This window comes from Trachinotus anak, unplaced genomic scaffold, assembly GCF_046630095.1.
Source record: "Trachinotus anak isolate AG129_WGS33_773 ecotype Australia unplaced genomic scaffold, CSIRO_AGI_Tana_v1 ptg000024l, whole genome shotgun sequence".
Classification (NCBI taxonomy): domain Eukaryota; kingdom Metazoa; phylum Chordata; class Actinopteri; order Carangiformes; family Carangidae; genus Trachinotus; species Trachinotus anak.
Window position 1 is genome coordinate 14492847 of NW_027273875.1, and position 254051 is coordinate 14746897.

Below are 254051 nucleotides of genomic sequence, written 5' to 3' on the forward strand. Positions count from 1 at the left end.
AACATGTACTCACTTGTAGAGAAAGTCAGCCAGTCCAGTGAGACTACAGCGAGCCACTCTTGCCCCGAGAAACTGGTTCACAGATGTGGATCTGTCCAAATCCACCTTTAGCCTCTGGAATTAGGACAGACATGAGTGATAAGAAAACAGTATCACTAAAATCATTTTTTTTAAATCACATAAAAGTGAGTTTCTGAGATTTCTTTTCACTGTGAAAATAATGAGTGACCACATACCTGGATGACAGAACGTGCCAGGTGTGACTGGTACTCCTCTATGTGCAGAGTCTGGGCCCATCGCCTCTCCTCTTCATCCAGAACATGCATCAGCTCTGTCGTCACCTTCTCCTGGAAATCACAGCAAAAAATTTTTAATGTGTCTGCCATCCAGATTTTCTAAGAAACAGCAAAAGTAACATTTCTTACCCGAACAATACTGATGCAGTCCTGTTCCAGCCTGTCCACGGTGTCTTGAGGCAGAATAGGCTCCAGAGGGGAGTAGTTGATGGGTGTGGTTGTGCCAATGGTTCCTAGAACATCCCTGGTGGAGATGATGAATCATTACTGAACCAGTTCAGCTCTCAGGTTTGTAATAGAAATTTGTCATTATTGCAGTGGAGCACCCAGGTTCACTGTCTATAGAGACCCTACCTGCTGTAGATGTTGTAGAACCAGTCCAGTAGTGAGTAGACGTCTGTAATCTGCAGCGGGCCACTGGTAATAGTCCGCAGACGTTTGGCCACGGCTCGATGGTAACTTTCCAAGTACACCTGGAAGGCAGCAAACTCCTCTGGGTAAATGGATACAGCATTCCTCCTCGCTGCATCTAGGTCATCCACCATCCGGCTCCTCAGGCGCTCCAGGTACGAGGCCAGCTGGCCTGCCTGGGTGTCCACCTGATGTGGCAGGCTCCAGTCTGCGGCCTCCGCCACAGCCTGCCTCCACTTCATCTTCAGTCGCCGCGGACGATGGCTGGGCTGGACCTGTGGGCCCTCTCGCTCTGGCTTGGTCTCCTCTCTCAGGGCCCAGGCAGCATCAGCATGCTCCTCCTGTTGGATCACCAGCACCACCAGCCCAAGGTTGGGACCAGCACTGGGCTGACGCAGGGACTCCCGCACCACATCCCACATTTCCTTCTGCAGGGCCTCGTACAGCAGCTCCACATCCTTTGCCTTCCGCCGGCTTGAATCCAGAGTTGCGTTGGAGCTGAGGGAGTCATCGATGGACGAGGATGATAAGGGGATCATGCCAGGAGGCGTGCTGGGACAGAGCGTAGGGGTATGGGCGGGAGTAATTGGGGTCGGCAGGAGAGACAGCAGCTCACACTCTCGCTCCAACTCCTGAATGTGTGTGTCGGCCAGGAGAAGGTCCCTGTGGTTGACCAGCTGTAGGATCTCCAGCACTGTGGAGGACAGGAGGAGAAAAACAAGTTTTATGTTTATATGCAACATTCACAAAATGAAGGGGTGATCATGTGTGTTTCTGTTTTTATGCTTATTGAGTAGTTGTGCGCGTGTCTGACTGACAAATTGGGCTATTTGTTGCTCATTCTGCACACTTCTATTCCAAGCGAGGTTCCCCGTGGAGTCTGAACAGTAGCTTGGTTGAACATCTATCTAGAGGAACCTGTGGTAGGAGGATGTGTGGTCATTTCCTGATTTCACAGTCCACGGGTTGATTGAACCCAGTGACTCAGGGATCTGGGGACCTCTCAGCGTCATCTGCGAGGATGTACAGCTGAAACTTGACCAGGAAGAGAAACTTTCTCTAACAAACTACTCCTAATAGATTCTTCTAATTCACTTGATGTGTAAAGATAAGTTTGTAATCAGGATCTAGATGTTTTTACACCTTGATATTACCTGACAGGGGCTCTCTAGTTTTGACCACCGGTTCCTCCTCCACTGTTTCCTCCTCAGCCTCTTGGGAGGCCTTGTCTGACATGGATTCCCTCTTCAGCTTGCCCAGACTGACCATCCTGAGGAAGGAGGGTCGTCTGGAAGCTTCCACCTCACTGCCTGCGCTCAGGTCCCCACAGGGCAGGCTTTCTCTGCGCTCCTCCTTACGTCGACCTGTAAAGCTGCACAACATCCACAGCAACAAAGAACATGAACGCTTGCGTCTGCAAGGAGTTTGAATAAGAAGACCTAGACTTGCAATATATAGGCATGTGTGAATGTGAATAACATTCAGGCGACTTGAAGTTTGCACCATACTGTCCTGTGTGGCCAGTCGCAGCTATAGCTGCAATACCACACATTCACACATCTGCTAAATTGTGCTGCTGCTGCTGCTGCTGTGGAGCATGATGGCCTCAGTTAAAAATAGAGCCATTCAGTAAGCACAGTACACAACATGCCACAGACAAACAAAAGAGGTTCCGTAGATCAACAAGTTGCTATGGCATATTACATAACTCCTCAGGAAATAAGCACATTATATGCTGTACTGTTACTGACCTGCAAAGGTAACAAGCGGTTCCCCATTTCTCACCCGCTTCTCTGGGACTCAGAGAACCACACTCTTAGACCTCAGCTGTTCAGAAACGGCCCTGATTCTCTGATTTCTAACTGTTTTCTATGAAACATTTTTATTTGTAGGGGATAATTTTGATTTTATTTGATTACTGCTGACATCACTGGATGTTATTTATTTTTTATAGATATATATATTCTCTTGCTGTTGATTCCTGAAAATGAGCTTTTGTAAGTATCAATAGTTAAGGTTTATTTTCTATCTTTGTTTTGCTTCATGTGATGGATGTATTTTTGCAGAGCCATTAATTGCATTTAATTTTTTCTCCTTCTCCCATTTTGATCTCATGAATCATGTGGTTCTCTGGGTTTGTATATACTGTACAATACCTCAGTCAAAGGTCTCATACTTTTTGCTCTCTGTGTTAGAAATCCAAGGAACAACTCCCCACCCCTCCTCACCGGAGCAGGGTCATAATTCCCTCCGAGCTTCTGCGTAGTCCTTTCCTTTTCTCCCTCTCTGGGGGGAGCGTGTTTGAGTCTCCAGGGCTGTAGTGGGGAGAGTTGTTCCCCCATACGTTGCGTCCCGATATGCGGAGCCCCTTCCCCAGTTTTCCCAGGGTTTTGAGGGGCGACACTCCACAGATCCGTTCCAGGGTCCCTCTGAGGGGTTTCCCTTTGGGGTTCCCTGCGCCGTGCCTCTCTGCATTCACCTCATTTTCCTCCTCTTCTCCATCACGGGTTGACCTGAGCTGGAGGTTACCCCTGACCGTCCCCATGATGAGGCCTGTATCACCTCCGTTCCTCTCATCATCATCCAGGTCCACATCTTCAAAGGGATTCAGGTTCTTGTTCAGATCTTTCAGGTCATTCAATTCCTTGAGATCATTGAGATCGTTCAAATCCCTGAGGTCCAAGTCCAGCCGGGGCAGGATCAATTCACCGTTCACTCTGGGGAACTCGTGGCAGCTCTTGGACCTTCCCGGGAGCTTCTTCAGAATGGGCATGGTTGCAACTGAGATTTAAAAATAAAACTGGAAAACAAGACCGGTGTGTGAGATTTTGTCAAAGTGTTAAAACGACAATTTTAGAAAGGTCAAATATGTGACCATCTGCTTATCTGATCGACTTCAGTATGACTCACAGGTAAAACACAACCCACAGGAATCTGCTATGGCAATACTAACAACGGAGAAATCAAACCAGGATGTGTTGAATCCCTATACACATGGCTCTGTCCTTTCAGGACATACAGGAAGTTGGCAATGTGTGACTGAAAACTGAACTCATCAAATGTGGAAAACAGTTTTTCTGGTGGTAAATCAGCCACGAGACAGTTTATATAAGCAAAATCAAAAACATCCTTTCACATGCTGGTTGTGTAATGCCCTTCACTAAGCAAATAGGAAATATGTTTTCAAAATATTGCTGCATTTACATGTGCTGCTCTGCAACCTTTCATAAATATTACACCATTCAGAAACAAATAATTGTGTGGACCGGGTCAAGAGAGGCTGACCTGCGGCCTGTGAGTGACAGCAGAGTTACATAAGATTCACTGTGAGGCGACTCTTTTATACAGTTTTCTGATCATCCATCCCTTTGATTTTATACATTCTACATCTGGACATTTTACTGTAAGATGATGATCTGTCTGCTGCTAATTTAGAGAATCATCTAATATTTTACATGTACCTCTCAAATATAATTTCTTTTCCTGAGCCCAGTCAGGGAGTTCTTCTCTTGTTTAGTCTAAAGCACAGCTCAAGAATGTCATACACCCAAAAACCTCCAGGATGTAATGACTGAGAATTGTCAGTTTTGCTATTTTTTCAGAGACAGTGTATCTGAAGTGTGTGTCCTGGTTAAATAAAGGTTAAATAATGAAATGAAAAAATCACTTGTAAGCACAAAGGTGGAATTTTGATTTATGCATCTTAGTGGAGACTCCTGTCGCACCACCCTGTTGTTTTAAATATAATTCATCATTATCCAGTTACAGTGACATGATATTATGTTGTTAATACCTGTGACTGTAACACTGGGTTTACACTCTGCTACAGTATCAGGGGGAGCTGATCCCTTTTTTCCTCTAGACCTCAGGAGCTTGTCCGCTGTGGAGTTGAGTCCGACAGACACCTTCAGGGAAAGGTTCATCCTAGATCAACACTCACATGCTCATGTACATTAAAATGTAACTGTTTCTCCTCTCCACACAGGCCACACTGAGGTCCCTTACTCATGTGATTTTATTACAAGAGATGGGGGGACAAAATCTACTGCTTCAGATGAAGCTGACAGACAGCTTCAGCAGAGTTAGACAAATTCCAAAGTTGATCTTACTTTGAAATTCTGTCCTTCCTGTTCAGACCAGCGAGGAAACACAGAGGGATTTTTATCATAAAAAGACTGTAACCTTGGATGACAGCCAATTTATTTGGCAGATTGTTGAAGCCTCATGAGCTTTAACTGGATCTTCGAATGCATTTTTGCACCAGGGCTGTGGATTTGAGCTCAAACTATTAAATCTCATTATGAGAAGAGGAACTATTACAGCAACCAAAGTTGCAGTGTACACATGAGCCTGTAAGTATTGTTTTAAGAGAGTGTGAGCCTGTTTGATATATATAATTGTTCTCATAACCCGAAACAGAGGCATTTTTAAAGAAAAAAAACCAACACTGTTTAAAACCCCTGTATCAGTGTATTATTCAAAGATCCTTCAGCTACAGTTTTCACAGACAATATAGATAACATATAGACTCAGTAAATTTACTTCTGAAATAATCAGAAAAATAGTATAAACCTTGCATATGATTAAAGGAATGTAAATGTGCTCCGAATGAACATATTTATATTTTAATAACTTGAGTGCCTTGTTGTACATGTTCTGTACTGAAAAATGTTCATTTACATTCATTTACAAAGTCAGATGTGGATATATCTTTGTTTAGTTTAAGCCCTTTTTGCACTATTCACATCACTTTTCTCAGTCCAGTGCTCTTCTCTCAGCATTATATATGCACACGAAGCTCCCTGCTGTAACCAATGTCATCTGCAGATTTTTTTTTTTTTTTCCAGTGGATCAGAATGACAATAATCTAATCACAAGCTGACCTCTATATCAAAATCATGTCTTTAAGTGATTTAGTAACCACATAGAGACTGAAACATGTCCATGGCAAAGAGAAGAGACACAGTCTGGTCTTAAGTCTAAGACTGAAAATGATAATCATCATCACACAGGATCATGAAGCTGAAAAGTGTTTTTTTAAATGAACTTTGATATGAAGTAGTTTTCTAATGTATAAAGTCCATAATGCTACTTTCTACCACCCAGGCTTAAAATGAAAATGATCAAATATGAAGCATCTATGAAATATAACCATGAGGTCTCGCACATTACACAGTGGTGTCTGTGGGTCAGGAAAATATAAACTCATGCTCTCCATCTTTATCAGCTGTTATACAAATATACAGTGCTTTTGCATTATGCCTGTGTAATTTTATCTTTTTGTCTGAACTTGATAACCTTTTCCAAGCCAACACTTCAACACTCACAAGAGGAGGACAGGAAAACACTTGGCTGCAAATGGCTGTGAAGGAGTTTACGACTCTAAAACAAAACATTTTCTGAAGAGAACAATAGGTGCCATGAAGACGGCAGACTTAACTAAAGGGTCTTCATCAATATGCAACAGAGTTTGCTCAATATAACAAAAACAGTGAGTGAGTGTTACAAGATAAGTCACTGAACAACATAAGCAACACTCTATCAGTGAGAATAACAACACAACAAATGGATGGGCATCAATTTTTGATTGTGTAACAACTAGAAAAACAGTGTCCACATACAATAACCTGAGCAGAGAAACACAATAATATGAAAATGTTGTCAGTCAGGTTAACTACAGCAAGCACGAAGGAACAAAATCAGCTCTCTCACTAGAAACACATGAAAATGAAAGCATCAGAGTCCAAACTCAAACCCGGTCTGCGAGAGCAGAGGATGAGGCTTACCTGATGAGATTGCCTTGCAGTGTTTTAGTACAATGTCATCCTGGAGTGTGCTGGCTGTGCAGGCTGCCAGGCTGTGAAGTGTGTGCATGTGTGTGTGTGACTGATGAGTGTGAGAGCGTGTCTGAAAGTACTCGGTGACTCAAGAGAGCAATGTGGTTGCCTGTGGTTTCCTGACGGGCTCTATTGTGGTGGAAGGTGATATGTTTTCCTGAGGAAAGGCCCGTCCCGTCCTTTCTCCCCCTCCTACGCCACTGACCCTCTGCCCCCCCCAACACCCCCACACCCGCACCCTGGGGACCCTTCTAATTGCACTAATTGCATTAACTGTACAGTGAAGGGAGATAGAGTTGGACAGAGCACCCCCCCATCCTCACCCCCCACCCCCCCTTGCAGTGTTTTATGTTTTTAACAGCTCTACATACTCTGTGTGTTTGTGAGCATCGTGCCCTGGCTGATTTCTATTAGAAGTAGATAATGAACTCGAAGATGACTCAGTGTCAATGGCCTTGAGCCCGAATTCCATTCATGCACCATCTGCAGTGTATTTGTCCTCAGCGGAAGACTTAAAGTGGACAGACCTGAACTGAAGAGACACTCACAACTCTGACACATTGTCTTCAGTTAATACAGCGCTTCAAGGTCACTGCAGCCATGACATGGCTAAAATTGAAGGATATATGAGAAGTGCGTGCGTTCGTGTCTGTGTATGCGTGTGTGTGTATGTGTGTTTGTGTGTGTGCAAATGCCTCAAATTTGTATTGTTCAACTTTAATAAACAACCAACCAATGCAACATGTTAAGACCCATCATTGAACATTTCCCAACCTTTGCTGTGCTCTCTGTGGCTCCATGCTGCCACCAGGTGGACAGTCTGGGGTAGGACAAGTGGTAGAGTCCCTCTGTCTCGCTTCACATCAAGGGCCCTTAACCTGACACAAATTAGACCACGGACACCCATTCTGTGACAGCGTCCCTCATTTGATAATTTGATTTTTTGCTTTTAAATGTTTTCTAACAGAGTGTTTGAAACCCATAGTCAAAATAATCACATTGGCTACATCCTGTCATTGAGTTATTTATGGGTGGAATTATAGTGAAAATAAATTATTTTCTTTTTTTCTGGGGGCCCCTGGGAACCTCCTCAAAGACCCATGAGGGTCCCCAGACTCCACTTTTAGAACCACAGCTCTAGAACATCTGACTGTACAAAGGAGTGGAGCAGTTAATCAATTAATCATTAATCATCTTACCGATGATTAATGTCGTTGAGTGTTGTGAGTTGTGTTGTGTGTTCCTCGTACTAATTCTAATCCTTTGCATATATGAGCAGTATGTAAGTTACACCTATAATAAAGTTCAGTCAGGATGACAATCTCCTTGCTTTCTAAGTCACAAGCTTTTTCCCACGATCTCTAAACTCCATGAACCTGTTCTCGTTAACATCCAATCACAGCCTGACACTCGCCCCTTTAGCCAATCGCTTGTGTTCTCTCTCTGTTGTCATACAGTACCATGAAGATTTTGCCACCCATTTCCACCCCTTCAACGATCCAAGAGTATAATTTTGGACCTTATTGTGACAAAATACTAACAATCACTCTATTTTCCTCTTAGAATTAAAAATAAATGCCATGCATAAATGTTTATAAACGTTTAGACTGTGACTAGATGTGAAAAATCACATACTGACATATGACATACACAGATTAGTATTAGCACTTTAGATATTTACCGTATATGTCTTTAACTCATTCAAATTTACAGGAGCATTACCCCAAAAACCATACACTGGTACTGGTACAACAAGACTGTAGGGGAAATATAGGAACATTCTCTGTGCATGCTTGAGTATATTGAAACATATGTAGGATATGATGAATGGTCTTGAGGGAGGGTATTTTGGGTGGACATAATTATAGTCCTTATTTTACACTGTTTATGAGTTGATAGGGTCAGGCAGATGTATTTAGTGTTGTTTAATATTTCTTTACATTTTTTAAATACATGCTACTTTTACAACAATGCATCATTTGTGTTACGTACTGTAGGGGACCAAAGGGAGATAAACTGTTGACCCATGTTCCACTTTGTGTTAAGATTCAAAACATATACCTCTGAGTTTGACAGAGTCCAGTTCAACATGACTAACAGGAGTCTGAGTTGTGACCATATACATGATTTTTATCTGATCTACTGTATTGTATGACATGGATTATACAGGCGTTCCTCATAAACTGGCATTTCTGGTATATTTACAGTTTACATAGCCTTCATGGAGAAGTAGAGAGAATATAACACATAAAGCACACGCAGTGACAGAAACTGTTTTATTAGCAATTCCTGCAAAAGGACAGGTGTCTCCCTGCAGAGACAAAATTTAGTTAATGGACAGACAAAACTGAGAGTGTAGTAACAACACAACTCATAAACCGAAGGTATGAACCACAGTGAAATATCATCAAACACTGCAGGGGAAGCAATGCAACAAGATTACTGCCAGTGTTACATTATACTAGTATGTTGGATCTGTGTCCACTTCCTGTAATCATGACAATAAATAACTATCAAACTTTAACAGACGTTAAAGAAGTCGTATGCGCATCTAAGATAGCATTTTGTGTGTTCAGTGGCAGGTGGAAGTGTCAGTGATGTAAAGTCAATGTGTGGTGTTGAATATGTGCCAGGATGTGATTTTAAAATAAAGAGCTGTATATTCTGTTTTTTTTTTTTTCGTTTTGTTTTGTTTTTTGTTTTTTCTCTTTCTCCAACTATGTGTACTCTGACAGAGTGACACTAACAGTCAGAGCAAGACAGTGACAAATGATTCCAGTCAAGTAAAAAGATTTTGTGCTGCAAATAAATCCTGGGGGATACTGCAAGAGGAGATGCAGATAGTTAACATATAGAAACATTTTATCTATTTGATGTCTTATTCTTGGCCAATTAACAACACGTGGAAAATTAAGATAAGGCACTGTTTGAAAGTTTGGTAGATGTGCTTATTTGCTTTCTTGCCAAGACTTAGATGAGAAGACTGATACCACTCAACTATCTGTCAACATAGTTAGCTTAGCATAAACAGCTAGCCTGGCTCTGTCCAAAGGTAGAAAAAGTCGCCTACCAGCACCTCTAACTTCACTAATTAACATGTGATATCTTGTTTGTTTAAGCCTCTCAAGAAACAAAGTGTAAAGACAACAAGCTGTGGGTTTTACTGGGGTGATGTGCTGGACTATTGCCCGACTAGGAGCAGTAACCCCCTGGAGTCTTGTTATCAGTGAGAGGTTGTCAGGTGACCAGTGGAGAGTCAACAGGATGTGAATATGTCAGGCAGTACCTGCATGTGCATGTGTGTGCATCCTTACGCAACAAAACTGGGATCTATTCGTAAAAACACTGCTTCATAGTGCTGCTAGTGGTGGGAACCGTTAGGAGACACACATGAGAGTGGTGTCCATCTGTTCATCTCTGCGTCTGTGTGTGTGGGTGTTCATGTATATTGTTGGGGGAGCTGTCAGAGGGTCTGGTTATGGCCTCTAGTGTGGTGGTGGTAATGTTGTGGTGGGTTGTTGAAGTGGTAGGGCTCGTGCCGGTAGTGGCTGTGACAGATGACCGGATGTTCGATGCCTTCGCTCTGCAGCTCGTCCTGCTTGTGAACTCCCTCCAGCTTCCCCACCAGCTCTCTGATGAAGGGCTGCGGAGCAGCACAGCAGCCACAGAGGGTGTCACATGGAGCAGAAAGGAAATCATGTCAGTACAACTGTGGTTGTTATTTGTCAATTTAAAGAAAAAATATTTTTTCAAGCACTCATGTACGTATATGTTCAATGCATTTCTTGATTCCCAATTGCTCATCAGATATCCATGATGAACTTTTAGCATTTATCATTTTAGCATTGTAGATACAGTATGTAGACATGAAAGGAGAAGTCTGGTGAGGTTAACTATGCTTTATACTGTCAACAAATGTCATGAAAAGACCAAAACCAACAATTAATGTATCCTCCAAGTCCTGTCTGTGTATCTAAAACCTAGAATATCTTATTCCTCTGTGCCATAGAGCACCACTGTGGTCCACAACACACATCAGTAAGCCTCACTGTTGCACTGGCTGACATGTTCCTTCATTACCATGAATGCACACAGCAGTTTATTTTGAGTTCATCTTACATACTGCTGCTGGGAAAGCTCACTAGGTCACCAAATTAATCCACAGCTGAAAATAGTCCCCACAAAAGTCCGTATTTACTACAATGTCAGTTGCACTGATTACTTCATTAGTAATCAGTGGGCGTGTCAGTGAGAGCCATAGACAGGTTAAGGAAATTAAAAAGCACAGAGAGACAGACAAACACAATAAAAAAAGGGCTATTTCCTGCCTTATCCTTTAATGCAGTGGTTTAGCTGTTGTGTCTACTGATGCCTTTTTTGCTCTCTTTCGTCTGCTACACCACCAGTCACAACCAAACACATCTGTAAAGTCTCCTCTTCAGCACTAGCTTCAAATGATCATTTTTCTCATCTGATCTCAGACAGTTTGTCTGAAACCTGGTTAAATACTGTAGATCTCCAGTTTAGCATACAGTATCCAGAATCTGTATTATGAATGAAAGATGGGCACATGCAGATGTTTATAGCTGTTATAATACACCCATATTGTACAGAGTACAAAGTATAATTGTGGAGAACATAAATGTAGACCATTTAACACAAGTGGTTGCTTTTCTGAAGAAATGAAAAGCTTTGGTAAAAAAAACAAAAAAAAGAAATAGAGGAAGCAACTCAGTTTTGTAGTAAGTGATACTTTATATGGAAACATCTGCAAGCATCTAGATTACTGGCCACTGACAGTGAACCTTGTGTCACGCTCGTCTGTCCTTACCATTTTTAAAACTACTATTACCATGCCTTAAATGACTAAAACAATATCCATACAGCCGTTATCAGAACATTAAAAAATAAACAACAAGTAGCAGAATTAGTACCAAATAAATGTAGTGTTTAGTTGTTTTCCACCCCTTTCTGTGTGAGTATTTTGAGTGTTCTTATGCCCATAGATGGAAGAGGCCTTGGAGAGCAGCTGGGTCTCAGGAGGTCGACCTCACGACCCAGAGGAGGAAGTTCCCACTCTGTTTTGTGTTGTGGTGTAAATGTGTTGTCTGTGATTACTAACAACCACTGTCAAAATAAATCTGTGAAAATGCTCTAGACAATACGTCACCAGTGTGTGACCTGAATGACAACACTTTCTAAACATGACATTTAGTTCACCTCTATCACTGCTTACTTTTTTTTTTTTTTTTACAATGGTGAGATTTTACAGCCAGATTAGAAACGCAGTGTGTTATGACAACAGTACCATCAGACTTTAATAAATACTGACTGTTAGTATCTGTCTGACTCTCAATTCATGTGCTTTTGTTTTCCTTTTATAGACACTGATCAGCAGTAGTAATGTTAAGTCTGTGCATGCTGAGACTGTATCTTACAGCATATTTCTTAAAAACCTTTTTTTAGTTGGAAGTAGCTCTCAAAGAATTTATCAAGTCTATCTTACATTCCCATGAATATAATAAATGGTTTTGCTTGATGTAATTATTCCTCCTACCTCCTTCCAATGTAAGTGATGGGGGATAACATCCAAAGTCCTCATTCTGGGCAAAATACAACCCAAAGTTTATCTGAAGTTAAAATAAAGCTTAATCTCATTAACTCAGGTAACTGAAGTCTCCCATTAACTTCAGATAGACTTTGGAATTTGCACAGAACAAGGGCTATGGACTTTGTAAGTATAATTGCCATTGAAAGCATGTTAAGAGGTCATATTTTAATGTGTGGTATGAACAGGAGGAATGATTACAGGAACTATTTTAAGGCAAACCCAAAAAAAATGGGAACCTATCCATATCAGGGTCTAATAAACTAAGACTGAGTAAGAGAAGCAGCAGCTACACTGTCCCTCCCTGCTCTTTTGCCTGTGTTTGCATCTCTGAGCGCGCCACAGCATCCAGAAAGACTCATTGTCTGAGCATTAAAATGGAAAGGAAAAGGCAAGAGAGCACAGAAAGCCATTGTTGAGGCGTGTGGACTGTGGGACGAGGTGTCAGGTGCTGCAGCTTCAGTTTAGCTCTGTGCGTGTGTGTGTGTGTGTGTGTGTGTGTGTGTGTGTGTATACACATGCAGGTATACATTTGCATAATAATATGTGTAATCATGATTGATCTCGGGTTACAAATGTAATTTCCAAGTTAAAACATACCTCTGTGTTTTTACTACACTTTCGAAGAAGCTCCTGTTGGAAAAAAGCAGATGGTGTTGAAACAAACCAGCCACACGATCACATATTCATTATCAATATTCTGCCACAAACAATATAATACAAACAATATTAACTCTCTGAACCAAATCTGCCCATCAGGACTGTGACTGAGGTGGTTGATAATTCTTGATCTTCCTGTTCCATAATCAGCCCCTTCCTTCACAGTTTGAATGACGGGGTCACTCTGTTCATATTACCTTTAACTTTTTGACTCTCTCCTCAACGTTAGGCAGATCAATCAAGTCATCAATGTTCACCTCCTCTGGCATGTCAGCCTCCTGAAGTAAACGCAAGAGGAAATCACACACACACACACACACACACACAATCTTAATCAGTCATCACACAAGAGGGACAAATCTTTGAACACACATTTATGATCTGTTCAGCCTCTTGGACCTTTTCGTTCCCCATTCCTCCCCCAAGCAGCGTGAAGTCTGATAACTCTCTTCAGTTCATGTCACTTGAGTTCAGAAGAAGTGAGCTCATCAGGCCTCTGTCGCCTGCTTCTCGTCTCTGCTTGAGGCTAAAGGCTCCAGGGCTAAATCTCCAACCGAGCTGTCGGCAGTGGCGTCGCATTGTGGGCAAGGAAGAAAAATGCGTGGAATAAAAAAAAAGACAACATCTCTGGTTTTTTCCTTTTGTTTGATGATCTTGTCTGAGTGCATTGCTACATCAGTGGAATTATCTTTTACACATAATCATGTTATCCAGGATTCATATAAAAATACTGATCACTCAGTCATGTGTGGTTACCTCCAGGAAACCTTGAGATGCTTGTGAAGATGAAAAAAAAGACAAAAAAGTTCCTCAGGTACTTCAGTGAAGCACAGGGAGAAATTCAGATTAGATAAAGTATGTCCTCATAAATTTACCAATATCACCAAAATAATATTTTCAGTTTTTGAGAGCAGCTGGAGGCTTTCGATTCTGCCCCACACCCACTGCATCTCAGTCATTTGTACGTTTAGGCTCTGGGGTCTGAATAGCAACGATGTCCACGCAGTACAGTAACAGGGGCCTGCTGTGTGTGAACAAACAGCCATTGTTACAGCTGAGTGAAGGGACAGTCCCACCCGCCCTTCCACAACACTGCACTGCACTGCCTGTGTAATTAGACAGCGACCTTGGCTCATACAAGACTGCAAGTGTCTGCAGTCCACCAGCTTCACCTCCAAACTCTGATCCTCACACTGGTCCTTCTCTGCTGAGACAGTAACCAGGGTTTGACTGTTGTGGTGTTCAGCGTGACTTTGTGCAGTAAAATGTTACTTGTCTGAGTTATGTAATCATCACAGGCTGATTTACAACAACGACACCGATTAAAAGCAATTAAATCATGTTCCAAACGGACCATTTTATTACGCATAATAATGTTTTGGGTTCATGTGAATGTGCCAGTGGCTTCAGGCAAAAGATTTCTTTGTTGGTCTCAGAGACGCCTTATCGTTGTGAAAATAGGAATCCTGTTTTCTTATAATCATCATACTTGGCTTTTGCCCCCCCCCCCCAGAGATCCTAATCTCCTATCAGCTGCCTCAGCAGTCAGATGCACTGTGTTTACCTCCTCCAGGGACAAACAGCACTTTCCCTCCAACCTTTTCCTCTTCCTTTTTCTCGTCGTTCACCCTTGTCTCAGTTCCCTGCTGCCCATGTAAGGCAGAAACCCCCAAGACAGATACAGGTCTCTGAGAAGGGGACAGCACTGGACCGCACATCTGCAGGAGGCTTGGCCTTGTAAGGAGAACCAGGCTGCCCCACCTCTCCCCTCCACTAAACACCTCATACATTATAGGAGGCCTGGGGCCCAGCTTCAACCCTGTGATGCAATCCCAGTGAGCCCTTATATCACAGTCTTGTCAAAATACAACTTTCATTTCATATTTAAAGATCTCTGCCTCATTTTTCACATTTTACTGTAGGGAAGGTGCATCTTAAAAATCTACAGCAGTTTTTTTTTCTGATTAGAAGTTACAGCAGACTACAACATTAAAATACAAACTACCCACAGCAGTTTCTCTTTCGTTCTTATTTCACCGACCTGACCCGCGTAGAGCTGGTCCAGGCTCTCGTCGATCCACTTCTCCACGTCCAGCCGCCTCTGCAGCTCCTTCCTGTTGTACTTCACCGTAACCCGTACATGTCTCTTCGGGATGTTACACCCGTGATCTGGAAACGACTCCATATCCGATGAATGGACCTCGTCATTTTCCTTCAGCGTCGTCCCGGTCCGCTTGTCTGCCATGTCTGCTCTGGACTGGTCTGACTGGTTTGTGGCTCTTGCAGCGAGGAGGAGAGAGCGGCGCAGGGAGGCGACGGCGGCACGGACTGCTGGGAAGCGGACGTTTTTTTCTCTGCTGCTGTTTATTTACAGGCTTTCTACACAAACACTGCTGTAAATCTCTGTATCTTGTGAAATCACTTCATCAAGTCGGCAGCCTGACAAGAGACTTAAACAGCATTTCAGCCATTTTTAAGGTAGTTTCAACTTGATGCAACCACAGTTTATGCAAAGGTTTCATTCATCATCAGCTTTTATTTTATTTTTGCCTAATTTGCAACTCAAAATTGTAAAAAAAAAAAAAAAAAAAAACTGCATTAATTGTTTGCATTAGGTTCATTTACACCAGACTTAATTCAAAAAAAAAAAGAAAAAAAAAAAGAAAATGCAGTTTGTAGAGTTCAGGACAGGAAATAAATGACAGCTAATTTAATGAGGTGTGGCTCCTGAGTCAGTTCATCATTGAAGCTGATAATGTCACAGTCCCACACCGTTTGTTAGACAGGAGGTGACAACACCCAGAGCTCTCGGCACCAAGTAAACCACTTTACTTCCTTAAAGGCTCTCAACCCCTTTGACTGTTCAAGCAGGGTTTGTAAACTTCGAACTGCTCATGGCAAACACTGCTTGAAGAAGTACCACAGCATGTCCTAGTGTTTACTTTGATCAGATATTGCTGTCCATGGATTAAAGGCTCTGTAAACGAGATTTTAAACAATAATACAGCAGCAAACAACCATTTTCTGTGTAAAGATACAGTGCAGTGATTGAGTTTCTGTGGTCTGTGGGTAACCCTTTCATTTACAGGCTGTTAATTATGTAGGATTTATGCAGTGATTATGTTGTAATGTGAAGAAATAACAATCAAGTAAAATCAGTGAAATCTGTATAACGACAAGTAGTAGCAGTATCATTACCGGGAGTTACTGTAAAATATTGGAGAATTACAGAGTAAAATTGAAGCAGAATAAAAAGGGTTGGTCGGTCATTATATGGGAATTAATTTTTAAAATAGGTAGTAAGAATGTTGACATGCTGACTGGTAATATATGACACTTGGTATTACCTGATAACAGCCTGTCTTCACAATGCAATGAAGGATATTAATGTTATAGATATTAGTAGTAGCCCATCCAGAAACGAATCGCCTGTCCTATCCTGTATGTGGGCTATACTATTTATTATAATAATTAATTCTCATATACTTACTGACCAACCCTTTTTATACCACTTCAATTTCACTGTGTAATTACTCAATGTTGTACAGTAATTCCTGATAATTACACTACTACAACTTCTCATTATAATGATCTTACTGGACTGTTATTTCTTGGTAATTTCTTCACATTACATCATAATTACTACATATGTACCAACCTGTAAATCAAAAGGTTTACAAAAACCTGCAAAATGCCAGTGGTGTCCTGAATACCTGAATGAGATTCTTGAACATATTCTCAGTGCCTATAGGTCAGTTCTCTACTTCCTATTGGGGTCCATCTTGGGGACAGCTCTCTTCTGCCACGCTCCTCATCATTAGAAAGAAACATCTCCTGTCACATCTGTGCTGATGATTCACAGTTGTACCTCACACTAAAATCCAGATATTCAAGGACATTTAAGGCTGGATGGCAAATAATTTCCCTCAGCTGAACAGTATACAAAAGAGTAGGTCCACACACTGTTAAGCTCCCAATAAATATTTTTATTCTCTTATTGAACAAAATAATGTTCTACAAGAAAGTAAAAGGAAAGGACAGTTCTTTGTAGTCATCCATCCACAGATTACAGCAGCAGCTCAGGTGGTAAAAAGGAAGGACAATGAATAATGGTTATTGAGACAGACAAAAAAACATTTGAATTACTATACAGGTTCACACAATGACACTAATTTATATCTATGTCTTTATATCATAGACTATAATATAGACTATGTCACTTTCTTTGTCATACTCACCTTTTCTGTCCTCAATAAACAGCAGCTCAGGTGTCAGAGTAAGAGACAGAACAATTAATAATAGTGAGACAGACAAGTGATCTTTGAACTTCTAAATAAGTGATATATAAATATTAAGGCATGTAGATAGTATACACATTAGTATACATTGCTGTCTTTACATTATGTTGTTGTACATTTCCTTTAAGTCAGAGGCTCATACTCACCTTTTTCATCCACAGTTTACAGCAGCAGCTCAGGTGGTAAAAAGCAAGAGCAATAAATAATGGTTAGTGAGACAGACAAAAAAAACTTTGAATTACTAAAAAAGCAATTTTATATGTGTAAACATGTGTAGCAGTATACCGCTAATATATAAAAAACAAATATTAGCTTCTTCAGTCAAAAGCTGGTACTCACTTTTTCTGTCCACAGCGAGTGGCAGCGACTCAGGTGGGAGAGTAAGAGGAAAATAAATGATGGTTAGTGAGATAAATTATCTTAAGAAATGTAATATAAGGATGAACAGGTTCACACAACACCATATATCATAGACTATACTATAGACTATGTCACTTTATTTTTCATACTCACCTTTTTTGTCCTCAGTCAGCTGGGATTGGCTCACACTGACCCCAGCTGACATTGGGCGAGGGCAGGGTACACCCTGGACAGCTCGCCGGTCTATCACAAGGCTGACAAATAGAGACAAACAACCATTCACACTCACGTTCACACCAAGAGGGAATTTAGAGTCGCCAGTTAAATTAAACCTGCATGTTTGGACTATGGGAGGAAGCCGGAGCACCGTATTAGCCATATGAAGGTATTTTTAAACCTCTGAAGGAAAACATTCAGGCAGATTTTACCCAGACTGCCTTAGGGGATCTTTCTTGGTCAGTAGATTCCCTGAGGTTAGCTCATGTATGTATTTGTAGGTTTCCAGTCGATTGGCAAGCGAAGGTGGTAAGAAAGTAAAGTGCTTTCTCTTCTCCTTGATTTTGGAGCTTGTTTTCCCATCTTCTTCTCCACCCCTTTGCAGTGCAGGGCTCTTCAGTGCTAACTTTCATTTTGAATTGGGGAGGGATGCAGAAAGCCATGTGCTCCCGCCAATCCTTTTCTTAAGCCATTGATTAGCTTCAATAGGAGGACATGACAGTTGGCAGACTGCATACCTACCCGTAGGAGCCAGTAATGCTGTGGGAAGGAATTTTCATTATTATTATTATTACAATTTTTAATTTTAATGCACGACCAAACAAATGGTACTGTGCTCTGCCAGACGCAAAGGCTACCTGGGGCATGGACAGCACTGCCTGACACAAAGGTCAGTCCCAAGAAAGAAAAGCTGATCCAGCCACCGTACCAAACTGTGCAAAAGTTTAAAAAAGAGAAAAAAATCCTGAGTGCAAGACGCTACCTGGGACATTTACAGCCCCGCCAGACGCAGAGGCTACCTGGGGCTTTGCTTGCCCAGCCAGACGCAAAGGCCAGCCCTCAGGGTTAAAAAGAGTCGAACCATCAACTCTGCCAACATGAAGAAGTGATGGAAAGATCCCCCCCAGTGCAAGATGCTACCTGGGGTGTCACCAGCCCTGCCAGACGCAAAGGCTAGCCTGAAAATCATTGGCTCTGCCTGATGTGTTGGTGTGGTGACAGTGATGAAGTATGGACTCAATGAAAACTCTACTGTTTCCAGAAGGTATAGAAGCTGTGCAGCATGTTAGAGTCAGTCTGAGTCGCTGTCATCTGACCACCTCGACCTCTTGGCTGCAGCCTCTTCATGGTCACTCTCTTCCCTGTTCCTCTTTGTAGAGGAGCTGAGGCCAGAGGTTGAGGGAGACACTGGGGGTCCCCCAGTGTTCTCAGCTTCAAGTTCAGGGACCTCAATCCTGTCCTCATCATCAAGACCAACAACATCAATCTCCTCATCTGAGGAGTCTGAAGCAGCATCAGGAGCAGCATGCGGGAAAGCAGGAGCAGCATCAGGAGCAGCATCAGGAGCAGCATCAGGAGCAGCATGCAGGAAAGCAGGAGCAGCATCAGGAGCAGCATCAGGAGCAGCATGCGGGAAAGCAGGAGCCGCATCAGGAGCAGCATCAGGAGCAGTATCAGGAGCAGCATCAGGAGCAGCATGCAGGAAAGCAGGAGCAGCGACAGGAGCAGCAGGCTGGAAAGCATAAGGAGCAACATGGTGAAATGCATAGGGAGCAGAATGCAGGAAAGCAGGAGGAGCATGCAGGAATGCATAGGGAGCAGCAGGCTGGAAACCATAAGGTGCAGCATGGTGAAATGCATAAGGAGCAGCATGGTGAAATGCATAAGGAGCAGCATGGTGAAATGCATAAGGAGCACCATGCAGGAAAGCAGGAGCAGCGTGCGGGAAAATGTAAGGAGCAGCACTCGGGAAAGCAGGAGGAACAAGATGTGGAACTGCAAAACGAGCAGCATAGGGAGCAGAACAGAAAAGGGGAAAAGGAGCAGCAGGACCAAGTTGCTGCTGTGGTGATGGGAACTGCTGGGGCGGAGGAGACGGAGGTCTTCTCCTTCCATCCTGGTCATCAGGAGGCCTCTCAGCATCGTGGCATTCATTGTTGAAAGGCCAAAAAAAGCCACCTGAGGGAAGAAAGGTATAAAAATGTAACATTCTACAATTGTAAAAAACAGGCTGAAACAAGAGACGTAAGGACCAAAATAATAATGTTGGATATATGTAGATTGTAGGTTCACCTACACTAACTGCACCAGACCCACACAGGCATCTTGTGGGAAGCTCTGAAGTTCGGTGCTGTTATACTAAGGTTTATTGTTTTTTGACAAACATCACTAGAAAAATTAAAACTCTTCTGGATGTGAGTATTTATGGATCATCACTAAACCTTGACTCCTGACTTCCATTTATTTTCTCATTTAATTCACTGACTCACTGCAAATTGTCATGGCAGCTAAAGACAGGCTTACACCACTCTGGCTCGTGGGCACGTTCTGTCCTATTCTAGTTCAAACTTTGTAATAATGGGTTGAAGTTAGCTGAGACAAACAGCCACAGAGAAAGCATGGCAGTATATAATTTATTAAAATATAGGCTATAAGATAATTATTTTTTACAAATCATTCATTAGTAAAAGGAGGAATGACCTCATACACTCACATCATCAGTGCCTCAATGTTTAAGAGAGAACAGGTTATTAAAGGATGTGTGCAACACAGTAAGGCTCCCAAAAACATTTTAACTGTGAAACACACATTAGCGTCGCTTAAATATAAAATAACATAAAATAAAAATCACAAAGCCTTTTAATAAGCACATCCACAATGCGTTGGTGGTGGTGGAGATTGCGGTGGAGATTACAGCTTCCAAAAAGAGAGCTAGACAAAAAAATTGCGATTTGTCTGTCCCTCAGGTCATTACATTACAAATTTTTCAAAACTTCTTCGCAGACAGTTTTCAGCCCCTTACAAGAAGCCTTTCCCTAACGTGTTTCCATCTCTGATAAATAACTTTAATTTGTATATATTATATATATCATTATATATATTTGTATATACTATATATATTTAAATTCTTAGACATATTCCACATAGTCCTACATATAAAGAAACATATAAATGTACTATGAGAACTCAGCAGCAGATGGTATTGAGCAGAGAGCATTGCATTAAAATACAGGACATGCGCATAACCCACCTTGTGAGGCCACTGAACTGTGAACTCCTTTGTTTATGAAAGACTGTGTAAATCACTGAGATATCAGACTGATAATTACACTTAATGTCACTTTTTGAAATGAAGGCATGTGATGTGGACAGTTGAGCTGAGCGAGGGGTATTTTCATTCAATCATGCATTAACAACAACACGGCCTCTCCAAAATAACCACGCTAACGTCTGCGCTTTTGTGTAGCAAACGAGTCTCTTGAACCTGCTGTCACTGGAGGCCAGCTGCAAATCACGCCGTGCAGGAGACCCTGGTTGCAGGGTGCAGGACGCACAGGAGAAGATGAGAGTGGTTTGTCATGCAGTTCAGGGTTCAACAGGACAAACCATTCTCATCTCCTCCCTGCTAACGAAATCTACATTTTAAACTGAACAATTCGCATTTCAATACAGCTGTAATGAAAATTATGAAAATGACACGTCTCTCGTGAAGTACAAGCTCTGATCACTGAACTCTGTTGTAACCTGAGTCCAGTAACACTTTCATTCACAACACTGATCTGTTGCTGCCTTTTTATGGGTTTATCTGAGGATTGGTTCAAAAATGTGATACATTTTAATCTAAATGTCACTGAAAACATTTGAAGGTAAACTTCAACAATCCCAACAAGCAAACGGGACTCTCCACACAGAGAGTGTGCTTCTGTCTGGAAAGGGCTCAGACAGATCACTAACTACAAACCTAAACCCCCCCACTCCATTAATGACTTCCGTCTGGCCAACGATCTGAATGAGTTCTACTGCCGCTTTGAAAGACAGTGGGACAAGCCTGACACTAACCTCCACATCAGAGCCACATCAGAACCCCCCTCCTCCCCTACCAAAGGAACGTCTCTCTCTATCCTGGAGAGAGATGTCAACAGGCTTTTTAAGAAGCAGAACCCCCGCAAAGCAGCCGGTCCTGACTCTGTCTCTCCATCATCCCTGAAGCACTGTGCTGATCAGCTGTCTCCAGTGTTCACAGACATCTTCAACACCTCACTGGAGATCTGCCACGTGCCAGCCTGCTTCAAATCCTCCACCATCATCCCTGTCCCCAAAAAACCAAGGCCCACAGGACTAAATGACTATAGACCCATTGCCCTGACCTCTGTGGTCATGAAATCATTTGAGCGTCTTGTCCTGTCCCATCTCAAATCCATCACTGACCCACTCCTGGACCCCCTGCAGTTCGCCTACAGAGCCAACAGGTCTGTAGACGACGCCGTCAACATGGCTCTCCACTTCATCCTCCAGCACCTGGACTCCTCAGGGACCTATGCCAGGATCCTGTTTGTGGACTTTAGCTCTGCCTTCAACACCATCATCCCGGCTCTGCTGCAGGACAAGCTCTCCCAGCTGAGCGTGCCTGACTCCACCTGCAGGTGGATCACCGACTTCCTGTCTGACAGGAGGCAGCACGTGAAGCTAGGAAAGCACGTGTCTGACTCCCAGACCATCAGCACTGGATCCCCGCAAGGCTGCGTTCTTTCTCCTCTGCTCTTCTCCCTGTACACCAACACCTGCACCTCCAGCCATCAGTCTGTCAAGCTCCTGAAGTTTGCAGACGACACCACTCTCATTGGACTCATCTCTGATGGCGATGAGTCTGCCTACAGGTGGGAGACTGAGCGTCTGGTGACCTGGTGCAGGCAGAACAACCTAGAGCTAAACGCTCTGAAGACAGTGGAAATGATAGTGGACTTCAGGAAGAGCCCAGCCCCACCCACCCCCATCTCCCTGTGTGACTCCCCCGTGGCTACCGTGGAGCATTTTCGATTCTTGGGAACCACCATCACACAGGATCTCAAATGGGAGCTAAACATCAGCTCCCTCATCAAAAAAGCTCAGCAGAGGATGTATTTCCTGAGGCAATTGAAGAAGTTCAACCTGCCAAGGACTATGATGGTGAACTTCTACACCTCCATCATTGAGTCCATCCTCACCTCCTCCATCACCATCTGGTACGCTGCTGCCACGGAGAGGGACAATAACAGACTGCAGCGTATCATCCACTCTGCTGAGAAGGTGATTGGCTGCAATCTTCCGTCCCTCCAGGACCTGTACGCCTCAAGGACTCTGAGGCGTGCAGGGAAGATTGTAGCTGACTCCTCCCACCCTGGACACAAACTCTTTGTGACACTCCCCTCTGGCAGGAGGCTGCGGTCCTTCAGGACCAAAACCTCTCGCCACAAAAATAGCTTCTTCCCATCTGCTATTAGCCTCATCAACAAGGCTAGAGAGCCCCACTGTTGCTGATCAATTGCACCAATCACCAGAAAAAATTCCTTGTATGTGAAAGCATACTTGGCAATAAAACTGATTCTGATTCTGATTCTGATTCTGATTCTGAGAAAGCGTCCTGGACCGCTTCGGCCTGGACGCTCTGACGTCGGCGTTTGTTCCATCGTCTCCAAGGTCACAACCAAAATACTTTTTTTTGGGCATTTTTCAAAAAAAGGCCCGGTCGCCATCTTTTTTCCTAAACTTTCGACGCCAAATTTGACGAATATGGCGCAATCAAACGAAAATAACAGTATTTTCAAGTCAATACACAATGTTAACACATTCCACGCCTGTCCCGGGAAAGTGTGCCCGCTCTTACTGTCTAAAAACGATTTTACACCAAGAAAACATCCCGTGTCAATCAAAACTGTGTTTTCCTAACAGGCCACTAACATTCTATTAATGATTTATCTTTATATTCAACAAGTTAACATTAATTTAGTGCTAAATCTGTACTGAAGCCACCTTTTTAGGGTTTGGGGAGATTTATTAATACATTTGGCATAAAATTAGACGATGTCTTACCAGCAAAGGACGTGATCCGCCGCCTGACTCGGGTCAGCAGGTGCTCCTCCATGGGGGGTCCCTGCAAAGCCATTTCTTCAGCAGGTGAAATCTGCAGGAGTTTTCCGCAGGCGTCTCTTCAGTGTAGTTTTCGAGGGTTTGTTTTCCGGGAGGTTTTCCAGGGGGTCCGCTGTTCAACAGTTCAGCTTTCCAACAGACAGGTTTTGCATCGGGTCAACTCAGGTCAAGTCCAAGTGCAAATGAGAACGTGGACAGACCTGCAGCCCTGACGTCACCTTGGTCCAGCGTCACCACTCTGTCGCCGTGACTTTTACGGACGTGCGTGTGCGTGTGCGAGAGACAGAGATGGATGATACAGTGGCCTGTACGTTGTTGGACACCAGTGTGAGCAGAGTCGTGAAGCTGTGACCTTAGATTGCCTCTGAAGATTGTCAGGAAGTGCAGCAGCTCTGTGTCTGTCATGATCATGAACACAGCATCAGGACCTACAACAGAGGTTACAGCTGAATATCAACCATAACACAAATGTATTGCATCAAGTTATTGTCTGTAAGTGCCATATTTTCCTTTTTCCTTTAAAAACAAAACAAAAAAACAAAGAAATGTACCATGTCCCATCCCTTTAATCTGCAGACCATTGATTACATGTCAAGAAAAAACTTTAACAAACAAAAGTAGTCAAATATTGAGTAAAATCAAAGTAACAGGAAATGTAAAAGTAATAACCAAGTGAAGCAGTTGTAATTGTATTTCAATTGTGCTGTAATAAAAAGTTGTTGAATTAAAAGTTATTTGCACTTTGTAGTTTTTCACAGGTCTCTGCCTTCATATATGGATATCACCATTTTACCTGTTCAAATTCAAAGATGCAGCTAATTTAAGCTCACAGGGCCACCTTTACAAACACCGCACTGTAGGTCACACAGTCACTTCATAACATGAGAGAGATTCAATTACTCAGGTTTGTGTTGGAGGCCAGAGTTACGGCCAATGACACAGATTAAACAGACACACATAGCTCATAGAAAGTTGTATTCTGTTTTCAGTAATGTAAATTTAGACAACGTTGGGCCTTTCTAATTTAGGCCGCGCAAGGCCATACAGGCATTTAATCATATAGATAATTTTTTTGGTGTTGCATTTGATGACACCTTGTATTTCAAGCTCTATACAAGGACGGAGGTGACTGAAAAAACATGGCACTTAGAGGTAAAGTTACACTGTGCACACCATGCACATGTTAGGTGGACATAAGGATTTCTTTAGGCTCTAGTCTGAACTCAAAATATACCATTGTTTTCTCATGATGTTCTCTGTTTCCCCAACAAAGAAAACTGCAAAATTCAAGAAAGTCTATGACCTGTTGGTTTACTACATTTTCTATTAGGACATTATTCTAACTTATTTTTCACAGCCAGTCAGAACAGAAATTCGTAGATTATAATCTTCATCAGGACAGCCTTGGATCTGTCAAGGTAACTTCAGTGTGGCAAACATTGTCCAGTCAGTCAGTATATTGTTACCTCTACAAGTGGCATTAATTGTTCAAATTTATGTATTATTTCTTCCAGATATTGGAGAGTTTTATAAAAATGCAAATAGTCATATCTTTAGAAGCAGTTTGTGTTGTGCAATAAGGGATCAATTGTTAAATCTTAGCGTGGAGTTCAAATTATATTTTGTTTTTGATGAGCCTTCTTGCGATATAACGGTGAAGCAACGAGAAACTAGTCTATAACAACTCTTATTTATCACTTATACAAACTGTAACAACAACCACTACATGATGATGGATTTCAGTACAATGCTGTTTTAATGTGTCCTAAAATCTTCAATGAAATCCTGTCCACTTGACATCCTATGTGAAGGTAATTATCTTGATGCTGTCATGCTGTCCTCTACAGGCAGTGGAAAGTGTACAGTGACAATTCATGATACCTGTTGTCTTCATTTAGTATTTGGAAAATATTTACCTACCCTTCATCCAGATGGGTTCCTGTGCAGGCTACATTTACAGACCATGGAAAAGTAATTACTGCCAAAGTTCTTGTTACCATGTTTTACTTAATACTTATGGCTCATATTGGAACTACCCATATATTTCAAAAAAACAATGTACACTACACTTTACAGGCAGGGGAAAGGTAATTATGGGTTAACTATGATGACATTTCCATCAGTCCACACATCTACTGTTCACTTTTGGTGAACAGCTGCTGCAGTGGCTGTCACTCCTCTTGGTTTATTGGAAGATAAGACTGTAGACATAACAAATACATTAGGTTTATAGCACTGAAAGTACTTGGATATGTCCAGGAAACTGCCTGCTGCGTTTATTTTGGGTGACAACAATGTTGACATTTTGATGGTTAAAATATGAGACTTGGTATTACCTGCTGAAGGCCTGTCTTCACAATGCAATAATAATATAATCACTAATTAATCCTCTTTATTCTGCCTCAGCTGGTCATTACACTGATTTTTATTAATTTTACTTGAATTTGTTGTTTCTCAGTCATTTCTGCACATTACTACATAATTAGGCTACTACTTAATTAACGGCCTGTAAATTAAAGGGGGTTTGTTTTGGTAGTCAGTCTGGAAGCATATGTGCATACGTCATAGACGTGGGTCCCTCCTGTTAAACCGTTGGTCCTCCCCACATTTATAAACACACAGGCACCACCCACACGCAAGATGGCACAGTGCAGAACACAGCATAGAGGTGGGTGACCTTCCTCCACTGAAGAAACCATTCTTTGTCTAAAAGGCCTCAAACAAAAGAGGGATAGGACCAGAGCACACGCGGACTGGACTGGCTCAAATCCTGGTCGCTGAACCATCAAAACATACAAAAAGTTTTTACAGGCTCTGGCAGAGTCATTCATGCGACCAGTCCCAGGTCGCAGGCTGAATTTCTTCCCTGTCCGACTGAGGGGCTAATACTGGTCTGGCTTTACTGAGATGGAGAACCCTACGAGCTGCTGAAGGGCTCCACCTTGACTCAGAGCTGGTTTTCTTCTCCTCCATGAGTAAGTAATTTGATGCTACATAATGTTACATGTTTATTTTCATTAGTGACAGCTACAGTAGCATGATGTTAGCTGACTTGTTGTTACCCATATTATGTATCAGTTCTGCAAATGTTGCTGTCACTCGCTGCTAACTGTCAGCATTGCTATGGAGCATTGTTAGCGTGGGCTAATGTTTGTGATTAGATTTGTTTTTGTTTTGTTTTGTTTTATAATTTTTTTGTTGTCTTCTTGTGTGTTTAGTGGCCGACTCTTTGCTGACTGAGGATGTGAAGGGAGGGGAGGGTAGCTCGATGAAGCACTTGTTTTGGTCTGAGATGCTGGTGGTCTAGTGCGACATCTAGTGGCAGAGAGGATCGCTTGCAGAAGCTTTAATGTCTTTTTTCCAACTTTATTCCAGATGTCAAATCCAACTCATCAGGAGGTTTCCTGATAAATGTTTATAAACAGCGCTGCTCAGAAATAAAGCAGCACAATATCTACAGCTGGGTATTGATCAAAAATTTTTGTTAACCAAAACCTTGACTGTGATACCAATTTTATCAAATCCATTTTAACAAAGAGAAAATTACATTACACATTATGATACAAATTTTAGTTCATTTCAGTTTTATTTTGAAGCTCAATCTCTTTACAAACTCAGATGTATTCATTTAGATAAACAGCCAGCATTAATAGATCTTGTTCCAAGCATGCTGCATGCTGATTGGTTCACTGACAGTGATGAGCTTTACTCATTTATGCCTTCAGTATCGAAATTTTTCTATCCTCCATAATATCAGACCAATTCGGTCAGTACTGGATAAAAGATCAATACCTGATAATATCTAACAGATAAAGTCAGCATTGACTCACCAAAGCTGAAATGACAAAGTAATCATAAAGTCATTCTAAATAATTCATGTCTTAGTTTCCTGGACCAAAGAATTAAATCCAGAAACACATAAAAGCACATCTTTTATTCCACATCACAACCACCACATGATGAAATTAAATAATATGAATGAAAACATGAAACACAACACAAACTTTGGCATGAAATCAAAATGGCACATGAAAGAGCAACGTGATCAGTAGTATATAAACTATATATATTTAAATTACAGTGATGGCTGCCTCGGTGTGATAAAGCACATTTTCCACATATCCCTGCTCTGAAGATCTTTGGGATATTTCACACCAGCCTGCACAGCCCAGGTACAACATCAAGCATCAGTCTTCATTCAGCATCATATAAATATATCTCTACATTTGTGACAATCAAAGAGAAGCTATAAACATAAGTTTTCAAATAAATAAATAATATAAAGAATAAAAAAAATGATGGTACGCACAATAAGGAAATAATGGCCAAAGGAAGATTGAAAAGCAAAACAAAAATTCTGTGTTTAAAAAAAATGAGAAACAATTAAACAAAGTGAACTTATTAAAGACAATAACCCAATAAAACATATTTTTGGGCCAGTTTTCCAAAGGTGGTCAGAGTATTGTTACTTCCTGTATTTGGTTTGTGTTGTAGGTCCTATGAAAAGTGGATCATGTTATTTGTCTCTTTGGGTCTTAAACATGGAAGAGCTTTGCCCCATATACTTTTTCAATAATCTTTGTAAATCATATTCATCAGAATAGTTCATTTGTAAATTTTTTTTTCTTTTTTTTTTTTACATTTTAATGGTAAAATTATCTCCAGCATGAGCAGAACAGTTTTCAACTCATGAATCTGCTCCTGTGCACAAAGAGAGAGATGCAACAAGTGCTGATGTTCTTTTTCCCCTGTTTGAACGTTCATGTTTCATCTCAGCCCTGCTCCAGAGCCCAGGCCGGCCTCGTCCCTCCACATAAAGTCCTGACGCTCGCCTCTGGCCAGGCTGCTCTCCACAGGACTGTGCCTGTACCCAGATCTGCCGTCTGGGCACAGGGAGAGGCTGAGGCGTGCTGTGCTGTTGCTGATCTTGAACAGGCCATTAGGACCGAGGAAGGCTTCTCTCTCGCTTCCTCCCAGGTTGTTGATGGTTTCCAGGTCGTTATAAACTGCAGTGTCGCTCAGCTGCTTCCTCCCTTGCAGTCTCCTCCTCCTCCTCAGGAAGATGATGCCTGCCACTAAAACCAGCACCAGAACAGCCAGGATGCAGGAGATGGTGAGGGTGGCAGAAGAGGGCTGTGAGGACTGGCGCAAAGCTGGCTTGAAACTGGGCTGAAGTGTGAACTCACAGCTTGGACCCATAAAGCCCTTAGGGCACTGGCATACCGGCCCCGTGAAGTGGGTGAAGCAAGTGCCACCATTCTGGCATGGACGGGCACCACAGGCATCTGAGCGCACACTGCAGTTCTTGCCGGTGTAGCCCAGGGTGCAGGAGCAGGTGTAGCCATTCACACCATCCTGGCAGGTTCCGGCATTCTGGCAGGGGCTTGAGGCACAGTCGTCGATGTTGATCTGGCAGTTGGCACCAGTGAAGCCAGCCTGACAGCGGCACAAGATGCTCTGGCCAAGATCCAGACACTCTCCACCTGCAAAAGGGAGAAACACTCTGCTCAGCATCCAGGAGATCAGGGACAACACTTCATTTATAGACAGCGTGTTAATGGGATTATATTTAACACTGTCCATGTATTGCTGAGTGCTGACAGTAATAAAACAACTTTATAGTCAGCCAAAAAAAAAAAGAAAAGAAACTGCTGGTTTGCACTTCAGCCACAAGATGTCGCCAGAGAGGGGGTCTCACCATTCAGACAGGGCCTGTTGCTGCAGCGGTCCAGCTTCTTCTCACAGTTGGAGCCGGTGTAGCTGGGAGGGCAGCGGCAGGTGTAGCCACCGGTCATAGTCTCCACACAGGTCCCGCCGTTGAAGCAGGGACCATCCGCGCACGTCATGGCGATGATCTCGCAGTTCTTACCGTAGAAGCCCTGTGGACAGGTGCAGGAGTAGTCGTTCTCCAGGTCCTGTGGAGGGTGGAAAAAAACCCGTGATGTTTAAGTGGAAATATAACAATAATAATTGTTGTTTTTTTAAGTTCATGAGGGACTGTGGGGGCTGTAAGAACTTGTTCCATTTGTTTTGAGTAGTGAGAGAAAAGATAACAGGGTTCGATTTTCAATGTGCGTTGTGCAGAATTTAGTGCAGCCCAGCAGAGGCCGACAACAAACACTGTAAGTCAGTCCCACTGCTGACTGTACCTGCTTGCACTGCTGTGTTTGCATTACAAGAAACACACATTATTCACTTTATTCATATAATCAATGTTCATAATATAAATAACTACTACTCTTAATTTAAAAAGGTGTTTTCAAAGCCAGTTATCCATGTGTCTGCCCTTGTTCTTCTGAATGGGATCGATAAAGTTTATTTTTCTTTTCTTGTCGTGTGGTCATTTTAGTGTTAATGCACATTATCAGTGTGTATACTCACGTTGCAGCTGCCTCCGTTCTTGCAGGGGTTGCTGTCACACTCGTTGGTCTCCAGCTCGCAGTTGGTGCCTCCGAAGCCGGGCCGGCAGGTGCAGGTGTAGCTGCCCTGGCCCGTGTTGGTGCAGGTTGCGCCGTTGGCGCAGGGCTTGTGGTTGGTGCAGTAGTTGAGATCCTGGTCACAGAAGAGCCCCCCCCAGCCCTCCTGACAGTTACACTGCCACGGCTGGCCGCACGTCCCGTGGAGGCAGCCTGGATAGCGGACGCACTCGTTGCAGGAGGGGCCCTGCCAGCCCATGCGACACGTACAGCCCCCTGGGGCCTCGCAGTAGCCGTGCTTCTCGCTGCAGTCCGCCGAGCAGATGGCTGCAGAGGAGAGGGAGGGGAGGGTGTATGATTACAATGGGTACGCCTTCACACACACACACGCAGAGGCCCCCTGTCTGACCCCAGCCCTGTTCCAGACTTCACTGTTAGTTAAGTATTAAGCCAAGCAGCTGGTAGGCACACTGCCGGAGAAAAACGCTTTCTTTTATCTTCTTCCTATTACACACACACAAACTCACACACACACACACACACACACACACACAGACACACACACACACACACATACACACGCACACAAACACACGGACACACACACGCACACACTCAACACACACAAACACACACACACACACACAGACACACACATACACACGCACACAAACACACAGACACACACGCACACACTCAACACACACAGACACACACATACACTCAGAACACAGACACACACACACACACACACACACACACACACTAAGAACACACACACACACTCAGAACACAGACACACACACACACACTCAGAACACAGACACACACAAACACACACACACACACACACTAAGAACACACACACTCAGAACACAGACACACACACACACACACTCAGAACACACACACACAGACACACACCCAGATCACCTTGACAAATGAGTGTGTATCTCATAGGGGCCACAGTTCTTTCTCTCATTGTAACAGAGAACAAAAGGCAGATGGAGCACCACAGACTGTCTTACAAAAAACAGTAAAACACAGCTACAGGACATGACTTAGATGAAGGAATGACTCTGAAAAGAGTAGAGAACAAAAAAAAGTTTGATAAAACATGAGTCCAATCATTCAACTCCTGAGAGGAGGAAAGGTTTGGACAGTCACAAATATTATGACCCTTTATATCAGTGTTTTGTGATTTGACTTGAGCAGAAATGTCTTGGGTCATTTGGTTTGATGAATCAAAAAAATAACATGTTTACATGTTATTTTACAAAAAATCTTTCTTTACAATGTTTTGTACTGAAGCAGAGTTTAGATTGGAGAATCCTAATCATGACGCCATCCTCCGGTCTTAGTCCTCAGATTTTACTGTGTTTATTCTTTTTTGGTTCATATTGTGAATTTTTACTTAGACTACCTGATTTCATCTTGTTGTAGTGCTGAATGGTTTTCAATTTGTTTTTCCCAAAACAGTAACTTTATTTTGAAAGGTGTCATGTAAACAAAGTTTATTAGTCTGTTATTAGAATTAGAGATAATTACTAAATACATGTGACATTTACATCTTGTGGTGACATGGAGGATTAAAGTGAGATCAGGTTCAATTCAATTGTAGATATTCTACTGGTACCATCAATGTAGTTTGAATCCATAGGCTATAGGATATGTGAGGTTGACTCCAGTGTTTACTACTACAGGATCTGAGTGTCTTGCTCAAGGGAACTTCACTTACGCTCAGAGCAGTAGTTTCCCTTCCAGCCCTCCAGGCAGATGCGGTTGCCCTCCTCGTCGCAGGTGTAGTGGCCCAGCGTGTCGTCTCTCGGCCTGCAGTAATCTGCGCAGCCGTCTCCAAAGTAGTATTCGTCGCAGAAGACGTGGTAGGAGTAGCGCAGCTCGCTCTGCTCGCCAAAGTGCACGTCCTGGGACCAGTCCTCTCCGATGGCGAGTCTCCTCCTGGTCGCCAGACGGCTCACCAGGTTGTTCTGGTTGTCTGCAAAGAGAGGGGACGTTTGTTTTTAACAGCGGCATCTTGCAGGGAACCTGCGCGGGAGCCCGTGCGTCAGATGGTGAGTTTATTTCATTCAGTCCGATGAAAGAGTGAAGTGACCACAGGTAACAACCTACCTGTGTATTCAGTTGGAGATTCCGCGTTCCAAGCTTCAATGATCAAGGAAAATGTTCCCTAGAACCGAAGAAAATACAAACTTATCCAACATGAATAAATGAAATGCCAGCTAAACTTTATGGTTCTTGACATTGAAAAGCAATATGTATGCGGTTTTAAAATTAAAATAATAAATCAGTCATATCTTATCCACCAATTACAACACCCAGCGACACCACTATTGTCTGTGGAAGTGAGATGTTGAATTTACCGGCCACTTGAAGTGAAACGGCACCCTGATGGGAGCGCTGCTGGAGATGGAGGTGTGATCAGCTCTGATGACGTTGGTGTGTCCGGTGCCAAAGGTGCAAGGTGGCTCAGCGGAGATCACATCCTCCGGGTGTTTCAGGCAAATCCTGAAAAATATATGACAGTCCCTGTGTCTCCTGCAGATTCGCTGCGCCGTGTGGAAGGAATGAATCTTCAGCTCAAACACACCAGAGGACAGGACCTGCAGAGACAGGAGCGTGACATCAGACATAAAGACACACATAAAGACATGTTGAGATTGTTGTTTTAGCACTAACAGAAGTCAACTTACTGTGTGCACTAAGGCCAAAGCCAAGAGGTATCTTAGGTGAAGATGTGCCATTTCTTCTCAGAGTTTTCTAAGTGAATGTCCGCATCCGTCGTGTGCAATAATATTCCCAAAAGTTGCTGAGGAAAACCCAATGTAGAGGAAAGTCCCTGAAAAAGTTTCAACACTGTTCTATATGATCCTTCGGGCTTCTCTTAAATCCTTCTTCTTTCCCTCACGCCCTTCTCCTCCGTCCTATTCTTGGCACTCCACTTGTTTGCGTTCTGGTGCGTAAAGGCGCACAGTGGTTTTATACCCTCAGATACTGCGCGTCACAGGCAAAGAGGTGGAGCCGGAGCAGACCTCAGGGGAGCAGCCTGGCACAGGGGGCCTGCCTGGGGGATTTAGACAACCTACATTACATCTGGACAAAGTTCTTGATAGGAATATGTATAAGAAGCTGGCAGGCTGGCAGATATGTTTGAATCTCAATCACCCAGGAAAGTGTAAACTAACGTGGGTGATGGAGATGAAGGGTCACAAAGGCCTGATGTAAACCAGTGGTCAACAACAGATGGAGCTTTAACAGCAAACTACAAGTTCTAGTGAACTGTTTTAATCGTAATGAAGTTGGACTGAGATTTAATCCAAATGTGATGAAAATAAAAATGAAAATATTCCATCCAAAGGAACATAAAAGTATTTAGACACTGGAGTTTGGGCAGAGTGTGAAACAATGAGCGTGCCACGACATTAACTAATGAAACCCTTCTGCATTTCATCAAACATGGACCTCAGCAATGAACTGTAACACAGTTTTGCTGCCTGTAGATCATTTCGGCCATTGTTTAGAACGTGTTTTCGCTTTTGGAGATTGCCTGCACACCAGACAAAGATCAGAAGGCAGCAGGGAAGAATAGCGCGGCCTTTCTTTCTTGAAATCCAACATTATAATTGCTCTGACGCGTGTGCGGTGACAGAGAGGGGCTGGACCGTACTGTGCGTCGTGCGCCTATTGAGGCCTCTTCTGTTGTGCTCTTGAGCCTGGTGAAGGGTGAAGGGGGAGGAAAGTGTGTGTGAGTGTGTGTTGTTGGGGTGTGGTTGGCGGGGTGGGGGTGGGGGGGTTGCACTATCATGTTGCTTTTGTCTGGACCTCATAGGAACAGCTGTATGGTAATCAACGGCACATGGTCGATCCTGTGGGGCTCCAGACCCAGCTATTGTCTCCCCAAAGCGTCTATACCCCCAGCACACGCACACGCACCCACACACACACACACACACACACACACACAAACCGCTAAACCCTCATTGATTTAGGAGGGACTCTGGTCGGCTGTCCGTTCCAGCACCTGTCGCCAGCAGGGATGCGTGTGTGCAGGGTAAACACACCTAAACTGTTATTTACACAGTGGCTGATCCAACCACGGCCACGGAGAGAACCTTTAGTCCTAATAAGCAGCTCCAGGTTTAATGTGAGGCTTCATGGGTTTTTTAAGAGTCCTATAAAATAAATGAATGATTAACTGACTGTAATGATTTGTGTCTGGTTATTTTCTCTTCTGCTGAGTTAGAGCTGAGTTTATCCCGACACATCACTGATGTAGTTTGAGTCCGACCATCTGAACACAGATGAAAATGTGTCATTAGGACAAACGCGTCTGAACGAAGTGACATGAAATTAAAGATTTTAAGATCGCAACTGCTATTTATTAATCTGACAAGCGTGTGTGATGGCTTATGTGTATATGAATGGTGGTGGTAGTAGGGGGGTGGGGGTGGGGGCAGCTATTGATATTAAAATGAGAGGGACGCGTGCCTGAGGTGGCTCCCTGGCACACTTCCCTGCAGCACAACAAGGGCAAAGCAGAGAGGAAACATAAAACAATCCCATGAAGAGAAAGCAAAGTAAAATGGCTGCAGTGTTGTAAGCCCTGTGGCTCTGGTGATTATTAATGACCAGCAAACTTCTGTCCAACCTTGAGTCCTGAACAGTTTCGACAAGTGGGACCAAGGACTTCTAAGGAATTCCAGGGACCCTTGAGAAAAGGAGAACAATTTGAATTTTTATAGTTTCTGCAATTCATCCAAACATAACATGCAACATGCAAGAAAGACAACTGTGGTCCAACAGTTTCCTGGCAGATTAGAATACAGTCATAGAATGATTAACAATAAATTAAAACAAACACTAAAATCTATCTCAATGTCTGTTTTAGGATCCATGTCATGAAAGTGTTTGGAAGAAAATTTACTTTTCACCTCCAAAATGTTTAACACAGGATCTGCCAGCATTTATTGTGTGAAATGAAGAGTATGAGGTTTTAATTATCTGAGTGTATTTTATTGATCAACTTTTTTTCAGTGGCTCTATAAAATTGGCTTGGTCATGAGTTTGGTACAGTTCTTCATGCATTCTCTTATTTGATGCTGTAATTTTATGCTTAGACAAAAGAGTTGTGTTGGAGGTCTTGTACAAATCCCTCTGCTTTGACCTTTCTGTAGTAAAATCAACCATCTGAATATTTACTTAACTTCGAAAAAACTCCACTATCCTCCCTCCAGTATCTCAAAATAATATATTTACAGAAAACACATGGCAGCCTCTGTTAAATCTGAATCACCAGCTGCTACATAAATAGCTACTGAGACTGAATTAGTGAAGCAGCTGTGTCTTGAGCTTTTGCCACAGATTCTAAATATCTTTTTTTTCAAATTCTTTTTTTAATGAAAAAAACTTGTCACCCAAAAAATTTGACATTTCCTCCACCTTTTCTGAACCCCAAAGATTTTTGCACTGGCCTTAAAGGATCATATGTGATGTGATTTCAGCAATTTAATCTCTGCTCTTTATTCGTACATGAAATTATGTCTGTGTCAAACAACACCTGTGACTGTGATCTATAGTTGTGTGTGTGTGTGTGTGTGTGTGTGTGTGTGTAGCACGTTTCTATACATCATATCTCCTACAACCTTCATGTCACACACATACATCATCATCTGTCCCTTTGGGAGAGGCAGATCATTTTAAATGTGTGTACTGCCTCCAGTTAGAGTACCTGCTGCATCTCTCTGTGAGGGAGGATGTGTGTGTCTTTGTGTCAGGACAGCAGATGGACAGTGCACCCTCTCTGTGGTTGTCATCTGTATTTCTTGCAGGAGTGTGACATGAGCGTGCCACGGGGCATGGGAACCGAAGAGGAGTCACCTCATCCCCCCTCAGACCTCCCATTAGTTTGAGTGGCCGGCATCTGCCTCATCCACAGCCCACAGCAGCTTGGGGATCCTTCTCCCCAAGGACATGTGGACACAGAGAGGGGGGGCTGCTGCAAATGTGACCCATGCAGGCCCTCGGGGGAGAAGTCGGCCTGTTGTGGCCATTTCTGCAGCCTCAGCCTGCTGTCTGACTGTGGGACAATGGGAGGTGTGGAATGGGTGTCTGGTGGGCTTGTATGTGTGTGTATGTGAGTGTGTACACGCATCCTCAAATTTATGCATGACATTTGGTTGATCTCATTAAAATGCTGGATGCTGAAGCACTGTTGGGTACCAAACAATGCACGCAGCCCTGCCACTTCCCCACTGAGCAAATTTATGGGTTAAGTCAAAGGAGGCGGGACGAGTCTGGAGGTGCATTCTCAGGCAAATCACTGGCTATTGATAATAACACAGACAGTAATACTGTTTCCTATAAATTTTCTTCACTGTCCACTGTCATAAAATCAGTGTTTGGAAACACGAAAAGCTGTTTACTTCTCGTTGTCTCAGGCCATCTGTGCTCACTCATCCTTCAGCCCTCCTCCAGACCCATGTGGCACAGCAGGTTTACAGTAATACAGGGAGAACTTTTAGCCACTTCAGGCCTTTTTAGCATGCCATCTGTGCATATTGACACTGGCAAGAGTAACACATTCCACTCATCTGGCTCATCAGAAAAGAAAGCAAAAAAGATGCAAATTATGTTTTGTTAATAATTGTGGAAACTCAAAAAGCAGATGCAAAAAGTTGGCAACATTAAACATTACATTTGTTTCAATTAAACATATTATCTCTATAATTTTTATTTTTCTCCACTTATCATTATGTAGATTCATCACATCTGTGTGGCTGTGCATCTCTTACCTGACTTATAATATAGTCTTTGCAGGCCGGAGAGGTTGGGTTCAGGTGTTTCTCAGTCCTGTTTTTCTCTGGATCCACTGGACTGCAGAGAGTGAAACTGTGTTCAGTAGTTTCCTCTTTAATGTCCTTCTGAGCTCTTCAGAGGGCAGCATCAACATCCTTCCTCTCATAACAGTGGGTTCGATGGTTAGTTGACTGACTTACTGTAAATATCACAATGTTCAGAACCTTTCTTTGAATAACAGTTGTGAGACCACGATGTAAAAGTACTGTTAAAAGTTAAGTTACTCAAATAAAAGTGCAGAAGTATCATCATCATCATCATCAAAATGTACTTAAAGTAACAAAAGTAGAAATAATGCTGAATGTGTTATTTCAGTGTTAAGACTTTTATATACTGTGTGTTACTTTGTTAGATTATTACTGATGCATCAATGTGTAAGCAGCAGTTTGAAGTTGTAGCTGGTTAAGGGTGGATCCTGTTTTAACCAGATTATATGGTGATGGTTAGTCTCTTCTACCAGTCTTATAAAACAGAGATTCACAACTCCTGGATGCCTGGATGACTGTGGTAGACCTTGGAGTATTTGCTTAGAGGCTGTAAAAAACAGCAAAAAATCAGTATAACACTCCCATTGGCGGTTCACCTTGCAGCTGTGCTGTGATTTTCCTTGTCAGTATAGTTGAGGCCAAAATTACTAGCCCCCCAGGAATTATGGAACATTTTCCTAAAATTTTGCAAACGTTTGCAGCATTGATAAAACTTGATATAATAAAACATACACCAGTGCCACTAGTATCTTTTGGTACATTTTGGAAATAAAATATATTTTCTAGCTTGCTTTATAGTGCAAATATAGTGAAAAATGGGGTGGTCAAAAATGTTAGCCCCCCTGTGAATTTTTGCTTTTAAAACACACCTAATCAATTAATCAGCTACCTAACAACACCTGTGCAGTCAATCGGCATAAAAGGACTCCAACAGGGCACTCGAGCACAATATTGTGAGGGACTACTCTTACTCACCGTGCCAAAGACAAAGGAAATCAGTCTTGAGCTCAGAAAGAAGATAATGGAGGCTCATAATAGTGTGGAGGCTATACTGCCTCCACTATTATGAGCTATAACTATTATAGTGGAGGCTATACTGCCATTCCCAAGCGTTTCACAGTGTCTAGAACAGCTGTACGTTGCATCATTGCTAAGTTCAAGGAGACAGACTCTGTAATAAACAAACCGGGACTTGGTCAAAAGCACAAGATTTCAAGAACTCTGGAGAGGAAAATAGTCAGAGATGTCAGCAAGAATCCCCGGACATCTGCCGAGATGATTGTTGCTGACTTGGCCTCTTCTGGGGTTAATGTTTTAAGGAAAACAGTTGTGAGGGCTCTTCATCGTGGTGGGCTTTAGGGCCATCGTCCCAGAAGAACCCCTTTACTCAAAGAGCGGCACATCAGAGCCAGACTGAGGTTTGCCCATGAACATTTAAAAGGTAAAGACAACTTTTGGAAGTCTGTGCTTTGGTCTGATGAGACTAAACTGGAACTGTTTGGGCATATGGATGTTGCTTATGTTTGGCGAAGAAAGGGAGAGGCCTTCAACCCTTAGAACACAGTTCCCACAGTTAAACATGGTGGTGGAAGCATCATGCTGTGGGGCTGTTTTGCAGCCTCAGGCACAGGGAGCCTTGTTCGGGTGCATATGAAGAAATCTGCTCTTAGTCTAGGTTTAGGTCATCGCTGGGTCTTCCAACAAGACAATGACCCAAAGCATACATCAAAATTGGTCCAACATTTCCTAAAGGACACCAAAACCGAAGTCCTGGAGTGGCCTGCTCAGAGCCCAGATCTCAATCCTATTGAGAATCTGTGGCGAGTGCTCAAGGTGAATGTCCATGCTCGGAAACCACACGATTTGGAGCAACTGGAACAATTTGCAATGGAAGAATGGGCCAAAATCCCTAAGGAAACCTGTGCCAACCTAGTAAAGAACTACTCTAAGAGGTTGTTGTCAGTTGTGGCTCAGAAAGGGTACACTATTGACTATTAATGGCCAGAGGGGTTAATTATTTTGGACGTCTCATTTTTGCTGTTTCTTGTTTCAACTCCGTGCATCATTAAAATATCCTAATCAAACTTAGTGGACATTTTCTCTTTGTTATTTGGAAACAAATATACTATAAACACTTGTTCTTAATGGTCACTTCAATGGAGAAATCACAAGTTTTGTCTAATTTCATATGAGGGGCTAATAATTTTGGCTTCAGCTGTACCCGAAGATTTTGACCTAAAGTAGGTCATGAGCATGTAAGAGAATCAGTGTTGTCACCACCTATCAGCATTCAGCATGAAACCTGTGTGAGGACACCACCTGAGAGCTGTGCTGTGATAGAAAACCAGTCCGCAGTGTAAAACAGGAACCAAGTTCTCAGATCTAATCTTAATCTGAAGTAAGTGGTAATAGCTGAATAAAAAGTAGAATATCTGCCTCTGTAATGTGGTGGAATAGAAGCATAAACTCACATAAAATGGAAATAAAAAGTACTAGTATAAAGGTAAAGTATTAGTACACCAAAACTGTACCTACATACAGTTCTTGAGTAACTACTTTTAGTTACATTCCACCGCTGCTATACAAACATTTGAATTATATTATATGATGAAATAAAAACACCAGTCCAAACAGTATTTAATCTGCAACACAATACTGTCAATATGTAAATAAAATTAATAAGTAACATGTTCCAATTTTTTTAGGCAAGTTGTCTGTGTCTATGCATGAATAGTGAACTATGATCATTTGAATTAGGCTCAAATTTGAGTGTAGATGGAGGAGCAGCATAATCCCTGCAGGCTAATCTGTGTAGGCCTATGTAACCTGTAACATTTGGGAATGGATCTTTGTATGAACATTTATGAAGTATTTAGTCGATGCTCCTGAAGCACTCATATCTTTTATTTCAATGTGAAACATTTGTCAATATGTGGAGTTTCTAATCCTCCACCCTTTTCATATTAGATCATAGACTGTTATATAGTGAACTGATGTCTGCTACTGTTATCTTCAGACAAGGTGATTGGTTGCTCTTATTTAAGATGACTCCTCATTGTTGAAAACCATTTGCCTGATGAAGGTCTAGCACCAGAACCACTCGGACAGTGTGCAGGACTTTTTCACTTGCTAGTGTAGATGGAGGTAATAATAACAGTATAAATCTGATCTGTGACCTCCATCACTTGAACCACCTGAGCATTGACATGATTTTTTTTATTAAACCAACCTGAGTATATAACCCAACAGAGCATCATACATGTCAGTAGAAACATGGCTAATGCTTCATTTAAACAATTTTCAACTTTTCAGGAACAATGAGACATTTTTTGTTCAACCTTAAAGGCCCCATGTCTGAGTTTGTCCAGATGGTCTTGAATGGGTTTCATCTTCCGTAAGAAAACAGAGAAAACAAAGGAATGTGATTCTTTGGTGAAGTGGTGAAGTGTTTTCACCTATAACAATAAAAAAGAGCACCTGTGTTACAGATACACTGACTGTATCAATGAACTGTAACACATCAGCTAGGTGATTTCTTTGTGTATCTCCACAGATCCAGTCAACATTAAAAAAAAAAAAAAAAGCTGCTCTGGCAAACTGTGTTTTGTGGTTTTCTGTGACAAAATCTGATTATTGCCTTAACATATGGAGGTAAAATAAATCTGACTCTGAGTCACTGACCATGTCACAAATCCTCCTCAGCACAACAGATACGATGAGGTAAATAAAACTGAACTGTTTGGCTTAGCAGCAGACAAATAATTACTCTTTTGTTGAGGCACAAAAGCAGCCATGATAATAATTTAATCTCATCCAAGCTGAGAGACAGAGCTGCCTTCCTTCAGTCCTATACCTTTCCTGAGCCTGTCCTGCAGCAGTTTCAGTGGCAGATGGGAGATGAAAGAGGGAGCTGGGAGGAACGAGGGAATGAGAACAGGTGGGGGTTAAAACTGAAGAAAAGGAAAGGGCACAGGGGTCAACTGGGGCAATAGAAAGGGGAGGAAACATACATATAGACTTGCAGAGGGACAGATCGATGGATAGATTTTTTTCTCTTTTTATTGTGCCTCTTGAAGTACGTGCCTCTTTTAGCCAGATGTCGACCAACTAAAGTAACACATGGAGAATTTCTATAGGTTGAGATTTGGAGAAAAATGAAGAAAAATTTAGGAAAATAAAATGGTTGTATAGACCTTTAGGAAATACTTCATTCAGTCATGTGGCTCTGTTATCTGCAACTATCTAGTCAACTACATTTATTATTTCTATTTTATTTTATATTTATAATCGACGTAATGAGTATGTTAGTGTATTTGTGATCCTGAACACTTGTTCTGCTGATGTAGCACTGGATTCAACCACATGAACATAATGCATCATGTGGAGTAGTGCAGAGTAATGCAGCCTATAAAGGCATTTATTAATTGAATTCACCAAGGAACAGTTTTAGTGTAAATATTCACTTTCTAAGTAAAATAGACAAAGTTGTATTTTATTCTTAAGAGATGGAGAATAGTTAGCATGGAGTAGAAAAGTGTTTTATAGGCATTCAAAGTGCATAATACCCTTTGAGAAAGGCTTAAGTCTCAGGTTTAAGGGCTCCGAAAAGAATTGAAGGTGAAAGACTGCCACACAATGTGAATACAGCTGCCTATTCAGAGCCCCAGCCCCCCAGCCAGACACTAATGCTGCCCCCTGCCTTTCAGCCACGAAGGAAGCCCCAGCAGCAGACTGCTGAACTCCTGCTGCATCCAGGCCCCCACCCCTCCCTGCTGCGGCATGTCAGGCCAGCCTCAGCAGCTGTTTAACCAACTGAGGCAGAGGGGGCTGCGGGGGAACAATGCAGTTTGAGTTAACTCTCCCTCTCTCTGGGTGTGTGTGTGTGTGTGTTAGCATCAGTACTTCATTAAGAATAGAGCTCTACAGATCAGCAACCTCCATCCTAAAATCCTTACATCCAGTGCTGCACAGTTATGGTAAACGTGAAACATCACGTTTACCAGAACTGAATCTGACACGATTAAAACACTATTTTAAAATCATCATTTCAGAAATATTTTGAAGTTTAAAGTTGATTACACCACCTTAAATTCTTTATGCTTGGTCTTTTTTATTTACTATTGGTTGAATGAGTTGTACCACATTAGTACTGGAGTGCACTTTGAGATATTTGGGGGAGGGTGTTGCAGAGAGTCTTGCAAGTTAAAAACCAAATAATGGTCCTCACTTCTCTTTTCTCATTTGTGGCTTCAACCATCAGCAGTTTCTGGAGCAGCTTCAAATAAATGCACAGTGATAAAAGTGCTTTCAATGTGTGGAGTGGTAAGAACAAATATTACATAAAAACATGTATCATGGTTCAGTCATGCTGTTTGGTCACGTATGTCTTCAGTAGTCATGATCTGATATGAAGTTCAAGCATGGTAATTACATGATTCATGCCACTTATACTCTTATACTTATACTTATAAAAATAACTTACCACACCACCTGTGACAAATGGTTTTGATTGTATATTATATTACTGCACAATACATTGTAGAGATGTCTTCAAACACACTGCCCCAGCCTGTTTATCAGCCCCCAGTCAGCACAGTCTGACCTCTGACTGACTGTGCAGCAGAGCCCCCTTCTGCTAACTCTATGAACCTGCAGCACAGGCTGATCATCACCGGTATACAGTACCTGATGGGCCTGTGACTGAGCTAACCACAGTGTCAAGAGGTGTTACAGTTACAGATAATCAAAAATACAACAATATTCCATATCCACACCTCCTAAACTACTTGTTTCAAGGACAAATCTGGCATTACTCCATATTTTTCCTACTGTCAACACATCCCATTAAAAGACCAAAACCAATATTTTGCCTCTTAACTTTCTAATCTGTGGCTCTCAGCCCCACGCCCATTAATTCCTACTTAAGATGTAAATCTTTAAAAATGGGTCCAAATTTATAATTTTATCTTGTTTTAAAGGTTTAGTCAGTAAATCAGCTGGGCACTGTCGTTCAAACTGGAGGAAACTGCTTGCTGGGGACTGTTTTCAGTAGTAGATTAAAACATGTTTGGTGCTCTAGTGAATATTTACAGCAGCAGGGCATGGTAAAGGAGGTTAATTCAAACTAAAGCTACATTTCTCATGTTCATTATTGTGAAGGAACATGTCACCCAGTGCAACAGCTCATTAATGTGTCTTTAATAGTTTTCAGACAACAATGGACAGGACTCTACGACACAGACGACACAGAACACAGACAACATTTTGGTCTACTAGTTTGGTTTTGGTCTTTTGATGGTATTTACTTATTAATTTTAAGGTTTCTCTCGTTATTAGGACAATCAGTCTGTGAAACAGTTCATATTTTCAATTTAAGATGATTTGATTATTTGCAATGTGCTATCCTAACTTCTGTGAAATTGGATTATTTTTTAATCAATACCAATACCAGGGCCAATCTAAAGAGACAGAGATAGATTTATAAAACAACAGAGCTCCAGATGCTAAAGTGTAGCTCCTGAATCCAGGTCGATGTATACTTTCTAATAAATGGATATCAGAGTTTGCCACGGTTATTGGTGTTAAACTGTATTCAGGCAAACACCAATTACATAATTTTCCCACAGGATCCATTGTCTTTTTGTCATTTTTTATGGACATAAAAACCATTTGGTTCATTTTCACATATCAGCATTAAAAATTTAAAAATCTCTAATTAGCAAAATACCACTTACCAATACTTAGTCATTATTATTATAAAAAAGTGTCTGCTCCAAGTACCAACAGAGCAGAGTCACCTCACAGAGTAGCAGAGTCTTATCATATGACGAGAGCCGACAAGACAATGATGGAGGATTTGGCGCCAAAGTGAAAACAAAAACACCTATTTGTCAGTATTTCAGAAGCCAAAACCAAAAGAGAACCTGATAACATTAATGAGGCAATCTGCAAACTGCGTCTCATGAAGGTGGCAGCAAACACTTCTATTCTACACATACTGAGCCGACACGTCTTTTCTTGTAAAATATCTGGTGCAATTAGCAACAGCAGTCCCGAGTTCATTAGCCACTGGGGAAATTCACCGTGGCCTCCCCAGTGATATCTGAATTATGTCCACCATAGCACTTTTCAGACTCATAGCTAGGAAGATGACTTTTGTTCTGTTTAAATACATTAGGGGTTTATTCCATATTTTAAAAGAACTTATTGAAACTTTCATATTCAAGTGTTGTTTGCAATGTAAAAAAAAAAACAAACTAAATGAGACAATCACAAATTATTCAGGTACAGGTATTTTCAAATTATTTAACACACCAGCTTCCAGACATATGGACCATATAATGGTCAGGTGCAGAAATCCATTTACCATTACAGTACGTGTGATAACCTCTAGACACTGATGCAAGAGAAAGCTACAACTTATACAAGGACACACAAATGGATTTGACTGACTTTTCAAAATTAAAGACTCATTCTTTGCATGTCAACATTAAAAGAATGTAAAGGCTTTCAAAGTGGTGTATGCTCAATAAAAAATATTTTACAACGCAAGTGGTAGGAGTCTCACTTTCAGTAGCAAAAACACACCCTCCACATGTACTTCCTTTATGGCTAACATTGGTAATCTTCTCAATCCACTTTCATGTAACCACGCAGACAGCAATTCCATCAATATGAATACAGTTTTAAAATATAGCCACAGAAAATCTGTTGAGTACTATGAAAAAGTACAGTAACCAGCGGTGGAGTCCAAAGGAACTAAAAGTTCCTGCACCTGAAGGCTGTGTATGAAGTCAGTGATACAACTTAAGAACTCTCACGCTTTGTTGCTATAATGCTGGCCGTCCATTCAGTTTGTCATGCATGAGTGCGATGGCTCCACCTGTGAAGTCTCTGAGAACCTGCACCGTCTCCCGCTGGAGCTGCAGCGACTCCCGCACAAACTCCTGTTGAGTCTCTGCCAGCTGCTGCACGGACTCAGACAGCAGCTCCAGGGAGCGTGAAACCGTCTCAAGCAGGATGTTGGTGGCATGCTGCTCTTGAAGGCTCAGTGATGCATTATGTAGCATGCTCTCCCTCGTGTTCTGTGGGGGCTGACCAGGTAAAGTCGTTGATGTTGACGACGAAGGTCCGGAGGACGTCTGAGGTGGTCCTTGTTTTTGGATGCCGTTGTTTCCTTGATGATCCTCTGTCGGTTTTGCTGCTTGAGTGGAAGGAAGCACGTCTTCCCTTTGGTCTTCGTCTGAGTCTCCAAAAGCAGTTTCAGTGTCTGCAGTTAAAGAAAAAGGCTCATCAGTGTTTTCTTATTACCAAAACAGTTACAAAAATTCAAAGTCTTTCTTAGTCTATCCAAAACTTGACAACTGACCCTCTGCTGCAGGTACTTCATACTGAACATCAAAGGCAGGTTGTGATGAGTCCCCTGCAACGTTTAAGGCATGCAGGTAAAACAAATTGAATACTCTTCTCCTCAATAAGCTCTTAATTAGGCTGTGAAAATGAGCAGCTATTCTGAAACATCACACCACTCATTTATGTCTTTGAAGCAAAATGTCTACTCTCAGAGGAAGGCAACATGTAGTAGTTCTAACTTTGTGTGTTATGTAGACATATCAACAACAATAATGTTTAGACTGAAATCAGGTGGAGTAAATATTGACAAAATGTCCAACTATTCCTTTAAGCACCAATGAGAAAAAAACACTACAGTTAGATAGAAATTGATCCTCTTTGCTACCTGACTGTGCAAGTCCACTCATGGTGTAAGAGGGTGGCGGGGGCATTGATGTCATGTCCAACCCGCCGTTCGGAGAGCTCTGCATTCCCATCATATCCTCCTCTTCCATTTCTTCTTCCTCCTCTGGCACATCATCATCATCTCCCAGAGGACCAAAGTCACCTATGCTCTGGTCTTCCTCGTCCATCTCCAGGATCTGAAGCACTATTTTCTCTGTCTGATTAAGGTCTCGGGAAAGACGTGAGTTGAGGCCCCTATTTGGCACTGTCCCTGACCGCATGGCAGCCACTTTCCGCTTGGTGTCACACTTAAGATCAGACCATTTCTTGATGACCTCGATGACTTCACGTTGGCACTCCCCAATCTCATTGACACGTGCGGTAATCTCTGCCCATGTGCGCTTCTTCATGTCTGTTGGCACGCCACGATTAAATTTGCCTTTGGAGGGAATCAAAAAGACCATATAAGCACTTGCTTCCAAATATCATTGTCTCATTGCTTAGCTGTGTTTATTTTATGTATTTGATTAACCACATGCATCACACTCATTGATTCACTTTCTGGGAACCCAGACACAAAACCTAAGAGCATCACGTCTTCATTTAGGTGAATGAAATCATACTGAATGGGATACTGAGTTGAAGACACATACCTACAACAACCATACGATGCTTCCTCACTTCATCCAACAGTATGTGAACTTCACTGAAAGAGAAACGAGCTTTTCTTTTCTTAAAGCGAGTAACACTGTCTTGGTTGTAGTATACTGATGACGACATCCTCCACACACAGTGTCACTAAGGTCCAGCTGCGTTGTAGTCTCTTCTCTGCTCTGTTTCAACTTCTCCAGCTGTTTGTAAGAGAGTCAAGGATCTGATTAATAACTAAGTCTAAATGGTAAATCAGCGTCACTCACACGCTAAACGTTGCTATTGATCTTTGAGACTGAGATTACAGTCTATTCACAAACTGTTGCCATGATGAAAGCTGGTGTGAGTAGTATTGATGCAGTGATACACAGGCTCAACAGCTGAGCAATTCCCCTGCGTACAAGTCTAGTTAGGTGATCAGCTAAATAAAGAAATAAATATTATCAACATTTTATCTGCACGGGTGTAACTGTTCTCATGCAGTTCAGCAGAGATATAGGCCAGGTTTAAGTGTGATAACGCTGTTAGGGTTAGCACTGTTTGAGTGAATGAACAATAGACGATGCTATACTCACTATACACATATGATAGCCTCATGAGCTAGCTATAACAGCAGACCATTCGTGGTTACAGACAAATTAAACTTTTACTTAAATTACCCTAATTGTTGTTAACGGGTAATAGTTATTTAATTTCCCCCATGCAATGTAACATAAACTTAGTTGGCCATGTTTAGTCTAATGTTACACAACAGCACACAGTAGCTTAGCTGTCTTTGCAGCAGGAGGTTAGCTAACGCTACGTTACAGTCTGAAATGGCTAATGAAGCACTGGGTTAACGTAACCTCACTTGACGAGGTGTAGGTTAAAGGCAAAACCAGTTAATGAGATGGTGAACTCACCCCTAAGTCAGAGAAGCTGGGATTTAGTCCAAAAACGTGAAGATAAACTTCCTTATCGCCAAGGTAGCTTCTGTCAAGCTAGCCAGTGTGAAGCTAACGCTACACAAAAGATATCCGGTGACCGTCAGCGGGGAGCTAAATCACCTGATGACCGTGACAGCAGTTTAACAGCTGTAACTACTTATTGTTTTTGGACTGGTTGCATGTGTAAATCATATAAATAGCTACGATAATCTGGTTATTTCGCGAATTAAACTGCCTCTTTATTTCTTACATTTTTCTTTAGTGACAACATGTGGTTTTATTTTAAAGGAGTAGGTCAAACTTCTGGTGTCGTTTGCTAGCTTGATCTTTGCTAGCAACACAGAGGAAATAAAGGGGTCTGGCTCACCAGCCCTCTGTGTCCACTCCGAGCCAAGGCCTCCCTCACTTGAGAGGCTTTTCCTACTACACTACTACTACTACTTATTACTTTACTGCAGTAACAGTCAGTTTCCCGGTGGTATACAAGTCATGCAAAATATAAAGAGATACTGATTTTATGTCAGTGGGTCATGTTTCCTGTCAGTGGGGGGCACTATTGTCTCAGTTTGACGTTTTTCGTTGTAATCAAGTTTTTCTAGTGCAGAAGAAGAGCTCAGGTTTCATTAGAAGATGACACCAAATACATTTTGTTCAATCAATCGATGAAGAATCTGTTAATCTAATCTTTTAATTTAAGAACTGTGAATAGCCAAGTATTATTTACACAAGAATAGAGATCAGATAGGTAAATCTTTATTACTTTCATATTTCAATTTATTTTAAAAACTATCTCTTAAATTGAAACAAATACCCACTATTCTCCATCTAAGTTATGGAAACACGTATAATAAAAATTGTAAGTTGGTTCCTATTTTAAGTTCACCATACTCATTGTTCCTTTTCAAATAACTTTTTTGCCAATTTGAATGGTCCAGTGACTCATCCCCATTCAGTCTAAGCAAAAATCTATTTATTCCTGACTGACGACTATGGATACATCCATGCTAATGACTCAAAGGAGCGCACCACAAGTTGTCAGCAGTCACCAATTATTCCAGATACCCTTTTATTCCAAATATGGCACAGGTATTTATTTTACCAAACATTTTCAGTGACAGTTTAATGACAGTGGCTACAACAGCATTGTTAAAAACACTTAATAATGCATCTTTTCTATTGGCTGCATGCATTAGTGGCAAACACATCTGTTACATATGATCAATTCAGACATTGTGTTGGCAATTATCTGGTGCAGGAACTTTGAATAAGTACACAGTGATAAGTGATAAAGTGATCAGTGAGCTTGAGACATACAGAAGGCTATAGCAAAGGTGTTTTACCAGCATCAATATTCAAGAGCAAAATATCAGCCTGCCCAAATACAACATTGTCTCTTTGGGTGTTAATGTACATTACTATTACAGAGAAGATATAAAGCTGATATACTGTATATACATTAACTACCTTTAATATTAGGTCACGTTAAAGAAAGTTTGGGATTTAAGATTTATTTATTATGTAGATCTTCTAGTGGCTGTAAAAAGCATGGGGATTCCCGACTGCTGTGCATATACAATAACAGTACAATTCCAATGCAGAGTAATGGAGTGTACAAATCATTAAACCATGATCTGCTTGTGATAGGCTGTGGTGCAAGTGATCCACAATTCAAACATATTCCTAACTTTCTGATTAATTGGCTGTCTTTGCGTGTTCCGGTGAACACGCACGGTGGCTTTGGGCCTAGTTTCACAAAGACACTGAATTTAACCTCTTCTCAGGGCTGCATGGCTGTGCACTGATGAGCTGACAGCCACTCCCCCAACACTCCTGTTTGCTTTGTTGCAACTGTTGGGGTGGGACAACTAGCACCCTCATGACACTTAAGAGTACATGGAATTTGGTCACCTCCTGCAATTCTCAGAGGAACTTCACCCAACTTCAGCCTGTGGAGAGCTCTACTCAGCCATGATAACCGAAACACCTGTGGGTGTAACACTCTTAAAAGACCTGCACATCCTTGTAGGGGATTTATGTTAGTATGGAAACTGGTTAGTCCTCAGGTTGAGGCTGGGTGGAGCTTTTTCTGAGAATTTGCAAAGTCTACAAAGACAATGTACTGATGTGATTGCTCAGTGTATACACTGACCTGCCCCAACAGGTGTAAACACCAGCAGAAACCTGGAGATATTAATGATGCATTCTTCACACCCACACAGTTCTGAGAAGGATCTAAAAAGGTGGTGGCCACTCAATCTGTGCCTTGTGGAAGAATTTTTTCACAGTGCTGAGCGAAGCAGGTTTTCCTGTTTTTGGCAGCAGGTGACACTGAGCTGACAGGTGGAGTGAACATTCCTCACTAAACCTGGGGTTAAGGTGGCAAAACATTGTCAGTATTTATTTTTGTTAAACTGTCCAGTGTCAACATTTAACCAGATGATGAGATAAACTAAGATTGTCTGTCACAGACCCCTTTAACACATCTTTGTGAAACCAGAACCAGACACGTAAGAATGGGAGCTTCCTGCCTTCACATTAGGTTTTCACAAATTTCTTGCTGTTTAACATCTTGATGTTGGCCCGCCTCTTCTCATGCCATTTTGACTTGAGAGAGGAGGCAGATCAAAAACAGATGCCAAGCAAACTGACCAAATAAAACAAATTCATCATACTATCATTGTTACGCACCTGAATCATGTCGGCTACCTGCTTGTCCACAGAATTCAGTGGCATTTATATTTTGATACTCACCTATGGGTACCATTGTGACTGCCTGTTTGCACTTTCCTTGATTTTTAAATACAGTTTAAATTCTGTCAAGTATTGTGGTACAGTGAAGAACCCCACAATACCTGCATTGCATTTCCAAATAAATCTGCACATGTAAGGGATCTGCTGAGTAAAACATAACGTTGGGATGGTTGATAGAATATTTTGTACTGTGTAGACAAACAAAGTGGTTCCGTAAAACAAGCATGAGAGACATCGTCTGGACTCAAGAGTACATGGTCAACTGAAGCCACTGAAAAGACACAAAAGCAGAGAAGATGACGTTTTGAAAACTTTTCCTACAAACTGAATAAATGCTTTTAGAAAATCTGAATTCCAGTGGAAAGCCACTGATATTTAAAATCTCCAAGATGACTTTACCTCCTGAACATTGACTTTGATAGTCCCATTGTTATCCTTATCCAGGGTTTTGAAGGCACCTGAATCAGAGCAGATATTAATGCTACTATACCTTCAGTTAGGGAGATTAAATTCTGAGTTAATCATTCTTGATAAAGTTGGCCAACTAATAAAGAAATCAATTTATTTTAGGAGTGTTCTTTGAAACTTACGGCACATGGCATCCAGCCTCACAAGGCAACCAATGTAGTTATCAAAATCCATGTTCCCACTTTCATCGCTGTATCGGCGAATTATCATCTGGAACAGCTGGTCGTTGAGAGGGAAGCCTGACGAAGAGATGAACAGAGGAAACCACTGTCATTTTACTATTAAATAATAATTACAAAGAAGCTATAGGTACATGGGTTTAAGGCTGTGATCCGTAACACAAAAATATTCAAACAACCGGATGATATTCAAATCATTAACCCTTTACACGGCTGCTCACAGTTGAAGCTTTCTTTTCAGTTCAAAAACATATGACTGGCTGCCCATGTCTATCAAGGTGTTTCAAGTTGTCAAATAGAGAAACTCTTGTTTCAAGAGTGCTCACAGGTCATGATGAGAAAACAAAATTATCCCAGCAGGTGCTAAACCAAATCTAATCTCACTAATTCTACATTTGATGTAATAATAAAGTTTTCTGGTTTGAGAATCAATGATGTAATCTAATATTTTATTTGTTTATAACATGCACTGCCACATTGCTGATGGTTAATCAAATCCATTTGTAAGTTCTTACTGCATCTATGGCTATTGTTTTACCTGTGGCTGTTATTAGTGGTGTGCATAAAGTTTGATTTGCTTGCATTGTTTTAATTACTCAACTCACCTGCTGCTCTGAAAGCATTTGGAAGCTCATCTGCACCAATGACACCAGAGCCATCTGTGTCATAGGACTTGTACACACCCTAAATAATTGCAACACAAGTATTTAAAACAGTTTTGGAATCTGAAGCCTTTTCCTGGAGAGCAGATTCACAACCTAGAAAGACTAAGAGAAAAATATCAAAGCCAACATTTGCTCTCCAGCAACAGAAATAGCTGCCAATATGGTTGCTGCAACTAAATTAATCTATTAAAGAAATTCTTTAAAAAAATATATATCAATGGAAAAATGATAATCAACTGCATATCTAATTCAATTTAATTTACAATGGCAAAAAATAGTGAATTGGTGTTTTTTGTGTACTGGTAAGCTTAAATCAAGAAGCACTAACTTGGCATGTCACATCTTGACAGTAAATTGTTACTGAGATTTATATGACAGGAAATTAAATTACGTGTTCCACAGCGTAAGCAATTTAATAGTATGTGTCCTGCAGTACACAGTTTACAGATTAGCGTTTCTGTAAAACAGTTCATCTAAATAAGGATGATTGTGTTTAGAAGTCTGTCCCTTCTAAACACAATCAACTGATACTGTATACACTTTACACTACAGTTTCTTCTGCAGTCACTACTGTAGACAATTAACACTGACCACAGGAATGTAACTGTAACAAGACACAGATGTGCAGGAAAAATAAACTACTACTTGCCTGCCATTTCTTTACATTGTTCCAGAGGTGTTTGAATTCATGAAAGCCAAGTTTCCCAGTGCTGTCGCTCTGAAACAGCAATAAGGACAACAGACAACAGTCTTCTACTCTAACTGCAGCTTTGATAAATAGTTACACTACTTGTGGGCACGCTGTATTTGCCCAAGGCGTATTTTTACGTGCCGTCCTCATTCATGTGGTTCAGAGGAGCAGGGAACTAATGCCAACTTTTTGTCTGACTTCTTCATAACACTAGATCACATAGTTCTTATTTAGCTACATTCACACAGTTTTCCAGTTAAATATGCAAGTTTGATTACTAATAAAAAAAAATTATAAAAAGATCAAACTTTTGTAATCAGGGCCCCTTGTTTTATGGTAGTGTGCCTGAGGGAAGCTGATGTCTGCCCAGTTTCAAGGTCATTAAACCTGACTATCCAGTTCCACAGGACAAAACGAACACAGACTTGGACCATTTGTGAAAGTCTGTCTCAATGGCCAAATCACGGCAGTAATTCGTCTCCATATTTCAATGTATGTGCTCAGCCTTAATGAGCTGGGTGGGCCAACACGTCTCTTTTTATAGCCAACGGTCTATAGATTATTTCAGTCCTGTGTATTTTCACCATGCTGTCACTGTCAGCTACATACTACACAACACATAAAGCCTGCTAATGATAGACAGGATACATCCATGACTGCCACCATGCTCCTGCAAGACTCGATGCTGAAACCATCTGTCTTCAGATCTCCATCTGAAACATATAAGAGACAGTCATTCACCATTTTGTACTGACACAGAATATGTACACACACCAGACAAAAATGTATAAATACTGCAAATGACTGAATCACACCACAGAAAAATAGTAGGATGTGTCAGACATAGACTCTAAATATGACAAACGCAAACATGTCTTACGCTTTGAAATGATTCTGTTCAGGATGTTCATCAGCTCAGCCGGGCTCACTTCCATGTCCTATATGAAAAATATTCCACAGTTTAGAATCAGAATCAGTTTTATTGCTAAGTATGTTTCCACAAAACAGTAACATATATAGTAACATAACATAAGTAAAATTAAAGGTAAAATTTAAAGTTAAAAATTACAATTAAATTAAAATTAAATATTTACAACAAAGATGTGGGATATTTACAATATTAATAAAGATGTAGGGAATGTAGTGCACTACACTACACAAAGCTGTACAGGCACACAACATGATGGATGGTAGAGGAAAATTCTTTAACACTAACTATGGACTAGGGCTGCATGATATGCAAAAAATCATGTTGGGATTATTTTGGCAGATACGGCAGATATATTTTGCAGTACAAGTCACAATTTGATTTGGAATGATTCTTCTTGCATTTCACTTACATTGAAAAAAATTTTTTAAATGATAATGTGATTTTTTATTGGGGCTTGTACCAAACAAGCATGTTCCCTTATGTCGGGAGAATATGATTTGTAGGTTGGTGCATCTCTGTGGCACCACACTTTTGGTGCTAACAATACACAACAATGTTGTGGCGCATTTTACCTTTATCAAAAAATTGCAGCTCCTGCGATTTGTATATTGCACTTGGTCATGTAGCGATTTATTGTGCAGCCCTACTTTACAGTTAAATCTGCTTGAATCAATGAGAGGGAATAAATAGTATGGTTACTGCAGAAAGCACCAGACATTCAAAGACTGAAGAGTGTACAGGTAGACATGAGACTCACATCTCCAGCAAGTTGCTGGAAGACTCTGCGGAACTGTTTCTCCTCATCACTCTCATGCTGCTCTGCATACGCGAGAGGTCTGCGGGGTGGAGGCTGTGGGACAGAGGCACCAGCAAAATTTATAAACTGTGTGACCATGTAAAATCAGCAGTACAGTGACACAGTGACAGACAGATAGAGCTGGTGATGGAATGACTGTCACTCACAGGGTCAGAAGGTACAAACTGGGCTGGGTCGATGTTGCTAAAAAGACAGGATCAAAGATGAAATGACAAGTAAAACCACATTTATTCTGGCTTGAGTGGGTGCTCTGTGCAGACTCTTACCTTACAACATCGATGATGCCACCGATAAATTTTTTGGCAAAAAACATCTTCTGTCAACTGTGAATGCAAAATGCAACATCAGGAGTCAGGAAAACATTTACACCAAATACCACTCAAGCCAAGATTGAACATGGTTCCCTGAAATCCCCAAAAACCAAAACCAGTTTCTGGAAAGCATGAGTCGATGGTATGCTAATAAATATAAATACCTTATACAGACAATCTATCTGAATGTCTACCATTACAAACATGGGCTGGGTTTAACAGCCGTGTCATGTTTATGCTGTTAACCGGTTTAGTCTCAATAGCTGGCAGCACTGATTAGGCTTGTGATAGATCAAGCGATGACATGTCTTGAGTTTTCCTCGGTTACAGTCATGTTAGCGGCACACCCACTAGCCCCTCTTAAAATGTTTCCTGTTATTGAAAACATTCAATGCCGCACAAAGACTGCGACAAATTGATTACATGTAACTGGCTATATTAAAGCATGACATGTTTATAATGACAACTATAAACTTTTGGAAAAGCATAGTAGTAAGTAAAATGTCCCATTTCAACATTACAGCTAACACTGGGTAAGCTAAGTTCAGTAGCGCCTCTAACTTCACACGGCGGAGCTAACGTCACAGGACTAACATTAAGCTAAAAGGTTAACATTGTGTCAGCTTAGCTCGCCACATTACTGACCCACTTACCTGCAGCTGTATAATACAGTCAAAACACTAAAGCGTGCAACCTTTTAACGGGACGTACTTAAACTAGCACTGTCGGTAGCACGTAAGGTTCAAGCAGCTACCTAACTTTAGCGTTAGTTAAGCTAACATCCAGCTAACGTTAACGGCCAGATACGTTATCTGTCAAATTCAGCAAAACTCGGAATTACCGTGACTATCTAATCCTCTACCGTGTTAAAGGTAAAGGATACTTCGCTAATGTGAATGTTGGCTGTTGTATTTACCGTAAGGCAACACCACTCGGAGAAGCTGGAGGCTGGGTGTCTGGCTGAGTTTGCGTGAGCTGCACTAAACTACACTCAGCTGTCAGGAAGGTCCGTCAACACGCCCAGACCCGACTGACGCTGCAGGGAGGAAGTGGGACAGCACGGAGGTCACACTTTTCACCGGGGTTTGCACAAGTGTATACTGCTGCTGTCAGCAAACACAGTCCTGGTTTGATACTAGAAGATACACTTAAACAAGTCTGTTGAGACGCTGCCTGGTTTCTGGTGCTTTCAAATCGTAAATATGATGACATGTGCAGATGTCTGTTTTGGACAGGCGCAGTGTGATAAAGCTCAACCCTTAGACACAGCAGGTTATATTATGTACGTAAATAATGTAATTGCGCAACTGTACATTTAATTATTGTTTAAAAAATTGTATTATTGTGGAAATGTTAACATTAGTTGCCTTCAATGTGTCTCGTCAAGGTCCTCTTCATGGTTATATGTTATATTTCCCCTTTCTTCCTGTAAACACCATATTGACTAATGTATTTTTGTGCGGTGTGTGAACTCATTTAAAGCCTGTTCCTGCCACCATCTGGTCTAGAGTGAGAACCGAGTCAGCTATTTTATAAAATATCCTGCATCTAGTGTTCAATTATAGCCTAGAGTGAATCTACTAACCTGTTTTATGTATTAATAGATCTTCAAGTGAAGATGCTTGGAGTTTGTTCACCCTTGTTCCTCAGAGGACACTATGTCAAAACATGTTTTATTACAAACTGTTTACAGCCTGTATAGCCTGTTTACAGAAGCTGAAAGTCAACATAGCACCGTGTGCTCAGTTTGAACACTCTTAAATGAGTTACAGTATATAAGGAAATTGTTAGAGCTGCAGAATATCACCAATTAAGTTCATTTATATTGGCATCATATTAATTGCAAATTACATCATAGCTTTGTGCGTGTCGAAAATATAGATTTATATCAGTGCAACAGAAGCACAATTACATTGATCTGCATTTAGCTGGAGACCCCCACGGACCCCCTTCAAGGACCCAGGTGGGTCCTAGTTTGAGAACCTCTGCATTTGACTGCTAAGGCTCCACTAGAGCTTCAGCAGGGCATTATTTCCTAGCATATTGCTATTTCCTTGCCATAAATCATTCAGTTTAACTTTGCTGTATCTATAAATGAAAGATTTCTTTGGAGAAGCATATTTTATGGCAGTTAAACAATTTCATAGAAAAACTGGAGCACTCTTAAAAAGCCCATCTTCTCTCAGAAGATTTGCCAATGGACTTGGGGCATGTTTAAAAATGATAGCACTCTACACTGAATAATTAAACACAGCTTAATGAGAAGGGAAAGAAAATTGTGTTGTCATTTACTTTGACAAAATCCTATTCTCTGATAATTGGATCATATAAGCAGCGATTACCCCAGACTCAGAAGTGATTGTGCCAAACTGCCAAGGGAACTTTTTTCTTGTTGTTGTTCAGTGATGAACATCAGGACTATGAAGACTATTATCAAGATAAACTGCTTGTCTACAGATTGAGCTAATCCCGGTGTTCTCAAAGATACAGCAAATGCTTCAGTTCATCCATTCATCTGCCCTGAAGGCCCTGGGGTGTAAGGTGCACACCAGGAACCACAACATACCTTGTTCAACTCCATGTACTTCCCTGCTTGATTTCTCTGTCCCATCATTTCCTGTCATCTGTCTACTCTTCATCATCTCACTAATAAAGAGATAAAAGTGTCCAAAGAAATACTTAAAAAGAAGCCACAAAGTCCTGCAGTTTATTAATTCACTGTACAGGTAGATAAATTGGTGAACAGGCTACAGTTGATTACTTTGCAATCTTTTCAAGAAGATATATCAGATACCAGCTCGAGCAGGCTGTGTTCTGTCTTTCAGCGGAACATATTACTGAAATTCCTCACCAATTGGAATGAAAATGGGTGAATATTAATCATCTGAATATTGGCAGAGATATAAAATGTCGGCTTTAATCATCTGCCTTCCCTGCCACAGCTCTGCACAGGCCAGGGGTGTCAGAAACAGAACAGCTCCCCCCTCAGGGTTATCTGGCTCAACATGGGACGGAACCTGGTTCGAACAGCTGAGGGCCGAAACAGCATGTTTACCACGATGCTTCCAAAATGGTACCACAGCCGTTCAGAGATAACAGTTGATGCTCTCTGGTCATGCAGACTTTAGAATGACAGAGCATGTCAGTGCAGAATAGATCCAGCAGGTGGGGCCAGAGAGCATTTGACAGAGCTGAGACTGCAAACAACAGCATCCTCTGTATTCACCTCTGTACTCCAGGTACAAAACATTTAGATAAATGTAAATTTGCTTACAATTGTATAAATATTATGACCGTTTCATGGCTGATGACAGACCTATAAAGCTCTGTCTGTTATTCATTTATTTCATATGTAAAGGTGGGATCCAAAATTGACATTTCAAACATGACAAGGTTTCTGATGAGTGTGTATGTCATTACGAGGGCAGACATGATTCCATCTTTGTGTCCCTGCTCAGTGATGATGTGACAATGGCGCAGTGGTAGATGAGTTTGGTGACTGGTGCAAATGCTCCTTCTTGGATATAAATGTGTCTAAAACACAGGAAATGATAACTGATTTCAGGAAGAAGCCTCCCCCCTGTTGTTGGCAGTTGAAGTTGTACAGCAGTACAAGTATCTGGGGACAATAATTGATGACGAAGTTAAATTTTTGAACAAAATGCTGTTGTTTGTGCAAGTGCTCGCCAGCGCATGTACTTTTAATGTGACATTATGAGAATGTTTCTTTTTCTTGTTTTACTGAGTCTGTTTTAACATTGTCTTTTATTTGCTGGCTTGGTCACTTACGCTGAAAAACAGGAACAGGTTAGAGGGAATTGTAAGAGTGCAGTAAAGCTGCAGACACGAACCCTATATACGGTGAACAGTTACTTCAATCTGGTCACAGACATATTCTGCCAAGATGCAGGACCAATAGATTTAAAAATTCATTTGTCTCCACTGCTATTGGCCTTTTGAATAGTATCATGTAATTCTATGTTTTCTGTGTAAATTGGTTGCATGCAGGGTGGTGTGAGCTGACTCTTGTTGATGATTGTTTTTACTGCTGGATGTGCAACAAATTGCCCCTCGGGGATAATAAAGATCACGGTACCTTACTTTACCTTACCCTAACAAACAAGCTGGTAGACATTACTGAGCAACAGGTCCTCCAACCTGAACAACCACATAGGTTGTTGTTAACCTTTAAAATAGGATTAAATGCTTTTCCCATTAAATTTAAGAAAAAAAATGGATAATCAACCAACAGGAAGTTTACATTTGTAACATTTCAACAGATTATTAGCTGTTTCAGCAACCATTAAATGATTGACTGTTGAATATTTGCATAAACATTGTTGATCATCAGCTAAGCATTCGAAAGTTCACCAAACACTAGTGAAATGTTAAAAATACTCTGTGACCTGTCTGCAGGTGGACTAAGTGTAAAATACCCTGGCAACATTCATATCTGTCTATTTTCAAATATTTATGCAAGTTTTATGACATATGGGTAAAAACAGTTATCGTAGTCTGACTCTCTGACACCGTGACAATCGAGTCTCTTGTTTCTCGACTTGAAGGAAGTGGCTGAGTTCGTCTCAGTGCTGCTCAGTTTTTATCATAGCTACATCTCCTCTTAATCCCCTGTGGCCAGTACTACCATGGTTGCCTTGACAGTGCAGACACTTCGCCTGCTCTCTCTGCAACAGAAAAGTCTCAGTACTGCACTCTCACCACACACACACAGGATTCATTAATACAACATGGCAATGAAAAACCTGGTGTACAATCACAAAAAAACATGTCCGCAATTCTGAGGAAAATCACATTTATGACAGTGTCCATGATTATGATTTAGATTTTTTTTTCCTGATGTCAACTCTGCAATTTTCCTCAAATTGAATGTTCCTCATTTTTTGCCATGTAATCTTCAAAACTATAGTCTTGATTGTCACAACTGCTGTTTACTGGGTTACTAAATTATATATGCAGTATGGTCAGGCATTGCATCACTGTCATCTGCCTGGATTTTGTGAATGCACCATTGTTTCTGCAAACAAAACATCCCATATGCTACTGGATGACTGTGCAGGGTATTATAGTCAGGGATCTCTTGAATATGCATTGAATATGCTTATGGAATATACGGGGCATATATATATATATATATCTATATCTATCTATCTATCTATATATATATATATATATATATATATATATATTTCAGATGTGATAATATATGATGTGCACTGCAGAAACAGTGATATCTATCCTTCAGATCCTACTCCAGCTAAAATTACTCCATCCATGAAATAGAGGTATCCATGGTTACATCAGGAGCCATGTTAAAGGGTGCCTCAGTGTATCTCTATTCTTGAGCAGTCCCCACCTTTTTCCTCATTCATCATTTGAAAGAAATCACTGTGCCACCTCGAGGTATCCGACAGCTATGATTTGGTTTTGCAAATGAGATTTGCAGTGAATAATTTCAATGATTTTGATGAAGATAGACTGGCTATTAAATATCTCTGAATTATGAATGCATACCACATTACATCTGCAGTTGTACCTGCTCGACTTTGAGGGAGTGAAATGCAGAGCTCGTGCAGAGGCTGCAGGTTGAAATATTGTATAGCAGCATCCCCAATACGACATATTTGCAGTCTTCAGAACAACCTGTTACCTTGACAACGCAATTTTATCATTCAATCCCATTCCTACCTTCTCTCACAGCAGGAATCAAATGTGCCTTAAATGTATACTGCTGCAGGGTTTTACACCTCAGTTCAAGGTAGAAATGAGACATGGAATGGGCTGAGATGTGCATAAAATTTTAAGTTATGATTTCACTCTGTCACTGCACAATGGACACGGTGAGATGATTTTCTTGCCCTGACAATGTTAGAACGGTGCTTAACAAAAAGCAGATTGGACAGTGACGCTGATATTGGAAGATGCGGTTTTAAGATAAGCGTTCCAAATATTTTTGTTATGGCATGGCATGAGGAGGGATAAACTGTAGAGGATTAGACAGACGACTTCATCACTTCAAATTGGCAACAAGTAATTCCCCAAATGCCAGAGACCTTAGGATGGTTACTATTTCCAATACCTTACTCATGCAGTTATATGCCTAATATTTGCAAATTAGTTAGTAATTTTAATCATTGTTCATCATTGTTATGCAAGCTACAGTACACGCGAGTCCAAATACTGTTGTGTCTCTTTCACTGAATTCCACAAGGAAGGAATTCAATGATTTTCTAGAGGTATCTAAATCAAATTTGCAATAAAGCTTTATCTGTGAGCTCTGGAAACTCAGAGCAGTCAGAGAAGGAAGAAGGAAAACACACACTGCATCTGTGCTCTTATCAGAAGTGCATACTCAGGTGTGACTGAATGTTTTTATTATATATAAACACAGGGTGGTATCCAGAATTTTAGAAATAATGAGATTGTTCCCCGCAGACAATTCTGACCACACACACCACAAAAACACTATAAACACTATATTAATTTGATTTATTTTAACATATTTGTTAACCTATTTAATTGTTTTTCCCCATTTTCATTTAAAAGCATCAGTTCCCTGCATGCACTGATGATCTAAATGCTGTTTTACAAGAGCCCTCTTGACAACTTCAAAACTGCCAAAAATAAGATTCTTGTTGGGCAGCACTGAACACCTTGATTCTATCTCTATGTCTCCTGGTTTAAATAAGTCAAATTTAAACATACTAAGCCTAAAACTACAGAGACCAGCCTTTAAAGAATCCACCAGTGCATATTATTTCAGTAGCAGAATATAAACTGCATGTCCGGTTGCTTAGAGAGCTCATCTGCTTAGAGATTGCTTAGAGATCTCAGTATAGCTACAGCCCTGTATATGTGATGTCACCTTCTTTGCTTGTGTAGCTGAGCTCAGTAGATTAAGAATGTATTTGCTGGATGATGAACAAGGTCGATCAGTGTAGGAGGAATGCCTGCATGCTTGGTGGCACATGTAAGTCATTATATAAAAGTCACGTCAGTCGGACATGTTACAGAACTGTGAATTGACCCACTAACTTCGAATAATTTTTTTTTTTTCTGTTTCTAGGCGCTAACTTAACTGTAGCTCTGCGTAGACGTGACTTGGACTGTGCCCAGAGCTTATATGGATTTTGTATTCAATTATATAAAATACTGTATGATTTTTCATTGGTTCAAGAAGACATGCACTGGTCCTCTCATTCACATTTAACAACCCAGCTATACATGTGTTAGATTTATATTAGACCCTTATTGGCCTGCACTGAATATCAGCTGTCGCTCAGTCACATTATCCACCTCTGGCATTACAGAGGTTCCTTTCTGACCACAGCTGCAGAGAAGTCTCAGAATAAATCAGATTTCTTCAACTTGATTAAACAATAAAAATGTAATCAGTCCCAGAGTTGCTGTACTTTGAATAGAGCAGTGTATCATCCTGCCATAAGGAGGTTTTAACACTGACAGGTTTCCACTAACCTTGCAGGGATTTGGTAGAGAGTTTGAATCTGGTCTAAGTGCTCACTCAGAGAAAAATGCTGGTGCAAACAATAGTTCAGTTTTTTTTTTTTTTTTTTGACATGCTAATGGCAGCTGATCCACCACTTACTAAATATACTATATAATACTAAAATATCTCAACAACTACTGAATTGGTTACCATTCAACTTAGTAGAAATGTCCACGGTTCCCATAACTCTTCCTAACATTGTTGATCTCCTGACTTTGCCACTAGTGCCATTAGCAGTGAGACAGCTACTGGGTGGACTGGCACAAAAGTCTGTACAGATGTTCACATTTCTCAGACAGTGTCTTTGGTGATCCCCCGGTTTCCTCTGCCAGGGCGTGGCAGGGTTCTGACAGTGAACACTACATTGTCTAAACCCATGAGGTTGACGTTTGTAGTTTTGAATAAAATGTTTAAACAACTATAGCATGAAATATGGCACATGTGTTAATTTCTCCTCAACTTCTCAGCTGTTGCCATCATCAGGGCAAAATTTAAATTTGTCCAGCACTGGTTTCCGACTAAAGTAAATTAATGACATTCCCGTCAGCCTCAGCTGCACTGCTGCGAAAGAGCAAATGATGGTGAACGTTGTAAACATTAAACACTGTGAGTATGTTACCATGGTGATGTTAGCTTTAAGGTCAAAGCACTGCTGCACCTAAAGGTCCAAAAACGATTATTAGCTTATTAGCTAGTTCACAAATTTTCGCCGACTATTGAACTTTACTTTTATGGGCCGACTGAATTGGTTTGATACAATCGAGGATCAAAAAATACCTTGTCATTCAATACCTGAGGAATAAGTGAGTAACTCTCATCAGCATCAGTGAGCCAATCAGCAGGCAGCATGCTTGGACCATGATCTAACACTGCTGGTGATTGGCTGTTTATTTACACAAACATATTTGAGTGTGTAAGGCGACTGAGTTTTAAAGTAAAACTAAAATTTGTAGCGTAATGTGTATTGTATTTTTCTATTTCTTTTTTTTTTTTTTTAAGTGGTATGGATATCAAAAAATTCTGAACGATACCCAGCCCTAATGCAGACACACTAAACTCGGACGGTGCTTCGTCATTGTGAGCATATTAGCAAGCTAACATCACAGCATGTTGCTAGCACGCCGACGGTCTTGCATCTTTTCCCTTTAGGCTAGGGTGACCAGGCGTCCGGCTTTAGGCCGGACAGTCCGGATTTTCAATGCCCTGTCCGGCCGCTGTATGTTTGTGTAGCCTATTCAGCTACACACATCTTTAAACCACTCACAATTGTACTATAAATGAGAGTATACCAGAGTCCTATGTACACCATAGTAATTTATTGATATGCCGCATAATGTCCTCCTTTTTGGTGTTATGGAAATGGTCACCCTACTTTAGGCTGAATTTAGAGAGACTTCATCATCCCTCTCATGGTAGACACAGACAGGTGCTTTGACAGGTGATGTTTACCTGACTAGGCTTCCTCTCGGGATGTATATGTGTTATAGACATCCTCCATTTAGTTTTGTTGAGGTGAAAAAACACCTTTATCAGTCTTATTAGTTTGGTCAGGCAACTCCCATCATATCTGCACCCCTTTAATCAGCCACAATAACTGTGTGGGTGTGCTAAAATAGTGGATTGGCCTGAGCCTTTAAAAATCCCATAATCTTTCAGTTTATTTTGCCGAAAACTGTCTACAATCAAAATGTGATCACAGAGAAGACAAACATTTGAAGCTGTCCCTGGGATGCTTTACAAACATGAACAAAATGTTCATGTTTGTAGATGGGCTCTGACCAAAGTCACTTCCACTCTGAAGCAACAAAACAGGCTTTTCAAGCTGAGCAGCCTAACGAGGTACTACATGTAGTATCCACTGTCTAACACCCTGCCCTCAGCGAACAAACCCAACTACCAACTAAACCAGGTGTGAATGTTACGCTGCTTGTCACCACACAGCACCTCTGTCATATTCCTCATTCTATGAAGCACCATGTAAACAACTCTTCTCCATTTAATATGTGCTCACATTCATCACCTCAGAATTCGATCTCCTCATAGACCGTGTTGGTTGCAATGATATGAGCTCCCCATCTTTCGCTCGAGTGAAACAGAGTAGAGGGATGAGGTGGGGAATAAAAGGAACAGAAGACAAGTGATGTTAAAATGAACATTTATAATGACTCTTTGTTGCCGTCGCAAAAATAATCTTTAAAAAACAATTCAATTATTAACACTGAAATGCTGACTTCACTGGTAGTCCACGAGTCATAAAACACAACTCACTGAATTTCTTTTACAAACACAGTACTACAGTTACATTAAATAGTCATTACCGTTAAATCTATTAATGAATAATGTTCAAATAAACTAATAATAAAAACAATGACACTTTTAAAATCCTCTCATTCCCTCACCATAGTAGCTGTTGTCTTTTTTATCAACAGTGTATTCGTTTAGAAAATATACTGCTTCTGAGATGTTTTCTCTGACAAAAGCAGAAAACAGACTGGCAGCATAACAATAATGGTACATGAGCTCAAACGTCATACAATTAGGGTGATGTTTTTCAAGGGGAGTGGAAATGGGACGAAACCATTCCTGTGATCTAACATTTAGTTATGTAGGCTGGCTGCCTTTTGGCTCAGTGTGGAATTATTTGGCACTCTTGCTGACAAATATTTGCCATTAAAAGCTTTCAGACTTTTGCTAAAATGGCACAAAGAAGGCATTTTCCTCTAATTTCTGAACATATTCAGAGGACTTTTTCATTTTAAAAGACATATAAATGCTGTCCCCGAAAGCCCTTTAGGTAGTTAAGTGTGGACTTTCACAGATTCTCCTCGTAACAAATGACAGAACGACAGAACCACTGTCATTAATATCCAAGAGAGATGTACCCAATCAACAAAACATCACTTTGCTTAGGTTAGAGTGTATGATCTTATGCTGTCAGTCCATTTTTTTTCTGAGATGGAAAGAACAGAGGTTAAGCGAAGTAAAATCGAACCTCAAAAAAGAAAATTTACAATGACATGAAAATGTTTGCAAGGTACTGGCATGCTTTCTTCAGTTTACACTTAAGCAAGCGTTCAACCCTGCAAAATTGTCCAGGTCACCAGAACACAAAAGAACAGCCTAACAGACTTTGACAGTAAAAGTGGCGTAAAATCCAACACATACATGAGTTCTTGGGGATGGAGGTCAACTATGTTCATGGGAGGTTCAGAGGGTCAAAGACAAAAATGGCCTCATGTCTGGTTGGCAAGAATCCTGTATTTTCTCAAGACGAAAAGGGCTCAGAAATACCTTAATCCGTTTAAAGGGCGGACACAGTAGCAGGTGCTCATTGCAATGAAACACAAATTGTGATATCGTGGAGGCTGAGAGACTGTGAGACTCAGGTAGAAGAGGTTTTAAGAGAGGAGGAGCGAGCAGCCTGAGCCAGTTTGTGGCGATTAAAACCAGTCCCAGCCTTCTCGTGAACGGGCTCCGTGGGGGCGGATGAACATCCAGAAAACATTTGGAGTGGAAATAAGAACAAACATGACAACTTTTGGAATGATATCTGTAGTTCGTTTGGCATTCAGATGTGAAGCAGTGAATGTGACAACAGGGTTTTGTAACACAAAGTAATGAGACAGAAATATCATTCTTGTTAGTTACTAGGCCTTTCAAAGTCTAATAGGTTTCCTCTGTGATTTTCAATATGTTGAGGTGGCAGAGGCGATCTTCATTTTGCTGGTGCCGATTATGTCTCTCAGATCTGACCGTTAGTATCAGCCAGACCTCGAGCTTTGCATCCCCCCCCAGTACCTTCACCCTGGTGCTTCGATACCAATTTGCTGGAGAAAATTAAAAAAAAATAAAATAAAAAACTATTTCGAATTTGTAATTTAAAGCAAAAGACAATGCAAAAAAGGAAAAAAGCGTACACATCCCTCCTGGGTTTAGTTGAAAATAAAGCACTCAGTGACTGACATGAACCTCTGCTGAAGGGAATGTGAAGGAGAAGCCTTCGAGTCGGGGAACAGGTGCTACTTTTCTATTTTATCTGAGACTTCAGCCCTTTCCATCATTCATGAGACCCAACAGGATCAGGGAATAAATAAATCAAAGTCACATTAGTGTAACAGTAAAGAATGGCAGAAAAAACAATAAAATCAACTGTTGAAAGCCAACATGGTTTGCTTCATTTCACACCCAAAATGACCACTGATCAGTAAAGTGCATTTATGCAACACCAAACAAACCAGATAATGCTGACAGCGAATCGGAAGTTGTGTTAAAACATATCTGGTTCATGACTATGGCCGTGTGAGGCCTACCTGACTATAGTTGAAATCTGTTATTGAGATAGATATTAAGTCTACATGTATTTGACAATCCTGCCCTGAATTTACATTAAAGACCGATAACATTCGACAGAAATTTAAAAAAAAAAAAAAAAAAAAAAAAAAAAAAGAGAGAGTCAATGGGTACATTCATAGATTAGATCTGGGCTTTCAACCTGTGACATAATAAATCACGGGACAGGTTATATGAGGTTCAACCTGTTTGTAAAAGAAATGCAAAAAACATAATAATTATAATAATTAAAAAAAAAGCAAAACACAAGGAGCCAATGCACTGAATAACATTTTCACGTTTGCTTGTTTCACATTTTTAATACTCCTCACTGTACCTAAAATCAAAAGATCTTCTCTGATGATGTGAAGAGAGATGAACTTGACTGATGAGAATTTGATCTGAGATGTGCAAGTGTGTGTGCGTGTGTGTCTGTGTCTTTTTTTTTTTTTTGGGCCAACATGACAATAATGAGCTCCCTCCCAACTCACAACATAAAAAAAAAGAAAAAAAACCTTTTTTTTTTTGACATGAGGCGAGTAAACTTAAGTGCTTTACATTTGACTGCATGCAGTGTTATGTCTCTGAATGTTGCGAGACACCTCGCAAAATTTTTGTATATTTTTTTTTCCTCCATAATTTACTTTGATACCATGCAATAGAAGACGTGCAAAAAGATAACACCTAACTCCACAAACACATTTTTGATTGTTAATGGCTATGTTATGAATGCTTATAACATGTTATGCTTAGTCCATGCTGGCCTATAGAGACATTTATGAGAAAACAGCAGTACTTAAGCCACAGGTCAAACAAACACACAAGGGATGCATGGAGTGTAAAACAACATGGATCCATAAAAATCACAATCTTTAACTCTTATTCTATGTACCTATGGGATAAAACAATGCACAAAAGTTCTTTGTCCTTTGTTTTCTTAAGTAATGTATTTGATTATCTTTTCTTAACTTAAAAGACAGTGTTTGATTGGCACTTGATCAGCACTTCTAAACAAGTTATTGATATCTAACATTTGATCGCACATCTACAATTTCAGAAGCTGCAGAGGTCTAGTTTGGCACAGGTTGTACTATGGAGTCTATTATTACTTTTACTATCTTACCAATACTGTATAGTATTCTATACACCTCGTTTTATGCTCCAGTCTTTCAGAGCATGTTTCTAATCAAACAGACCAGACATCTTTTCAACTAAAATATTTTGTATAGTTTACTTATCAAATAGCAGCATTTTCATAACTTACAAAAAGTACATGTAAACCTATTCATTCAAAATCTTAGTAATTTCAAAGGTTCATACAACAGACATAAAACACAAAACAGGACAACATGCTACTATATTGCTTCCAATATTCTTTACATTTTCTTACTGTCAAACTAAATCATCAATGACAGAAATATGGACACCACCGGTCGATGATGAGTCATCATAATGCACAAACAAATCGCGAAGCTAATCTTAATCAGGCTTAGTTGGCACTCTCATCATCCACACAAATATAACATAGTTCACATTGTATCGACAACGCTGGACTGCATTTGGACTACAAACTAGAATAGCTACAATAAAGTACATATAGATCATATGACATGACATATTGTATTCCACAGAAATGAATTCTAGTCATTTTTCAGATAAGAGGATATGCATAAAGGATGTCATTGTTTCGGCTTGAGGTCACAAACAAGTTCCCACCTTACTCTCGCTGTATCTTATGCGTTCTGTCCTTACTATGCTTTGTTTAGAGGCCGAAACTTGAGCTCAGTTTGTTCAGCCGACGTATGAATATTTATTCAACCAAGATTTGCCTTCTTCTGGAAAAAAAACCAACACTCTTTCTTCCCTTAAAAGGCCATCATTCACAGTCTAAACCTTTCTATAGATCCTACTTGTTCTTCTTTTAGAGGGAATTTGATACTTTGAGCTAATGTTGCTGGTTGGTCTTGTGGGTGTCACAGTTTGGAGGCAGGTGTTTTCTGTGCATTTTAGCCTTGTGAACTCTACGGCCTGGGAAAATATTTTCATACCCTTATGACCTATAGTGCATAACTCCCACCAGCAGGACACCCGGCACACTGCCCATGACGAGACAAGACAGGAGGAAGGAGAAAGAGGGGGAGAGCACAGAGTAGGAAGAAGCACAGACAGGGATTAGGACACAGGAGGAGGAACTTCCAGAAACGGTGAGAAACGGCAACATGCAGGGGAATAAAATGTTGAGAGAAAGAGGAAAGTTAATGAGGGGCAGAGAGAAATAGTATTTGGCACAATGTATTGATCAAAGAGCTTTGAAGGAGAGCTCTCTGCAGGCAAGCAGTCCAGTTGCATTGATAAAACATTCCCTTGTTTTGTGCTTGTATCTTATTATATGCTAAAATCTTGGGCAGTAAAAGGTTATCTTAACGCTATGATTTCACTAGTGGCCAGATTGTAGTTATGGATGAAGCCTTCCAGACACTTAGTGAAAGGAAAGATTTCAGTTAGGAAGAAAGGCTCACTGTTGCATTTGCCATGCGTAATGTTCAGACACAAAGTGTTGTTTCAAACACGTTCAAATCCATTTACGTTCAAACATGAATTATGAAAATGAAAAGAGAAAAAAAGGCTATTCGTTCAATTTTTTCTGATTAACTTGGACACTATACTCAGCACCAACCCTCACAGCCGTGTGTTCAGGAAGCTGGTCATCGAGCTTGGGTTGATGGGGGACAATTGAAAGATGTCTTTAGAGTCGGGGGAAGTGGACGTAATAGGAGCGTAGGAGAATACAGTGCAGGAAAATGTGGTGGGAATAATTTGTGGTTTCGCTGATCAGAAAAAACGCCCGCTAATTTAAGAGCAGTGCATTGGTACTGGTAAACAGAAACATCACAAGACGCTGGAGTATAAATGCTCTTGTGGAAGATGTCCCTTCTGTCAGTATTGGTAGGTCTTGTGTGTGTGTGTGTGTGTGACATAGATGTGCACATTAAAATATACTCACATCCCAAGCAGGGACAGACACGCTTTACATTGTGTTCTTAATGTCTCACAGTGCAGTCTTCAGAGACCCAGTGTACTCAGGATGAACACCATGGATAGCAGCACAGGAGGAAGCCAAGGTAATCTTCAAGTGCTTGTAAATGCTCTACACAATTAGCCTCCCTGCGTTAGACAAACAATTGCCCATAAAAGACAATGATGCCAAAACATTTCGTTATGTTTTATTACGTGCTCCTCTTGGAGTCAGTGAGTGTTAACATGTTTTGGGAACAATAACAGGCTGCCTGGATGAACTACAGAATTTTTTTTTTCTTTTTCGTCTTGATGCAAATTGAGAAGGATGGCTCAAAGAAAAAGTGAGTCCAACCCTTCGTTTCAAGTGTCAGTCTACTTCCCTTTCATTAGTGTATGTCTCTCGACTATTTGGTACCCTTAATGTAAAGGCAATAGTTGCTTTGTTCACAGATATTGGTTCATACAGCTTTTCTTATCAAAATGCTTTTGTAGTGCTTTGTTCCCTTTGCGAACTGAACTGGTTGGACTGCTTCAAGGTAGTCTGAGCTTTTACGTTAATTCTTGGGAGTTACAAATGTGTGACTAAGGCAAAAATATTGTCAGGTAAAATCTAGTGTTTGGCCAATTTTTTGAAAAAAAAACAAAACAAAACAAAAAAAAACAGGAGAGACCTGCATTGGGAGCGAAGATGGACTTGAAATATTAAGACTGGGCTGCTTTTCATCATGAAATGCTGAAATCAGTCCTTTTTCATTAGGTGAGAGGCTGGGTCAGATCCAATGGGCTACTAATGGCTGGATGACACATCAGCTTTTTTTTTTTTTTTTTTTCTTTAAGTCAAGTAAAGAGATTAGTCGCCAGAGAGATTCTGATTTCATGGTAAAGGAGATATAAACCTAATCCTATAGCACCAAGAAAGGGTTAAACAACAAACATATTTCTGTGTGTTTGTAGCTGTGACTGAATATGCAAATATGTTTCAGTGTTTGTGCGTTTGTGGGAGCATTATCTATGTGTGTTCATGTAAAATATATTTATACATTCCTGTGTGTCTCCTCTATCCTCTCACATTGATTATTTACCCCCTGAACTATTCTTGCAGACAGCAACAGTGAAGTTCAGACTGGGTTTGAGTTATACATTTCTTTCACTGCAACACAATATTTGATCCCTGTAAATAAAAAATAGCAATAGGCTAATATTGTTTTTACATTCAGATCAACCTGCATTCACAGGTTTAAATAATCTATTTGTGTTTGAATGAGACCATGTCAATAAATAAAGGATGAAAATATAAAATACCCAAATTTAGAAACTTCAATTATGATATGAGCCAGAATTCAACATATGTCAAAATAGATGTGATTTCTTTAAAGAAATTATACTCAGATTGCTTCCCCATAGACTGAGGTGACCTCAGGTGCTTGTCGTAAAACCTGTCCCCTGTTAACAATGCCGTCTGCATTGTATACAAAGAGCAAGTTTTGTAGAACAGCTCTGTTAGCTGGCTGGAACTTCATCTGACATGCTCAACTCACCGGGAGCTGAGGTTTGCAACTGAAATTAAAACCAACAAAACCAAACTCACAAAAAAAAAAGAGAAAAAAAAGGAAAATAAAACAGCTATGAGGTTTTGGAGGAGGGTGAAACCCTGCGGCTTCACCCCTGAATCTGCAGCTTGGCAGTGGACCAGTTCAGCTTACTCTGATCACCATCGTCAGAAGGACTCGACACAAACTTTTAAAAAACATCAGGACGTCAGTCCTAAAAACACATTCACATATCACACACACTTATCTTGGTTGTCTCCCCCACCTCCTCCTTTGTGATTCTCTCATTTGATACTGAAATATTGAACAGATATTTGGACATTTCTTTTTTCTATTCATCGTGACCCTCTCAATTCCTTTCTATCTCTGTCTTCATCCTTTCCTTCTTTCCTCTTCTTTATCCTTTTAGCCAACCTTTTGTGGGTTGGTAGCTCGCACACCCTGCTCATAAGTGATCCGCTGGCTGATCAGATACTGCGCTGCTTGTGTAGCGGCTGGCGACCCTGTTATGGTAACTTTACGGTTCCGAGTACCAGGAATGAACTCTCCCTTTTTGGAGATCTGGATGCGGGCTCCCGTTAGCTCCTGGTACTCTACCAGCGTTTTCCCTCCTTTCCCCAAAATGGCACCAACCAGATTCTCGGGAACAGCTATCTCAACCACGTCCTTGGCCCCATCTCCCAGCTTCTCTGTTGCCAATAGGGAGGAGGCCATCAGTGGGGATGAAGCATTTAGGTAACCATTAGAAGCCCCTGTGGCCGCTGCTAGAGACCCCAGGGAGAAGCCACCGAGGCCTGTAGCAGGGTGGCCAGCACTGCCGGAGGCGTCGCTAGCGTAGGAGGCCAGCAGGTTAGCTGCAGCAGCGGCAGCTGGGTTAGCACTAGCTGCTACTGCAGCAAGGACCCCAGAAGCAGCTGCAGGGTTGAGGCCCAGCCCGAGGGTGTTAGTGTTGTAGCCATAGCTGGCCAGTGTATTGAGGGCTGAGGTGATGGCCAGAAGATCGTTGCCAGAGAAGCTGGACATGGCGGCGGGGAAGGCGCCCATTCCTGTCAAGCCGGCCTGACCCAGAAGGCTGGAGGCAGTGGCGGCTGCTGCGGCTGCGTTGGGCAGCACCTCAGTGGTGTTGGCGTAGGGGGAGCCAGTGGGGTTGGAGTTTGCCACTGGGCCCGAGACGTTAGAATAGCTGATGTTGAGACAGCTGCTGCTCTGAGGGTCCTCCTGGATCTTCTGAACTATGATTTCCACAGCCTTGCGGTTCTGCTCAGGCTCCCCACTGATGGTTACCACTCGCTCCTGCAGGTTGATGCCCTCTGGCTTCTGGGAGAGCTGAACCCAGGCCCCTGACTGCTCCATCACTGCTTTCACTGTGGCTCCGCCCTTGCCAATGATCAGCCCAGCTGTGCTATTGGGCACGATCAATTTGGCCTGTAGAGAAATAGAAAGATTGAAATAGCAATAAAAAGTAACCAGAGACAGATTTAACAGCATAAATGGTCGACAGAAAGAGGGATACCTCTCACTGAGTCAGAGTACTATACCAGCCCCCGCTTTACTCAGCGATTTGTTAATCCCAGGGGTTTAGGCTGCAGCTGCCACACGGCTCTGTCTAGCTATGAAAGACTGTAGGTAAAAATAACCACTTACCCTCACATTTTCCTGACCCGACCCCACTGTGGGTCATGGCCCAGAGAACAAATAAGACTAGCAACTAATAAACAAGGTGTCCTGAAAGTGAACTGTCCCTACCACACAGTGACCACACACCGTCAGACCCACTGACTGTACAGTGTCTCACCTGTTTGACACGGTCGGGGTTGACAGTGGTCTGTGGCTGCAGTATGCTGACTGGTTCGGGTTTCTGGGCGCTCTGGGGCATCTCGCGGACCTTCTCCGCAATGAAGTTGTGAACACCATTGAGGGCTTCGACTGTACCCTGTATCAGACAGACACGTTCTGTTGTTCCTGTGATGACAAGAGGAGGACAAACACACAAGTGATTGGTTACTCTTATGCGCTCTGAGTGCGTACTTGACGAACAGATTTGAGGGATTTGCTCGCGGCTGGACCAGAATCTACATTTATATTAAGACGTCTTGGCAATGAAAAATGTTCCTTGACATTTCACAAAGAGACCCAATTACTAAGCTATTCCTCGCTTCTTCCATTTACACAATCAACAGAGAAACAGCTGAAAGAAAAGGACCGTGCTTGGTTAGTGAGCCATGGGGGTGGGTGGTGGTGGTGGTGGAGGGGGGCATTCCTCTTCAATGATGTAACTCTTTCACTGCTGTAATGCTGAGCCTGTCCTTGCCTAGCAGCTCTAATAGACCAAACACACTTGTTCCTCCTCTGGGCTTCTTTCTACACCCACATTGACGACCCAACCGGCATTCCGTTGCCATGGTGAAGGGGCCGAACCATGGAAACAGGTGATGCAACAGCGAGTCTTTTATACTTCCTTGCAAGATTTTTAAAACCCCCTCCCTCGTGTATCAACCTCCCTGCCTTTGCTCACTTCAACAACTGACTGCTCTTTGGCCGACTTTTTTTTAATGACTTAACAGATGAGATAAATCTGAATGAGGCAGATAATTCAGTGAGAGGAAAGTGTCACGTCTTCCCCACTGATTGGGTAAAACAGAACAGATAATAAAGTGAACCTGTGTCTGAGCAGCGCTGCTCCGCTTCATGGTTGGCATTTCCATCTCTAATTCAGTTAAATCTCAAATGATACGGGTGAGACACACATCTGCTTCTGCTAAAATGAATTCAGTAAAATTAGTCAAAGTCAGACCAGATTGGCTTCATGCCAGGATAGACATGTCTAAGAATGGATTTAAGCAATCAATAGGTCAACTAAGCACATCAGGAAAAGCAGTAGAAATCTCCTAATTGGCTAAAGTGGGGTAAAGGGCATCTGACGACTGATCTTATTTCCTTAGTTTCCTTGACTTCTTGATAATAGCTTTAAATAAACCTGCAGGAGATAATGGCCTTGCACATCTTCCCATATTTCTGACTGTCAACTTGTGTGATTAAAACAAACAAATATAAAGTTCAGCCTGAATTAATATAAAGGAAGGCTCACAGAGGCTGAGGAGAAGCACAGTTGGCGCCTCTTGATGTTTTTTTTTGCTGCACCTGCCTGTCATTCACTGAAGTGACAAAGTGATAGACTGAAGCCTGCCAGTGCAGGCACTTGACCTGTTGTGGGTTTGTATGACAGCACACTTATTACTAACATTTCAAAATGACAATGCAACTCATTACTTTAATCACATGCATCCAGCTTTATAATGGATATTTTCAAAAATGCCCCCAATTCAGGTTCAGTTGTTTGAAAATGAATCAGACAAGATAAACAATGGGTTTTATTTGCTATAAAGCCTACTCACTCTTATTTCCCACTGTTTCTATTAATGTTAAGCATGGTGGAGGAAATGGTAAAAGGATATTAATTGTGTATGAAATGCTCTTGCATACACCACAACCATAATACAAACAGACACAAAATATAAAATATGAGGAAATTAGAACCGATATGTGGGCAAAAATTAATTAAACCAAAAGAGAAGGCTCCAACTTTCAGACAGAAAAGTCACATTAGTCTGACTTATTGGACTTTACTTAGAGCACCCTCTTTGCCTGCCCTCTGCAGATGCAACAAATTATAAACTTGGCCGTCTGGAGTGACGCAACACGTCCGTGAAAAGCTTTTTCAGCTTTCATCGCTTGATGAGGAGATCCCTCTACTTGGCTTGGCACAGAAATCTCAAGTTAAACATCTTCAGCCAGTGACAGTGCAGCTCCTGGGTCAGTGGGATCGTTTATCCTGAGGCAGAAAACATGATGCATAACTACAACATTTGTCACTGATGAGACACCATAAAAAGGACATGAAACTATCTGAATTTTAGATTTTTATTCTCCACCCTTTTCACTTTCTGAATCACTTGCATCAGCTTTCGCCTTCTGTCTTTCTTTGAGGGTGATGAATTTCATAATACAACCTCTGGGCTTTGAGCTGCACTAAGAGTTTGCTCGTCCTCTTGTTGGCAGGAGGGGAGAGAAATGTGTCACTGCCGCAGAGAGCACACATCTCAGCCTTCAGCTTTCCCCAAGACACCAGTGACTCTCAGGTCCTCTATCTTGATCCTGAAGTGAGAAAGTTTCAACACTTTTGTCTGGTTGATTGAGCTTCTCTGTGATTAAAATCTGCCTTAGCTTGGCCAAATCTTTTGTCACATTTATTCAGACTGTTAGCATGCCACACATAAAGTATCACCCATAATTACTGTCATCACATCAGCAGATTTTTAAACTAATTATTCACACTACAAATTGAGCTGGAATATTTTTTTTTGTTGGAATTCCCACTGTTGAATATATTCATCATGCCATGCTGTTGCCATATGGCATGCTTCTCCAAAATGTAAACACTGCTTCTAAATGTGGGGATCCTTTGTAAGCGTGCCATTTTTATCCTGTAAATCAGACACAGTCTCTTGGAAAAATGTACATTATATCACATCCTGACCAGAAGTTCCCACCAGTCACTGGTGCCATATTTAAAAAGACTGTAGACACACAAACACAAACATAGATTTTTTTTTTAGTATAGAGAAAAAATTCATTAAATTACACACTGGTTTGTTTCATGTACCTGGTTCTAATAATAAGTCATAAGTAATAATAAGTAAATGAAGGCAGAAACATAAAACTGTGGGACAAAGCAGCAACCTCTGGGGCTGAAAAATGAACCTAACACTGAAGTGCCAAAAACTGCAGTTCCTCTAATGACCACTGGAGTCTGGCTCCAACAGTGAGTCAGTCCCCATAGACTCTCATGTTATAATGTCCAACTTTACAGCAGACATAAACATGTTTACAGCCTGGTACAAAAAACGGTTCTGGTCTCTACAGCTCATTTCCTCCTTCATGACAACTGTACGGGGTTGAATTTCCATAACTTACATGTTTAAATTTTAGTAAGGCTTAAAGTTATGGATAATTAAAGGTGTGGCCTCTTTGAGTGACAGGTGGGTGAGCATATGCTTGCCAAAAACCAGCATTCACCAAAGTATCGACTTCACACATCCCCCCCATCTCTTTGCCCATTTTTGGATTAGCTGAGAGGTAGGTGGAGTCAGGCACTGCCAAGATGGCACCGGCGGAGCAGCCTACTGCTCTTGAGAAACCTTGTTAGCCTGTTAAGTCTAGGATCTGATGCCTGTGCCATATCAAAATACATAAACATTACTCAAACAGGGGGATACACTGCATTTGTTGGGGACTATTTTTACCGATGGATGAATACAATTTGGTGTCCTGTGAGTATTTACAACAACAGAGTAGTGTTGGTGTCCCAAAGCAGGACTGACTCATAATAAATTACAGTGCCCATGTTTATGGTAAGGAAGTAACCTGTCACCCAGTGCAACACTGAGGCTCACTGATGTGTTTTAATAGTTCTGGACAACAATGGGGCTCTGTGGCACAGAGGAATAAGATAAATCAGGCTTTGAATACACAGACAATACTTGTTCGTGGGATATGTTCACTTCCCGTTCATTTTGGTTTTTTCATTCGTTGAGAGAAAAATATGGAATATCACGTCTTCAAATACGGCAAGCATATATGAGAAGTGTCTGAAATGGTATGCAGACGTGACAGTTGTGATGAGTTGACTAAAGCAAGTTTGCACATGGTTGCATGCGAGGATATCTTGGCGTACGGTGAATGAGACTATGCAATAATTTCAGCAAGTTCAGCTCCATGCTAATTCTAACTGGGACAACATTTTGCACAGTGATGATTTTGCTGATAATGGAACCATGTGTCACAATACAACATAAATGGAGAAGCTACACAAAAATAATAAAGTAAATACAAATTATGGAGGATGCTGTAATGGCTTCAGGGACATTTTGAGACACAAACAAAAAAGAAAGAAACTAAACTAGAAGGGCACTCAGAGAGTGAAAACCTCTGTGAAGGTCTGTATCAAACAAGACACACCAGACTTCAGAGAAAAAAATCAAAAGTCATGATAAAGGATCCAGATCTGTCCCAAACTACGCCCCACCCCACCACCAATTTCAGGGCATACTGGTTGAGCACTTTTTGTGTAATCCTGCTGACAAATAAACAGACACGGGTTAAAACATAGCCTCCTTTGCAGAGTTAGAAATAGTTTTACTCGCTAACCGTAAAAGTCTGAAATGTGACATCGACTGTCATCTTCTGACGTCATAGTTATTGAAGCCAAGTGGTGCGCACCTTATGTGATTCACTGTTTGTACAAAACGTTGAAGTAATACATTAATTTTGAGTTTACTCACAGCCAAAATAATGCACTGTCAACCTCAGTATAGCTCAGTGGTAGCTTTAGTATGTAGAGTATCTAGAGTCATTAAAAGCCAAAAAGGGATTCAGTTTTTTCCAAACAACAAGCAATGTGAATATGCAAAATTTGATTTAATTTGCAGTGTGCTTGTGTACTGCTAGCATAACTCAACTGGCACAGGGAAAAAAAGATGAGTGACAGGAGGTTGAGGTGGATGGAGGGTCAACAAAACACTGGGCTTTGGCACGGGAAGCCACCATTGGTTTCCCATGTGAAACCAATTATTTCTTTTAACTGTTCCACAACGTTAACTGCTGGTTTATTATTGTAACCATGACGACAAAGGTGCTGTAACCTTAAGGAAATACTTTTTTCCTAAACTTAACCAATTCGTTTTTGTGCCTAAATCTCACCAAAACATGACTCTTGTTTATAATTGTAACCATGACAATGAAAGTCTGGTACGCTGCTGGCACACTCTGCACGTTTGCTCTAGTAACCATGATGACGGAGGTCGAGTACACCTGCCACTATAGGGGTGATACTTCAGGAGGCGGCCATATTAGAGGGTGGTTACAAACGACCTACAGTGTATGATTGTTCAGGTCTGAGGACTTGTTGCCCAGGTTGGACACTAGCAGGCAGGGGGAGCCTGGGACTCTGCTTCATTTGTTGCATTTTCTTTTTGAAAGCAGCACTGGCCGAGACGTTCCAACTTTTACTAAGTTCCAAAAAGGCTGGATAGCATCTTTCATCAGACCCTCCCTGCCTGCTAAATGCCCACATCTTTCAAACTCCACACCTCCCAAGATGAAATAGAATTCAATCATCAATCAATCAATAAAACAATCATCACAGTTGTTTTGTCAGACTTTGGAAAGCACCCTCTAGAGCCATTGAGGAGATTATTCAACTGTTTTCAGTCACTGGCAAGTACTCCTTATGAAGAGTTAAATTTATACATGAAATCAGTGGAGTGCTCTTTTAATTACTTTAAAACTGACTTTTACCAATCACAAAAGCAGCAGTTGTTTGGTTGCTGTACTTGCAGATACTCTCTTGTTCTGTCACACTGTGTTAGCACCATAAAGTTAAAAAAAAAGATCTTACTACAGTGCAATAACTGTTCCTGGTTGAATCTGGGAAGTGTCACCAGGATGAGTTGTTGTTTGCTGGAGACACAGACATGAATCTGCTGCAGTTTCTATTAGTTTGAAATCCCAACCCATGACATCATCCACAGAAGTGGTACGGTCCTATAGGAAGCATGACTGAGTGAGTATATACTGCATATAGACATGCAGTTGGAAAAACTAAGTTTTGCTGTAGTTTCTGTTTTGTGAAAGAAATACCTCAACCTGTGGAATAGTGGTGTTTTCCAGTGTGAGGTTACACACTGTGATTGATATTTTAATGATCACATAATGGAAAACATACTCCCAGTGTTTCTATGACATCACAACAACCTCATCTGTTTGTGCTGCACAAAGTAACTCAATACATGTACATGGCCGGAGGCCAGCTGCACAAAGCAAAGGGTTTAAAGTTTTGTTTCTAAGTTTATGTTCACATCATGAACTCCCACGCCTCTCCTTCAGCTGCTTAAATATGCGGATGTGTGTAAGTAGGTGTGTGTAGGTGTGTGTGTGCTGAATGCACAGTATGAGTGGGTGAATGCATAGCATGCTGCATTTGTGAAGGCTCAAGACATTTAGCCATGCGAAAGTTCACATGGGTTCAAATGAAATAATAAAACCAAAAAAAGTCAGCACCCATGTGTTTGGAGGCAAGCATGCACACACGATTTTAAGAGAAGTGTGATGTAATCTTATCTGGCCTGAACTCTCCCAACTACCAGGAACCAAATCTGAGAGAAACAGTGAGCGGGGAGCAGGAAAGAGGAAACTTGGCGTGTGTTGGAGCAGCTTGAGTACAGCTGGGAGAGGGGTCATGTCCACAGAGAGAGATTGAAACAGGCTATTTCTGGGCCTGCCCCCCTGTCCCCTCGCTCACATACAATCATGCATCATCCACACCCTTCACTATCTCCGCTCATCCATCTCAGTCTGCCACAGCAGGGCCCAGTTGTATAGTTCCCATCAAGACCTTTGAATTCATGGTTTCATGTCTTACACTGACAGATGGGAGATGTGAGGTGGGTGGGAGTCTCAGACTGAGCCTTCAAGGAGAGGACTGCAGAAGAAAATGGCTGCATCGGTTGTTGTCCCTTGAATTTTCTCTCTATAGTGTGATTGTGCTGTAGTTGGAGTGTGCTCCTGCTGCCGCAGGATGAGAGATGGGGGTGTGAACTGTGTGTAACGGTATTAGCATGCTGTAATAGCCCAAATCACACCTGATTCCACACTGAAGGAAGGTAAAACAGACGCAGCTGATAAACATGCTGAATGGGTTGCCTCCATATTTTTCATTGCTGTGTATACGTATGTTGCTGTTACAAACTTCACCAAGTTGATCATACTTAAAACAGCTATAGTTTTTGAAAGGTTTAGCCTCCGTTGACTTCTCATGAAGCGGCACTCTCAGCTATTGTGCAGTGTACAGTAGCAGTCGTTTCATTTTACTTGTGTGGGCCAGAACAACCACCCAATCAAATCCCTGCCAGCACCCTCTCCCTGAACTCCTCTTCTCACTCATCACGATAATGAGTAGGGGGATGGGCAGAGCAGGTGGTGGCCTATGAACACATCCACAATCCAAAGAGAGAAATAAAGATACATATCACTCCTTTCATTTGTTTCTGCGCCAGCGAAGAAGCCACATATCCAGAGCAGGCCTCGTGTGTGGAGAATTTCGAGGAAATGTCCTGTGAACAGCCGCACTTTCATCATGGCTAAAAGAAACACGGAGGAAGAAAAAGTACGGGTAAAATATTTGCCTCACACATCCCTCTTTTCCTCTCCCCCAGTGCTCAGTAATTCTTTGCCACGGTTATATATCACTTGTAACTCCCGACTGAACAGGTTAAAACCAAACATGAAGTGCATTTTTTCCTCTCTGTTGTAGTGTAATATTTAGTTTTAAACTAAGGACTTGTTCAGCTGATACTACAGAGGTCACAGAACAGAGCCAATAAACATTATTGGAGAGCAACCTTTCTCTGTCTTTCCTATCGTTTAAAGGGAGGGAGAGACCTGGCAGTGAACCCTATGATTAAAAAACATCTGTCATATTTCTCGCATGCATATTTTGTGGTAGTCATATGTCATAGGTCATGTGCACTGCACTACTATTTCCTATCCAAAGAGGTAATAATATATTCTAAATATGTAGACAGTAAAAAGTCAACTACTATGCAGGGATTATTTGCTTGCATGAGTTATCACAGAAAACATCTGGACCTAATAAGCAGCGAGACACGCAGCACCTGTTATTTTTCACCAGGTTGAAGAATCCTCTGAGGCATGAAGGACGAACACCCAGAGTCCTCTACAACCCAGACATTTGTGTTTGGAGGATAAGATGGTTCAGCTTTGACCTCTGTGTGATGGGGGTCATCGAGCTGCAACAGCATCCGTCTCCTGTTGCCACTTTTGAGTGAGACTATCCAGGACAATTAATGCTTTTCATGTACGCAACATTTCCCTTTTCATCGTAGAATTTGCACTCATTCTTTGGTGGGAATAAAATGACAGTGCTGCACAACTCTTCAGACTTCCCTTCTGAGAAGTGAGACACACGACCGCTCAATAAAAACAGACACCCTGCACTGAAGGGTGCAACCTGCTAGCCAAGCAACTTATTTGCAACTGCAATTTCCTACAGACTTGAATGCAGCACCTGACACCAGTAACATCCACATGCATGTTTAGTCCCTCAAGGACACAAGGATAATCAACGATTGGTGTGCGATTAAAATGGAATGCAATTATTCATGGAAAGCCAAATGAAGATGAAATATCAGATCTTGCATCAAACCATTACTCCTTCAGACTCCTCCTGTGGTATATATGTATATATGCATAAGCCTCATTTATGCACATCGATTTTAATTACCGAGTGATCATTCTTACCTGGGTAGAAGTCTTTGGATTTGGACAGCTTAATGGTGGCACCCGTCTCTTTCTGCAGTTGTACGATAGTCTGGCCACCCTTGCCAATTATAGAGCCGGCTGCATAGCTGGGGATCAGCACCTTCAGGAAGTACTCACCCTCCTCTGGGGGAGAGACACATAAAGTGGGAAAGGGTCACATCTCGTAAAGTAGCTGCACATCATCATGCACACTGCACTGGAACCCAACTGCCCCCCCAAACCTCTGAACAAGCAAAAACTCACAACGGGAACACACAGCTTTGACATACATGAGGGGGAAATGCAATAATATAATCATGTGTCTTTATTCCTCTGGTATCTGGAAGCAGATTCTGCCCTTTGAGTTCTTTGTAGTTTCAGCACATTCACATTTTATTGGAGATTGGTGACATGTTCTGTGTCCTGTCCCAGATTTCTCGTAGAGTAAATGATGACCTCCTTTCCAGTTTGCAGAGGTCTAATTTTAACTGTTTTCAAGGAGTTTTAGCAACCTCTGACTAAATGTAAAGCCAAGTCCAGCGTTGCTAATCACTGTTCACACATGAATAAAAGGAATGTGGAATTAACAGTTCAATCTGAATGGGAAATGTATCCTGTATTTTCCGAGAAACAAAGTTACACACAGAGGACTGAACGCAAACACATGCAGCCATTATCCATGCAGTTCATGAATACCAATACAAAGTGATCCCTCGTAATTAACAGACGTGAGAAGAACATATGGGAACCAATCCCCGAGATTTGTTCATAGGGTACACTGCCAAGATGGTCTAAATCCCCTCCATTTTGGAAGGGGCCTCTGTGGCTTACGGCGGCTTGAAGAAGTAAGTGATTGACAGCATGTCAGTTTGAAGAATTTGCAGCAAAGCGTGTTTCTCCCTTTCAGCGGGGAAAGTTCCTTCTGCTACAATTCTGATTAAGAATTAATCAGCACCAAAGTGGGTGAAGTATCAGTCCAAGAAAACCCTGATCACACTGAGCGCACTAATCTAGTAAAAAGCAATCAACCACACATTGAGCTTAGACCCAAATACAATCAACGAAGCTGCCAACAAGGCATCAAAAATATTATATTTATAGATGTGGGGCGGCCGTGATTCCCCGATGAATCCCAACTATTGCATCGATGACATCATGGTAAACACTTGGTACAGGTGCGTACCTACTACACTAAAGCACTGATACAAATAATCTCCTCTGCATGCTGTTTTCGATGCAATGACGTCATGTTCGCTCCATTTCAGCTGCCTAGAGGGTGACGTCACTGGAGCGGGCAGGGATGTAAAAAAGCGACTGTCCACCTTTGTATGACGAGATTTCTGACAGGTGTGGAACGATTTAGATTTTGATTGCGGATGGATGCCGAAGCCACGGGGTCTCTCACCGTGTCACTGCATCCTGTGTGGTGTGGAGGGTATTGAATGTTGGGGGGCTTGAGTGGCATGGTGGGGAGGAGAGACGGATGGATGGATGGAGACAGACCACCCTGCATTGAAAGCAACCTGTTGCCTCTGTAATGCACTCATTAGATTCAGATTCAGATGTGAACGAACATGGCACTGTGACATTAAGGAATTTCACAGCCTACAAGTTAGCTCTTCTCCTTATTGCATTAATATGCCCCTCATGTTCCATTCAGACACAGGCTTGGTTTCGTGCACATCACCCACAACCAGTGGCTCTGACAAATATACAGACAATGACATGATTGTTAATGGAATTTCACTTTTGATTTAGATTAATTAGCCGTGGGTGTGGAGACAATCCCAAATCCCACAACACGTTATTCCCACATGATGTGAAAGCACAAAATTTACTCGACCATCAAAAGCTAGAATATATATATATGTGTGTGTGTGTGTGTGTGTCAGGTGCTGGTCAATGTGTCATTTGTCTGTGAACATCCTGACAAAAGAAAGAAGAGCTAAACCTTTAAATAGACATCACAGAACCAACTCTAATCAGCTCTGGCCATTGTCTGGTCTTTGGCTTTTCACGTTATATTGCAGACAGCTCTCCGCTTTTCTCACAATGAATAACAATAAAATGACCTTGGTGAGAAAATAAAGATCATGCATGACTGACACGGTCGCCATAAAGCTTCTGAGCCCTCCCTCCTATCACAAGATATGTGATAGCGTAGCCACACAAAGATTTTAATTTGAATGATGCTGATTGCAGGATCCAAACATCCAGAGACCTGTTGTTGACAGACAAGCCCAAACCCACTGCGTAACTTTCTGCTCATCCTCAACCAGAGTAAACCCAGTGGGGGAGGAAGCCACTAAGATTCCCTCCATCGCCCTCGCAGCCACGTTTGCTGTCATTACTCAATAATTAATTCTGTCCTAGTGTCTGAGATCACAGTAACAGGTTTTAATGGCGTCATGTGGTAGAGTAAACATGGCAATCTGTTGCTGCAATCCGCCAGGGAACGGGAGCAGTGGGGCACATTGGGAAGCTGAGCCAGTGGGGTGTTAGTTCAAACCCCTGCTTCCAATACTGGAAGGGTGGCTTGGAGGAGAGACACAGACGCTGAGCCAAATGTGTTTAGTTAAGTCACTCAAGGGGGGTGGGTCAGGAGGAAATGCCTTGTGACCGTCCTCCCTCCTTCCCACTACCCCTCCAAGTACCCATTCTGCATTTCAATGGACTAACCTGCTGCTGACAGGCAGCAAAGACGATGGAACAAAAATGAGCAATAATGGACAAATGAGCTTTAGGTGTATGAAATTTCACGTAGTCTTGCATGATGGATAAATTCAACAAGTCAGACAAAAAGAGTTTGAGGCTTACCCATTCTGAGATCTGCTGCTTCTCAAGTCCTCTGTCAGATCGCCATCAATGCCGGGGCACAATCTCTAAAGGGGATCTTAACATTAGCCTAGGCATAGGTGCAATGGTAGTGTTGAGGAATGCGGCCGGTCGACCTTTTTCACCGAGGTTTAATTCATCAGTGGGTGCAGAAAAAGAGATTTCACCGCAGCATCCGAGCCATGCCTGCAGCTGGCCAGAGCCTCAATTGTCTGAGAAAATGCTAATGCAGGCTCTCAGTGTTTTCAGTGAAAGACGGCACGCATTGTTCAAGCCTGCATCGGTTTGAAGGGGGGGGTCTTCCCTGCCGCATCACCCTTTTCACTGCTCTCATCCATATTCATCGAGTGGCCTGTCCGTCTGCAGCAGCATGCAGGACTGACACCTCGCTGAGCCAATGGGCAGCCTCCTCCCTCCACCACGTCATGTCCCCACCTCCCGACGCCGGTCCCAAAAAATTGAATTTTCTCTCCTACTCCGCCTCTTTTGACGCAGCACTATAAAGTATGGCAGCCCATTCACTCACTTTTTTTAGTGGAAAGTGACAAAGGTGAAGTGGCTGAGTGAGCGGGCTTCAGCGGTGAATGGAGAAGCATGTAGAGTGACCTTCAACAGTGGCTGGAGAGGTGTATGGATAACATAAGCAGATGATGAAGGAGGTGGAGGAGGAGTGATCTGAGACAGCGTGCCTTACGCCACCCACCCTCCTTTCCTCTTTTCCCCCACCCCCAATCCCTTAGACGGCCATGTTTGAGAGGGCGGAGGGGCTCATCAACCATTGCAAATGGCAGTGCCGCAGAATGGTGGAGGGGGGTGATGAAGCCAATCACTACGCCTATAAATCTTACACCGAGAGGTATCTTAAGTGGCTGAATGTGTGTAAAAACTGCAATGTGCATGTGTGTCAGTGTCTGTGCGTGGACACGGTGGGGGGGGGGGGGGGGGGGGGGTTCAACTTCATTTAATACTGCCTTTTAGGGAACCTGTAAAAAAAAGAACTCCTTTTTTGTTTTTGTTTTTTCCCCGGCTGCTGATTACTTTCATCCACAAATCAAACCCTAACACCGTGGCCCATTTTGTTTTGGAGCAAATGCCTTCCAGAAAATTCGACCAGTCTCATTCACTGAGAGATGCTCTAGTATATAGACACAGCCTCCCTGTAGGCTCCACTCCCTCTCACGGTCTATCTATCTCTCCTTTTCTCTCCATGCCTCTCATTCTCTCTTTCACTGCCACCTGGCAAATTCACAGTCCGCTCACGTCACATCACTCTGCAAGGGCACCTGTGTCCTTCCCACCAAAAATTAAAAAAAATACAGCTCACATTCCTGTGCCAACCTTTCCATTAGCAACATTACGAGATCATACCTAATCCCTCAGCCACACAACCTCTTGGAGGGTGCATGCTTGCCAGCAACATGGGCTCAGAGTATGGGTAATTAGAAAGAGAAATGAATGAAAGATGCTCATTCCGAGGAGAGAGGGGCAATGCTGATAAAAGAGGAATAATTTCCCTCATTCAGTGTCCACAGCTCTTAATGCACAATGAGGGGCTCAGCTTTGAAAGAGCACAGGCTTTCTTCTCTTTGTTGTAACTGCCAGTCATGTTAATGATCAGTTCGGTAGGAATAACGTGATCAATATCAGATGTAGTCAAGGGGTTGGTGATTACAGGGACGGCTAAGGATTATCAAGCTGTCTACCACTATTGCCAGACAGGCGGTGGGTTTGCAGTGTTACACATAATGCATGTAGATCACATGAAATGGGAGGTGATGCTAAAACACATTACATAAAGCATTGGCTGCCAGGATGAAACATCTGTTTTGTGTAGGAGTCATTACAAATGAGCGCGGTGTGCATTTCATGTGAACGTTAACAGGGAGCCTCTGTTCCTGTGGGACCGTGGTCCGAATGAGCCTCAAAGATCTATACTTTACTTATCAGCACAGCCAGTAGATCGGCTGCCATTTCTCCATTTCTCCTCCGTAAATCTAATCTCGGAGAGCTACTGCATATGCTAACACAGAGAATGAGAAAATGCTAAGCTAACTTATACGACTGAAATGTCAATTATTCTAGAATAAAATGCCTTAAATACATTTATAGTCATTTTGGAGAGCAATGCAGAGCCCATAGATTCTCATTATGCAGCACAAGTGACCATGTGTAGATGCTGCTTCTCTCAGGTTCAGGTCAAGCAATATGTTAAATAAATGTACATTCTAGTAGTTGTATAAACCAGTGGTTCTCAAAGCAGTTTAGCACGTACCATTTACCAAGGACTTTAAATTATGTGTTATTAATACTTCAGTAAGATTTTACTGGGAGATAAAGCAGCAGTTTTACTCATTTTTGAAACTTTCAGGTCAGCATTACAAATCATTACAAGGCCGAGCTCCTACAAAACCAGCTGTGCTTTTAAACGTTCCGTTCAATCAATTCCTGGCTTATTTTAAAATGTCACTGCAGGTGTTTTGCGGTGGCCGAAAAAACTATATTGGAGAAACAAGGCAGCCTCTTCAGAGTCGCACTCTGCTGTTTTTCAGACACGGCTTCACCACACTGTTAATCGAGCAGCTGAAGATTCAGACCCCAGGAGTCTGTGATACAGAGACGCCTGAGAGGAAAATGGAGTCAGGATGGTAAAATGATGTGTAATAACATTACAGAAATGGCAGCAGTAAAAAAAGTGCTATGTTAATTATGCATTTTTAGTATCTACTAAGATTTTCCAAATGCAATTTCACATCATCGAGCCATTCATATCACCTTGATATTGGATGGGAAGAACAGTATCTGACTTTCCTGCTCTACAGCGGTTCTGGGAGCGTTAATGGACGACATATGGAGGCTGAATCTGCTCTAAAACACTGTCTGGTGGCACAAGAGTCCTCATGTGCTGTGCTGAAACGACAGTTCTGGTACGCAGCAAGGCACAGCAAAGATGCTGTTAGAAATAGGATGGAATGCTGTTATCAGTGAATGACGGGGACACAAAGACAGACAAATTTCAGTAACATATGGTGAAGAAACTGTCTACTCCCTGTGGACGTCTAATTAACATTAAGTTATTAAATAAGTGGTCCCTGTGAGCTGTGCAGACCATAACAATCACAAGCTGAAATAAGATGTACAGAGGCTGGCATACACTGAATCAGCCGTCATCCTCACTGCTGTCACTGATGACTAATAAAGCCAGTGAGCACACACCTCGGTCCTGATTCTTTACCGGCTACCATCATTATTTCCACTCCACAAAAAGAAATCAGGGGAGCTCTCACTATTCTCACTTTCCCAATCTGTTATTATCCTTTAATTTAAATGTGCGTGTTTTAAATTTTCACACAGATATAAATGAAACCAACAGCTGCACCACCCAGCTCTGCTTGTTGAGCACTTACATGTTTTCGATTAGCATTTCAGAGACTTAACTTTACCATCATTCAGTGTGTTAACAGCAGAGACTTTCTAAAAGAAAGTATGGGCGAATAAAAATACCAAACAGATGTGGAGATCTGGTGTTAATAACCCGTGCTTGATAGGAATCTGGGCTGCAAGTAGTGATGAGTGTGTTCCCTAATACCTGTTTAGGGTTGTATGATTTTCACCTGTTGGTTTTTCCCTGCTTTAAACTGGACATTACACTCCTACACAGTTCTAAAGCTGTGTAATTTCAGCCCCGAAGAAGAAAAAATATCCCACTAAAGACTCCCAGATCACTGTCAACTATATCTTGTCAGTCTTCCCAAATCAACACTGAAATTGTCCAGGATCAGATGGTAGATTGAACAACCACTGTCCACCTGGTTTTTAGGCTATAAAGGAATCATAAAGCGATGGGGACACATACTTGTCCTGGACTTTATGAGACTGGATCCAGGAGTCACAGAGAGCCAGGGCAGCATGTTTGATTTCACTCCTGATGCACAAGAAAGCATGAGGGAATCCCTGTCTGAGAGGAAAACCCACAACACTAATAAAAAAAATTAAAAACAGGGTATGAAAGCCTCTACACAAATCACCACTTTCCCACTGAATGAAAGACTTCACAGTAAAACCACCAGATGTGGAGAGAGGAGGTGATTGGGTTCAAATTCAAAGGCGGCCCGGGCTGAGGAGGTCAGTCACTCGGCCAGGCTGCCTGCTCTGCCTGCTGGGACATGCAGCGTGTGAAGTACCAGCCACAAACACAAAGTGCCAAGTGCACAGGTGCTGCATGTTATAGCCTGATGTGCGGCCCAGATCTGCTTCCACGCTGCATGTGGCTTCTTTGCACGCAGTGGGTTGATACTGAAGGCAGTTGTTTTTGCTGTTACACTTCCACCGGTGCATGTAAAGGCTTGAGCGACAACAGAGTGGACTTCATGTGGAGGGGACACGGTGGATGAGCTGGCTCTTGCTGTGTTATCTCTCTTACCTCCAGTGTTGGTACGCTTGGTACAGCCGGCCTCCTCCGTCGGAGTTTCCAGCGGTCGTTTGCGGGAGTCCGGGTTCTCAGCCTCCATGTGGGGCTGCTGCAGGCTGTGGAGGTTTGGGTTTGAGTATATCCCGTTATGGTCCACGGCTGCTCCGCCACCACCGGCCATCATCATCTTTTTTTCTCCCGGAGCTGTAGATAAATTTGCGCTATTCCCCCTCAACACACACTCACACACTCACTCACTCACACACACACACGCACAGCGCCCTCACCACCACCACATCGCCCGATAACGCACACCGCGATACGAACGACAAGTTTTTTGGGGCTCGAAACGGTGTCAAAAGGCTCAGAAGGCGAGACAACAGTGGGATCGGGGGTCTCCTCTCCCCGCTGCCCTGCTGCTCCTCCAGCGCGTCCCTCTCAGAGCTAAATATAAAATGCCATTGAGTGAAATGCGCTCATTTAACGCGCTCCCCGTCGCTCCGGCAGCGTGGTCCTCATTGTTGACGCGCAAAACAACCCAGCGCCTTAAAATAAAGCTGCACGACAGTCTGAGCGGGGATCGGCCATCGAGACAAGTGCAACAGCTCCGCAGGGGCAAGACGCCGAAAAGCAGCTCTCTCAAGTCATCTTCACGCCATGTTCCTCTGTGAAGTCCTCAGATAAGTGCAGCTGTTGTTATTGTTGCCTTTGTAGTGCCAGAGGGAAATATAGTTTGAGAGCTCCAGAGAGGACTACAGTGCCACTGACCGGCCAAAAGACGAGGCCCGCACAGCGGAGATCCATCTGATGTGAAGAAGCCACACGAAGGACTCATGTGACCCTCACAATGAAAATGTTTTAAACTGATCCGACTTCCTTTTATAGTTTCTGACACCACACATCTCTGCTGGTTCAGTCTTTCTAGTCTCTTCTTTTTCTTTTACTTCATCTGAGTCTGAAAATAGAAGACCTCAGGTAAAATGATAAGAGCTGTGGGACCTTTAATAGTAACACTGCAGTAAATGTTTGTTACGTCTCTCGTCTCATGTTCAGTCTTAAAATCTATTTTATGATTTCTTAGGTCGACTTACACAAAATAAATATAGAAATAAAGAAAGATTAAATATCAGGAACTATTTTAATAATCAAGTAATTGTTGAAAGATTTATTTGCTCTGTAAAATGTCAGGAAATAGTGATAAATGCCGGTCACAATTTGCTCATAAACAAGTTACTTTGGGCCTGAGCAAATTGTGACTATATACTATACATATACATATACATATATATATATATATATATATATATATATATATATACATATATATATATATATATATATATTACAGAGCAAATAAATAATCAATTGATAACATAATAGAGAGCTCATAGTTCATAAGTAATTCAGCATTTGGCTGTTACATGCTTCTTGGGCAGCTGTGATGTTGTTTGTCAGAGTTGACCGCTTGACAGTTGACAGTTGCCATTTAGTCAATATGAGAAGTGAAAGGGACACCATGCCAGTGAAGAAGATAATGAGGCTCAAGAAAAAAAGAAAACAACTATCAGAGAGATACCAAAACTAGTTGCTTCATCAACAGTTGGGTTCATTCAAAAAGAAAAAAAAAAAAAACCTTGACAACAAGTCAAGAATGCTCTCCAGGATGTAGGCGGACATGTTTGCTTGTCCAGACTGCAGGTCACAAAAACACAAAAGAAACCAGTAGAGTTGTATGGACTGATCTCTGTGTCGAAGTCTGTTTCCCTGTCAATATGTGTTTCCCTGTACTTTAACCTGACCCTAACCTTATCCTCACTCTAGCCACTGAGGGGGCAGTCAGGGTTAAGATAAGGTTATAGGTCATAGGCCACCCAGGCGGTGTCCTGTGCCACCTGGAGGAGCAGCAAAGAGGAGGAAGAAATACTCTGTATTTGCTCCTGATCTTCCTTTAAAGAAACCAGTAGAGATCTGGAACAAAGTTTTCTGGACTGACGAAACAAAACCTCTGTCAAAATGATGCAAAGAGGAAAGTGAGGAGAAATAAAGGAACAGGTGATGACCCGACGCCACCACCTCATCTGCCAAACATGGTGCTGGTTCTGTCATGTCTGGCTCCAGTGGAGCTGGCATCTACTGATGATTTCACTGCTGACAGAAGCAATGCAGAGGTAAATAGCAGCAGTCTGTGCTCAGATTCAGACAATCATTTAGCAATCATCATGAACATAGGTCCAAAACAACAAGAGCCTCACAGGGTGAAGAGGTTGAATATCTCTGACTGGCCGAGTCAGTCACCTGATCTCAGTCTGAGCTGCAGTCCACTTGCTGAAGACCAGACTGAAGACAGAGTCCACAACAAGCCAGAGCTGCAGGAGGCTGCAGTGGAGCTCTGAGAGAGAAGATACAAAACATCTGCGGGCCAGAGACTTCAGTCATTGACCACAAAGAAATAAAATATTGACTGATGACTTTGTTTGTCTTCATGTGTATCTGTCCACTTATATTTGTGTGTAAATGTTCATAGGTTATATCTCCCACACAGTTCCTTCAGTACTGATGTAAACCTCCTCAAATTAAAGTTGAGACTTGGCTTTAATGTTTTCTCCATTATTTTATTTCAAATCGTTGTAAAGCTCAAATCCTGAAGAAGATAAATTGTCCAAATACCTACAGTCTGGACTGTAATTGTTAGTTGCAGCCCCTAAAAATCCAAAGGTATAAACCCGTTCATTTGTTTCATGTGCAGTTTTACTTGCTTCTGTGTTTTTGTAGTAACAGGTGTGACTATCCTAAACCACATTAGTCAGTTCTCAGAAAGATGAAAGGAGTGAAATAATCCCACTCCAGTGGCATCTGTAATAAATATCTAATCAAATTCATTTCACAAAGGAAAATGAAGACCCAATAAAAACAGTTGAAGTGCACAGAAACAAATGTATCATTTATTATCTACATATTACTGAACACTATCTACACTGAGCACATCAGCTCACAGTCTAGAACGTAGATTCAGTATGAGGCCACAGAGCAGTGTGTTAGTGATTTAAATGAAAACACTGCACCTTTCAATAAGGCAAATACTTCAGTCTGAACCACTGAGACTTACACATGTAAACAGAATGCACTGCGTTGCTTAATTCGATGTTGCGTGAGCTGCACACTCTTCTCTCTTAGCTGGAGCATCTTTCTCCTCAGCGTCTGCAGCTTTGGCTGACGCCAGCTCCGAGCCAGCTGTCAGTGCTGACACCCTCTGGGCGAGCCGCTCCAGGACCACATCAGCAGTGCTGGTAAGACTGTGCTGAAAAGACAGAGAGGACAAAATAACACAGCATCAGCTGAGATGTAACAGAGAGAGATTTGGAAATGGTGCGTCTGGTTCATTCATAAATAGAAATGCCAGCTCTGAGTGTTGCTTTAGAAATGGTACAGTAGTTGTCTCTGGTGTTGTGCTCTGGTGCTTTTGAATGCATGAGAGCGACAAAGCTGAAGAGGTGCATGAAGTGAGATCTTTACTGTTCGATGACAGATCATGGTCATTGTTTTTCTCTGGGGTTCGTTAGTTTTCTTGGACGATTTCAGCCGCTCAGTGATGATGAATGATGCCACAGGATGCATCAAACAAAGACTGAAAAATTTCATTCTAATGGAGACAAGGTTTTTGTCAATCACAGGCCTCCACAGATGTAGGAAACAGATGAGACGAGACGGGTAAACGCCTGTAAAATCAGTTCAATCACGTCTGCTGCAGTCTCTGCTGGTGGACAGTAGAGGTCAGCAATGATTTGATATAATATCTTTCCTCTGTTCAAGACTGAGCCTTTGTGCTTACTTCAGGAGCAGATGAGTTAATTCTGAAATGCACAACAACAGTGGACACTGACCGTGAGAGGAAGCTCCACTCTACCTTTAATCAGCATCATGGCTCTTCCTGCTACACACCTGTAAGATATGCAGCCCCTTCAGTGTGAGGACAGCCAGCTCCCTCAAACCGTCCCCGGTCAAGTCTAAGTAGATGATGGATAGCAGAGGACTCTTGAAGCTCCGCCTCCACTGCAGCTGAAACTGTCCGCCGCCTGTCAGGTGGAACTTGTAACACAGAAGCTCCTGCTCCGGCAGAGACAGACAACGCTGTTATCACCAGCACCTCCCCACAGCAGTCAGCGATGATGCAAGAAAAGTGACAACACACATGTCCTGTTCTGTCACGTCCCATCATTTTTAATTCATCTGGACCCACTGAATATGTTGTTTTACCTCGGGAGTAAGTCTGGTGATATTCTGAATTTTTCCTATTGTCAACAAATCAGTGAATGTCTCCAACTAATGATTGTTTCCAGAAACTATTACAAACACGTCAGTGAGCCTCACTGTTGCACTGGGTGACATGTTCCCATAATGATGAATGTGGGCCTTGTAGTTCATCTTGACACACACCGTGCTGCTGTAGGAAACATTCACTTAGTGTAACAAAACTGTATTAATCCATGGCTGCAAATAGTCCCCAACAAATGCACTATTTCCTGTTTGATTAACGTTTCCTAAAAGCTACAGTGTCCAGCAGTTTTTTTTAGAAACAATTAAAAAAAAAAAAAAAAAGATTTATGTCTCCACCAGGAGCCAGTGTGCTCGAAGCTGAGAGACACAGACAAAGTCAGAAAGTATGGTGAGAGAGAGGTGGACAAGCTTGTTTTTGTTTTTGGTCTTTTAATGAGTTTAATGACATTAAAAAATAGAATATCACCAGCTTTGTCCTATAAAGTCCTATTAATAAAGTCCATTAGTAAAGAGACTCTCTCACCTGTCCATATGTTCCCAGCAGCACCTCCTTCTGTCCGTCAAAATCCAGGTCAATGACTAGAGCACAAAGCACTGCGTCCCACTGGTCGCTCTCTGAGAGGCACACGGAGCGAGACAAACCACACTCCTGGACGTCTCTGAGAGAGCACAGACACACAAATAAAACACCACATTCACACTGCTTCATACAACACAGAGGACGTCTGAGTTCAACTTTATAACCTGACCTGTAGACCACTGCCATCTCAATGGCACTGGTTACCAGGAGGTTGTAGCTTTTGGTTTCCACACCTGAAAAAGAAAAAGTGACAATCTTGCGGTACACTGCAGAAGGTGAAGAAGAGACACACTACAAAAGACCAGTAACTTACTTGCGTCTCCGCTGGGCTCAGTCTGGCAGCTCAGAGGAAACAGCAGCACTGTAGAGATTGGACTGTCGAACTGGACCCGCCAGCTCTGCAAAACCTCTGACAAAAACAAACACACACAATATCCTTAAAGCACACACACAATGATTGTTGCATCTTGTATTCACTTACTGTAATACAGAACCAAGATGGAGAAAATGGGCATATAGCACAGATGTTATACTGTAATCATAATTAATCCCATTGTTGATTAGTAAATAGCTGAAGTCTGATTGATCTTAATGAAATGAAACACATTAACCCTCACTGTAGTATTACATGTACTGTAACTAAGAACATGCTCCTTCACCTAATGTTTCTCAGAGACCCCGCTCACCCACACAGCTGGTTCTGATTATTCTGATTATTCAGGCTGCACTAAATTTACTGTTCCACATTTTATTGTTCAAATATGTGAACCTCAAAAAATTCCCACCATGGAATTAAAGAACTGCTGCCCACGACTTGTACACTATACTTTCTACTAGAGATCCCATCGACTGTGGTGACTGTGGCTCAGGAGGTAGAGCGGGTTATCTGCTAATTAGAAGGTTGGTGGTTCAATCCCTGGCTCCTCCAGTCTGCATGTCGGAGTGTCCTTGGGCAAGATACTGAACCCCAAATTGCCTCTGATGGCTGTTCCATCAGTGTGTGAGTGTGTGTGTGTGAATAATAACAGCAGTGCTCTGTGTTGTTTGAATGGGTGAATGTGGCTCACACTTAAAGTGCTTTGAGTGGTCAATAAGACCAGAAAAGTGCCGTGTAAGAAGCCCATTTACCATCATGCAATAGGTCAGATTTTATGGAGGCTGTGTCTGAAATCACTCCCTCATTCACTCCTTCACTACTCCCTGTATGATCAGTAATTTACTCCAGAGTGAGCAGTGAATTGAGACTTTCACATTATATCATATAAACTACGATTAGGAGCAGCTGAGTGGGAAAAACCATTCACCTCAAGTCAGAGTCACTCATGGTATCTCCCGCTTTTTTTTTTAGGAGCTATACACCGCATGATGCTTTGTTTTGCAAGATAAAAACTGATACTGATCTTGTAAATATGGATGATGCACAAAGTCCAAGTTGGCTGTTCACATATGAAACATATAAGTTAGCTAGCTGTCTGGAGAGAGCATGGGAGAAGAGAAAAAAAGCTCTTTACCGAGCCAATTTGTAGATATGCAACATTATTATTATTATTATTATTATTATTATTTTACTACATGTTCCATATGTGCAATACCGGAAGAGGATGTATGTTTTGTGAAGTGTTGGTGTCTTGTAATCCCAAGTGGGATAGGCCAAATATTTTGGCATGACACAGAAATAAAAGTGAACTAACTAACTATACACTGTTTGTATCTACTTTCACTTGGTAATGAACTGCTACAAATATGTAACACAACAGAAGCAGCTACTTCAGGCTGTTTGTCTGGTGCGACAACAGGGTTAGCACCAGGGCTAACCACCTCGATATAATGTGTGAACATAGAATGAGGGGTGTTTTTTCCTGCTCTTCCCATTCTGCCAACACTGCATGAATGCACCATCATGTTGTTGTCGTCAACAGGGCAGGTGTGTGGGATCGTTAATATAAAGTACGTGGACCCTACAGTTTCTGCTCATAAAGACAGGGTGATTAGGGACACAGTTTAAATGTCTGTTGTATCAGGAGTTGAGGTTTTTTTCCCACTTGAGACATTTTGACACGTCGCAGCAGGAAAAGCACAGCTGTGGGTGATAAAGCTGGTTCTGGTGCTGCTCATGCTGCCTCACTGTCACACTGTTGCATCTTAATGGGACACGTGAAGAGAGCGGAGCCATCATTAATGTTAGCAGTGACACCTGTGCTCTTCCTCCTGTGACAGGTGAAAATATCTGCTGTGCAAAAGGTCCACAGTGAATGAGTGACTGAGTGGAAAGGGAAAGTGATTTCAGACACACACAGCACACTCCGCAGAATTCTGTTATTCTGACTTGGGTGTGTTTATTAATTCTTTTTAAGTTGTTACCACCGCTGCTAACAATGTAGTCACATCATTGAGCTAAAGCCTAAATTATTATTGTTGCGGGTCATTTACAAGTGAAACCAGAGATGAACAAACGGTGTATAGCTCCTTTTAAATTAGCTGAATTGGTTGCATTAGTGTTACTATTGGATTTTATTAGAGTTTGTTGACACTGCTGTTTGTAATTCTGGTGAGAGTGACACGACGTGAACACAGAACAGCCCTCCTCTTCTATCTGTTTGGGTATGTACAGATGTTTCTTGCTGCACCTGTTAGGGCAAGACAACTTACACCTTTATCATCCTTATTTACATTTGAGGTCTAATCAGTCAGAATAAGGACAATGAAAACATCTGTCACCTGTCTGGGCATGCAAGGCCTTTAAGGTATACACATACATACGCAACATACCTACGTTAACACAGGAATCTGGTCAAAGGAGCAGAAATGTGACAGAGTGGAACATTACTAAATCTCAGACAGACTTTATCCTGAGTTTGTCTCCCTCACCTGGTCCAGTCTGGTTCACCAGAGCGAGTCCAACGCAGCCACTCTGACAGCCGAACGCCGAGATCCGCCGGCCGCCAGCTAAAGTCAGCATATCCAACCACAGCACACTGTGTGGAGGAGGAGGAACACAGCAGGGAGGGTGAGGAACCTTACACACAATTTTCTGTTTGTGTGACTGTTGACTGACAAAGTGCTGGTGCCATTTGTTATAATAAGATGTTCGTTTTAACAAGATCCTTTACATCTTATCACCAGATATTTTTCATGGTATTATAACATAGTTTTCTAGTTATTACTACATACAAAATCATTCCATTTTTGTTAAAACAATATATGAGTTTATCTTGTAATGTCATAAAATGGGTAGGTGTGGTTTTTTAAATAAAAGATCCAGATCAGCTGTGTCGCAACTATAGAAAACAACACAGTTCAACAGGGCAGGTTATAAACAATCGGGCCACAACTGAGAACCAGTGCATACAGTGTTGGCTACAGATGTTACCTGCACAAGAACAGACATCTCCCACCCTCCTGCTCCTCCTGACAGCATGAGCAATACCCACAAGGCCTGATGACTTGCACTTAAATGTGTATTCAGTTTAACAGTCTCTTTCTCATCAGCATGAAGGTCTTACTTGATCTGCAGCACAGACCACTACTCTTCCTGAGCACATACTGTGACTCTGAGTGGAAAACTGTATGTATGTGTGACCTGAAACACCACTGTTCCCACTTCCACTTTCTTCACTCTCTATGTGTTGTCTCATTGCTGACTTATTTCTCCTGTCTTTGTCTGTTGTATTTTATTGACCTCTTTTCCGACTTTTATTTTTCTCTGTGTCACAGAATTGTTGCTATTTTTGAAATGAAATTTTCAGTACAAGTTTGTGATGGTCTCCATCACCACACACCACCAAACAAACAGCCACATCCACAGCTGACAGAGCTGACGTTCACACACACTCACTTGCTGGGCAGCTGCTGTAGCTCAGGGAAGAGCCTCTCCACTGGCTGCTCTTCAAACTGGTGCAGGGAGGCGTTCTGTTGGAAACAAGTGAGTCAGGCTCAATGAGGCTCTGATGTTTGAACAGTGAATCATAGTGGACGTCTACTACAATTTGTAAAACTCATCACATTCACTCCTGAAGTTTTCATCTCCGTTAATCTGTGAATCTTCTATTTGACAGAACCATGAATCTTGTTGTCAGCTGCTGTTTCCACAGTCAAGGATGAAGTTTGAAACTCAGCCTTTAAGCCAACATAGATAAGGAGTCTGGACCAACTCTGTCTACAGAAAAAAATCATGTGATGTGATCAAAAGCTTCAAAACTGATGTCTTGATTGTCACAAATTAATCTTTTTTATACATATATAAAATTTAATTAAAAGTCTTTTTTCTTTCTTTCTTTCTTTCTTTTTTTAACTTTTTTTCTAGTTTTTTTCTTTTTTCTTTTTATTGATTGAAAGTCTCACACACAAAGATAAGACAATATAATGTTCTGATCTTTTGATAGTCGTTTGTAAAATGCCTAAAAATAGAAAAGTAGTGTAAGTAGTGTATAATTGTGTAATTCAGTTAGAATTACACTATTATATTACTGAAAACAGTTAGTGAAGGTGTTAAAAAATAAATGTATTCATCAAAGTTTCATCTCTTACACACACACACACACACACACACACACACACACACACACACACACACACACACACACACACACACACACACAGTCTCTGAGCCGACCTCTTTGTACAGGTGAATCCTCTGGTCGTGGCCACTGAGCAGAAACACAGTCTCACTGCCTCCATCGTCACACTGAACTCTGACAGAGACAGAAAAGGTTTTCTGACGTTTGTGATTCAGACACACTCTGTTGTGTTTCCTTCCCCACTGATGACACTAAGACTCATTCATGAATACCGGTAAAACATCTCATTAAAGTGTCACAGTTCAGTCAGGGGAGCCATCAATCCAACACCATCAGCTCAGGAGCAGAGAATTTCGTATACGATGAGACACTGGGTGATAAAAGCAGGAACAACTTGTATAAGCAGAACCAGAGCAGCGTATTAACAGAGATGAGATCAAAGTAAGAAATGAGAATAAAACAGTAGCTAGAACTGGAAGGCAGCTGCTGGTGAATTGTGTCACAACATGCTGTAGATGTTGCAAAGAAAAGTTTGTTGCTCTTCTCTTTTGTACTTTCACTGTGATGTCAGTCCAGTATTTTGTCCATTCCGGGATCCTGTAGGAACACCTATCTTTGTGAAAAGCCTGCGTTAACAACAGAGCTAGCTGTGAAATGCTTCTGCATTTAGCACGTGTTGTTTAGTGGTTCCTAGTGTGTCACAGTTAGTACACTTACTCTGTGTGGTAGAGCTGGAAGGGCGTGAACTGCAGCTCCAGATTCAGACAACTTTCTGTTCAGAGAGACACGCTAACATCAGAACCTGAAACATCTGTTAGAGCGAGGAGGACCGTGCACATCTGGACACTGCTTCACTCACGCGCAATAGACTCCAGGTTGAACTCTGAACCGGGCTCATAGTCACAGTAGATATTCAGGAACGGAGTGGCTTTGTCACCGGAGTCCTGCAGGAGACCAGTGACAATGCAGCTGTTACTGTTATTGTACTGCTTAGCGTGAACAACACACATGCTATGACTGCTGAATTTTTATATGAAAATACCTTGATGAATGTGATGCCCACCACCAGGCCCCTGTTGGGTGGAGACTTGTTGAAGGCATCAATTGATACAATCTCTGCATCAACTAGATTAGAAGGCAGAATGAAATCATTACAGCATCAACCAACACACACAGAATACAACACTGCTGCTGCACAAGTTTCAGGACAAAAATACTGTCAATGACAAAAACTGCATTACTAAAAGTAAATCTGATTAACACAGTTTACACCTCAAACAGTTTCAAAGTGATGACACTGTCACTTGTTGGTTTCGTCTGAGGATTTGAAGCAGAAAATATATTTTCACAGAAGGAGAAATTTTAAATACTGGCTGCTCGTGAATTGGGAGCTTGATGATGATGAGCTTCACTGTGCAGAATGATTTATGTGCAGAGTTTGACATTAGATGCTTTTTGCACATTCATCTGCTGAGGGGGAAAGTTTCTCTGAGTTTACCTTCATTCTCAGTTTAACATGTGACATATGAGCAGGATTTTGTGACATCACAACTAGCTTAGGGCCAATCATGGTCCAGTATTGCAAATTACACAAGTGTGAACTACCCAATACAGAAGGGACATTTTTTGAAATGAAGAAAAACTGTATTTGCATTTTCATAGATTCTGGATCTTTACTGAGAGAAAAGGAGTATGGGTGCATATGAGACAAATTATTCTTCAAAGCAGACAACTTTAGTAGTAATGTGTTGAAACGTGTGTGAAGAGGACTTTTAATTAATATATATTAAATATTCATATATTTTATAAACTACTGGATAGTTTAATCTATAGCAACACAGTATCTTTTCTAAGCTCCTTGTGTGTCCTTGTGTCCTTCTGTTTTGTAAGACACATATTCATTTGCATGATGTTAAATAATGTGGTGGAGTTAAAAGTACAATCTGAATTGTAGAGTAATAGTTTATAGTGGCATTAAATGCAAACATTCAAGTAGAGTACCTCAGACTTCTACCAATGTATATTACTACTAATTATATCACATACTGTGAATGATCATATGTATTGGGTATAATATTATGTATATAATATGATTATACACTAAACCAGATCAGAAAGTGATGCTCCATTTTATACTATTTTACAAAACAATACAAACTCATGTAAAAAAAAAAAAAAAACAAAAAAAAAAGAAACTAACATTAGCATTAGACCTACATGCGTTTGTATCAGTCCTCAGTCAATGTGTAGAAACTTATCCTGTCTGTACCTGGTATGTAGGTGAACTGGATCTCCTTGGCCACAGGTCTGATTTTCTGCTGCAGCTCCTGGTACCTGAAACACACCACCTTCCCTTTGAGAGTGGCCGCTAACAGCTCCTGCTGCCCGGCCTGACACAGCCCGTAAATGTTACTCTGCGACGGGAAGCGGCTGAAGCTGTCCTCCACGAAGGGGTACAACTCACGGAGCATCCTGCGGAGTGGAAATAACTCACTAATTGTATCAGAAATGTCAGGAACTGAAGGCGTTCATGGTCGTTTGGTGTCTGCCCGGCTCCCCTGCTCACGGCATCAAGCTAGCACAACAACTTTCTGTCATTGATTTAAAAAAAAAAAAACAGCCGCACGACAAACACCTGGTTTCCTGTAACGACTGGTTCAACAATAACGACAATTTTATTCTGAAAACAAAAAAGTCTGATCCCCGATATTTTTCTGTCTGGTTCCAAATAACTTGAACTATCCACAGAGGGAGCAAAACATCCGGGTTTGAGTGGAGCTGCGTTCAGGGTCATCGGATATATTGAATTCAGTGGTCCTAAAGGACCCAACGAGGTGGAAAAATTAGGCTTTTCAGGACATGAAGTGGGTTCAGTTTCAGTAGTGCATCTCCTGTTTAATCCTGTACTTTTTATGTACTTTTATTTTTACTCTAGTTTTGCTTAGGATAAATCTAATAGCTTAATAGCACCATTTGCATGACTGATATCTTCATTCTTTCACCAGAGGTTAGCCTCTTGCTAACTAATTTTAATAAACCGATCTGTCCCAGAGTAACTTTGGTTTAGTTATTTTCAAGCTTAAAACTGAGTCATTTCGTGACATTAAATCATTTTTGGACTTCTGACGGTTAAATGGCACAGACGTCTGAGGCTCTGGAAGGCACCACACGGTTTTTCTTCTTCATGTTGTAAATTGATGACAGATTCAACACATCATACCTACACTCCTGCCACCCAGCGGTTACTGTCTTTATTTTTTTTATTTTCAGTATTGTAAATAAAAGTGATTGTGTAATCGATAAGTTGTTGTTATTAGCATTTCCTGCTTTTGTCTGTCTCTGTTCACTTATTCTCTTCTTTCATTCATTTTATTTACAGTCATGACCCCGTCATGCCACAGTCCAAACAAAGGATGGATCTAACACATTTTGTGTGTTAGATCCATTATAAACTCATCATACCATAGACCAGTGGTTCTCCAACTTTTTCACACCAAGGACCTTAAACTGAAACAAATTAGACCACAGACCCCCACTTGATAACATTTTGTCTCAGGGTCCACCATCTGATAAAGTTTTTCCTTTTAGATGTTTTATTACAGAAATTGTTTGAAACCCATGGCCAAAACAGTCAAACTTAGTCATTGTGTTACTTATGGATGGAATTATTGTGAAAATAAAATATTTGCCTTTTCGCTGGGGACCCTCAGGAACCCCCTCAATGACCCTTTGAGAATAACTGCCAAAGATACTCATTTGTACATAAGGGGATAAAATGCAATCCACAATGCAGTCTGTCACAGGAAGGCATTTGTCCACCAGATGTCAGTGGAAACTTACTCACGGGAAAGCGGCGCCTTACCCTCCTGCTGGTCAGCTTTACTCCTGAGCAGATGCAGCTTGAACTGATAACTGCTGTGGTGTCCTTAAGAAAAGGCACAGTTCAGACTTCTTTATGATTGCTGCGTGACAGGCAGCTCTGTAAATAAGCAAAACACTGTCACAGATGATTTGGGGAGAAACTTTTGCTCCGAGTCCGTCTGTTGCCAGGCTTAGATGAGCATCATCTTCAGCTCAGTTTAAATTTTACCTAATGCACATCTTACCAGCCAGGGCCTTTCCTCTTCTGCTCATTTGCGTCCTCACCTCCTCATCCTCACCCCAGTCATAACAATTCATATTTCACAGTCAGAGTAAGACTGTGTAACGTAATAGATAGATATAGACACTAAGTTAACATGAAGGACAATGTTGACGCTCAGAGGCCAAGCTCTCAGACAAAACACCGGCTCTTCTTTAAAAAAAACAACTTTATTTGAATAATTTGAGATTTGATTGGAAAATTTTGATTCAATTTGATTGATGGCCACATTTAAACTTTACCAATGAAAACCAAACAATTAAAAATCCTGGCAATGTATACGGGCCTATACTTGATGTAGAATACTTTGTCTATTTTACTGCAGCATCAGTACACTGCAATGAAATATCACAGATTACGTAGTCTGACCTCTGAAGTGATGACCATTTACTTTATACTCATTCAGATGTGTGAGCTGCATCCACAGAAGACCAACAAAAACACAAAACTGCTGCCACAAAACAACAGAGCTGTTTTGTAGCAGCAACACACACATCTCTTCATGTAGCAATGAAAAGGTGGAAAGAAGTCTTCAAAGATGCCAAAACAAAACAAATATTTGATGCTGCTTCTGTTCTTTGACCAGGACCTGACAGGTATACAGGTGTTCCTCTGGACGTCAGTCCATGAGTTAAAATTGACTAAACTGAGTTCAACTGAATATATAATATCAAATGTTTGCACATTCACTTATAATAAATAGCATACTTATACAGGGGTGGTGTTCCTATAGTGGTCACTTAATGTCTGAAACCTTTCCAGACATTATACAGTATATCATGTGCCCAGTATTATTGGAGCACATGCATAATGTAAAGGGTTGTTTAAGACCAGAAAAGATTGTTGCATAAGATTTGTACTTCTTAACTAAATCCTTATATCACTATCAAAACAAATCCTTTTATATTCTGTTTCAATGAAGAGCAGATGTATCAACATCGCCCACTACACGAAGTCATAGTTCACAGTAGTTGAATATAGATAAATGACATCTCAATAGGTTTTGAATGTTGTTTAAAAAGTGATTTAGTGATTTAGATTTAGTAAGAAGTCACCGTATGAGGCAATTAAAATTTTAGTTCTTGCACTTTCACTGAAAAAGTGAAAGCAGAGTGATATGGCTGCCAGCAGCAATTTAACAAAACAAATTGTTAAATTGCTTGTTAAAGAAGATACATTAAAAAAGTTAAATTATAACTTATTATAACTTATTATAAGTTAAAGCAACACTTGATCCACAGGGAGTTTGACCCTGCAACAGCAGCAGCAGCAGCCTTTGGTGAAATTAATACTAAAGGCTTTATAAACTATTCACCAATGTTGTTGTTGTCTGACCATTGTACAGTGTGTGTTACTATGTCCAGTGTGAGTTGCTGGGGTGAGACAAGACAGAAGGAGGTGAGTCCCTGAGAGCTGCTGCTGCATATTGTGACAGTTCAGAGGTGGCAGTGTGCTACACCCCCACTTCTCCTAATACCATCTGCTAATCCATCTGCAGGATTACTGTCCACTGTAATCACTCATCCTCCACACTGACACACCTCACCTCACACTGCAACTCCTGACTCATTACACACACACACACGCACACACACGCACACACACACACATACACACACACACACACACACACACACACACACACACACACACACGCACACACACACGCACGCACACACACACACACACAGACACACAGGTATCTTGCATAAGAAGTTTTATATGGAGGTAAAATCAGGTTTAGCATCATTGTGCAGTTTTTCCAGTTATCAGTATCTTTATCGAAATGTCCCCTTCACTGATATAATAACAAGAATAATGACTTTTTGCCTTTATGCAGACATACAGTACAATGGCCAAAATGCTTTACTACAACATTACTGTAAGAATAAATTAAAAGTGACAGTAAACTGTAACAATGAGTAAAATGCTTGATGTAATACCCAGTGACACTGAAAACAATAACAGTAAAACCAAAAGCCTGTTTTTGAATACACATCTCTTCTCAAAAATACCAAAGCATTAACTCAGTATATTAACTCAGGTGTTATTCTAAGTACAACTTTACTTTATCAGGGATTTTACGTTTTATGCTACATTATACTTATACACACATACTTACTTTAACACATTTCAGAGGGAGATATTGTATTTTCTCTTCTTTTTTACAACATTTTTTTTCGTCACAGTTACTGGTTACATTTGGGAATAAGATTTTACACAAAGGAACATGATGAGCTTATGAAATACACATTTCCTTCTTCCCTAACTTTTAACCTCCCCAACTTATTATATAGTAGTTTGCACTAGCTCCATCTCAACCAAGATTCAAATGCTGTTTAAACATTGATGCATCAGTGGTCTTCCTCTCTCACATCCAGAGGGAGAGTGTCCCACTGTTTAGAGACATCAAAACATAAAAACAGGAAGCAGCCTCATGAGAGTTGTAGCTGAAATAGCCAACATTAACTGTAATTGTCAATAGACTTTTGAAGTAGCCTGATATAAGGAGAACTTCAATCATTTAAGTGACTTGTAACAGGCATGTATGTCTCAGAGTGGAAACATGATGATAATGTGATCAAATAAAATACAATTTTGGTCTGAGTCTTAAAACGCTCCCAGATCTGTAACTTGCATCCTGATCAGTTTGGAGAGACAGACAAACATAAAGTGCAGCTTCTCTCTGTTGCAACTAACTGACTAACTCACAACTGACTAATAAAGCAGGTGCATGTAGAAATAAAACATGTTCTCTATTGTAACACAGTACAATACAAACAGGCCAAGTGTTGTGGACATGGGCCTCAGTGTTATAGTCTTACTGTAGTAACTTATCCCTCTGTCGTACACAGACAAAATGTTTTTCACTGTGATGTAATTTTGCAGCATACAATATACATAATATATACATATGAAGAAGAAAAGATGTCTCAGATATTTATTGATCTAAAAGCAATAGTATGGTATAGGTTTTGGTAGGGCTGGCTGTTTTATGTTCCTGCTTTATGGGTCTGTTTTATGGGTTTTTAATTGAAATCTACCGATAAATATAAAATATACAGTGAAATAGTAAAATTATATGGCATAATATGATGTCATAATATTTTGACATTTTGGGAAATACACTTATTAGCTTTCCTGTCAAGCGTGAGATGACATGATTGATACCAGTCTCATAGGTAGATAGATAGATAGATAGATAGATAGATAGAGAGATAGATAGATAGATAGATAGATAGATAGATAGATAGATAGATAGATAGATAGATAGATAGATAGATAGATAGATAGATAGATAGATAGATAGATAGATAGTGGACTGCAGCTCAGACTGAGATCACTGACTGACTGACTCGGCCAGATATGCAACCTCTTCACCCTGCAGTATCATGTTTGACAGATGAGGTGGTAGCTTTGGATCCTTTTTTTTCTCCCACTATCACCTCTGGACATTTTGGTGCCCTGGGACATAATGTCCACTGAGGGGTCTGATTTGAAGAATAGAATATTTCATGCTAATTGTTATAACTGTATAATTCAATTCAATTCTATTCAATTTTATTTGTAGAGAACCAAATCATAATATACATTATCTCAAGGCACTTTACAGGGTAAGGTCAAGACCTTACTTTCAATTTGTTATAGAGAAAAACCCAACAGTTCCCACAAAGAGCAAGCGCTTGGCGACAGGGGGGAGGAAAAACTCCCTTTTAACAGGAAGAAACCTCCAACAGAACCGGGCTCAGGGTGGGCGGCCGTCTGCCTCGACCGGTTGGGTTTAGGAGGAGATAAAAAAGGGGGGGTGGGGGGAGGAGAGACATAATAATGACAGAAAACAGACTCATGGGACAAACAGACAAACTTCCTAAATTTAATTTCCTCCTTCTTGCTCATTGAAAGTTTCTACATCACATTTGTTGAAAATAATATCTCATTAAAATGTCTAAGAATGACTTACATGCTTTGTTGAGTTGTGTACTTACATTAACCCGAATATTTTCAGCAATTTTCAAACCAGAAATCTGTGATTTTGATCATGATAACGGTCCGTTTCATTTGAACGCCACTAATTGACGCCATATCCTCTGTGCACATGTGTCAGCATTGAGGTTGTCTGTCAGAAGCATCAAAATTGACTTTTGTCTCATTTTAAGCCATATTTTTACGATACATTTTTTACACCTTGGTGATTTTCAATTATGTATTTTAACCAGATGAGTCATCAGACATCTGGATCTCAAGTTATCAAATGTTTTCAGCAGCTCAGCCGCCCCAAGTTTTGGTGAATCACGAATTTTTTTAATGTGACTCTGCTTTTAAGCCCCTGGTCTGAGCCACTGACACTCAACAAATCCAAACCAGGAGAAGCTGACTGCAGTGGTTTTGAAGACAACAACTCCCATGATCCCACGCTACTTCACAACATCACCTATCTTCGTCTTTTATTATTGTTTTGAGATTGACTGAGAGACTCCGAGCAGCCAAAGTTATGTTCAATACTTTGACTCAGCAGATTTGTTAATAAAGAACATTTCCTCATTATGTTTATCAAAAACAATAAATAATCTAGGCAACGTTAAGTTTCTTTCAAAGACTGCTGTATATATGTATCTATATAAACATCATTTGTAGGAGACAGAGCTGCTTCAGTAGATGAATGTGATATGAAATCCTTCTGCACACTGTAAGTAACAATAAATAAAACACATTTTTGGATGGACACTGACTTTAAATATGAAGATGGAGACAGGTTATCTTAGCTTAGCAAAAAGACATAAAGACAGGAAGCAGAGGGAAACCATCAGTCTGCCGCTGTTCAATACAAAATCCACCTAACAGCTCTATTGAAGTTCACTTATCAACACTATGTATCTCATTTCTTTTCATCTGTAGATCTTCATGTTTATTATCATTATCAAGTCATTACTCCTTTATATCTTTTTTTCAGTTTTGACATATGTTGCTGTTAACGTAACAACTCTATAAAGGGTTCACAGATGAAATCACATTTTTTTCCTACAGTGCAGGAGCAGTAGAGGATCCACACAACCACAAACCAGAGACCTTACAGGTGTTCAGCTGCACCTGCAGAGTCATTGGCACAGGACATGTTCAATCTGAAGGTCATATTAGGCTTTATGATGACTCAGCAAGATGAAGGTGTGACTATAGTCTCTATGTCATGGGTTTGAATCACAGTGGACCAGTGTCCTGCCTGTTAGTCTCTCTGTGTCTGTAGATGCCTCATAAACAGGACAGAGCTGAATATAGTGCTAGACTCAGTGTGTGTGTGTGTGTGTGTGTGTGTGTTTGTGTGTGCGTGTGTGTGTATGGAGCTCCATGTGTGTGTGTGTGTGTGTGTGTATGGAGCTCCAACTGGTGATCCTAACTGGACTGTGGGGGGATGGGTGGGGGGGTCAGTGCCGGTCTCTGCTGAGCTGCTGGTGGCACCTGGTTTGCTCAGAGGAGATTATTACAATGTGCGTGTGCGTGTTGGTGAGTGATTGGGGTTGACAGCAGCCTCTGTACTGCTGGCTGGCCTGCAGATTTAGTCGACCTGTTTTAGACACTGTAATCTGGATTAACTGCAGCAGTGTGTCAGTGGGGACGGGGAGAGGAGCCTCCCCCACCCTCCCCGATCCCTCTCCTATCTCATTCCATCCCCTCCCTCTGCATACCTGCTCCCCCTTCTCTCTTCCTCCCCCTCAGTCCACCTGACTTACATCCACCTGTTCCCTGTCTTATTTCCCTTCTTCCATACTTTTCTGTCAGCCCACAGCGTGTTGAACACTGACTCTGTTCAGTCTTAAAATAAAACGCTTGCTTGCATCATTCTAGATGTGTTTCTATGAGTCCAGCTTTTAGGGGGGAAGGGCAGTCGGGCAGGGATTATATCAGCTCAGTCCTCTTCCCTACTTCCCTATTTACTGTTGCAGCTGCAGGACGAGCTGTTCCTCTGTTGGGTGAAGATTGAATCACCAGCATTAAAATCAAGTGCACAGTGTTTGTATAAAATTTAACATCTTTTTTTGTTAGAAAAATAAGTCACAAAAAAGGTCCCACCTCCCAATCCACAATGATCAACTGAATATTACTGCAATACTTCAATATAACAGCCATTTGTAAATACAACTCAATAAAAGAACACAAAAGACAAAGAAAACATTTTGACACAGTCATTATTTAAAATCTGTCCAATTAAAGTAGTTATGAAGAGTTTGTCAGAGCATGATATCAACCCTGACTGTGCACAACATATCATGGACGTTTACAGAGCTCCCTGCACATGTGGATGTATCTCAGTCCCTTCTCAGCACTGACAACACTGTAGTCCAGGAAAACAAAGTGGGGCTGCAGGAACTGTGTGTTTTCCACATGTAAAACTGATCTCTGGTTCCAGTTGTAGGTCTCCATCAGGTGAAGCAGCTGTCTCCTCGCTCCGAATCCTCTGTCCAGGTGGCGCTCCCCTTTCCTCCTTGAACCTTAGATTCTTCCTGTGACCACATTTTCTATCTCCTGATTTTTCTCTTGTCTTTTCTTATGTCCCCGTCCACACACAGACTTGTCCATTTCCATTTCGAGTGGCTGGTTCCCTCTAGCCTCCTTTCCTGCTCCACCACTGAACGGATTGCTCTGTCTTTCCTCCCTTTATCTGGAGATAAGATACTTACTTTTCAGATAAAGCATATTATGATAAATCAGATGAGCTTTGTCGGTTTTGTGCATCTGGGTGTTTGTGTGCATGTGTGTGAGTGTGTGTGTCTGTGTGTGTGTGTGTGTGTGTGTGATTGCACCATGTGTGTAATGCAGCTGTTTTGGAGACAAATGTAATCTGTCAATTACGTGTGAATGTATGAAGGGCAGCAGATGTGCAGCAGGTGAACTGATCATCAGTAGGAAAAGGGAGGAGAAGGATTTGAGGACAAACTGAGAGCTGAAAAGAAATGACTGTCTTCAAAAACATCATCACTTCTGAAATAGAATCTCTTCCTCTTGTCTTTATTTTCTCTACTGAAACAGTGCATAAGAATATTTCAAAGTGGAAGGATTGCAATACTAGATAGAGAGCAACTTCAAAATCAACATCCCAAATTATTTTTATTATATAATGTATATATTGTATATATTATATAATAAAAACTCTCCTTTAAAACTTGTATCTGGGTATCAATCCGAATGAATAAGGTTCATTCATATCAGGGAAAAGCATCGCTCAAAATAAAATCAAACTTTGTGTAAATACAGTTTGTCTCATTGTGTAGCCTGTTGCTGTGGATATTGTACTGTGTGTGTGTGTGTGTGTGTGTATGTGTGTGTGTGTGTGTGTGTGTGTGTGTGTGTGTGTGTGTGTGTGTGTGTGTGTGTGTGTGTGTGTGTGTAGTGGGAGGGGCTTTGCTGCAGCCACTTGCCCTCTCTAATTAGCAGCGTGTGCCGGTAAAGAAACTCAGTAGAGCGACTTCACCAAGGCGCAAAGGCATCCGGGGGCCACTTCACCTGTGTGATGACCTAACTGTGTGAAATCCGACTTGGAGAAGCAGTTCGGATGCTCGGGACGCTGCAGTCTGCGCTGCCGCTAAGCTGACAGACAGTCAAAGCTGAAACTGCAGTTAAAAAAAGAAAGAAAGAAAACAAAAACACTTCAGGTTTCAGCTCTGCGGTGGGTCCCGCTTCTCTCTGCAGCGGGGTGTTGGTGGTTCCGACGCGCACACTTGCTGCCCCAGCTGAGCTGTGAGGGGCCCTCGGCTGCTGTGTTGCGTGTCCGACCTACAAGTCAGCGACAGGACTTAAAAGCCTGCTGTAAGGATGATGTCCTACATAAAGCAACCCCATTACACTATGAACGGGTTAAATTTGCCTGGCCCCGGAATGGATGTGCTTCACACAACCGTCGCTTATCCATGTAAGTACAAACTGGTAGCTACATATATACATATATTTATAACATATAGCCTATATATATATAAAATGTATATAACCTATTTGTTTATTCTTCTTTTAGTTTTTGATTTTTACTTTTACACATTTCTCTCCGTGTACTTTAAAGTATAAATTCAACCCAAATGATGCGTAAAAACGCGCAAACTAGGCTGACGTGTAACGCTGTGTCCAAACGAAAAACAAATGAAGAGTATGAACAATTTGTCTCGTAAGAGCCCGTCCACTGATGACAAAAAGCTTGGACAATAACAATGATGGGCTGGTGAAATATAGCCTATTCTATAGGTATGACTGTTACACTGATTTGATTATTTGAGGATAAGTTTCGTTGTGTGAGATGGTTTGATGGAACTTTATGGTTTAATTTCCACATCACTCTGCTGTCGTGGGTGAATTAGTGCAAATGGCCAACGTTTGTTAATAAGCAGATGCTTTCAACCTGTTTTGATGTAGAAGTGCATATGATCTGAGCTCACTCCTCGTTTCAGTGTCAGGAAGGACTTTTTTTTTTTGTTTGTTTTTTTGACTTTATGGTTTCTACTTTGATGGAGACACTTACTGTGCTAAATGTAAATTCTTGTGACTAAATCTAATAATTTCTCACCGCACTTGTTCTGAAACAAATACACCTATAGGGATTTGGCTGCCTGCCAATCAAGGCAGAGGGAAGATCTATGACTGTGTGTGTACAAATGCCTATAGTTACATGAATAACTGGTGATTAATATTATAATTTAATAAAACGAGCAACTCCTTTTTGGCTCCAATTACACCAAAATGATCAAATGACACTCATTTAAAATGAGATGCAACCATTCACATTAATTCTGTGCTGTGCTCATAATTCGTGTCATCTCCAGAGAGATAATCCCCTCCCTGTGTCTCTTCGGTTTGCAGCCACACCCCGGAAGCAGCGTAGGGAGCGCACCACCTTCACCCGGACACAGCTGGACATCCTGGAGGCACTGTTCTCCAAGACCCGCTACCCAGACATTTTCATGAGGGAGGAGGTGGCCCTCAAGATCAACCTGCCCGAGTCACGTGTGCAGGTACTGGAGAAGTAGGCTACAGCCATGATGGAGGCCATGTTGTTCAGTGTTTGTAGGTCACATCTAAAACCTCAGAGGCATACAGCAGCACTGAAGTGCATCACTTCAGTTACAGAAGTCACACTTGCCCTTTTATTTGCATCTCACGACACATAACATGCTAACATGTGATATGTTTTCCTTTGTATCTCAAGGTTTGGTTTAAAAACCGCCGAGCCAAGTGCCGCCAGCAGCAGCAGCAGAGCAGTGGCCAGTCCAAGCCCCGCCCTCCCAAGAAGAAGGCCTCTCCCGTGCAGGAGCCCAGCGCCTCTGATCCTGTTCCTAACCCATCTAGCTCCTACAGCCCCTCTTCTGCCCAGTCAGGCCCCAGCCTGGCACCAAGCTCCAGCACTGGAAACACTGCTGTGTCCATCTGGAGCCCGGCCATCTCGCCACTTCCCGACCCCCTGGCCTCCTCCTCGGCCCCTTGCATGCAGCGACCCTCACCTTACCCCATGAGCTACGGCCAGCCATCAGCTTACACCCAAGGCTACACCAGCACCACCTCCTACTTCACCGGCTTGGACTGCAGCGCTTACCTCTCCCCCATGCACTCGCAGCTGTCGGGCACCGGGGGCGCTCTCAGCCCCATCACTGTGCCCTCAATGGGGGGCTCCTTAAGTCAGTCCCCAGCCTCGCTGTCCTCACAGGGCTACAGCACAGCCTCCTCCCTGGGCTTCACCTCTGTTGACTGCCTGGACTACAAGGACCAGCAGGCCTGGAAACTGGGCTTCACCACAATGGACTGTCTGGACCACAAAGACCAAAACTCCTGGAAGTTCCAGGTGCTCTAGAAAGTGAGAAATTGTGGCGTTGATGTGTGTCACATGTCGTGTGTCAGTGAGTCCCATGTGAGGTAGTGTGAGGCAGTTCTGCCGGAGGATCTTTGATTCTCAGTTTCTTGTTTGTAAGATTTTGTTTTATTTTGTAAAGGTGACCTCTGTGGCAACACGTTTTGTTTGAACGACTGTGGGGATGAGAGGACTGTGAGCGACAGTGACTGTCATTAATTCTGCCTGACTGCAAATCATGTCTGATGTCCTCTTCATGCTACGTTAAATGAGAGAACAAAAGCCTTTAAAGAGTGTTTAGGAGAAGTCTGGAGTCCTGCGTATGGAATCACACTGAGCCATCTCTCCTTTTGACATCGGCCACATGAACACTACACTTGTTCATTCTGTTTTAAACCTGCATTACCATGTAGTGAAAGGAGGACTGCTTTAATTTGAAGGGGCTCTCAAGTCCCCATAGGTCACTTCCTCTTTCAGGGTTGATTTATTTGAAGCTATTTATTATTATGTTATTCTACACTTAAACGTGTAATTTGGTTGCGTTTAGATCTTTTTGAGCATTTGTGTTGCGTAATATAGTGTTAGCCCTTAGTGTTATCATTCTGACCTGTTCATAGAAAAAAAATAGATCCTCTGTTTTAGTTGTGTGACATATTAAAGTGATTTATTCTTTACGTTGTTGTGTAGTGATAATCATTCAGATTCTGTGTTTTGAAATCAATTATAGCTTTGGCTGATTCTGGTGCAGTTACGAACTGAGCCACAGTGAGAGGTCAGTGTGAAGACAGGACACAGTGTGGGTGTAAAGTGGCCCTGCTGTGGTCAGGTCTGGACCCGACCCGTCATGTTTGTCATATGGCCTGCATGGCTCTCACTGGCCCATCTTGGTTATTTTAGCTTATCTGATTCTGGGAGTGTCCCAATCCTCTTAGCCTCCCTTCAGCAATGCCCTAAGTGAATTAGTTAGGATTATTGCCCTATCCCCCTCTGTCTCTCACCCATCTCACCCACCTCGGCCTCTTCCTCCCCTACCTTTCCTGGCTCTCTCCTCACTGTCTTTCCTCCATCTCTTCTATCTTTGACCATCTTTCCTCACTCTGTCTCTCCAACTCTGCAGCATCTCTTGTCTCTTCCTGTTCTCTCTCCTCAGGTTGAGATGAGGCCTCTTGTCCACCCCAGAATAACATCCAAAACATCTGAATCACTGACAACAGGGAAGTTTATTAAAGCCTTTTTACTACAGCTGTTTTCATTAATTCTTCAGATATCTATCACATTGGCGGTTCCCCTTCTTTCAACCCCTCCCAGACCACACCCCCCACCACCAATCTCCCCAACTCCTCTGACAATTTGGTAATCCTCACATGACCTAATTACACACAAACTTTACTATGACATCAAATATGTGAAAATATTTCACTGACGGGTGTGTATTTCGTGTTGTGGGTGTTTGTGTTGAAGGACGGTCAGAGAGGATTGATTGATTTCCAACACAACAGAGACATTTCACCATGATTTCCATGACATACTGATTTTAAATTAACTGTAAATTTGTCATTTTAACTCAGTTGTCATAAGATCATCAATAAATCTGAGCTAAAGTCTTGATTGTCGTTTAAATTCAGATTAAATTTGTGCAAGTGATGTGAATATTTCCTAACAGCTAGATTTAATTCTGATATATAAAGAAAGAAAATCTTATTTCATTTATGTTGCTATGTAAATCATCCCCCGCCATGTCAAAACACTTTATTGTACCTTCAGATCTGCTGCATTCAGAGGAGTAAATGGGAAGCCAGAGACATTTCAAAGTATTTTTCTGCACTCAACACTGACCTAATCCCACTCTGTGCCCAGTTTAATCCCTCTGCCCTCCCTCTCTGTGGTGTGATTGGTTAATCCCTGCGTCCGTGCGCCCTGGTTGGTTAACCTCTCTTGGAGGGTGCAGTGCACTTGTAATCTTCCCCCTCAGCACTGAGAGTTTCAGACAGACATTTGTGCTGTAATCCCAGGGAGGAGCAGATGTGATGGGGGATGGACAGTGCTGAGCAGACCTTGAGGAAGGTGAACGCAGGAAAACAAAACACAGCACATTCTGAGAAGGAAAAAGCTTCAGGCCCTAGTTTCCTTGAACTAACAATTGTTGTTTAAAACAGAGAAATGAAAAAAAAAAAAAACCCCAAACCCAGGGTAAAGTAATTGTTACAGGTCAGAAAGTCACAGGTTAGGTAACAGTTTGATATTATTTCAGAGCAGTGGTAAACACCCAGTCGAAACCCAGCAGCTGTAACAGAGAGGAGCAACAGATGTTTCACATTTGCTTTATTCACCCACCAGGTACGCTCACTCCTCCACCTACACAGGAAGTGATGAATAACTTGAGTGAGATTTTGACTGAAATTTTGAGCACACTGTGGAAAGTTCACTTGGATGCTGGTGTCCACACGAACCCCAAAACAAAATTATAGTAATATACAATCTATCAGTTATAATATAAAGGCTTCAAAAACCTGCCTGTCTACTCCTGCTCTTCCTATCTTCATGTTTTCCTGACATTTTTCAGCAGCACCCTATAAAGCAGAATCACCCTTCAATGACCGATTTAATGACTGTTGCACTCAATCATGGAAGAACTATTTAGTTCCTTTATTTAACCTTCCTAATGTGCTAGAGAAGGGTTTATACCTTTAGTGTCTGAATTCATGGACAAGCACTGAAAAAAAATATTCCGCATATTCCGTGTATAGCTGTTGCTTACATCACAAGCTGCCCAGATTTTGGTGAATGTATTGTCTAAATGGACATCAACCTCTGAATGAGACCAGCAGTTCATCTACCATGACCACAGGTCCTGGACTGTAGGCCAGTGGCAAGTGTGCCACCCATTTGTCCCCTACATCTCTTATGGGTTTAAGTTTGTCAATCTTGAATAACTGTACAACTTGAATAACTCAAAAATCTGAAATGTTTGAAGTGACATAGCAGCCTGGACTGTTTCAGGGTCCTGTGTAGTAGGAGTGGCCCGTTGGATTTGGATACCCCAGCAAGTATCAACATGTCATGGAAATGACATGTCAATTTCCCTCCAACTATTCTCAACACTGGTCTGGTGGTCATGATGTCAGTGATGACCTTTTCTATAGGCTGTGATACAAAATGGTCAAAGGCACATTGTATGTCTTGTCCTGTTGTGTCATGTGAGACTGAACACCAAATGGGGCCAGGGGTCATTTTTTAAATTCTGTGACTGTTCTCAACAACTCCTCTGCGAGAATGAAGGGGTTCCTGTAATAATAACAACATAAAGGTCAAATCAGAGGTAAGTGTGTGGGTTCGTGTGTGTGTGTGTGTGTGTGTGTCCAGGTGTGGTGTGAGATGTGAGAAATAAAGCGTGAGAAAGTCCCACCCTATATACTGCTGAACAGCTGGGGGTGTATGTGTATATGTGTATGTCTGTGTTTGTGTGTGGGGGGTGTGAATGAAAGAGTGGTGGGGGGTGTGTTGGATCATGTTTGTAACATTCACTGTGTATTTCTCTGCATAAACAACTCATAATTACTACTGGGTCAAATTTGACCCATAACAACACGTTTTTTCTGTTTGATAGAGCTTCTGCTTAATTCTCCTATTGTGTTAGGGTCAACTAAATACAATAGAATACATTTCTCTTTTTTTAAAATGCCTAACACCACAGTGTAACAACACAAATCAAAGTCTTGCATCAATGTTTCACTGCTGTAACACTACAGAAGTATAATCAGCAAAAGTATAAAAGTAAAAGTACTTTATACACTAGCGGGGTGTTCAATAATTTAAAGTACCTCAGTACTGAAGTACTGTGCTTTAGTGAATGTATTTAGTCACTTTTCACCAGTGGTTGTTGCTATAAACAACATATCTTACAATAATTGTTGTGATAATGGAAATTACATTTTTTCACATTGAGAGAAAACAAAGCGATGTGAGTTTGTGTTCGTTTTTCTGGTCGAGGTGTGTGTGGTCTGCTCTGGTAGAAATGTGTCCACTAGAGGGCGCTGACAAACCTCTCCATCTCTGAGTGTCCTCTGCAGGAATTTCAGAATCAGTGTAAAAAAAAAGAAACTGACATTGACAGATCTTTACTTGTGTCTTAGCAATGACTCATTCTTTGCTCCTAGAAGTTGTCACCTCTCAACACAGAAGTATTTTTTTAAATATACTAAAAAAAACGAGAGATTTAAGATTCTAAGATATAATCTACAAAAAACATTTCACCTAAAACACAACTCAACAAATGTGCTACTGCACATTCTAGCAATAACACCATGATGTTGGAAATGTGTTTGTCATGTTAAATAATGATGCTGCTGTGACAGGTCACCATGCAACAACATACAATATGCTGCAGACCACAGGGAAATATTAGACGGTTTATTTCATTTATTATTTGCAAATGTGTCCCAGTTCCAAATGATTCAGACTCAAGCTCGCCTCTGAAATGATCCGAAAGATCAATCATTGTGAAATTATGTCTTTAATGCATTACTTAAAATAGGTTTTAATAGGAATTATACTCATAGAAAACTGTCTTTCAATGTCTACATTAGTGTTAACTCATACTTTGACTGATTCAAAGAAGCATGTTATGATAGCATGTGGTCTACTTGTAAGGGCAGGTTTACATTATCTTTCAGTCATCACCAACACAATGACACAAATACAGTATAAATCCTATTGTAATTTTCAACACTGGTTTCCAGTGATTTATTACTAAGACCTTGGTCAAGGTTTCCCCCATGTGGCAGTTAAGTTCCCATGCACTGATAAAAACTGTAGCACACAGCAGTCACTCACATCCAGCCTTTTCTTTTGAAAAGCCAGTGGCACGGCAATGCCTCAGAGAAACTTTGTAAACAAATAAATCACACCAGCTCCCATCACTTTGTTTTAACACCTATTTATTACCACCATAATATGAGAAATTTGGAAAATACAAAGATCAGCTTATTTATACGTCTGAAAATCTTGAGGAATAAGAAAAATATAAAAGAAAACAAATATGAGGTTATATTGTGTATCACAAATTTTGAGAAAGGGAACAGATTATATGCTCAGATCTACAGAGAGTGCAGGAGACACAGACCCTTAACATGCAGAGTGTAACTTTCACTATAATGTCAATTCATACTGTGACAAGTCTAATGCCTATCTGTGGTGAGAGAGAGAGAGAAAGAGAGAGACAGAGAGAGAGACAGACAGAGAGAGAAAGAAGCATAATATGTGATGACTGATCTACAGTTAACAATTAAATTGAATAGAGGAGGAGATGGTGCACCATCGCCCCGCTGTGGCTGCCATTAGAATAGAAGTTGCCTTGGAAAACAAAGAAGCCCTTCCTGATTTTCTATAACAAATCAGATCACTGTAAAAAAAACAACCTGACAACCATGTTGACAATATCAATTGCTTTTTCACTTGTTTTGATGATTTTGGAAGTGGTAAAGGAGGAGATGCTCATCCATGACTTATATGTGTAAAAAAAATAGACACCATATCCACAACGATAATCAATATTCTTAAGCAACCAAGAGATTCTCGTTTGTTGAGTACAAGTGGTTTGGAAGATCAGATCTCACACATCCACACAGACCGACCAACAGACCAGCGTCCCCTCCCACTGCAGACCGCAGAGGTGAAGGAGGTGGACTGAAAAGGTACAGTGAGCCGTCTGACTGCAGCTGCACAGTGAGAGGGGAGTCGGGGCGTAGAGGGACGGACTGGGTGGGAGGGGAGGGGAGTGTTCAGATGGGCAGAGGCTTCGGGACTAGTTTTAATAGCACCCTGCTGTGGAAGTTGCAGCTCCCCTTAAGCAGACTAGCCCCTCAACCACATCCCTCTGCTCTGGCTCTGTTTGCCACACAAACTGCACCTGCTGACCTCCCACCCGAGAAAAATCCAGGTGAGCTCGAGGATGGTGCCACCCAAACCCAGTGAGGCCTGTCTGAGTGTGTGTGCACATGTGTGTCTGATCTGCTAAACCTTTTACATGCACAAAAAAGGTACCCTAAAACATTTGGTGAAGACAAAAAAACTATGAGAGACCAGACTTCAACATATTTCTATCGCTTCATAATCAGGATTACTCTAAAGTCTACTGAGAAGCTGGGCAGGCTGGGGAGAGAGGGTGACAGGGATGGGTGGAGGTGGGTGGGTGGGGGGTGGGGGTGGGGGGGGACAGGTAAAGAAAAACAGGACAGAAGTGAAACAGAAGCGAGGCTGTCTAAGCGCGCTCTCCACGGATGCGGCGTGCCAGCTGGATGTCTTTGGGCATGATGGTGACACGCTTGGCATGGATGGCACACAGGTTAGTGTCCTCGAACAGACCCACCAGGTACGCCTCGCTGGCCTCCTGCAGGAGAACAGCAGGAGAATTGTGTCAGTCTTGTTTGAAATGTGACCAAGAGTTTCGATGTCACACTACTGTGTCTTTATTAATATATTTCACTCACACTCACACTCTCTCTCTCTCTCTCTCTCTCTCTCACACACACACACACACACACACACACACACACACACACACACACACACACACACACACACACACACACACACACACACACACACACACACACCTGCAGGGCTCCAATGGCGGCGCTCTGGAAACGCAGGTCAGTCTTGAAGTCCTGAGCAATCTCCCTCACCAGGCGCTGGAATGGCAGCTTGCGGATCAGCAGCTCAGTGGACTTCTGGTACCGACGGATCTCTCTCAAAGCCACGGTACCGGGCCTAAAACACAACGCAACCAAGCTCTAGTTTGACTGTGTGTTGATCTGTGTACATGCTACATCGCGTGAATAACTAAATACCTCTAACTTTACAAAATAAGTCATTTTAAATGTGTCTGACAAATGATAAAGAAATAAAGTGAGCATTATTCACTGTTTGCTAAGATCACTTTAAACTCCTGGAACCAAGCTGAGTAGGTCAGGAACTATTCTCCAAAAAAATACTGCTTCAATATGACGTTTAGTTTTGTTACTTTTTTTTTTTCAATGCCCCATCAGCCTTTAACTCTGCAAGGGAAGTTTCTCGCCCCTTGCTACAAATGAAAAAATATACAGTGGGCACTGAGCAGCTCCACAAAAATCAAATAAATCTGTTCATACAACCCAACACACAATCTTTTAAAGTCACTGTGAACATGTGAATGTAGACGAGCGTTTCAACCAACCAAGAGGTTTTAGTACATCAAGGTATCAAGACTTCAAGCTGAATGCAAGATTTTATTGTACAATTCCAAATCCCTATGTTGACTAAAAAGGAGTTAGATAAATGGTCCATACCTGTAACGATGGGGCTTCTTCACTCCACCAGTGGAGGGGGCGCTCTTTCGGGCAGCCTTGGTGGCCAGCTGCTTACGAGGAGCTTTTCCTCCAGTGGACTTACGGGCGGTCTGCTTGGTACGAGCCATTGCAACAAGGTTTCACCTGAAGGGAACACTGAAAAAAGAAAAACATATTATATCACACTGTTGACACTGTGGTTCATATTTTTTCTCCCTAACCTTGGAGCTGCAGTTTGTGCACCCTCTGCTCATGCCGTTATTAATGTTATTGTTACATGCTTGAATGGCTGTTCAGTCGAGAGAGCACTTATACGTTTTGAGCCCAGAACTTGAATGAAGTGTAAAAAAAATACATATAAAGCTCATACTTTCACCTTAACCTTTGGCTTCAACACACATTTACAATTTATTTATTCCCTAATTTCTACATTAGGGAATGTAGAACAAACATGTTACTGCCATTCGTGGGTTTATTAAACGCAGGATTAAAAAAACTTTGTTAGCTGCTTATTATCATTATTTATCGACGTGAGGCTCAATCCCCGTTTCTTCTTGATCTTCGGCTCACATTTACTCAGCAGGTTGAGTGTTTTGTTTTGTTTTCCCATCTAGCTCAAAGTCTCATATTAGTCAGACAGAGTCGCCTGGGAAAACTTTTCCTCCGCTTTGGCAGCTGCACAAACACACCGTACCGAGCCAATCCAGACACCGTGGGCTCTCAACCACACCAATCACACAGCATCATTCTGAAATAAACCAATCCGCTGCGTCCCTGGCGTATTTAAGGACCAATGGTATTTTGCTTAGCTTTCAATGGGGCGGGGCTAATGCCGTTAGTCCCGCCCCATACCGCAAGATTATGGCCGCAGACCCGAATAAGCTACAAACATACAGGCAGCGACTGGGACGTAAACTTTGACATTTTCCCACAAAACCACACAACGTGTGTACACAAGACTATCAACAAAATGTAGTAGACAAGTGTAGTTATCAAAACCCGTCACAGGCGTATGAAACGATGTTGTATTAAAGCGAAGCGGCGACACAGAAACGGTCACTGAAAGTGGAGCAGATATCTGAGCAGTGGAAGTACTGAGCCGTTCTTCTCTCTGCCTGGGCATCGGGGCAGCTGCTTTTTCTCCCTCCACACAGCGTCGAAATAACACGCGATTTCACCACAAAAACAACTTAATCTCACTTATTTTCTTCGCTAAACGATAAATAGTAATACGTGGTTTAAAAAGTGTGAGAAAAATGTAACTTACCGGGGGTGAATTTAACGCTTTTTCTTCACAAGGATACAAGAGTGTTGTGCTTGTCTGGCAGTGTCAGATATTTACTATCTCTCACACAATGGAAGCAGAGAGCAGGAGCAAAATGGCGGCCGTGTCAATCATCTGTCTCCCACAATGCAACTGCCAACGTTTGTAAACATTGTAACTTAATTTCTTCAGCTGGGACTTTTTCGATGCAGACGTTGCTGGTTTTTAATGCAGTGTCGCAATATCGTGCTAATAAAAAAAACAACAACATTTCAACACTATTATTATGTCATTATTTTATGTCAGCCATATCTGTCGATGTTTTTGACGACCGCGTTGAATTTTTCACCATTTACATGAATACAAATCACACGAAAAAGAACAGATATTAATATTAAGAAATCAGGCACAGGATACGAGCATATACGGTCTTCTCTAGAAAAAGAAAAGAAAATGATCGGGATCAAACAGGATAATCAAGGGACAAATAACTGAAAATTATGGAGTATATTTTGACCAGTTGTGTAAAGTAACTATAAGTACATTTACTCAAGTAGGCTACTTTACTCAGTTGCAGTTTCTTTATTGTTACTTTACTATTCAGAGGCAAATATTCTGCTTTTACTCTGCTATATTTAGGTCGCAGTTTCAAAAGCGTTTTTTGCACATTCACAAAGTTGTTTCCTTCCCGCTTTAACTATATTTATTTTAAAGCTTTAGTTATTAGTTACGTAGCATATTCAGATTATTAATACTCAGTACAATCAACAAATAAATCATGATTTAATAAGTGATTAATGCATCAATAATTATAATAGGCTACATACATTTATTATAAACTATTCTAAAATGTGACGTTCTGCATAGTAAGTTGCCTATTTTAATTTTGTTTTTGTATATTTACTTTTGATGATAATACTTTTGTACTTTTACTTTGAAACAGACCATGTCAAAATTTATAGAGGAACATTTTAAACTTAAACACCCAATTCTGTAGCCTATGTCTTTTCAAAATGCATGTTTGTGCACAAACTGAAAGCACAATGTACAATTTTTACAGAATTGTATTTGGTTAAAAAGTGTTTGAAATGTGACCAAGGTAAAAATGAATAAATAATGAAGATTTTACTTAAGCCTGTGAGAGTGTAAAGATGAGAACTTTTCTATATCTACATCATTACTGGAGTCATAGATCTAGATGCATGTAATTAGTTTCACAAATTCTCATATTTATGAAGTGAATTGGTTTCTTACCTCCCTGATCACCGTGTTGGCCATGATACAAAAGGAAAGAAAACACATTTAGCTGCAATGTATGAGCCTGTGTGTCAAAGCCATGATCAAAGGTTATCTTCTCTATCATTTCTACATATTCCAGTTTGTGTAGATGAGATACATGCTGTAATCAGTCATTCTCACATTAAGGTTATGCCAAGCACAGATGCTGACAAACTACTTTGATTCACAACCAACCCCTGGAACAGTCAAATTGTTTTCCGATCATTCTTAATTCTCGACTTTATTTTAAAAAGTCTTGATTTTTCTCCTCTTTTTGAAATTACATTCTGTTTGGTCATGTGGACTCACACCATCACATCACAGCACAGGTGCACTTATGATGCAGGATGTCAGATGTAACAAGGTGTATGAACCAGTTCATTTTGTTTGTAATTTAGTAAAAAAAAAAAAAAATCCACTGCTGAGGATGTTTTCAGTGGGAGACTTGAAAACATTAACCACTGTATTATATTAGTCACACGTGGGATGTAAAGTTTTAATTTCATTGTATTGGGTTGAGATGTTTTTCTTTCAGTCTCAGAAACTGAGTGGTTGTCTGTTCTTTGGCTAGTGATGTACACTGAGTTTAAACAACTTCCTCTTGCATCTCTCACCTCAGAGCAGCACTGTTAGTGCAACAGGATGTCAGTCAGACAGGTTCCTCAAACATGTCATGAATCATTTATTGCTTTAAAGGAGAATTCCACCAAAATGCATTTAGATAATGTAATAAACAATTCATTGATCTCTATAGAGAACTTCCAGCTTTGGTTGCAGGGAGGTCAGAGTCAGCAGCTGTAGTGCAGGTAAGAATTCAGTGTCCTGAATGGCTGTTTGCTGAAACAGGAGCATTGTTTAGGGCCATCCAGCTGAAGAATGGTAATATGGTTATCTCTTGGCCTAAATTCTGTATCATTACCGTAATAACATCTGTGCTCACAGTTGTTTTTCTTGCCAGCAGCCTCCTCCCTCGTCTTTAAACATGAATAAGTTGGCAGTTAGGCAGGGAGAGCAAGTTGAAACAGGTGAGTTTTGGATGAGATTAACAAGAGAGGAGTTAAGTTATCGAGGGCCTTGTAGACAGTAAGGAGCATTCTAAAGTTAAAGATTGAAAGAATTAAAGAATTTGACTAGGAGTCACAAGGGGTCATGGAGAACTGAAGAGATGGCAGCCATTTGTGACTTAAATGAGGACTGCTTCAGTGTTGTGTTTTGGGGCACAATCCAGCTTTAAGCAATTCATATAGGCTGGCTGATCCCATACACTATAATTCTTGTTAATACTCAAACGTGTCAGCATAGCTTTCCACTGCTATTGAATAATAGGAAGTCTGGGCAGAGGAAGGATCAACAGTACACTGAGCACTTTATTTTCTCAAAGCAGCACTCAGGGATCATGTCACGCTACTGCCACCAGTAATTATTGAGGATAAAGTCCTTCGTCTGAATCAAAGATACTTCAAAGAAAGTACTTTTAACCTCCTTATGTTAGGTTTAATGGCAACTACTCATTAGTGTCTCCTGCAGCAAATTCTGTTGTCAATTTTTAATTTTATCCTTCAAGAAACTGTGAGACTGAACCAAGCAGAGATGTATCAGAAACTGCACATGCACATAGTAAAAGACGTGGATTATAGCTATTCCTGAACAGTTTTATTTGTTTCATATCTAACTTTAGATACCTCTAGTTTGAGACAAGAGTGTTTTCACATTCAAGTACACAGTGCCTTACTTCAACACCTCATCTGAAAAGGTAGAGGCTTTAGATAAGGCAAGAGGAGCAAAACCTGCAAGCGATATAGAAGTCAAACAGTTACAGAGTACAACCTGGATTTAGACATATTTGAAACATATTGTAATCCTTCAATTATGGTGAACCATAAGGGCATGTAGTATAATACCAGATGAATGATTTCCAGCCTGAAAAAAATTGCCCTAGATATTAAAAAAAAAAACAAACAAAAAAAATATTCCCATCCCTCATTGTTTTAAATTCATTACCAGTGAGGTGATACAAAACTTAATAACCCCAGCAGGTCACCTGCCACCCCTGAAATGTCAAGACTCATCAAAAGTGATCTTAAATCTAACCATCACAATGTTTGTGCAGTATGACAATGACGGTAAACAAAATAAGGTCTGTAGGAACAGAATTTAAGGCTCGTCACCAAGTTGTTTTTTAACCACAAAGCAGAGGTTTTCAGCTTTGTTCAGTTAGTCCAGTTCATGAAAGTACCTTGAATGTGATGAGAAAAGAAAATACAAACAACCTCATACACATCTAAAGCTACAACACACATACATCCATATTCCCCTCTTCATCCCGTTTATGTGCAACAACTGCGCCAAGTCATTTGGTCCCTCTTCCACTGAAGAACAGACAAGTACCAAAACATTCCATTAGAAGTCATTGAAATCTGTTTATAGCAAAGTTACGTAAAAATGGCACAGTCACAGAGAAAATAAGACATTGATAACCACTATATTAACTGAAAGTAACCCACCACAACTCCTTATCAAACCTCGCACTCAGTTGGATTCTTCAAGACAAACATGGACACACTGTGCCGCCTACCTGTGTACATATTAGCTGAGGGAGGGCGTGATGACCAAAGTGTTTACTCCTTCAATAACTTGTGCTGTAACATCCAGAAAGATCGCAATGGATAGTGAACTACACAGAACTGTTCTGTAAGAGATAAAGAGTGCATGCATTTCTAAAATGCAAACCTTAATCCCAGTTGATGCTTGTACCCAGCGCCACACCTAAAAAAAAAACAAAATACAACTAAAAATCCCTTTTACTACAGAGTCTATTCATATATATATATATATATATATATATATATATATATATATATATATATATATATATATATATATATATATATATATAGAGAGAGAGAGAGAGAGAGAGAGAGAGAGAGAGAGAGAGAGAGTATATATATATTTTACATTTTTGTGGTGCCTGTTGAAAGTACCTTACGTCTTTCATATCATATACATTTATGAAGGGCTACTGTCTCAATCAATCACAATGATATGACCTCTTGGACAGTAATTTCAGGTACATTCAGGACTTTCAGTAAAAAGTCTTACAATTTTCTTTACAATTCATTAAAAATACAGAGGAGCAAAAAATATTGGTGATACGACAGTCCACTGTCCTGCAGAGGCTGCTCAACCGTAGCTCACTGGAGTCTTTCTTAAACACAGCTAAAGATAATTTCACAAGTTCCCGCCCTAAACACTTCATTCTGTACGTATCTCTGCCTCTGGCCTCTGCAATGCCAGGTCAGTCTGGATAAAGGCTCCCTGGCCCAGTGCTGTGGAGTATGCTCTGTTGCTGTGGCTCACTGAGAATCCTGGGGCGGGATAAGAGCCGGAGCCTCCACGTTTTTGAACAGGGGCCTGAGGTTGAGGTACTGGGTGGTAATCGTCCAAGTTATCATAATGGGACTGCACCGTTTTAGTGCCGTGTTTCTGATACGAGTAGTCTCTGTCCAGGTCAGGTTTGCCCTGGTTGTAGTGCTGCTGCTCTCGGACGCTGAGTGATCGCTCCGGTTTGGAGCGGGGGAGTTGTTCCCTGGGAGCTGACGGTTGGTCTTCTGGACTGTGGTAGCTGCTGACTGTTTTTACTTTGCTCTGGTGGTGGTCAGAATCAGAGCAATCGTACCGTGGTTGGAAGTTCCTCTTGTTGGGATACTCCTGCTGCCAGTGTTTAGACCTGCTGCTGTCTCCACCCAGCTTGTCGTCTCCAGTCTCGTACTTGGCCTCGTGTCGGCCGGTCTCCTGCTGATGGGAGAGACTGTGGCTCAGAGTAGCAGGAAGGGAGTGAGAGGATTGACACTTTTTGGAACTGCTTTGCTTGGTGAGTCCGTCCGATGACTTGTCACCCACTACACTGCCCTGGACATGCTTCTCAGTCTCCATGTACATGAGGACGTCAGAGTCTGACACCATGTGTCTGGGGAGGTAGCGCCCATCTTTGCTCTCTGCTGCAACCAGCACAGCTTTACCTGGGTCAGATTTACTGCGCAGGTGCAGGGTTTCATAGCCTGATATGTCTGATGGTGTGAACAAGCCGACGTTGTCGTACTGTGAGAGGACAGGGCCTTTAATCCTCTGTCTGGCCCTGCTCTCCCTGCGGATGGAGTGCATGCGGAGCCTTTCCGACTCCTCAGGGTCCCATGAGAGGTAAGCAGCAGCTTCCTTGGTCCCATGGCTCGGGGGCATGTCCCTGCTCACAAAGCTGTGCTCCTTCCCTGGTGGGAGAACGTGGCGAGCGAGGTAATGGTATCCTGTCGCTTTTCCACCCGGTCGGCCGGCAACAGCTCCCGGTTCTCGGTTGCTGTGGGAGTGGAAGTGCCGGATTCGGATGGTGCCGTAAGGGTCAATGTCATAATAAGGTGCCTCCAAAGGGCTTGAACCAGAGTACGGACTGTAGCGATACTGGACCCGCCCGTTCTCAAAGTAAGGCTGCAGCTGAGTGACGTGGTAGTCGGCTTGTGAGGACTGCTGTGGCGGCTGCTGGTAGGCTTTGCACTGATAGATGGGCCGGTGGTAGAAGAACAAGTCATCGTCTGGAGGAACCTCAGTCCTCTGGATGGGCACTGAGCGGACAGCGGAAGGAACATGGAGCGAGTGCACTCTGCGGATGGTGGGATAGCCTTGTGTTCTGTCATGGCTGTAACCCTGATGCCCTGGCCCCGGAGACACAAACACACTGCGGGGGTTTCCTCTGGACTTTATGGAGTGGTGGTAGGACCTAGGGCCTAAAGTGCTGTATCTGTTGTCCACCCTGGCACTGTAAGGTATCTGAGGCTCAGACTGGGACACGTAGGAGAGATGTGGGGGGACGCTGTCTGGCCGGTAGTGGTGTGGCATGGACTGGGGGCCCAGAGCGACAGGCCTCTGGTGGTAGTATGCAGCTCCTGAAGGTTCAATTAAAACTGGTTCTCCTTTAGCATGGTACAGGTAGGCAGGCTGGTGCATGGAAGATTTTCGAGGAGAAAGTGGATGGTGAGGCAGTGCGTCCTCCTGGTGTCCAGACGCAGGGCCCTCATCCAGGAACTGATAGGAGGCTTCACTTTGGCTGAGTGCTGCGGTGGCCAGTTTGCTCTCCATGGTGCGGACGGGAGGGGCCGGAGGTTTGGGTCCGTACGAGTCGTGGTACTTTGCAGACTCTGCACAGGGCTGTACCGGCTTAATGGCCTCCCAAGGCTTCTCAAGAGGCTCAGCAGAGGTGGGGGCCACTCTTGCGCTGGCCTTTGAGAGCGTCTGAGTTTGTGGTTGGCCTTGTGTCTGAGACTGCGTATGAGGCTGTGGCTGCAGATGAGGCTGTGTCTGAGGTTGAGGCTGTGCTGGTAGATGAGGCTGTATCTGAGCTTGTGTTTGATGCTGTGGCAGTGACACAGGCTGCTTTTTGGGCTTCTGAGCTGTCGGAGGCGGCTGTTCTGATGGTTTTGGGAGGATGGGGGGTGGTGCAGTGTCCTCCGATTGGACCTGAGTAAAACACAACAAAACAGATTCTTATTTACTGATGTAAATTCACAATAAACAAGTTGAGCGTTGCTGCAGCACACACCTCAGCTCAGTGCTGTGCCACCAGTCTGGTTACTGGGGTGTTTCTCTGCAGCAGCAGCAGCTTGATGTACCTTCTTATTTTCTATTGTTGGACACGTTTTAGTTTTTTACACTCCTCCTTTATCTTTTGTTTAAGGCATTTCTGGCTTTTGTTGGATTGAAAAAACAAGAGGCATCGACTATTAAACAGCTCTCAAGAGTTAAGAGGCCTAAAACCTGCAACTCAAAGTATATTAAAGACATTGGTGACATTAACAGCCAACACAGGACTTTATTACCTTTGGAGGCTATAAAACACTACAGACAAGTAACCTACACCTTTGACTCCATGGTAAATGTATTGGTATGTGTGGTACACTAAGATAAGCTAAGCTAATAGCCTACTGGCTGCAGCTTCGTATTACAACAAGCACACACGAGAGTGGTATTGATTGTGGTATTGAGAGTAAATAAGCATCAATCACTTCCCAAACTGCTGAATACATCGTTACACCTCACTCACTGACATTATGCTGCGTATGTTAATTACCAGTTCCAATCCACATCATGAGACTAGTAGGATATAACACCCACCTCAGGAACAGGCTGCACCAAGACTCCAGCGTCTTTACAGCTGCCACTGGGGGTGGTGGCTGGGGTGGAACTGGACGAGCTGGTATGGACTGGGACCTGTCCTGCAACAGGTTGCTGCCTTTCTGGACTTTTCCTGGTTGGAGAAGTCAGGCTGACTGAACTAGAGAGAGGGGCGCCCTTGTAAAGAGGAGTGTCTGGTGGGGTGGCGTCTGCATGTGGCTGTGCTCCAGGTGGACTTCTAGAGGACTTTTGACTCTCTGGTGACATGGTAACCAGTGCTGGCTGCACTGTGACTGGAGGACTGGAAATTGGACAAGGTGGGGCCGTGGGGACAGTCGGAATGCTGCTGTTTGGCGGCGGGGAACTTCCTTGTTCTGCCCTCTCCTCAGAGGAAGTCTGGAAATGTGGGACAGGTGGATGCGCCAAGTCCTGGAAGTTAGAGGCCTCCTGTGACTGCAGAGAGGACACCGGCGTTGGGGGCTCAGAGGACCGTGACTGAGATTGCATGGAGACCTGCTGGGCAGACTCAGCGAGGGCCAGGGCCAACATGCGGGCAGCGTTTTTAGGAGGGGGAGGAGGAGGAGGGGCAGAAGTGGGAGCTGTAGAGCTGAGGGAATGAGGGGTGAGGTCCTTTGAAGAGTCCGGAGCTACAACTCCTATCAGGGACACAAAAACACAAGGGATCTACAGTTGAAGAACGAATACACAAGAGAGTGTAGGTGAAGTGAAGACGTAACAACAGGCAGGCAGGTTTTAAGGTGCTTCAACAGTGGGAAAGAGGGAGCATGTTCAGTGGGGACCTCAGCAACCATATAAAAACATTTATTTCAAGATGAAATCATGAAAACCTGGGAAAGTAAACCTAGAAAAAAATATTATATAACTGATAACATCATTTATCACATTTGTTTTACTTTACATTGTGTAAATAAAATTCAGAAAGATGCCAAAAACTGCAGTTTAAAAAAAAGGTCACTCTCTGCTCCTCACCTTGGATCTCTTGGCTGCTGGCAGCTGGTGCCTGCTGCTCGCTGTCCTCTCCCCTCAGCTCTCGACTGTCCATGCTGTCAAAGGCTGCCAGCTTAGAGTGCAGCTCCATTTGGAAAGCTTCACTCAGCGACGGCTCGGCTGCCCTCAGCAGCACACTGCCCATCAGGGGAGGAGAGTCCTTGGGTATTACAGGAGGAGATAATGGCTGTGGAGGGACAGCCTGTCCCGTTGTATTCTTGTCAGGCATCTCTGTAGAGAAAAGCTCCGTAGTAGCAAAAGGTGTCATACTAGTGGCCTTTCCACACTTAATAGGTGTCACAGCCTGTGTGGGTTTATCAGTGTAAGAATAGGAAGTGGTCAGTCTCTTGATTTCCATGCTCTCTCCAGCAGCCAGACTGAAGTCTGTGGACAACATAGGGGAGGTCAAGCTGCCCAGGAAGGAGGCAGAGATGTCAGAGCCGTTAGTTTTGCCACAGATGCTGCCAGGGCTCCTCTTTAACGTGGAGGCCTCGGCCCCCGCTGGCGAGTCATCTAGGGGGAAGGCATAGGAGGTGTCAGGGAGGCTGCACTGGAATGACATGGGGTCAAAGTCCAAGGAGGCCATGCCAATGTCTGGCGGGCTGAGGTCCACATCTTCCCCAGCTAAGCGGGGAGGTGAGATGAGAGCAGGCACACAGATGGGCCCATCGTCTCCATCACTGTCCTCTGTGGCATTCAGGTTGTCGTAGGAGTTGCAGTGTTGCCGGCTGTCCAGCAGCTCACCGTTGAAGGAGGCTGACAGGGCGTCGCTGCTAGAGCGTGGTCGTCGGGGACGGTACACCTTGGATTCTCCTGAGGGAGGAAAAAAGTATAATCAAAAACATTTCACTTTAAAAGACCCAACAACAGGGTGTAAATGGAAGACACAAATGATTACCTTCAACATTATGCAGCGAGCTCAGTGACTCTTCACTTTTGGCTGATCTTAATGTTGCCGTGTCTCCTCTGCCTCCTGAAACATGAAGATCAACAGGTATCAGTATTTCTATAGCCTGTGAAGCTCCTCTCAGTGCACAGCTGAAGTCTTCATTTCAACTCACCAGCGAGAGCCATGGCCTTCAGCTCGTTGGGCTCACTGGGATTGCGGTGCAGCTTACGCTTGGACATGGAGGAAGATTTGCCCAGGTTGAAGAAAGAACGCCAACTACCCACAGGAGACTTCTTAGATTTAATAGGAGGCCTCTTCCTATGGTTGAGAAGTGGTGGTGGACAAGCAGAGAAGGAACAGTTATTTTTACTGAGTTTGCCTTTAAAAGCTCTTCATGTGTAAAGATCATCTTCACTGTTAAAATATCTGCCCAGGTCTGAAACTAGACTAGAGTCAGTCAGGGTTCAGTCTGTGCTGACGGCCCAGAGAAGGAGCAGAACTAGTCTACCTGCAGTTTTACCAGCAACCAGCAGAGGGAGACACACTCCAGCATTAAACTTTTTTTTTGGAACAAACTCCACAGTCACTGTTATGTAAATGAGTCTAAATTACATTTTATATCAAATGGTCTTATGAAGCTGCTCTGTCATGAGGAAGAGGAGTAAACAAACCTCTCTGTGGGAAACTCGATGACGGTGTGGAACTTGCCCTGCAGGGCGGCTGGACCTTCGCCCACCTCGATGTACTTGCTGTCTTCAGTAACCGGAGAGTTGATCTGAGCCTGAGTCCTGGCCTGGGCCTCCTCCAGACTCAGAAGTTTTGTGGAGGGAGACGAGACCAGCAGGGACTTGGGCCGTGACAGCGAGTTGTGACCTGGTGATGTGGAAGCGGACAGGAGTACAGCAATGAACGGTAAAGTAGATGCAGGCGTGGGTTGTGGAACGACTGCTTGTGAGTAATTTGTACGCACCTGCTCCCTCTCGTATTAGTGAGCTGAGTTTAGTGCTAAAGAGGACATCCACGTGGTTGAGGATGAACTCCACCACCACAGACTGGATTCTGACCTCCATGAAGGCTGCTGTGCCGCTGAAGCACGCAGATTCAATCTGTTTGGACCTGAGACAACCACAGAAAAACAACAGTGATTTAATAATGGGATCAGGTTAAAAGGTACTGAATTAAATCCTGTTCACCTGATTATGTTTAAGTGATTAAATTTAAAGTTAAACCATTTATATAAATGACTTTAAGATGTGTTTGCAGGATTGGATGCTGTGTGTTGTGTGTGTGCTTTAATCCTTCCACTCAGGCAGAATGACTCATTTAAAGCAGGTACTTTCTGCTGCTCAGAGTCCACTATCACAGCTCATTCATGTCTGAGAAAATGTGGGTAGTAGAGAAAAAAACAACAGAAACCTAACTACATCACACTAAGAAGATTATCAGAATTACTCTGTTATGAAAAAAAGAAAAAAAACACTTAAATAAATAAAAAAAAAACTAACATACAAACACCATCTCACCTCAGCAGGTTGGGGGCCCAGACAATGGCCAGGTTCTTGCTGTGCATGTTGGTGATGTAGCTGAACGTCGCCAGGTGGGAAAGGTGTCTCATGAGGAACTCCAGGGTCCTAGGAATCAAATATTAATCTATTCAGATTTAATTGGTTCCCACTAGTGATGTACAGCCAGCACTACTTCTTCTGAACATCAATATTTCACTCACTGTGCTCAAATCCGCGAGGACTATCACTTAGAAATTTGCATTAATATGCTTTCACATAGGACGGGAAAAATGAGTTCATCATCACTGATGTAAAAGTCGTCTGGGACCTGTTAAATTATTCTATTCTCTGCAGTGAGGCTAAACAAAAACCCTGGACTTTGACTGATGTGCATACACCGTACATCAGTGATCTGGCAGTTAGTCGGCCAGCCACTGGGGGGCAGTGCGCCTCCACACTGACCTGTAATGCGGCGGTGGAAGCTGCTGGATGACATCATGGATTTTGATGAGTCGTTCTTCATCCGTCGCCGCTGATACGGCTTCCTTCAGAGTCAAAACACAATAGAAGATGATGAGATATGGACAGCAGTAAATAGTGGGATGTATCACTGCATCAACATCAAGCTCCTTCACTTGTCATCCCAGGTTCACACTGATACATGCAACATGGATGGGGACATCAATCCCCCCACCCTTCCTCTCCCCTGCTTCCATAACAACCAGCAAACATTTACTTCATCCTCAGAGACAGCTCTGTTGTGTTTGGAGAAGGTTTTTATTCCAAGTCACACAGAGTGGTTTGCTGCATTTGTAATGACAGGGTGTGTCGGGTACAATGCTATTATTTTAGGGGTGTCACTGACTCACTGCTCAGATAAACTATAAGAATTCCTCAAGATAACTCAGAGGAATCTACTTTGTTTCCTATAGAGCACAGTTTTGCAATCAATAATCAGTCACGCCCAGTCAGTGTCCTTTGGGGCATCTGTATGCAAAGTCTGAAATGCCATGTGTTGTAATAGTCAACAGACTTGTTTCGACACATTAAATCTGTGTGAGAAGTGTGTGGGGAGTGTTAGGTGCTGCCTGGGTCTCGCTTACAGAGAATTTCTCATAGAGCTGGTAGGTGAGCAGGGGGTTGGGCAGCTCTCTGAAGTAGAGCTTACACAGCGAGCCAACACAGTGGATGTCCTGGATGTAAACATCTTTGGTCAGGTCAGGGATCTGCTCAGAGTCAAACTCGTGCCTGATGAGAGAGAGAGAGAGAGAGAGTTTTAGAAGAAAAAAATATTGATGATATGTGATGACACATCCTTTCACAACCATCTTCACATTTCTTTTAAAAGTCCCATATTTTACATTTTCATTTACATTTGAAGTGTTGATCTCAATAAGAAGATATATTTGTGGTTTTAAGAACCAAAAACCATTTCAGTGTAGTTTTACTACACTCTCTCAGAGAAGAGGCTCTGAGCCTTCTGATTGGCTGACTGAGTGATCTAATAAAAATATAGCAGATTTCACACAGGTGTGAAAGTCCAAGTCCAACTTTTTTTACAGCAACTTTTATTGAAATGGAAATAACAAGTTATAATAAAATTGATCTTTGTGCCTTCCTAAGTGATTGGAAATATGGCCTACATTTCTATAGGCCCGGAACATGTAATTAAGCTCTGCTGTAGAGCTTATTGGTGTGAGCTCACAATATAAATCTTAGGTGACCTATCAACATCTCTACAAACTATTCCCACATCTGGATTTTGACAGCTGGACAATCAGGAGACACCATTTAGAGAGATTTCAGTGAGGATCAGTCAAATTGAAACGCTCTTTCACGTGGTTATCTTCACATTAGCAGGCACAATTCTACCTCATCCTATGTTTACATGTAGACACTAAATTACCTTCATAATCTTTACAACATAGCAGAACCAAGCAGAAGAAAAACAAGAGGTCCTCAAATGTCCACAGCACATGCTGCATTTTAAGAGCCACGACTGCTGTAAGAGCTCCAGTTGCCTGAGCTCCTGCCTGTCCTGGTGTGACAACATCAGACGGTAAAAACTGTTGATCAGGAACAACTGTTACACTGCAAGTCCTTGTGGTTTTTTCTCCTTTACAGATGCAATAATCTCACATGGAGCTCATGTTGTCAGGCGTTAGATGAAGGCTACAGTGGGATAATATTTGTGAGGACATTTCTGTGGAAGCAGCAGACTCATATCCTTTGCTGAGCTGTGTTAACTGGTTAGTGTGTGTGAGTGTGTGTGTGTTTCCTACCGCAATTTCTGGATGTTTGAGGCGATCCCAGAGAGGCGGTAGATGCCGTCCACCACACCATGTTTCTCGATGAACTCGGTGCAGCTCTTGAGGACCTGGGGCACTGTGCAAACAAACAGCGTGTCATCACATAACACATCTCTCTCAGTCAATATTTGCCCAGTCTTGTCCAAGCACTACAGGGTCAAGAACAGGGTGGCTCTCCTCTCTGAAGTGTGCACACAGTGTGGTCAGGCTAGAGTTCAGGGGCTCTGTGGACACGAGGCTGCAGACTCAGGAGGAATATTGACTGTGGATCACTAACTTTTTTGTGCTTCTGGAAGGAAAAGCACTTTTCAAGCTGAGGGTGGAAACATTTGAACCTTGTAGAGAGGTAAAAATATTATATTCCTTTATTGGTGCTGGCCTTTAATCTATTTTCTGCAGTGCAGCAGTTTCTGAACCAACAGTGAGCAGTTGTTGTCTGCGTCTGAGGCAGCCAATCACATACAAGCGGCTTCAAAGCACAATGCCGGTGATTGTGTGTTCAGACCAAATATGAAAAACCTCAGAAAAACATAGAGCTGCTTCATTCTGCTTCAGCAACCATGAATCATAGAGGCATGTTATTCATCTGTGTGTGTGTGTGTGTATGGGAGATAAGGACGGTGGCTCTGTGTCTGAGGAGGTTCCCAGGCCTCCCACAGCTCACACATCATTCAGATGATGACAGAGAGTGGGACACTCGCCGAAGCAGCTGTTCAGATGAATTCCTCACATAGCCAAAGAGAAAAGGAGGCCAGATCTGAGGAAATGAGCTGGCATCCTCCAGCTGAGGCGAGGACAGGGAGGATGGATAAATCCTCTCCAAGTTCTTCACGTAGGAAGGTTTTTGTTGTGAGGTTCTCTTACCACATTCATCCTCTTATATTCTAGTCAAACAGCTGCTTTCAGCTGATTTCAGCGATGACTTAAATACTTTAAAATGCCCTTTTAAAAGTTCAAACTGACTTCAGAACAGGAAGGAATGAAAATCTTTTGGCAGAGTGAGAGTGAAAGCAGAGATGAGTAGGTTACTGCTGGCTGTCGTCTCCTCTGACAGATGAAGGCAGAACGTGGATGTTATTCAGTCTCATAGCATCAGTCTGAAACTGATTATGACAGAGGCTTTTGGGAGAAATAAAAATGTTGACATGGTGCTTTTGACCTCCAGAGTTTGGATGTGAAAGAGCTGTGTGGAGGGGTTACAGTAATTAAACACAGCTAGCCTGAGATTAAAAGCATCAAACTCATCAGAAGAAAGGCATCATTTAATAAACATCTGAAACATGTGATATTGTAAAGGTGGAATTTAAGACAGAAAACCAAGCAAGAGATGCAGGGTGGCAGCTCAACATCAGGCCCCTGCAGGCAGATTACTTACAGATCTTTACTGGTCCCTAATCAGCATGATTGAAACATGAGGTTTTAATGGAGATTTGTGAAAGTAACATTTGGTTTATGGAGCAGATGCCTGTAGATTTAACATTCTGTTTTTCCCCCTAAGTCTAAGTTTGTTGTTGGAGCAGCTACAACAAAAAGTCCAGGCCGTCTGCTCAAACTAAATTGAGCTAAAATTGTTTTTGTAGATTTTAACTTTAAGCTAATTTTGGAAGATGTCCTGGGGAGATTTTTTGACAAATGTGTTAGGCAATCCTTACGTTACGGTGTTAAATGCAAGTTTATTAGTGAATTGCCACCACATCAATGGCACCTTGTCTATGTCTGTCTGCCTACATCCCTGATTCATCTAAGCAGCAGCAGAGTTTCTGCTCTGAAACTACAAATCATAATTATTAACCATGTTTCTTTCACTCTACAGGACCACACTCATCTTTCATTTCTCATATGTGACTGCAGGAGTCACAACACCTGACGCAGCACAGTGTCACAGCGTGGCTTATCTCTGCCTGCAAAGGTGAGGCAGGGTTTTACAGAGGTCAAGGCCCCTGAGGTGAGTGTGACGCAGACCAACACTGACCTGTGACCCAGAGCTCGTCAAACGGACAGGATTCAGCTAATGTGCCGCTAACATAAAAACCACTCACGTCTACACACAGAGTATGATCCATTAACAGGAAGAAATGGGTTTTCAAGTAAGTGCCAACATGAAGTGAAATTAAGTTCCTGATCAAAGCTTAGCAGCAGAGTACCGTCATTATAGTGGCTGACAGCCGATGTTACAGTGTAATCGACCACCATTATCCTCCCACTCTGTCACTGAGACCATCATATCAGCTCACCTGTCAGACACCGTGCTGCTGAGAGACCAGGAAATCAGTGTGTCTGCAGCAGATAAATGAAGACTTCAGCCCAAAAAACATCTTAATTACAACCAGGAAGTGCTGCTGTTTATATACAGTGTGTGGTGAATATTTGTTTCATGAATTTCAAATGAAAATTATTACCTCATGAGTTATACAGGAGGGCAGCAGCTGTGTTTGAGGTGGGAACATTTTCCCAACAAAATACAAATAAACACTAAGCTCTGATTATAAATATGTTAAACATTCATTTAATTTGGATTTGAGCCTAAAGGATCAAGGTTACAGAGAACCTGACAAACTGCAGCATTTTATTATGAGACAGTGCATTTTCATGTGGCTGCATCAGATAATAGTCAGTGGGATGATGTCGCACACAGCCAGGTCCTTGGGTGTTGTTGTGTAACCAGTAGAGACTCCAGGAACTCACTACATATAACCCAACCATAAAACCACGAATATACAGATTTAACAAACATCTCATTTTAATGGTGAGCTTCAGAGGTGTTGCTAGGCAGATTTGTCTACCTTTGGACAGAGCCAGGCTAGCTGTTTCCCCCTGTTTCCAGTGTTTATGCTAAGCTAAGCTAACAGACTGACAAAATGGTAACAACCTGGACATCTCTCTCTCTCTCCAAGTGAGCGAATATTCATATTAACCAAAATGTCAAACTAGTCATATAAACTGCCCCCAGGAAGACTTTTAACGTGAAAAGTTTTTGTGTATTTCATTGATTGCAAAGTGGAAATGTTGCTGTTAAATTAATATAATGATGAATTTATATATTTTGAGTTTGCATTAAGCAAGGAACAGGGGGAATATAAAAGCCTGGTAAATCGTGGTTCTGGTCACTATTGGAGAAAAAAAAGCCTAAATGGATCCAGGAACTATAACTACTCTCTGGTGTGTGTGTGTGTGTGTGTGTGTGTGTGTGTGTGTGTGTGTGTGTGTGTGTGTGTGTGTGTGTGTGTGTTCTCACCATCATGTCCTGAGTTGAGGAGGTGTTCTCCCAGGTCACAGCCGAACACCCTCTCCCGGAGGATGCCCCTCTGCTTCAGCTTCTGTTTGGTGGGCCTGGACTTCATGAAGGAGCGCAAGAAGGTGATCAGCTTCCCGTGCTTCTTAGACACTGAGGAAGGAAGGAAGGACACATCTTAGGATCCTTACACAGATGTTTACCTCACATCTCACAAGTGTGGGTTTGACACTGGCTCAGCTTTCACACAAGCTCTACCCATGCACCAGAGTGAAACCCCATACAAGGTGCTCAATGTTGTCCCATTGTGCATTTCAGCTTCATTCTAATGCAAACCCCTCCTTTATGCATGTCTGGTTTCCTTGAAGTGAAAGCTTCATTCTTAAATACCACCTCCCAGGCAACTACAAAGGAATTCTCCACATCCAACACCAGTATCCTTCGTTCCTCTTCAAAACAAGACAAAAAAGGAGCAGACCTACTTAAAAAACCCGACCCACATTAATCAGATACTCTGCCTGGGAAAGGGTCGTAAGCTTCTTAGACTACACACCAGTTATTTTCTTTGCTTTAGAGTGATGTGGAAAGGCTCAAGTGAATCAAACAATCTGCATTTTCTGCAGGGAGGAACAATGTAGATGGTCTTCACTCCAGACATTTGTCAAAAAAAAAAAAAAAAAAAAGAAAGAAAAAAAAACCCTCACTGAAAATCACACGCTGTCAGCCGCTGGTGAGATGACAGCCGCAGTGTTTTTCCACTCAGTCTGACTCGGCTCTGCAGATGACGTGAACTTGTCTCATGAAAGCTTCAATTTCCCTCTAACTGAAGAGTTAACAGTTCAGTAAAATCAGTCCTGGTTAACAGACACCTGCTAAAATATTTTCTGGTCTGAAGGAACCAGTTACACTATGAGCATCGTGGTGCATCAAATGTCGGGTTAGAGTTTCTGTAGAGACACTGCTGCTCTCTGAAGATGAGTGGACAAAACAGGTTCTTCACAAGGGTGAAAACCAACTAATCCCACTAATCATCACATTTACAGCATCTTCTCCAGCATCTGCCCCTCTCTCTGTTCTTCATGCCTAAACTGCACTGTAAAGCTTTTGACTTGGGCCTGAGACATCACAAAGAATGAATCATTGTCTCCCACAATCCTCTCTGCTCCTCTTTGTCTACCTGTTCTCTCACCGGTGTCAGTGGTCCGGCCTCAGCTCCTGTCACTGCTTCAGTAAGCATACGTCTCGTCTTGGATCTCACCTTTTTTCTACCTGTCTCTCACTTACATCGTGTCGCCCTTCACACTGACTCTGCCCAACAACTCTTGCTACTGTTCAGTCGCTCTGCAGTCTCTCACAGTGCAGCTAACGTGGTGCGCTCAGCAGCCGCACAGTCCACGCTCCTGAAACCTGAAACGTTTAAAAAGACTGTGCAGATGGTCTCACTCTGAAAAAAAAAACAACCCAGGGATGCTTGCTCAAGGTTTACTAACTGATGAGGACACTATTGAAAATGTACATTACTATCCTATCTATGATCAGTGTGTTCTTTCAGCCACGTGACATCTGGAGCTTCACTAAACCTCTCAGAGCAGAGCGCTGGCTCTAACATTTCCTCCTCTTCTGAGGAGCTCGGGGCTGAATTGGAAAAACTGCTGTGTCGCATCAGTTTTTATTTATATTCCAGGTCACATTGCTTTAACTGATTTCAAACACAGTCACGATCACAGCCCCCTCCCCCTTCCACTTCTCTCATGTGTTTCACAGACTTGACATATTCATTTCTACCTGCTCCGGCCTTTAGACCAAAATAAGCACACAAGGCTGCAGCTTAAAGAAGAAAGCATTTACCATTCAATCAAATAAATAACTCACCGTTGGAGAGATACAATTATTCTCTGCTGAGCTCTGCTCTGCTTTGATTGGAATAAAACCAAAAGTAGGCCACTGCTTACCAAACCAATCTCCTGCAACAAAACAAGCTGAGTTACAGAAAGATACAGCTGCACTGTGTGTTAGAGAAGAATAAACATGTCAAAGCAGCGTCTTTACTCACTGCTCTTTTAGCGATCATTTGTCTGAAGTGATGAATTTAACTAAGAATTATTCTACAACAGCCGCTGTGTGAGACTCGGCCCCCAACTCGCCCAGAGACCATTAGATAAGAATTAATGAGCGGCTGCCTGTTTTGCATGCTGATTTTACACTATGGAGGTGAAGTGTGCGCAGCCGACTTAATTGACAGTCTGAGTACATTTAGGATAAAAACATCCAAGATAGCAGTTAAACTAATAAGATGATGGGATTGGAAAGTTACTTTGTAGTTGAATTAAGTTGTTAATTGTGTTGGCAGAATACTAACTAATAAAAATATATGCACTCAGTGACAGTTCATGCAAACATGTTTCAGAAATACTGTGGCAGTGACGCTCTCTACTGTTCACTCTTTTGCTTCTTGAATCAAACACAGATAAACCTGAAGTATCGGGGGAAGGTTAAAAATAATTTTACTGTTGAAGGCAATTTTATTGAACAACCAGTCCTCCAACCTTTTTTTCAGCCATCTGCTGCAGGTGTACCAGGCCTGGGTTGTCATGGTTACAACAATACACACGCAGACTGTACTGTCAATGAGATACCTTCGTTCGTTGCCATGGTTACTCTGATAAAGGTCATTGCTTGGTTAGGCTTAGGAAAAGATGCTGATTTGGGTTAAAATAAGTACTTCCTAAACATTAGATGATCTTTGTTGTCATGGTTACAATAACAACAACGAATGGTCATGGACAATAGAAACAACATAAACTGCTACTTTCACATGGGAATCAAACACGGCTCTCCTGTGTCATATGCCTGTGTTTTGTTGACCCATCCATCCACCCCAACCTCCTCCTGACGTGGACTTTGTCGCTCTATAAACTGCATCACCGCTCCGTCACATTGCTCCTGTCCTTATTACTACGGCAACAACGACATGTCACTATGGGTCATAATAAGCTGCTGCACAGACGACCAATGGGCTCTTTTCTTTTACATGGGAACAGTCCCGTGTTGAAATGTGGTTCCGACTTGCTTCCATTCTTTGCATGTCTGCTCATCTTCCCACTGACCTCTCTGCAAGATCACACTGTGTGATACACTTTCTCATTTCAGTTCCTTGTCTGATCATCTTATCTATTCCATCCGTGTTTTCTGAAGTTAAATTAACTTGGCATCTGATCAATATTCACACACTAGTGTCTGAAAATAAACAATCCCTTACTGAGACGGATTTACAACTGCCTCACTCCTCAAAGTCAAGAAATAATGTCTGAAAGTTTTGAATCCAGCATCTCTATGGTGTGCTGTTTTAATGAAGCAGCACTATCATTTCTGGATCAACAGGTATCCTCTGACCCAGCATCTGCAAACAGGACCCAGTGTTTCATGTCAGGGAAAAGGTGGAGCCAGAGTTCACCCCTCTGGGAGAAATTCCTTCTGCGCTGCTGTACCCAGAGACAAAACCGCTGAGGCAGCTTTGTTTACTCACTGGTGAGGGATCAAAAAGGGCCGTCAGTATCATGCAGGGGAGGGGGTGGGGCTGACTGTGCAACTGTGTTGGCTTACACTGACACGTCGCTTTCATTTAAGAGCCCAGGCTGACTGGAAGAGGAGCGCAGTGACAAGCCTGACTCTCTGAAGCACGGACAGTCTCTCCCATCTGCTTACTGTAAGGCAGATGACAGCCTGAGGGCTAGAGGCTCTGCACTGAAACTGCCTCTGATACACTCGCTGCTGGAATCCAGCTGGTGAAAGGCATTTAATCTAAGATAGAGGCTGCTTCCTGTGACATTAATTAGACGATTTATAGCTGCAGGGCACGGTGATTTAATTTTATAGTTTCACAAAGTGAAAGAAGTCTTGCAAGCGACACAATTAAAAACGAATGGTTAAATCTGAAGCAAGATATCCTGACCTTTAAACTCCAAAATAATGGATCCTACATTTCCCATGATGCAACTCGATACTATCTTTCATTAAACCCTCTCTGCCTGGTGAACGCCCACGGCTTTGAAACTTCACACCTACAGTGTGTAAAGCGGGCTTTCTCTTATCAGCCTCTATTATCAAGAACCATAACCCTGATGACATCACTATGACATCATCAGGGCAAAAAAAATTTTTTTAACTTGCTCCAGAGACACACAACAGTTTATACGACCAGGACAAGTAAACTGATCTTCATGTGTAAAACTGGAGGAGTGGTCCTTTAACCCAAACAGCTGATGGTGGTTTGAGCAGAATATTTCTGGATATTTGTAAAAATGACAAAATCTGATGTTAGGGGCTGAGATATTCACAGCTTGGGAAATGGCAGCCAGTAGTCCATGTCTTGATAAAATCCAGACAGGACCAAGTTAAACACAGAGAAGGATGGTTACTGCCTGATGAACACTGACTGTGTTTCTGATGAAGCTTTTCCCTCAGAGGCTGCGAGGTTGGGGGGGGGGGGGGGGGGGGGGGGGTGCTCTCTTTCCCCCCCCTCCAACCACCTCATTACATTCATTTAGCACATACTGGAGGAAAATTACTTCATAGCAACACAACAAGTGTTGCTATGAAGTCTCTAGGACAGCCTTCTTCCACCTGCGCAATATTGCTAAAATCAGACCCATTCTATGTCTAAAGGATGCTGAAAAACTAGTTCATGCATTTGTTACCTCAAGACTGGACTACTGTAACTCTTTATTGTCAGGATGTCCCAAAAATTCAGTAAAAAGCCTCCAATTGCTCCAGAATGCGGCAGCACGAGTACTGATACGAACTAGGAAACGGGACCACATCTCTCCTGTGTTAGCTTCTCTGCATTGGCTCCCTGTAAACTCCAGGATAGAATTTAAAATCCTCCTCCTCACCTACAAAGCCATTAATGGTCAGGCACCATCGTACCTTGGAGAGCTTATAGTTCCCTATTTTCCCAATAGGACACTTCGCTCTCTAAATGCAGGTCAACTTGTGGTTCCCAGAGTTTGTAAGAGTAGAATGGGGGGCAGAGCCTTCAGCTATCAGGCTCCTCTCCTGTGGAACCAGCTCCCAGTGTGGGTTCGGGAGGCAGACACCCTCTCTACCTTTAAGATCAGGCTTAAAACTGTCTTGTTTAGTAAAGCTTATAGTTAGGGCTGGCTCGGGTATGTCCTGACCCATCCCTTAGTTATGCTGCTATAGAGCTAAACTGCTGGGGGATTCCCATGATTCACTGGGCGCTCTCTCTCTATTTCTGTCTCTCTCCCCCTCTCTCTCTCGATAACTTTATGCCATTAACTTTGTATTTTTTTTCTCTCCCGTAGTTTGTGCTTCTCCTCTCTCTCCCTCTCTCTGTCCTCATCCTGCAGGTCTCTCTGCCTCTGGAGCAGCAGGATCCAGATCCACCACTACTCATCTTTACTATTAACCACTGTTACCTGTCATTATTATTGATAACACCATTACCGACACAGCTGTTCCTGGTCTCTCTCTCTCTCTCTCTTCTCTCCCCTCTCCTCCCCCTCCCCCTCTTTCTATCTTCTCCTAAACCCAACCGGTCGAGGCAGACGGCCGCCCACCCCGAGCCCGGTTCTGTTGGAGGTTTCTTCCTGTTAAAAGGGAGTTTTTCCTCCCCCCTGTCGCCAAGCGCTTGCTCTTTGTGGGAACTGTTGGGTTTATTCTGTAACAAAGTAAGGTCTTGACCTTGCCCTGTAAAGTGCCTTGAGATAATGTATATTATGATTTGGCGCTATACAAATAAAATTGAATTGAATTGAATTGAACAACGTCCTAAATTAGAGCAGTAACAGCTCAGAGCCAATCAGCAGAGTTTATGCTGAGATATTTGATACAGCTACTCTGTGTGTCAGTGTTGCCTGAATGCACATGCAGATGTAGGCGTGACCGCGGTTCCTCTGGGCTTCACAATGGTCTCATCACAGCCCAGCTCAGCCTTTTCTCTTCAGCCAGCACCCCCTCGAGACTCAACAGTCTCTCACACACACACACACACACACACACACACACACACACACACACACACACACACACACACACACACACACACACACACACACACACACACACACACACACACACACACAGCCATGGAGGCGGTGGAGCGGGAAATTCAAACTGGCCTCATTTGCTGTTGTAGTTTCAAGAAAATGTGGAAGGGTTGGATATGATTTCACCGTCACTCTCAGAAATCCACATCCTGTGAGAACGAGAGTTTTGACTGGAATGTAATTTGTGGCTTTTCTAACCAGATTAAATGTCTTTATTACTGTGGCGGTCCTGCTCACAATTAATCCTAACAAATCTGAGTGGGTTGTTTATCTTTTATCTTTTATAGGCACTTAAGGAACATCTTCACCGCCATTATTAGTATCACTTCCTGATCGCTGCCAATGATAAAAGGACATTTGCCCATTGAGAGGCAGCTACCCCAGAGATAATGTTTGCACCATTTACCAAACAATAACACTTTGTGGGAGACACTGTGTTTACGCCCATTAAACACATCTCCTGTTGGTGTTTCTGGATGGATGTTCACTGAGTAAACAACAAGAGCCGTCTGCCTAAAAGGCAGCTGTGAGTGACAGTGACCTCTGCTCGGAAATAAGAGCTTATGTGTGCAAAGACAGTCAAAGCAAAACGCCTTATTGTTCCATCTCTCAATGCACCACTGAACACAACTTCAGCAGAGAGAGGAGAGGACAGAGGAGTACTGTCAGCCGAGGTTTGGCTTCATTCTCTGTGGACACTACTGTGAGGGACTACTTTATTATACACTTATAAATGTTTACAGATGTTTCACAACTGGACCTCATGTTACAATACATTTTCTGATAAACAGACAAGTTATCCCCAAGTGTCTAGTCTTTGATTAATAGTATGACATTGTAAATATATCATTCATATTTTCTTCAGTTATGTAAAGAGAAAGAGAAGCTGGACAAATCTGGAGTCATATGTGGAAGGAGAAATATTTTCCACACTTACGACCAACGTAGGACTCCTCTTCACACTGTTTATGCCTCATGAAACATGATCCGTGTAACAAAGGGTTAACGCCTAATTTCGTCCAGAGTAATTCAAATAAAAAAAGGTACAGGCAATTCACAACGGGTTGCTGATGAAAACATGAACTCCACACAGTTTAAAGGCGTTTTCTTACCTTCGCTTCATAACGCTGGAGGTGCCCAGAGGCTTTATGACAGGATTTCAACAACAAAAAAATGTCCAAAGCACAACTGTTCACTTGTGTTATGTCTTTCGCTAACCGGACACCAACCCACACAACCCGCTGTGAAACTTCACCTGAAACCGACGTCTTTAACAGAAGATGACTGAAGCGTAAAGTTTGGCGGCGGGGAGCGGTGGACCTCCCTCTCTGCTCTGTCAGACAGTCTCCGCTCCAGCGGATTGGTTTTACGACCAGCCTGTGCTGCCTTCACGTGCTCCCGGAAATACGAAAACTATCAGTTGTTAACCTCATTCTAGCACAGCTGTGGGTACCATTAAAGCAATTTTATATTTAGTCAATATGAGGGAGTGGGTGGGTCGGAACGAGAACTTTCATTTGATATATTACAGCACAAGTATGTGATACTATGCCCGCACTGTGCATTTGATTTCTGGAAAACACCAAAATAATGAATATAAACTAATTTTACTCCCACATTTAGCTCCTATTGTCCAAGAGCCAGTAAATGCTGCAAAGCCTTGTTGCATTAATGTACGTCTTTCCAGAAATCACACAAGATGAAACACTTCACAGGTACTTTGTGCTGCGGTATTACAAGGAGCTGATTCCTTGTGTTTCATGTGCTTTCAAGTTCTCTTCCCTCTAACACAGTGCACCCTGCCTCCTATTTACTGGCTTGTCCATGTACTAAATTTCAACATTTCCAACAGCATTTTAATGAGGCACAGGGATTAAGCAGCCAAGATACAAGCTGGTGGTTTTAACCAGTGGAAAATGCTCTTTTAGATTGCAAGTGCACACACACACATGCTCCTAACAAGCAGCATATGACATATACTTCAGCTCAGCTCTCCCCTCTGAAAGGCCCCTGGCCCCCTGAAGACATTATCTTATTATTTCTTTAACTCGATTCGTCCCTTAGCAGACATGTTGAGTCAAAATAAAGTCAAACTAATTTGTTGCTGATCCAGAATCACAAGACTGCAGTCAGACTCTTCCACCGCATGCGATCTATCCAACCTGACAAGCATTTATGATGTTTCTTTGGCCTTAAGTACATTCACTCACACTCGGACAACCCGAAAACCTAATGCTTCAACCATGACGAGAGCACAGATTCAGTCCAAAGTCCAAATAATAAACATAAATTTGTGCAGCAGAACTTTGTTTTTTCTTCTGTCCTCTCACATTAATCATCCCACGACCTCTCACAGATTCATGTTGGAGTCTGCAAGGTTGGGAACCAACCACCTAACTGTATGTGAAGTAGTTAAAATCAGCTCCAGCTCAAGCGGCTACGACAGTAAAATGTTACTTATACATTAATGCATCAGTAGTAACAAGCTAAAATATCATGTTTTTCTGCAGAGTTATTTCTTTTACTTTTGACACTAAGTTTTGCTGATATTACTTCTGTTGTTTTACTTAAGAAGACTTTGAATGCTTCTTCTACATGTATATAATACCTTGCTCTATAAAATGCCTTGTTTTCCCCACAGCATCTGTTAAAAATGTGTGAACTGAGGAAAATTACAGAGAAGGTCAAACCCAATTCAACTTGCACAGATCATACTATGTCTTTTACACAATGTCTCCTACACTAAGCCTCCTACACTATCACCTACAGACCAGAGACACTGAAAGCACAGAGTGAGAGCTACAGTTTAACCACTGAATCCCTGAACTGACCATGAGTAGGATCTGTAGTCGATGACATGTGACTGAGTAAACAAGATACTGAGTGTGAATTCATTTGTCTGTTTATATACAATATGATAGTTTCAAAATTAAATCATATTTCAAGTTCAACATTTGTGGCATCAGGACAGTGGGAGTTGCTCTGGTTGTCACTGACACAGCAGAGACAGTTCAGCAGCAGGTGGAGGTCGCCTTTGGGAGAAGCAAAGCACCAGCCACCTATACAGGAAACAGTGAGCTCCGGCCCTGACATCATAGAACATAACAGGATGAGAGAGCTTTATGTTAGACTAACTTATCATACAGCTGCTGCTTTGCATGGATGTGAATAATCCACTTCACTCCTGGGATGTGGACACAATGAGGAAGTGTATTTTTACAGCTACGTGCCAAGTTCAATGTGGTAAAAACATGGCTGTAAATTTGAATTCCTACCTGCTGGTTAAACATCTGCAACAAAGCACCTGATGTGATAACTTGTTTCAGTAATGACACACTAAAGCCACAACAATGACAACAATGATGCAGCTGTTGAGAGTCCACTGAGGGGAGCAAAGACGTAAAGAATTATCTTTGTGCTTTACTCACCCACTTTACAACGTGGTTGTTAGTGTGTGATCAAATGCAGCCTCTCGCCAAACAAAGGTGTGGTCTACAACAACAGCTTCTTATTGAGGCTCCAGAGCAAGACGTTACACAAGGGGCCTGGTATGGTTTCACAGCACCAGGAAATGACTGGAGGTCCTGAGGAACAGGAGGACAAATCGCACTCTGTCTCACACATTCTCTCCCCGTCTCCCTTCCTCTCTCCCTCACATAACCAGCTGTCTTGGCTCATATGTGCTCACAGCTGCCCCAATCTCTGGTCCCCAGACATGACGAAGGCCTGCACTGAGGCAAGGAGGAGGAGGGGGCGGGGGCGGGGGGGCTCTACATCTGGGTTAGTAACTGGTAGGTCTACTGGGCTGCTGTCTGGGGAGGAAAGACTGACTGACACTTCTTATTCAAACCTCACAGCTCTTTGTTTTCAAATTGATGTTGACAAATGAGCATTTTCACTGCGAAGAGAGCAGAGGACACCGCTCCCAGCTTCAACCACGACACAATGACATGGATGGAAGGACTGATAACTTCTAGTTTCTCTGGCCCTTCTTCTTTAAGGGGAGCAGCGCAGCATGTAACAATTTCCATGGTTTTGCTGGGAAGCAGCAAAAGGTTAGTGGTGAGCAGAGCAGGAATATTTTTCCAGTGCTGTGCGGCTCCCTGCAGGAATGTGCTCTTTCAGTCACCATGGAGAGGCAGACAGAGATTCTTACTGTTGCAGGACAAAGCTTCACGCTCAATGGATGGGTTTACAGGCCTCCTCATTGTAAAAGGATTAAATAAATCAAGGCCGGTCGAGACCTAGCAGCACGGCACCCCTGCCGTGGCCTTTCACTCCAACCAAACAGACACACACAAACACAACTGGCCCTCATCTAGACACAGGGTACATTCAGTCGCTTGGAGTAATGCTGTAGTAACCTGGCTCACCCCTGAAGTCATTTGCATACACCTTGAGGGGGCAACAACAAAAACAGAACAGGGGGCTGAAGGGATGTGATTGTTCTACTTTGAGAGTGAACTTTGGAAACCATTGTTAACGTCACCACGCCCAAAACTTGTGTATACTGTATTTTTGTTTCTTTTACACACAGATGCCATGTACAGTGGAGTCAGGGACAGTCATTCTGACAAATCTGAAACATGTCCACAATATGAAAGTGTGATAGGAAGAATCTTACAGTGAAATAATTATCTTTTAAGTGGCACATTTAAAAGGAAATATGACCATACCTTGCACCACATAGACATTTTCTTGCAGGAGTTAAGAGCAATTCAAGTAAAGGAAAGTTTACACACAAACATACACACACACACACACACACACACACACACACACAAATACTGGACAAACATGCTCTACTACTGCACAACCAGATGTGTGTAAAGTGTTACTGGCCCACCACCAGAGTGTAGAGATAATGTGGATTAGTGTGTTAAAGGTCACAGACAGGACAGTTCACTCAGATTGTAAAAGCTTCTCTTGTAACACAACATTACAAAGTGCACAAGATGTTTGTTTTTTCATGTGAGGAGTGAAACTAGAACCCACGCTATACCCCCAATTTAAAGCTACTGTGACAGGTACACAGACGAGTCATGTTAGAGTCACACAGTGCAAATACATCACTTGGGGGTGTGGAGTTAGTTTTTGGTTAAAGGGGAGGGGGACTGACGGTGCAACACACTGAGGGGCTTTTGTCTACCTGAACTTAGGCTGTAGTGGTTTAGCGGGTCGGCCACCCATGCACTGTCCTGTATTACACTCTCCATCTCCAAGTCTGCATGCGGCCCGATGGACAGATGGACCAACAGACAGATGAATGGATGGACGATGGAGACATGAGAGAACCAGCAGAGGGAGAGAAGCACTTCAAGTTAGAGAACAGAGCAACTGTGTCCTTTGGGACTGTGAGGTCAGAGGCTTTGCATAGAAATAATACTTTGATACTAAAGATACAAACTGTAATGTGAGACAGAGAATATATGTGGATGTGAGGCATACACCCAATTATAGAAACATTGCATTTATCAGTGAAACAAAAGTCTGTCTAAACAAGAGAACTTCATTTAACTGTTACGTTATAATCCTTAAGATTTGAAAACCCCATTTTTCTTAGCAATAGTCACGCAATGCATTTATTTACAGTCTTTATAGTAAATTTCCTTGTTAGTGGCAGACTGTGTCGCTCCCCTGTGGAATTCAAACTGCCTGTGAAAGCGTGACGGACTGACAGGAAACGCTGCAGCCTTTAATCCAGTGTTACTGATTCTAATTCTCTCTCACTGATATCAGCCCCACTGTTTACCGTTCACTCTCCCAGCACTCTACATGCTAACTCAACATTGCCTACTGCTGCTAGTTCACATTGAAAGCTTTCAAATGGCAAACTAACTGAGGTTAGTGCTAACCGTGATTGCTCATCAAATACGCACCTACAAAACAAGACAATGGTCTTTTTAAATATATGAGGGACTAATGGCTTAAGGAGGAGCTGCCACAATGAGCTGTTACATTGGATGAAGAGCTGCAGGAGACAGGCTGCACACCTCCAACTCCTCAGCATGATAACAAGATTCCTGCATTCTGCTGCTGTGTGGAAAACTACTTGCACTGTATGCAGCATGAAATCAGACGGTTGTTTGATGAAGAAAGTTTCTCACAAATTAACTGCTCAAGGAGTGTTTGCTGTCGTCTGAATTCTGGGAGTTGTAGTACTAAACCACACTTGGTGTTACTCTTTGGTGTTGCTAAATTCAACCAGGACTAAAAATCGTAAGGATTATAACTTCAGCTAGAATCATCAAAACTCTGATGTACAAAATGTGATACACGTGTGTGTGTGTGTGTGTGTGTGTGTGTGTGTGTGTGTGTGTGTGTGTGTGTGACTTAGTGAAGGTGAGGTGAGTAGGGGGGTGGATGAAGTGTGTATACCAACACGCACAGGGGGGGAAGAGACTCCAAGAAGCGGGCTGCAGGCCAGAGCAGGGGGAGGCTGAGGCAGAGGAGTCACAGTCAAATGCAACAAATCAACACACATGCCAACACAACTGTACATCCCTGTGCAGTGAATCAACAACAACAGTGTTAAAAAGACACACTCAGGCAGTGGAGAACAAGCAGTGCAGTTCTGACACAGAAACAGGCAGCTACACCAGGTTATTTGTTCTAAGCTGAGACCAGGATCTGCTCATGTAGAGTCATGTTAATATCACTGATAACAGAGAATCTGCAGGTTCAGAAAAACAAATATCAGACGTTAGTTATTACTATGTAGAATATAAGACAAGACTTATGTAAAACCGACATATTTCTGATTGAATCTGAATAATGATGATGTATCAAGAGACAAACATTATCTTTAGGCTGCATTCAGGGTGTGTAGATAATACACCTGACCTGCGGATACTCTGAAGTATGATTGATAAATAAAGACACATGCAGAAAAAAAACAAAAAAAAGCAACAAGCATTAAGACATTGCTGAGGAGCAGGGGAGGGGGCAGGCAGATTGAGTCAGGCCTTGGGCAGTGGAGTGTGTGTACACTGCAACAGTTAACTCTACACCACGAGATGCATTTCTGAAAGGTCTGAAACCCGACTGACACATAAGACAGGCCTCCAACAGCAGCCGAAACCCCACACATATAATGATATAACCCCCCTCCGCCTTAATTGTAGTTCTTGTGGGGTTGGTGTTTGTATTGTTTCACTGTCATCACTTCATCCAGATCCTGGAGCCTCGGAGGCTTTTTCAGTGGTCGGGATCCCCGGCTCCAGTCGGGCAACGGCGACAGTGAGTCTCACTGGTTCAGTCAGTTTTGGAGGATGTGACGTGGATTCATACAAGACACTGAGGTTTGATCTAAAGGACTCGCTCACAGCAACATGATGTGAGCTGCAGTGTGAGTGTGAAGGTGTGGGAGGTGTGCTCCGCAGCCGCTGAACATCGTTAAATGCTCCCTTTGAGTTTATGTTATACATTTGTCTTTGCCGCTCTCGGGAGCGTGATAAAGAGCTTATCTGTTTGCTCTGGACGGCTATAGATTAGCACAGTTATTTCCAGTGGATTTGCATAGAGCTGAGTCAATGTAACACGATTAACGGGCTATTTGAGGGGATGATGTGTTAGAATTGTGTGTTTTCTTTCACTGTAACATGCTCATAAGTTTGAAGTTGATGTTATCTTTGCACTGATGAGTGTCTGAAACACAGCTCTGTGTGATGAACCGAGGGTTTTGGACATAAAAACAAATATCTTTGTTCAAATAATGGTGTAGGGATATTACACTAGAAATCCACTACAGTGAAGATCCAGTTACACACACTCACACACACCATCCATCACAGACCTAACCACTTCCTGAAAACGCAGCCATACCAGCTGCCATCAGTGATAACTTCCCTCCAACAGGTTTCCTGTGAATGGTTTTAAGAGGAGGAGGAGGTGGAGGAGTACCTGGTTTTGGCACAGAGTTGGTCATGGACTGCGGCACTTTATCGTTGATCAGCTCCACGCACTCGCTGGGAAAGAAGCCAACCTGGACAGAGAGCAGCAGCGAGACAAGCAGGTGAGGTGGGAGGAAGTACAATCAGATTTAGACGACAAAATGAAGACTGAGAGACAGGCGGTACCCACGCTGAGCTGTGGAGGCCACATCAGTCATGTGATTTTGAGATGAGAAGCACTGAGACAAAGATGAGATTTGGGACTTGGTTTGGACATTTACTGATCAGGTGGCGAGGAAATCACCACATCAGGCGCCGGGTTTCCTTTGCAGTTTTGTGCAAAATAAAAGCGAGTTTTTAGAAAAGTCGACAAAACACAGTTGTGAATGGTCTGTGTTTCTGTTGAGTAATGAATAAAGCTTTGTTTTTCTCCTCTCACATTATCATTTCAATTAAACGTAACATGGGATTTCCAGCACTCGGTTAGAACTGGCTTTCTGGGATATGATACGACAGGCACCATGACTTCAATGTTAAAAAATAGTGTTTACATTTCAATTTTGAGAAACATTGCAAACCACCTGACAGATATTTTAGTGATATTTTAGAGTTCTTTTCAAATTTAAGTGTTTCCATTACTCATTTTTAAGTTTGCAATTTCAAATTGTGCATGAAGCAGGGTAATGGAAACACACCTACTGTCATGTGTGTGTGTGTTTGGTTCCTCCTGCAAAAAAGAGCACAGACCTGCCTGTTCAGTTGTGGCTAACTGTGGAGGAGTTAGCTGGAAAATGTCAAACTGCCTCAGTCTGTTGACATTTATTTGGCAATTTTATTTTTATTAACCATATTTCCTTTCTAATAATTCTGCCTCTTTGTTTAGGCTTCATATAGTTTTGTAGCAGGTTGACACATACGACCTACATCAGTGCTGTCTGTTCTCTTCATATGTGCATTATTGGTATTTGTGTACACATTAGATTACACATTCAGTCTTCATCCAGTATCTGTGAACCTGCTCCTCCTGTGAATAAACTCTGGTCCAGCTGTGGTTTGTCTGAAAGACTTACATGATGCAACATAGGACACATCACATCACTGAATGACCACCTCCTCATGGAGACAGGTGGTACTGCAGATGTGTCACCAGTCGTCATTCATTCCTCTAGCACATGACCTGTTTGAGCTTCAGTCCGCGTTTAGTGTGATCTGTGGATCTGATATAAGTAACAGCCAGGCTGTTTGTGTCCAGGCTGTATGTGCTCACAGTCCACATGAAAAACAGCCCCTCCATGTCTCCATGTGTGGTGAAGGAGAAGCTGTGTAAACCCAGAGGAGGGCAGTGGTCTCCAGCCACTGAGAATGTGTCTGAAATGCAACTGATGTGATCAGTGAGTGCCCGCTGGCTGCCACACTGCCAGTGAGGCTGGATGACAGGACGGCTCCTTGTAGGAAGAGAGCCAAAACACACAGGAGGAGAGGGGGCAGTGTGGAGAGGGGGAGCCGGTCAGAGGAGGTCCATCCAGACATGAGCTTCAAAACCCAGATTTGCTGTTGCACCGCAAACGATTCAAGCTGTAAAATCTCTGCAGGGAAGTTTATGTTCTGCTGTTTGTTTGATGAGATTTTAGAGATTCATGCTTTTACATAGTTGTAAATATTCCCCCTAATGCTTCATGCCTCAACACACACGGGGGGCAGATTTCCTAAGAAAAAGAAGCAACACAAACATGTGCTTCAACTTCCACTGAATTTGTGGCTCCAATCTACAGTATCAGCTCATCACGCTGTCAGCTCCTGGGACTGGTGAGATCTGTCTGAGATCATCGAGCTCAGAGAAGAAATGATACAGTAGAAAACATTTACTTCACTTAAAATCCACCTGACCCTGTTACTATCACAAAATATTACTCCTAAAAGTAGAATATTATGATCTTTATGATCTTTTTTGGTACAGAATTTCCTCTTTGTCCTCCCAGACAATGTTTGAGCTGTGGTGGAGGGATAATAACACAATGAATTTGTGAAGTAAGAGACTGTAATTTTGGAAGATACACACTCAAGACGCCTGAAACCTCATGTAAACATCAGATAAACTTCACTGTGGATTTTTTTTTTTGTTCTGCTTCACTTTCCCCTAGGTCACATTAGGAAGGATTTCTTAAAGAACAGGGCGACTGATTACAACAAGGAACGACTGTGCATGTGAGTACTGATAAACTGTTAACCTCTCCTTGATGCACACAGACCATAAGACCCCTGCCACTGCTGCTGTCACAGTAATCAGATATTGTGTTCATGAATAATTGCCCCAGTTTTTTTAGAGGCCAAAATTGAATTTTGTTTATTTTCATCCTCAGAGCCTTCTGGCTTGTGTGCAGTAATTTCCATCTGTGCTATATTTATGTTCGGTGTGCTGTTATTTGCACAGCCCTCTCTTAAATGCATTTGGAATGAGGAGAGAGTTGCACCTTACACTCACAAATTGTGATTTGTGTCAAATGCACTGCTGAACGCATCAAATCTGTGCCTGAAAACCAGACTCAAAAGCTCAGGGTCAGGTTCAGACCGACCTCAGCTGTGTGAAAAACACATGCTCCTCTCAGTCATTGGATGGAACCGGTCTGGTGGGGCAGCGGGGGTGCAAACACAGAGGGCTCCAGAAAACAAAACAAACCAAAAACACAGGGGAGAATGTGACACAAATGACGCTGTGATGTGTTTACCTCGTGATCATTGTGATGGAGGATAAAATAGTTGCAGCTGTTACTTCCCAGAGCTGTAAAATCCTTTCTATGAGTCTCACAGACCTCTGTGCACCACGCTGGCGTCTGATAAGCCTTTAAAAGCATGAATCTGTTCCTCTAACTGGACTCTCTGGGTCGTGTTTCCCTGACTCACTGGTACCTTCAACAACTCGATCCTCAGTAAATCTGGTCCTGGCATATCAACATGTTTGTTTGGGTGCAGCACACACACACACACACACACACACACACACACACACACACACACACACACACACACACACACACACACACACACACACACACACACACACACACACACACACACACACAATGTAATCTGCTCCAAAGCTTCATATAAAACAGGATATGTAACTTGCCTTGTTTTTCAGCAAACTCAAGAGTGTTTGAAAACTGCTCTGCAAAGCAGCATTCTGTCCTTGTCCTTGAAAAACCTCAACTACAGCCTGATCTAAATGTGTGTATGTGTGTGTGTGTGTGTGTGTGTGTGTGTGTGTGTGTGTGTCTTTTCGGCTCCCCGGCTGTGTTTTGTGTTTTATGAGCTGCATACCTGAAAGCCGTGCTTGCCCCTCCACCATGTGGTGTCTTCTTTAGGGGGCATGTCAATCACTGACACGATGTCGCCAACCTGCAGAGAGCCACAAGGAGGGGGCAGAAGATTAAAGATGAGTCTGATTGTCCCTTTTCCTTGTGATGATGGACGACAGCAGCGAGGCTTTAACTTCTGAAGGCAGCTAAGTTCAGCGAGGATTTGTCTGGACTTTAACGTCTAAAAACTGATTTAACTACCTGGAAGAGACAGCTTTACTGCTCTTTCAGTTCTTTGTCTCCTTTAGTGTCTTACTGTCTGCCACGTTCAGTGTTATCAAATCTTTATGCAGCAACTAACAACAGATGAGGAAATGTCTTTGAGGAATTGTAATGGACTCTCAGAATATCTGAAGACACAGAGACTCAGAGAGAGTGTGTGTTGATGTCGCTGTCACCTCGAAGGACAGCTCATCCGACGCCTGAGCGATGTAGCGCTTGATGACATGGGCGGCAGCGATAGCTGGCACATTGATGGACGACTCTTCATGGACCAGCAGATGATTCCCTTTATTGTCAACCTGACACACACACAAAATACAGAACAATGACATGAGTATGAACAAGTCTAATCATCCTGCCATTAAAAGCTGTTTTGGTGAAGTGTCTTAGACTTTTTTTTTTTTGTGGGTTCAATACGGCACAGAGCATGAAACTGAGTTTATAGCTGTTGCTAATTTCCAACTCTTGCCTCTAGTTGGGCAAAGTGCAATTAAAATAGTTCTCATCAAACCACAGTATGCTACAGATATGAAGGTAGAACAAAACACTACACTGAAGTGCACTGATTGTGAGGCCCAGTCTAAACACATCGTGTAAACTCCACAGTTATTGTTTCAAATGCTGTTCTATAAACATATGAATGAAGTGACCCAGGTCACAGATAAACGTCTGGATCAGGACTAGTTACAGATCCAGAGGCCTGTACCGCGAAGCAAGTTCAACATCCCCTGGATATCCCGACTTAACCTAACACTGACTGTCCTGATAACCTGTACAACGCAGCTGGTTATGTTAACTAGTTCAGCTAACCCTGGGTTTACCTGTCTGGATACAAGCGTGTTCATGTGAAAGAGGCAGAGTTTTTAAATATACTGTGTAATACACCTGTTGGTGAATTCATTTACAGCAACATCCAAACGTGACATTCAACAAGGTGAAATCCAAACAATATGATCACATGACCAGAATAAAAAAACAACAGAAATAATTTCCAGATGTTATTGTCAGACTGAGGATAAGTGCATGAAGCTTCTTACTGAAGTAGTTGATGTGTGATGAGGTCAGTGAGACTGAAATCTTCATTTATAATCATGAAATATTTAACAGTGTGTGTGTCATTTCTCTAATCAAAGACATCAGAGGTGCGGTTTTTATTTCCAGTCTCCCCATGTTATTCTGAGCTGCAGTGATGAAGAGGAGAGTAAAAGTTTCATCACTGTCAGGATGAAAGAATCTGTGTTCAGTTCAGATGAAGCTGTAATAGTTATGATGTAGTTATTTAGTGATAAACTCTCCTCTGTTTGTTGGAAACTCTGTTTTTAAGCCAGAGTGGACACATGCAAAGACTCAAACAGCAAAACAAATCAACTGATTTATATGAATGTATAAATGCTCCTTATTATTTGTCATTTAACTGTAAACTCCCCTGTAGAAATGATGATTCAGTTTTTCAAGTGATTTGATTGGTCAGTTGCTGTTGACCGTTTCAGTTACCATGGTGATTTTTGATTGGTAAGAAGTGAACCACTGTCATAGGACTGAAAACCCAAAGTTAAACTAAAGTTACCTCCATAACCTCAAACCCTGCTTCGTAGTACAGACCTTAAGTCTGCATCTGCACAGACGTCACTGTTAAACTACTGAATAATAAAAGACTTTGTGCTGAGAATGTGTCGCTGCAGTGTTTACACAGGAGAAGAAGGAGCACTCGCAGGATTTCTTCTCTTTCTTCATCTCCTGAAAAGTGAATTCAGCACAACTCTTTCTACCTGTTTATTCAAGTGTTCCTGCAGAGGAGAAGAATGAATTAGTAGGATGACTTGTAGAATTGCTGTCAATATCTTCTACAGCTGCTAATCCCACAGTCATACGTGGTATTGTTGCACTATATTTCTAGGTATGCAGATATAGAGACTCTTATTAATCTTTAATAGCACAGCAGAACCCTGTATGTCTGTGTTTCAGTTTAAAACAAGTCTTTCTGCAGTTGTTTGTCTACTTTAATTTATTTGTTGATCCAGTTCTGCTGTTTCCAATATGTCATCAGGATTTTATAGACTTCTCTGTTTTCTGTGTGGCTCTGCAGGGTTTGAGAACAATGCTCCAGCAGCTCTTCACTGTTTCTCCTTTCACACACTGTGCAGCAGCATTAATGGATAGTTTGTTTCTTTTATGGGCCTTTCATCTGGAGGTAAAACCTTTCTAAGGCAGCAGCCTGACACCACGCAAGTTTTGCAAAAAAATATGTCAGATCTCCTCATTAAAGCTTCTTCCTGACACGGCCTTACCTCCATCCATGTGAGGGCGGGCCCACAGTTGATCTTGTTGTCAGCGATGGCTGAGAGCCGGGAGAGGTAAGCTAACAACATCTGGGAAACTGACTGAGAGGGAAACATGAAAACAGGCACAGGCCAGTTAGACTCATTACTCTGACCTCAGAGCAAGAATCCATTATTATATCATTATTATGCATTTAGTACTGTAACCATTACTAATGCACTGAATATTAAACTAAGCAGTTAAAAACAAGTCATTTCAGTTAAAGATGTCTGCTCACTGTGTTAGTAATCACCTTTAAAACTCTCTGGCTCTGTTTGTTATGTGTTGGTTGAGGGTCAGAGGCAGACAATTAGGCAGCTACACTTAACCACTTGAAATGAGGTTTTGTGGCTGTGACTTCATATTACAAGGGAAGTTTAGTCTCTGGTGCCACACATCTGCACAGCTGAGCTGACGCTGACATTAAACCTCTACTGAGAAGAAGAGGTGGGATGAAAACTTCAGCTCTATTCGTCTCGACGTGCAGGTACAGCACTGTAAATAAAATCCAAACCTTAGCTCCAGCAATGAATCCTCTAAATGCAGCTTTGTAAACATACACACACGCACATACACACACACACACTTAGTAATAAACTGGTTTTTACCAATTTGGTTTGATGCCCCTGCTTCTTTTTAAAGCCTCAATCTGACTGTAAAGATTTCACTGGCTCAGAAAACCTTTCACAAACTGAACAGGAAATAACTGGCAAAATATCAAATGGTGCATTCCCAAGAAATAAGCCATGCAGATCATATTGAATATCAAAGCACAGCAACTGGAGGAGCTTTTATCAGATAACTGATACCATGTTGTCTTGTATTTTAAAGGTGTGTGGGCAACAAATGCTGTTATTCATTTAATTCAGGGCCTGACTAATCTCTGGAGGGTTCAGTGGAAGCGTAAACATAGATGTGTGAGATTCAAGCAGGTGAAGGCTGGAAGTTCATTCACTTCAAGTTAAATGTGAAGAATCTAAATCTATTAAAGTCCATATTGGATTTTTTAGCTCACAGGCCTCAGTTTGATTTTAAAAATATGTGTGTGTGTGTGTGTGTGTGTGTGTGTGTGTGTGTGTAGATGTATGTTTTCAGTGCTCACCTCTGACTGATCAGTCAGACTGTCGAGTCGAGGCAGCTCAGGAAGCTGTGAGAAACGTCGGTCGTAGATGCAGAGGTGCAGGTGTTTGTCCAGGACACGGAAATCCTCATAGCTGCGCTTCACAATCCAGCTGCGACCCTGCGCAACCACAACAAAACATTGAGTGCAACCAGACAGTGCAACCAAGAGCTGACTGTGAACAATGTTCTTATTCAACTGCAGCTACGCTGAAGCGGATAGTTTTTCACTGAGGGAAAATTAAAATGCTGTGTAACAAACACTCTGTAGTCAGGTGCTTAGAAATATACGACTTTTATTGAATGTGACATTTGGGTCAGATGCAACAATCAGAATAGGAGTAATTAATAAAAGTATATCTGAACAACCAAAAAGCCATAGACTCCAACTCACATGTGAACAGCTGACCAGAAATTTTCAGTCAGAAAGAAAAAAACCTGATCATGTAACTGCAGCTGTACAGGTGCAGAAGGTATTCCACCTTTTAGAAGTTCTACATCTCTACTACAGATATTTTATGGTTTCACCTACTTAACACAGTTTTATTGATTATTATTCTTCATTTTATCTTTTTCCTTTTCCTTGGGAAACACTTTGCATCTTAAAAACAACTGCTCTACAAATTCATCCTGATCTCATCCTATACTCAAAGTCAAACGCTGATTAAAGATGTTGATGTTCCAACAGATGTCTTTAACGTCTCTGAGTCAAGCCGTTGTCCCCAGATGTTTCAAAACCAAAACTGAAGCTCTGACTCCATCACACTGAGCTCTGCGACCCCCCAAGGCTTTACACTGCTAACACAGGACCGTGCCACCAGGTGTCATCATCAGCAGAAATGATGAAACAGTGTACCAGAGGGCTGGTGTACAGACAATAATCTGGTTCTCAACGTCAACAAGCCTGAGGAAAGGCATCAGTGGTTCCACAGTGGAGACAGTGGAGAGCATCAGGTTCCCCAGCCTCACCTGGTCCATGAACACCACCAGGTCTCCAGCAGAGACTGCACTTTCTTAGGAAACTGACATATTGCATCACCACCTGGTGCTAGAGCTGCAGCAACAGTAACACTGACGCCCTACAGAGGGCTGTCAGAGGGGCAGAGAAGTCTCCCCACCCCTCTGCTCAGGAGCTTCACCAGAGCTGACGCCTTCACACTGTCAGTGCCCCCTCCCACATCAGGCAGGTTCTGCAGGACTAGAGCTGGAACCAAAAGGCTTTTAAAAAGCTTCCTCCTTAAGGCTATCAAGCTGCTTAACACCTGCTCCATTTCACTGCGACTTCATGTAAAGACTCTTAAATTTCATTTCTGAATACCTGTTCTTTTATACTGTCTTTCATAAATCTGGGACGATCGTAATTATTCCATATTTTTTGTATTATTGTTTTAACTGTTTTGTTTAAGCCTAGGTATGTGGTACAGTTGCATATTTTGTCTGCCTGCACTAGATGTTTTTTTGCCAGCTTGTATTAACACATTGAAGGGTGCATGACTTAGTGTTGTGTAAAATGGTCCTTGTTTAATGTTTTGCACCTTGGTCCCAGACTCGATTTGATTTGAACTTAAAAATCACAAAAGGAGCGACGAGCCTCTGTGTCAGCACAAAGACAGTCGCACTAAAACCTTTATCAACCGTCTCTGTTCTCTGGTACTGCATTTCTGTCTCCACAGACACTCGTCTTTTAATGAAATGGCTCTGTCTCAAAAACTGAAAAATAAAAGAGGGAGTCAAGTCTGCCATGGCCTTGTACACTTTGATACTGGAAATGTCTTCGTAAACAAAGAGCATAAACGGCTTCCTGAACCCTCCATAGTAAAATACAGTGATGAAATGCCAATAGTGCAAGTGTAAACCAAGAATATTTTACCCTCGATCCACCACATTAAATGTAACTTAGCTTTTTTTTTTTAAATCTAAGAGTAAATCCATGGATTTGTTGTTTCTGTTTCATCCAGTAAGACAGGGCTCCAAACCTCAAAACCCCAGTGAGAGAAACTAGCGGTGGAAAAAGTCTCTGCTTTGATTTGGCCTAGAAAGATCTGTGTGTACCAAGGCCAGGGCTTGTGCGACTGGGACTGCAGTGCACCACTCAGCTCACTGATTCTAGTGCTGTTTGAAAAGTGCTGGCTGGGGGAGACGCCGCTGGGATGGCTCTGTGGGCTTGGGGAACTCTTTATGCCTTTCCTGTCCCACTTTCAGATGGTGCTTCTGGTCAACCCCCCCTTTCTGGGTTTGTGGAACTGAACCAGTCTCACTGTGCTGTGCTACTTTCTCTGTTTAAAGTTCTGAGCACACAACTCAAGGCCAAATCTTGGCCAGATTTTTTGTCCCTTTTCAAATAGACCTGGTGTAGATTTAGTAGTTTTCCAATGGCTGTGAGAAGTTGGAATTTCCAAGTACGCAGCCACATACTTGTGTGGCTTTGCCAAGGTCGTGCAAATGGAATATGATCTGTGGAGGGATATGCATGAAACCAGAATCAAAAATGTCACTGGAGGAGGCTGGGGCAGAGCTTCTGAGCAGCTGGTGCACATGTGTGCTTTCTACTTTAAGGCTTTGCCCAAATTCGGGTTAATCAAATGTCTTGCACTTAGCATATGATGTAATCATAAATAATTTGGCTGTTACTTCACACTGACATCGCTCCTTAAAAAGGAATTTTGAAGATGACTAAGCCAACTTTTTCTGCTTTGACAAGACCTCTGCAATAAAACTAAACAAGGAATGTACAACGAGCTGTAGGACGGAGACAAACATGGAGACAATGATGGCAAATGAGGGGAACACTCCATAAGGCCTCTGCTTGATGAGACTTGATGGATGCTGCCACCGGTAACTGCTGCGAAGAATGACTAAATGTTCCAATAATGACGAAGAAACATATAAAAAGATCAAAATAAACAATTAAATCCAAAAAAATCAGTCAAGGCAACATCCTTAAATGTGCAGAAACATGTACAGTACTCTGTAAAAGCTCATTGTTTGAAGAAGTCACACTCTGAGGCCTTTTTCTATCCATCATTCTTCAGAAACGCTCACCCATCCTGGCAGACGTCCACAGCTTTTTTCAGTTCAGATCCAAATTCCCACATAACTTGGGTTTTTGAAACAATAAGTGAGTGACATCTGAATTTGAGCCGGAGCTCTGCTCAAAGGGAGGAGCGCGCTGGATATCTGGACAGGTTGTATCAAATCATCGTTTGTGGGTTGGAAATCACCTCTGTCAAGTTTTTAGAGAGACGGTGAAAGCACAAATACGTTTGTACAAATGTGTGGGTGTGTGTGTTTTCAGATGAAGTGGCGCCTGTGGGGGAGTTCGTATATAATTACATTTAAGTATATAGATGCTTGTGAGTGGTTAGGTATGTATCTGTATTTCTGTGTGACTGCACTATCAAATGCAGTGGAGTCTTACCTGGCAGTAAATATGAACTAAGTACACCAGCTCCTTAGACTCATAGCCGTTCCGTGTCACTTCACACTGTTCATCCCCGAGGGACAACTGAAAGACACAAAGAGAAGGGTTGGGGAGTTAAACAAACATCTTCCAAGAAATCAGTTCATTATAACTTCTACTCCCCCCGGGAGTTCACTTCATTCATCCTGGTCAGTGTTTGCATCCCACCACAGGCCACAGCAGATACTGTGTGTGGAGCGGACCAACCCGGACTCCTTAGTTATTATCCTTGGTGACTTTAACAAAGGTAACCTCAGCCACGAACTGCCCAAATACAGACAGTTTGTTAATTGCCCGACCAGAGAGGGGAACACTCTGAACCACTGTTACACCACAATCAGTGGTGCTTATCACGCCGTCCCCCGGGCTGCACTGGGCCACTCTGACCGTGTCATGGTCCACCTGATTCCCACATACAGGCAGAAACTAAAACTGTGTAAACCTGTTGTTTACAAGAACCTCCAATTGCACCAATCACCAAAACAAATTCCTTGTATGTAGAAACATACTTGGCAATAAAACTGATTCTGATTCTGATTCTGATCAGTTCATTATAACCAACTTTAGTTTTTTTCTTAACTCACATGTCTCAGCAGGAAAACAAAAATCATCAGTCCACTCCGACTCCAGCTGCGTTATTAACTCATGGGTGGACAACACTACAGTCTGCATGAAACCCATTAATTTAAAGATCCTATATTTTATACTTGTCTGTATTTTTTGTTATTTAAGTGTTGATATCCATAAGAAGATATATTTCTGGTTTTAAGAACCAAAAATCATCTCGGTGTAGTTTTACATCTCCTCTCTCAGACTCTCTGGAGCTCTAGTAACAACAGGTCAGTAAGCCAATCAGAAGAGAGGATCTGAGCCTCCAAATAAAAATATAGTAGATTTCAGTCAAACACTCAGAGAAACCAAATCCTGCAAGATTGGATGATGGGTCCAGGCTCGGCAGCACAGCTGAGGGCAGTGACTGCTTTGTTGTGACACAAAGTTACAGGAGTCCTGACGGCTGGTTTTAAGGCTCAGTTTCTGAATACAGGCTGTGTGCATTTCTCTGTGGACTGAGGCTTTGATATTTTCACAGTATTAATATAGAACCTAGACCTGCTTTATAATGAAAAAACACATGGATATCTACCTTTATACAATATGGGATTTTTAAATCCTATTCATGACCCCATGTTTTCCAAACAAAGCAGAGAAATGAGCATAATATGAAGCAAACTAAAAAGAAACAGATTTTCTCATCTTGCTTGATGTTGCAGCCACGATTGTGTCAATCATAAGTGTAATATCCTGCAGCTTCAATGAAGTGCAGGCACAAGATCTAAAATAAATATGAGCTGCTGTCAAACAGTGTGGGAAAACTTTGTTAACTTTGAGGCAATATTGGGAACAGGGTTCGCTTTAAATATTTTGTTTTTACTTCAGGTGTCCAGGTCATAATTACTCAAGGGAAACATCACTGACATCAGTTTGAAGCCCACAGAGAGCTTTTAATCACAGTACTCACCAACACTGGGACAACACAAAATTACTCAAAGAACTCTATTCATTGATTCCGGAAGCTCCTGAACATACGTGGATGATGTTTAAGATGATGATTATACACAAGATGTTGGAGTGAACAGTGCTGACCGCCCACATTTTGATGAAATATAGCTGAGGACACAAGAAGCAAGAAGCTGGGAGACCTGACACAGCATCTGTTCAGCAAACAAAGTTGTATGGACATCGGTGTCTCCTTTAACAGCTCCAGCTTTACAACCTGAGCAACTGTGTGTGTTTTAAGAAACAGATCTCAGTTCAAGGTGCCATCTTTTGACAGAAATGTTAAACTCCTTAAATATAACAATCATTTCTGTCTAAAACAATATATTTGCTATTGTTTCTTTTCTATAATGTCTTATTTGATGCACACAGAGACCAACACAGAAACATAAAACCTCATACATTTTATTTGTTTTTTCCAGATGCAACATAAATTAATTCTGTATTCCTTTATAATTCAGATTTCCTTTGGTTCTAATTATTCTAATTGATAAATAAAACCAGTCACATCCCAAACACACAGTACTATATCTGCCTGTTTTTAATTCAACACAGGTACATTAGAGAAATCACACAATAAACTGAGCACAGGGAACTGGGGACACAGATTCATGCAATGCATTCCCACAAAGCACGACCACCACCAACACCTACTATACTGACTTAGCCACATTGTTTTTAATCATATAGGTGTAAACTCTGCAAATGACCTTATATAACGTCTCTTTCCCCCCAGCCTCTCTCATATATGACCATTACTGTAGATTATATGAGCCTTTGTTTCTTTAGCTCCGTCCTCCTCCACATCCATTTTTAACCTTAGATTCTTTTGATCTTTTTGAATTGAATCACACAGTATTTTGGAACATTTTAATGCTGTTTCAGGTAATAAACAATACTTCTCAGTCTCCACTGAGCCCCAGGTGTTTCTCCATTTCCAACAGATAAATGTATCCCATTTGTGTGCAGATATCACTCCTTCCTTTGCTCAGGAGGTGATAGTAAATCTGAGTTTCAGGTACACCCAGGGGAAAGAAATGCAACAGGGACACTCATTTGCAACTTGAAAAACACCACAATTCACAAAGCAGGACGTATTGTTTTCATATTATACAGCCAATATCCTGCTTCAGAATATCCAGCATGTCTTTTGCTCCTTTCTTTATTTATCTGTAAAACCTGTAAATTGTTTGGAAAGTGTTGGAGAGCATGATGTTACTTTAATTACATTTCTCAGTACACCGGCCTCTCTTTGCTCCATTCTGTGGGCGAGGGTCTTTTATTAATTTAGATACACTGAAGTTTAAAAGCAGTCAAATGCAAATGTGAAAGAAAATCACTTTTTCTGTCTTGTCTTTCCCACAGCTGAGCTGCAGTCGCATCCCAAACAGCACATGAATATGAAGATGTTTGTCCTGCAAAGCAGTGCAGCCATTTCAATGCCACGTTATAGCTTGTAAAACACTTGAAAAGCAAGGAAGAACCTAGAGCCAAGACCTTAGGGGTTCTGAAAGGTCCCATATTGTATAGAGTAAGAGTTTCATGTGTTTTTGATTATAAAGCAGGTCTAGGTTCTATATTAATACTGTGAAAGTATGAAAGCCTCAGTCTACAGAGAAATGCACACAGCCTGTATTCAGAAACTGAGCCTTAAAACCAGCCGTCAGAACTCAGGACTTTGTGATGTCACAACAAGGCAGCCACTGCTCTCAGCCACGCACCACGCCCCGCCCACCTGGACCCACCATCCAATCTTGCAGGATTTGGTTTCTCTGAGTGTTTAACTGAAATCTGCTATATTTCATTCAATCACTCAGAAAACAGTCAGCCAATCGGAAGAATGACTCAGATCCTCTCTTTTGATTGGCTCACTCACCTGTTGTTAGTAGAGCTCCAGAGAGAAGCCTGAGAGAAGGGATGTAAAACTACACTGAGATGGTTTTTGGTTCTTAAAACCAGAAATATATCTTCTTATGGATATCAACACAAATGTAATATGGGACCTTTAAAAGCTCTGCGTATGAGTCCTGCACTGGAAAAGAGTTAATGGGCAGTCACAAGCGTTTCTCATAATCATACTTACAGAAGAAGAGGCAGATATAAAGGTATGCTGTAGCACATCACTCAGCCAGGTGGGCTGAGGTCTTATGCAGTTAGTTTCAGGTTGAAGGGAGTTTCCATCAGAAACAAATGAGTATATTGTTCAGTGCCACTGAAACTCAGCCTGGCAGAAACTGCTGTTCAGGGTCTGTTTTCTCAAAGTCTGTCTCTGTTTTTCACTGCTCCTCCTGCTTCTACGTGTTCATTACATCTGAGTCACCACTCATCCACATCTGCACGAATAACGTTTTTATTTTATTTTCCGTTTGCTATTCCTCTTCTTTGGTTAAATCTTCATCTGCTTGCTCAGACAAAAGACATTTTCTGCTTTCACAACAAGCATAAAAAATAGGACTGAAGGTATTTATGAGCTCTGAAGGTCCACGAAGCAGATATTGTCTAAGCAATGTCACAGTGCCAGTGAAGGGAAAAAAAACACATGGAAGTGTTTTTGTTCCCATTAAAGCAACTTGATTTAAGGACAGGGGCTGTAGTAGATGGAGCCTTCGCAGAACAACAGTTTGTCTCTTTGCAGAGACACAAACTAGTGTGACATCAAATGACCTAATTATCTCTCTGTTGTTCAGAATCAGCACTGAGCACCCCAGAAATGCTTTCTCTTGACAGAGCAGCCAGTAAAAGCTGCAAAAACAAACTTTGGAAGCAAGAGTGCAAAAAGGCTTTCTCCCATTTCACTGGGAGGGTTTATGGGTTTGGACCAACAGGAAAATGAACAGCTGCCCAATGACTAACAACGACTGAGGAGTAATTGTGTTGATTGACTGGAATCACAAACTAAGGCATCCCATAGGACAACAGAGCGTTCTTGTTTTAATATACAATGCCGTAAATCTCAGAACTGTGCTAGACCAACTGAGAAAAGCATTCAAAAGCAACATATTCATTCTCTGCAATGTTTTTGCAGTGGAAGATTATACCTCTTCATCTTTTCTGTTCAGCCTGAACTGCATTCAGCCGCACGTCCTTGCACATAAGCTGCTGTCACATTTGAACATGGATTTTAGTATGGTTTGTTGGTTCACTGATTTATTTGAGGGATTCGTCGCCACGTCTTCGAATATCAGAGTCATCATAAACAGGTCCATTGTTGCGGATGACTCAGTGATAGTCAGCACAATACACAAGGACAAATAGTCAAAGAGACCAAAAGGTATTCATTGACGTTGGCAGTAACTCCATCCATGCTAGCAGCTGTACATAGTCACTGTGGTGCTTTGAGCTAAATGCTAACATGAACATGTTAACATGCTAACACTGACAACGCTAACATCCTGAGTTTTAGCTGGTATAATGTTTATCATGTCCCTCATGTTTGTTTGTGTGTTGGTGTGATAACATTTGCTAACTAGCACCAAACACAAAGTCCAGCTGGGGCTGATGGGAATGTCGTTTTGCAGGCATTTGGTAATAAAGCAAAGTATTGGACACATTCAACTTCTGACCTGATGATGGTGCCAGATCAAAAGTCAGATGTTCACCAAAGTAATGAGTTCATCCTAAGGGGATCATGAATGTCTGAATCTAATTCCCTGCCATTCCCTCCAATAGCTGCTGAGAAATTTCACAATAACACAACCACCAGCCAGAGGGAGATCGGAGTAGAGCCACTGCTCCTTTGATTCAAAAGCTGAGGTGGTTCAGGTATCTGGTTAGGATACCTCCTGGGCACCCTCTGATTGGAGGCTTTCTAGGTGCATCCAACTGGTAGTAGGCTTCAGACATCAACCTCATTGTGTAGCTGGAGGTGAAGTTACGTTCATTCTCTGGGAACAACGGATGTCTGGACAAAGTTTCATGGAAGTTCATTTAATATTCATTTATATATTCCAGTCTGGACCAACCAACAGAGACACTGCCATCCTTAGAGCCATGTCACTAGCATGGCTTAAAAACAAACCCAAGGATGTGGGTCTCAGTGTTGATAAAGTTTGTTCAAAGTGATTTATCAACATAAAAGTTGTCTATATTTCCTTTTCAGAGTCAGTTTTAATGTTTACCATGATGTGTTGGTTTGAAAATCTCCAATCCAATAAAACAAAAACCTTCTGGGAAAACTTGCGACAGCGTGCTGTAAAGTTACTGCTGTGATTGAAAGCTCAGGTTGTCTGACTCCAGGGACCCTTTACACAGAGAGTTTAATTCCCTTCCATCAGGATGCAGGCTTTCTCTCCCTAGAAGTGGAACTAACAGACATTTAAGGTCACACTTCATCTCATCTACTTCTAAAACACTTGCCCAACCTATCATCCTTTGTTTTTGTGACAGCTGTGTGACTTATTGTCTTTATTCCATCAGCTACTGGCTTTTAAACAGACTGTGATTCGGCTGGTCTCTGCTTTTCTCTGCTTTACCTCAGTGGTTTTTGTGATGTGACTGTGACATTGGAGTTCATCTGTAATTCCTTGTATCTATTGCGGCTTTTAATTCACATTGATGTATTTATTATTACTGACTGCTGTGTGGAAGCCAAACATAAAGGCTTTACTCTGCTCTTAAGCAGGTGGTGTTGTATGTGTGTTTATAAGTTATGATGTATGACAGTGGTCAGTGTTACTATTTCATTTGATCTCAAAACCCCCTTCACACATGCAGTCGAAGTCTTCTGATGAGATTTCACATGTCGAGGTCATGTGTCAAAAACAGCATTAAGTCAATACTGTGAACAGCTGATTCAACAATATCTATACTATTACTGAGTCTTCCTCAGTGATGTGAGCTGCAGGACTCCGGGGTCCAGCACACAAAAAGCTTAGCAGTGTTTCTTGAACACACTTTCATGTGGACTCTCCAGCGAACAGTAATAAGAGAATCTGGGATGAAACTATTCTTTTTGTGATTTTCTGGCCATATTAGCCTGATAAATCATGTTGAGGTTCAGTTCTAGAAAACGTCTCAGAGCCTGACAGATGACAGTAACAAGCAGCTACATCAGCTTATCTGACCTTATTTCAAACAACATGCCTTCAATCAGGCACCTTGAAAATAACATCTGGCCTCCCCTCAGCAAACTGGATCTGCCAGTATGTTGAAAATAGACAGTAGCTAATAATATGATTGGACAAACCACTAATGCCTCTTGGAAAGACAACACAGCAATTGCACAAATTTAGAATGTGACAGGGAATTAAAAGGACTTCTGCACTGATTTAGGACTGCATTAAAAAAGGATCAAATACAAAAGTATATATGGAGACAGGAAAGGCCATGAATGAGTATGTGCATATATAACCATATATTTACCATAGTTGTTGTTGATGTGTATTATGTCTCTTGTGAGGCATGAATATGTGCAGACTATGAAAACAAATTTTCTGTCCTGGGAGAATAAGAAATATCCATCCATCAAATCAATGCAGCAGAAACAGAAATACCATCTTTTTTTTATCTTTCTTTATTCCATACATTCTTCTTCCTCCTCAAAACCCCACACCTGCCTTGCCCACAGGCTGACAGGAGGGTTGGAGATTTGGGTGTGTTATGCTAGTAGCTGCTAATGTAGCCTGGAGCCTCAAGCCTGCAGCAGAGATGAGGAGCAGGCTACTGAGATCTGTTGTCAACTGACGCCAACTTAAATGACATCAGCTGGTGACATTCATCAGACTTCACACAGCTCCTCTGGAGCTTCACACAACGTGCGCAGTCGATCTGCCAAACACCTGTAAACAGAGTCTGATGTGTAAAGCTGCTAAAGCTCCTCGTATGGAGAATAAAATGTACACACGGCAAAGTAAGTTTGGTAAAGTGGTTCTGCAAACATCAGTAAAAAAGTGGTAAACTAAACTACAGGCCTTGAGATTTGTGGGTAAAGCAGCACTTTGGGAGAAGTATATCAGATATCAGTCAGCACAGTGATATTTAAACCAGAGGCTCTACTTTCTCAGGAAACAACTTCCTTTCAACAACATTTCTGAGGTAAACACTGTCTGAGAACAGTATATTCCGTTCCCTCTGCAATTCTATACACAGGACCCATAATAATCCTTCGGTACAACCAGCAGAAGGTGACATGACAATAATTCATGTGGTCTACACTTCATACAGTTCACACTGTGTATGAGCAGATGCCCACATGCACATCTCTACTGCTTTGGAGGAAGACACTTGTCATATTGTGAATATATGTTAAAAAATATATCTGTGCATCTGCTGACAGGGGTTTCAGAGATGAACTGAATAAAGAAGCATGAGGCGGCTGTGGCTCAGGAGGTAGAGCAGGTTGTCCACTAATCAGAGCGTGTCCAAGTGGTCTGGGACAAGATACTGAACCCCAAATTGATGGCTGCTGATGGCCATGAGCGTGCGAATTCTGCACTGTAGGTTGGCTCCCAGCTGAATAGTAAGAGAAGCATTTCTAAAACTATTCTACAGTTAGTAGAAACATCTAAATACAAAGACCAGTTCCTGCTCAACAACGGTTTCACCACCTCAGCAAGCATTCTTCTGTTTTTAGCCAAATTACAACTTGTGACGAGATCCAGATCCGGGCCAGATCCTCTGCACCCGACTGAGAGACATGCCAGACAGGTTGTCTACTGTTCCAGGCCTGTTTTCTGCGATGCATACAAAACACCACATCATAATTTGATTTCAGTCCAACCTACGCTGCACTAGCACACATTGTCCTTATAGCACCAGCAAAGCTTCACAGCAAAGGTGACTGCGATCGTGCCAACCCACATTTTTTTACCATAAGCACCAGAATAATTAAGTAATGACAGGTTGTCTTTCACTGATATAATACTACATGTTATTAGTTATTCTGAATGAACCGGGTGCAAGATTTTACTCTACATTATGGTAACAATGGAAACACATCAGACCACTGTGACATGTAGAAAATCACCAGAATTATAAAATCACAACTTCCTCTCAGTCCTCGTGCTCTAAGCTGGAAACAGATACACATCTATGTGTGGGCTGTGCTTTCTCATTGTTTACATCATTGTGAGAGCAGGCTCGAAAAATTAACAGCAGGAGAAACACGACCCATGGTGGTCATTCTCCAAAGTGTGTGAGAGGTGAAGTTGCCCTGTCCTGACAAAGGTTTCTACAGAGGAGAAGAGCTTAATCCAACAGCCATATTATGGACACAAGCAATTCTGATGAGTCCTGCAGGAACACAAAGACGAGGGGGGAAGCAGTACTCTGGTGAGTGCTGAGCGACGGTGAGACAAAAAAAAAAAAAAAAAGAAAGAAAAGAATAAAATTGCATAGTCAAAAAGACAGAAAGACACTACTCACAGTAGTTTCACTCTGGTTTTCTCTTGTCCCTTCTTTTAGCTCCTACACTTTCCTTCACTTCGTGCTGTGGAGCTTCACATGCTCTGAGTTTCCCCCTCCTTAGCGCTCCAACACCTGTCCCCCAGTCTCTATTTCTCAGTGCGCGTGTGTGTGTTCCTACAGTGTGAGAATGTACATCCTGTCTCACAGAGTCCTGTTTCGCGCGTCCGGAGCACAGTCCCCCTCGGCGGGACGTAAAAGTCAGCTCTCCACTTTCTTTCACATACAGAGTGAGCTCTAGAGAGTGTGGGATTTAGAGATGAGGGGGGGCAACAATATCAGCGGCAGCAGCAGCAGCGGTTATGGAGCATGAGTGGTGGTGGTGGATTCCTCAATGGGACAGCTTTCATCTCCTCCATTTTGCCCTCTCTCCCATCCCACCATTGTGATGCCCCATCCTGATATTCCTGCTGTCTTTCTGTTGTTAGCCTCCTGTGTCTGACGGCTGACACCCAACACAACTTTAACACCCAATCTGATTAGCACCAGGAAATAATGGGGAGCAATCACCAGATTAAAAAAGGCACAAAAACAAAAGTGTTTCCTTTCAGTCTCGTTCCTCTGCCGACCTCACTGTCCGGTTCCTCTGTCCCTCGGCCACATGCTATTCTCTCCCTTTTCTCCTCTTCTCCCCTGCCTGACATGCTGGCTCACCCCTCCCCCTTCTCTCCTCCTCCTCTCCCTCTCTGGTTGGTACGTTCCTGGGACAAAGAGCAGGGATGGAGGGAGGGCGGGAGGGAGAGAGACTGAGCAAAAAGAAGCAGAGGAGAGGGCAAGAGGCAACAGAGGAAAAAAAGGGGAGGGGGTGCACTTGCAGGAGAGTAATTTTCTTTCCCTCCACATGTGCAGTCCTCTCTCTTGCTGCAGTCCCCCTGCACAGTGGCAGTCTACTAAAAGCCTTCAATGGAGGGAATGTGCAGTTCTTAGTAGACAATTAATAGTAGACAATAATAAGCAGATATTTAGGCAAAGTGTGTCAACTGATGTTTTGGAATGCAGCAAATAATGGGAGGCTACATCAGTGCTAGGCGACCAAACCCTGCATTTAAAAATTCACTCCACAGTAAATAACCATGGAGGGTGGTAGCTTGCAGCTCAGCACACTAGCAAAGTAGAAATAGAGTCACCAAAAATACAACCTTAACCTCCCCTCCGCTAAACACACACTCTCTGCAACCTGAGCGCTCAGGTTGCAGCCAAATATCTCAAAGGAAGAGGAAAGAGAAGTGCAGGTTGCATCATCTTTGATGACTTCATATCTACCATCCACACATGAGGCAGATTAACACGACCTACTGCTGCAGAGGAGAATGGAAATCGCACAAACCGCCAGCCTCACTGAGGAGGATGTGTGGGAGCCGAGAGACCGCAAGGACACAGAGCTGCATGGGACCTGCAGCGCTCACTGAACACCTCAAACATGCAAAGAGAGTGTGTGTGTGTGTGTGTGTGTCCATGTGTGTGTTTCTCTGCACAAGAAAAAGAAATCTGACAACAAAATGAGGCAAAATCATCCACATAGTTCAATCACACTTCAGCTTTGAATAGTGCAAACTAATTAACTACGACTCCGTGCTCGAAAACTAAAACTAAACTGATAGTTCCTCTGACAGCACCTGCTATCAAATATTTACAGCAAAAATGCTGCACAGTGTCAATTCACAGTCATCACTGAAGCTGAATTTTCCCTGATTCTAAGCTCTAGATGAGCTGTGAGCCATTCCTCTCACTGAGCTGCGAGGTCTGGTCAGACCTGCTGCTGAAGCAGAGCATCAAATCACTCTCTACTACACGTCTGCTTCTGAATATCAAATCATAATCCAATGATGACCCAGTTCATTCAGTTCTGCTCGCCAAGAGTGGGGAGGTCAGATGTTTTCCAGGAAATCGATGCAACCACAGCCAAAGTTCAAGAGAAAGAAGTTTGCTAAAAACTGTCATCAGTTATCTCATCAAACATCATAATATTCTTTTATACAAAACATTAAATGAAGATGTACCAAGGAAAGATTTGGACAAATATAAGAGTCAAATCAAAAACACAAACTGAAGCTGCAGCAGATATTGGATGAATTGAAAATTTTATCTGATGATGGATGATGAAAAGTCTGAATTACCATGACGGTCTGTCCCACATTTCATAGTAATCTGAGCAATAGCTGTTGAGACGTGTCACTCAAAAACACACATCAACGTCACGTCTGCACTAGAGGAAAAGCCAGTGATTATCAAAGCCAGTCGAATTCACTGTCTGCGAAACATCAATGTCTGTAGAAGATTTTGTAGCAAACCATCAAACAGATATTCACTCTGGACTGAAGTGGTGGACTGACCAACAGACCCATACTTCTGTCCTTAGAGCCACAGCTACTAAGAATAAACCCAGTGAACAGCAGTACAGTACTAGAGGAACTACAGTGACTAATGACAAATAATCCTCACTTATGGGCAGAGACCAGTGAGGATTTGTCAGTAAATGATATTATGACGGGGCGACCTGATAGCTGAGTGTTTAGGGCTCTTAGCAGGCGAGTTGGCGGTTCGACTCCAGACCAGCCCGACTCCTGCATGTCATTCCCCCTCTCTCTGCCCCCTTCCTGTCACCCTCCACTGTCCTGCCTAATAAAGGCACAAAAATGCTCAAAAATATCTAAAAAGAAGTGATATTAAGATATAAGACATTTACCTTACCTGATATCGTCCTTAAATAATAATGTATCACCCTTTAAATAAAATACCAACATTATTTTTGACACAGCTTGTCAGCTCATAGTGCTCCTCTGTGCTTTTAATACATTTCCCATGAGCCCCCCCTTCACTGTTGTAACTGTATGATAAATCCTACACCAACGATGCAGAGCTGCAGTACGATAACCACTTTACTAACCATGAGCTGATGGTGGAGCACTGGAAAATGTTTGTCGACCACAACAACAACAGAAAACACTGCACAGACAGAGTCTGGTCTCACAGGACGACGGCAAGAAACCTGGAAACACAAAACAATGACAAGCTCTGGCAGTAAAACTACTGCTTTAATGAACTGATATAAATTTGCATTTGCCTTTCTACTCAATTTGTTAATCAGACTGACGCAGACCCTGTTCACGGTGATACAACACTATTTATAAACAGACACCACACAGGTTGAAGCCACTCATTAATGTGTTATTTTCAAATGTGGGGATGGAAGTCCCAGAAAATGGGGGAGAAATGCGATTTCCCATGATATTGTTTTAACACTGTGGTATTTTTATCAGACTGCAGAACTGGGGGGGGGGGGGGGGGTTCAAGTGCAGGGCTGCCTGTGGGGCTTTGTGTTTCAGAGCTGAGGGATGAAGTGAGAAGGGGCTCCATCTAAAATCATTACCAAGTCTATAAAAATGGATCTACTGAGGGATTGAGGAGTGCAATGGGATTTAAACACTGAGAGTGAGTGAGTGAGAGAGAGGGAGAGAGATCGCTGTGAGGGGATGAGATCATGACTTGGCGGAGGTTCACAAAACAAATCCCATTATGAGGAAGACTTGCTTGCTGTAGTGTACATGCATTCACACAAACATGAATTCGAGAGCAGAGACCTAACAGATGAATGGGAACTGAGTGGGGCCAAAAATGGATTTGCACCTTAGTGTAGAGAGTATAATGTCAATATATGGATCCTGCTAATTCAGGCCACTCTGTTATCTCACCTCGCCGTTAGCTACAGGCCCATCACAATCACATGCCAATGTGAGGATGATTAGATAATGCACAGGGAGAGTACTATTCACAAACACTGAGCTAAATGGACTGTATCCTTTCAAAGCATCGCAACAATCCAGTATTACAGAATGACTGGAATGCAGAAATCCCCAGGAACATCCCCATATGTCGGCAGGGTATTGCAATTTTGTTATTCTCTATTCCAACTTAATTTTCATGAGGCCAGAGAAGGGCTACGACGTTCCAAACATGCTTTCAGTGCAGGAGCCGGCTCTTGCAGTTGAAATGTTCCCACGTCCCAGGCATTTCCCCCGCTGGAGGCCCCCCACCCACCTCCCCAGGTCAGGTAGGAGAGGAGACGATGGTTTGTCAAGTGTGAAGGAGGAAAGGGAAATAAATCAGTGTAGTCAAGCTGCAAATGCCATAACAAGAAAGCGGATATGGAACAGAGTGTTTTTTTTGCTGACTGGCTGGATGTCAGTTCAGTGGACAAATCCCAAACAGTGAGGGGGAACATGAAGATCTCTGCGGGAATGTGAATGTATATCTGTATACGACCTTAATGCATTTGCCTTGAGACACATGTTTGGTACACGGCTGCACAGACAGTTTTCACATATGCTGACCTAAATAGTTGGCGCTAGGCAGAGCTTTCACTGAAAAGAGCCTCTGGTTCACAGGATGTGATGTGTTTACATTTCCACTTGAGTGTGAGGTGTGAAGAAGCACTGTGGGACAGAGGAAATATAACTGTGAACACTGAAATATGAAGTCGCACTTTAAAATCTTTGATTAGTCAATAAGTAATCTCTGAAAGGTGCAAAAGCATCAAAGCTTTGTGACCAAGAGGTTGCAAAATGACTGACATGGGAAAATAAACATTTCTGCTGCACAAATTTGGAAATTCTTCTACGTCTGAATAGCTTGGTTATTTGACATGAGAGATCCTTGTTTTTCCTCAGTGGTTTGAAGTCGATGGGGCGTAGCTGGAAAGATGTGAAATCACGCATCTTAAAGAGGTTAGACACAGGTTTTCTCTGCCGCTGAACGTGGTTTCTTGCAAGGAGCAGGTGGTGGTGATGCCACTTGCCTAGAGCCTCAGACATTGTTACGTTTACAAGACAAGAGGTTATAATATGTCCACTGACCAGCGCTCTGTCTTCAGAGGAGACTGGATACTCACTATCATAAAGACAAAAGGCCGTCCAGCTGGAGTGGAGCTAGCTGGTTAGCATGTTAACATCAGTAGAAGAAAAAAGAAGTGATAGAAATAGAAGAAAAACTAGACGGTTGCTTTCCTCCACCGAGTAAAGGAATGAAGTTTGAAGCTCAACTCTCTACGTTTCTCCCAGACTCATGAGTAAACAGCTGTTAATGCTAATGTTAGCTCATGTAGCAATAGTGAAACATACAAATAGCTCCTTTAAGCTACCGTCAATCAAATATGATCAACCCAGACCCACACAGTCCCGATGGTGATTAATTGAAATTCAGCATTTTAAACCCTTTATAAACCAAGTTTCCTTTTCTTTGCTTTTCTTCTTTGAAATACTGATTTTCTGATACCTCAACACCAAGCAAACAATAACAGAAAACCTGCAGAGAATATAAGTCCTACAATTATTTATTGACTATGTGAATTTATTGACATGCCTGCCACTACTTCCCAGCTGTTTATCTGCCCCCCTGTGAGTGAATGATCTTCCCATGGATACTGCAGCAAGCAGTAGTACTTTTTCAAGACCTTAAACTCATATGTAATCCATGACAACTGGCTGCCAGTCTAGGCTGCTGTGGTGATTTCATTTAGAAAAGTTTGTGTCCAAATTCAACAGCATAATCTTGAACTAATAATGTGTCACAATTACAATGGCCTGTCAGTTTGTCCATAGGGCTGCACAATATACAAAAACATTATAATTGAGATATGAGTCACAATTTCATTTTCACTGAAAAATATAAAAATGATGATGATGATGTGATTTTTGTTGGGTCTTGTACCAAACAAGGATGTTCCTTTACATCTGGAGAATATGGCCAGGGCACCAAAAGTCCCAAAATTATTTATTTATGTTGCAACACCTTTTACCTTTATCCAAAAAAAAAAACCAAAAAAACTGCAGCTCCTGTGATTTGGATATTACACTCGGCCATATTGTGATTTTTATAACATTTTGATTAATTGTTCAGCCCTTATTTTCAAACAAACACATTTCTAACCCAACACTTCAACAGCATTGTCCTCCAACGACCATGAACGAACAGAGAGAACGAGAGCAAGGTTGTGTGTCTGTGTCTGTGTATGTGTATGTGTGTGTGTCTGTGTGTGTGTGTGTGTGTGTGTGTGTGTGTGTGTGTACACTCTGGCTGGTCTTTTGTTTCCTCTAACAAGGGCAGAGTGAGTCTAACCGTTACATCATCCTCTGCTTACAAGGAGCAGAGAGGTCCTGTGAATGAACATGTGATGGAGGGTTTGACATCATCTCTTTGCAGGGCACGGTTCTCAGTTTGCTTTGTCCACAGTCACAGTGGAGTGTGAACAATTATGGAGTTAGAACCGATCCAACGTTTGGCTGATTATTGGTCATGAATATTCTCTTGATCCTGCTGTTAGTCAATGCTGTGCCTTTAAAGTCTGCCTGACTGGCTGTGTGCTGCCCGGTGCTATCTTCAGTGCAGTGCTGCAGTTGATGGATTGGGTCCCACTGGGGGCGGGAATTCATCTCTATGCATCTCTCATGGTCCTTTGTGAGTGAGGGGGCTGAGTGGGCAGTGGGAGCATATTGTGTCACGATGCTCAGCTAGCAGGGTGGATGTGGCAGGCAAGTGATGGAGGGATGGTTGGATGGATGGATAGAAAGGATGGATGGATGAGTATGAGCAGAGACAAAATGAAAAGCACAGTCCCTCCCCCTCCCCCCTTCCAGACTGTTTCTGTCACGTCAGAGTCTGAGGGGAGAAACAGCTGAGGCACATCAGCCGTACAGCAACGCACGGCGAGCTGACCTAAAGAATGGCTGAGAGGGGCGTCAGTCTCCATCATACGCATGGCCGCACACATACATGCAGCTCACAGCTCTCATTCACCTATACACAGAAATCACACCCTCTGTAACTGCATGCACCGCTGTTGAAACAAGGGGGGGGGCACTCCTTCACAGCTCTTAAACTCAGAACTCAGATTGATTGCCGTAATTATTGTCGAAGGCTGGATACACCACCCTTCTCCGTCTTTGTCTTTCTCTCTCTCACACACACGCCAAGTCTCAGGCCACTTATCACTCTCCAGGTTTATTATTAAAGGACCAGTGTGTAGGACTTAGGGGGACGTGTTGGCAGAAATTGAATATCATATTTATAATTATGTTTTCATTCGCGTATAATCATCTGAAACTGAGAATCGTTGTGTTCTCATTAGCTTAGCCCTTCACATCTACATATGGAGTGGGTCCTCTTCCTTGGAGCCCTCTATTTTACACCATCATGTTTCTACAGTAGCCCAGAATGGACAAACCAAACACTGGCTTTAGAGAGGACCTTATGCATTTTTACATCACCTGTAGGCCACCGTAGGTTCTCCTACACGCCTGGAAAGAGAGGGGTGAGGGGAGGGTTGAGGGGAGGGGTGTTCAGTTGGTTGCAATCTGCAACCTCACTGCTAGATGCCACTAAATCCTACACACTGGTCCTTGAATCTATGTCCCAGAACATCCAGCATCCAAAACGCACTTGCATCATGTAAATATCTTGCCTCACATTGTTTATATGTATCAGTTTCTTTGTTATGTCCTGTGTACACAGACACAGCATGTCTGACCTCTGGCTGTGAGTGAGGAGAGAAAGCTTTTGTCTATCTGCCTGTGACCTGACACCACTACAGCAAATACACCAAGCACCGAAAACAAACCAAAGGCAAGATACATTTCAGGTACTGCAATCTGCAAAGGTATGAAGAGTACTCTACCACTGTAGCTTCACACTTACAATGGAAAGTTTCGCCAAAAGTCGATGCAGCAGAACCAGAGATACCTTTTTTTATTCCATATGCTCCCCTTCGTTATCAAAAGCTGGTGCATACATTTCCCACAATGCAATGTAAAATCCAGCAAAAACAAGAATAAATGAATATAGAGATAATGGTAACCTCAAAAGTTAAACTCTCCCTGACTGAAAAGTCCACACTCAGTGTATGTGTACTGTAGGTTTGAAGTTCCCACATCACACTTGTTGAAGTTGCATACTGGACAATGATTGGCTCAAAACTGGGTGTGATATCATAAATCCTGCTTTAAGATGAGCTCAGAGAAACTTTTCCCTTACATTCAAATTTACCCATCAGACGCTTTTATCCAAAGCGACTCAGAAGGGAGGGACATCACTGAAGCTTCAGTGCAGTAGGAGACCATTGTGTAAGTACTAAATACTACATCTATTCAATAAATGCAAGGAGATCAGGGGAAGATGTGCGTTAGAGGTTTTAGGAGAGGACATGCTCTCAGAGAACATGAGTCTTCAGAGAATCTTGAAGATAGACAGGGAGGCCCCTGCTCTGATAGACTTCAGTAGCTGGTTCCACCATCAGGGAACCACAGACCAGAACAGTCTGGACTCAGACTGACTTGTGTGCAGGGATGGTGATGACAGACCACATTCCTGGGAAGAACACAGTGACTTGAGAAGGAGCATAAGGAATAATGAATGATCGAGTTCAAGTAGATGGCACAGACCCAGAAGTCACTCTCAATTAGTGACTTGAATTTGATTCGGGCGGCCATGGGTATCCTGTGGAGGTCGATGAGTAGCGGAGTGACATGTGCCCTTTAGGCTCAAAGATCAGATGTGCTGCCGCATTCTGGACCATATGTAAGGGTTTCACTGTCTGTGCCAGAAGGGCTGAGGGGAGAGATGGTCTGGACCAAGAGCTGGGCCTGATTTTTCTGCTGGCGTATAGAGTAAAGCTGCATGTCTCGGGACGGATGCAACATGGTCAGAGAAGGAGAGTTTCAGTGTGCATAATGATGTATGTGCATACATCCAAGTAAAAATAACAAAAACACATTTTTTCATCACACACCAAAGAGAACCATGACATAGTTTTTGGACAGGACCAGCTTGTGTGGTTCTGAACTCTCCATTAATAGTAAAATGTCGAAGAGTGCGAACCACAGAGCGGTCTATGTGCGACAAGATGGGACAAAATGGCAGGTTGTAGATAAACCATATGGAAGAGCAGGGCCGGCAGGAACAGAGGGAGAGTAGTGCTGAGGTCAATAAAGTTGTTTTCCTGGTGTCTGGCTGCATACTGTTTCATGCAGTCACTGGCCTGCAGGGCTGGGAGAGAGCTGAGGGGAACGGAGCGGAAAAAAGGGAAGCTAGAGGCCGTTCAAGAGAGACATCAAGGAGGACAAAAGCCATGGACAGTGAGGCATCAAGTAGTCTACAGGATAACAGCTAAATATTCCTGTGAACAGGAAGTGAGGGACCTCAGAAAGTGGCTCCTTTATTAGATACACATGCTTGTTAAAGCAAACAGCACCTCATTTCAACAACAAACTGCTCAATCTAAACGGCATGTGGACGGGGTCAACGGGTTCAGTTACTGTTCAAGTACACATTACAATGCACAACTTCAGTGACTGTAAATGTTATATTATTGTTATAAATATCTGCCCTCTGGCAGTTTTTTTTTTACAGTACTATCCAGTAAACCAAAAAACAGACACGATAGTAAAAGGTGCAGCTCTGTGAGCCAAAGAGCCTCGTCAGTGTAAAAGGTCAGAGGAGAAAGGTGGAAAGTCCCACTCACAAAACGCTGACACAGCAGGACTGTGCAGAAAGGTATTTGTACATGCACGACTTATAGAAGGCTAAGGTGGACCAGGTGTACAGTGTGCATGTGATCACCAAAACAGACGATGGAAAGTATAATGTGACATGTTTATGGCAGAGTCAGAGTTTAGTAAAAAGCTCTTGATTATGCAGCTCTGTTCTGGTACCTAGGTTGTGTTGATGACCATCTGACAGTCTGTGTTCAACTGTGTTTTGAAAGGTGCTCTATAAACTAAGTTGTTATGATCTGTGTTCCTTCATGGTCAGTCTAACTTTTTCAAAGCATTTCTTTTGGCAGAAATATATGAAAGGATTCATCCTCTGAAGAAAGTTACATCAACAAATAATTTTCTATAAAATGTAATAACTTTCAAAACTCCCCTAAAAAATATTTTCCATTCAATAGTTTCTTAGACAGCAGAGGTAAAATCAATGAAGGCTTCTACAGCAGTCCTGAAACCTACACACAACTGTTTCAGAAGCAGTGTATATACTGTATTGTGATCTATTTTTCTATTAATTTTTCACTCTTCAGTGTGTAACTGATAGAGAATGACCCCTGGTTTTGGATGGGCAGTCTGTTCTGTCCACACAGAAAACAGCCGGGGGCAAGCTCAGCAAGAAGAGAAGCAGGAGAGCTCACACTGAGGAGACCTGCAGAGCAAGAATGTCGCCAGAGAACCAACAAGAGCCAACACTCATTAGAGCCATCACTTCTTCAAAAAAAGTTTCCTACCTAACATACATTTCTGACAAGTTAAATTAATACCTGTTTACAGTTACAAGTGGTCTAATAGTAGTTTATTTCATAGATACGGTCATTAATTATTCTTTAAGATACAGTCCAATTTATCAGTTTGTTCATGTCCTTGAGAATATACCAACATTTAGTGATTAAAATATAAATTAAATCATGTCGTCTCTCTGCTTCGCTGAGCACCTGTGAGTCCATATCTGCTCTGCTCATGACATTCAATTTTAATCAATCTCTATTAATGATAAACTGTTTCGTTTTGGTGCCTTTAATTTAAATTGATTTCACTGTGTGGTCCATCACACAAACTGATAAAGTTGTTGAGTGTCAATAAAACAGTTTGGGTTGGCAGAGTTTTAATGAGTGTTGGTGCTGATGTACTAGCAGCTATGAAAATGTCAATACAGAGTAATGTTAACATTACACAGTACACCTGTGAGTAGCAGTGAGCTTTGCTACGTGCCAGCTAAACCTGGTGGTCGTGATGCACAGTAGGTACCTTGACCACATCACTCCAGCTCTATCGTATTAACTAACTGCATAACAACAAAGGAAATGTATCGTCATGTTCAGACCAGCATTACATGAGACTTGTGTCCATAGGTTTGTTGCTCCAGTGCATGCTGGGTAGTGTTGGCACATGCCTGCTCTCAGGCCGCTGCTCCATCTCGGCCTCATTGTCTGTGGTGTTTTTGATCTTTATCTTGTTTGCAACCTTTGTCCACAACAGTCACCTCTACATTAAGGCTACTAGGACTTTCAAAGGGGTCACCATTTATTGCACTCTGCTGTAGCTAAATAGTCCTGTCCATGCATGTGGCAGATTAATGCAGAGGTGATTAATTTAGAATTAAAAGTAACTTGTTGTCTCCCACAGGCACAAAGATGAGCTGTGTCTGATGGCACAGCTTTATCAATAAGTTCTGTTTTTCTTTCATTGGTGCAGATGGAGAACCATCACAGAACCATCAGCTGTTGTCAGTTTATCATTTTCATGCAAGAGGCCCAAAATCCTCCTTACTGATTATGAGCTTGATATGGAAACACACAGCTGTTTAAATAGGAGGATGAGAGAGTCTCTAATGTCAAAACAAATACTGGAAGTAAATAATATTAAAAAAAAGCTTTTTATTCTGGAGTCACCAAATGCTGTGAAGGAGCAGCCTCCCTGAAACTGTTGGTTCCCCTGATCCTCTCCAGACCGCCCTCTGCTCTCACCGACACATCACCAGAGATCTGGGAAGGTGCTGTTTGGTTGGAACAGGAGGAATGAATGACTCTGAATTCATTCATTCAGACTTTCACTGCACCCAGGTCTATGATGCTATCTTTGGAAGTCATTGCATTTAACATGGCGGCCATTAATAACCCAGGAGAGCTGAAATGCTTGAGATAAAGGCTGTCCTTAGGCACAGATACGCTTTGAGCTAAAGGATAACATCAGCATGCTAACATGCTCACAGTAACATTGCTAAAATGCTGATGTTTAGAGGGTTTAATTTATCAATTCATCCTGAGGGGAAAACAAATGCCTCAACTAAATTTACTGCTATCTATTCAATATTTCACAAAAAACCTACAGGTGGCAAATCCATCTTGTAGATGTTGAGATATTTAATACCAAAGTTATCACAATTCATCTTTTGGGCACCATGAATATCTGCAATAAATGTCATGGCCATTCATCAGATGGTTGATGAGATGTTGCAGTGTGTACTGAGACATACAGCTCAATGACATACCTCTCTTCTGCTTTCTATTCCCCTCAAGTGACCCTGCGTTATACTGTGTACTCCCACACTAAGTGTGTGTGATGCATGTGGCGGTGCTGACTCATTCCCAGCGAGCGTGTGAATGCTGTTTAACATATGTCGTGTACAGACAGTTCAGCGCAAATCACCATAAAATGACACGTGTGCGTTCACAGTGAGGTGGGCTCACAGGGAGCTGAACTGCTGCCAGGTTCAGCAGCAAGCTCCGCTCACACTACAGCAGCACAGTGGGATCTACACTGTGTTACCTCTACAGAGGAACCTGCATATGATACTGTACATGTTTAAAACATGTAAGTCATTCAGTGAGAATGGGAAAAAAATGATTCCAGGTAGTTTCAATTATCAACAATTATATCTTCATATCAACAGCAAATGTAATTGGACTGTTCCACACAACACAATCTTAATGTCCACACTGAGCTCAGGGACAGTGCAGCCGGTTTGTCACGCTACATTAACAGTTGTTCATCAGCAACACAATTTGGCTGTTCACACAAACAAAACATTAAATCCTAATGAATATTTGTCACCAGCAATTCAGAGAATGTGCAACACTTTATAATCAATAATAATAATACAGTGTGTAATTATGTAAATGATGCCAGTTCAGGTCAATGTCAGTGCATCAAAGACTGAACAAAAACAAAAGAACTTGCTGGTTACCAGTCAAATATTATCTAACATACCAGAGTCATGGGACAAAATCTGCCACGCAACTTGCTGCTCTGAGTGCAGACACACAACTCTTTGGCCTTCTGTGACTATGAGATCCTGATGTTTCCACAACAAAACCTTGCCTGACTCAAATTCTCCTTTGGCAACGTTTTTTATTATGGAAATGAAAGAACATGTCTTCCAGCAGAAGGCTGAATGCCAATCTGAGCCCAAGTCCTGACCCTGTCTCAGTCCAGTAAACTGTACACACAGTCTGTGAGTGTGTAACTACATGTGGGGTTTAAATACAGAAATATTCTCAAAGGTCCCATATTTTATAAATCAAGATGTCCATGTGTTTTTTTTTTATTATAAAGCAGGTCAAGGTTCTATATTAATACTGTGAAAGTGTCAAAGCCTCAGTCCACATAGAAATGCACACAGCCTGTGTTCAGAAACTGAGCCTTAAAACCAGCCGTCAGGACTTCTGTAACTTTGTGATGTCACAACAAAGCAGTCACTGCTCTCAGCCACACCCCAAGCCCCGCCCACCTGGACCCACCATCCAAACTTGCAGGATTTGGTTTCTCTGAGTGTTTACCTGAAATCTGCTATATTTTTAATAGATCACTCAGAAAACAGTCAGACTGACCTGTTGTTACTAGAGCTCCAGAGAGAAGCCTGAGAGAGGAGATGTAAAACCACATCTTCTTATGGATATCTAACATAATAATAATAATAATAATAATAATAATAATAATAATAATAATAATACTTCAAATAAAACACTGGAAAAGTGTAAAATATGGAACCTTTAAACTTTACTGGTGAAGCTACCAGAGATGGCACCACTATAGAATATACTATATCTGTACAAACTGTCTGAATATGTGACATAAGTAACATAAAACAAAACAAAAACTGATACTGTAGCATTGTAACTTGACGGACACATCCATCAAATAACCACCACGTGGAACATCAAACTTTAATTGGAGGAAATAATCTCTGAATGCTTACCTCAGCAGCCATGTTTTCATTCACTGCCTCACCAAGTATTTACATCATGTCACAATCATTTGGACCAAATAAACAGAATACATTTGTGACCAATTCATCAAACAAGCAAACCATGTTTGGTTGAGCCAAGATTATACATAAAATATACTGACTGACACGGGTAACAAACACAGAATAATGAATCCTTTAATAAACAAAGAAGATGTGAGTTTTCATCGGGGCTCTGTTCACTTGAGAGAAGAGGCAGGAGCTACGCTGAATACCAAAACCAAACAGCAGCAAACACCCAAGCAAAACAGAGAGGCAGGGCGACTTGAAAGCAATATGAAAACCACAGAGGGTGAGACAGTCATGCTGCTCTGTGCCAGAACGAGCAGCCAGCGCACACAGCTGGGATAACAAAGGAACCTACTGACTGCAGACAATTCATATTAGCTGAGGAGTTTCCTTTATGCACGCAGTGAATGGACAGATAGAGTCTGTGGTGTAACCTGGGTTATATCAGCAAATCACCTGCAGGTAAAGTAGATGTGAGCTTCTCAGCGCACACACACACACACACACACTCACTCATTCGGCTCTCCCAACAGCAACATGTAAAAAGTTAGCTGACTGCTGACCTCTACTGGCTCCTTCACACAATGACACAGTCTGGGGGAGGTAGTGATCCTCTGTACAGTCTTTATAATTGCGAGACAGCTAGAAAATCATCATTCAAACTCAATGTGCATCAGCTGAAAGTAAAAACACTTTTCAGGGCGGCCCGGTAGTCGAGTGCTTAGGGCACATACCATGTTGAGCGCAAGACGCTCTTAGCAGGTCACCGGTTCGACTCCCGACCAGTCCGACTCTTTCCTGCATGTCATTCCCCTCTCTCTACCCCCTTTCCTGTCTCCACTAAGCTATAATAAAGGCATAAAAAGCAAAAAAAAATAATAAAAAAACAAAAAAACAAAAAAAAACAAACACTTTTTTTGACACAGAACAGGCTCGGCAATTTGATAAAAATAAAAGATCTTCTCATTCTCTACACCTGCTTCACGTCCACACAGGGATGCATTTAGTGAAAACTACGTAACAAACCCAAACTAAACCACCTCATCTTGACACATTTTATTCAGATAGAGCCGAGTAACCAGCACCAGTGATTCAGTATTGCACTTACTGACAGATGGGAGACTCACTAGAGACAGGTTTTCAAATATAATGGTCAAAACCGAAGCAGAAGACGCCAAGATATTCTGAATTTTAGAACCTAGTGCAGGTCACACTCCGGAGACACTGGATCCTACAGGTCCCATGATACACCTCAGAAGTGTGTTCTTCCTAAAAGCTCATTTCTTTCATATCCTGCACCTTCAGTCTGTAAAGCAGAGCTTCTGATAAATATCAGCTCATGCCAAAACAACTCTGATGACATAATCTAGGTTGTATTGTCAAACTTAACTCCAGGTCAACAGACAACATGATACCATTGTTTTCAAAGGCTGAGTCAGAGCAAACTTCCTGTGTAGAAATGAAGTGTCCCTTTACTTGTTCTAATTTGTCCTGATTCTCTGTTACAGCTTTCCTATTCAACTCTTGGACTTTTTTTCCCAAAAATATCCCACAGTTAATTACTCTAATTACCTCATAGAGCAGACAAACTTTAATATAATACCCCTGACGGTGTTTTCAATGATCTAGAAGCTAATGCACATATTAGCTGTGAAAATATCAGTTGTGGACTTAATAAGATCCTCAGTCCCAGACTGTTGATTTAATCTGTGTAAACCCAGAGGTGGTGAGCACGAGCACGAGCACAAACCTGGAGAATGACTGAAACATCCCTGTTCAGTGGAAACATTAATCACTCAAACCAGTGTCGAGCACAAGATGTGTGCTGATAGATGGGTCGAGCAGAGGGATGGTGGTAACGCAATAACTGAATCAGGGGAAATATTTGACTTTACTTCAACGTCTGTTTGCTTTTCTTGTCTTCACCATGACTGCGGTGTGAAATTTGGATTATTTTATGGTGGTTTGCTTATTGGTTTATGATTGAAGTGAAGGGAGGTGGAGGTAAGAAAAGAAAAAAGGACTTTCAACTCATATCCAAGCTCCTGGCGCCTGATGATTCAGATTCAGATATACACAACACATTTTAAGGAAGTGAATACGACGGCCCTGAGAGCTCAATGCACCGCAACTAGACAAAATACAAATTCAGAAACATCTTCATCAGTTTGACAACACAACAGAAGTGCTTCCAGCGGACAACAAAAAAGGTGATGAGGGGGCATCACTGTGGCTCATTTGGTAGAGTGCGTACCATGAAGGCGTTGTCCTTTTCCTGCTACTATCAGAATAATAACTTTTAAAAAAGTGATGAACTTAACTAGGACACACCTACATGACACCTACATGGATGCATCATAACACATGTCCCATAATACATCCACATGCATTTATTGTTCAGTGCTTTTAGATTCCAAAGTCACAAATCAGTGAACAACTGTGTCCCAGCCAGGTTTTTAGTGTCCCCTGGAAACAAATCCATTGTGTTGTGAATATTCTGCAGCACATGTGTTGTCAAACTGAATTATTTGCATGCGTTTTCTTAAGTGGCAGTGCTTTGAGCTCTCAGCGCCACTGTACTGTAAAGCAAGAAGGATCTGTACAAAATCTGCACTAAAAGTGAAGTGAAGGTGAAGTGAGGTGTGAGTAAGATCAAGTATCCAGACGGTGTGTGGCTGTGAGAGCCAGGCTGCAGCAGCTACTCAGGCCGGCAGTAGTTAGACCGATGCAAACATTTTGACCAGTTCTGAGTTGAGTGAAGCTGGAATGAACGAGGTTGTGTTGTAGCCGACGGGGGCAACAAATGCAAATCATCAACCATCTCAATGATATCACCAGTAAAAGGAATTCTGAATGACGACAACTGGAAGAGACATGTGAGTCATACTGCTGTCTGTATGAAAATCATCTCTCAATCTCTGAGCCAGCACTGCCGGGGAATAACTAGAGAAAAGATAAGTTCTTGAAAAAATAATAAACAGTGAAGTTCAAAGCCGTGTTTACAGCATGATTGACATCCGTAGCCAGTTTCTACCAAACATTTAAACCTCCTGTGACACACAAACTGCTTTAAGTCCACCCCCAGGTTGAACTCCTCATCACTGGGGACATATGTGATTAGACTTGACATTAACATGGTGAAGGAATCAGGGAGGAAAGCTTTAAGGTCTTTACCTGAATTGCGCCAAAGTCCACGTTTTCGTAGTGGAAGTGGGCACACTCTGCCAGCTTCGGGAAGTGACCCTTGGTGAAGCAAAGTCTGAAAACATGACACAGGTATACTCAGTTTGGTTAGCACTTCATCCTCTGCTCATGACAACACCTTGGAGTGTGTATGACTAGTATAAGAAGGAGGGTGCAGGGCAAACAGCGGGAGTGAAAGGAGGAGGAAGACACAGAAATAGACTTGAGGAAAGGAAGCAGGAAACAGAGGCGGTAAACAGCCAGTTTAGAGCGATAAATAGAGATGAACAGAGGGAAGGAGAGGTGCGAGAGGGGGAGCAGACAGGCAGAGGCAGGAGTGCGTGGATTTGTGGATGTGTGTGTGCCTGTGCATCTTCTCACTTCTTGACATTCTTGACCTTCATGCTGGCCGTGCTGCTGCTGCACGAGCGCATGAGGGGCTCTGTCCGCAGCTCAGGGATCTCCGCACTCCTTGCCTAAAACGCAAAAACAGACACAAACATCAGGCGGTGCATACAAATAACTCTCTGTTAACGCGTTTGACAGTTTCCCATTCAGGTTTTGTTTTGAGGCACCTTTCAAATAAGCAACAGGTCCTGTTAGGTGACTGCTCATTGTAAAATCCTCTGTCTCTGTCTTTGTGGTGTTTATGTTTAAGGACCTACAGACCCTGAACACATGAGATGTTCATGGTAAACCAGCCTTATCCAGAACAATGATTTCATCAGACAGAGCAGGAAGTGAATAAATGAATTTCATAACCAACATGTGCAGCATTTGATTAATGACAAAGCACTGACAGCTTGTTTACAACTCAGTGGCTGAGAGACGTGTCAGGTTGTTGAGTCAAGTCGTAGATTGTTGACTTTGAATGCATCATATAGCCATAGAGAATCCCATTGTTTCATTTAATTACAGATGTGTGGGCGTTTTGTCGTAGTAGTAGATCTGTATTACAGATTACTGTGTTACTGACACACAGGCTCTGTTCAACCTGCCTCATGTTGTCTTTACTCTAAACAACCTTTACCAGTATCAGAAATTTGTAGGAGCTAATACAAGTTGGCCAATCACAGCTCAGTCCCTACATAATTATTTTGGCTGTCGTCAAGGCTTCGATTTGTGGTTACATTTTTTTTTGAGGGGGGTCACATTAGGTACGAAGTGGCCGACAGCAGAGCATAAATGAAGCTACACTGTCTTCCTCTTCACCACAAAATTTGCAAGCTACAGATCCCACTGTTTCTGTCCTGATAGCAACTCTCGGGGTATTTGCTGATACAGATTCCTGATCTGATACCTGGTTCTCTCTTTTACCCACATTTCACACCTGTACACCTCACTGCGTGAAACTCATTGGAATAAATGATGTAATTTATCACCACTGCGATGGTGCTAAAACCTGAGTCGACAGCCTGCCTAAGATTTCTAACAGAAGATGGGAACCTTTGATTTTGTAATAACACAGAGAAGGTGGGCGCTGCGATGTAGATCAGATCTGTACATGTGAGTCGGTTACACCTGAGCCAGCTGATCGTACCAGTGAGTCCCTATTGCAGGGTCTTCCCATGCTACGCTATCAAACAAATAGACTTCAGCTCAGAGTGTGTAGATCGTTGCCTGAAGCAGCACATTGAACTTTATTTTTCAGCCTGAAGTTAACACTGGTCCTAATAACCGTTTAATCTGAGATGAAGGATGAAACCAGTATTTCAGTTCATTACAGTGTTTGGTTGAGACATCCACTGCACTCAGGGGTTCATCAATAACTATTTAGAGTGCTCCTTAACAAACCCACTCACTCGCTTCATTTGACCTAAATTAGACTGAAAATCAAATGCAGCTGCGGTCAACAGAACATTAACAGAGCCCGGGGAAACAGATTTTATCAGCGGACGTGTTCATTGTTGAGATTTTATTTCAGTAATCTGACAGCATGTTGTTGGAAGCCACCTGGGAGATAAAATCTTTTTAAAACGAAGGTGAGGAAAAAAAAGATGAAAAAAGATGATAGAAAAAACATCTGTGGGAAGGTGATTGAAAATTTCTACGAAGCGTAAAAGGAAGCATCAGAAAACTGCACCGCAGAGCTGCTGCTCACGTGAGGAGTGAAAATAAAGTTAAGGTGGACCTGTGTGGTTCTGTGCATTCAGCATGTGACCCAACAGACAGATGGACAGTGGCAGTTAAGGTGGTATGCAGATGATTGCACCAGGCTGACAGAGGTGGACATGGGACAGCAGCTGTTTAGACACAGCAGTTGTAATTGTTCATATGTAGTTGAAACAACTGTTTTGTTAATCACTTTTAACTTTTAAGACATTTTTCGGGCAAAAATATGAAGGTTTGTGTGGTCTCAGCCTCTCATTTGTGAGGATTTGCTGCTTTATTCTGTTTTAAATTATAATAAACTAAATCTTAGTGTTCTGGTCTGTTCAAGACGTCACCTTGGACATATCTTCCATCATTTCTGACATGTTATAAACCAGTCGATTATCTAATCAAAAACACCTATTGCCAAAGCATTTTCCACAGTTTTTCAAGGGGCTTCTGGGAAACACTGGGAACTTGCTCTTTATCTTCTGCCAATAAATATGAAAAAACGGCTGCCTTGTTTGGACTGGTGATTGCAAGAAGAAGTCAATTTTACAAATGTGGAACCTGGACTCTGCATCCACATATGATTTGTGGTTGGGAGAAATGGCAAACACGCTGCAGAGACGAGGATTTTACAGTGAACATAGAGGAGGTGTGTTTGAAATTCTTTCAGGGTAAAAATTATTGTGTTGAGTCCAGCGTAAACCTGTGTATTATGTTTCCCTTTTTTCTCTCTAGAGGCAGTGTAATTTCAGTTTGTTCTCTTTAACACTACCTGGCACTTAATTTAATAGTGTGGCTACTGTTGAATGTATGATGTGCTGTGTTTGCTTGTATGTTAATTTTTTACTTTTTCATTTATTAATTAATTTGTTTCCTAATGTATAGGGCTTTCAAAGCTGGTGTGTGTGTGTGTGTGTGTGTGTGTGTGTGTGTGTGTGTGTGTGTGTGTGTACTGTTGTGAGAACCAATCTCAGTTTTGAACCTCTGCAGTCAGAACATGTCTGCACTGTGAGGGGCTTACACCAGGGTCAGGATAAAGAGTTGGGGGGGTGCATATGTACTTAGTTGTGATAGTTCAGGTCATGGTTCGGTGCAGGGGAATGCATTTCCCCTCACAGTGATGGAAAGACAAACAAAACCACAGGAACACTGGAAATGGCGGTTGTGTTTTTCTGACTCTGATAATTACTGACAAAGATTTTCCTGTTCATTTTATTGCATTTCGTTGTGTTGCAGGGATTTGGTAAATGTTTTGTTCCATTGTGCTTCGCTCTGCAGTCGACACACAATATAATCTACCCTACACAGTGCAACAGGGCGTCGGTGTGACAGCTTACACTAAGTTGCTTAGCGCTTTCTCATCACCTCCTCAAACCACCGGAGACATACATAATGCATGCTACTCCAGTATAGAGTCCCTCTCGTATCAAATATTGAACAAAGAATAGCAAACATGCAGTATTAAAAGCCCCGCCTCTGTTATCAATATTCATTAGCCTGGAGAGACTGTTGTTTCTCTTTCTCTCTCTCTCGATCGAAGTAAGCACTTGCGATGGGGCTCCAACCACGCGCCGACCATGGGTGGCTCGGCATGTTACCATGGAGACGGCCTCATTTTCAGCGTGCTGTTGATGCAATAAGCAAGGCCCAAACCACAGATAGGAAGGGAAAGGAAATAATGAATGATGCTGTGAGGTGAATGGGATCCAGTGTGAAGAGGTGGGCTGAGATGAGCAGATGGCAGGTAGATGACTATCTCTGCAAAGGGTTTAGAGTAGAGTAGCTTCAGGACACCAACAGTCATCTGCATTATTCATGAATGTGTGGTAGCGTTTCAGGAGCAGAGCGACACAACTGATCAATCCCCCGAGGTAAAAACAGACACAGATAAGAGTGTGAAAGGCAGCAAAGCACCTGATCAGTGTGGCGTCATCACTGCATCTGACAAGTGACACTCAGTATGAGCTGCAGCTGACCCGAGAGCAGCACAGGGCAGGGTTTAAACAGTGACCGGCTCATACCGCTGCATGTGTGTGTGGTTCCACGCAAAACAGAGATCACTACAGCAACTCTGTGTGTGTGTGTGTGTGTGTGTGTGTGTGTCTCACCATGGCACTGATGGTCTCCTCCCAGTCAGGTCTCTCTCTGGGATGGATGTGAGCCAATTCAGGCACAATATCGTCCTCCTCCAGGTGACGTCCAGGCCTCAGACCCCTACAACACACACACACACACACACACACACACACACATAAATACACAAACTTAGACCTACATTTATTACAATTTCACAAGGCCGATATTTAACTTCGGGGCTGCAACTGATGACTACTTTCATTACTGATTACAGAAAAAAAAAAAAAATTCAAAATGTACATCACAGTTTCCTGTTCGTTGTGTTTAACCAACCCAAACCAAAACCCAAATATTTGTATCCAATTTATTAACTGTCAAATAGGACAAAGAAAAGCAGAGAATTCCCATCAAATGTTCAAACAATTAACCTATTATCAAAATAGCCGCAGATTATTTTTCTTTCAATGGACTAATTGACCTTTAGTTCAAGTAAAAGATTTAAAGTCAGTGCTTGAGACTCAAAGTTGTAAAACCTTTCCCATTGTTTCATCCAATGGTAAGGTAAAGAAAATACAGGGCGAAATAAAATACTAATAATAATGTGATACACAGAGCAAACACATCATAGAAGAGGACGAGGAGCACCGGGTATTTTTCTGCAAATCATGAATGGATATTATTTTAGCCTGTTGAATAGAGATACACTGATAAGTTGATTAACAGAGAATTAATTTGCAACTATTTTCATAATTAATTGTTTATGTCCTTTTTTTGTTATTTTCATCTTGAGTGAGTATTTGCTGCTTCACTGTGATCTTTTATTGTAAACTGAAAATCTTTGATCAGACAAAAACAAGCAATTTGTTGACGTCACCTGGGGCTGCATTTTATACACCACACTATTAAAGGATTAATCAGGAAAATAAATGCAATGATCAGATTAATTGATAATGAGAATAATCTTTAGGTGCAACCCTGCTGTGGAAGATGGTCTGAGCTGATCCGGACAGTCTGAATCTTTCCAGCATTTTAAAGTGCAACATTACAGTAGTAGTCCCGGTGGAGAGATGATGAAGGTTTGAGTGAGTCCAGCAGCTGCAGGACTGAGCATCAATGAGAGAAAAGAAACAGGGCACAGACATTGGGTAATTTGGTGAAGATGGGTTTGAGTTAGCGTTGCCTTCAGAGAGAAACTTTAAGCTGATGAGACGTGTGTCTGCTCAGTGGCCTCGTCTACTTCAAAGACTGCTCCTGTTTCCAGAGCGGCCGAGAGGAAAACAGAACGGCGATGGAAATTAAATAGATTTGCACAGCAGCATTTCACAAAGTGACTGTAGTGACTCACACAGAGCGCACAAACAATGTGTACACACACACACACACACACACAGAATATCAAGAGGGTGATTTTTAAGCATCATTCTGAATGCAGTAGTGATGCTACAGCGAAATGAGTCTAATAAACTCCAGTAGACAGCAGAGGAGGACAGCTTTGTTTGGGGAAGATGGATCAGTGTGGAGCAGCTGCACGACGGCGACGTCCAGCCATCGCCGAGACGACGTCTCTGCAGAGAGATAATTGGACTTATGGGCTGGGAACTCTGAGTTAAGATGCAGGGAGGTAGAGTGATTCTCTGTACTCCCTGAAGCTCCTTCAACATTCAGTCACATTGTGCCACTTTTACTCAGCTTAACAATTTAATGCAAACCTGTACGTCCAGATTCAGAGAACAACATGGTGCTGATATATTACAGCTTCATCGAGTGTTACTTTGGTACTGACAGGATCTTTATCTGTAGGGTTAATTCACCACAGGACCATAGATACAGTATGTTTGTGAGCATCCACGTCCAGATCTTAGTTATTTTTAACCAGCAAGGATTCACTGCAGCATTTTAAGCACAGAAAAACATTTGTGTAGAAATTATCACACACACACACACACACACACACACACACACACACACACACACACACACACACACACACACACACACACACACACACACACACACAAAACAAAAACAATTTCATTTGAGCAAACAAAATTCCCTTCTGTTCGCTTGGAGATTTAAATTGGGTAATTTCTGATTGGCTATTTTGTCTCCAATCCTATTGCTAGTGGGGTCATCGATCGGTTACTATGGAAACAGGGACGTGCTGAGATAATGGTAATAGCTAACTTGGTGAGTTCAGTATTTTTAAAGGATAAATTAATGAGTAGAATCACCATGTCTGTGTAAGCCACCTGGCTTAGCTATAGGTTTACATAAGAGTATTTCCATTTTCTCTTGAAACATTTTAGCAAATTCAGTTAAAATTTTGCTCTTTATTTGAATGCAAACCTGTTTATTGTTAGACTGAGGTGTGTGAGTGTGTGAGAAAAACCTGAGTAGGCAGAGATGTTGAAAGCCAGGTTACTAGTGTGCACTTACATGGATGCAAATATATTTACAGACAAAAATAGATTTTTATTGGTTCCATTTTTTTTCATCGTTATGAGACTTTCTCAATAAAATACAATTTATGTTTGCAAAAAAAATAAATAAATAAATAAATAAAAAAAATGCAGGGCATTTTACTCCTTAGCTTTTTGCTGTTTATCCTTTAACATGAGAAAGCAGCCATCTTCAAAAATGTAAACATGATGAGACGGAAGTTCACTGACTGACCTTCCTTCACCACAATCACCCTAATGACACACTTTAAGCACCACTTACTGGGGGAGGCTTGAGATCCACTGTCAGTGTGAAGCACTTTCAGACACTGGGCGTAAAGGCCGAGCTTCAACAGCACATTTCACTTGCCAAGTGTCACCTTCTCTGTTTAGAAGTGCATTCCCAGCATTCCTCAGTGTGGAGGTATGCCAGGAGAAAGGAGCTGCTCCTTCCAGCACTGAGGCAAGAAATCTGTGCCTGAACCTGGTGCTGCTTCTCGTCCACCCACCCACCCTCTCCCCCTTCTACAAAACTAGATAAGAGGAGGGACTGAGGAGGAGTGTTTCTCTCTGTAAGAAACGAGAGCCTTCTATTTCAAATGGTGTGAATGTTTCAGTCTGGACTATTTTCCTACACCCTCTCAGTGTTGGTGCAGAGAAGCAACAGCAGCTCCATTTTGCTCTGAAAATGAAAGTGATGAATGTGGGACACTGCATTTATCCTCAGCCATCACTCCCTCATCTCTGCTATTAACGCTTCCTCGCCACTGAATGTCTGACTCAACATGTGCTCAACCCCAGACAGGAACATTTCCCTCACACAGACCAACAGGTCTGAGGGTGGAGGAGATTCACTGCTATCACAGGGTCACCGGTGGCAGCTCACACACTATAGCTACACCTCAGCATTCACACTGCCGTTTATTTATTCAAAACAAGGCAGAAGATATAAAATTGACACTGAACTTCAGTGATTTAAACACATATATTGTGTATAAATAATTCAGATTCTTACTTTCATTAAGTCACTGGACTGGGTTTATCACAGAGGAGCCAAGAGTTCAAATGAAGTGGAACTACTTCCAGCTCCTGAAAATGTCATTTCCAGTGCACTAAATTACCATCAGACCGGAGTTTTATATTAACATAGTGAGCTGCTGTTGAAGTAGTTGAAGAGTAGACAGATTTTCAGACTAATCTTCTAACAGCCAGGTTGTGCAGCTACAGACATGCAGGGCTGTGTGGTAGTTCAACATTACCAGATAAGTCGGGCTTCAATAATTGTTTAATCTGATGAAAATTTTCTCTAACTGATGAAATATTATTTCAAAAAATGCCACAAATTAGTTGAAATTACTTGTCTCAGTCTCCCTGAGTCACAAGTCTACATCATCGCTTCCAAAAGTCTCAGTTTCTACCCATCCAGACTACGACACAATCTCAATGTCTTCAAACTAACATGGGTCCAGCAGCGTTTCCTAAGGTCTGTTTTAGGTGCTCAAAAACCTCCAGAGACGTGTGAATAGGAGGAGTAAACGTAGCAGAAATGATGAGTTTTCAAACAGCCAAAGAACAGCAGCTGCTAATAACTGAGGCTGGACCTCGGTAATGTTTAGCATTTAAAATGAGTTTTCTGCATCCTCTAAAATGAATATGCAGTTAAATCATCTTCTCTCAAAACAGTTTCAATAAACTTCAACAACTTAAACGAATGGGTTAATGCAGGACTGTTGTATTCTGCTGCTTTGGTTTTAGCTGTGGAAAAACTAATGAGGAAAGTCTAATTTCAATATATTGACCAATCCTATATTTACCTTCAGGGCTGGTTGGCTCTTGCACTAGGAAGGTGGATCATGATGTGCGTTTGTGTTTCTGATGACAGATCATTGATGTGACAACCGCACACAAACAATGAGCCCAGACTGGCAGCTGAAAACCAAATAAAAATGTTATTTTTCCCCCCTTACAATGATCATATGTGAAGGACAGAAATATCTCCTGTTACCAGCTTCAATCTGCAGCTCACAATTAGTCAGTTTAAATCTAATAAACAGCACAGAGACATGAATGAAAGCAGCCAAACGAAGGCAACAAGCACTGTCAGTCTGATTGGCTGTGATCAGTGTTTACAGGAGCAACTCTTAAGAGCATAGCATGTTTTCTGTACTGGACTGAACACACATGGATAGATGCCACTTTTAGACCTGCCAATAATACCCACCAGAGAATATCATGGCACTGGTCTGATGAGAGAGAGATCCAGAGAGCGGAGCCTGAAGGCTGAGGAAGTGAAGTGCCTCGTGTTTGGCTCAAGAATTAAACTGTGTTTTGGTCTAGTAGAGATTGTTTGTTGTAGTCAATGATTTATTCTCAAGGAATAAACTACTAAAGGAGTCTCTCTCTTTGAACTGGCTGTCTGAAGAATTAAACTATCAACATTTTCAGGAGCAGTTCTGCTAAAATAAAACATCTGTAATGAACCAGTTATGTAAAGTGTGTTATATAAGTCTGTATATTATATATCTTCTTGTGATTTTAAACTATCAGGGGAAAAATGATGTAAATCACTGTTAGTTTTGACAGTTTCACTCCTCATGACATCGGAGATCTTTGAGCACAAGTGAAGCAACAGTGAAACACGTTGAGATTAATTTCTATTTTAGAGAAAAGATGCTCACACACACATCGCCTGTCATTTAGTTATAGTGAACATGAGTCTATAAAACTCTGCTGGATTTCTCTCCACTGATATTTAATGACATTTCTGACTTCTGTTTTCTACTTTAAAAGTTAAGCCAGCAGAAAGTGCTAAGCAACCAGTAACAACCAATAACAGTCTACTGTCTGTTCATCTTTATTAAAGCAGCTCCAAAAAACACCACTTAATAACAGTGCTAGTTGTTTTTTTTTTCTTGCAGTGTGGCATATCTAGGCCACGCTATCCAATATCAGAAGAATGAGGACTGAAGTGTATTTAAGGGTGGATGTTGCTGTAATGTGACCGAGCGTCTACTCTGGCTGAAACTATGACAGAGGGTGAAATTCAAGCTCGGTTTCAAGGTTGCTGAAGACATCCAATCAATGACAGGGAAGGGTTGTGCTGTCCTGCAGAAAACAGCAACAGGGAAGGGGAAATCAGCCATGGACATAATGTTTCTGCAGGGTTTTTTAAACTTTTTAACACCACCAGAATCCAAATTAACACCTATTTCAAGACAACATATCAAAAGGGCTGTTTTAAAGAATTCTCTGCTGGCAAATGTGGTTTCTTGGTGGTGTTGATGGTCACTTGAAAAGAGCTTCAGCCATGAGAGGTTATGAGAGGTGAGAGGTTATCGTAAGCCCTCTGAGCAGCGCTATGTGTTCAGGGCAGATTGAAAGCTGCAGTGAGCTGCTATCAGAAAGTGATGGTGATGCTGGTTAGCGTGCTAACTTCAGTAGCAGAAAAGACCTGATAGAGACAAGAGGTAACACTGTGGTGTTGCTTTCCACCTCTGGAGACAGATGTTGGTGAAGTCTGATGCTGAACTCACAATGTTTCTTCTAGACTGATAAGTAAACAGCTGTTAATGCTAACACTAGCTATTGAGCAATAGCATAACTTACAAATGGCTCCTTTACAGTATGATGGAAAACCAGTAGGCACAATCCCAGCTGTATATAACAATCAGTCCTCATGATATAATCTGTTAAATTGAAATGAATCAATTGATTAACTTGTTAAAAAATGATTCATTCGTTTAAGTTCATGTAGATTTTAGCTAAAATGGACACCACCCATTCTGAGCTACTGCAGCAGTGGCGACAGTGTTTGCTACAGATCTAATGGTGCCGAATGAAACAGCCTCCTGCAGCACAATCCAGTGTCACAACAACCCCACTGCAGGTGTATGACGTCTCCCGACAGCCCACAGACACAAAACCTTCTTATAACATTACTGCCTATGTCAGGCATGAGAAAATATTTGAGACTTTTGAAATTAAAGACTTTCTAAGATTTTTTTGAGGAAAATAAATTCAGTGCTTTCTAAGACTTTTCAGGATCTGCAAATACCCTGAAGAAAAAAGCAGAGACTCTTTAGGACTTTCACTGAAATCTCAAGTCTGATATTCTCTCTTTGAGAGAAGCACTAGGGCTAAACCATTCATTGCTTTTGGCTAAAAACATGAATGGCACTGACTGACTGATGAAGTTATGCCGCTGGTTGGCCAGCTGAGTGCTGGACTTTCCCCATTGGTCACTGCTCTTTCAAAATGATTTAGCACAAACAAGCAGTGTGGATAATTTATCTGCTTTGTCGCTAGATGAACCAACTTTTTTTCCCCCCAAAAAAAGAGACAAATTTAGTGACATTTGGACAAAACTTAGCTACTTTCCATAGAAAACAGCCGCCAGTATTCACCAGTATCAGAAGATCTATGCTGACCACACTGCAGCTGACGTAATTAACTTTTCTCTGAGTCTTTGTCTTTAACTGATGCTTTTGGTGATTTTGTCAGACAATGTTGTGGTTATAAAATCAGGAAGTGACTGCTGGTTAACATGTGGTCTCACTGGGCCATGGTTCAGTCACTATTCAATACTTGTCCCGTTGTCTGACAACAGAAACAGAAAAACATGTCATGAGACATGAGAACAGCTTTGTTGTGAATCCAGCTGGATTGAGATACTGTACATGTGAGCACAGAGAGGAGGAGAGAAGAAAACAGATAAAGTGTTGAAACCAGCTGACACTGGGCTGAATATGAGTAAGACTCAGTCCAGCCATATAGTAGGTTTGGACCTAGTCTTGTTAATATCAGATCCTGCAATTTTAATTATGACTTAAATAATTAACAGTGTCTTAACAAGAAAAAGTGAAAGTTTAAAGCAACAACCATTGATTTCACCAACTATAATGATAATTGTCACCCATAAATTTACTGGAGCTAATCAACACTGATCTGTGAGCTAGTCAAACAGCATAAAAGAAGTTATTACCCTTGACCTTGACAGCTGATACACGCTGGTCAAAGATAGTTTGTGGAAAGAGGGATGTTACTTTGTGTTAACTTTGTCTATTCATCTCACATGCAACAGTTCCCAATAAGTATAATGCCATTTTTGAATCTCAAGATTAGATTTGAATATCACTGAGTATTTTTCAGGTTGTCACTGAAGTAATGTTTTTATAAATGTGAGCGTAATATGTCACTGTCACTGGTTAAATTTGGAAGTTGACTTTTCTCTGACGCACTGGTTAAAACAAAAAGAAGCCCATCCAAACAACAACATTGTTTTATGTGATTCTGTTAGTGTAGAAACAAGGTTTGTGATAAATGTTCACAACTGGTCAGAAAAATGTTGTGACTGGACACATGTGATGGGTTCATTGTAGCCCGTCCTGAATGTATGATCAAAAGTCAAATCTATTGTGCAAAGTGATTCATTTCCAGTGTGAAGAAAAAAAGCTCTGGATGGGGAGAGAAGAAAAAACATGGAGGAAGCTATTAGTAGGCGACGCACGAGATTTCAACCTTATGCATGTTCTGGATCTCGTCCACTGGCTCCAAGTCTCTCCACTCAGCCAGCAGTTCGACCCCTGTCCCACTGAGGCAGTTTCTCTGTCCTAGATATGGCTCGGACAAGACAAGACAAGGAGTCCACTGTCTCTCTGGTTTGCCCATTTAGTTCTGTCATTCAAATATTTGCAGCACTAACTTAATGGGTTGAGGGAAACTGGTCACTGTGTATAATGGATGTTTTCACTTAGCAGAACTGATGGATAGCTGTGTTAGAAACTATTAATTGAATAGCAGCATGGCTGTTGTATAGCATCGATTACTAGACAACCAAACCATGGAGGAGCTGAATAAAAGCAGCCTAATTGCTCTCCCTTGCACAAGTGCAGTATATGATGCATCTGGGGAGGGCTGATAGACTGGATATTAGAGCTGAGGAGGTAAAATGATCTCTTGCCTGTTTACAAATGTATTCAGATCCTTTGCTGTTGCTTTAGATTGATGGGAAAATGTCAATTTTATCAATTTACGATATACAGGAAAATACACACACACACACACACACACACACACAAAAAGGAAACATAAAAATGAGTGACTGTGAGAAGAGTCAACTGGCTGCACAGATAAAAACACAGCAAAGAAGGGTCACATAACAGTATCAGTGATATCCAGTGCAAAATATGCACGCAACCTGTGTCGACTAAGATGGAAACACAACAAACCTTTTCCACTGCTTGAAAAAGTCACATTACCACCCTCACCATGCCAGTAAACAGAAAGCCTGCGCTCCCAAACTGCAGCACAAGCAGCCAGACTCACAAACCAGCCGTCAGTGGTAATGTTAATCTAAACCTCAGCAGCAGTCACTCATGTCTGTCTTTTCAGTGGTTTTCAGTTGTATATGATACAAGTTTGAAAAGAAGCAGAGAAACAGAAAGTGTAATTTCATATTTTTATAGTCGAAGAGATGAAATGACATCTCCCAGGGTGGAAATGTTTTTCAAAAACAGCTTCTGCTTCGTGCAGAACACAGAGGAAAAGCAGAACCACCACTAGTGGTACGTTGTCTTGTAACACAGCAAAAACGTATTATTAATAATATTACTTAGAATTAATAACATTATACCAGAGTATAAAGTTATTGATTGTTAAATAAATGATTGTTTAGAACCATAACAAACCTTGTGATTTGTTTTATGATGATGATAAACTTTCGATGATGTTGGTGAATGTTGATAATTTTGCTCTATATAAAAAATATATAAATTATATCATAGTCACCCAGCTCTAAAGTTTATGTACAAATTCATGTGATTTGGTTGAAACAGTGAAAGAATAATTTGTGTTTCTTGCTTCAGCAATTTCAGTTTACTATAGATCAAGGCTGCAGTGACAACTTTACATGTCCACATTCAAATTATCACCTCAGTACAGGGTACTGAGAATACAATGTGTGTCACTTCACTCTGTGGAGGCAAAATGGGAGAAATACTGTATAAATCTTCAAGTACCGATGAAACTCCAAAAACTATTATATACCGACATATTTTAGAGGCATTGAAATTCAAAGTGGCAACATTATAACCTTTAATTTATCTCTATGCGTTAGCAGGAGCTGCAGAGCTCAGATTGACAATGAACAACAATATCTATAGAGCACTACAGGGAGGATTTTACACCAAATAAGACAGCAGCAAATGTCATTATCCCACATCACATTACATCTCCCTCTGTGCAGACCTTTGTGTTGACTTTTATTCTATCAACAAGGAGATTCTGTGTAAAGCCGCGCTCCAGTGATTTGGTGCTGCCCTTCGATAAGGTTGCGGAGACATCAAGAGATAAAATGGTCAAAATCAAAGCAGCACAGGCCAAGATATCAATCTCTAAAGATCCTCTATGAGGCAACACAATAACATCTTTGGTTAGACCTGTCCACGTCTTTCAAACTGTCTGCCCTTAGTCTTTAATGCAAACCTGGATGACATCAGTGTGACATCATCAGGGTTATTTTTTTTTTTACACTTCCTCGAGCAACCCCCGAGCCACATAAGACATTACACTGTTTCCACAGGCTGAGCTCAGTAGTAGCCATGATAAGTAAACTGCTCTTTGTGTCCTGCCCTTTAATGAATAATAGCTCAATGTAAAGTGACAAAAACATCAAAAAACATCAACATAACTCAGCTCGTAGTTCTGAGACACTAACCTAAGAGTTGAGACACTAAAACAACACCACCTACATTAAATCATCTGTATTTATATATGAGTAAATGAAATCCTACACCCCTACCATCCTATGCATAGCTTAAATTAGCATCTATGTGATGTGTGTAGATTCATGGGAGCTTGTCTGCTGTCTGGGCCTCCTCCTGCAGAGTGTACTCTTCTGTCTTAGTGGACTAGGGAAGCACAAACAGCATTCAGTTTACAGCATTTTGATTCCCTTTCTGTGTCTCCTCCTGGGGGGGCCTAACGTCTCTGCTCCGCCCTCCTCGATGCTGGCTGCTGATCCTCTGATCCACCTCTGTCCACCAGGATTCACCGGACAACTTTTATAAAGCACCACCCCTGTCCAAAACGCCCTCCCTGTCCTCTCTGATAAAAGAAACAATCTGCTGCAACGGGCCACAGACTGAGCACAAACACACACACACACAAACACACACACACACCCTCCTGTATATACTGTACATGACATCATCGAGAAACAATTTAGCAGAACAGAAACATCCCTTTCTTTCCCTTTTTCCATCCTCCTCTTCTTTATCTTCCTCTTCACCCTGTCTTTTTCTCTCCTTTCTCTTCTTTTCGCTCACTCACTCTCAATAGTAATGTTGGACCGCTGTCTAATGTATGCTAAGCTGCTGCTGCCATGGTAACCCTGGTGCAGGATTTCGACCCAGTTCAGGACTGGAGGGGTGGTGTGTGAGGGGGCAGGTGGAGGGGCTGAGCAGCCTTAACTGTAACCCCCCCCCCCCCACCCCGGTTCATCCAAAAAAAAAAAAAAAAAGATAATGTACAACAGGACATATCTGCAAAAACACAGACAGATGTACACAAGTGTTCAGCCACCCACACACACACACACGTCACTAATCCAGCAGTGGGAAAACCCACATCATGCTGCTGTAGCAGTAACGCAGGGGAGAGAAGCCAGTGGCTACCTGGCTGGATGGGCAGAGCTGCGTGTGCAGATGATGTGAGTGGTGACTAACACAAATAGTAAGAAGACGACGTGTCAGAGGAGATCCCCATAATGTGCTGGAGATGGAGGTTTACCTCGTTGGCAGAGAGTGCAACAACTGTAATGTAGAGGAGATTAGTGATATCCCAACAGCACCTGCTAGCTGATGAGAGAGCTTGCCGTGCACGGGGAAACATGCCAAGAGCACCCCCCCCCCAAAAAAACCCCAACAGAGATTAATGAGTGTTTGTTATGTGTGCGTTTACCGCCTGCACGTGTGACAGCGCTGTTTGCCCTGAAACACCCCTAAGAAGCATGCATGTGCCCTTGATACACATACATGTTTTTCTGAATGCACATCCTGAAGGGTGTGAATGTGTGGGTGGGTGTGTGTGTTTGTGTGTGATGACAGTGCACGGGCATGTGGGTGTGGGTGTACTACTGTAGCAATGACGTAACTGGCTGAAAGCTGATACACTTGGCCCCACTGTGAAGGTAGTGGTCACTGGAGCTGGAGTTGAGTGGCTCTGACTGAGGGGTTTCCAGCGGTGATGGTTAGTGATGGCGGTCACCTAGTTGCTATGGGATGAAGGGGTGTGGGTGGGGGTTAAATAGGGGGTGGGGTGGTGACTGTGCAAACTCACCCTATCAGCTCAGCTATAGCTCAGGCACGTCTGCTGATGCCTCCCCCTCCTCCTCCTCTGCATGCGCATACCCTGGTGTCATTTCTCCTTGAGGCATAGAGGAAGCCAAGTAACACCCCTCTTCTATCATCAACACACACTCCAGCACACACACACACACACACACACACACACACACACACACACACACACACACACACACACACTCTACACTGACACTGCTGCAAGCACAAACCACATTCTCAAACTGTCAAACCAGAGCATTGGCTTCACACACAGTGAGTGTAGCGAACACACATGCAAAGAGACCACAAGAAGATGCACTTTCTGTGTGGTGCCACGCACGCACACACACAAACATTCACTCACACACTCTCCATGCCCCCCACTCTAACTATAAACAAACTAGCATGCTTATCAAGCCACTACCTAAGGTGTGGTCCCTCTTCCCACACAGACACACTCTTCCTCCCCTCTTCCCGTCGGGAAACAACCGGGGGCAGTCCGTCTCTGAGGGCGTGTGCCGGGCTTACCTGTCCAAGATGTCATGGCTGGACGTGGATGTGGCTCCCAGCAGTCCTAGTGCTGCACTCCCCACCGCTGCGGCAGCCCCGCTGCCTGCCTCCATGATACTGACTCACTGCAATGAGCAGCCTGCCAGAGAAGCAGAGGCGGGGGGGGGGCGACAGGAGGAGGAGGATGTGGAGAGGTAGATCAAGAGGGAGAAAGAGGAATGAGATAAAAGAAATCACATGTAGAGGAGAAGAAAAGGATGACGAGGGAAAAAAATCATAGAGAGAGAGAGAAAGAGAGAGAGAGAGAGAGAGAGAGGAATGTGGGGAATAATGAGCGAACCAACAAGACTGAGAAAAAGAAGTGTGGTGAAAAAGGAAAATGAGCAGGAAGATTGGCATGGGACCAGGATGAGAGAACAGGGAGGGGAGAGAGAGAGAGAGAAAAATCATTAATTGTGTGTGTAGTCTGTAGATCAAATAAGTCACACTGACAGAGCTTTGCAAGGCAGGGTTTCACTTCGGTGTTAACACATGGAGATGCTGGCACACACGTTCCAGTGTGAATCAACAGTCAAACACCAACACTGGCTGCCCTGCTACCCTGAGCTGGCTGTGCTCTCTGAGGTCTCTATCCTCAACCCAGAAATTCAATGGTCAAATCAATTTTTCCAGCCGATCCACTTCTTATTCAAAACGCCTCATCCACAGCAGCACTGTGTCCAGACATTCACCGACTTCCTTGCAGTTCTCGTTTTCTAAAAGAGGAGCTCAATGCTGCTGATTTTAAGCATATCAACCTCCCTATCAAATTTCTCTATTTTGCTATTCCACACCCAAGGATTTGAACTGTACCAACAGTAAACCTGTCTACTTTGTCTCATTACTAGTGCTTGGCAATAAAGTTTTTTTTTTTGTTTTTTTTCCCACAAGACAAACCTCTGTAACACCAATGAAATCACTTCATCACTTTCTGGAAACAATGCAGTGAGAGAAGATTGTTATCATTATATTATATCACATACTTTAACTCAAGAAAAAGAACAACATGGCAGGAAAAGTGTTTTTTCTATTTCAGAAAATTAGACATTTGAAAGATTGAAAGATTGACATCTATAATCTCCATGGTCAACCTTGACTTCTCCCTCACTCACTCATTCCTCATCCTTTAAAAAGCCAAAAGATCCAAACATAAAGTGAACGTCTGAGGTCTATGAGGCTGTGTTCAGACTGACAGTGTGAGACAAATATGCAGCCTTTTGAATGGAGCAGGTTCACTGACCCAGTGGGGGCTCTGACACAGAGCTTTGGCAAAAAAAAAAAAAAAAAAAAAGGGGGTGAACCTGCCTTATCATTTGCTGCAGTGCAACCTGACGTCATCTAGCAAAACGCTGTGCTGGCCGATCGAACATGTACGAGTTCTCATTCCTGGTGGATGACTCTGAAGAGTTGTTTGGCACCTGCCACTCAGACTGGACTTCCTGGATTGTTTGACATTGTCTCAGCAGCAGCTGCAGCGACACACCCTCACCAAGCAGCCCCCCTGCATTGTTTCAACACAGGGCTGTGTGGAGTCTGAATGCCTTCTAGTATGACCCTATTTACTGAGGATACATCGATGATATCATCACTTTACACCACCATCTCTCTCAACAGTAGACTGACTATAGTAAACCTTCATTATTTACTGTTTCTGCTCTTTTACATCATCATTCTCAGGAATCTAACTATGAGTATTTTTTTATATGAGTTTATCAATCAAGCAGTGAAGTAAAACACTGTTGATGTTCATCAATGTCTCCTGTGGTGCATTAGGGCTGAAGCTAATGGTTCTTTTCATTACTGATTAATCAGCTGATTATTTACTTGATTGTTTGGTTAATTAGTCTCTAAAATGTCACAAATTGGTAAATAAATAAATAAAAAGCACAATAACAATTTTCTGAAGTCCAGAGTAATGATTTTCAAGTTCCTCAAGTTCCTGATTAATATTTAGTTTAACACAGTTTTCCCACATAAAAAGTAACAAAAAATTTAAAAAACTGGGACTGAAAGCTCCTCTACTCTTCCTCATTGAGAAATCTGGATCAGGCCTTTACCCCCCCACCAGCATGTTTCAAGATGGTTAGTGGAGGAAACATGAGAGAGACTCAGCTACATGTTTGAGCCTCAGTCAGACCCAGACTCAGATGAGGAGTCTGGCCAGCGACTAGCAGACATATAACAGTTAGCGTAGTTAGCATCTTTTATTTGTTTATGTTGTTTGTTAGCTTGTAACTGGCAGTGGCTGACACAGTGTTTGTGGTTGTGCTAATGCTAACTCTGGCTCTCTGTACTGACAAGGTTTCAGGTGTATTTAGCCCCGCCCCCTGACCCCACAAGTTAACAGGATTGGTTCCTTAGGTTCTATGAAGTAGGAATCCCTGGCTGTCTGAATCTGTTAAAAATTTGATTTCCATCAGAGGGGGTCTATAAATTGCCTGCTTTGTCCGACCTATCTTCCAAAACCTAAAGATATTCAGTTTACCATCACAGAAGACGTGAAATCAAAATTGTTGCCTTGACATTTTTATGTCAATCAACTATACAATTAATAAACTAATAGTTTTAGCCCCAAATGTTTACCCACTCTGATGGGCAGTTAATACAAGGACAGCTTCTAACTATAAAACTACTTAACGTGTCCTCTCAGGTTCTCGTCTGTCATTATTTTCTGTATGCACAGTACTGTTCACGCAGCACACACTGGCATCTGCTGTTCAAAACTCACATTTACTGTGATTAAGGTTACTTTGGGCCTAACAACACTGCTCATCTCCTACCCACTCAATCATCACTGTGCCCATAATCACAGCAGAGAACACCCTCTCGGGTATTATAGCTATAATACGACCCACCACATGACAACCTCCCAATGAAATCCAAATGTCACGTTGTGAGCAAACGAGAATTGATGAAGGGGACGCAGCAGGAATGACCCAATAAAAGAGGGAGAGGAGAGAAAAGTCCATATAGCCCGTTTTCTGTGGCAGTCAATGGCTATGCGCTGTAATCCCACGAGGATGACGCCAAGAGGAGAGAGATGGAGGGAAGCTGGGAGGGGGAGGGTGTTCAGGAGGGGAAAGTGTGGGAGGAGAGGATCCTCACAGGCCACAGTGAAGCAGCTGGTTTTGGCTCTGAGGCAGACTTAGTGGGTCTACGTAATCCCCAGGGCTCTCTGTGGTGAGCAATTTAGTCAAGAAAGCATCTCACACACAGTCACATACATGCAGTGGATAATGATACACGTGCATGTATAAGGGCTTTAATAACAGATACAGCACATATTCAGATCCTCTGGAATGTAATGTTACATCTACATCTGAAATCTTTTCATTCAAAGTGATTCAGGGATCCTCCTTCCAAAAATAACAAGGCAACAGTATGAATCATGAGTGATTAAGCTTCGCTCTGGACCAATCAGAAACTAATGCGTCACCTTCTTTTGACCTGAGATTGTCTGCGGCATAAGAACATCCAGAGTCTGGACGGAAAGATTATCAACTTCTGCAGCTCCATACGAGCTCGGCACAGGAGCCGATCAATTTAAACCAACGCGATATTGACCGAGACAGCGGCAGCACGTGGAGACGTGAACTGCAGGGAACAAGTGAGCGGTGTGACAAGAGCACGGGGGCGGGGAGGGCCGTGGACACAGGCTACATGTTGAAATTCATCTCATGTCCTGGGCTACTGTAAAGTCCTGCTCTTAAATCACACACACACACACACACACACACACACACACACACACACACACACACACACACACACACACACACACATAGAGGAAGGACATGAGCTCAACCCATCTGACACTAAGTGTGTTTTTTGCGTTTCAGCGCCTGCAAGCATATGCTGCGGGCATGAAAATACACATCTCATTGGTTATTGTGTGCAGGGCTGAAGTGTGTGCATTAGTTAAAGGAGGAAGTGAGTTTGTGTATGCCAGGCAGGCAGGCAGGGCAAAGCAGGCTGAGCTTCCCTCAAATACCTGATGCAGCATAAAGCCCACGAAATGGCCGACCTTGAGAGAAGACAGACCTTCAGCTCAGAGGAGATTAAAAATCAACAGTTAATAGTCTCTGCACAGTAAAAACCCTCCGTTCTCATCAGGGCGGCAGCATCACCACACACACACACACACACACACAAACCACAACTGTGGAGTACCACAGGTTTGAGTCAGGAAGTATGAAGAGATAATTAAAGCTTGAAAAAAACAAAAAAAACTTGTTTCTAATTTGATATGATGACGTGTCTGCTGGCTGTTTCCCCATCTGTCCTGTAAGATTCATGTCAGTGGGCTTCAGTGGAAATGTTGCCAGTGTTTACTATCCACAACAGATAACCAGCCCAACGTCAACATGTCCACTGAGAAAAACTAAAGAGCACACACACACACACACACACACACACACAGACACACACAGACACACACTGATCAAACTGTTGGTTTTAATAGTAAAATGAGTGCAATAATAAAATAAATACCACCAGCATATTAACATGTTAGCGTCCATATTACAAATGTTCTACGGGTTGTAGTGGACTTGGATGATCAGCTTGTCTGTGTTGAACAAAGATTTAAAAACTGCTAAATGAAGGCAAATGGGATTTTAAACTGCAAACATACAGACACAAACCAGGAGCCACACATCCCATCCTGATACACACATGTTCCATTATCACCACCTCGCAGTTTATAAATCACTCCTCAATCTCAGCAGGAAAGTTATCCTTTCCATCTCATGAATAATTTCCAGCCAGTTGTCCACTGTAGGCGGAGCAGCCTGTAACATTTACGAGTAATTGCTTTTTTTGCTGCGGTGAATATTTTTAAATGCCACTTGTTTTTTTGGGGTTGTGTTGATTGTCTAAATGAAAACTGTGACAAAAAATATTTGTTGTAGCCTTTGAAAACAAAAACTGTGATGTAATGTACTGCATTTTTTCTCAGCTGCTAAAAGTTAAATGATGAAGTGAAAGATGATGATTGGACAAATGAACTAACTTTTTTAATGTAAAGACCTGCATGGATCTGAGGAGTCCCCTGCAGTAAAACAGTTTCTAGTCTCTTGCACTAATAAGCAGCATCTATATTTCATAGAGCTGGTTTGTTCAAACATTCTCCATTTCTGTGCTAATACCAAAACTTGACTTTTTTTCAGTACCAATTTCATTAAATCTTTTTAACAAAAAAAAAAATAAATAAATACATATATATATATATATATATATATATATATATATATATATATATATATATATATATATATATATATATATCTTTTAAACAGCCAATCACCAGCATCATTAGTCCAAGCATGCTGCATACTGATTGGCTCACTGACGCTGCTGACAGTTACTTATCAAATGAAAAGGCATCTTTCGATCCTCAATAGTATCAAGTGATACCCAGTGCAAGTATTTCACTGATGTTATTTCTGATGATAATCAACATAGCCCACTGTTGGGAAAATCATCTACAAGGGCACCAAAAAATTCAACAGGAAGCAGAAACAAATCACAAAAACATGCAGGCAGCACAGTGACACTTATAAAAAGGTAAGTCAATGTTAATGTAATTCTATCAGCAGTGATGTGTGGCTGGAACTTAACAAAGACAAAGTAACAGACAATGAGGGAGCAGCAGTGAGTGTGTGAACCTTACAAACTGGTCCCTTTTTCCTGTAGACAAGATACAACACCTGTCACCATGGTAACTGTACACATCAAAGATGGTGACACTCAGGTCCCAGAATCTTTAGCGGACATCAAAATAAAGAATAAAAAAAAAGAAAAAAGAAATCAGAGTAAAACTAAATGAGTGTGTATTCCTCTTCACGTCTTTCTGTCACCTCGTGTTGACATCAGTACGACTCATCTCCCAGCAGATTCAGGCTCATGCTGAACTCCCTCAGCGACAGAGCAGCTCTGAACTACTGCAGTCACCCATGTGAACGCACACAGGTTCATCTGCATGAAATCAATACCAGGAAGGCAAAGTTCACTTCATGACCTGTTCCAGTTTAAGACACTGCAGCTGTGATTACTGTCTCCAGTCAGCTTTGGTTTAATTCCCTGATAAGTGAAGGAAAAGCTCTTTGAGATGGAGACATGTCACTAGACCCAACAGCAGCTGGTCTGTGATGACCGTTAATGACCTTCCTCATCTCCCACCATCATCACCATCAGTCTCAATGAGTGTTTATTGGTACAGACCAAATTATCACGATTAGTGATCATATGTACAATTTAATAATTGATCAGTGTCTCATTTAACTCAATCGACAGAGCAGGGTCCCAAGTGATGTGTTTTAGGGCTGCAACTAACATTTATTTTTAGTATTGATTAACCTATTATTATTATTGACATAACCAATTATTTTCTCCATTTATCAGTTATCATTTTGTATATTATCCTTAAATAGTAAAGGTGCCTGTTATAAGATGATGTATTCAAATTTCTGTATTCAACCAAAAGAAAAATAATCTGTTTGCAATCAGAAATGAGAAAGAAAAGCGACAAATCATCATAGTGACTGTTTGTAATTTTTGTTTGAAAAGGGGCAGAAATGATTAATCAATTATCATAAGCAGTTGCCAGTTAATTTTCTGTCAGTTGACTGATCGATTAATCAGCTCTGCTGTGTTTAATGTCATATTTTAACCATCACTGTTGCCCGTTTGGGGACTTGCCTGCTGCAGAACTTAAAGTCCATTCGGATTAACTTGTTATTTCATTCTAAAAGCAAAACAATCAACCATCCAATAAGTTGATGTGTTGCCTGAACTGTACAGCGATTAACAATTTGTACAACCAGCTTATCAAACACAAAGCAGTGTGTCTACTGCATTCATACAGCTGTGGCAGCCAGCCAGGCCACCAGTCCTCTGTGCTTCACGCTGAACTTATTATCACTACACAACAACACTCATTCAGTTCCTCCTGTTTTCAGCTTCATTTGCTGCAGTGAGCTAACGTGTGCAAAGCTACTGATAAACACTTCCTGCGTGATTCACAATACATGAGGTTAATGTGACGGCATTGACAGACCGGCGCAGCGAGGTCAGCTGACATCAGCAGATGACAAGCTGGAGACCATCCTGCAGAGCGAGCCATGAGGACTCACTCGTCTGCTGCCTCAACTGTGCAGCTATTAGCAATTTGTACAACTGGCCTATCAAATACAAAGTGATGTCGTTATTACTACAGTATTACATGAGAACTCAGCGCTCGTGGGTCCAACCACGACCATCTTTGGACTTGGCCTTCATTGTGATCTAAAGAGCAGTTTAGTGACTGTGTCTTGTATGATGGTCACAGACATAAACACCTGACACCCACCTCTGTGGTAGTTCCTGCTGCAGTACCTGCGTCTCCAGGGCCAGATCTTACCCCCACACCAGCCAACATCAGCCCCACTGCCACAGCTGTAGTCATCGTTCTACAGATTTAGATATATTTAATACACTGGAGACCACATACAGTGATCACATGTGTCCAGGTTGAATTGATGAATGATTATTACAAAATATTTTTTCCTCTTTTTCTTTATTTCTCATCATCTAACTGGCGTTTACAGATTTATTACATGAATATAAAATCATGGATCCGACAGTTTCGCTGTTTGCTGATATAAAGGTAAAATAACAAACTGTGCTGCGTCTGAGTGGTCAGGGTGAAAACATTACACTCACTCACATAACACACTGTACCTGCAGCTGTCAGAGAGCGTGGACAATTATTACACTCAGAACACGAGCAGAGCAGGAGCGGGAGGTAAAAGAACTCACTGAGCCATGGCGGTGAAGATAACGCATGGCAACCGAGTGCGCACAGCAAGCGCACGTATACACGCTTGCACACAGTGAGGTTATGTTGTTAGAGCAGGCAGGGACGGCTGTTAACCTTGCACAAATAAGTGAGACCAGAGTCTGAGTATGTGACAGTAGGAGGCTGCAACTGTTTGTTTTTACTCATGTATTGTCATGTGTGAAAACACCAAACTGAACACTGTCAACAGACTGTTTGATCACTGTGGGTAAATTATGTAAACAGCATGTTTCTGTCCCAAGCTTTTTGATCCATATCAGCTGTTTCCACTGTTCTCTTTGATACAGGTGGTTAAAACGAAGCTGTGTCTGAAACTCAGGACAACACCAAGGACTTGTGTCACATCTTCTCTACAACAATAAACTTTAAGTGAGACAAGCGACAGTATCTTGCCTCAGTACTCAAGACTAATGGTGCATTCACAGACAAAGCAGCTGGCAGCACCTGGCCTCTCATGAGTCTGTAGTTGTGGGGATGTGCTGCCACACACACCAAGCTTTCCCAGCTTTTTGAATCTGTCTCAAACCCACATGTGACTGAGCAGTCATACAGAGTCCAAAAACAGGGACAGCTGCTATCTATTACGAGTGAGACCTGGCTTTATAGCGATGCTCCCCCGGCTGAGCTCAACAAACACTGGGACAGGTTGGATATGCTAATATCCTCTGACGCAGTGTGAGTGACAGCCAGGTGAGAGCCAATCATGATCGACGTGATTCCAGCAGAAACAGGCACTGAGTTGTTTATGACTCCGCAATACTACGCAAAGCAACTTCAGACAAGGTGGTGCAAAAGTTGCAGTCTCTGGATTCCCAGTTCTCTACGGCACATCTTTCATGAGTTACTGGGACGTGAAAAAGTCGGCACACAGCATGCAAATTACATGCTCAACACAAACCACCCCACACATATTGCCCTGTTGTAACACCACTGACCCCATCACCTCAAACGGGCAGTCTTTTGACCACGGCCTCTCCCTGCTCTGAAAGCACCGACCACTCAAATGTATTGATATGCAAATTAGCCAGTGGCGTCACCGAGGCACTTCTGCGACAGTAGTTAGAGCGCCCAGCAACACCATTCAACTTCCCTCAGAGTTTGTAACTCTGTTCTCAAAGAGTGCATGAATGTCAGCAGTGCTTCTGATCTGAACAGCACAGCGGCAGGTTGTAAAGCTTGTTCTGCTGCCACATCAAGAGGACATTAAAAATCACAGCGGAGCTTCTCCACCTGAGAGGACGTCAACCTGACAGACTCCATCTGTGGCAGGAGGCTTCTTCTTCATGGCTCCTTCTCTGTCCATCACATTCAAAGTGTCACCTGATTAAAACTCACCACACAGCAGCTCCTCTTTAAATAGCAGCATGTTACCAACGAAACAAACACTTTCTTATTCTCCTTGTTTTCATATCACATCTGACAGGGTGAAATTATTATTATTATTTTTTATTTTTTCAATCTCAGATAAAAAAAACTGAAACACCTGCAACTTCATGCATCTAAAAAAGTCCCATCATCACAACACTGACTGTGCGTTTCCTGCTTTTCTTAGGACTGCTTGACCTAAGTTTAGAGCAGACGATCAGGAAGTGAGTGCAGGTTGGTCTGAGTGAGTGTTTCGAACTTTGCAGTGAAGAAAGACTCCATCAGTGGATGATGATGGATAAAATAGGATTAAACTGACTGGAATTATTATTGTAAGTAGATTGAGACACTTTCATCAGCGTTTAATCCTCAGCAGTATATTTCCTGAGTATTTAATAATGAAGTTGCTAACAGGAAGGAGTTCTTTCTGGTCCCATTCATTTTCACTATACACACTTTTAGTGAGTCACAGCTGAAGCTCTTTTACTTAGTCCAGAATAAAATTCTCCTGGTTGAATCATCAGTGTAAATGGTGAACAACTGTGTTATCTACTGTATCTGGTTCTTTGATAAAATGGTCTGTGGACTTAAAACGTTGACTCCCAGTGTGCATTTCCACAAGAAACATCCAGTGACCGATCTTAAAATGTTGTGTAGTGAGCCTTTAATTTCAGGTAAAGGTTTGAAATCACACAGTGAAGAAAACTGGATCTGCAATCTGCATCTGAAATCTATTTGAGAATTTATTTCCTTTTGGATTCTGGGACAATCTGGGATGAATTACACAACTACCTTCTGTTCACAAGTTCAACAACTAAGCTTTTTGAATTTGCTGCTGCTCTGATTCGCCATCTGACTTCTCCACAGCAACAGAGGCAGAGGCTCATGGGTATTGTAGTAGTTAGAGGTGTCTGCCATGCAAGAACGACTGACAAAACCTGTTTGTTGGAATAATCAAAAGCGATGTCCAGAACACAAACATATGGGATTGTTTTGTTATCAAGCAGAGTCTGATGTTTTTATGTTTGACAACATTGATGAATGTTGAACTGAAAGAAGAATTTGAGATGGAAAAACACTTGAGGAAGCAGCAGATCCTCACACTTCACACATCACTGTTTTTATAGCTTATTACAGGGAATAAAAGGAGTAAAAATAAGTTTAACTTTATTGATATTTATGTTTTAGTTCATTATGATACCATTCATCTGAAGGCTGCATTCTTCACATTATCTCAGGTTGTTTTAAATATCTAAAGTTATTTCAACATTTTCAAATAAAAATGTCCTCCTTCAATTTTATCCACACTTTTCTCTCTCCCAGTCAGAGAAAACCAGCTTTCATTGTAATAACATGAGGAAATTCTCGCTGTATCAGTGTACTGTACCTCTCATAATCTACATACTTGTAGGAGTCATGTTCATAAGTTGTCTTAAGTTTTGGATTGAATTATTCTGAGATCCCTGCACTCTCCTTTTCTCTGCGATGCCTCTGTCAGACCTTGACATTTTCACTGACACTCAGCATTTTTGTTCCTAATTGTGTCAAATTTCATCCTCTGAAGCCTTGAATTCTTCTTCTACTAACAGAGACAACGTACAGGCTGCAGTATGTCGAGGAAAAGTCTCTGCTCACTACTTTGTCAGGGCCCTGTCTACCTTTTAAAAAGGTAGAACAGCAAAGAGCTAATGAATGACAGGATCTTCTCCACGCAGCATCAAAAGCAGCAGCAGAGCAGGTACTGACGCAGGGTGACCGCTGATTAGAGAAGGACTGTGGTGAAAGGTCCCTCAGCACAACTCAAAGGTGACAGATTCAGTCCTCGAGAAAATCCTCTGCTCTGTCCTTGAAGCTCCACTTAGACAGTGACTGTAACAGCAACATCAAGAAACAACAGACATGTATGGCAGCAGGTAAAATACTGATGAGGACAAGAAAACTGTCTTACACTGAAACATGTTGACCAGCTCCATTCACAGTCACTGATCATTAGCGATGTACATGTGATATGAAATTATAAATTGCCGCACTCCTCATGGGAAGGTGCTGAACATCAGCTTTGATTTTTGTATGTTGCTCATGGTGACTCTCCCTCAGGCTGAGATTCAGGAGGTTGTCCATGATGATGTTATCACCGTGTGAGTAATGAGCAACACGTGTGTGGTGGTGACTGCCTGACAAATGCACAGCCTGGCTGTGCCTTCACAGAGAGAAGCAATGTGAAGATAAAAATGCAATAATTAATAATAATTAATTTGTAGTTAACTACACAAAAAATGGTTAAAAAGCAATTTAACTTCTTGAATCACTATGTACATTTGGATGTAGCTGAACTACCAGCAAGCTACAGGAAAATGTAGTTAAACTACTACTTTAATTACATGTAGTTCACTACTCCACAGCACTGCTGCATCATTTTTCCAAGTCGACTCTGAGCTGTCTCATGTTTTACCTGTAAAACACATAAATAACTGTGTTCACCTCCTGATTGGCCCAGAGCTCTGTCAGCTGACGTGTCAGTCACACTGGGTGGCAGCAGCAGGAGGCTGAACCTGAGTCTCAGTCACAAATAGTTCAGCTGACTTCACTGTTATTCAGGAGTGTCAGAGGACACAGCGGAGTCTCACAGCTCTGTCTCATCACACTTCTCAGTTTCTACAACTACAGCTTTGTAGTTCGACTCTGCTGAGGATCATACACCACCGTGCTCTTATGCCGCGTTGCATTACAGTGATGCAGCTTTAAAAAATGTGCAGTGATTCAACTGATAAAATCAGATTTAACTGAACTGATGATCTGAATCATCTACGTATAGGAAACCTCAGCTGATCATCTTTCATATCAGGATGTCCCGCCCATTACCAGTCATCGTTTCTTTCTCAACGGTCTGACGAATTAATTCAGTTCAGATGTTGATGTTCTTCTTAAATTAGCTGCAAATATCAAGTAAAAGAAATGACTTAAAAACTAAGCCGAAAGTTGAAAGCTTGACAACAGTTTGGGAACGTCAGCACTTGACTCCCAACTAAGTTTCCAGGTTTATTTGACCTCAGATTTGAAGCGCAGACAGGATCCATGGCTGAAAGCTGATCCGTCATTATACGTGGACCTTCTACTATTCATCGCTTTGCTCTTACCAAACTTCCACACCACAAACAACAAAGCAGACAGTTTGTGTGAGGTCGTGTTGACTTTAATGAGCTATGACCTCGTGCAGATGTTCAGAAATGCTTCGCCTTGAAGCTGCTGTGAAAACAGTGGCCTTCCTCTGTGCAGTGCCGCACTCGTGTGTGTTTGGTGAGAGAGCCCTGTTAGTCAGAGAAGCCTGTTTAATGCACTGGCATGTGGTTGGGTCTCAGGAGATGAGGCAGAGGATTTGATGAACTAGACTACATTTGGGTTAGCATCAGGAAAGCTAATCTCACAGGCAGCGGAACATGTGAGGCCGCCAGCAGAAGACCACTGGGCGCTGGTGTAAAGGACAGAGGCTGAATTCATTTGGCTTTGACTGTTGTAACATTTTGCATTATTGAATAGGAAAGAGATACAGTTACGCAGCAAAAGGCCCATGTGGAATATACTGTATTTGTCCAAACAGAGACACATATTCACACTCATCACTGTGGCATACGTTATCTACTGTGAAGTGTATGATGGATGATAGAAATACCGACAGGAAACACCAGGGGTAGGGCTGAACGATATTTTTTAAAAAATCATGTTGCCATTATTATGGTAGATAATTTGATATGAGTATGATTTCCGTGGAAATTGTCATTTTAACTTTTTTTTCCATTGACAAAAACATGAAAATGATGATGTTGTGATTTTTGTTGGGGTCTGTACCAAACAAGTCTGTTCCCTTACTTCTGGAGAGTATGATTTATGGACCAGGGGCGTCTCTGAAACATCACAATACTTCATTTATGGGATGTTGTGACTGAAAAATAAATAAATAAATAAAATAAATAAATTGCATTCATATTGCATTCTGCACATTATATTTCAATTAACTGTAACTGCAGTCTTAATTGAGGGTATTTATATCAACCTGAAAATAATGATATAACATCTGCTAGGTTGTCATAAACAAGTCTAAATCTATTTTTGTTACCTGACTCCAGACCTTCAGTGAGGTCAAATGACATCTTTAAGGCTGCGTTTTGTCTCCAATGTGCCTGACCTCAGCCGAGTGAAAGTTAGGTTACTGTCAGACGTACACTTTGACCTAATCACAGCCGGGGTGAGTTCATTAAAATATCATTTTGTGTGCTCCCTCTGTCCACACCAAAAAAAATGCATGGGAGCCTGACTTCTTCAAGCTGTAAATAATTATCTTGGCCTGAGTGAGTACAAGACTCTGGCAGGAGAGACAGCCAAAGGAGAATTAAGATATGAGTCACTTGGCCTTTGAGAAAATGCATCCAAGTGAAGAGAATCTAATGCATTAAACAGGAAAAGTATGGACAAGAGATGGAGCTGATTTAGAAACCGGGGACTAAAACTTGTCTTGATAATTAGCAGGCACAAATCTGATAAGGTACCCACTCACAACAGCAGGCCGCGGGGCAAACACGATTAGTGAATTAAAAGAGAAGATAACACAATTGAAGGTGAGACGTGAAATTACCAAGTTGAAAAATGAGCTGGTTGGAGAGGCAGAAATGACATTTACATAGACTCTGATGATGCAGCAATAACCACAGTCAGGTAATAGTTTCAATTTTCATGTAAACATCTTCATCTAATCACAATAAACACAACTCAATTACCAGGACTGGGTTAGTTGTCAGCCCTTTAAAAATTACTGCTGCCACGTCCGCTCCTCTCTGTTTCACTTCCTCTCATGGACACAGTCGCACAATCAAGCTGAAAAGAAAAGGAGCAGCTTGGCAAGAGGCAGTGGAAAAATACAACATGGTTTGGAGGCAACAGAAAAAAGAACCTCTGGCGTATTAAAACTAAAAGTAACAGGACTTAAATGAGATCAATCTGTGCATCTATCAACACAGAAAACAAAGGTGAGCAAAGACCTTCACTTCAAGAGTTAAACTACAGTCACCTGGCGGGATGTAAGGTTACTGCAACCTCTGGACCTGAGCCACTTCTCTGACCTCAGTATCCACAGGTTTGTGTGTGTGTGTGTGTGTGTGTGGTGACAATTGAAAGGTTTGTGACAGTCATCATTTAGATGCACTAATGTCTGTCACATGAAACCAAAGAGCAACACTTCAGGTAAGATACGCTGACAGTACGTGTTTATCAGCTGACTAAGTGCAATAACCACCCGAGGGTCCTGTTTACTGTAAACAGCTGAGAGCAGTGTCATCTTGTAGTAGGACACACAACTTCTTGATGTGTGGGAAAATAAAATCTAAATCACCTGTGAGTGGTTTAGGCTCGAGCTGAACGTTCCTCGACAGTAAAATGGAGAAATTCAGTTCAGTTTTATTGTAGCTCTACAGGAATGTGCAGATCCAGACTGCTGCAGTACCTCCGATGGTGCCTGTCACTGAAACAGGCAGACTGTCCATCAGCAGAGCTAAGAGGATTTCCTCCTTGCTGTTCCACTTTTGGGCCATTCTGGTCAATCCTCTTGAGAGATTTTTTAAAATGTAAATGCATTTTCCACACAAACACATGCAGAGTCGAGTCATCTAACATGTGGTCCCTGAGCCGACGTGTCCCCAGACCCTGCTCGACCATCAGGTGTCCAGTCAAATAAGCTTAATGGGAAACAACACTTACATAAGTGACATCATGTGGACCCTCAGGCTACATCCACACTGCTACCTTTAGGTTTTTGCTACATTTACGCCTGGTGTGTACACTTGTTTTTGAGTTTTCAAGCCCCTAAAACTGAGACCTTTGGAAACGATGACGCTCCCTGGGTCTTATCCCCCTCGACTAAACAGTGGTTCATGCAACATGGGTAACTAATTACAAGCTTTCCTGACCTTGTTGTCTTTGCTGTCCAGTTATATTCTGCAATCCACACGACAGCTATCTTTGTTGTGCCTCATTCATAGTATTGTCTGCAGAGTATGCTAACTGCATGTGAATGGTCATGTGATATGTGTTTTCTGGTGTGGTGGTACGGACGCAGATTATTTTGACACAGAGCTAAAATGGTCGTCTGGATGGAGACTGTTTTCATTTTGAAATGTATCAGTGTGGACGTAGCCTTACTGGGGTATAGGCGAGGAAGTTAAAGCTAAATCTAAACAGTCAACACAGCACAGAGAAAATCATCTGTCAAATCTGTGAAAATGTAGAATGTTGAATATATAGAAAAACAAAAGCAGCTCTGTGAAGCTGTCACCCACAAAGCAATGTCTACATTTTATATCTCACTGTTAACAAGTCACTCAGTTCTTTACAATGCCTCTTTATGGTTGTCAGCCTAATCAAGTGGAATAGCAAAAATACCACAGCTGTTCTGCAGTTTTAATTATTGAGGCAGACTTATCATCCAACATCCACTCCACTGGAAACTGGAAACTATTGTTTTAATGCGATATCGACTTGGAAGCAGTTGGATGTTCAAATCACTCAGAAACAAGACAGATAAGAGTGAGAGAAGAGCCCTAACAGGGGCCTCATATTTGCTCTTTAATGGCCTCTGCAGTGCATCTGAGGTGTGTCACCAACACTGGGAAGAGAGAAGAGGCACGAGAGGGCGGGCTGCTACCCTGCCCCCAGCACGCCGTGCTGACTCACCCTGACAAACACCAATAAATAAGTGATTTATCACAGATCCATCGAGCTAAATCTCCCGGAAGTCTGTGGTGAAAACGCCGATGGGTTCAGCTGAAACTAATCCTCTGACCAAGTGTGGTGTCTCCCCTGTCAATTATCTTTGATGGCGTTTGCAACAACAGAAAGACATGGCCAGCACAAACCCACGGCTCACTGACTGGATGCTTCCCTGCATGTCTCATCTTCATTACCTTCCCTCCTGCTCTGATTAATGGGGCTAGGACGGCTCGACGGTGCTACTCTCCATCAGTAACAGTGAATCACTGACCGGGCCTTCACATCAGAGACGATAAAATCCATAGTGTGCCAGGTACATTCTTTACTCTATTAGTCACAGACAGTTCATTTGTATAGATTTACCTATGACATGAACAATAACCATCATAGAAAGCAGCTCAGTCAATCAATGACAGGCTGCATTGGAAATGACTCATATCCAGATGAGATTTAAAGGAGAAATGTAGAGTATTTTAGTTTAAAACATTCAAAAATAACTTATCAAAACAATGTGAAGAAATATGTTTTCACCAAGCAGTAACCTAGAGGGCTGAAAAATCAAGCCAGCAGTGAAGTGCTAAAAACTGCAGTTCCTCTAATGACCACTGGAGTCTGGCTCCAACAGTGAGTCAGTCCCCATAGACTCTCATGTTAAAATGTCCAACTTTACTGTAGAAACAAACATGTTTACAGCCTGGTACAAAAACGGTTTTAGTTTCTAGAGCTCATGTCCTCCTTCATGACAACTGAATGGGAGTGAATTTTTCTATGACTCACTCTCTGTTTATATTTTATTAAGGCTTAAACTTTTGCATAATTGAGGGCGTGGCCTCTTTGAGTGACAGGTGAGTATGCCTGTCACAATCCAGCATGCACTGAAGTTTCAGCTCCAAACACGCCCCACCTTTTTGCCTATTTTTGGATGGCGACAGTGGAGCAGCTCACTCTGAGCTTCAAGACAGCTCTTCAGAGGGCTGTGGGTGACGTCATGGAGGCTGCGTCCATCTTTATTTAAACTCTATGGTTTTCATGTTATGTCAAAGACGTCTCACCTATATATTGTGTTGCATAGATGTCTGCCGAGGTTAACATGCTAACCAGCTAGCCTCAACCTACCCCGCCTTGTAATACCACTTTGTACCTCAGGAGGGGACAGTGAGTCACTGTGGCGTTCAGCCTGCCCTCAGTCCAGCATGAGAGGATGGAGAAGTATTAACTGTTGTAGGTTATAAACTGTTGCCTGTCCTCTACTTCCTGCCACCACCACATCTTCCCCATCTCTCTGACTGGGCAGACTGGGTGTGAAATCATCATCATCAGTTTAACAGTGACCAATGAAAACAACTTGCCAGTTACACAAGGTAAACCTATGTGAACGACGTAGACCCCCGACCCATGCAGGTTTGACAACATGTCGACAACTGTCCTCTGCTGAGGGGAGACATATTCAAGGTGAGAGGGACAGTAAATACTTCATGGATTTTTTTGACAGGGTTTCGTGCCAGCATCCTGATGGCGGGGGGGGGGGGGGGCTATTCTTACACATAGCCACTTTAAGACATGTTAGCCTCATGTTGTACTGTATATATGAGTCTATGTTTGCCACACCACTCTACTCCAGAGGGCGAAGAACACAACATAACAAATACCCATAACACAACGCAACACACAAACGACTGGTGTGGATGAACACATTAGACACGCCCCGTAAAGGTCAGGCCGTCTTTGAGGTCAAAGTTGAACTGGGCATATAAAACTTTGGCAGGTGGTGCATGCTGCTCTCACTTGCACAGCAGTTAAGGCCTCTTCTGTATAACACCACTGAGGCTTCATCCTTAGTTGAGGACTGTTTAACCAAAACCTTTTCTCCACAGCAGTGGAGTTTTTAATAAACCTGCTGGTTTATACATTTCCTTTGAGATGCTGGGAACACTTAGCAAGTTAAAGTGATGGTAAAATAAAGAAAGAAGGTCATCTGCTGCCATAAAACTGAGTTCAAAGGAGAGTCAGTATTTGCTTTCAGCGCACTGTGTGTGTTGATTGTGTGAGACAGATGTGAGATGTTTCTGTCTATAACAAGTCAGACATGAGAGGTTCTACGAGGGGGGGTTATTAGGAAGAGTATGTTAACCTATCTAACCACAGCAACTTGTGTTTTTCGAGACAGATCGGCTCACACGAGGAGAAGGAGCTGAAAAGATGTTTCTAATCAACAGCAGCAGTGGTTTTAATCTCATTAGTAAAACCTGGCAGAGGGAATTAAACAGTGGATACCAGGGATAAAAGAAGGAAATGAAACCACCCAAGTTGAAAACTGTATCCTCTCTCCAGCGTTATCAGGCAGCAGACCAAGCCGTTTTCCACGTTTGTGAGTTTTCTGTTTTCTCAACCGAATTGTTTTTCAGATGGTATCTTTAAAATGGACAAGGCTTGAAAACACAGTGACTGGTAATAACAAATGGTTTCGTGCTGTTGTTTCCAAAATGATTGCTGTGTGGGGGCACCTGTCACAATCTGTGCATAAGTAAAACTTGTCTTCGATAAACGCTCTGTCTGACAGGCCTGAAGGATGAGCTCCATTAACAGTCCTCTATGTTTTTCTAGATGAATAATTTATCCAAGTGCTGAGCCTGGCCACCAAAAGCTCCGACCTTGTGAAATAGAAAAAAAAAAAAAATATTGAGATCTTCCTTTTCAGACACAAACATCGATGTGAGAAGCTGAGATTGAAAAGCAACATGAAGATCTCCTCTCATTCAGAGGACCAGAACACTAGAGTGTGAGACTGCAGGAGTTGTGACTTCCTGTTCTAGACAAGCAGCGATTTCACATGAGAGACCGGTGTGAAATATGCTGGCAGAGAGACAGACTGTAAAATTAGCCTAATTAAATCAAAGAGAGGCAGGATTTAACGAGTAGAAACAGGCATTACAGTGCCCTGCTGAAGTCAGAGTGCACATATCTGAGTGGTCTCTCCACAAACGGTTGTCTATTTACACATCCAGCAGTCACGGAGCAACATTATCAGTCATCTGGAGTCCTGTTTACGTCCACCTTTGGTCTCCTCAAACTCCTGCAGGACATTTATGGCTCTTCAGCTGCTAAATGCTTCACTAAGTTCACCAGCTCGTTGATAACTACGTCTGTCTGCAGTTCGGTGCTGGTCAGAGAACAAGGGGTGGAACGATTTAGAAACCGACACCCAAACCTGTGATGCAAACATCCACAATCGATCACACCTGTGGTCAAAGTTAGCCTTATTTAATTAGCTCAACACCTCTTGAACCTGTGGATTTGAAGAGCGGCCACACCCCTGTAGGAAACTGTAGAGTAACAGTAGTCCTGTCATACATTGTTAAAAATATTGAGTATAGCAGCTTTCAGCCATAGAGCAATTGTCTTATTGTTCAGCTTTTCCAAGCACTTTAGATGTAAAGGTCTACTCCAGCTATTCAGTGTGTCACTTCCACTGAACTGGAGAATTCACTAGAGACAGATTAGAAAAGACCGCTCAGATCAAAGCAGCAGAGACCAAGATAGTGCCTTTAATCAGATCCTCCCTGCCTCTGAAATATCCACTTTCGAAAGGCTGAACCCAAATGTCTGGACTTCACTGCACATCGCAGACCAGATCCACAATTCATCAAGTCCGCCAGGGGCCTCTTTTCTCCAGGCGTCCACAGACTCGGGCTGGGGCCGCAGACTTCAGACTTCGCTAGGAAATTTACCCATAATCCATAGCGATATGGACTTGACAATGTAAATGCATCAGACTAATAAAATAAATCAATGAATATATGTTTTAACTCATTTTCTAGCCTGTTGTTTGATGCTGGTTATAGACAGTGGGCATTAGCAGATTGAGGGACTTCTTTTCTAATAAATAGTCATTTGAACAAATGATTGAGAAATATGGTATCCTCAGGGAGAGCCTCTTTCATTATTTGCATTTAAAGGCATTATATGTCTCACAGCACAATGTTAACTGACAGGTGAACCCTGAAAAAACATGTCTGTCAGTCTATACTATGAGGCGTTTTGTGTAACTTTACAGGAGCTCAGGGCCACAGGGGAGAGGAGGGAGCTCTCTAGCCACACAAGACATGTGTTCGCAGGTGAGTCGTATCTTATTGTGACAAATAAAGCTGGAACTTCCTGTGTCAGATTGGTGGAGTGCCCCTTTAAATTACCTTTCAGCATTTAGTGATCATAGGAGTATTACTTAGTGACACATCTTATTACTGGTGCTTATGGTGATGTAAGATGGTGGTGGCTCATATACTTAATCAATGCACACATGCTAACACACTCCGGATAAACCACCTTAAATACAGAGGCACCCTGCAGTGTTGTTCTGAAGGTTCCCGACTGCGGCTCTGCTCATATACCGACCAAAGCAGCGTGACATTGAATGTACTGACAGGCAATGACCCTAATTCCTTCTGTGGTGCATATTCATGAGGTAATTTGGAGCTTTAGAGGAATTAGGCCATGACCAGGCAGTCTGCTCAGCATCCATGAGTGACACTAGCACCTTTTGTTGTTCCCTTATAGCTGCAACTGAAGACAAGCGCCACATTCTGCATCATGGTAAATGCAAAGAAACGTTACTGTAGCTAAGATTAGACGTCTAATTATTCTCTCAAGTGATTTCTTAGCTCTTATGCATCTGATACCTGAACCGTAGTCCCAGATTAACCATCAGGCTAGGAGCCCATATAGATGTCCGCATGTCGATCCCACCCCACCCCAGGGGAGTCAGCCAGGCGGCAGTCAGCCGTCCCAGGACAAACTCAAGACAAAAATCGATGTGTGACGCAGCTTTTACAAGTCTTTCTCAACGCTGTGTTTTTATCTGCCTCCTTATGCTCGTCATCTGACGCCTTCTCCAAAGTCTCCTGTCTTCAGCCTCTGGAGACGGGATGTCAGGAGAGTGACCTTGTTAATGCAATTCACCTTCGTAAGATGAATACAAAGTCTGTCTGCCAAGGGACGGTGTTGGGTATCAGAGCCGGGCGCTTCACACTTTATAGATGACTTAACAGCTCTGTGGTCCAGAGTCAGAGTGAAACATGAGCTGGGTTTTTTGTGTGTCATTAAGTCATTAAAATCCCCTGAAGCAAATTTATTTTACTAACACTGAAACCATGATATCAATTTTAAAAAGACAGCAGTGTGAGAGGGTTGGTAGTACAGCTGATCCCTCTGAGAATCAACACCACAGTCTGCTGCTCTGTGCAGCCACTTTCATGTCATTGGGCTCTATTAGTAACATTGGGGGGGGCTCACTCCAGCTGTATGTCCGTATTCTTCCTCACACAGCAGATAGTTCAGAGTTAATCTGTGATCTAAAAAAATATTGAAGAGTTCAATGTGCATTTCACAACAAACCCGTACAAAAGCCGCGATGAAGCATTTGTTAGTGTCGACTAAAGCCTTTGACAGAAGACAGAGAATTACCCCCCAACAATACAATACCTTTGATCACCCTGTCATTTTGATTGTCATTACTGACTGACATGTCTCTCAGATGTCAGGGTTTTCTCTGGGTTTCTGGAGAAATGATGATTTTGGACCATTAACATCTCCATGGTTACCAAAAACACTGCTTGTTTTTTTTTTTTCTTAGCAAGACAAAGAGGGAAACAGACATGCTCACTGGGGAAGTAACCGCTGTGTCCTGAAGTCACATTTTCACATTTACATGAGTGATCACCAGGGTCTAAAATTAACAACCACCAAGCACCAAATGCCAGTAGATTTTCTGCTTGCCCTGTAAATCTCAGAGGACTCTCCACCACACTGACGGGTCATGTGATAAAACACTATCTTGAAAGAGTCTACCACATTTTGATTTGCAGGCGCTCTGCTTCTGCCCATTGTCTGAGTCTGACAATCTCTGTCTAAGCCCATCTAACCAACCAGAGCCAATCAGAGGCAGAGTAGGGGTGGTAACTACCATGCTGCTAGCTGCGGTCAGGCTAATTAAAAGTGATGTGGCGACATTTACGAGGAGTAATCCAACCTTTAAAACAAAAACCCCACCAGGGAAGAGTACGACCAAGCCCCTGTTTAAAAAAAAAAAAAAAAAAAAAAAAAAAAAAGTTCTCCCTCCCGAGGTAAAGGAGAAGGATCCCACCAACGCTGCGATGCTGTGGCAGCAGGACTCCATCAGAGGCTGGAGACCAGACACTTCATGGGCTGTATGAAGAGGAGGGTGACTGCTACCATGAGGAGTCTGAGGAGGAGCTGCTTAAAATGATACTGAAGCACAGTGTCAACAACATTACTGTAACATTTGCTCTCAGCCCTGGACTCAAACCATTTTCTGATTCCGCCTAAAATGTATATTTAAATCATGAAATTAATAACAAACATGCAACGACGTCAACGGCAGCTTGAACTAACGATTACCTGTCCACTTTGGTGGGGGGGCAGCCCTAGTCCCTTCAAAAAGAATACCTAATACAATGAACAGAGGCCTTAAATATAAGATGATTCTCACTTTTTCAAACCTAATTTCCAGGAAAAATAAAAAATCATATAGTTTAGCTAATGCTTTACTCTTAGTCTTATAAGAGGGAGAAAGCCTGAAAATATCTATTATAACTTTCTCAGTCTTTTGTCCTGGAGCTGCGAGAATTTTTTTAACATTTAACTTCTTTAACACATTTTGTTTTCATGCCTTCCAGGTGCCGGAGAGGAAGAGCAGAGCTTTCCATTCAGCAGCTCAGTACATACAATATCAAGGACAAGCTCATCCTGACAGGCTAGGAACAGAAAACTTTATCGGTCCAGAGTAGAACCTGAGTCTGTGCTGACGGGAAAATAAACAGCATATTCACACATATTTCTTTCTGTCAGACTTTTTGAAAGCATTTAGTAAAGCACAGCAACTCAGTATCTATTCAGTATCTTCAGTTTACCTTCACCCAGTGGTAATGTCAGGAACATTATTTATTTACACTTTATAATTGTTTCCATGGAGGTATTCTTGTATTTATAGCAACCTTTCTGTGGTATATATTACTAGAAATAATATTTTATTTTATTTAAAATATATATTATATAAATAATCCTCTTCTGATAATCTTTAAAATTTTAAAAATAATTTTTAGTCATAAAAAAAAAACCAACAATAAAATACCAAACAGAGAGAGAGTATTGATAAGAGTGGAACTGATGAAATCCTGACACTGTTATTGACAAACCTCAGTGTAGACAACATTCAGGCAGCAGCTTCTCATTTTTATCTGCAGCTGATCGGTAAATGCAAACAGATGGTAAATACTGATAAGTCCATGACTGACTTCATGCTGTGTTCAGACTGAATAAAATGTTATCAAACCTCAACCCTGGCTGACTGAGAATAAGTGAAGATCTTTAGTTTGTACAAATAAGTTATTGACAGGCGTCTTCTTACAACACGATAGGTGAATCTGACCTTAATGCACCCAGACAACATGACACCCATCAACCTAATTAGTGGAACGAGAAAGGATGAAAGCGGGTGTCCAGCTAATGCTCTCAGCCAACACACAATTGTGACCCACTAGACAGCTCTGCTTTAGGGGAGGTTTTGCCCCACTATGCCTTTGGTGTGTGACGCCCCCGGGGCTTTAGAGCATCCTGGAGCTCAGGAGCTTGTCCTGGAAAAAATGAAATCAGGCTTCAGTGTGAAGAAAACAAGAAGAGCTAAATACAGACACACAGAGAGACTACATGACAAGGACAAGTAGAGACTGTCTACTAAATCCCCTTAATGAACTGGTCTAGATCTCATTCTCCTTAACCTTGGATTTGATGTCAACTCACTCAGATTCAGGACAAAGCTACTGTGGCTCTAAACAGATACTCTAAATGCGACTGAACGCACTGCATGACGGACAGGAGTCACTCAGCATCACTTTCACTGATTGAGAATGAAATGTAGGTCAAGCTGAAACAAGCAAATAACTCAACAACAACCGTGTGGTGATGATGGCAGAGAGTTCACAACACAACTAGAAAAAAGCCCCGTTTGGAAATACTTTGGATTGTGATCGGTAGATGGAAGAACTGGCTACAGTCAGCCTTGCTTAGCCTTCCTGAGAGCACATCTGGACAAAACGAGCATCTGTACCAGCAAATATATCTCTCGTTGTATTGGTACGATCTCTTATGGAAGATTTAAACGTCATTTTGACAGCGCTGTAAGATACTGTACAGTCCAAACACAGAGATTAAAGTTTAACTAAGGAGATATTTCTATTTATCTTGGTCACTCTGAAAATTTCCAGAACAGATATGCAGACTTAAAAAGTCGAGTCATGATCTCACATAATGTAAAATATGCTGTAGACCACTGTGATGGCTGTGTGTTAATAAAAAATTAAAGTTATCTACCTGTGTAAGATTGATCACACCAGAAACAACTAAAGGAGAGCAGGTATTGAACAATGGGGCTGAGTAGATGAAGAGACGACTTCAAACAACATGGATGAGCCACTTCTCACACTGACTGACTGACGCTGGTTTGCAGCAGCTAAATCTCTGTTTTTCACTGTGTAGCAGTTTGGCACAGATTTATGGATTAGACTACAGGCATAGATAATATATACTACATATTACAAATGATGCATCTACATACAAACATGAGGAATGAGTCATGTCATTTAAATGTTGACATGACTTTAAAAATGTATTTTAGATGATATTACATTATATTTTTAGCCTCCCTGCTTTTATCAGAGAAAAACATGTGACATGTGACAAAGGTCACTGGCTGGCCCTGAACCCCTGACACACATTTTGCATACAAGTGTAATAATAATTGGCGGCTGAGGCGTCACCACATGAGCAGAAAGACGCTGAAGGAACATAAACACGTCACCACATACAACACCGTGATGACTGTGGCGTATTTAACGTCACAATTCTTAGTCATTTTTGAAACAACAGGCTCTTGATTTCACACAGAAGTAATCAGGCGTCTCATTCATAACTCATTATCATCACTTCTGTTTACTGAAATGACAACCTGCAGATTTTATCTGTAGTTTAGGTGCTTACAGACTTGACTGTTTTCATGCTGTGATATGCACATAATGGCTACATACATGGTGCCTGTTCGTGGTGCATGTTCATGGTGCATTAACATGTTTACCAGCTGATGACAGTGGATGTGGAAAAGCTCTGGTTTTGATTTGCAGGATGGAGCCACTGAGGCCTGTGTCCTCAGGTTCTTTAAAGAAAAATTGAACTCAAATATTATTTGTTCTAACATCCATGTTTGAATGCTTACTAAAGAAAATAATAAAACATTACTTCACGGTTCATATTTTTACAGTGTAAAGTGTGACATGGGATCATTCAGCACTAGAACAGCAGCAGCCTCCACCTATGGCTGTTGAGTTGTTTAATACATGAACAACAAAAATGACTCTACATATAGTGATTATAAAGGCTGAATGGGGGGGGTAAAGGTTACGTGTAATAACATAGTTAGCTCTATGCCACTAATGCTGGGTTAGGTTACCACTGTGTTTACTAAGCAAGTTACCCAGATATGTTGATGTTTGCAGTTCACATTAGAGCTCATACACACAACATTTAATCCACTGTTTACATTTATGCTTTTTTTCCACTTTTTTAGTTTTGAAAAAGGCAGAAAGCTCTCAGATCTGGTTTGTACAGCTTCATGTACACCACCTCACATCTGCTGTGTGTGGTCAGTGCTGTGGAGCGGTTTCAGGATGAGTGAAAGTTAACTTAAACAGTGTGATTCTTCATAATAAGTTTGACCACAAAGACAAGCCACATGTTGATTTGTCATTATGTGAAGTAGCCATGACGTGTTTTAATGTTGATAAAAAATAACCTGAACTTATTGTCCTGACTTTTCATTTTTTAATGAGGATTTCCAGTGTGTTTCCTCATTATTCTTGAGAAGTTGCTGGAAATCATCATCATCATCTGTCAGAGGAACTGTTTCTGTTGGGGCGTGCCTTTTAACAGGCTTCTTTTAACTCAGCTGCTTGTTCCTAAGAATCAACTCTGCTTCATCTTTCATTCTATTTGATTTATGTCCTCTGCTACCTTTTATTTTTTCATTCAGATATTTGAGAACTTCTTTTTTTTCCCTTGGCTCCTTTCTGTGCTGCAATGACCCAATTTCCACTTGAGGATCAATCCAATTTCTGTTTATGTTTCCTGTTCATCAGAAAAATAGGCCTCAAACAGACTGCGTGAAATAACAAAGCCTTTCTCAGACAGAAGAATGGGTGAAGTGTGCTGATGCAGGAGGGGCGGCATCAATGGTGGGGGGGTGGGGGGGAGTTGTCCAAAACGATGCAGCAAAAACGTTGACTCTGTCTCAACTTTTTCTGCAATGCAACATGACGTCACCCGGCGAGGCATTGTTTTGGCCACTCACACATTCCTGCTGGATTACTCTGTAACATGAACACTGTATTTCTGCTGTTTACCTCCAGATCCTCACAATTACAGACGAAACAGTTGCTGCCATAAATCTTCCTCCAACTGAACTTTCTGGATCATATTTTATTGTTTTTACGCAGTGCAAAATGTCAGTGAGAATAAACACAGCTCTAGACTGGAGACTGAGGCAAAACACATCTGCGGCACCACAGTTTCAGCATCAGCGTCTCCTGCAGCTCCAGAAAAAGGCCATAAAACTGCTGACTGAAAACATAGGAGACAAATCTCTGAGCTCAGGTACAAGTGGCTCTGGCAGCTCCCAGTGCTTACTGGATGCTTTCAGGACCTTGTCACAACAACCTGTGAATTTCCACACTTTTGGTAAGACAGCGAGCTAAACTCTCGGCTACACTGCTCCTCTAAATCCTTCCAAAGGAGTTTCACACAACTTGCTGCCAACAAAGTCCTGAATGAGAGCTCCATTTTGTCAATCTGATCTCATTATCCTCCACTGGGCCATTGTGGGAATACCCTGGCAACTCTCTAATCAGCGGCTATGTCAATGCCAGGCTTGTTTACGGGGGAATGGAATCTCCTTTGGGAATGTCACGGCATCCTCAGAGGCCTGTGACTCCGCGCCGAGCTCGGAGCGAGATGCTTTTTCACACTGTGAGCGGAGAGTGTGCATGTGTGGGACAAGGCCTGAGGAGCGCAGCGGATGCATTATGCATAATTAATGAACATGAGGAAAGGGATGACAATGGATGCTCGGCCCCTGCACAATGCGTCAGTATCTAAGTCCGGGGTCAGAGGTCACGTCTGGCTTTGTGCGTGGCCGCCGAGGAAGGAGACAAACAAGGAGACCTTTGAGAGTGCAGGAGGCTTCATGTACACAACAAGACAACAAAGGAAAGCAATTGGTTGCATAACAGGAGAAAGAGGACAGTTAGTCTGCACACCACTCATTGAAATGCACACCTCTGAATTAATTAACGTCTCTAACTAAATATTCATACACTTATTCTTTCAGTGTTTGTTTCACTGTTTATTTGGATAAACCCAATGCACCTTTATCATTGCCTTTCTAATGTAAATTACTGTGTACAAAAGCTACTGATTAGCTTTATTAAAGGGATGTTCTGATGCCATTACCAAGTTATGTAATAATAATAATAATCATACATTTTATTTCAAGACACCCAAGGACTCTTTACAAAGTGAATAAAACATTCAGAAGTGTAAACAAGATAAAACAATATATGAATGAATTAATAAAACATATTTTGATATGTATACAAATACATACAGTTACACACATACATACCTACATACACACAAACATATCGACATGCGATTGCATGTGCATGGCAATAGAAAGTGAGTCACGTATGATCGAGGTTAGGTCCTTTAGTTATTTAGCTACATGAACAGTATGACCAATCATGACATGATGCAGCATCACTGCTGCAAAAGAAAGATGAAGACAGAATATAAACAGGTACGAACTCGTTACACTCCTGATGCAACGACCACAAACCAGCACGTCAACATAAAACAAAAACCTGGCATCCAGAATCACTTTTTTCTTCATGAAGGTGCCCTGACACTGTAACACAAACGAAAAGACATGAATAATTCAGCTGTGCCGCAGATAAAGCTACGGGCTTCATCCAGGACAGCCGGCTGTTTCATTAAAACAAGAGGTCAAGATCACCGGTGTGAGGTCGAAACAAAAGTTGTGTGTTTTCAGAAATGATCACTTTCAGAGTCAGCAGCCCTGTCTGCAGCCATGCTAACCATGAACAGCTTGGTTAACTCTCTCAGATGGACACAGTCAGACAAAACTTTTTGTTTTTGTCTTTTAACCTGACCATATGGCACACTGGTGCTTTGAGCTAAATGCTAACACAACCATGCTAATATACTCACAATGACAATGCTAACATGCTGATGTTTGGCAGGTATAATGTTTACCATGTTCACCATCTTAGTCTAGCCCGTTAGCATGCTAAAATTTGCTAACTGGCACTAAGCATAAACTACGGATGTTGCTGGTGGGAATGTCTTTAGTTCAGCTATTTGCTCATAAACCAAAGTGGAGCTGAAACAATTGGTCAATCAACTATTTTGATAATCAATTAATCAAAATACCAAACATTCCCTACTTCCATCTTCTCTGTTCTGATGATTTACCAAACGATTAGTCAAGAAAGTAGCTGGCAGATGAACAGATAATAAAACGAACAGTTATGCAATCCGTCCGATAGCTGTCGAGACATGTCACTAAAAACCATAAACGTCAACCTGCTGGTGGCATTTGGTGAAAACTCAGAGGATCACCAAAGTCAGAAATACTCATTCTCTGGGGATCATGTCTGTCTGTACTAAATTTAATAGTAATCCATTCAACAGTTGTTGAGATATTTCAGTCTGGATTAGCCAAAGGTTTAGCCTTCTCTACAATCTAAAAGGAGATTACTACTAACTTCAAACAAAAACACACAGCTAACGTGGAAGTGGTCCTGACCACTTTATGCAGTGACCTACGCAGACTGCGTCTCTTCTGTTTTTAGTATCTTTTCACCACAGGAGGATGAATTGTTTTACTTTCACTGCCTCTTCCTTTATCAAGTATTAACGTGTCCACTAGTAGAAAACCTAAGATCACAATCCAAAGCAGCAGCTTAACTTGTGTGATGAATGTGCTGCTGTCTCCAAGATCTGCATCAGCCACGAGCGACTACAGATACTTGTACCCTCTGTCTGTAAAGATACGGCTAATCCTGAAGTTCCCATCGCAGGAAATCTGAAATGGTTGGAGTCTTATCTATTGCAGCGCAGAGTGTGTTGTTTTCTCAGCTGCAGCTGGCTGTCCAAACTTGTAACAGCAGCATTAGCTGTGCTCCTCTGCTTCCACCAGAAACCTTACCTCGGTCACGTTTACAGTCTTGTTAGGAAAATTATTTTGATCTCACATATTGACTGTGGCCACAAGCCAGAGGAAGGACTCTGTCCCATGTGTTTGGTCGTGAAAGTTGTGATTGCAGATATTGATTGATTCTTATTGTGGTTATTGCCTATTTCTGTGTGTGGAAAATCAAATAAAAACATTGATTAAAAAACAAACTGTGGCCGCGAATAAAACTCCTTTTTATATATGCTGGCATTTCACTACCTTATAAAGGGCTAATGTGCCCCCTCCTCGTCCTATACAGAGCTGGTTGAAAGCAAAGAAACGCTGAACTCATGTATTTATCATGCGATTAGCTGAGTATTTCATTGTCAATTTATACTCAGGACTGTGTTCACTACAAAGGCCGATTAAGGTAAACAAGCTGTTGAGCCAAGGTCAGCTCCTTCTCGATGCTTCTATGTTCAGACCCAAACAGGTCGGCTTTATTTTCTATACACAGAGATGCTGTTTTGTTGGCACTAATCACCTGGTTCACTGGCCTCCACGAGCTGGAGGACATGGCAGCTTCAGAGTGCCGTCTTGTTTTATTTTCCAAGTGGTTTAAATATAAATGTTACTGTAAACATCAGGTGAAAAAGGGGCAGACAAAATAATCCAGTATGTGTCATCTGATGAGTAATTTATGCTTCTCTATTTTATCTATTTCGCTCCTCAGCTAGAAAGAAATCTCAGAACAATGAAGTTGAATCATCTGGCTTTGACGCCGCCAGCTCAGAACACAATACTGATAATTACAATTACAGAATCATTGTACATGAATCGTGGTCTAAATCTCAAAGTAAATTATTCTGAAACTGCAACAAAGGAAGTCCTCATTGAAAGGAGTGAAAGCAAGTCTCTGCCACAAAATTACCTCTGAAAAAGAAGTGACGTATAACTTGCATGAAAACTGGTCGTTATGTCTATATGAGCTACCCAAAGACACATAGCCTGAACTTTACATGGTCAACACAGACTGGTGTAATATTCATAATTATATAAATATATTACACTAATTATGAAATATTTCATTAAAGGTCCCATAGTTTACACCTTTCCTGTGTTTTATTTGAAGTGTTGATATCCATAAGAAGATATATTTGTGGTTTTAAGAACCAAAAACCGTCTGAGTGTAGTTTTACATCTCATCTAGTAACACCAGGCTCTGAGCCTCTCTTCTGATTGGCTGACTGTTTTCTGAGTGATCTATTAAAAATATAGCAGATTTTAGGTAAACACTCAGAGAAACCAAATCCTGCAATGTTGGATGGTGTGACCAGGTGGGCAGGGCTTGGTGCGTGGCTGAGAGCAGTGACTGCTTTGTTGTGACATCACAAAGTACCCGAAGTCCTGACAGCTGGTTTAAAGGCTCAGTTTCTGAACACAGGCTGTGTGTATTTCTCTGTGGACTGAGGCTTTGACACTTTCACAGTATTAATATAGAACCTAGACCTGCTTTATAATCCAAAAACACATGGACATCTACCTTTATACAATATGGGACCTTTAAAAAGAATCAGATTTCCAGCTGCTGTTAAAGAACAGGTTAGTCCACTGTCCACTGCTCCGTCTGTGAGTAGATTACTTCTTCAAAAACAAGGAAATTCACCACACTTCATACTGAGGCTGTATATGTTTGAGTAAAATGATAAAATTATAAACACGTGTATAATGATGAAGCTTTTTTCCAACCAGTTGTCACCACAGAGACTGGTTTGTTAAAATGAAAGCAGGTAAAGTGTTAATTCCTCTACAGGAGGAGGTTGGCTCAAAGTAACATCAAGCATCAAAATGCTGCGAGTGCTAGCACAGTTGTTCAAATGCAGATAAGATGTTAGTGTTTGTTTTCTCAGATACACACACGACAAAAAAAAAAAAAAAAAAAGGCCACCTGGTGCAGGTATGTTTTCTCCCGCTGCACTGAACTGTGACCCTGATAGCAGAATACATAACAGACCGTGACTTGTAAACTGTTCCACCCAAATGATGTTGCAGTGTAATCGGTTTTAGAGGCGTGTTGCTGTACAATTAGTCATGCTGACCAGGAAATGTGACACAAGGGAGACAGCTGGTCAATGCCTTGTTCAGTGCTCCTGAGCAAGGCATCTACCACCCAAATGTTTCACTGGAGATGCTCAATGGTGCAGCAGTATTGTAGCTTGGATATGAAGAATGTGTATACGCTTATTCCTCCCTGTTTGTAGCTGGTTTGCCTAGTTTAGGAAGGACTAAAGCCTCCATGCATATCTGATTAAATCGTAATCTAATACAGGGAATGAAGCATCAGAAGAGCACTGGTGCTGTGGATCAAATAACATATGAGGGAGTGGGCAGCTTTCAGAAAGTCCCTCATGGATCGCAGCTAATTTAGGATTCAACAGTTCAAATGAAATCATTTTAAAAAGAGACTGACAAATAGAAAAACTAGACCTTTTCTGACAGAAGCAGTGGAGCCCAGTCTAATGTTAGAAGATCTTTAAATATGCAATACAACATTCAATAAATAGTTATTTGCAGCTAGCGTGAAACAGAATTAGGTAGACTTAATCATCATTTTATACCCTCACATGTGCTCTTGTCATGTGTGGAAAACACCATGAACCAGACTCCACTCAAAAGCCCTTTAATAATTCCATTAGTTAATCTGATTCACCAAGCGGAATATGAATAGAGAATAACTTTCATTAAAATCCCTGTACTAGTCAGAATAGTTCACCAGGGTCGTTTTCGTGTTTGGTGATACCAGGTTGTAAACCCGATCAAGAACAAAATATTCAAGACTGAAATACTGTTGTTATATGTATTCTGTAAGAGGAGCGCTGAACTCAAAGCAGGCTTAAATTGCCCTGTTTTTGAATGGGGTTCTGCTCATCATTCCCTCACCATGGGAGGATTAACCAGCTCCATGCAAGCCAAGACCGGCTGGGGGGGACACCACTCTCGCTTTGGTCAATACCCCCTTCACACACACACACACACAATAAACACACAATACACACATGCGCGCCGTCTTACACTAGACAATTCACACTGTCTGGCCATTAAACACCAGCTCCAGCTCCAAAACGTTACCAAGCAAAGTGGCAGGAAAGAAGGCTCAGCACAAACCACGGCCATTAATGCGCGAAGTTTCAGTTAAAGTACCTGTGTTTTCGTGGCCGGGGCAGCGGTCGTTGACCACCGATGGCCGCCGAGGTGAGCTTAGCTTTCGCTGTCTCCGTCTGGCGCGTCTCCGCTGTTAAATTCCCTCCTCATCCCAGCTTCAGCCCGCGGACTCAAACACGTCAGGCTCAAAGTATTTGAGGTTATTTTTCAATCGCTCTCCGGACGGGGGGAGCGCGCCGGTGGCTGTGTTCACAGTTAGATTAACCCCAAACAAAAAGCCTCCCCCGGGACAACGACGCTCTCGGGCAGCGTTCAGTCAGTTGTTGTTGTTGCTCTGAGGAAAAATAAAAACTACCCTCTCCACTAAAGATCCCTTCACTGTCTAAACAAAAGTGTGACTAAAGCCGGCTTCCTCTGGAGCCGCAGGACGGTATTTCCAGGTTAGAACTTGAAAAGAGGCTCCTCCGCATGCGACTCTACGCAGAGCACAGCTCGGACTGGAGCCGCACTCCAGCGGAGCAGCGGCGCTACCGCGGCGCCGCCTTCAAGTGCTGTCGGAAATGTCGGACACGGCCGAGTCAAAGACTGAGAAAATAGTGGATTATAATATCTAACACTTTTTGAGTTGCACAGTGACTCAGATGAAGAGCATTTTTCAACATAAAAGGTCTTACAATAATTACATTTCTAAAGAAAACCAACATTCACATTATAACTTTAAAAAAAAAATCAAATCTTTTTTAAGCTAAAAGATAAATAAATGGCTTTATTAATGTTTTAAGCAAATAACGCCTGGCTAACATGACCAGCCACTGATTTAGTAATAAGTGTAATAAATTACACTTATAAATTCACCACTGTTTTGAGAGCAAACATTGTTATTGACATGAGATGTGGTGGTCAATAACCAGCCAGAAACAGCACAGACATGTTGTTGCATGATGGCTTATTTAACAATTAATTATGACACAAACCATTCAGAAAACAAAGTGTCCATTAAGACAGCAGAGTCAACAGTGTGAGCATGTGATGAAATGTTGGGAGAGAAGTGAGAGGATTTTGAGCTGTTTCAGTCACATGCACAGATGCACAGATGCTGCACAAAGGCAGTGTGACCTCTGAGAGCAATATGCTTGGCTTCAGAGGAGGATTCAGGGTCCTGCTGCCCTTGTGTCTTACTTTTAGCCAGGCGCCGGTGCTGTTTAGAACAAAATATCTGTCATGAAACTGAACAGAGGCTGTATCATCATAGAAAATGAATCATGCACGATGATCCCAGTTATCAATGATCTGAAAACGCATTTAACTTCTGATCATCACTTACATGACTGTTATTTTCAATTTCTAGGCATTATAACCTAATTCTGGGACCTGATTACTGGCTGTGTTTTATTTGTGAGATGCAGTAGGCAGCTAGACAAGTGAATCTACACTCCTGCTCTCAGACCGATGATCCCAGGCCTGATATAATTCACTTTCCACTTTGCAGGCTTCAGTGACAGACGGCCTCAGCCTGGGGATATAAGTGAAAATCTTAACCACTCGAATACTGGTCAGCAAAGGTTTTCTGCTGTTCCTCAGCTGCAGTCATCAGCTGCACCACGAACACATCTGTTCAATATTATCGTCACATTATGCACATTTTTCAGTTTATGCACATAGAAAGGCCCAGTAGTCACATGTTGTGATGAGTCATGCCTGTCATTTGAATAAACTGCATGATGCACTGATAGATAAGATAATAGCAGGATTCAGCAGTCTGTGTTAACCAAATCAAAATGGATATCTTCCAGAGTTACAGTCATCTTTGTGCAAATGTCTCTTTTTGAATTTGCAGACAATCTCTCTCTGTTGAGCTGCAGTGGAAGGACAGTGACTAGAGGAGCAAATTTTGTACTGAAAAGACTCAGTTTGTCTCCTGACGCCTCATATTAGTGTCTGTGAGCAAATTTGGACAAGTGTGACAAATTGGACGGTTGTGTGTAATTACTGCAATGAGCCATGTGAGGATGGAAAGTTACTTGGAAAAGATTCTCCTTCAGCTGCGTTCCTCACTTGGTGGGTCTGTCTCGTGAACATGGTTGAACATCTCTGTTGATTTCTGTCTTTTCTCGTACCACTATGCAATCATCCGCCCTGTCTGTTGAAGGCGAGGAATTTCAAATGAAGCCGACTGTGACAGATGTGCCACCACATAATAGGACCTTCACTCTGTGTTCATTCAGGAACATTTTTTTCTTTAACACCAAGGTTTTCTCTTCCATAGCAGACATGGATATAGAGATTCATCACATAATAACAAGCCACAGTATCTTCCTATCCACTCAACTTCACTTCACTTCCTCTTTAACATTACAATAAGTCAGTGGGAACAGTCATAGCTTTCTGCTGATTTGCCTCAGGAGTGACAAGTTTCTTATTTATTTGTGAGGCAAAAAAGCTTCGCTTGCAACCTTTGCAGGGCTGTTCCTCACTCGCATTTCCTTTAAGACTGAAATTACAGATGTGGTGTGGCAGATGTAATGACTGCAGGTTAAATCACTGGGTACAAATGTGAAGACAACCCCTCCTGACTCATAATCTGCCATCCTTTACGTAATGCAATTTAACAAAGGCCTTAACTTGCACAAATGAGTTTGTGATTGGGCCTGAAAATCTACTTCATAGAGAAATTTGAGCCAAAGCTGCCCCCTAGTGTCAACATGTCCTCCATGCAGTGAGAATTATAGTGGGGATTTACTGAGGACAATCATGATCCATTTAAATTTCCAAATTAATAAGCAAAACAATAATTTGAGAATTTGAGAGGATCCACATCACATCCAGAAGGATTAAACATGCTCAAATCCATGAAGCTCCTGTACAGCAGAAGTCTGACTGATTCCTGTGAAAATGAAGACTCAGTAATATTTATTATTGGGATTTATAATAAGAAAAACATGCAAAAAACATCATCACAGTAGCATCTATGTTAGTGAGAGAGACATGAGCGCGGGACACAGACTATCAGCTGGCGTCTCTCAGTTACAGTCAGTGTGAATTTCTTAAACTGAAATTGTAGATGTGTTAATGAGGAAGAGAAGTCTCAACCATGGCAGACTCACACAAACACACACAAAAGCTGCAATTCCATCTTGTACAAATCAACGTCAGGCAGTTAACACACACAGAGTCAATGTGTTGTTCAGTTACTCCCTTTTAATGCAAAGTAAAACAGGAATATAAAATGATTAAAATCAACATTTGTAGACAGGAGGATCAAATATGACAAGAACATAAACAAAAGAGAAGGTTGCATTTACATTGTGCATTTATAGTATACTGTACATTTCATCATTCTTTTCTATTTTAATCTCAATTTACTCTCTATTACAAACTGGGTTAGTTTAGCTACTGTGTGTCTGTACCAGTACCAGCAGAAAGGAAAACAACAGCCACATAAAATAAAATCCCCCCCCCCCCCAAAAAAAAAACAAAAAAAAAACAAAAAAAAAAAAACATACTGCTTATAATTCTAAAGCTGCTTTGGGATTGTTCAGTGGTTCTTGTTTTTCTTCAACAGATTTCAGTGAAGTGTTGTATCAGTGGAGGTAACCGCCAAAATAAAGTACAGTGATGTAGGCAGGGGAATAGATTTTGTACAAGTTAGAGACTGTATGAAAATTACTAGGGTGGGAGGTGGGGTCAGAGAAGGGGGAGGTCAGGAAAGGTGGTCTGAAATATTAAAGAGTCTTTCATATTTCCAGGCCTTAGTTTCATAGATGTTTAAATTTTTATTTCAAAAGACTGAGCAGTGGTTTATGGGCATCATGGATCATAAAGGTGCAGGTAGTTTAGTGAGTGCTCCTTGTTCTTGAGGTTGCTTTTTGCCTGAGCACCTGATTACCTGGACTGAACCTCAAATCTTTTAAAGTGTGTTCAGACAGAAAGTGAAGGAACGTTCATCATGCTTCATCTGCACAAATCTGATCACTGGACTGTTGATCTGCCCCCAGCCAGTCAATGTAGCAGCTGTATGTTAGCTGTATGTTAGCTACCAACGGACACACAGACCATGTCCTGTGCCTGTCTGTGCTCAGCTCAGCCTCTGACTGAACTCACAGCTCAGCAGTGACTCCAGCTCTTTCTCTTATTTCCCTCCATTTCTCTCCCTTTCCCTCTTTTCTCTGAACATTTATGAAGATTCGTAATGTGTCAGTTTGTTCCTGTTTCGTCTTAATCGTGTCCTTCCTTTTAATCTGTATGTAACTGTGCTGCCTCTAAATTTTATTTTATGTTCTGTCTGAACACACAGTAAAGAGGCTGCCCTTTTTTCCCCACACCTTCACTTTACTCTGAACTTTAACAGATCTACAGTGAACTAAGTGAAGGGAAAATATTACAGTGCTGAGGCCCTTCAGAGCCTCAGAGCTGCTTCCTGTTCCCTAATTCAGCGGCACTGGTAATAACTATTTATTTAGTAACTGTTGGATCAACACAGAGAGCAGCAGTATTCGTCTAAATTGTTGTACCATTATCATATTAAACTTGAAATCAGGGATGATTAGACAGATTAGGAAGGGGGCAATTTTAAAGGGTTATTAACATTTTAAATCATTAAAGTAAAGGTTCAACCTGCCCACAACAATAATTTTCATACAGTCCCATGATACAAATAAAGTTAAACTAGAGACTGTAGAGTGGTGTAAAAGGCAGTAATATTTCTACCACCATCAATAACATGACAAAAAAAAAAAAAAAAAAACCTCAGAAGAAGGAGCCACGTGTCACCTCTTCAGTTAAGCTACATGGATCTAAATCAAAACGTTCTGTTGGCTCAGATCAACACACCTTTCGCTGGTGTTCCCATATTTAGCAGTTACCTGAACAGCAGTCATGTTGCTTTAGCACAACAACAGCATAGCAAAAATCTGACCTCACTGCCGAGAAAAGTATGAAATATAAAAATGTCTGAATCTTTAATGATAGATTTTTTTTTAAGTTGCACAGCATAAGCTTGTCAAGCAAAAGGCTGCAGACTTGGGCAATGTTAGAGACAGCAACCTGAGAGCTGGGGTTCAGTTTCAGTGCTGCACACTTTGTATTCACTAGTGTGTTCTTGCTATTTTAGCATTGAAAAAAAATTATTTAATTAAAAGTAGTAATGGCACAGGAAGTCCATGATCTACTCTGCCTGACCAGAAGCAAGGAAAAACCTGATTATGCCTGTTTAGAAAATTTTGTGAGCGTGGGATTCATCAGTCATTGAATTTTAATGAAATGCTCAATATGACTGAGTAGCCTGACTCATACATTCACTTTTTTTTACATTAAGATTATTTGAATCCACCTTTACACTTAACTTGAAAAGTGACTGTAGTGGATGAACTGATGAGCACAGTCTTAGTGGGATGAAAGGGCGCAGCAGTACATCGGGGCCATTGTTCTCTATTGCACTGAATGTTTTGGCAAGACACCCTTAGGCACAAAGCTCACTAACCAACAGGCAGGTCGTCCCAGCAGCCTACAGACGACTGACAGGCAGGACTCACAAGCATCTGTGTCAGCTTTGTCACTCTACACAGGTGTAATACTGTCTCTATTAGATTTGAAGTGAAGCCTGGGGTCTGACCTTTGAACCCAGTCGTGAGTCCAGTGAGTTCATGAATCAGAAAAAAGCCATGATGAAATTATAGTGCAAATAAGAAAGCAGAGCTTCAAATGATCAGAGACTGGTCACAAGTGCCACGTTTGTTATAAGCAGCAGTGGCAACACCCGAAACTGACGCACAACCGACTGATGCATCGAACACATTAATGCTGGTTAAAAATGGAAGTTTGTTAAAAAATAAATCCTCTGTAGTCATGCCTTTTTCTGATGAGAACCCTGGAATGTATGAAAATATTTTAAGCCTTGTCCTTTACAAATATGTAAATGTATTTTAATTTAGAGCATTTTTGTAAATCTTGAATAGTCACTGTGTTTTGTTTTTTTTTATTTAATGGAAACTGAAAACATTTAAATTAAAACCAAATTCAAGGTTGGGGCATGGCAGCAACACAATCTTGAATCAATTAATGTCACATTCTTGTGAGGAGATAAAGAGAAATGTACTGTAAGATCTATTTTACAACCTTTCATGTTTCTGCACAGTGCAATCATCCAGCCAAGTAAAAGCAGTTTGAAGGAAAGCTTGTGTTAGAAAAACACCCGAGGTGGCTCTCTGCCACAGACTCTACATTCATACACGTGAATTCAAGGTAAAGGCCAAAACAGTGTTTGCAAATGATATTTAAGTGCATCTAACAGGTGAAGTTTGCCCCTCTCTCTAAGCTGTGTAATAAACATCAAAAGAATTAAGTTAAGCACTTAAAAGTCAATTTAATTTTGTGCGTTTTTTAATGACAGAGAGATTCTAATCCATCTTAATGTGGTAAACTCCACCCTGCTGGTGCTGCAAGGTGGTTAAAACAAACACTCAGAATTACCTGCAGCTACAGTCTTAGCCTGGTCTGACTGCTTGTTCCCTCGTAAAAGCCTCTCTCACTCACTCACACACACTCACACACAGGTTCTGAAAAACACTGCAGCGCGTTCTGTCTCGATGCAAACACAAGACATTCACATTCAGACTCTGCTCAAAATTTTTGCAGCGTGTTCACTCAAGCACTCACTGCACAGGTTTGAAGTGCATGCTGGGCTTTAGCTGTCGTCTTCCTCGTTGCACAGGGTCTTCTCTGGATTGGAGGAGCCTACAAAGCGCTGGGAGGCAATGGCTGCTTGGTGGGACATACTCTTCCTCACTATGTCACCTTTCCTCCACAGAGTGATCTCCTGCAACATCACAGTAAAACACTAATGATATACAAGACGGTATAAAGGCACGTACCAGTGGTGGTCTCTCACATCTACCCGATCATGTTCAACTGCACTTAAATGAATGTTTGACTTCACTGGTCAACAGTAAGCATGGTTAATGATTACATTAATATAATGATCATTCATTTTCATTATCTACTATTCTGCTGATTATATTAAACCCAATCATATTTAAAGGAGAAGTTCAACATATTGGTAGTTCAATGAGGAGGTAAATACCACCCTGTTGTCTGTACACTACATATAAAGCTACAACCAGAAGCTACAACCAGCACAGTGACTGGAAACAGGGAATGAAAACTAATGATTAACTGATGAACTTTATTTTCTGTTGATTGATTAATCAGTTAAGTGAATTGTTGCAGCTCTAGTTGTAACTGTATAATGTGCACAGAGGGCTGGGAAGATGCTAACTTTGAAGGAATCCATACATCTGATGAAAAATATTTTTTTACACTATTAAAAAATGTTTTAATTGTTCTATCCCTGCAATTCCTGTTTGTCTTCACTGTCATATGCAATAAAGGCATAGAAATGCCCAAAACATAACTTAAACCAGAGAGGTCAAAATTGAAGCAGCAGAGGTCAGAAAAATCCCTCCAGAGGCATCGAGAACATTATACAATGATTTTCCTCTCCTCGTGATGAGTAAAATGGATTTCTGGAGTAAAATTGATGGAATGCCCCTTTAATATTCAAATGTGTCTATCACAGCTTTGAAGTGTACAGATGAGCAACAAAATATTTATAGTCCCTATGACTAAGCACAGAAAAAAAGAGAGAATCCAAAGAACTAAATGAACGACCAGCAGGTGGAACTGCGTGAGGCTCTGTGAATCTGTGTGGGGCTGTGTGGGGCTGCGTGGGGCCGCATGGGGCCGCGTGGGGCCGCGTGGGGCTCTGTGAATCTGCGTGGGGCTGCGTGGGGCCGCGTGGGGCCGCGTGGGGCCGCGTGGGGCCGCATGAGGCCGCATGAGGCCGCATGAGGCCGCGTGAGGCCGCGTGAGGCTCTGTGAATCTGTGTGAGGCCGTGTGGGGCTCTGTGAATCTGTGTGGGGCTGCGTGGGGCTGCGTGGGGCTGCGTGGGGCTGCGTGGGGCCGCGTGGGGCCGCGTGGGGCCGCGTGGGGCCGCGTGGGGCCGCGTGGGGCTCTGTGAATCTGTGTGGGGCTGCGTGGGGCCGCGTGGGGCCGCGTGGGGCCGCATGAGGCCGCATGAGGCCGCATGAGGCCGCATGAGGCCGCATGAGGCCGCGTGAGGCTCTGTGAATCTGTGTGAGGCCGTGTGGGGCTCTGTGAATCTGTGTGGGGGTGCATGGGGCTGCGTGGGGCCACGTGGGGCCACGTGGGGCCACGTGGGGCTCTGTGGGGCCGCGTGGGGCTCTGTGAATCTGTGTGGGGCTGCGTGGGGCCGCGTGGGGCCGCGTGGGGCCGCATGGGGCCGCGTGGGGCTCTGTGAATCTGTGTGGGGCTGCGTGGGGCTGCGTGGGGCTGCGTGGGGCTGCGTGGGGCTGCGTGGGGCCGCGTGGGGCTCTGTGAATCTGTGTGGAGCTGCGTGGGGCCGCGTGGGGCCGCGTGGGGCCGCGTGGGGCTCTGTGAATCTGTGTGGGGCCGTGTGGGGCTCTGTGAATCTGTGTGGGGGTGCATGGGGGTGCGTGGGGCCGCGTGGGGCCGCATGGGGCTGCATGAATCTGCGTGGGGCCGCGTGGGGCCGCATGGGGCCGCGTGGGGCCGCATGGGGCCGCATGGGGCCGCATGGGGCCGCATGGGGCTCTGTGAATCTGCGTGGGGCTGCGTGGGGCTGCGTGGGGCTGCGTGGGGCTGCGTGGGGCTCTGTGAATCTGTGTGGGGCTGTGTGGGGCTGCGTGGGGCTGCGTGGGGCTGCGTGGGGCTGCGTGGGGCTGCGTGGGGCTGCGTGGGGCTGCGTGAGTCTGTGGTTCAGTATGTGTACCTGCTGCTTGAAATAGCGTCGTTCCTCCTCATCGATGAGGACCAGGTTGAGGTAGTACCGCACAGAAAACTTCTTGTTAATGTCCCTCATGGTGGGTGTCATCTCATATCCTGCCAGAAAGAGCCTGATGGGGATGGACTCTCCTGCAGCACAAGAGGTCAGAGGTCAGACAGCAGAATTAGCTTGAAACAAACGAACTCAAACAACCTCACAGCAGAAACACTACAGACAGTAGAAGCACTCAGCAATACCTCTGACTGGGGCACCATCCATGATTTCGTACTTGGCCATGGTGTCGTTCTCATGGTAGACGTTGGGTCCTGTGCCAGTCGTCTCCCGCTTGATGATATCAATCTCCATATGTCTGATCTTAATCCTCACCAGCAGAAAATAAATCTTCCCTACAATCACATCTTTCAGGTGATACCTGCAAGCAAGTGGCACAAGCAGTCAAAACCAAACACTCCTTTTCTCACTCACAGGTACAATTAACATGAACAGGTACAATTCTGATCTGTTACTTTAGTAGTTTAAACAACTCATACTTGGATTTATTGTACTCAAACTCTATGTGTAGACAGTCCTCAATCCCCACTTCCATCTTAATGGAGGAGTTGAGCTCAGGGTAGGTGCTGAGGGTGTGAACCACAATGTCCAGCTCTTTGCTAATGTCGTTCAGTCTCCGGCTCACTGTCGCCCTCAGAAAGTAGCTGGAAGAAAACGCAAAAATGAGCTCACAGACCCTCTGAAACAAGACTGTAACGCTAAAACCAGTGAGCGACATGTGATGTTGTACTGCTCAATACACACCAGAAAAAATAAATGAGCTGGAATGGAAAGTAAACTTGATATTCTGAGATTGTTATGTTTAGGATTAGTGTTGAGCATTACCAAATATATATATACAGACATACACTTATTTGCTTTCTTGCTGAGAGTTAGCAAAGAATATTGATACCTCTTGTATCTGTCTAAATATGAAGCTACAAAAAGCAGTTGGTTAGCTTAGCATGAAGCAGGGGGACACAGCTAGGCTGGCTCTGCCAAATCGTAACAAAATCCATCAACCAGTACCTATAACGCTCACTAATTCACATATTGTGTCTAATTTTTTTAAATCTTTATAAAACAATCTATTAAAAACACGAAATTGTGGTTTAATGAGTGGTGACCAAGAAACGGTCCTGTATATAAGCCCCCACATAACCAACTAACCCTGCAAGAAAACAAATAGGTGCATTTCCCAAAATGTCAAACTATTGCTTTAATATCAGCATTTTAGCATGTTCCATGCTAACTTCACCTCTGGTATGTTAACATGCTAGCAGTAACATAAGGACATTAACATGTGTATAGATACATTCATTCCTGTGTGATGTGTGGTGTCATGATCTGAAATGTTGGCCATGTATAAAACAAAGAAATGACGGCTAATGAAGTCCCACTGGTTTTACTCAAATGCAGAAAAAAGCAATGAGGACACATTTGTTGTTATTTTCAGTTACATGCAACAAGCCTTCAGCGGTTTGTAGGGATACGGCAAAACCAAAGACACATTTGAGTTTGATTTAATTAAGAAAACCTTTGTCTACCAACATAACTGTTGCCATTATGTTTAGAGCAATTTAAAAAAGGGTAACCATTGCGATTACCTCATGCACACCATGCACACACAGCAGAGCTCACCGTAATTTGACGTTCTGACCAGTGTAAGACTCGTAGGGTTTCTCCACATGTGTGAACTCGAAGTCAAATGTCTGTGACTGTGTGAGCTCCCCGGGCCGAGCCAAGTCTTTTACAAGAGACACAAACTCATGGTGGTTTCCTCTGTCATAGTAGAGCTCTGGAAAAGACACATCGACAGCATCAGACCGCGGCAGTGCAGTAATTTCACATGGTCTGAGTAAGAGTTTGAGCTTTTCTTCTCAAGCTGACAGCTGCAAACAGCCAGGATTTGATTTTATGACTGTAACAGCTTTGTCTTGACTATTGTTGATGTCCAATGTCTCTCAGCTGTTTTAGGCTGGAACATCATTCAGAGACAGAAAATAATGTATGATGTAAGAAATTCTCCCTTCCAGAGTTTTTCTCCTCATTTGGAGACAGATGGTGGTGAGAAGAAAAAGGGGAACAGGAGGGGTGCAGCAGCAAAGGAAGCACTCAAAATGCACTCATGGTAAAAATGTGTCTAACAAGGATCAAGTAAGAGGAACTTCTTACCACTGCTGCAAAGTGCACATTTCACGAAAACTGTAAAGACTGCATTTTAATAACTTATGAAAGACTAGAAAATAAACTAGAAAACTATGTATGGGTGAAAATGCAGAGGCACTGTGTCGAGAGTTATCTTTTCTTAGTGAAGCAGGCCCTGTGGCTGCCTTTACACAGTGCAACCTTTGTGGATTTAGACTTTAAACAAAATGTTTACTGTTTTGCAGAAGTCCACCATGTTGAGCTGACTCATTCTCTAAGGATATACTCCCTCACTTTGTTTTAGTGTCCTGACACTAAATCAAGGTATGTATTATAATGATTAGGTGACTAATTTTACATGGTACAACCTGTACAAGTATGCAGATCCAAACCATTTCATATACTGTACATTAATAGCTGAAAACCCATCATGTAAATAGTTTTTATCACTGGTTTTTGAGAGAGTCTCATATCATCCTATTATTTTGACTATGCTGCTGGTTGATGTCACTGAACACAGAGGGAACTGGTGAGAGTCATCTTCAGGGTCATGTGGCTAAGTGTCAGTTCTTAAAGCTTCACCGGCTTCTAGTGGAGGATCAGCATGACATATTCAACTAAATACTGTTTATAGGATTTTATGTGGGAGTGCTTCCAGCTACTGTAATTAAGGAGGAATCAAATCCTGCTGTCTTGAAAGCAAAGGATAAACAATGGCTGTAGATCGTCCTCCCTGACAGAAAGTGGACATCTTCATACCTTTTACAATAGTTTGTTTACCTTTTTTAGTGAAAATGCTTTTTTATCTTGACTGCTCTCTGAAAGGTTTTTATTAGTTATTTGCTCATATACATTTTCCATTTTGTCAGTTGTTATGGTCTGCAATATCAGACACCTATCAGTGTTACATTTTTATATATTATCAAGGAGTTATTTTTACCAACACATCAAAATGTAAACATTATCTCAATGTTGATGCTCTTGAAGATGGAGCCAATTTTTCATTACTTTATATACTATAGGGCTGTTTATCTGTTACAATTACTTATACTGTAGAAGCTCATTACAGGGCCACTTAGGAGATAAATTCTGCACTGCAGAACCAACGCGCTCTTGCCTCTTTCCAAATACTTTTGCTTGTTTACTGAGTTTGATTATTTAGATTTGTTTTTTGTCTTTTGCAGCTGAGCACAGCACCCTACATTTTGAGCAAGTTAGCTATAAAATGTAAGCTCATGATAGGTTTTTCATAGAAAATCCTAATTTAAAAAGTTTTTAAAAAACGAATTACTATAGCTGTCAGATAAATGTAGTGGATATTTAATTACTGTAAGTAGCTGCACTCTGTTACATCCCCCTACGCATAATTCAACTTCAGTTACACACAACACCAGTTTCTTGTGACAACCCTCCAACCACAGTGGTTTATCATCATTTGTAATGCTCAGATTCAGTTTGGTAACACATCGGCAACTTTCATTTTCAACCTGTTACCATCTGCGTTATGTGCAATCTGGACGTTTAAGTGCAAAGTCTTACTTAATAAGAAAATTACAGCTCTGAAGTGATAGAGGAGATCAACATTTTAAACAGCGGGGGTCAAAGGTCAATGAGACATCCAGCCAATGGCCGCTGTGTCAGCTGACGTTAGCTTACATCTGTGTCTGTCACGGGACCGACGGTTGCCGCTGGCACTTGTTATGACAGCACAGCACAGCGAGGTCAAAGAGCCCCTGGCCGGACTCTTTAGCGCTAATGACCGGTGTGGTCAGCGCCTGGAGCTAGCTACCAACCCCTCCTGTCACACTCTGGCTACTTCTGTCAGCGGGCTCGCTGTGAGACGCAGGCCCGCCAGCCGCTCACCTATCTGGCCGATAAACTCAATCTTGATGCCGTTGTGCTCCAGCCTCTTTCCGGGGTATTTGAGCGTTACGTTGACTTTCCCCGACACCGTTTCTCCGTCGTAGAAGAGAAAATATTTGTCCTTCCGGCCGTCTTCGCTTTTGTGCTCAGCTTTCTTCCTCGTCTCGGCGTCATTCAGAACTATGTCGATGTCCGCGCTTTGACCGAAGCCGAAGAAGCTCATGGCTGCTGCTCGCTGAGGCTCAGTCCTGGATGCTGCTGGGGAAGGCGCCTCCCGTCGTGTGGCCCGGAGATGTGCGCTGCGAACAGCTTCCCAGATTACTCAGGAGTTGGACTTACAACCGGCTGACTGCGCATGCGTCGACAGTCATGTGAAGCAAAGCTGTATTTACCAGATTAATTTTTCTTTTTCTTTTTCTTTTCTCTCTAAACTTTTGATATAAACTCTCCATCGCTGCTGAACCTGCGCAACAATACGTGTTTGAATGGGACTGTTTGAAAACTGGTCTTTGCCCGTCTGCACTTTTTTGGCGCAGTATCAACAGGCGGAAGAAACCAGGAACCCTGGCTCTGAGGTTTGTGCTGCCCGGAGTACAGACTGCCAGGTATCTACAGTGATACTGCCAGTCCATTTTGGCCCCTGTCGACTTTAAAATTAAGCAACATATCCACTGTCTCAATCATTTAAAAATCAGGGACATGTGAAAGGTGAAAACTTTTAGTTAACAGAATATTTACCTTTGTTATCTTAAGACCCCTCTCATTTATTTTGGAGCCTCATGGGGAGTCTGACCTCCATGCCAGGAACCACTGCACTGCAGTCCATAATCCTTCTGCCCTTTCTGTTGACAGCACTGTGCTTGCTGATTTATAAAAATAACAAGGACTTCAACTCAAAATAAGTAAATCAGCACAGACACAATGAAAAGGTTAAAAACTAAAGAATATTGCGGGGTGTGTATACCAACAGAAACAGGACCGTAAGCTTTATGACATTGTGCATTTTGGGATTTATTTTGCTTTATTTTGTTTCATTCTGTTACATACACTTCTACATCATTTTGTGTAGTCAAATGTATTATAGTTGATCTCTGTAAGTCTATGATTGTCAAGAGCTGTAAATTAACTTATAATGAATAATAAATATCAATAAAAGTATCCACTGTGTTGATTTGTTCTATTTATTAAAATGTAAGCCTAAACTAATGACTCTAAGAACAAAATAATTCTTCCTGTTGTTCTTGAAGAACCTCACATTCAATCAGTATGACAGTATCAGAAGTCTTATTCCCATTTATCATGCTGTGCCTGGCATCTGCTTCCCTGAAACAGAGTGTGGGCCAGGCGCACATAACCTACAGACAAAATGTTTTTAGTTAAAAGTTGTAATGATATTTCTTGTGATCAGCATCCTAAACCCCCTGCAGGTATGTGGAGCTATGCTTCTCTCACTCTAACACAGGCATTATCATCTACTATAAGTGTAAACTGGGATAAAGAGAAATCAAACAATGATTCTTATATACAACAATATCATCCACCACCCCTCATATGACACTCATTAGATAAACAGAAGTGACTTAAACAATGGGTCATGTGGGATGTTAAAGTTATATTGATTCCATTCTAGATTAGGATTACATGTGGTTAGATCTTAGAAATATACATTACCAACATTAAGAAACAAATTTCACTTGTGCCAATTAATCAGAAGTCCTGATAACTCATCTTTATCTTCAATTCATTTCAATGTGAGAAAATTCAGATCGCTTGTGAATTAGAACACCAACTTTCAGAGTTCACATCTTTATTTTATACCAGACTGTTTTACAGCATAAAATATCTGATCAGTTATATTAAATCAACGTGTTTTATCAGTTAGTTCTCACATTTTGAATCTATAATCATTGTTTTGTATGAAGAGTTGACTGGCTGTCCAAGTGATTGTTCAATAAACCAAACACAGTCAGTTGTTTAGATTGAACCTAACACTAAAGGTGAACAACCTTACAGGGAACACCTAAGAAAAGAAGATGAACAAGTTTAGACCTAAAACATTGTGGTTACATTATTGTTTCACTTGAACCAGTGTAGTGTCTCCTGTTTCTGAGTTTGTATGTGAAAGCTGGGACACGAATGTTTCCAACTGGAGAAGTTCCTTTGTCCAAGAGAAAACAAATCGAGTCTGCCTGTGTGGCTGTCCACTGATAGACGACCAAACACCGGTTCATGAGAAGCAGCTTAGTTTTGACTGGTCGGCTGGTTGCAGGAAAAAAAAAGAACAGGAAATCAGTGAGTCGCTCAGTGAGTCAGTCAGTCAGCAAGTCATTTACACAGCCGGTCTCTGCAGTTATTAGAAATTATTATTAATGTGACCCAGAATCTGGTTTCACCTGACTGAGCATATTCAGTATTAAAATACTAAACTGGACTCAGTGCACAGTGAGCAGCAGCAGCAGCAGCTTCTTTATTTTTACCAACTCCGTGTGACAACCTTACTGCAACTGTCAGGGGACAATCGAGCTCAGAAGTACACCTGCACAAGGCTAAGCAATGAGTGTAGACAGTCCTCCTGACACAGAGTGGAGATCTTCTGCTTCGCTGATATGGTTTCATAACTGTTGTCTTTAATGCCATGTTTAAATCTCGTCTGCTTCCTCACAGGTGTTTATCAGCTATGTGCTCATATGATCACGTTTTCTATTTCTTTAGTTGGTATTTCCATAATGTCAGACGTCTTGACAAAGACTGGTGGACTGTGGTAACTGTCACAATAACGTCGTCACAGTAACACAGAGGGCGAGCATGGAAAAATAAATCACTTAATATGTTGTCATGTTGTCAATGAGCCAAAACTATTGTTACTGTGTAAATAATCGTCGAAGCATCTTCCAACTTTATCTACTTCCCAACATCTTTTTCTCTTTCTGTTTTCATCTCAATTTACTGACTGATGATGAAAAACTGCTGATAAAAAACGCTTGACAGCATCTTGTACGAGTTTAGTGTTCACGGTTTTAATAGATCACAGCACAGCTCAGTTCAGCACAGTCTGGAACTGTAACAATAAATGCATATTATTGTAAATGTAGTTGCGCCCCCTTTAGCTCAAGCCAGTGAAACACTGTTGTGATGACACAGCTGCTCCACTGGAGGGCAGAGCTGAATCACCACAGCAGACACATCAACCTGTCCGCTCAGAAAGTGTTTGTGTCATCAATCACTATTTGAATTTTCTATGTCAGAATAAAACTTCATCAACATTATAACCACTGTGAATTTTTCTGTTTACCCCTCATTTTAATTACTGATAATATTGATGGAAAACTTCTGAAAATTTAAAAAGCTTTTCACTAGTGCAGTGTTTGTGTTTTGTACAAATGTGACTGATCAAAATTATATTAAATTATACGTCACTATTCAGCCATGTTTTACACACACACACACACACACACACACACACACACACACACACACACACACACACACACACACACACACACGTCCTCTGACACCATAATAGTATATCAGTTGTTTATAGAGGATGAAACAGTTGCCACAGATTGTGTGTGTGTGTGTGTGTGTGTCAGCTCATTACGAGGCTCCTCTGGGAACTGATTGTTTAACTGTGTAATTAGTTCTTGTGACTTGAGAAAATAAGATAATGATTCGTCCTTTTGTGAGTAGTTTGTGATCAGACTTGACAACAGTTAAACGACTCCCCTCAGGCTTTTATTTTGTATGAATCAAACCGTAACAATGTTCTTTCATAACACTGACTCACTTTAGAGACAGAAAAAAAAAAACCCCAAAAATGTCCCACAGCAGCATGCTGGGACATCTGAGTGTCACACTCTACAACTCTTTCTCATGTTTGGACCAATGACGTTTACTCTTCTAACAAGCTGAGCTCCTCTATCTGTCCTGACATGGCTGAAACCAATTACTTACAGTGTGTGGGGCTGAGAGCAGGAGGTGCAGCTGCAGCTCAGACAAATGTCTTGTCAACGTGTCAGTTCATCACATCACGCTGTGATATTTTCTAAACAGGCTGCATCCCTCTGTCAAGTACAATTTTCTCCCGTCTGTTTTTCTCCTCCCTGTGCTCTGCCCACACTTCTGTTAGTGTTTGTGTTTGTCCATCGCTGCCCAAAGAACTGGAATCTATCTATAAAGTCCATTGATGACAGGATTAGACTGATAAATCCGCTGGTGCTGCAGTGTTGCAGGCTCAAAACACACTTGCTATTAAAATGTATCAGCCTATGTCAAAATGAACAGTTTTACTCGTGATGTAATCTGACCGGTGTTTTATTGGCTTTTCAAACAAGACAACAACAAAATATAAGTGGCTCTGTGTCCACGTTGAGGAGGAGGAAACAGTGAGTCCTGCTGATCAGTACCTGCAGGATAATAAAACATAATTCTGGGTCAAAGAACCGATCAAACCTAGTCAGTCAAATTTTTTTAGACATGGTGATGGTAGGATGGTAACATCACATGTTAGATATTAAATCTGTGATGTTTCAGTGTCTCTGTGTATGTTCAGAGATCTTTTCATGTTCATCTGCTGCAGAGGGAAAGTTTCTCACCTTAAATCTCAGTTTGACACATGTGCAAACAGAATTTATGGCATCAGGACTAGTCTGAAAACAGCCCTCTCCAGTGATTAGATTACACAGGCGTGATGTGGTAATTATCTCATTAAGATCAATGTGCTGTTAGATTGTACAGAAGATGTGCTGCTCTCCATGGAAGCTAATAAGAACAGTAATAATTTAAATTTTTTTGTGACATTTAACTTCTATTCAATATAATGTTAACATTTAAATATTACACTGAAATGACTTTATAAACAACTTCAGTTTGCTCAAATCGAACCGGTTAAATGGTTAAATTTACCAAAAGTCAAGAGGAGAAATCGTAACTTGAACATCCAGGCTACTGAGGATAATCAATCATACCTGAACAGTAATGATCATGTATTGATCAGACTTCTGTCAGTCACATGATGTTAACTCATAATCTGACTAAAACACCAGAGGAACAGGTTTGCATTTTTTCATCTTGAATTTTGATATTTTAATTTCTCTGCACCAGTTTTAGCAACTTCAGCTTTTGACCTACTGTAACATGAAATTTTAAATTCAATGTTTTTCACACTGGACACTTCAATTTTATTAAATTCATGAAAAAATAAAGTTTTGAAAACTGTGCTGCTAGAAATAACCTGGAAATCTACAGAAGGTCTTCTGCAAATCTTTATCAGTTAAACTTTACAACAGTCTTGTTTACATATGTTTGACACACGTTGATAGACAGCAGCATTGAGCTCGGTCTACCTCTGTGAAATATTTTTTGTCTGTTTTGATTGACTGACATGTTACTGTAGCCTCACCCAGACAAACATGCTGATGTGTAGAGAACTGCTTCAAACACTTACATGCTGAGAATATGGTGCATGTATGAAAAACAAATGAATTCATTATTACAGAAACATTTCTGAAATTTACTGAACATATTCAGTAATATTCTCATC

At 42.0% G+C, this 254051-nt stretch overlaps 11 protein-coding genes across 25 annotated transcripts in view; 1 reads left to right on the plus strand and 10 right to left on the minus strand.

The window, feature by feature from the left end:
• The window catches only part of exoc3l2a (exocyst complex component 3-like 2a), a 12999-nt gene extending 6366 nt beyond the window's left edge, over positions 1 to 6633 (minus strand). The window contains exons 1-8 of one of the 2 annotated variants that reach the window (XM_071461045.1): positions 6494 to 6626; positions 4501 to 4612; positions 2936 to 3507; positions 1862 to 2079; positions 651 to 1401; positions 426 to 540; positions 237 to 347; positions 14 to 114 (exon numbers count right to left, since the gene is read on the minus strand). In XM_071461045.1, coding sequence (XP_071317146.1) covers positions 14 to 114; positions 237 to 347; positions 426 to 540; positions 651 to 1401; positions 1862 to 2079; positions 2936 to 3480 — 1841 coding nt within the window. In that variant the 5' untranslated portion in view covers positions 3481 to 3507; positions 4501 to 4612; positions 6494 to 6626. Of the gene's footprint in view, positions 1 to 13; positions 115 to 236; positions 348 to 425; positions 541 to 650; positions 1402 to 1861; positions 2080 to 2935; positions 3508 to 4500; positions 4613 to 6493 lie in introns of both variants that reach the window. The other variant, XM_071461044.1, reaches the window with a different exon arrangement.
• Positions 6634 to 8806: 2173 nt separating this feature from the next.
• On the minus strand, positions 8807 to 15324 carry ppp1r14aa (protein phosphatase 1, regulatory (inhibitor) subunit 14Aa). Its single transcript, XM_071461108.1, has 4 exons — positions 14854 to 15324; positions 13010 to 13090; positions 12753 to 12785; positions 8807 to 10187 (listed from the first exon to the last, which is right to left on the minus strand). Exons 1-4 carry the CDS (start codon positions 15055 to 15057, stop codon positions 10008 to 10010), a joined length of 498 nt encoding a protein of 165 aa, XP_071317209.1. The 5' UTR covers positions 15058 to 15324; the 3' UTR covers positions 8807 to 10007.
• A 12188-nt stretch (positions 15325 to 27512) lies between these two features.
• dlb (deltaB) lies at positions 27513 to 32982 on the minus strand. Its single transcript, XM_071461318.1, has 7 exons — positions 32721 to 32982; positions 32391 to 32630; positions 32140 to 32197; positions 31748 to 32005; positions 29975 to 30336; positions 29292 to 29508; positions 27513 to 29076 (listed from the first exon to the last, which is right to left on the minus strand). The coding sequence occupies exons 1-7, from the start codon at positions 32769 to 32771 to the stop codon at positions 28361 to 28363; spliced, it is 1902 nt and encodes a 633-aa protein (XP_071317419.1). The 5' UTR covers positions 32772 to 32982; the 3' UTR covers positions 27513 to 28360.
• Positions 32983 to 43046: 10064 nt separating this feature from the next.
• Positions 43047 to 47294, minus strand: LOC139607559 (nuclear apoptosis-inducing factor 1). Of its 2 annotated transcripts, XM_071460529.1 has the most exons (5): positions 47159 to 47294; positions 46259 to 46456; positions 45607 to 46044; positions 45238 to 45291; positions 43047 to 45138 (listed from the first exon to the last, which is right to left on the minus strand). In XM_071460529.1, exons 2-5 carry the CDS (start codon positions 46383 to 46385, stop codon positions 44699 to 44701), a joined length of 1059 nt encoding a protein of 352 aa, XP_071316630.1. In that variant the 5' UTR covers positions 46386 to 46456; positions 47159 to 47294; the 3' UTR covers positions 43047 to 44698. The 2 variants fall into 2 exon arrangements, with proteins under 2 accessions (XP_071316630.1, XP_071316631.1); XM_071460530.1 differs by lacking the exon at positions 45238 to 45291 and having other exon boundaries at positions 44111 to 45138.
• A 937-nt stretch (positions 47295 to 48231) lies between these two features.
• On the minus strand, positions 48232 to 55215 carry capns1a (calpain, small subunit 1 a). 3 transcript variants are annotated; one of them, XM_071460531.1, is made up of 11 exons: positions 54912 to 55215; positions 53951 to 54007; positions 53831 to 53867; positions 53625 to 53717; positions 52817 to 52874; positions 52585 to 52649; positions 51895 to 51963; positions 51186 to 51264; positions 50524 to 50640; positions 50333 to 50391; positions 48232 to 50204 (listed from the first exon to the last, which is right to left on the minus strand). In XM_071460531.1, the coding sequence occupies exons 2-11, from the start codon at positions 53995 to 53997 to the stop codon at positions 50178 to 50180; spliced, it is 651 nt and encodes a 216-aa protein (XP_071316632.1). In that variant the 5' UTR covers positions 53998 to 54007; positions 54912 to 55215; the 3' UTR covers positions 48232 to 50177. The 3 variants fall into 3 exon arrangements, with proteins under 3 accessions (XP_071316632.1, XP_071316633.1, XP_071316634.1); XM_071460532.1 differs by having other exon boundaries at positions 54837 to 54994; XM_071460533.1 differs by having other exon boundaries at positions 54649 to 54984.
• A 13958-nt stretch (positions 55216 to 69173) lies between these two features.
• On the minus strand, positions 69174 to 88723 carry nova1 (NOVA alternative splicing regulator 1). Of its 2 annotated transcripts, none has more exons than XM_071460712.1 (4): positions 88050 to 88723; positions 80795 to 80938; positions 72213 to 72379; positions 69174 to 71842 (listed from the first exon to the last, which is right to left on the minus strand). In XM_071460712.1, the coding sequence occupies exons 1-4, from the start codon at positions 88222 to 88224 to the stop codon at positions 70823 to 70825; spliced, it is 1506 nt and encodes a 501-aa protein (XP_071316813.1). In that variant the 5' UTR covers positions 88225 to 88723; the 3' UTR covers positions 69174 to 70822. The 2 variants fall into 2 exon arrangements, with proteins under 2 accessions (XP_071316813.1, XP_071316814.1); XM_071460713.1 differs by lacking the exon at positions 88050 to 88723 and adding an exon at positions 83612 to 83971.
• Positions 88724 to 90957: 2234 nt separating this feature from the next.
• On the minus strand, positions 90958 to 100194 carry kptn (kaptin (actin binding protein)). The gene is made up of 12 exons (XM_071460714.1): positions 99679 to 100194; positions 98452 to 98534; positions 98269 to 98353; positions 98127 to 98181; positions 97505 to 97583; positions 96728 to 96801; positions 95761 to 95867; positions 93206 to 93301; positions 93062 to 93125; positions 92836 to 92971; positions 91977 to 92141; positions 90958 to 91335 (listed from the first exon to the last, which is right to left on the minus strand). The coding sequence occupies exons 1-12, from the start codon at positions 99878 to 99880 to the stop codon at positions 91171 to 91173; spliced, it is 1311 nt and encodes a 436-aa protein (XP_071316815.1). The 5' UTR covers positions 99881 to 100194; the 3' UTR covers positions 90958 to 91170.
• An 8805-nt stretch (positions 100195 to 108999) lies between these two features.
• crx (cone-rod homeobox) lies at positions 109000 to 112044 on the plus strand. Its single transcript, XM_071461376.1, has 3 exons — positions 109000 to 109453; positions 110389 to 110540; positions 110735 to 112044. Exons 1-3 carry the CDS (start codon positions 109357 to 109359, stop codon positions 111371 to 111373), a joined length of 888 nt encoding a protein of 295 aa, XP_071317477.1. The 5' UTR covers positions 109000 to 109356; the 3' UTR covers positions 111374 to 112044.
• A 4246-nt stretch (positions 112045 to 116290) lies between these two features.
• h3f3c (H3 histone, family 3C) lies at positions 116291 to 120121 on the minus strand. Of its 2 annotated transcripts, none has more exons than XM_071460907.1 (4): positions 119963 to 120121; positions 118696 to 118851; positions 117985 to 118138; positions 116291 to 117758 (listed from the first exon to the last, which is right to left on the minus strand). In XM_071460907.1, exons 2-4 carry the CDS (start codon positions 118821 to 118823, stop codon positions 117630 to 117632), a joined length of 411 nt encoding a protein of 136 aa, XP_071317008.1. In that variant the 5' UTR covers positions 118824 to 118851; positions 119963 to 120121; the 3' UTR covers positions 116291 to 117629. The 2 variants fall into 2 exon arrangements, with proteins under 2 accessions (XP_071317008.1, XP_071317009.1); XM_071460908.1 differs by having other exon boundaries at positions 118696 to 118839; positions 119963 to 120112.
• Positions 120122 to 122868: 2747 nt separating this feature from the next.
• arhgap32b (Rho GTPase activating protein 32b) lies at positions 122869 to 236216 on the minus strand. 9 transcript variants are annotated; one of them, XM_071460606.1, is made up of 26 exons: positions 235689 to 236216; positions 203194 to 203523; positions 190919 to 191024; positions 187092 to 187186; positions 186702 to 186786; positions 160734 to 160820; positions 157299 to 157436; positions 156166 to 156258; positions 154054 to 154176; positions 153618 to 153695; positions 150310 to 150391; positions 148796 to 148846; positions 147557 to 147631; positions 136343 to 136492; positions 133081 to 133183; positions 131902 to 132046; positions 131261 to 131343; positions 130817 to 130924; positions 130264 to 130409; positions 129965 to 130166; positions 129466 to 129611; positions 129303 to 129377; positions 128387 to 129217; positions 127397 to 128052; positions 126625 to 126742; positions 122869 to 126588 (listed from the first exon to the last, which is right to left on the minus strand). In XM_071460606.1, the coding sequence occupies exons 2-26, from the start codon at positions 203286 to 203288 to the stop codon at positions 124490 to 124492; spliced, it is 5970 nt and encodes a 1989-aa protein (XP_071316707.1). In that variant the 5' UTR covers positions 203289 to 203523; positions 235689 to 236216; the 3' UTR covers positions 122869 to 124489. The 9 variants fall into 9 exon arrangements, with proteins under 9 accessions (XP_071316707.1, XP_071316710.1, XP_071316706.1 ...); XM_071460609.1 differs by adding an exon at positions 195139 to 195253 and having other exon boundaries at positions 122869 to 126742; positions 235689 to 236215; XM_071460605.1 differs by having other exon boundaries at positions 122869 to 126742; positions 203194 to 203314; positions 235689 to 236215.
• A 2611-nt stretch (positions 236217 to 238827) lies between these two features.
• vps26bl (vacuolar protein sorting 26 homolog B, like) lies at positions 238828 to 248811 on the minus strand. The gene is made up of 6 exons (XM_071460794.1): positions 248513 to 248811; positions 246143 to 246299; positions 245002 to 245166; positions 244708 to 244883; positions 244457 to 244599; positions 238828 to 242463 (listed from the first exon to the last, which is right to left on the minus strand). Exons 1-6 carry the CDS (start codon positions 248733 to 248735, stop codon positions 242332 to 242334), a joined length of 996 nt encoding a protein of 331 aa, XP_071316895.1. The 5' UTR covers positions 248736 to 248811; the 3' UTR covers positions 238828 to 242331.
• Positions 248812 to 254051: the final 5240 nt, after the last annotated feature.

Excerpts from the sequence above, each read along its gene's own strand:
- ppp1r14aa (XM_071461108.1), bottom strand. The coding sequence starts at position 15,057 with ATGGCAGACAAGCGGACCGGGACGACGCTGAAGGAAAATGACGAGGTC. Across the intron at positions 12,786-13,009 it reads AGAGAGTCAAAAAGTTAAAG|GAGCTTCTTCGAAAGTGTAG; the intron begins GTAATATGAACA and ends TTTTTCCAACAG. Across the intron at positions 10,188-12,752 it reads AGTGTAGTAAAAACACAGAG|CCCTTCATCAGAGAGCTGGT; the intron begins GTATGTTTTAAC and ends GCTGCTCCGCAG.
- dlb (XM_071461318.1), bottom strand. The coding sequence starts at position 32,771 with ATGGCACATCTTCACCTAAGATACCTCTTGGCTTTGGCCTTAGTGCAC. Across the intron at positions 32,198-32,390 it reads CGTTTCACTTCAAGTGGCCG|GGAACATTTTCCTTGATCAT; the intron begins GTAAATTCAACA and ends CTTCGGTTCTAG. Across the intron at positions 32,006-32,139 it reads ATCTCCAACTGAATACACAG|ACAACCAGAACAACCTGGTG; the intron begins GTAGGTTGTTAC and ends CTCTCTTTGCAG.
- LOC139607559 (XM_071460529.1), bottom strand. The coding sequence starts at position 46,385 with ATGTCGTCATCAGTATACTACAACCAAGACAGTGTTACTCGCTTTAAG. Across the intron at positions 46,045-46,258 it reads GCATCGTATGGTTGTTGTAG|GCAAATTTAATCGTGGCGTG; the intron begins GTATGTGTCTTC and ends TTCCCTCCAAAG. Across the intron at positions 45,292-45,606 it reads GAGTGGACTTGCACAGTCAG|GGGACTCATCACAACCTGCC; the intron begins GTAGCAAAGAGG and ends TAAACGTTGCAG.
- capns1a (XM_071460531.1), bottom strand. The coding sequence starts at position 53,997 with ATGTTTTTTGCCAAAAAATTTATCGGTGGCATCATCGATGTTGTAAG. Across the intron at positions 52,875-53,624 it reads TCCAGCAACTTGCTGGAGAT|GACATGGAAGTGAGCCCGGC; the intron begins GTGAGTCTCATG and ends TTTTTCATATAG. Across the intron at positions 50,392-50,523 it reads GAGGCTGGATGCCATGTGCC|GTGCCTTCAAAACCCTGGAT; the intron begins GTAAGTTTCAAA and ends GCTCTGATTCAG.
- nova1 (XM_071460712.1), bottom strand. The coding sequence starts at position 88,224 with ATGATGATGGCCGGTGGTGGCGGAGCAGCCGTGGACCATAACGGGATA. Across the intron at positions 72,380-80,794 it reads ATCCAAAGACTTCTACCCAG|GAACAACAGAACGTGTCTGT; the intron begins GTAAGAATGATC and ends TTGTCATCACAG. Across the intron at positions 71,843-72,212 it reads ACCCCGACCGTGTCAAACAG|GCCAAATTGATCGTGCCCAA; the intron begins GTGAGACACTGT and ends ATTTCTCTACAG.
- kptn (XM_071460714.1), bottom strand. The coding sequence starts at position 99,880 with ATGCTCCGTGAGTTGTACCCCTTCGTGGAGGACAGCTTCAGCCGCTTC. Across the intron at positions 98,354-98,451 it reads TGGGCATCACATTCATCAAG|GACTCCGGTGACAAAGCCAC; the intron begins GTATTTTCATAT and ends GGTCTCCTGCAG. Across the intron at positions 97,584-98,126 it reads TTCCAGCTCTACCACACAGA|AGTTCAGTGTGACGATGGAG; the intron begins GTAAGTGTACTA and ends TGTCTCTGTCAG.
- crx (XM_071461376.1), top strand. The coding sequence starts at position 109,357 with ATGATGTCCTACATAAAGCAACCCCATTACACTATGAACGGGTTAAAT. Across the intron at positions 109,454-110,388 it reads CACAACCGTCGCTTATCCAT|CCACACCCCGGAAGCAGCGT; the intron begins GTAAGTACAAAC and ends TTCGGTTTGCAG. Across the intron at positions 110,541-110,734 it reads TGCCCGAGTCACGTGTGCAG|GTTTGGTTTAAAAACCGCCG; the intron begins GTACTGGAGAAG and ends TTGTATCTCAAG.
- h3f3c (XM_071460907.1), bottom strand. The coding sequence starts at position 118,823 with ATGGCTCGTACCAAGCAGACCGCCCGTAAGTCCACTGGAGGAAAAGCT. Across the intron at positions 118,139-118,695 it reads AAGAAGCCCCATCGTTACAG|GCCCGGTACCGTGGCTTTGA; the intron begins GTATGGACCATT and ends GTTGTGTTTTAG. Across the intron at positions 117,759-117,984 it reads CCGCCATTGGAGCCCTGCAG|GAGGCCAGCGAGGCGTACCT; the intron begins GTGTGTGTGTGT and ends GTTCTCCTGCAG.
- arhgap32b (XM_071460605.1), bottom strand. The coding sequence starts at position 203,288 with ATGGAGGCAGGCAGCGGGGCTGCCGCAGCGGTGGGGAGTGCAGCACTA. Across the intron at positions 148,847-150,309 it reads CAACTCTGTGCCAAAACCAG|CCTCCCCCTGCTCTGGCCTG; the intron begins GTACTCCTCCAC and ends CCTCTGCCTCAG. Across the intron at positions 130,925-131,260 it reads CTTCCACCGCCGCATTACAG|GACCCTGGAGTTCCTCATGA; the intron begins GTCAGTGTGGAG and ends TTTGATTCCTAG.
- vps26bl (XM_071460794.1), bottom strand. The coding sequence starts at position 248,735 with ATGAGCTTCTTCGGCTTCGGTCAAAGCGCGGACATCGACATAGTTCTG. Across the intron at positions 245,167-246,142 it reads GGTCAGAACGTCAAATTACG|CTACTTTCTGAGGGCGACAG; the intron begins GTGAGCTCTGCT and ends GTTTTCTTCCAG. Across the intron at positions 242,464-244,456 it reads GACGCTATTTCAAGCAGCAG|GAGATCACTCTGTGGAGGAA; the intron begins GTACACATACTG and ends GTGATGTTGCAG.